The sequence below is a fragment of the Mauremys mutica genome, chromosome 5 (assembly GCF_020497125.1).
Source record: "Mauremys mutica isolate MM-2020 ecotype Southern chromosome 5, ASM2049712v1, whole genome shotgun sequence".
NCBI classification, from domain to species: domain Eukaryota; kingdom Metazoa; phylum Chordata; order Testudines; family Geoemydidae; genus Mauremys; species Mauremys mutica.
This window is the reverse complement of record NC_059076.1, coordinates 83,256,187-83,528,478: the sequence shown is the minus strand read 5'-3', so window position 1 is coordinate 83,528,478 and position 272,292 is coordinate 83,256,187. Positions and strand designations below refer to the sequence as shown.

The 272,292-nt window shown below is 43.7% G+C and overlaps 4 protein-coding genes across 20 annotated transcripts; 3 read left to right on the top strand and 1 right to left on the bottom strand.

The window, feature by feature from the left end:
* The first annotated feature begins 65,985 nt into the window (after positions 1-65,985).
* ACSL1 (acyl-CoA synthetase long chain family member 1) lies at positions 65,986-143,224 on the top strand. 4 transcript variants are annotated; one of them, XM_045018021.1, is made up of 21 exons: positions 65,986-66,137; positions 94,673-94,901; positions 104,961-105,075; positions 105,506-105,570; positions 107,328-107,429; positions 112,697-112,796; positions 112,964-113,142; positions 117,066-117,098; positions 117,270-117,321; positions 118,350-118,423; positions 123,237-123,314; positions 126,696-126,830; positions 127,581-127,715; positions 128,718-128,813; positions 135,492-135,564; positions 136,525-136,613; positions 137,123-137,239; positions 138,842-138,985; positions 141,125-141,226; positions 141,332-141,403; positions 141,655-143,224. In XM_045018021.1, exons 1-21 carry the CDS (start codon positions 66,115-66,117, stop codon positions 141,793-141,795), a joined length of 2,154 nt encoding a protein of 717 aa, XP_044873956.1. In that variant the 5' UTR covers positions 65,986-66,114; the 3' UTR covers positions 141,796-143,224. The 4 variants fall into 4 exon arrangements, with proteins under 4 accessions (XP_044873956.1, XP_044873957.1, XP_044873958.1 ...); XM_045018022.1 differs by lacking the exon at positions 123,237-123,314 and adding an exon at positions 123,105-123,182 and having other exon boundaries at positions 65,987-66,137; XM_045018023.1 differs by lacking the exons at positions 65,986-66,137; positions 123,237-123,314 and adding exons at positions 81,136-81,266; positions 123,105-123,182.
* Positions 143,225-150,687: 7,463 nt separating this feature from the next.
* Positions 150,688-175,928, top strand: CENPU (centromere protein U). Of its 7 annotated transcripts, none has more exons than XM_045018035.1 (14): positions 150,688-150,844; positions 154,914-154,995; positions 156,914-156,956; positions 158,951-159,068; positions 159,816-159,939; positions 161,056-161,152; positions 161,901-162,032; positions 164,417-164,489; positions 165,528-165,648; positions 167,141-167,219; positions 168,242-168,289; positions 173,420-173,481; positions 174,542-174,698; positions 175,556-175,928. In XM_045018035.1, exons 2-14 carry the CDS (start codon positions 154,949-154,951, stop codon positions 175,691-175,693), a joined length of 1,239 nt encoding a protein of 412 aa, XP_044873970.1. In that variant the 5' UTR covers positions 150,688-150,844; positions 154,914-154,948; the 3' UTR covers positions 175,694-175,928. The 7 variants fall into 7 exon arrangements, with proteins under 7 accessions (XP_044873970.1, XP_044873966.1, XP_044873968.1 ...); XM_045018031.1 differs by having other exon boundaries at positions 158,915-159,068; XM_045018033.1 differs by having other exon boundaries at positions 150,689-150,844; positions 154,878-154,995.
* A 243-nt stretch (positions 175,929-176,171) lies between these two features.
* Positions 176,172-213,327, bottom strand: PRIMPOL (primase and DNA directed polymerase). 4 transcript variants are annotated; one of them, XM_045018025.1, is made up of 14 exons: positions 213,172-213,326; positions 202,460-202,551; positions 201,494-201,678; positions 198,196-198,287; positions 197,273-197,414; positions 195,763-195,910; positions 185,231-185,524; positions 182,865-183,027; positions 181,342-181,439; positions 180,400-180,486; positions 180,200-180,308; positions 179,047-179,129; positions 178,914-178,960; positions 176,172-177,558 (listed from the first exon to the last, which is right to left on the bottom strand). In XM_045018025.1, exons 2-14 carry the CDS (start codon positions 202,476-202,478, stop codon positions 177,235-177,237), a joined length of 1,791 nt encoding a protein of 596 aa, XP_044873960.1. In that variant the 5' UTR covers positions 202,479-202,551; positions 213,172-213,326; the 3' UTR covers positions 176,172-177,234. The 4 variants fall into 4 exon arrangements, with proteins under 4 accessions (XP_044873960.1, XP_044873961.1, XP_044873962.1 ...); XM_045018026.1 differs by lacking the exon at positions 213,172-213,326 and adding an exon at positions 203,320-203,338; XM_045018027.1 differs by lacking the exon at positions 180,400-180,486 and having other exon boundaries at positions 213,172-213,327.
* On the top strand, positions 213,293-233,231 carry CASP3 (caspase 3). 5 transcript variants are annotated; one of them, XM_045018039.1, is made up of 8 exons: positions 220,241-220,314; positions 221,571-221,762; positions 223,704-223,796; positions 225,455-225,579; positions 226,128-226,256; positions 229,610-229,785; positions 230,307-230,424; positions 231,598-233,231. In XM_045018039.1, the coding sequence occupies exons 3-8, from the start codon at positions 223,723-223,725 to the stop codon at positions 231,822-231,824; spliced, it is 849 nt and encodes a 282-aa protein (XP_044873974.1). In that variant the 5' UTR covers positions 220,241-220,314; positions 221,571-221,762; positions 223,704-223,722; the 3' UTR covers positions 231,825-233,231. The 5 variants fall into 5 exon arrangements, with proteins under 5 accessions (XP_044873972.1, XP_044873973.1, XP_044873974.1 ...); XM_045018040.1 differs by lacking the exon at positions 220,241-220,314 and adding an exon at positions 221,097-221,112; XM_045018037.1 differs by lacking the exons at positions 220,241-220,314; positions 221,571-221,762 and adding an exon at positions 213,293-213,397.
* The last annotated feature ends 39,061 nt before the right edge of the window (positions 233,232-272,292 follow it).

Genomic DNA, 272,292 nt, shown 5'->3' with positions numbered 1-272,292 from the left:
TATGTTGTGGGAAGGTAGGGAAGATGGGTAAAGGTTCTGGTTGCACCCTGCTGCCAGCTGCCATTTTGAGCTGATGAATGGCGCTCATGGAGAGGTGCAGGTGTTCGCTGGGCAAAACAGATGTGGGTAGGGAAAAGGAGGATAAGTAAATGGATACCTGCCCTCTGTGGCATGGGGTTGTAAACAGTTGATGGTCAGGCTTTAGCATGAGTTAGAATCCCATTGACTGTCTGGTCCAGCTGCCATTTTGAAACTATGGGGGCAAACAAAGGGAGGTAAGGGCTGAAGACTTAGAAAGGCTCCTAGTTCACATCCATCAAAAACAACTGTGGCTGTGTGGCACCCAGAACAGAAGTTAGCTCAGAAATAAATATAATTAATAATGAATTGTAAAGAGACAGATTTACCTGCTGAGGCTCCCTCAGTCGGACCTGCCTCCTTAGTCCCAGGCTGCATTTCTGCCTGAGAATCAGGCTTGCTTCCTACATGGCTGCCCTTAGAGTCCCAAGTCCCTGGCTTTCCCCAGAGATCCTGACTTTCCCCAGAGAGCTCTTCACTTCCTTCCTCATGTCCCTCCCTCCCTCAATGGCTCTTGATGCTTGCCCTTTGGCGGGGTAAAGAGCAGTAGTGGTGTAATTGCTTAATATCCTGTCCAGCTGTGCAAAAAATGGACAGGTTGTTTCTATGGCCAGACTGTTCCCTGGCATCCCTGGTTTTAATGCAAGTCCTCCTGAGTCGGTTGCTCTTTATCCAGCACCAGTTGCTGTCCCAGTTGTGATCCCTCTCAGGGGATGTCTACACTACGAAGCGCATTAAGTCGGTGGAGTGCGTCCTCGATACCATGGCTAGCATCGACTTATGGAGCAGTGCACTGTGGGTAGCTATCCCACAGTTCCGCAGTCTCCACTGCCCATTGGAATTCTGGGTTAAGCTCCCAATGCCTGATGGGGCAAAAACATTGTCACGGGTGGTTTTGGATACATATCGTCAGTCTCCCCTCCCTCCATGAAAGCAATGGCAAGCATTTGTTTCGCGTCTTTTTTCTGTGCAGGCGCCATACCACAGCAAGCGTGCAGCCCACTCAGCTCAGCTCACCGACACCACCACTGTTGTGTCCTAGGTGCAGCTGGCAGCAGACGCTGCAGTAGGTCTGTAAACCATCATACACCACTTCCGCTGCAACTCTGCTCTGCTGCTATTGCCTCGATAGTGAATTTCTCCATGTTGTCTGGCATGGGCTCCCGGGTATGTGTGTTCTTCCTCAGGAAATGTGCGCGGTGCTAACCGTCGTCCTCCACTGCTTCCGCTGCAACTCTGCTCTCCTGCTTGCCTGCAGATGCCATACCATGGCAAGCATGGAGCCCGCTCAGCTCACCGCTCCTGTTGTGAGCATTGTAAACACCTTGCACATTATCCTGCAGTATGTGCAAAACCTGCAAAAGCAGGCAAGGAGGCGATGACAGTGCGATCACGATAGTGATGAGGACATGGACACAGACTTCTCTCAAAGCCCTGGCAATTTGGACATCATGGTGGTAATGGGGCAGGTTCATGCTGTGGTATGCCGATTCTGGGCCCGGGAAAGAAGCACAGACTGGTGGGACCGTATAGTGTTGATGAGTCCCAGTGGCTGTGAAACTTTTGCATGCATAAGGGCACTTTTATGGAACTTTATGACTTGCTTTCCCCTGCCCTGAAGTGCAAGAATACCAAGATGAGAGCAGCCCTCACAGTTGAGAAGTGAGTGGCGATAGCCCTCTGGGATCTTGCACTGCCAGACAGCTACAGGTCAGTTGGGAATCAATTTGGAGTGGGTAAATCTACTGTGGGGGCTGCTGTGATCCAAATAGCCAACGCGATCACTGAGCTGCTGCTATCAAGGGTAGTGACTCTGGGAAATGTGCAGGTCATAGTGGATGGCTTTGCTGCAATGGGGTTCCCTAACTGGTGGGGTGATAGATGGAATGCATATCCCTATCTTGGGACCGGACCACCCTGTCAGCTAGTATGTAAATTGCAAGGGGTACTTTTCAATGGTGCTACAAGCACTGGTGGATCACAAGGGATGTTTCACCAACATCAACGTAGGATGATCGGGAAAGGTGTATGACGCTCACATTTTCAGGAACTCTGGTCTGTTTGAACAGCTGCAGGAAGGAACTTACTTCCCAGACCAGAAAATTACCATTGGGGATGTTGAAATGCCTATAGTTATCCTTGGGGACCTAGCCTACCCCTTAATGCCATAGCTCATGAAGCCATACACAGTATGGCTGGACAGTAGTAAGGGGCAGTTCAACTACAGGCTGAGCAAGTGCAGAATGGTGGCAGAATGTGCATTTGGACATTTTAAAGCTCACTGGCACAGTTTACTGACTAGGTTAGACCTCAGTGAAGCCAATATTCCCATTGTTATTGCTGCTTGTGTGTGCTCCACAATATCTGTGAGAGTAAGGGGGAGATGTTTATGGTGGGGTGGGAGGTTGAGGCAAATTACCTAGCAGCCAATTACGCACAGCCAGACACCAGAATGATTAGAAGAGCATAGCTGGGTGCCCTGCGCATCAGAGAAGCTTTGAAAACCAGTTTCATGACTGGCCAGGCTACGGTGTGACAGTTTTTTGTTTCTCCTTGATGAAAACCTGCCCCCTTGGTTGACTCTACTTCCCTGTAAGCCAACTGACCTTCCCCCCTTCAATCATCGCTTTCAGAGGCAATAAAGTCATTACTGTTTCAAAATCACGCATTCTTTATTAATTCATCACACAAATAGGGGGAAAACTCACAAGATAGCCCGGGAGGGGTGGGTGAGGAGGGAAGCACCGGGTGAGGTGGTGGATGAGGGGAGGAGGGAAGGACAAGGCCACACTACAGTTCAAAACTTATTGAATGCCAGCCTTCTGTTGCTTGGGCAATCTTTTGGGGTAGAGTGGCTGGGTGCCGGTAGCCTCCCCCTGCCACATTCTTGGGCATCTGGGTGAGGAGGATATGGAACTTGGGGAGGAGGGCAGGTGGTTATACAGGGGCGGCAGCAGCGGCCTGTGCTCCTGCTGCCTTTCCTGCAGCTCCACCAGATGCCTGAGCAAGTAAGTTTGCTCCCCCATTAGCCTCAGCATTGCATCCTGTCTCCTCTCGCCGTGCTCCTCCCTCCTCTCATCGTGTTCATTTAACGCTTTCCAGGACTCTGCCATTGTTTGCCTCCATGCATTCTGCTGAGTTCTTTCAGTGCGGGAGGACTGCATGAGCTCTGATCACATCTCATCATGAGTGGGGGGTTTTTTGGCCTTCTAATCTGCACTATCCTCTGGGATGGAGATGATAGAGGGAACGTAGAAACATTTGCAGCTGTGGGAGGAAAAAAAGGGAGAGTAGTATTTAAAAAGATACATTTTAGAGAACAAAGGGAAGACTATTTCACACTGAATCAAGTGATTCACATTACATAGCACAGTGCTTTTTCTACAAGGTCGCATTTTGCCTCTTATACTGAGTTGAGTGCCTGCTGGTTTGGTGTGAGACATCACACATGCTCGACTGGGCAACAGAATTCGGCTTGCAGGCAGCCATGATAAGGCAAAGGGTTTCGGCTTCTTCAACCTTCATAATATGTGGGAACAGTTTCAAATAGCAGCGCCCTCCTTTCCCATACCAAGCAAAGCCCATTGGGTTGGCCATTTAAAAGGAGGGGCTGAGGTTTTAGGGTGAATGTGCAGCACAATTCAACCCCCCCCAATTCTCTGGGATGATCGCTTCACCTCTTCCCCCCCCCCCCCACGTAGCTAGTATCAGGGAAGATCCGGGTCAGCCATGAACGGGCTTCCCCCCACCACATGGCTAACAGCGGGGATGATTTATTATTAGCAAACAGCCAAAGCCCGGGCCCATGCGCTGCAAGGTTTTGTTCTGCAATGATTCCAGACTACCTGCTATTAGCTTGGCATGGTAAATTAATCATTAAACATGCTTGCTTTTAAACCTTGTATTATATTTACAAAAGTACACTCACCAGAGGTTCCTTCTCCAGCTTCATGGTCCGGGAGCCCGCCTTGGAAGGGTATTGGCTCCCAGGTGATGAACAGTTCCTGGCTGCCGGGGAGAAGCAATTCTCCACTTGCCTGCTGTGCACTATTGTCAACCTCCTCATCTTCAAACTCCTCATCCTTGTTGCATGAGACTTCCCCCCTTGCAGGTGTCCATGGACAGTGGTGGGGTAGTGGTAGGGGCCACCCCCAGAACTGCATGCAGCTCATCATAAAACTGGCATGTATGAGGCTCTGACCTGGAGCGACCGTTTGCATCCATAGTTTTTTGGTAGGCTTGCCTCAGCTCCTTAACTTTCACACGGCACTGCTGTGTGTCCCTGTTGTAGCCTCTGTCCATCATGCCCTTGGAGATTTTGGCAACTATATTGGCATTTCATCTTTTGGAACAGAGTTCTGCCTGCACGGATTCTTCTTCTCCATACAGCGATCAAATTCAGTATCTCCCATTCGGTCCATGCTGAGTTCTTTTGCAATTCTGAGACTCCATGGTTACCTGTGCTGATGAGCTCTGCATGGTCACCTGTGCTGATCAGCTTGCTATGCTGGCCAAACAGGAAATGAGATTCAAAAGTTCGCGGGCCTTTTCCTGTCTACCTGGCCAGTGCATCTGAGTTGAGAGTGCTGTCCAGAGTGGTCACAATGGAGCACTCTGGGATAGCTCCTGGAGGCCAATATTGTCGAATTGCATCCATACTACCCCAAATTTTACCCAGCAAGGTCGATTTTAGTGCTAAACTCCTCGCTGGGGAGGAGTACAGAAATTGATTTTAAGAGCCCTTTAAGTCGACAAAACAGGCTTGGTCGTGTGGACGGGTGCAGGGTTAAATCGACGTAATGCTGCTAAATTCGACCTAAACTTGTAGTGTAGACCAGGGCTCAGGCATCTGACTAGCAATGTCCCCAAGTATGTCTTTATTGCAGTGGCTGGCAACAAGAACTTGCTGCACCAACATTTCTTGCTGGATACGACGAGATCTGTGGTCTCAGCATGGCTCCAAGTGGCTGCTCAAGTTGTGTTGTAAGGCTGCTGGAGTAATCTTGCTATAATACTGTGATATATTGAAATCCAGGAGCAAATGGTCTAATCCTGATACTGTGACAGCTTTCAAATGGTGGAGGAGGCATCTGAGCAACTTGATCCCAAAGCACTGGAGGGCAGACAGGTAAACAGACACATCTGTAATGGATACCTGCAAAGCAGTGTGGGATTGAAGTTGGAGGACTACCAAAGTAGTGTGCAGCAGCAATGTGTGTACATGAACAATAAATACCACTAATGCAACTTGCATCAAACTTACTATACTTTTGAAAGAAGTCTCCAGAGTTCACAATAAATGCAGAGTTTTAGCATCCTCTAAAGGATTGTGTGTACACAGGCATTTTTAGACCAACTTAGTGTGGACTAAAATTCCTGCATAGAGAAACCCTAGGCTAATGAACCTTAGGAATGTCTGTAACTTCACCTCCTGTCTTAGAGAAATTTCTTAAAATCCTGCAATGTTTCCCTCCTATGTACACACGTTATTCTGCATAGTCAGTCATGTGAATCAGACTGCTAACTCAGCTGGATATTTTCATAACTTTCTTCATTAAAACATTTAATCTTTATATTCTCTGGAATTTGTTTACATTGTTTTTTCTCCCCAAGCTCTAAATATGCTAGCTCTTTCAGGGCCTGCTCTAAAGCCTATCTAAGTCTTTCCACTGATTTCCAGGGGCTTCAGATCAGGCCCTTAGTTTCCTGTTTCCATCTTCAGATTGTCTCATGATGGTCTCAACCTATTTAGTATTTATCTTTACACTTTCCTCAACTGTGCTTGAAGTCCTGTAGTTTGTAGCTAAAAACAGTAGCTTGGATTTCCTTAATGTGCCAGTTCTTTCAGGAGTTAGGCCCTTTGTCGTATCTTCTTATCTGTGCAGGTTTTCCCTGTAAACTCTTGTTTGTTCTCTTACCTGACAAATGTTTATGTTCAAGAGAGATGCAGCTTTACATTTCTGCTCTGAGTGGTAGTAACTCTGTTTTTCAAATACACATATGGAAACAATGGGCCAACTTCACCCCTGTTGTAACTCCACTGAAGCTAACGGACTTACAAATTTGATCCAACATTCCTAAGAAGACACAATCTTATCCTAATCTCAAATCATGTCACAACCCTAAAACAGAGATTCCCAAACTGGTCGGTGGTGTGCTTGCTGGTGGTCCATGGAAACTTGTATGATTACATGTTTATGGATCTTCTCTATCTATAGCTACTACATCACATGAAAGACAGAGTTGTATAAATATTTCTCTAATACTTTTCTATATAAGGAATTGCCACAGGGATGTTAAGGAAGAAGTAGCCATCAGACTTTCTCTACTAAACTGTGGTCCACTTTGCTTCATGGAGAAGTCTGAGACTCCTGAACCCAATGTGGGTACAGGTATAGCTGTGCAACTCTACTTTTCTAAGAGTCCTCTCTGTAAGTTAAGGGACATACCCAATGTAATTGTAAATGTTTAGTCTTTCTGCTTTACACAAGACCACAAACCCAGGAAGATGCATTTTTATGACCTATATCCTTGTTCAGAAAACCTATGTTTTCGCTTAATATTGCCCTAACTAATCATCATTGTAGTTCATAAATTCCTTGCTTCACTAAATGTGCATTTTCACACGTTGTCATTGTGTTATCAAACTAAGGAAGAAAAATTAAGGATGGCCCAAGGCAGTATACCTAGGAGAAGAAATGGGGAAGACAAGAAATTTAGCCAGAATAGGACAACAATTCTCTTGATCTATTGGACTAGGAAATAATCTCCCAAAGGACATGGAAGCACCATTTTCTGAATGATTTAAAAATGAGTTGGATAGGGCCCTGCAGAGCAGGCTAAAAAGGACAACCAGAAACTGGTAAAAGGGGGAACTAAATGACAACTTAGGCCTGTTCCAGCTGTAATTTTTGATTAATGGTTCTGAATTGGCAGCAATAGCTGTAATAGCAGAGGTCATACTTTATTTTAGGGCACACGGGTCTTTTTTCATTGTACTTAATGCTTCAGCGCTATTTTGGGTCTCGATGCTTTGTTAGCAGTGTAGATTTTAGACTCCAGACACACATAAGTGAATTCTGTAACTAGCAATTTATCTTAAAACAAGCTTATGTTGCATAACCCCAGGGAGATCTCCCAGAATATGTAGAATTTGGGGAAATATGAAGTAAATGGGAATGAAGTACCTGTTTAAATACTTCAGCACATGCTTAATGGGAGAGATGCTCAATGTGATTTGTGATCCTAAATCTTACGCGCTTTTAGAGAAATCTCAGAAATGTAGGCCTGGAAGGTAACTCAAGATAGGGTGACCATATAGCAAGTGTGAAAAATCAGGACATGGGGTGGTGGGTAATAGGCACCTATATAAGAAAAAGCCCTGAATATCGGGACTGTCCCTATAAAATCAGGACATCTGGTCATCCTAACTCAAGAGGTCATAGAGTCCAGCCTCCAGCACCGAGGCAGGACCAAGTAAACCTAGACCATACCTGACACGTGGGTTTTTATCCAACTTGTTCTTATCTTCCAATGACAGATTCCATAACCTTCCTTGGAAGCCTATTCCAGATCTTAACTATCTTGAAAATTGGAAAGTTTTCCTAGTACCAGGGGCGGCTCCAGGTATTTTGCCACCCCAAGCATGGCAGGCAGGCTGCCTTCGGCGGCTTGCCTGCGGGAGGTCCCCGGTCCTGTGAATTCGGCGGCAGCCTGCGGGAGGTCCGCTGAAGCTGCGGGACCAGCGGACCCTCCACCAGCATGCCGCCGAAGGCAGCCTGCCTGCCGCCCTCACGGCGACCGGCAGAGCGCCCCCCCATGGCTTGCCGCCTCAGGCACGCGCTTGGCATGCTGGTGCCTGGAGCCGCCCCTGCCTAGTACTTAACCTAAATTTCCTTTGCTGCAGATTAAGCCCGTTACTACTTGTCCTACCTTCAGTAGACATGGAGAACAGTTGATCACTGTCCTCTTTATAACAGCCCTTAACATATTTTAAAACTGTTTTCAGATCCCCCTCAGTTGTCTTTTCTCAGACTAAACATACCCAGTTTTTAAACTTTTCCTCATAGGTCAGGTTTTTATAAACCTGTTATTTGTTGATCTCTTCTGGACTCTCTCCAATTTGTCCACATCTTTCCTAAAGTGTGGTGCCCAGAACAGGACACAGTACTCCAGCTGAGGCCTCACCAGTATAGTAGAGCAGGATAATTACCTCTGGTGTCTGTCTTACAACAGTCCTGTTAATAAAACAGCTGTGCATATCTCTCTCAGTGTTATAGAGGGTGAACAATTTATGAGTTTACCCGGTATAAGCTTTATTCAGGGTAAAATGTATTTATTTGGGGTTTGGACACCATTGGGAGCTGGGCATCTGAGTGTTGGAGACAGGAACACTTTAAAAGCTGTTTTTAGTTAAGCCTGCAGCTTTTGGGGGATGTTGTTCAGACCTGGGTCTGGGTTTGTAGCAGGCTAGCGTGTCTGGTTCAAACAGGCAAGGTTCTGGAGTCCCAAGCTGGCAGGGAAAATGGGTTAGAAGTAATCTCAGCACATCAGTTGGAAGTTCCCAAGGGGGTTTCTGTGATCCAACCCGTGTCACTCTCCACTCCATTATCCAAGTCATTAATTAAAATAGTGAATAGTGTCAGACCCTGGGCTGACTCCTGGGGGACCCTGCTAGATCTGTCTCCCCCATTTGACAATGAACCATTGATAACTACTCTTTGAGTACAGCCTTTCAACCATTTGTGCACTGCCTTGCAGTTATTTCACCTAATCATATTTCCCTAGTTTGCTTATGGGAATGTCATGTGGGACTGTCTCAAAAGCCTTCTTAAAATAGATATTTCCCACCTACTCTTTTCCTTCATCTGTGAGGCTAGTAACCCTGTCAAAGAAGGAAATTAGATTTGGTTTGGTATGATTTGTTCTTGACAAATCCATTTCTTATAATCCTATTATCGTCTAGGTGCTTACAAATTGATTGTTTAATAATTTGTTCCACTATCTTTCCCAGTATTGAATCTAGGCTGCCTGGTCTATAATTTCCCAGGTTCTCTTTCTCCCTCTTTCTGAAAATAGGTACTATGTTTGCCTTTCTCCAATCCCCTGGGACCTCACCCATCCCTCATGACTTCTTGAAAATAATTCCCAGTGAGTCCAAGATTGCTACAGCTAGTTCATTAAGTGCCCTTGGATTAATTTGATCAGATGCTGCTGACTTGAATTACATCTAAATTATCTAAATATTCTTTAATCTGTTCTTCCCCCTTGTTTATATTAATTATGTTGAGTATTTGGTCACCATTAACCTTTTTTTAGTGAAGACTGAAGTAAAATAGGCATTAAACACCTCAGCCTTCTTGATTTCATTTGCTAGCTTTCCTTCCCTGCTAACTAGAGGACCTACTTTTATTTCTTTTTCTTGCTCCTAATATATTTCAAGAACCTGTTCTTACTGCTTTTTATGTCCCTTAGTAGATGTGACTCATTTTGTGCTTTCTGACTTTGTCCCTATATGCTTCTGCTATTCTTTTCTACTCTTCCTTAGCAGTTCATCCATGTTTCCACTTTTTTAGGATTCCTTTTTGATTTTAAGGTTATCAAAGAGCCACTGATGGAGCCATATTGGCATCCTACTATTCTTCCTATCTTTCCTTTGCATCAGGCTAATTTGCAGTTGTGACTCTAATAGTACTTCACTGAGAAACTGGCAGCTCACTGAACTCCTTTATCCCTTAGAATGATCTTCTTCCCAGGGAATGTAATCTACCAATTCTCTGAGTTTTAGTTTGCTTTTCTGAAGTCCATCTTCCTTATTCTGTGGCTCACTCCTTCTCCTTGGAATCATGAAATCATTATTTCATGGTCACTTTCACCCAAGTTGCCTTTCACCTTCAGATTCTCAACCAATTCCTCCCTGTTAGTCAGAATTAGTCTGAAATGGTTATCTGCCTGCTTTATTTCCTTCACTTTCTGAAACAAAAAGTTGTCTCCAATACATTTAAATAATTATTGGAAACTTTGTTTTTACTGTATTACTTTTCAAACAGATGTCTGGGTAGCTAGAATCTCTCATTATTGCCAGGCCTTGTTTTGGATATTTATTTGTTCTAGAAATAACTCATCCATTTCCTCTTCCTGATTTAGTGGTTTATAGTAGACCCCTACTATTAAGTCACCCCTATTTTTTTTTACCCCTATTATCTTTTCCCAGAGAGACTCAACTGATCTGGTTCTCACCTCCTTGTGGACCTTAGAACAGGTGTATATATTCTTGATGTATAACGCAATACCTCCTCCCTTATACCTCTCTCAAATAGTATTCCAGTCATGACTTCTTTCAGTAAATCTGTGATGCCAGTTGTCATAATTTAGCTAATGTACTAATACTTCCAGCTCTTCCTGTTTGTTCCCCCATACTCCTTGCATTTGTGTATAGACATGTAAGATGTTGAGCAGATTCTCCCACTGACTTCCTTTTTGTTGCTCCTGTCAACCTATGTTGAAAATATCCACCTGAACTGGATTATTTTTTTCCCTCCTTTGATAAATTCTTGGGAAAGAATGTGTGTGAAAGGTCACACAACAGGCTCTGTAAACATAATGCTTGCATTTATTTGTCTTTTGGCAGACACTAAAAGATTTTAACCCACTCTGCCCAAGAATTAGAAAGGACCTTGACATAACCATAATTTTGTCACAGAGCTGCTAGTAGGATTGGAATAAACAGTGACTTTTGAATTTTCCGGACATTGGCCTCAGTTCTTGCAGTTGCCTTAGCAGCCATCAGAATATCAGTCTGAGTTCTAGGGACCTGATCCTGTACCCCCCGAATTCAGTGACAAAGCTTCTTCTGACTTCAGTGGCACAGAATCAGTTACGGCCATATGCATAAAGGGGATTTCCAGTATGTCTACACTTGGAGCTGGAAGCTTAACTTCAAGCTTGAGTAGACGTACCCATGCTAGTTCTATTTGAGCTAGTGCAGGGGTCTCAAACATGCGGCCCATGGGCCGCATGCGGCCCTCGGAGCTCTTCCCTGCGGCCCGCGGAGCTCCCCCAGTTACTTCCTGTCACCGCCAAACTCCCCTCACCCCCGCCCCCCTCCCCGAGTTATTTTCTGTGCCTAAGCTCCCCGCGCGCTGCTCCCCAATGTTTGGGGCCGGGTCTCTCCCCTGGCCCCACCTGCCGCCCCCACGCGCCTCCCCCCAGTGTCTCCCGGCCCCCACTTGCTGCCCCCTCACCGCCCGGGAGCCTGCCCGGGAGCTCACGCTGACTCCACTCCTCCGCTATGCCGGCTTCCGGCATCACCTGCTGCCGCAGTGTCCTAGCGCCCCCCTGCACTAGGGCCAGGGCAGGCTGCCCTTCCCCTGCCCTAGTCCTGAGACTCTCCAATGCCCCGAGCCTCTCCAATGCCTCAAACCCCTCACCCTCAGCCCCACAGCCCTCACCCCTGCACCCCCTCCTATCCCCAAACTCCGTCCCAAAGCCTGTACCCCCACCCCCTGCCGCAGCCTGGAGCCTGCACCGAGCACAGAGCCTGCACTCCAGACCCCCTCCCCCACCCAAACTCCCTCCCAGAGCCTTAGGCAGTAAATCTAAGTGCGTGTTTTGTCCTTTGAGTGAGGTGCATTACTGAGTGTATATATTTATTAAAACTGCTTGGAAATGACTTCGTCAAAAAAAAGAACACTCATGGAAGAAAAGAGAGTTTTCCAAGACAAATGGGAGAATTTATATTTTTTCACAGAGGTAAAACATAAAATTCAATGCCTTATTTGTCAGCAAACGATTGCTGTTCCCAAGGAGTATAACGTGCGTCGGCACTATGACACGATGCACCGTGAAAAATATGATGCATTCACCGGAAAAATCCGAGAGGAAAAAGTTCAGCAACTTAAAGCAGCATTTGCCAAGCAAAGAAATTTATTTTCAGGGATTAACAAGTCTAGCGAAGATTCAGTAAGAGCAAGTTTTGTGATAAGCGAAATGATAGCTAAATCATCGCGACCTTTTACAGAAGGCTTATTCATAAAAGAATGTCTTATGAAGGCCAGTGAAATTTTATGTCCTGATAGGAAGAAAGTTTTTGAAGGCATAAGCTTGTCTGCAAATACAGTTGCCTGCAGGATAATGGATTTAGCTGATAATGTGCAATAACAATTGATTCAAATGGCAAAAGACTTTGAAGTATTTTCAATTGCTCTTGATGAGAGTACAGATGTATCAGATACCGCACAGTGTGCAGTGTTCATTAGAGGTGTGGACTGCAATTTGAATATAACTGAAGAATTGCTAGACTTAATGCCACTGAAGGGTACCACAACGGGACGTGACATATTTCAAGGATTGGAAGAGTGCATTGAAAAAGCTGCGCTGCCATGGAACAAACTCGTATCTTTGGCTATGGACGGTGCGCCATCAATGTGCTCTGAAAACATTGGTGTGGTTGGATTATTGAAGACCAAACTGAACAGCCTCAATATACCAGGAATTAGCTTCACCAGTATACATTGTATTTTGCACCAAGAAGCCCTGTGTAGTAAAAGTCTACAACTGAAAGAAGTTATGGATGTAGTTGTTAAAACTGTTAATTTTATACGTGCACGAGGGCTGAATCACAGACAGTTCATTTCTTTTCTAGCAAGTATGGACAGTGAATATGGGGAACTTCTGTATCACACTCAAGTTAGATGGCTGAGTCGTGGAAATGTTTTGAAGCGTTTTTTTGCACTTAAAGAGGAGATTGATTCCTTCATGAAAATGAAAAACAAGGAGGTTCCACAGCTTGCTGATTCCACTTTTATCTGCAACCTTGCTTTTCTAACAGATGTAACTGATCACCTGAATGCACTGAACTTGAAACTTCAGGGTAGAAAACAGGTGATAACACAGATGTATGACAGTATTAAGTCATTCAAAGTCAAGCTTACTTTATGGGGGAAATAGCTGACTGCTGGCAATTTGGTCCATTTCTCAACTCTGAATTCCTTAGGAAAAGTTGAACCCAAATCCTTGAAAGAATATGCAGAGATCATTTCTAACTTACACAAACAGTTTGATGTGCGGTTTAAAGATTTCAAGGCACTTGAACCACATTTTCAACTTTTTTCCACACCATTTGCTGTTGAAATTGACAATGTTGCAGAGGAAATGCAGATGGAGTTAGTGGAGCTTCAGTGTGACACGATTTTGAAGCAGAAGTATACAGATGTTGGAATTCCAGAATTCTACAGGTTTCTTTCACAAGAAAGATTTCCCATGTTATTCTCTGCTTCTGCAAGGATAATGGCAATGTTTAGAAGTACATATATATGTGAACAGTTTTTCTCTTCCATGAAGATTAACAAATCTGTGTTAAGGTCAAGGCTCACTGATGAACATTTGCAAGCAACACTGAGATTGGTTTCGTCTCAGGATATCAAACCTAATATTGATGCTCTGGTTGATGCAAAATGCTGCCAGCTAAGTGGCCAAAAATGAAATGACTGTCAAAATTAGCACTGACGTTTCACATTACAGTTAAAGAAGTTAATAAAAAAGTTAATAAATTGACTTTTAATAGCATACTATATTTTAATACTATACTACTATATTACTCTTCATTTTTTTTCTGCCTACCTCCAGGTGCTTCCCGCCGCCAAGCCGCCAAACAGCTATTGGTGGCGCTTAGCACTTTCCAGGAGGGAGGGGGGAGGAGCGGGGAGCCGCGCGCTTAGGGGAGGAAGTGGAGAAGAGACAGGGCAGGGGCGGGGCCTCATGGAAGGGGTGGATTGGGGGTGGGGCCAGGGGCAGCAAGGGGGCGTGTCAGTGATGCGGCCCTCGGGCCAATGCACTAGTTCTCATGCGGCCCTTGGGGTCATTTGAGTTTGAGACCCCTGAGCTAGTGCGTTAAAAACAGCAGTGTAGCTGCAGCAGTGGGAGGGGCTAACTGCCCGGAGCACTATCTGCTCAAGGTACTAGATGTATATAGTTGGGTGTCTAGCCCTTCCCACTACATTGCCACTTTGGTTATTCGCTCTATTTTAGCACACTAGCTCTGGGTTGGAGAAGGTGTCTCCCCTCAAGCTGGAAACTATACCTCCCATAAGGGTATGTCAACACTGAGCTGGAAGTCACCTAACCTAGGCACAAGGAAATTTGAGGACTTAGGCGCCTATCTCCACTTGGGAGTCATAGTTGTGAACTAACTCTTGGCCTAAACTAGGTCAGTCCTTTCTCGTGCCAAAACAAATCTGGGGACACTATAGCTCACTGGTTAGAGCACACTCACCCAGGATTTGGGAGACATGGGTACATTTCCTCACTCTGATTCAGAGCAGGGACTTGAATTTACAATCAAGGAAGAAGGCCATAGTGGCTTAAATGACCTGGTTTAGAGGGGAAGTGAGGGCAGCTATAAAAAATGGAAGAAAGGGAAGTCCACAGTAAAGAATATAAATCAGAAACTAGGAATTGTAGAAAATTGATAAGAGAAGCAAACGGACACAACAAGAAATTCAGCAGAGTTTAGGATAATAAGAGGTGTTTAAAGTGTCATGAGAACAAAAAGAAACGTAACAGTGGTATTGGTCAATTACTAGATGGAAATGGTAGAATTATCAAAAATGCAGAAAAGGCAGAAGCGTTCAATAAATTAGCTATTTGAGGGAAAAATAGTCAGTCATCTGTTTTTGTGACTTTCGTGATGTGGCATGTGATAACATTTTCAATTCCACTAGTATCTCAGGAAGATTTTGAAATCAGAAGGTCCCGATAATTTGCACAATGTTGTTGGGCTGTTTTTGTTTTTCAAGCTCTCTGAGTAGCTTGCTGGACTATTATTAAAGATCAACATTAAGTACTGGAACACTAGGGAAGTTCCAGAAGAAAGCTAATGTGCCAATCTTAGAGAGTAAATAGATGACCTGGGTAATTAGAGGCCTGTCAGCCTGCCATCAATCCTGGGCAAGATAATGGAGCAGCTGATACAGGACTCTACTTTTAATGAACATGAGTTTATGTTAAATGGAGAGGAAAGAGAGTGTGTGTGATTTTTTTTTTTTACAAGTGTGGCTGACAAAGGTAATGTTGATATAATATCCTTAGACATCTGTAAGACTCTTGACTTGGTACCATGTGATATTTTGATTTAAACCTAAAATAACATAAAATGGCACATGCTAAATGGATTAAAAACTGGCTAACTGATTGTAAACAGAGACTATTGCTCTGAGATATATCAAGCTGGGTGTGTTTCTAGAGTGGTCCCACAGGGATTTGTTCTTGGCCCTATGCTAACCATTTTTTATCAATGACCTGGAAGAAAACATAAAATCTTCACTGAAAGTTTGCAGACGTAAGCAGAGTCAGGATGAGCTCTACCCTGACATCTGGTGGTGAATTATGGCAAGTGTGGAAAAGAATTTCAGGGGCTGATCTTGTTTGCATAGGCACACCCACCCCGCCTAACATGAGTCCACGGCAGCCCAAAATGGTCACTTTGACAGCTGTGGGAGCCTCAATTTCTCTGTTGTTGGGGCAGGAGGAATAAAGTGTTGTTACCCTGATTATGTGAATGAAGGACTATGAAACTGTTTTATGACAGGTTTCAGTGTAGCAGCCGTGTTAGTCTGTATCCGCAAAAAGAACAGGAGTACTTGTGGCACCTTAGAGACTAACAAATTTATTTCAGCATAAGCTTTCGTGGGCTACAGCTCACTTCTTCGGATGCATAGAATGGAACACAGAGATAGGAGATATTTATACATACAGAGAACATGAAAAGGTGGAAGTACGCATACCAACTGGAAGAGTCCAATCAATTGAGATGAGCTATCATCAGCAAGAGAAAAAAAATCTTTGAAGTGATAATTGAGATGACCCATAGAAGGTGTGAGGAGAACTTAACATAGGGAAATAGATTCAATTAGTGTAATGACCCAACCATTCCCAGTCTCTGTTTAAACCTAAGTTAATTGTATCTAATTTGCATATTAATTCGAGTTCAGCAGTCTTTCTTTGGAATCTGTTTTTGAAGTTTTTTTGTTGCAAAATTGCCACCTTCAAGACTGCCACTGAGTGGTTAGAGAGGTTGACATGTTCTCCCACTGGTTTTTGAATGTTATGATTCCTGATGTCCGATTTGTGTCCATTTATTCTTTTGCGTAGAGACAGTCCGGTTTGGCCAATGTACATTGCAGAGGGGCATTGCTGGCACATGATGGCATATATCACGTTGGTAGATGTACAGGTGAACGAGCCCCTGATGGCGTGGCTGATGTGATTAGGTTCTATGATGGTGTCACTTGACTTGATATGTGGACAGAGCTGACATCGGGCTTTGTTGCAAGGATAAATTCTTGGGTTAGTGTTTGTTGTATGGTGTGCGGTTGCTGGTGAGTATTTGCTTCAGGTTGGGAGGCTGTCTGTAAGCAAGGACTGGCCTGTCTCTCAAGATCTGTGAGAGTGAGGGATCATCTTTCAGGATAGGATGTAGATCTTTGATGATGCGCTGGAGAGGTTTTAGTTGGGGGCTGTAGGTGATGGCTAGTGGCGTTCTGTTGTTTTCTTTGTTGGGCCTGTCCTGTAGTAGGTGGCTAAGTAGCACTTGCTAGACAAGGGACATGGGTTCCAAAACCCAGTGAATTGAGAGAGGCTGGGGATTGGTATGTGTACCTGATGGTATGGCCCCCTTTTGAGGGCCTGGAACACCAATTGCATCTCCTCCTTGCTCCACTGTTGAATAGCAGAGCTAATTTTGATTCCGATTCCATTAGGGGTCTAGCTAGAGGCTGCTGAGCTGAATTCACTTTGGGCCAATGGTGGACCAGCACTGAGGCTCCCCTATTATAAGCTAAAATCACGAAGAGTTGAAATCACTGAAAGAGCTAAAATCACTAAAAGAGCTGAACTTACTGAGCTGAGTGCTGTGTTAACTAGTGGGGGAGCCTGAAGCTATATCGCTAAGCAGCTGGCAAATGGAGCAGTTTGCAGGACGATTGGAGCAGCCCATGGAACGGTGAGCGGAGCAGAGCTGAGCAGTTTATGGGACGGTTGGCGCGGCCCATGGAACAGCGAGTGAGCGGAGCGATTTGCGGGGACGGCTGGAGTGGCTCACGGGTCAGCTGGAGGAGCGGAGCAGCTGGTGGAGTGGAGCCGGTCATGGTGAAGGCTGCAGCAGAACTCCATGGAGAGGTGGGGCAGTTGGCCCCGGCCCATGTAAGGTGCCCCTTAACACCCTGTGTGCCCCCCCCATTTCCACCCAGGCTGGGGGGATAAAACTCTGCAGATAAACTTTTGAACTCTGGGGCGGCACTGACCAGGGACAGAGACTTTTGGGTTGTTGGACTTTGGGGTGATTGGACTTAAGACCCTAAGTGGAAAAGGACACTGCCAAAACTTACTTGGTGGGCAGGGGCGGCTCTAGCCATTTCGCTGCCCCAAGCATGGCGGCACGCCGCGGGGGGCGCTCTGCCGGTCGCCGGTCCCGCGGCTCCGGTGGACCTCCCGCAGATGTGCCTGCGGAAGGTCCGCTGGTCCCGCGGCTCTGGTGGACCTCCCGCAGGGCGTGCCTGCAGGAGGTCCACCGGAGCCGTGGGACCAGCGGCCCCTCCGCAGGCACGCCTGCGGGAAGTCCACCGGAGCCGCCTGCCACCCTCCCGGCGACCAGCAGAGCGCCCCCCGTGGCATGCCGCCCCAAGCTCGCGCTTGGCGTGCTGGGGCCTGGAGCCGCCCCTGTTGGTGGGGCTTTTGCTCATGGTTTATGTTATGAATCTTGTTTGTGGTTTTTCCCCAATATGATGCCACATTGTTTCCCTCCTTTATTAAAAGGATTTTGCTACACTCAGACTCTGTGTTTGCGAGAGGGGAACTATTGCCTCCTAGAGGCACCGGGGGGGGTTAGTATGTAATTGTCTCAGGTCACTGGGTGGGGGCTTGAGCCGGTTTTGCATTGTGTTATTGAAACGGAACCCCTGGATACTGAACCCGGCCCTTGTTGCTGCCAACTCAGAGGGGCAGAAGGGTTACACAGATGACCCAAAAATTGGGGGAGTGATGAATGAGGACAGCTCATTGATAGTGATCTGGATCACTCAGAACACTGGGTGCAAACAAACAATGTGTTTTAATCTGGATAAATATAAATACGTTTAGTAACAAAGAATGTAGGCCATACTTACAGGATGGGAAACTATCCTGGAAATCAGTGACTCTGAAAAAGATTTGGGGGCCATGGTGGATAATCAGCTGATCATCAGCTCCCAGAGCGATGTCATGGCCAAAAGGCTAATGCAATCCTTGGATGCGTAAATAGGGGAATCTTGAGTAAGAGTACAGAGGTTATTTAACCTCTGTATTTGGCATTGATGTGACTGCTGCTGGAACACTTTGTCCAGTTCTGCTGCCCACAATTCAAGAAGGATGTTGATAAATTGGAGACGGTTCAGAGGAAAGCCACAAGAACAATTAAAGGATTAGAAAACATCTTATAGTGATAGGCTGAGCTGCTTGAGTCTATTTAGTTTAAACTAAATAGACTCTTTGTTAACAAAGAGATTACTTGATTAGTCTAGAATTACCTACATGGGGAACAAATATTTAATAATGGACTCTTCAATCTAGCAGAGAAAAGTATAACATGAGCCAAAGGTTGGAAGTTGAAGCTAGAAAAATTCCTACTGGAAATAAGGTGTAGATTTAAGTGATGGTAACTAACATTGAACCAATTTACCAAGGGTCATAGTGGATTCTTCGTCACTGGCTGCTTTTAAATAAAGATGAATCTTTTTCTAAAGGAGACATGCTCTAGGAATTATTTGGGGGAAGTTCTGTGTTTGTACAGAAGGTCAGACTAGATAATTGCAATTGTCCCTTCTGACCTTGGAATCTATGAACCCAGATCTCCCACTTCCCAGGTGAGCACCCTGACCACTGGGATAGCAGGTATTCAGGGGCTGGCCTCTCAGTCTCCACCATTGAAGCTGTTCTGCTTTGTATAAAAGACTTAAGTAGTCATTGGAACAGGGACTTGACCCTGGGTTTCCCAGGTGAGTGCCCTAAGCACTGAGCTATAGAGTCACTTTCTCTGGTCCAATGTATATTTAAATATTTCTCTTTCCTTGCTTTCATGGCATTCTGTAGTCATACTTGCTAATAGAGTCTGTTTTGCAGGGAGAGTACAGCAATTTGGTGGAGAGCCCAGAAGCTGCAGAACTTGCAGCTGTTCAGAGGACAGAGGTCCAGTTACCAGGGCACTAGCCTAAGAGTTTGATTCCCTACTCTGCTACAGACTTCTTGTGTGACCATGGGCAAGTCACTTAGCCTCTCTCATGGGCATTTCTCATGTGTGAAATGGGGATAATAGCACTTCCCTACCTCTCGGATGTAGTGAGGCACTCTATTATGATAATAGGGAGCCATATAAGTACTTTAGAGAGCATAGTAAAGGCATCACTCTATGCAGCTGTTCCCTAATGGATGGCTAGGGTCATCTTGATACCATTTGGAGGAATAGATAGGGGATAGTTCTCCATCAGTCTGGGGCATTCCTTGTACGTCGATCTTTACATAAAAAAGCATCCTGCTGCTACAGTCTTGAGTGACTTAAGGCATGTAACAATGACCCTGAACTGGGAGGGCTTCCTGGAAGCTCATTGGAGCCCCTAATTAACAGAGTCTTTGAGCTCCATGAAGCAGACTCTGGGCTTTTTGTTTTTTAAAAAAGTCTCTAGCCTTTTCCTTGTGAGGAAATTGCTAGTGGATCAGCTGGGCTTTACTTCTGCAAGGGAAGGCTGGAAGGGCCTTCAGATCTCTCATTTATAGCTATAGATGGGATATGCCCCAAATTTACCTTGCTAACCCTCCAAGCCCTTAGGCAGACACGCAGCAATGTGATAATGAACAGGAATTGGCTTCATTTGGAGGTGCTCTTCAGGTCTGTCCAAAAATGCTAAAGCTAGCTTAGCTTAATGTTTAACTCACTGAGGCTGGGACAGAAGGAGCAGCTGCAGTGTTGTCTCATCTGTTCATATGGCGTTGATTGCTAGAACATCTGAGCATTTCTCATTAGTAATAATTTCTGTCTTTCCCAGCCTGTAAATGAAAGAGTTTGATTAGTGTGTCTTGTGCTTCATATTGAACCCAAATCTCCTGAATCACAATTTCCAGCTCTGCTGCAACATTCTATATGACTTGGGCAAGACTCTTGTGCTCAGCACTCTATAGTACTTCCTCTGTCTTGTCCTATTTAGACTGTAAGTGTAACCCCGACAGACCCTGGTTGTCAGTGGGCGGGATCGAACCTGGGACCTCTGTGCATGAGCCACTACTACTAAAAGCTCAACTGGCCCTAAGCTAAGGCTGCAGAGCAGCCCCCTTAATCTCAAAGTGGTCTCAGTGCTGCTAGAGGGGACAGAACACCACACTTAGAGGTGTGTAGGTTACATAAGCTTTTTGGGTCATCAACTGTCTCATACTCATTTGTACAGCACCTAGCACAACGGGGCCCTGATATCAGCTGGGGCCTCTACATACAACTGAAATAAGCATGTGTGTCTGAAATACTTATTGTAGGAAAGGAAAGTCAAAGATGAGACTCATTTAGTTCTAAACATAGTATCACACAGATCGTAGTCTGACTTACTGGCACCACTGCTGACTGTGGCAGCTGCAAAACAACCAGCTGCTGCTGTGAGGAGCAGCCTCTATAAGCTGGTAGGGTAGGAGAAAGGGAGTGAAGCATGATGGATCAAGAGGTACAGAGCCCTGGGAAGAGTAGATGGACTGGTGAATTTAGGTTGTTAACATGGGCTGGAGGACTGACCCTTCTTGTGGGAAAGAGTATGGAATTGATGGCCTTCTTATCTTACACAGGTAATTTCACCTTTATGGAACTAAGGTGGGATATCATTGAGAGAATCCCTTTACTTTGGCATCACATCACTTTAAAATGTTAATCTCTTATGATACTTTCTCATTCCCTTTCTTTCATATTTGTAGTAGTTTCTTTTGCTTTTTGGACATGACACAACAAAAGTGGTATCCCAGAATGTAAGAGCCTCTCCACAGCTTGTAAAAGGAGTACTTTGTGGATTATGTAAAATTGAATACCTCATGCAGAACAAATGCCATTTTGGAGTTATTTTGGGTGTGTTTCTCTGTACATTGTAACTTGGTGTTTCTTAATTGGAGGTGTGGTGACTAAACAATTCTTGGTTTGGTTTCTCTGTCTTGCCGTGACTTAATTTTTTAGACCTTGCCCAACACTCCAGTTCTCCTAATTGGGAAAAATCTCTCAGTGAAGTCAGGAGTTCAAGCTGGATAAAGATTGCTAGGACTGATTTTTGTTACTATCCAGGCCCCTGTACCTCAAGCTTCATCTCCTTTATTTACTAAAGAAAACAAAAGGCATTTTTAAGTTCTAGACTTTTTGGCAAAGACTAACTCTTTAAACCAATTTAAAATTGGCATACAATTGGTGTTGCACCTTGGATAACAGTGAGAGCCCTTGTTCAGATTCCTGTTGCAACAGCACAGACCTATTTTTTCATATAGTGCTAAAAATAGCATCTTCCACAACCTTCACAAATAATGAGCCATTAACATTTGTTTTAACTTACATAAATCCTGGACAATGCGCATGACTTTTCTCGGTGATATGTTTAGAATACTGTGGTTTTCAGTAAAGCTTGTTAAAGAGAAGTCTGGGGGAATCAAACAGTGGCTGTATTTGCCAAACAGTTGCATATGAAATTTTAAAAGCATTAGACTGATTCTGCAAACCCATGCTCATGTGTGCAAAGCTTTGATTTCAGTTGGATTACTCAGATGAGTAAATGTTTGCAGGATCAGGCCCTGCTGCCAAACTGAAAGTCTGGGAAAGTTCACAGTTAGAAATGTAGTAAATGCAGTCCTCCATCTGTGCTTTAGTTATACAAATAAGGGAGATGAATATTAATATGCAGTGAAGCTAAAGTCCTTGGGTGTATTCTGTGAAATGCAATCTCTGGTCTCCTCCAAAAACCCTGATGGACTGCTTTTTTAAATACATTGCTTTTAAAGCCAATTCCCAGCAGCCCAGTGCACTGTTGTACAATGATTATGAAAACTGGAGAGGCAACTTTGTAATTCAAAACGTTTCTTTATTAGGTTATCTTTCTCCTGGAATTCTAACCTCTAATTATCTCCACCAATCAGAATGGAGCAAATGCTGTTTTATCCCCTCAAGGCACATCAGCATTTGTGAATGGTTAACTTTGATCCCAGGTAACTATTAACATTCTTTCAGGAAACCTAAGTAGATGACATTATTTTAACCTTTCACCTACATAGCTGTTGTTGAAAAAGTTATTATTAAACTCTGTCACATATTCTACACTTGAAACACTGTAGAGGAGTACTCTAACCCTTAAGATATACGGGTACGTGACTTGCAAAAGATTTTCCTCATACTGTTGTAGCTGTTTGAGTGAGGTCTGCAAATATAAGCACTTAGGATCACTTTTCATCTTGTCTGAGTTTTCATTACACCACAATGTATTGTCAGAATATTGCCAAAGAAGTAAACACTGAAACTACACGTAGATCAAGAGGGCTCAGTTCCCCAAAACAATGTGACAATGCTGTTGAATGATGAAGTCTGTAAGTCAGACATGGGGGTGATTCTCTGCCACCATGCTGAGAGTGTAAAGAGGACGCAACTGGATCCAATGAAATTTGATCTGGTGGAGCATCTAGAAGTATGAATGTTAGTGAAGCTTCTCTTGAGCATGAAGGACAGATGTGCCACCCTTTATGTGGAGTAGCACCTTACTCTGCACCCCCAGGGTGAAGTACTACTCAATATGAGTAACACAATCTGGCCCTAAGGGTTTAAGATGATTTGAGAAGTCTAGACATCTCAGATAAGGTTTTTCTGAGTAGTACACCAACACTACAAAGAGGGTTATGCAGGGAGAGGGCATCGTTCAATGGCAAAGGTCCATTTCAGTTTTCAAATGCTGTGGTTCTGACATTGTCTAATGACAGCTCAGCTATGTGATATGCGTTTGCAAGAACATCTTACACAAAGCTGAAGAGAACTGTTTTATTCATCTAGAGAACTCAGCTTCATACATTCATGTACCTTCCATAAGATAGGGGTTTTCAAGCTTTCATAGTGCATGTTACAGGAGTGCTTGATAAGAGATGTCTGTACATAGCTAGTAAATGGATAAAATGCCAGTAGATGGCACTCAAGAACATGCAGTGTAGTTACTGGATATAGTAGAACTACTACAATGTCTTGTGCACTGCAAATGGATTCCTTTCGTACTGTTCTTCACATCAACTTTTAATAGTGTGGACCACAAGTTAGTTGAGACAGTCTCATGTACTCCTCCAATTCAGTTAGATGGACCAATGCATTTAAATGCATCAAAGGCAAGCTAGCACAATGGGACTGTGACGATCCACAGGTTGTGGTTTGGAAATCTGGGTCAGTGAACCAGAAGTTTAAGCACTATTTTTCTTTTATTTCACCATAGAAGTGGCTGTTGCTTTTTTGGAATACTTTTTTCTAAGTTAAATATTCCTCAACTCTGCTTACACAACAGATGACTTCTGTACTTTTTCCCTTGAAGTTAATGGAAGAGAATAATATAAACTGATCAGTCCTTCCACTTTACCCAGAGAGTCAAAGGGACATTTGATTAAAGCGTAGCTAATTTAGAGTAAATAGAAAAGAAAATACTCCCTTATATAGCATAGTCCGGGGTAGGCAACCTATGGCACTCATGCCAAAGGTGGCACGTGAGCTGATTTTCACTGGCACTCACACTGCCCGGGTCCTGGCCACCAGTCTGGGGGGGCTCTGCATTTTAATTTAATTTTAAATGAAGCTTCTTAAACATTTTAAAAACCTTATTTACTTTACATACAACAATAGTTTAGTTATATAATATAGACTTATAGAGCGAGACCTTCTTAAAACGTTACAATGTATTACTGGCACGTGAAACCTTATTTTAGAGTGAATAAATGAAGACTTGGCACACCACTTCTGAAATGTTGCCGACCCCTGGCATAGTCAATCTCTAAAATGTACTACCACAGGTGACTGAGTCACACTGGCTGGATTTTTTAAGTGTTGGATATCTTTATGTCTATTAGCATCCACAACTATACAAGCAAAGACAAGAGTAAGAAAGGGCTAATCAAATCTTACGTTTTAAGGCATAAGTTGAGATTTGATTACCTGTCCCTTTCCTTAGCTCTAAGTCCAGACACAATATTGAAGCTATAACATTTGGTGGTGGTTTTCATTTTGGCAATACTTCAGACACTGTGGGATGTTTTTTGAAATACTAGTTAAAACTGCAAATCAAACTACATCTGGTTTTATACTTGAACTTATGATCTATAGGAATATGGAGAATGTTACACCAAGCTTCTTCTACCCACTTGTGGCTGAATTACTTTTCTCCTCTTTAAACCATTCTTTCACTGCTGCTTGGACTATGAAACATGAAAAAAATCTAGGTTTTAAGAATGTGGTTATACCAGTAACACTTGCAGTAAACAAGCCTCGGTGTTGGGAACGTATATGGACATAATACATCCCTCCCCTCAGTAATTCAATTATACATATAAAAGCGTGCAGTAAATCAAATCAACTTTGCAAGAATATATGTATAAGCATGCCATAAACAAAGCCTCAACATTACAAATTTAAGCATAAGAGTTTACTGTTAGTTTTCTCTATTATCCACCTTCTCTCATTGTTACTGATGATTTATTTCAGATTAGCTTGTAAGCTCTTTAGGATAAGGAACATGACAGCCTGTGTTTGTACAGCCCTTAGAACAGGCCTGTGTTTATTATAAGAGAGAGTGGAAGATGATGATCACATTTCAGGAGAAGCCTACTTTGGTGAGGTCTCCAAGAGTTTAGGAATGCAATTTAATGGTCAGGCTGCTACAGGACAAAAAACACTGGCCTCTCTGCTTAATAAAGGTTTTCCTACAGCTCTGCCTCTACCTGCGGCATCTCTTACTGCTAACAAAACAGGGCCTTGATCTTGACTGGAACCTCTGCCATTAGAACATAAGAACATAAGAATGGCCGTACCGGGTCAGACCAAAGGTCCATCTAGCCCAGTATCTGTCTACCGACAGTGGCCAATGCTAGGTGCCTCAGAAGGAGTGAACCTAACAGGCAATGATCAAGTGATCTCTCTCCTGCCATCCATCTCCATCCTCTGACGAAACAGAGGCTAGGGACACCATTCTTACCCATCCTGGCTAATAGCCATTTATGGACTTAGCCACCATGAATTTATCCAGTTCCCTTTTAAACATTGTTATAGTCCTAGCCTTCACAACCTCCTCAGGTAAGGAGTTCCACAAGCTGACTGTGCGCTGCGTGAAGAAGAACACAATACAAATGCTATTTTTCATTATTTCCTGATTTGTAACCCCAGAATGAAGGGGAGAAGCAGCCAATAACAGAAGATAAGAAGGCAAGGAAGAAGAGAAGAGCAACTAGTTCTACAAGAAGTGGGGAAGAGACAATGGAGGTAGCCAGAGATTAAAGCCCCAGGAGGGTAGATGATTTGCAGAAGATTGCAAGTGAAAACGGAAGACAAGACTTGCAGCCAGAAAGAACAGAAGGGGGAAGGCCTGAGATTTGCATCAACACCATGAAGAGGCAGTTCTACATAATTCGGGACTTCCTACTAAGATGATCAGCCAGGTCTGCCACTGGAGCTGATCCAGAGAATAGAAGTGTGCTGTCTTCCTGGAGCTAAAATGCAGGATGTGAACCTGAGTCTGAAGAAGATCCTATTAGGAGCAGGAAAGAATCGGATTGCTCTTCATGTGGGAACAAATGCTGCTGCTAAAGTCTCACTGGGACACATTAAGGAAGACACATTTAAAGAAATGGAGGCTCGAGATCTTCAGTGGGAGTCTGTGTCCCTAGAGAACAGTGAAAATAAGACAAGATTATGATGGTCGTCACATGGCTCAGGCAATGGTGCTCTTAGGAAAGCTTTGGGATGTTCAACCACTAGAAGGCATTCCTTGTTCTCATGGGATGGACTCCACCTGAGTAGCAAGGGCAGCTCCAGGCACCAGTGCAGCAAGTGCGTGCCTGGGGCAGCAAGCTGTGGGGGGGGGAAGGGGCGGCATGTCGGTCGCCGTGAGGGCAGCAGTCAGGCAGCCTTTGGCAGCTTTTCTGCAGGAGGTCCGCTGGTCCCGCGGATTCGGTGGCGGGCACGCTGAAGGCGTGGGACCAGCAGATCACCTGCAGAGCCGCTGCTGAAGCCATGTGACAGGCGGACCTCCCGCAGAAACGCCGTACTTGGGGTGGCAAAAAACAGAGCTGCCCCTGCTGAGTAGGGATGGAAATAGACTTCTGGGATGGAGGTTGGCACAACTGATTAAAGAGCTTTAAATTAGGAATTTGGAGGAGGTGGCTGAGATGCTCTTGTAATCTCCATGCCTGGACCTAATACTGTGGGAGGAAAAGCAACAGAGAGGATGCAGATTGCTGCTACAAATACCCAGGATCTGATTTTGAATATGGATAGAGACTTTTTAAATATTAATAATCACACAATTCCCAGTAGTATTTCCCATATAGAGATTGGAGGACAAATGCTACTAATAGGGCCCAAATATTCCTGGATCTGATAATTGACAGATTTCTTCACCAAATAGTCATTGAACCAACAAGAGGTAATGCCATTTTAGATTTAGTATAGGTAAGTAGCAAAGACCTCATAGAAGAACTGGTTGTAGAGGACAACCTTGGTTTGTGTGATTATGAGTTAATTCCCTTTAAACTAAATGGAAGGATATACAAATAAGTGTGTAAGTAGGGTTGTTGATTTCAAAGGGGTAAACATCTTTAAAAAATGAAGGGAAATAGTTCAGGAAGTGGACTAGCCTGAAGAACTCAGCAATCTGATTGTGGAGTAAGCTTGGAATTAGTTTCTGCAACTTTGACTTAAAATGGCTGGAGCTTGCATCCCAAGCAAGGGGGAAAATAATTCATAGGAAAGGGTTGCAGACCAAACTGGATGAACAGGCATCTCAAACTGATTGTTAAGGGGAAGGGAAAGGCTCTAAGGAATGGATGAAGGGATGGATTAGCAAGGAGAGCTATGTCTTGAAGGTCAGGAAGTATAGGGGGAAAAGTGAGAACTGCCAAAAGCCAAGCAGAGCTGGACTTTGCAAAGGCTATCAAAATCAACAATAAAAGCTTCTTTAGCCATATAAATAGAAAACGAAGAACTAGGACTGCAAGGTGCTGAGGATGGGGTGAAGATTTGCACATCTAGATATGGCTCAACATAAAAGAACATTTTGCTTTGTTTTTTAATAAGGGTGATGAGGAGCTCATTGATAGTGGCAGGATGGCTAATGGGAACAAGAGCATGGAATCAGAAATTACTACATCTGAGGTGGAAGCCAAACTCAAACAGCTTAATGGGGCCAAATTGGGGGGCCTGAATAATCTCTATCCAAGAATATTAAATGAATGACACATGACATTGCAAGCCCAATAGCAAAGATTTTTAATGAATCTGTAAACGCAGGGGTTGTACTCTGACTGGGGAATTGAAAATACAGTACCTATACCTAAGAAATGAGAAAAACGTTATCTGGAAAACTACAGGCCCATTAGTTTGATTTCTGTTGCATGCAAGGTTTTAAAACAAATTTTGAGAGACAGTAATTAAAGACATAGAGGTAAATGGCAATTTGGCCTAAAATACTACTTTATTTTCAAAAGGTAGGTGTCTGACCAACCTGAGCTTTTTCTTGAGAACTGATTTTTCTAGGCCCAAGGTTCTCAAACTGTGGTCCACAGACCAGCAGTGGTCTGCATGGTCCATTCAGTTCCCTCTAAGGTACGCGCCTGGGTGGCTGCACACCTACTTAGTGGAGCTGCACATGTAAGGTGAGGTGAGAAATAGGGGGTAGGTGGGAGGGGGCAGTGCGTTGAGGAGAGGGGGTGGGGGGAATTTGGGATGTGCAGGGTTGTGATGACTTTCCCCAGCTCCAGGGCTGCAGCTGCCAGGGAGAGATGGCCCTCTTTCCCAGCCTCAGCTCTGTGGCTGCTGTGGCAGGGGAAAGACCCCGCTCTTTCCCAGCCCCAGCTTGGGGCTGCTGCGGCGGGGGGAGAGAGGGCACATCCATCACATTAGAAAGGTAAGATTACCGATATTAAAATATGAGTTGTGTGCTTTTATTTGTAGAACAAAAAATGTTAATTGATTTTTTTAATATAGCGCTTTTATCCAAAGCGCTTTACAATAGTTAGCTAATGGTACAAACAACATTTGGAGAGATCATTAAGGTGTCTGCTGAGACCCTCAGCAATTTTCAAGTGGTCTATGAAAAAAAAAAGTTTGCGAACCACTGTTCTAAGCCAAGGAAATGCAGTAGATCTTTAATTCAGTAAAGCATTTGCTACAGTAGCACATGGGAAACAATTTATTAAATTGCAGAAGATGAGGATTAGTATAAGAATTGAAAGGTGGGTAAAGAACTAGTTAAAGGGGAAACCACCACTGGTCATATTGAAAGGTGAACTGGAGTGACGTTACTAGAGGAGTTCCTCAAAGATTAGTCTTGAAGCTAATCTTATTTTAATTAAAGACTTTGCTCCTACTTCTTGTGCCATGCTAATAATTTATCTGCAAATGTTGGAAGGTACTGCCAGTATTGAGGAGGACCAGAGTAACCTACAAGAAGATCTGGATGGTCTTAACTTCAGTAATAGAAATAGGATGAAATTTAATAGTGCACAGTGCAAGGTCATGCACTTAAGGACTGAGTTATTTAGTATAAACTGGGTACCTTCCAGTTGGAAGTGACAATGGAGGAGAAAGACCTGGGTGTACTGGTTGATCACAGCATGACTATGAGCTGCCAGTGGGAAGTGGCTGTGAAAAAGGCTAAGTAGGTGAAGAGAGAGGGAAATCTTTGTTCAAGGCACTGGTGGGACCTCATCTAGAATACTGTGTGCAATTCTGATCTCCCATTTTTGAGAGATGAATTCAAACTGGAACAGATGCAGAGACGGGCTATTTGGATGATCAGAGGAATGGAGAAACTGACCTTGTGAGAGGAGACATAAGGTTCTTGGCTTGTTTAACAATGAAGGTTGAGAGGAGATATGATTGCTCTCTATAAATAAGTCAGAGGGATAAGTTGCACGGAGGGAGAAGTTTATTTAAGTTAAGCGCCAGTGTTGGCACAAATCAAATGCAAAATGCCTACTTTGCGTGTATGACACAGTGAGCTATATTACTCTCTAGTTACTGTCCCACAGAGGACAGTAGGACCTATCACTGCTGCTACATAAGCAAGTTCCCTTCACTCAAGTTGCAGAGCCTATGTTGTTTGAGCTGAAGAACAAGGATTTTAGCCCCATTCCCAAAGGTAGATGTGGGGTCTATACACCAGGATTCAGTCCCCTATGACTATTAAACTTTAGGCCCAACAGAAATTCCCTTGTGTGGACACTCTTAAATCATTTTGAGTGCCTACTATTAGCTTAATAAATTGAACTAAACTAAATCAATAGATGGCACCCTCTAAAACTACTTTAAGACTGTCCACAGAAGGGGGTTGCCTTGATTTAAGTAGATTTTTAAACCCATTGAGTCAAACTGGAGCAATTTCTATGCAGCCAAGCCTTTAGCTCTTGTGTAGAAGAAAGTCCATCTGCATCTTTGATAGCTCCCTTCAAGTGGTACCAAACTACTTTAATAGTCTTAGAAAACAAAGCAAAGCAAAACTGAGCAACACGTTGTATTAGGATTTGCCAATACACCAGGAAAGGCTGTCCCTCTCAAAGATAGGAATAAATATCAATGGGATGGCTATAGCTACCATTACTTTAGTATCCAAGCAACTCCCAGTGCTAGCAACACCCTTATGAAACAGTGCAGTGCTATTTAGCCCTATTTTACAGAAGGGGAGCTGAGGCTAAGTGACTTGGCCAAGGACATACAGGAAGTACATGGTCAAGCCAGGAGTTGAACCAAGGTTTCCTGAGTCTCAGGCTTGCGCTGTAACCACTGGATCAACACAACACATCAAACTCACTGACGTTTCAAAGGACTCAGCTATCTGTTTGGTTAATAGAAACAGGCGTACAAGAGTAAAGTCAAAAGTTTAAATTGATAAAACCCCTTGGACTTTCAACACTTAATACTACTTGCTCAGTGGTAAGAGTTAAAGTGCAAACTGAAATGTGCAGAAAGAATAGCCAACTTTGGGACAACCTCAGTGTATGTCAAGGGAAACAAAATCTTGGGAGGCTTCAGCTCTTAAGTTATTCCAAATATATCACCAGGAAAACAAAATCTTAAGAGGGAATACTTGTTTTCCAGTGATATCTTGGGTCCAAAAGTAAAGATGAAACAAATATTTAACATTGCAATAAGGTAATATCATTTAAGCTAGGTTCCCTGGAACCATATACTAGCTAAGCCGCTCTAGAATAAAATTTGCTGCAGTCATGCCCCTCATCCAACTCAGCTTCAGCACACGGGGGTGGGTTGGAAAAGAGCTAGGTTTGCCAGCTGAGAATTCCCCCCTATGCTCAGATAAAGCAGAAGAGCAAGAATCTGGCCCTGTGCAGTGTACCTTAGCATGATGCTTGGATCATTGGATCAGTAGAAACAATTCCAACAGCTGAGATGTCAAAACTTTCTGCAGCCCGTGGGTTTTGCTTGGTGGTCTGGTTTAGGTATGTACATCTTAACTTAAAAGATCAGTTGACATCGTGGTGCTAGGGCAGCAGCATGATACAATGTATGACTACTGAAATCAACAAGGGTCATGTATAGTTTTAGTGCATCTGAATGTTTATAGACTCATAATAGAAAAAGCTGACATTAAGGAACCTATGAAAACAGCATTGTTCACAATACCACTGAAGATGACAGAATTTTGTCCATGCACCAAGACATTGTTGCTTTTCAGACAATAGATGGTGAACCAGGGCAAGGAAGAACATTCACAATTGTAAAACCTCAACTATAGCAACAGCTTCCACTGAGTACTTGATAAAACCTTTCCAAAAACTGGTATAGCTGCCAGAGCCCCTCGCCAGCCTGAGTCAACTGAGCTGCAGCAGCTGCGGATTTTTTATTTCCATGTAGATGTAGCCAGTATCCCTGGTCTGGGGGACTCCTCCAGCAGTTAGGGACAGTCTAGGGACTTCCCAAGCTACCCCTGACTGCCTGGGAGCAGCACAGAGTCCCCCAGGAATGGGGGCAGCCCAGAGAGCCAGCTGCTTCCTTGTGGGGAAAAAAAATTGAACAGGAACAGGATGTGTTTTTTGGTTGCTTTTTCAAAATGAAAGCACTTTGTAATATCCTTTTCTGGGGGAATTTTTTTAAGTGTTGGAATTTCCCACAGCAGAGGAACTGAGGTTTTGATTACGTCTGGTTAAGAGAGCCATGACATCATAGCCCCTGCTTCCCAAAGCAATACTAAAGTAACAGAATACTTGAGTCGAAAACCTGCTTGAAAGTGGGATATATAAACACTAGCTGATACGTACAGAGGACTGTAAGTTGAAAGTGCATCCAAGTGCAAGTTGCACAGAGGGGGGCTCAGCTGCCTTTACAGCACAGACCCTTTCCCCATGTCAGACCCTACGGAGTGTATCTCACGAGTCTGGGATCTGTGTTAGGGGAGCAGGTGAAGACTGGGTGGGTCAGAGACAGGGAACACACATTTCCCACATTCAGCCCCATGGGGCTTATCAGAAAAGAGGCTACAGCTCCAATCTATGTTATCACTTCTCTGGAGCCCTCCTGGAGGTTGTGGAGACAGCTGTGATCAAGTGCAGTCCCTAACTGCATGGAGAAACTTAGGGTCCATCAGGGTCTAGAGTTGGTGTAGAAGTATGTACAGCCTTTGCCTCCCACTGATTCCTGAGTATCTGCTAGGGTTGAGGATGGGCCCTGCCCTCATTTCTATGTGAGAGGCAGTCAACTCTGTTGGGGAGGAGCTTGTGAGCAGATCCTTGCAGAGATAACCCTAACAAAGCGGAATCTCTCCCACAGACATTACTGCAGGATGAGATGACCTGGTCCTTTAGAGGGGCCTAGCGACCTTTAGCCAACTTTCAAAATTGGGAAGGATTACATCAATTTTGGACTGGTTGCTGTAAGCACTGTTGCATTAGAATTCCTCTAAGCTGTTATACAAAACCTGTAATTATGAAATTGCCAATATGATGAAAAATCAGAGGCTAGACAAGGGACTTTAAAGAGTTTCTAAATGTATTGGTAAAGGAAGCTAATTCAATCAAATGTGAATTAATCCAGCAATAACTAAGAAATCTGACCTTTGTATGCATAAAAGTTTCACACACACTCCAATTCATAACAAAAATAACTCAGCACTAAACTGTTGCTACATGTTCATTTTAAATTATTCCTTTTATCACTACACAGCCTAGAAATCATCTGAACATTATGCACTAGTCATGTAGGAGCACATCTAGGGAGTTTCTTTGGTACAGTTATTTTCCTAATGAGTGATCACTGAATAGACCAAAAAGTCTTTGTGAAAGACTATGTTATCATATCTGAACTGTGGATTAAAATCCAGTATAAATTGCCAATGATGATGAAGGTGCTGCTGTAACGTGCTGCTGGGGATACCTAGAACTGTGAGCCACTGTTACCGCTCTGCCTCAGTAAAAGGAAGTTTTGAGCAAATAGATTATCAGCTTCCTGCCATACTAGTCTGTCTTCCTCACCAGCAAACTCCTCAAGTCTCTCCAGACCCAGACCTTGCCTACCAGATAACAATCAGTTAACTCCAGCCCCCGAGCTCTTCAGAAGTGTTTCTCTGCAATGCACAACCCCTACCACTGTGCATTCACAGAAGATATTAAGTTTTCTGCTTTGTTAGTCTGCACATCACAATTTATCAGTCTAACTGGGGTAAATACACCCTTCCCTTTCAACATAGCATGGAATTGGTTTATAGTAAAACAAGTTTAACAAAAGAGCATGGATTAAGTGATACCACATAAAAGAGAGACAGGCAGAGATGGTCACAAGCAAATAAAAGTGAAAATGTGCATCTAAAAGGCTAAAATTTAGTCTAGCAAGATAGTCTTTGTTCAAGATGGTTTCTCTCACCTCCAGTCTCCTTTCCAGATTTTTACAGGCACAGAGATTATAGTGCTTGGTTTCTTTCCTTGGTCTCCTGAGGCAAAGGATGAAGATGAAGTCTGTTCCTTATAACCACAAAGGGATGTTGTTTCTTACACGTCAGGAAGGCCTCCTGGGGATTCTGTGTTTCTCTGGGGTGCAGGAACCAGGTTAATTCTCTGTCTCTCGAGTTCAGCAACAGAATAACCCCTCCAGTTTAGCTTGAAGGATTTGTTTATGGCTAATATGTAAATTGAGATAAGCCCACATTCTTTTGACTAGGTCACACCTGTTTATCACCTTTAAGACTGGACAGCCTATCCTAGGTAAACGTGTTCTAGTAACATCATACAGAGGGAATTTATAACTTCACATATAAGGGTAACATGCATTTTACAATTATATTAATAACCAGCATGTTTTTAGCTTTTAGCTCACAAGGCACATTTTTTATAAATATTGTTGCAGTTGTGTGTAGGGTGTGAATACAGGGGTGCCACTATGACTCTAAATAGATCAGTCTTCTTGGTTCTGATTCAGGCTCTGATATGGTTCCCCTGAATTCCTAACCCCAAATCATATACAGGTATAGAAATGTTTTCCATGGTCACATTAGGAAGTGATATGTGGTGTTGTCAAAGTGGAAAAGTCTCTCAACAAGATTGTCCGATGATCATCATCATCAGCCTTCAGGAAACATTCTAAGCAATGTTTCAGATTAAATAAAATGAAGTCAATATGCAATGGCTGTTTTTTCAGATGCTGGGACTGACTGTGTTGTAGCCAGTGCCTATTGGATGCAGCAGTAAGGTAGGGCGTGGCCCCCCCAGATCTGTCTGGCACTGGCCCTAGGTACCACTTAAACCAGCTGGTGGGGTTGCTTTAACATGCATCAGCTGACAATGGTCCCCAAACAAATGTTCACTGTGTACAGCTGGAGAACAGTGTGCTTTGGTCACGCCTCTTCCATGCCCCTCCATGTCTCCTTTTGCCAGAGGATGTACATAGGGTGGTGTATGAGACAGCTGTGCTGGCTCTGTACCCTCTGTGGACTATTGCATGCCAGGGGGCATACGTGGCTAGGGATACGTAGTTAATCTTTCCTTCTCTGAGCTGTCTGGATGGCGTAAAAGGAATCGAGTGGGGCAGAATCTGCTCCCCTGAGTAGCTGTTGTGTGTACTTTGTTTTTAAATCACCTTTAACCATTGATCTGCTTCAACAGAAATCAGGGGCCAACATGGAGGCAGAATCAGATCCCCTCTCTAGAAATAATATCAGTGGAAAAAATTCCCTGGAGAATAATAATGGCAATAAATGTGGTGTATTTTGGCCAATGAACTAGCTTGGAGTATAAAGAATACCGCAAGTGCTATACTGAATGTACACAAGACAATCTCAATGGTTAAGACCAAACTTTTGTAACCTTTCTGGCAGGTGGAGTCAAGAACAACAAGGGTCAGGTTCAATAGCTAGGGGTTTCTCTCAACAATGCAAAACAGAACTGACTTAAGCCCCCGCTCCTGACATACCAGGGTTCAGTTCAGACCGGGGAGGGAGGTGTCACCCCTGCCCTGTAACCTGTGGTGTCTTACAGTGCCTTGCTGAAGTAGCTCCTACCTGGGCCACTTAAACAACCTTCCAGCATGCAAGTCACATCCAGAGAGAGAGAGAGAGAGAGAAAGAGAGAGAGTGAGAGTGTGTGTGTGTGTGTGAGAGAGAGTAACTGCAGGCCCTCCCCCTGCCCCATTTATTCCCTGACTCTAACCAGCCTTGATAATACTGAAGGGTGACTCCAACAAACCCCCAATGCTGGATTTTCCATCTGAAATGTATGTCCTCTACTGCCCAGCCCTCTCCTGGACAGTACAAACATACTAAGTCTGGTATTCCTTTAAGGCAATAATATGCCAGCTAATCATCTTAAATAGTTATTTAGGGCTTGTCTACACTGCCAAGTTGTCAACAAAACGTTTGTCTTTCACAGGTACTTAAAAAAGCTTCTCCCCCCCCCCCGAAAGATAAAAGTTTTGCAGCAGCAAGTGGCAGTGTGAACACGGCTTTGTCGGCATGAGCGCTCTCCTGCTACCGCAGCTAGCCACCGTCTCCGCTTCCGCTGCTGCTTCCGCGATGCATTGTTCTGAGGTTCAATCACTGAGAGCTGGGTTCAGTAGGTAGCAGGGAATCTCTCAGCCAGCGCAGCCGCTGTGTTGCTCAGCAGTGACATTAGCTCTAGGAATCACCAAGTGGAACTTGGTGGATGGTGTGGAGGATGGTGTGGACTGCACCCTTAGCAAGTTTGCAGATGACACTAAACTGGGAGGAGTGGTTGATACGCTGAGGGTAGGGCTAGGATACAGAGGAACCTAGACAAATTAGAGGATTGGGCCAAAAGAAATATGATGAGGTTCAACAAGGACAAGTGCAGAGTCCTGCACTTAGGACGGAAGAATCCCATGCACTGCTACAGACTAGGGACCGAATGGCTGGGCAGCAGTTCTGCAGAAAAGGACTTGGGGGTTACGGTGGACGAAAAGCTGAATATGAGTCAACAGTGTGCCCTTGTTGCCAAGAAGGCTAATGGCATTTTGGGCTGTATAAGTAGGAGCATTGCCAGCAGATCGAGGGATGTGATCATTCCCCTCTATTAGACATTGGTGAGGCCTCATCTGGAGTACTGTGTCCAGTTTTGGGCCCCACACTACAAGAAGGATGTGGAAAAATTGGAAAGAGTCCAGCGGAGGGCAACAAAAATGATTAGGGGGCTGGAGCACATGACTTATGAGGAGAGGCTGAGGGAACTGGGATTGTTTAGTCTGCAGAAGAGAAGAATGAGGGGGGATTTGATAGCTGCTTTCAACTACCTGAAAGGGGGATCCAAAGAGGATGGATCTAGACTGTTCTCAGTGGTAGAAGATGACAGAACAAGGAGTAATGGTCTCAAGTTGGAGAGGGGGAGGTTTAGGTTGGATATTAGGAAAAACTTTTTCACTAGTAGGGTGGTGAAGAACTGGAATGGGTTACCTAGGGAGGTAGTGGAATCTCCTTCCTTAGAGGTTTTTAAGGTCAGGCTTGACAAAGCCCTGGCTGGGATGATTTAGTTGGGTTTGGTCCTGCTTTGAGCAGGGGGTTGGACTAGATGACCTCCTGAGGTCCCTTCCAACCCTGAGAGTCTATGATTCTATGAAACAAGGGCTCCCAATTGAGTCTAATCAGCTCTGTCATTAAATGCTGGAGAGGGACAGGCTAGGTAGTATCTAGGACTCTTTAGGCAATATCCACACCACCAGCTAAAAACATCTGTCCCCACTCATTCTTATCTTCACTGAGATTTGGCATTTCTACCCTCTGCTTCGCAAGTGAGGTTCAGTTTAGGGTGACCCCCTCAATCAGGGGCGGCTCTAGCGATTTCGCCGCCCCAAGCACGGTGGCACGCCGGGGGGGGCGCTCTGCCGGTCACCGGTCCCGCGGCTCCGGTGGACCTCCCGCAGACGTGCCTGCGGAGGGTCCGCTGGTCCCGCGGCTCCGGTGGACCTCCCGCAGACGTGCCTGCGGAGGGTCCGCTGGTCCCGCGGCTCCGGTGGACCTCCCGCAGGCACGCATGTGGATGCTCCACCCCAGCCGCGGGACCAGCAGACCTGCTGCAGGCATGCCTGCGGGAGGTCCACCGGAGCCGCCTGCTGCCCTCCCAGCGACCAGCAGAGTGCCCCCCGCGGCATGCCACCCCAAGCACGCGCTTGGCGTGCTGGGGCCTGGAGCCGCCTCTGCCCTCAATCAGGACATGGTAAGCACAGTTCTGCTGCCCTTTACTTGTACAATAAAGATAGCATTTCATTACCTTTGTATTCAAATACTAGTGATTTGTAACCCCAAAACCAGCCAAAAATCATAATTTTGGTAAAGCAGCTCTGCCTGCTGCACACGTAGGCAGAGTAGATGTATTTATCCAAACATGGTCTGTTCCTGAAGTCTCTTTCCCCAGTTCATCACTTGATGTCAGGGGATAGCTCATTCAGACCCTGCTTACACCTTTCACTTCTGAGACCCAGCTGGAGTCTAAGACTTCAGTCCGGCTGGCCCCTGCTCTTACTGTATATCATGGTTGGTAGGTGAATGGGCTGTGGGGGAGGCTAGCCCCCATCCCCTCCCCCTCTACCCAAGGCCCTGCCCCTCCCCATTCTCTTTTGCCCTCCCCCTCCACTGGAGTGCAGCCAACCTGCGTGCCCCCAACCCCGGCAAGCAGGTTGGCCACAGTGCCCTCAGCCCCAGCGTGCCGGCAGCACAGATTGAGCACCCCCAGCGCTGGGCAGGCGGGCAGCATGGTCCCAGCGCCCCCAACCCCACTGCCCTAGAACCCCCAGCCCTGGGCCTTCCGAGCACCGGACCCAGCTTGCTTGCCCCTTGCCTCTCAGTCATGGAAGAGTGAAAAGGGAAACTAGAAGCAAGCAGGAGGGAGTCTGGGGGTGGAGCATAGGCGGGGCCACGCCAGGTTGTTTAGGGCGGCACAGCCTCCCCCAGCCTATGATACCCGCCACCCATGCTGTATAGTCTAGTTACTATCTGTTATGCATGTGTTATTCTTACTCCATTTAGAAGTTTCAGCATGTTCCCAGTGAGATGAATTTTTCATATCAGGTTTTTAAAAAGGACAGGCATCTATATGACTTACAAATTGTGAATGAAGCCTAGTTTAATGAACTAGCAAAGCAGGAATGTAATCCTGAATTAAACACTGAGCAGCTGAGTGGAAACAATTTCCAAAAGGAGTGGAGGGGGGAGAGAAGTACTTGATTTCCAAGCTTTTCATCAAGAAACACCTTTCAGCTATTAGTCAGTCAAGCTTTCCTGTTGCTTGCCTGCTCTTTTCCTGTCTAAAAAAGCAGATTTCATGGCAAAACAATTCCAAGACTTTGGCTCTCGTCCAGACATACTTTGAACTGCAGTGTCCTAGCCAATCAGCAAACTCCTTTAACATTGCCGTCATGTAGCCAGGGTTTTAACTACTAGAGAGATTTCTGTGGAATCATCATCCACATGTCAGCCTTACAGTCTAAAGGGAACTTTTTCTTTCCTAAGAAAAAGTGCTGAGCTGAATGGAATGAGTGCTCATTTGGCCTTTTTGTGTATATGGAGGTTCTGTCAGCTACCTAAAGCAGTGATAGGAATGACAACATTTTAGGAAATTGCTTCATCAGACTACGACTTTGTCTCATTTGAAGTCTTACAAACTGGTAATTAAGTTCTGCCTAAAAATGCTGACTGGCTGATTTTACGTACATTTCTTTAGGCTTTGCATATCTAAGAGTATAGTAGAGGTAATCTTCATGCTTAAGGGCCTGATCCAGCAACCCTTACGCATATGAGCTATCCCACTGACATCCACAGAACTACCCACATTGAGACTATTTGCAAGAGTAGCAGTCGCAGATGGGCCCCAACACTGCAGAATAATATGTATTTTTTTAATCCTTTTTCCTAGCAAAGTAGATCAGTTTGGCCATACATTAGCAACTACATTTTGAAATGAATCAGATCCTTTCAGTTTGTTTTCAAAACAAACCAAGTAACCTCTAACTTGTAACAACTAGTGAGGTTGTGCCTGGTGGATACAACCCTTCAACACCAGATTATTTCCAATGTGGCTGCACCTGTATAACAGAATGAAATTTGGCCCAACAGTTTTCTTTTGTCACTATATTTCCATGATGAACAGATGTTACACATGTGGAGGGAAAATTGAAAAATGTCCACTCTAGATGCTTTTGGGAGTATAAAAATACAAAAACCAAAGCCCACACAACTTTAAAATATTACTGTCATCTTTTTACATTGTCTATTTTTATCCAGGACTTCTTCTGAAGTTCTATTTTCTAGTGAATATGGATCTGTGCCTTACTTGGTGTAACTATCACTCAAAATCTTAGTCCTCACTCTCTCTTTGTACCACTGGTTATTTTATTTACATTAATAATCTAAGGGTAAGCAAATGAACCATTTCCAAAAAAATTATAAGAGTTTAACTTTAGCTTTAACAATGCAAAACAAAGTTGTTTGTAGTTCTACTTATCCAGAAGAAATTCTGTTGTCTATTGTGTGAGTTTGCATGAAGCTTGTGTCTTTAAAAAAAACCAAACAAACTGATTGTAAGTCAGACTACCATGTCATATGCATAAGGATTTTTACATTTTGCAGAGAGACAAGGTCAAAGTGCATCTGTACCCAAAACTTCGGTACCCAAATTCAGTTACCACACTGTAAATCTACAATTATTACACACTTTCATTTTCCAGACACAAGGCCTTATCTGCACCCAAAGGGTCTTGATTTGTGACTTTGGGAAAACGCAACCATTTGGCATGACCACAATAAACTTCACCACACTTGAAAGAATATCCCAGAATGCACAATAAACTATGTGAACTTTTTGTACTTCATTTTTACCATGACAGTTGCATTGCAGATGTGTGAAAATCACAGTGAATGTCAAGCATTTGAGGAGCTGGCAGCAGCCACCTCCGTACTAAAGTTGTCATCTGCTGGTATTTTACCATCCTACAGGAAGTATGGATTTTCAGCTGTATGTGTGTTCTTTGTTTGTGATGATAGATCTCCCTTCTTTCTCCCCCTCAAAAACTATGTGGTTTGTGTAAAAATTGGCATTCTAGTTGAAACAAATATGGCATTTGTATTCTACAACTTGAGGAAAAATCAGTTGTGGAGGCAGTGTTGCATGTGTAAATTAAATTTAAGTGTAAATGAATACTTCAGAAGGAAAACTTGCTGTCTTAAGACAGTATTATCTAGATGTGATTTTTTTTACACACTTTTTTTCAAGTAAATCACAAATCTAAATACAAAATCTAGCATGTTTGTCAAGAGTCTCATTGTTCCTGAAACAGTTGTCTCAGGTTTCTGTCTTGTGTTCAGAGTATCTCTGGACCAAGGAAAACAATGGTGTGAAGTTCTCCCTTCTAGTCACTGCTCCAGCTGAAGTTTTCCCAAGGTTTTGCTAAGGGGACATCCATCAGCCCCTCCCTTTCTCTATGGGGAGATGATCCATAAAAATGGTAGAAAAGAGAGCAGACTTACTCCACAAAATGTTCTGGAAGGGAATAGAGGCCACTAGTCCTATTTCCAAGAGCGGCAGGATCCTGAGCATATTTAAGGATAGGATGCCAGTGTACTGAATGGCCATGTGAGTTAATGGAGCCTCCATAGGTCCACAAAAGTATCCAATCTTTAGAATATTTATCAAAACTCTGAAATTTTGGTGGTTTTCCATTACTGATTTCCCATGGATTCTGCACCGCTGATAAGGTGAGTTTTATACAGTGCTGGGGCTCAAGCAATTTTTTTTTTTACTTTCATAACTAACGCGGCGAGCCCAGAGGTGCCAGGGCTATGAACTGCTTAGCTTAGAGGCGCCAGGGCTCAACCTTGGCAAGCCCCAGCACAAACTAAGCACTGGATACTGGCTATCCAGTGATGGTGCTGGTGAGGATAGTGGCCACTATTCATTCAGCAATTAACCTCACATCTTTAAATGTTAGATTCTGTTTTACTGGAAGGGTCAATGTCAGACAAAATACAATGGTGATCACCTAACTGCTCAAAAACTGCTGTCAAGTCATGAGGTTCTTTCTGAACAGATGCTATAGGGAGGTTGGTTTTTTGTTGGTTTTTTGACAATTACAAGTAGTAACTTTTTCCCCCCCTTCCACTACTGCCACCACCACCGTCATCATCATCACCACCACATAAGGATGGATGAGTAGATTTTGTGCCTTGGCTGGTAAAATTGTCATGACAATCTTGTGAGGCTGCTGGAGGCACATAGAGGGTTGAATGTAGTTTTAGAAGTATGTGGCCCTCTGGGCAGCACTACCTTAGTGATACACTGTAATGCATCAGCAATGGGTATAAGTTCAATGTTTTTGCTGTGGGAGTTGAACCTATGAAACACTAAACTTTACCTCCAGGCAACATTGCTACTAGCCAAGTCATGCTGACTCCTACATCAATGTTCTTATTAACTACTGAATGAGCGACTCCAAATCATAAAGAAAATTCAACCATACATCATTCTGCAGCCAACTGCATAGTAAAAAGGTCATAAGTGTGACTACTGTACACACAGTAATACATTTAAATGGAAAGAGGAAGGCTGAGGAAGTGGGACTAGGCATGTCCATCTCTTTACAGTACACAGTAGTATTGCAGTGTTGCAGCACTTTCATTTACCTCAGAGAGTGAAATTCAATGGGTTGGAAACTTTGAAAGGAAGTATTTAAAGTGTGTTAGATCCAGTGTGAATTGTTTGGGAAGAAAAAGTAAATGCTTCTTTTTTTTAAAGGGAGACTATCATTTTATGGCAATTTAACAATATTCAGTTAACTTTGCTGATATGTATGAAATGAAAATTTCTCTCATTCTGCCGTCTCAGTTAAGTGACTGAGACAAAGAAAAAGAAAATGACAGGAGAATGAGTCAGAAGGAGAGGATGAGAGGCTGCAAAGTTAGGATCCACTAATGGGTGAGATGTGGACCTTGCTCTAATTGTAGCTGGATAGAGACAAGGGATATTGGTTTAACATCACATCAGAAGGATGGCACCTTTAACAATGCTGGTTTTTTCCCCCCTCTTCTATAGCTGCATGAGAGCTCTTGGTCAGTGTGAAACAGCTACCACGCTAGTTGATGTGCCCACTAGACTACCTGGTTTTCTCAGTATAGACATTGGTTTACAAAGTGCTTTGAAAGGGTATGAAAAAGGCTGTATAAAATTAATTAATACTATGTGAAAGTTAAAATATGTTTGCAGGTGTTGAAATCCCTCTCATCTTTTGCAACTTCCCTGAATTGTGACTCAGAGAAATCTCCACTGACATCATGTGATTGACAGTTGTGTCTTAAGGAAGTTTCCTAATATATCAAACTCAGCTGGTCAGTGTTGATGCAGTGCAGGTCATAACTTCCCCTTTCTGTCAGTAAGTCACATTTGGGAGATGGTGATTATCCACTGTACAGTTTTCAGAGGAAGATCATCATTTGTAGGTCAGGAAGGTGTACTTTCCAGTTCAAGGGCCTGTTTCTGATCTGATAAGCAAGTCCTGAGTAACTCTGCTGACTTAAAAAAGTTATTCCAGATTTATACTAGTGTAACTGAGCAGAACTTGGCTTAATCCATCCATCCTTGAAGAAACTGCAGGACTCTATTTAGTGTGTTAGGAAGCTTGATTGACTCACTTTTAAAGGAACAGGGCCAGATCCTGCCCCCTCCACCTCACTTCTAACTTTGCTGCTGGAAATGTGAAGGGGAAGGGGGATCTGATTCTTGCTTACACTAAGGGCCTATTTTAGGAAGCATAAGTGTAAATGAAAATTAGGCCTAGAGGGAGAGAGGAGTTTTAGTACTAGGGCTACATATGGTATGAGGCTATAGATGCTCCCAGTGATGTCTGAAGTACATTGATTGTGGCACATTCAGCCCTTGCAAGACTGAAGACCAACTGCAGAAGACAGGATGCATCACATGTTCATCAAGCTGGTGCCACCACCACTCCTGGCAGCTCCTGGTTCAAATTCTACCATTAAGCTGAAGGGGAGCGTGGGATGACTTTCCTGCCTCTAATAGGGTTCATCCCCTATCTGGAAGCTGCTGTTCAGACATTAAGGAAGAAGTGGTAGTTGGAGAGGCAGGAGGGGTTAATTTTTTGAGGATGGGGAGATTAGAGGATGCTTATGTTGTGCAGAGAAGGAACCAGAGAGGAGGGTTTGAAGGGAGCTCGCAAGGTGGTCAAAGTGGAAGCAGTGGAGGTCAGGAGGCAGAAAGGGGTTGGGTCACCAAGGTGAAGGAGTTATAGAGGGAAGACAAGCAGGAAACCTCAGGGTTGATGTCAGAAAAGGAGGAGGAAGCAGTATTATGGATAAAGGAAGGGATAGAAACAAGATAGGAGGGAGCTTGTGGCAGGTCTTAGCCATGTTTCCTTTGAAGAAGAAAGTGAGAACCTGAGAGCGGGGTGAGGGTGTGGAAGCAGGGGTGGGTGTTGTGTAAGGAGTTAAAGGTGGTGAACAGGAATCTGAGATAATGGGCATACTATAACTAAACTCAGGGTGGGTGGGTGGAGAAGTACCCAAAAGATTTAAGACCTGAGTTTGAAACCTGTATGCCTCTTTACTCTTGCTTAATTTGCACATTAAATTGCTGAGGCTGAGCGAACATTTGGTATGTATAACTTCCAATTCATGGGTGCAGTCCCAATTGCATGTCCCCATTTGTGAAAAATTGTTCTTGAATGTAAATGGTTTGCTTAAGATAGGAATAGATAGTGGGCATTTCCTGACTCTTGCACAATTCTGCATCATGTACTGTTTGACTTTGTACTTTCCAAAGTACAAGTGGCAATTCTGACCATGGACTTGATCCTCAGGTGTGTCAAAGCTGATCTCAGAACACCGGAGGAAGGGGGCATTGCTCCCTTTACTCTCTCTCCAGTCCTGTGGGAAGCCAAAGCCTACATCACAAGTTAGAAGGGCCTCGAGACTGATGTAGCTTATTCTAGCACTAATGGCCTTCTCAAGGTTGTTCTGCTGTCTCAGGGTCACCATACCACACCCCCTATACCAGCTTCATGCCACTTATGCAAAAGGGGTCTCACTTATGCAAAAGGAATCCCCAATTGTTCCTTTACGGCAGCTTTTATATGGGGTATTGTGCTGCATAGGGCAAGATCTGACTCTTTACTTAGTAAAGTGTTGATACATTTAAAAATAAACTCTCAAAAATCCACATACAGTGTTTTATGAACTTACACAAGCTGCTGCTGAATTAATGGAACAGGCCCCAGCTACATTTAAGACCAAATTTCAAACTGTGAGCCACTGAGAAAACTGTACTCCCATGGGATAATACAGATCAAAGTCCTAGATGAAGCATGGGAGAGCTGAGGACAAAGTATTCTTGATTAAGGGGATCCAGCTATGGAACCAACTTCCAGAGGAGATCAGGTAGATCCAGAGTGTAACCTTCTTTAAAGCATGCTGCAGAATCTCTCTCTTTGAAAAAGCCTTTCCGGCATAAGAAGGACACTCACAACACTGATGCACTCTTCTTCCCAATAAAACCATACCAACCAACCAAAAGTTAATACAATTTAAAACTAGAACTTTAACTCTGAAAAGGAAGACGTGCCAGAGACTCCATGAAATCCACTAAAGACTCTACTATTTTGCTTTTAATGTTATGTGGGAGGCTGTCAGATTTTTTGGTGATGTGCAGCAGGATAAAACCCAAAGATATGCGTTTGGATATGGTGCAGAGTAAGATAAAGCTCTGATGCAGCCCAGACCCTTAAGTACATTTGCAAAAAGAAAAAAAGGAAGGAAATAGATGCATAAGGGGGAGACAATTCCCAGATACTTTCTATTTTTACTATAGCTAATTTCCACTGCATTATCTTCTAATTACTTGTAGTGTCTGGGCTTGACTCTTCATAACTGTGCATCTTGTGTCGTCATTTACACCTGTGCAAAGTGGATGTTATGTGCTGTCATGCATGTGTTACATATAGATATCTGAAAAGCCTCTATTAGGTTACTTGGAAAAAAAAGAGGACAAAACCATTTTTGTATCAGTGCAAGCTAATGATTAAAAGTGCATGTGGTGACTAAGTTGACAGAGCTAGTCATGGTGTCCCCCGTCCCCTGACTTTCTCCTGACACAGGCTGCCATGAGTTAAGAGCTAGACTGTGACTAGCCCATTCATGGGTGAACAGGAGAATTGCAGGGAGTAAAGATTCCCAACCCCTTGTGAAGTCACTTATAAGAGCTGCCCACAATTTGTCACACCACTTGCAATGCATAAGGGGTGTGCAAGAGATGCTTCTCCCAGGAGCATTTGGGTGGGCAGTGGGCTTTGATGGGTGGAGAGTAGATAGAGTTATGGCTATCTGGGTGTAGTGGAGGATGTCACACATTTAAAGGGACACGGCATACTTTGCCCATACCCCACCCCAGGACAAGTGGGAGCTCCAGGAACTGTTGTGCTGCTCTGAGGCACAATGTTACCTCTGAAATGGTGACCCTGTGCACTGTCCCGTACTTTGGAGTGTGCCTAAAGGGCGCTATTAGCCCTAAATCAGCAGAGCCCTTTCTTGTTGTTTATTACCCACCTGCCCAAGCCCTGAGGGCACTTCTTCCTCCATGTAAGAGTTCATTTTTGTTTTCCAGGGATAAGGTTCTAAAAATGGGTCCCTGATCCTGATTATGACTCTTGGGTACTACAACAGTACAAGAAATAATAATTAATCCGGTATAATGATAGATTGCAGATCACTGATGTATGGGTGTGACATCATCAGAAGAGGCTCATCCCACCAATCAAAATGTGGCTTTGGGCAGTTATTGTCCCCAGCCATATTCTAACAATAATACTCAGACCTATCTCAGAGGTTGTGAGTTAGTTATATTTAAAGTGATTTGATGGCAAAGTGTTTTAGATATTTATTATTAGTATTACACCTAGAGCTCATAGATCATCCAGAAACATGCACTTTGTAGTATTTAAGACCTAGAAAAAAAATACAGCTGATTTCTCAATCAGAGTTTAGTGCAAGTGGAACAATCTTACTAGCTGGAGAGGTATAAAGGGTGGGGAAAAAGTTAGCTTGCTAACTGACCACTTTATTGTAATGGGTGTAGAGCAATGAATCATATACTGCAAGTAAGCAGAAGTAAATGCCTATTGCTGCTTTGCTTACTGTCTATTTGGGGAAGGAAATGTGCCAGAAAAGACATTAATTTTGCTAATATTGTGGTCTTTCCAGCAAAGCTTAGTTCAGAGTCACTAAGCCTTTCAGCAGACACTCTGTGTAAGCAGTATGGAATGCTGATGCACGTTTAAGGATTCAAAAATAGATTGGTGTGTGCCTGGTGTATACAGGTTAAGAAGAAAGGAATTCAGAAGGGAAAGTAGTATGTGTTTTTAAAATAGTGATGAGCTGTAAAGGTTCAGTCTGATTCCAAGCTTCCTCAGAGTTCAGGGGTGTTTGGAGCCAGGCTTTTGGTTTGACATATAGGTATAGGGAACAGCTGCAGAGTTCAGATCTGGATTTTCCCAGGGTCTGGAGGTTTTAGAAAGAGACCTTCTAAAAACGTTAAAATGTATTACTGGCACACGAAACCTTAAATTAGAGTGAATAAATGAATACTCGTCACACCACTTCTGAAAGGTTGCCGACCCCTGGTCTAGAACTTAATGTAGCAAGATACAGGCTGTATTCAAGATGGTTTCTGTCACCAGTCCTCCTCCTTACCAACCCTGGCTGACTTTCCTCCAGTCAGGACCTTCAAAAAAAATTCAAGGTGTTGGCTTCCCTTGTCATCTTAAGTGAAAGATCTTTGCCTAAGCAGGTTTCTCACCTATGTTTGGTTTCCAGAGACTTCAAAGCCCCTCCCTGTCCTTGACTGAAGGCCACATCTTTCTTAGCATGCAAGAGATCTGTTCCCTTGTGTCTGGCTAGTGATGGATGCAAAGGTGGCTTTTATCTTTGCTTATATCTTTCAAAGTTCAGTGACTTTGTTTCAAGAGACAGGGCAATCTGCATGCTGGGTGTGAGCAGCCCAGTTTGGGAGCTACAGCAGTAAGGCATTGTAAGGCACCTAGAGTTACAGGACAGGGGGTGACAGACCCATCTCACTGGTCTGGATTGCTGAACCCAATCACACTCTAATGTAGCACTTTTCATTCATAGATCTCAAAGTGCTTGACAAGGGAGGCCAGTATCACTATCCTCACTTTACAGATGAGGAATCTAAGGCACAGCAAGTCAGTGGCAGAGCTGGGACTAGAACCCAGGTCTCCTGAGTCACTGTCCAGTGCCCTATCCACAGAAGCAGTATTTGTTTTGCTTTTGAGCTGCTGCTAAATTCTCAAGAGATGATGGTAATATGCAATTGTATGTAGTGTAATTTAAGGCTAGAGAGCCTTGAATAATGGGAGGTGTGTAAGCTCCACAACCCTAGACAAAGCCCTGGAAGGTATTCTGACTCTGACATCTTCTGCTTCCCCCACCTTGCTCAGGATAATATAGTAGTAATTTGCTTCTGACCTAGACCAGCAACAACTAATATACCCCTCCATGCTGACACAGCTGCACTGGCCAGTTCACTGAGGAGGGACAGAGCCAAGGCTGTGCCATGCCTCATGTGTTCCAGCCCATTTGCAGGTGCCTGCTCATTTCTATGCACCCAAAGCCAAGGTCTGGGCTACAGAGGGAGTGTAAATGGGGTTCTTATTCCCCTACAAAGGTGGCCATAGAGTCTAAGCCTCTATCTAGCCCTAAGCAGCCAAAAGCTAGTTACCAATGATGCTTGAAGAGCTACATTTTATGGTACTACAATGTGATCAACATTTGGTGACCATTTTTCATCAGTTACACCACTCCAGATTTCATTAAATGCAGAGAGTTAATAGAGTTCACTGAGCTCCTTCAGTTCTATGGAATATCCCCTGTAACAGTGTTGGGACTCATCACCACAGCACCTCCTGCTGGTGACTCTGGGAATTAGCTCAGTCCTTGATGGAGCGCTCTCTGCCAGTGGTGTCCCATCCATCCTCTGCTCCTTTCCTGTTGTCTGGACCCGCATAGCTTCCCGCTTGGCAGCATCCCCTTCAGGACACTGCCCTCTGGCAGTGCCCACTGCTCCGATCTCACCCCCTTCCAGAGGTCTGGTGTTATCAGCAGTCCTTCTGCGCCCCAGCCACCATGGTCAACCACACCCCAAAGTTTAACCCCTTGTGTCAGGGGTCTGGTGCAGTCTCCTCTCACCACATCCACCGGCTGAGTGTTCATGCAAGGGGGAAAGGGTGGACCCAGGCCTGCCCTCTACACTGGATCCCAACCGAGGGACCCTTTGGTGGCAGCCTTCCCGCCCTCCTTCTTTCCCCTTGTGTGCCACTCTCCCTAGGCCACTTCCCCTTCAGCCTCTTTGCACTGGCTAGGCCCTCCCTCAGGGCCTGCAGCCTGGCAGGTAGCGGGCTGGAGTTTCCATCTGCTCCCCCAAGCCTGCCCAGTACTGCACTGTCCCACATGCTGGTCTCCTCACTCAGGAGACAGACCTTCCCATCTGGAAGAGACTGCCCCTACCTAGGCAGCCTTTATATAGGGCCTAGCTTAGCCCTGATTGGCTGGCTCTAATGTCGGTCCTGATTGAGCCTCAGTAAGCCCTTCCCTGATTGGCTGCTGGCCTGTGCAGCCTCTCTGGCCTACTCTAGCCCCCTCTCACATGGGGGTGGGGCAGCTACCCCACCACACCCCCACAAAAGGATGTGATAATTTTATATAATAATAGAAGACAAAAAAAATAACTTTTTGAATAAAAATGGTCTTTTTAAACTCCCTGTATAAATGTGTATCAGTACACGACACTAATAGTGCCATCTGTCTTACATTTTGAGTCTACAATTGCATTAGCTCAAAAACAAACATGGGCTTCTGTAACCCCTACTCATGGGAGTAATCTTTACCAGTTTGAGGAGTCTAACTGAAAGCAAATAATGATTACTCTTGTGAGTAGAGGTTGCAGCATAAGGTCCATAACTTATACTTCCCTCGCTGTATGAGAGTGAGTTGAAGATTGTGAATGTGATTTTGAATTATTTTCCTGGGTCTTGGATTAGGGCTTAGAGAATTAGAAATCACATGTTCAGATACTATGGTCACAGCTGGCAGGATAGAACTTTTAAGATAGATTTTATTTTTTTTAAATATTGGTGCTTCAGTTATGGTTTTGGAATATTGATAAGTTATATATAGTATGAAAATTCATTGAAATATTGAACTGAATTACAAGCACAGGCAGTTTGAGATGACCTTGATAACCTACTTCTAATTCATGTGTGTGGAGACCTTCTCTGCTTAGATGTTACTATTCTGTAATCTTGAATTGCATTTCTGCTATGTACTTTCAGCTGATGTACATATAAACTAGAATATTTCCTGCTCTGTACACAAGGTGGACAAACACAGCAATTGTTTGAGCATATTTTTCATTCCATTTAACACAACTACTATCAATTGTAATAGAATGCATGCACTCAACCATTTGCTAACTTCAGGTATTGTGCTAAAATAATCAATTTCAGATGGAGGCATACTATATAAATAAATAGAATGTATTAAGAAGACTTACAAATCCTAGCTGGCAGCACAGCTTTGAAAAAGGAAATGTTTTATGACACCACTGAATTAGTATAAATGTGTGACTTGTATAATTTGTAATTAAAAAAAAGTGAGAAACACAACACAGCTTACCCAGCATCATATTTCCCCAGCAAATGTCTCTCTATTCACCTGAAGAATTGCAATAAAATCTTTACCTGAAGAATTAAAAAGCCACATAAACATACATTAGCTCATATTCCCTGCCCCAACCATGCTGTGTTCAGTGTAAGACTGGAACGTGCAAGTGTGAAGCAAAACACTCCCAGCCACCTTTATGGTCCCCTACTCCTAGGGCAGGCCAGGGATTGCTCAGATGGTATAAATTAAAGCAGTTCTCCCCTCCTTGTGCACTTACACACCAGTAAGAAATAATCTAGCCTTTAATTGTGGGCATCTTTGATTAGATAACAATGTTGCCAACCCTAACCATTTAAAAATCACAAGTTAGGCCCCCTAAACTCATCAGATTGGCTTAAAAATCATGAGATTATTTTTAAAAAAATGTTTTCTTTAAGGCTGGCTGAAGTAGAAAGAAGAATAGAAGTAAACAGAACACAAGGTTGACACAGGGGAGAGGGGGAGGAAGAGGAGGGGAGGGAAGAAAGAAAGAGACCTCATAGTGCTACAAAAATAAAATAGAAACAGATGATAGTAATTCAGAGGTTCTTGTGAAGGAAAATGTTTCCCTCAATAGGAAATTGGAACACTTTAAGAGTTATTGAAAGGAGTGGCCAATTATGATCAAGCAAAGAAACTGAAAAATTGCTTAGTTAGGTTTTTGGTTTAGATTTGAAGTTACCTGATCAAAGACGAAAAGTTAATCCAGTTCTGTGCTAGTTTGGGGATTCCTTTAGTTTGGCCCAATCCTACCTCTGTTGAGGTCTATGGGAATTTTGCTATAGATTTCAATTGCAGAAGGAATGAACCCATCAACTATTTTTTTAACCAGATCCTGAGAGGTGATGAACACCAGCTCTTTGATTAATCTTCTAGGATTCTAGGATTTGGTATTATGTTGTTGAGAATGATGTAAAAAGAATCTTTGGCACAATTAGATCATTACATCTTGAATGACTCAAAAGAGCCTTAATGCAAGAGAAAAGGAATATAACAGAGACTAAAATAAAGGATGTTTCAATATGGCAAAATTTAACCCTTTTCTTTTACTTTAATGGATATGTATTTGATGAATATATCTTTAGGTATTTGCTGTGTGATTTTATTATACTGTTTTTTTTTAAATTTCAATAAATGTTTTGGAACAAGAAAACTATAGAAGGTAATAGAAAATATAAGGATTTATCTGTACATACATAAAAGACCTGCCAATTTTCTAAGAGTGAAATTTGTCCATCTTTTCACAGCTAATTTGACTTTGTGCAATGAACTCAGAAGGGGTGAAGAAATGGAACTCAAACCCCTTCTTAATTTCTGGGAAAGTCATGGGCATGTAGCTCTGCCCATGTATAGCTGCTATAGACTTGAATAGTGGCCAGGACCCCTTCACATCTCCTGCACAACAGTTTTGGAGCAGTGTAAACATTTCCAGTATCACTTCCCTGGAGCCACCACATCACTCCTTTGTACTGAGCTCATCAAAGCTGGCAGAAAGCCCTTTCCGCATCATGTGTGTGGAGGAGCCCCTTGCAGGGCTATTCAGCATACCCACTGCTCTCCCACAGCGAGGGGCACAATAGAGTGGAAGTGGTGTAAAGGGCCTGCACAGGCTCTCTGCACTTTGTGAATTGAACCTTCCATGAATTTACTCTGTTCTCAGGAATATTAATATAGCCCTAAATATAAAGTATCATTAAGCAACATTTCTTTTTTACCTCATTCCAAACACGTTATCCTTCATGAAAATATGATTTATTTAAAACAAGTCCCAAGAATTATAAATAGTGTACTATTTTCAGAGAAAGGAAGAAAACAATGACAAAATTTAACCTAAGAGAAATATCTTCATGAGATTGTTATATATATAAAAATGTTGAGCTTGCGCTTTATAAAATTCTAAAATACTTAATACTGAGCTTATATTTTACTGGTAGAGCAGTGATACTCAGACTGAGGCTGGCGAGCCACAAGTGGCTCTTTAATGTGTCTCCCAGGGCTCTTTGCCGCACGTTCTATTAAAACACTGTGTGATTTAATTTTTAACCAGTCTAAGTTATTAACCAGTCAGGATGCTTTTATTATGTTATTAACCAATTAAGTTATCAACTTGCACAAAGTTATTAACTTATTTGCTGTGAAAATAAAATATATAGATAGATAGTACTACAGTAAATGAAAATGAAGTCACACTACTGTGGCTCCTTTGGGCAATGTTGATTGCCAATTTGGCTCCTGAACCACTGAGGCCTGAGTATCACTGATCTAGAATGTATTTCTTAAGAATTACATAATTTCACTTGCTGCAGATAAGGGTCCAATTCTGCAAGCTCTCGCCCATTACAGTTACAGGACCCCATGAAAGTCTATGGGAGTTCAGACCATGCAGAGCTAGTAGCATCCTTCTCCGTAATTGCCTGTCTAAGGATGGCAATTAAAGTGCATTGTATTTATGATGCAGCACTCAACTCCATGTTGATATAATAAAAGAGCTATCAAATTTAGTAGCACGGGACTATAAAATAGATTTAATGTATATACAAATTCAAACACTTTATTGATTTTGTAATGTGAATAAAGAAACAACAACAAAAAACAATATAAAAATGAGGGAGGGATAGAGAGGCAGCATTGTAGAACAAACAAGCATCATGTTTACTTTTTCAAAAGCATGATGAAATAAATGAAAAGATGACAAATTACAGTGGTCACCCAGTTTTTCTACCATTTAAAGAGACATTACTAGTTGTTTTGGCATTCCGCATTTGAAGTATAGGGAATACCTCTCAAACCAGCAAAATCTTTCCAAACAGCAGAATTTTTCTAAATGCATAAGACCCAAACATGGTATATACAAGAAGAGTGTAATTGGTGAAGATCTATGATAACACTAAAACAATCTACTACCGTTTCAGTTTTGATAATTTATGCTGAGAACTGGTGACTGCATTGATCACAAATTTCTTTGTGATGGGATGTGAACACACTCTTCAATTAACATAACTGTCAGCAGGGCCGGCTTTAGGCCTATTCCACCAAATCAGGCCCCGCACCTAAGAGGGCCCCGCGCCCAGTGAGAATCTCTTCCCTGGCTAGAGGAGCCTTTTTAATTTTTACTCGCCTGGCAGCGCTCCGGGTCTTCAGCGGCACTTCAGCGGTGGGTCCTTCAGTGCCGCCAAAGACCCGGAGCAAGTGAAGGACCTGCCGCCAAAGTGCTGCCGAAGACTCGGAGCACCGCCCAGTGAGTACAAGCCCCACGTTTTTTTTTTTTTACATGTGTGTATTTTATTCATCCCTGCTGGGGCCCTATCGAAACTGTTCGAATTGGGCCCCGCATTTCCTAAAGCCGGCCCTGACTGTCAGGATGCGTTAATCAGAAGTCCCCATTCACCTATGACAAAATGGGGTGGTGAACCTGCCCAGGAGGAAGGCTGAGTGGGCAGAGTGGTTTTGGTGCGTATTGTTTGGGGTGGGGATAGAAGGGTTGGTGGGGTGGGAAGGCAGTGCACGCAGAACAGAGCGAGAGGCAGATGCAAAAAGAAAGCCAAGCAGTAGCCTAGCCTGTGAGCACAGTGTGGCTCTGGGAAAAGCTAGAGAGAGCTTTTGGGTCTGGGGTTGGCTAAAAGGGCTTGGGGGCTGTAAACTAAGAAACTGCTCCTTTTGTTCCTGAGTCCTCCTGTGCCCAGAGAAGCAGGACTTTGTCATTCCTTGTAAATCTTTAAGAGAGCATCAAGGAAAATACCAGACTCCAGACATTTATACTTCCAGATGGAACATCCCTAATACCCTGCACTTTGACTAGCTGCTTGAGCTTAAAAGAGGCAACAATAACCATATTTAGCCATTCTGAGACTGAGACTGGCAGATGTTCTTTCCCATTGTATATGATTACAGACATGAACCTGCTCCCATTTAAGTCAGCATGGGGTTTGCAGTTGTAATCAGTGGGAGCAGGATGAGGACCTAATTTAGGTCCCAGATTTCAGATTTGGGAGAACCTCTATTAGGCACCTAAATACATAATTTTCAAATCTGTATACCTAAAGCTCCCTTCCACTGAAATAGGAGCTACGGGTGCTCAGCACCTCTAAAACTCAAGCCAGTTATTTACGTTACTTTAGACACCCAAATGGGAAAACTGGACTCTTACTTGCCAGTATTATCCATTTTCCTTCCTGATGTTCTATAGCCCCACTGATTACAACTGCAAAACCCATCGGTAATCTAAATCTAAAATATTATAGAAGGTGAAAAGCAAAATCTGAGTGTGTACAGGCTGCTGGATGAGCTATTCAGTTTGACATAACAGCCAACTTATTAGATGTTCAAACTGCATTTGTATATTGTTTCTATGTCAACTTCATGAAACCAATAAACATTTCATTGTCTGAGGTCAGCTCTATTCATTCTCCCTGGAGTCCAGAGTTGGGTGGTCTGTGCAGGATAAAATAAAAGGGAAATGCTAATGCACCTGACTTTAAAACCTATTGCATTTCTCCCCTCTGTTGTTCTTTAATACAAATATAACCTGCCTTCCAGTTACTATTCTAATTATCTTCAGTTAAGGGACTGCAGTAATAAAAGGGATTATTGGACTGCATTACCTCTGGCCCACTGGAATTTGAAATTCTTTATGAAACACAAAACAGGGGCCACACTGTGACTGTGCTGTCTCAGAAGTGCAAGGAGACTTCCCCTTCCTTTGCATGGGAACTATCTGCAATCCCAATCCTGGTCCACCCTGAACCTCATCCAGCTCCTATTTGAAGTCAATAGAGTTCCTATTTACGCATCTGTCTACCAATCCCCAGTTCACATTTCAATACAAAAGTCCTTTCTGTAACTTTTTTTTAAGAGCTGCTGCTCTCATTTACTTTTAGGGATTTCCAAATTCATACTGCATGGGGCTATATTGATACCAGTATTGGGGAGTGATGAGAGATACTCTGAAGCATTGAGCATATTGTCTGATATGATCAGAATTCTCTCAGGAGGGTGTGGGTGTTCCTACTGAGACACGCTTAAACAGTATAGCGTGCTTGGTCCCACCTCTGGGCCAGCTCAACTCTCCTGAGCAATGGAGAAGGGGTTTGAGGTCATGACCCCACCCCAGACTGGACATCCAGTGCTGCCAGGTGTGCTCAACTCTTTCAGATTTAATAGTGAGAGGGCTTCTTCCAAATACTATTAGTCTTGAAAAAATGTTGGGGGAAAGACATGTTTGTGGAAATATAAGCAGTGGGCAACCAATGGGTGGTCGTTTTTCCAATCTAACGGCTAGTCCTCTCAATCTATTGAGAATTCTGTGGTATCTCAAAGATAGAATGGCAATGTTTATTGATTTAAGGCTTTTATGTGGGTCCGTAGCCCTACTACAATTGGTCTCCCTGGCATGTTCTCTAAAGTCTTTAGGTATTTTAGAGAGTTGTATAAAATACCAGTCTCACACTTACAATGTTTGCAGTCTTCTTCTTTCATATGGCTGGTGTAGAGCAGCAAATACAATATCACCTGAAGTTGATCGAGCCAAATGGCTACATAAAGCATAGCAGAATTTATTCCAGTAATGCCTCCTTCATATTTATACATTGGGCAGTAGGTAGTGTTATGTTCAATGGTCTGTCGTGGAGAACCACACTAGCACACCAGGGAGTCCTTGATTTTCCATTTGTGCATTAGATACCTGCATCAACTCTTGTTGGTTCAAATTTGGTTCAGAGTTGACCAAGATGACCATGGAAGATCAAACCCAGGAACCTTCTGTGAGGGATCTGGCACAAGGTGCTTGTTTTTAAGTCATGTTTAGCCTAATCTGCTTTTCAAGCATCTGTTTTTTCTGGATTCACTGAGCTTTGCAGAATGTTGCAGCAGTTCGGCGTATCGGCAAGGGAGTGATATTAGACAGGACAGGTAGCCATGGTGTTAGAGTCGACTTAAAGGTTCCTGTGATGCACCGCATCATTGTATTTAGCTGGGTATCCATAAGTAGCGTGTGGCTGCATCTGCTCCATACCGGTGAATATACAAATGCTATTGCAGATGTTTGCAATGCTGATGCTGATGCACCCCAGGTTGTACCTTCTACTTTCTGGATTATGTTGGCTCTCGTTTTTATCTTTGCATCTACCTTCTCAAGATGATCATGGAAGGAGAGGGTGCAGTTGAGTTCCACTCAGAGATATGTTGGTGTGTAATCGTGTTGCAATGTTTGCAGTGCAGATAAATAAAATCACTTTTCTTTTTATATTGATCCTTCATGCACAATGCACCCTCTATGTTTCCTCTTTATATTCACAAGCTATACAGTTAACACACTGCTAGGTTGCTCTCCTGCACTGGCTCTATCCTCTGAACCCTGGAGTCTTGGTTTTAAGTTTCTGTTACACCATCATAGTGTTCTTGAGTGAAATACTCATGTGCGTCATTATTGATGCAATTATGATTTAAATCCTGTTTGATCAATCTGTCATTTTCTTTTGTACAATTAATAGATACATCTGAACTCAAAACTGAGGAATGATCTTTGTCTTTCAAGTTTCTCTACATTTCTCCCTTTTATTTATTATACGTAGAACCTCAGAGTTACAAACACCTTGGGAATGGAAGTTGTTCGTAACTCTGAAATGTTCATAACTCTGAACAAAACGTTATGGTTTTTCTTCCAAAAGTTTACAACTGAACATTGATTTCATACAGCTTAGAAACTTTACTATGCAGAAGAATAATGATGCTTTCCCTTTATTTTTTTAGTAGTTTACATTTAAAACAGTACTGTACTATATATACAGTACTGTTTTATATATAGTACAGTACTGTATATATATTTTTTGGTCTCTGATGCTGCCTGATTGCATACTTCCGGTTCCAAATGTGGTTGACTGGTCAGTTAATAACTCTGGTGTTCGTAACTCTGAGGTTCTACTGTGTCTACATTCTGAAGATACATTTTTCAAAAGCCCCTAAGGGTATGTATATGGTCAAAAAAAACCCAAAAAACCCACAGCAGCAAGTCTAAGAGCCCAGGTCTACAGACTCAAGCTTGTGCTATAGTGCTAAAAATAGCAGAGTAGATGTTCTGGTTCAGGTTCTGAAGCCCACTCCTTTCCCCAGGCTTAGACTTAGTGACTTAGACTCCTAAGTCTCTTAGGGGCTTTTGAAAATGTTACCCATGATGTCCTGCCAAGCTTATCTGCTGATTTAGTTACAATGGTGTTGTCCTCATGTAATGCCTACAGTTCTTTCTCATTTACATTCTAATAAGAACGTCTTTATTTAGACTGGTATCACTTGGTTATATCCTTTCCCATATGTTTTCTATAAGTCTCAATAATATGCTAGGCAGCATTAAGAAAAAAACTATTTTCAGTTTGAATGATTTTTTCCAATTCATTTGATAGTTCTGGAGTTTTCTATCCCAAGATCGAGACTGCTGTTTGTCTTACTAGAAATATTACCCAATTTAATGAGAAGAAATCCTTTAATAATCTTACACATTCTAAATAAGTCATTCTTTAGCTCCTTCCCATATCTCTTCAGAGAATCTGTTTTCTTTTTTATCCTCTGCAATTTATTCCTTTATGGCTACACTAATTTAATTTTTGTAGTCTGTTCCTTGATTACACCTAGAACCAAATGTAGGGAGCAGTTATTACAAACAAAGCACCAGATTTTCTCTTCATTTTTCTTGAACTGGTTTTGAGTTGGATTTTTTTTTACTTCATGCATTATTATGCAAAAGATTAAAATAAAGCAGGAGCATAAACATGTAAATAACTACCATATAATTGTGTGTTTCTTTAAATTCATCAGCAGTGATCCAAAGCTCTGGAATTTAAATATATTTTATTAGTTCTTGTATAGTAGACCAGAGATGAGTATTATCAAAATAATTATAGCCAGATTGTTAGCTGGTGTAAATTAGCATAGCTCCATTTACTTCTGACCTGTTATATCACCAATAACAATAAAACTCTCTAATAGTTGACTTTTTCCGAAATACATATCTGCATACTAACACCTGGACAGGACTGACTGACATCCAATGTAAGAGTGGACTGCAGATATAGATAGAGACCGAATTCTTCTTTTCTTGACTTAGGCCTGGTCTACACTAGGACTTTAATTCGAATTTAGCAGCGTTAATTCGAACTAACCGCTCAACCGTCCACACCAGGAAGCCATTTAATTCGAACTAGAGGGCTCTTTAGTTCGAATTTGGTACTCCACCTCGACAGGTGGAGTAGCGCTAAATTCGACATGGCTAGCTTGAATTAGGCTAGGTGTGGACGCTAATCGAACTTAGTAGCTCCGGGAGCTATCCCACAGTGCACCACTCTGTTGACGCTCTGGACAGCAGTCTGAGCTTGGATTCTCTGACCAGCCACACAGGAAATGACCCGGGAAAATTTGAATTCCTTTTCCTGTCTGGGCACTTTGAATCTGACGTCCTGGCTGGACATCGGGGCGAGCTCCGCAGCACCTGCAACGATGCAGAGCTCTCCAGCAGAGGAGTCCGGCCAATCCAAGAATAGAAAGAGGTCCCCAGCATGGACAGACCGGGAAGTCCTGGATCTGATCGCGGTGTGGGGCGAGGAGTCTGTGCTCTCGGAGCTGCGCTCCAACAAGCGGAATGCAAAGACCTTCGAGAAGGTCTCTAAAGCAATGATAGAGAAAGGATACAGCCGGGATGCGATGCAGTGCCGTGTGAAAGTCAAGGACCTGAGACAAGGTTACCAAAAAGTCAGAGCGGCAAACGGACGCTCCGGAGCACAGCCCCAGACATGCCGCTTCTACGAGGCACTGCATGCCATTCTCGGTGGGTCTGCCACCACTGCCCCACCAGTGACCGTGGACTCTGAGGATGGCATAGTGTACCTGGACAGTTCCTCGGCGATGTTCGCCGATGGGGAAGATGAGGAAGGGTTTGTGGAGGACGGCGCAGGCGACAGCGAACACAATACCGCTTGCCCTGACAGCCAGGATCTCTTCATCACCCTCACAGAGATCCCCTACCAACCCTCCCCGCCCGTTAACCCGGACTCAGAATCAGGGGAAGGATCAGGCGGTAAGTGCTATAAACATGGAAACTTTTATTTTTTAAAAAACGGGTATAGAAAAAATAGAAATACTATATACAAAATTTTACATGTCAAACTATATAAATAGTAGGTCCACACATATAGGGATTGAACAGTAATCCTCTTGGGACAGTTCAACAAAGCTCTCAGAGAGCAGCTCGAAAAGCCTCCGCAGGAAGTTCCTGGGGAGAGGTGCCTTATTCGGTGCTCCATGGAAGCACACTCTTCCGCGCCAGGAGATCCTAATGTAGAGAGGAATCATCGCCTCCACCAGCATTGCTGCATATGGTCCTGGTCTGTGCAGGGCTTCCAGTAGCATCCGCTCTCTCTGACTGCGAGTGACCCGCCTCAGGGTGATGTCGGTCTGGACAGGCTGCATCTAAGTCGGGCAATTAGTGTATTGTTACTATTGTTAACGGTTTACAATTAGGTTGCATAACAACGACCCTCGCTTAACAGCCACGTGCTGGAGGCCACAGAGAACAAGCAGACATTGATCTTTCCCATGCACTGGCGGGAGGGGCTGGAAAAGGCTCAGCCTTTCTGCTTTCCAGATTGCCTTTAGCAGGAGAGCACAGCTATCCACTAACTGATAAGCATGATCTACTTTAAGGCTTACCAGGACTGTCTGCAAGACGGATTATGCTGTATCTCCCCGCTTGTCCGCTCTCCTGTGCAATGGCGCCGCCAATGAGAGCGTATTCCGAAATCTTGAACTTTTCCTGAGATCTCGTGAGACTTGGTGCCCTGTATGGTCTTGTTCAGAGAAACTGACTAGACTGTGTTCACTGTTCGCAAACATGTATCTGTTCAAGGAAATCATTTACTGTTTCCCATCACACAGCTTCTGCTCTTTCCCGGACTGCCCCGGCATCCCCCTCGCAGAGGCTGGCTCAGATTAGGCGGCGAAAGAAAAAGACTCGGGAAGAGATGTTCGCGGAACTGATGTCCTGCTCCAGAGCCGAGGCGGCAGAGCAGAGACAGTGGAGGGAGAGCCTATGTCAACAGCATCGCACACACATCGAATGGGAGGATAGGTGGCGGCAGGAAGACCATCAGGCGACTCAAACGCTGCTTGGGCTAATGAGGGAGCAAACGGACACGCTCCGGCGCCTTGTTGATGTGCTGCAGGACCGCAGGCAGGAGGAGAGAGCCCCCCTGCACTGTATCTGCAACCACCCTCCAACGCCAAGAAGTCCTGTCCCCCCCTCACCGAAAATTACAAGACGGAGGGGCGGTAGGGGCCGTGAGAACTGTCACTGCCCCACAGCTGAGCGCTAATGTTCCACACACCTCTGACGCTATAACTGTTTAGAAGCGCTTCCCTTATAGGATCACCCAGTCCCAAATCCAAGTTTCATCACCCCACTATGTAGTAGATTAATAAAAGCTGTTTGCTGTTGTTCACTCTTTCCGTCACGTCTTTCGTGTCAGAAGACTGTGTATGTAGGGGGGGGGCAGGGGATTTATAATTGCACGGGATAGCCTACATTAGCAGGGTACAGACTATCGGGGGCAGGATCAACTGCAGGTCACACACAGACTGCATTCAGTAGTCACCAGGGTCCCTCTGTGTGGTGTATGCTGCCCCGGGTCATTCTGTGATGTGTACGCTTGTCCACGGTCCTAGCGCCTGCCACCCCCTAATGTTAAGGCATGCTGCCCTTACCATGCACTTCCACCGTAGGCGCGATCCTCTCCGCTGCCCTGAGCCCCAACAAGAGCCCTCATCCACGGACAGATACTCACCCTTCCCCCACACCCCTCACCCCTTCCTACGCCCAAACCCACAGCCCAGAGCCTGCATCCAAATCCCTATGCAAAGACGGCACCACTCGCCCCTTCCTGCAAACCCACCCCTACATGCACAACCACTTGAAACCGTCCCCCACCCCAGAGACCTATGTAGGAGCAGGAGGCTGTCCGTCCTGTATTGTACAAGCGGTCTGTACATCAGTGCACACCGTACCCAGCACAGTATGCGTCCATGTTTCAAACCCTGAACAGAAATGCAAAGTAAAGGAAAGATTTATTAAAAATAAGTGTTCCATTTAATTTGTTTAAAAACGTGTTTTGGAAGTGGGGGAAACTTGGAGAACGGGGTATGTAACCGCAGATCTCACTCAACACATAGAGACACAGGCCCAGGATCAGCTTCTCTTAAAATCAAGTGTAGAATCATCGGTTACCCTGCTCTCCGAGGAAACTTGCTTTCAAAGCCTCCCGGATACACAGCGCTTCCCGCTGGGATAGTTTTTCGGCACGGGTGTCTGGCTGAGCGTAAACAGCAGCCAGGCGTTTTGCCTCAACCTCCCATCCGGCCAAAAAGGTCTCGCCCTTGCTCTCACAGACATTGTGGAGCACACAGCAAGCAGCAATAACTACGGGGATATTCTTTTCGCTGATGTCCGAGCGAGTCAGTAAGCTCCGCCATCTCCCCTTGAGACGTCCGAAAGCACACTCCACCACCATTCTGCACTTGCTCAGCCGGTAGTTGAAGAGTTCCTTCTCACTGTCCAAGGCGCCTGTATAGGGCTTCATGAGCCAGGGCATTAGCGGGTAGGCTGGGTCCCCGAGGATCACTGTAGGCATCTGCACATCCCCAACCGTTATTTTGTGGTCCTGGAAGAAAGTTCCTGCCTGGAGGCGTCTAAACAGACCAGAGTTCCTGAACACACGCGCGTCATGAACCTTGCCCGCCCACCCGACGAAGATGTTGGTAAAACGTCCCCTATGGTCCACCAGTGCTTGCAGCACCATTGAAAAGTAGCCCTTTCGGTTAATGTACTCGCTGGCCTGGTGGGCTGGTGCCAGGATAGGGAAGTGAGTCCCATCTATAGCCCCACCGCAGTTTGGGAATCCCATCGCGGCGAAGCCATCTATGATGTCCTGGACGTTTCCGAGAGTCACTTCCTTTGAGAGCAGTTGCTCAACGATTGCGTGGGCTACTTGCATCACAGCAACCCCCACGGTAGATTTGCCCACGCCAAAGTGGTTCGCTACTGACCGGTAGCTGTCTGGCGTTGCAAGTTTCCAGAGGGCTATGGCCACTCGCTTCTGCACACTCAGGGCTGCTCGCATCCGTGTGTCCTGGCGCTTCAGGGCAGGGGCCAGCAAGTCACAGAGTTCAAGGAAAGTGCCCTTACACATCCTGAAGTTTCGCAGCCACTGTGATTCATCCCAGACCTGCAGCACTATGCGGTCCCACCAGTCCGTGCTGGTTTCCCGGGCCCAGAATCGCCGTTCCACACCATGAACTTGACCCATTGCCACCATGATCTCCACGGCGCGGCGTACCCTGCTTTGTGAGAGGTCTGCGCCACTCTGTGAATTCCTGTCCTCACCGCGCTGCCGGAGCCTCCTCGCCCGATTTCTCAGCAGCTGACTGTGGAAGAGGTGGACGATAAGGTGCGAGGAGTTGACAACGGCCATAAGTGCAGCGATGATCGCAGCAGGCTCCATGCTCGCAGTGCTGTGGCGTACGCGCTGTAACTGACAAGAGAAGGGCGCGAACAGATTTCCCGCCGGCGCTTTCAGGGAGAGAGGGCGGGAGTGACGGTTCAATAATGACAGTTACCCAAAACCACCCTCGGCACATTTTTTCCCCCAGCAGGCATTGGGGGCTCTACCCAGCATTCCAATGGGCAGCGGGGAGTGCGGGAACTGTGGGATAGCTTCCCACAGTGCACCGCTTCCAAAGTCGACACTGGCCCCGTGAATGTGGACTCAGAAATTCGAATTAGTGTATTTAGTATGGATACACAAATTCGACTTCATAAGGTCGAATCCACAAATTCGAACTAAGTTGATTCGAAATAGTCTTGTAGTGTAGACAAGGCCTTAGATAGAAAAACAACCAATGTCTTAAAGTTGACTGTGCATTTTCCCTGCATTCAACAACAAAGAAGGAGCCTCTGTTAGAACACACAGAATAGAAGCTGGTTGTTTTCTAATGCCTGCTTCAAAAACCATGGTAGTACCATGCTAGGAGTTCTCACTGCTGTTAACATGCCTGCTGACTATTCAGATTGAGTTGGCTCCAGAGAGCAATGCTGCTTCTAGCAGAGATGACCTACCTTCCCAATTCCACCTGCTGCATACATTTTCTCTCAGGGCCCATTCTAGTGCCAAGTGAAGTCAATAGAAGCTGTTCCATTGACTTCAATTGGCATTTGAGCAGACTCAGAGGAGAGGAAGGATATTACAGAGCTGGGCATCAATATGCACATGTAATTAGCTAGGATAATCTTGTGGTTAAGACATAAGACTGGGATTCAGGCAATTTATGTTCAATTCCGGGCTCTGTCACAAACTTTCTGTATGCCCTGAAATAAGTCATTTATTTAATCTTTGTGTTGTAGTTCCTGCTCTGTAAAACAGGGATAATAATACTTGCCTACCTCACAGAGGTTTGTGAGGATAGGTTTACTGAAGTCTGTGAGTGGCTCAGATACTAAAGGTGTTGGAAGTTTCATTTGCAAAGAGTGAAGCTGAATGCAGGTTAAGCTGAACAAGTGGAACTTTATTAAGCCCCGTGCACTGATTTGTCCATGTGGCGGAGTTGGTTCCAGCCTAACACCCACACCCCTAACTTCATTTTCTTGGGCTATTTCTACACTGGCAATTGAACGACAAAACGTTTGTCTTTCAGAGGTGTTGAAACACCCCTCCCCCCCAAAAAGACAAAAGTTTTGGCAACAACAAGCGCCAGTTTGAACAGCGTGTTGTCGGCAGGAGCACTCTTCTGCCGACAATGCAAACGCTGCTCATTGGGGGTGGAAGTTTTTAGTCAGCAGGAGATCCGACAACTGCTGCGCTACACTGCCTGACTTTTAGCGGCACAGCTGTAGCAACACAGCCGTGCCGCTAAAAGCTGTGTAGTGCAGACATAGCCTGGTGTGGTGTCCTGTCAATAACAGTCCCTCCAAGGAACATGGAGCCTCCAACTCAAGCTCTGGATATACTGCTCAGGATATACTGGGGGCCACATGTCTAGATAGAAAAGTTGCAATCTTCACATCCTTTGATTTAGTTACTGGTGTTAACTCTTTGATGAGAGGGTGAGGGTGAGGGGACTCTCTCAAGACCTTTACATGAAAAGAATAGGGATATCTGTTTCAATACCCAGCAAACCTAACAATGGATGCAGAAAGGTCACTACTGGCAAATATTGCTAGTTGTTCCATGGCACCACAGTTTTTCAAGTGAACACCACAAGAAGCCATAGTTATGGAAGGACATTAAGTAGAAATGAAGTTATAGTAAGGTCTAAATTAAACTAGAAAAAACAAGGAAATCTGGAGTTGTCTGCCATCGTGCCCTCTGGATCACTCTGTTGTGCTCAATATTGCAAGGGTCACAGAATGGCATATGCTCTTACATCTCAAGGACTTGATTCTCCTCTCACTTATGTTGGTGTATGTCAAGGATAACTCCACTGAAGTAAATGTTACAAAATAAAAAACTTACTCAACTTGTGAGATTATTCAGGGCCCATTATGTCTAGAAATGGCTATGTACATTGGGCTCACTTTAAAGGTGAAATACGGACACCATTGAAGTAAATAGCAACATACCCATTGACTTCAATGGAGTCAGGATTTCCACCTAAGAATCCAAGGCAGACTGAAGTTATGTCTGCACAGCAGCTGGGAGGCGTCATTCCCAGCTCAGGCTGAGATACCTGCACTAGGTCTGTTCAAGCTAACGTGCTAAAAATAGGAGCATGGCCATGGTGGCACAAGCGGTGTCTCAAGCTAGTTGCCTGAGTGCAATCCTGCCCAACCCCCTGACTATGTACTCAGGTGACTAGTCCAGGCCACTACAGCCATGCTGCTATTTTTAGTATGCTAGCTCAAGCAGACCTAGTGTGGGTATGTCTGCCCAAGCTTGGAATCACACCTTGCAGCTGCTGAATAGACATACAACTTTGAGTCTGGGGTTCATTTCTGAAAACCTTAAAAAATGAACATCTGACAGGGATAATATTTATGTCTAGCGCAATTTCATTCTTTGCTCTTTTTGATCAAAATCTGTGGGTAAAAGCCCTCCTGACATATTAAAACACTTTTGAAGGGCTGGGGGATGGTTGGGGATATTGGTTATGGAATATGGAGGTATCTATCTCATTACTCATCTTCTCTGTGTCACTGGTTTGAAGTCAGTACATTAGGTCAGTATATTATTATTATTTAGTACTTACTGAGCCCAAAGTTCTGTGCGTGACACTGTGTAAACACATAAAAGAACACAGTCACTGTCAACAGGAACTTGTAACCTGGCTCACGCACACAGAACAGTTTGGTCACACATGATACATCAGTTGATGGTACAAAGAAAGACAGGCAGTGAAAGAATCTGGCAGTAATCATCTGGGTTGAATGTCATTACTATCTGCAGAATTTCATCACGAGTCTCAGGATATTTGGTGTTTTGCTTAAAGCACCAGTCTTTGGAGGCATGTGATTAGGTGAGAGTCTCAGCTTTCACTTTTTTAAAAAAAGTAAGTTTCTAGCAATCATGGCGGAGAAAAGCTTGAAAATGTGACCCACGTGTCCCCTAAAGGCTCAAACAGAAACCAAATAGAAAAAGCCCCACATTTATTGTTTACAGAAATTTCATTATATTTGAGTGAGCATCATGATTTTTGAATGCTTGGGGTTCCCAGTACAACATCTGACAGCCAATTTACTGTATCAGCTTACATATAATGAGATGAAGCCCATAATTTCACCCAGGGCCAGTGCTACCATTAAGGCGAACTAGGCGGTTGCCTAGGGCGCCAAGATTTGAGGGCACTAAAAAGTGGTGCCCCCAATTTTTTTTTACAGCGTTCCTCCCCGAGTGCGCTGTCGCTGCTCCACTTCTCTTGCCTCCCAGGCTTGCAGCGCCAACCAGCTGTTTGGCGCAGCAAGCCTGGGAGGGGAGGAGAATTAGAGTGGGGGCAGTGTGCTTGGGGAGGAGGCGGAGCAGAGGTAAGCTGGGGTGAGGAGGTGCCGCACGGCTACCCGGGAGGGGAGCTGCCGCGGGTGGGAGGGTGCCTCAGGGCAGAGTGGGATGTGGGGAGCTGCCGCAGGGCTGGGGTGCTCAAGGTGGAAGTTTCGCCTAGGGTGCAAAACTTCCTTGTACCGGCCCTGATCTCACCCCAGGCCGAGAGGACAAGTGCCATAGTTGCAAACACTCCCAATTTTCTTAGCACAGTCCTTGGTTTCTACCTTGTCTCCCTCTCCATGATCCCGTTTGGTTCGTGCCATGGTGACTGGGAAATATTGGCTGAAGATCTCTCCTCCTGTTCCTAGGTGTCACTATCCCTGTCGGAGCCTCCAGAGGTTGCCTGTCCTTCTCCTCCTGCTCTTCTTCCCTGCCCACCCTTCTGGTTTGCCAGGAAGGAAGGAAGGCCTGACTAAGTGGTGGTTGCCTACCGATGCCCCTGCCTGTGCCTGGGACAGCAGTGACAGCCCCTCAGCAAGATGGAGAACCAGGACACTGGCAGGTGCGGGAAGGGAGCCAGAGGGATCCTTGTGGGGGCAAGAGGAAATGCAGCCTATGGGGGTTGGAAGCATTACAGAGGAGCAGGAGGGGCAGACCACAAGGGGGGAGGAAGGGGGATCCCCATGGGGATGAGGAAAAGGAGACACCCCAGGGGCGAATAGAGGCAACTAAGGGAAAACGGATGGGGACCCAACAAGGAGAAGCCACGGAAGGGGGTGGGGTGGGGTGGGGTGGGGGGGGAGGGAGAGAGGACCCCTGAAGACACTGTAAGAAGGTGTATACCTACTTGCTTCCTCTCAACCACACTGGAGTGGAGAAAACCATCTTGTTTTCCTGTAAGGCCACCTGCGCTAGCTGGGAACCAGAACCTATTTAGGGAAAGGGTGTCTTTGTGGGTGAGAGTCACAGAGCTGGGCAGGAGTCTCCCTGTAATCCAGACTTCAGGCTGTTTACCCAGATTTCAGACCTGTCAGGAATTTCCTTCTGGGGGAGTGCTCATAAAGCAGATCACAATGTCCTTAGAGTTATTCACTTTTGAAATATCCTTGCCATTTTTGGGGACAGTGTAAATGATATTACTGCATGGATTGATTGTGAACAGTTTATTGTATTTGATGTCGGATTCGCTATATTTGAAATTTGATGTGTGTTGCTCAACTGTGATTTATTTTTGTTTTGTTCCTTGCTTGGATGAGTGTACTTGTTATAACCAGGGAGGGCCTAAAGAAGCCACTGGAAATGGGAATCTATCAGGGAGAGAGAGAGAGCAATTTAAGCAGTGATAGCAAATAATCAGAGGTTTTAATGTTGACCTTGCCTACCTACACGGAGGTAAAATGTCTTCTTTAGGATTTTACTGCAAGATTGCTAACATGCCTTAGTTATCTTGCTGTAAAAACACTCCTTTTATGGCAGTGAAAACATAGCTGAAAGCTGGGCACCCAAAATCAGTTGCTGCTTTTGAAATATTGACTTCATTATCTGGATGCAGAGTCTAAATGTAATTTTCTCTCATTTCATTCACACAAAGCAATGGTGAGTGAATGCATGCATGGATGTAACTACGAAAGGTACGGTGAGATCCTGGTCTGGCTTCATGGGTGTAGACAACAAGAGGATGTGTGGGGGAGGCTAACTCCCCATCCCCCAAAAATAAGGCATTATATTAATAAAGAATGGAAACATTGAGTTTAGAACAGAAGGTCATTTATCTTATTTCATTAGAAGCAGACCAATTTAGCTATTATTTTTTAACTCTCACCCCCTCCTCAAATAAAAAAAGTTTCTCTGACCTTGGGCTTAATTGCTTTTGTATCATGGCTGTGGCTAAGGGTTTTGAAGTCATCTCCCCCTGCTATGTGTAGCAGTGTCCCATCCCATATATAATATACTAAGTGTATTTACTGGTGTGATTTTTTTTCAGTTATTACTGCTGCTGTTGATTCAAAATAAGCGTATTTGCATATGCAGTCCTTGTTGCAAAGTGCACAGCCAGATGACTAGCTCATTTACTTGTTTAAAATTTACCTTTCATGAATATATGTGCACATGAGTTTGAAATTTGCTTTCATGAACATTTGTGTGAATAAAGATTGATTAGAGTGGAAATGCTTGTTGGAATTAAACATAGCCATAGCAAATTCATGTTTAAGCTTGAGTAAATATTGGCCAAAAATATTTTCCATTATTTCAACTAGTTCTATTTTATATACATTTTTTCACTATTAATAATAGGTCTTAGTGTGCTCTTTCTTCTTTTGTAATATTGAAACCTTATGACAAACCATCATCATGTATTTATGGAACATCATGAAGGACTGTAGTGTATGGGGAAGAAAATATAGGATTTAGTGGATTTCTTGATTTTGCCCTCTTTGTATCCTAAGAGAAAAGACAATCAGAGAACTGCCACAGTTTTGAGGCTCCAGTAATTGTGTTCCACATAAAACCAACATAAAATTCACCTGAATGCATATACGGCCCTCATAAAACATCACATTAGGAACATTGTCCTTGGAAAATACACAGATGTCCATATGATGAAAACAGCCATCCTAACTGACAGTACTTGCCTTGGCACCCTTTTGGTAGTGTCAGCTAAAAGGCCACTCATTGAAAGGGCATGGAGAGCCTCTCAGGCTTGCAAGTAGTCCCTCTGGGCCAATCTGGAAGCACGTTGGTGTACAGGGTAAGGACGCTTGTACTGTTGCTGATTGAGTTGTACCTTTCTTTGTTAAAAGAGGACTTCAGTTGCAAGGACTGTCAGTCTAGCTGCACAGAGGTGGGCAAACTACGGCCCAAGGGCCACATCCAGCCCACGGGACCATCCTGCCCGGCCCTTGAGCTCCCAGCCAGGAAGGCTAGCCCCTGGCTCCTCCTCTGCTATCCCCCGTCCCCGCAGCCTCAGCTTACCGTCCTGCCAGCGCTCTGGGCAGCGGGGCTGTGAGCTCCTGCCGAGCAGTGCGGAGGCGTGGCTGGCTCTGGCCAGGTGGCACGGCTGCCAGTCCTGGTGCTCTGAGCAGCATGGTAAGTCGGGGGAGGGGGGATTGGATAAGGGGCAGGGGGTCCCAGGGGGCCTGTCAGGGCATGGAGCTGTGGATAGGGGTCGGGGCAGTCAAGGGACAAGGAGCAGGGGAGGTTGGATGGGGATGGGGTCCCAGGGGGATGGTTAGGGGGTGGGGGGCCCAGGAGGGGGCAGTCAGGAGACAAGGAGCAGGGAGTGTTGGATGGGTCATGGGTTCTGAGGGGGGCAGTCAGGGGGAAGGAAGTGGGAGGGGGTGGATAGGGGGCAGGGGCCAGGCTGTTTAGGGAGGCACTGTCTTCCCTACCCGGCCCTCCATACAGTTTTGGAACCCCAATGTGGCCCTCAGGCCAAAGAGTTTGCCCACCCCTGGCTGAAGCCAACCAGCACAAAGAACTTCAGACCAGAAAAGTAAAAAGCTCCACCACTTTAAGATCCCTTTTCAATAATAAAATATCTGTCAGGCCCAAAACAATGTACAGTGCTACACAGAGGCAGCACAGTGATAATGTTATGCACTGATTTTTAGGAATATGCACAATAGTAAAAATCAAATTACAGAATATTAAACAAACAGCTGAAGTTACCAGAGCCATTGCTACTACCACTTAGGCAAAATTTTCTGCTGGTTAGAGCAGAGACCTCCTGAGTTCTTTTCCTGGCTCTCCTACTGTCCACAGATTGACTGTGCATTGTGTGAAAAAGTACTTCCTTTTGTTTGTTTTAAACTTGTTGCCTATTAATTTCATTGGGTGACCCCTAGTTCTTGAATTATGTGAAGGAGTAAATAGCACTTCCTTATTCGTTTTCTCTACACCAATCAAGATTTGATAGACCTCTATCATATCCCCCCTTAGTCATCTCTTTTCCAAGCTGAAAAGTCCCTGTCTTATTAATCTCTTCTCAAACAAAAACTGTTCCATACATTTTTTTTTGCCCTTCTCTGTACCTTTTCCAATTCCAATATATCTTTTTTAAGATGGGGTGACCAGATCTGCACATAGAATTCAAGCTGTGGGCATACCATGAATTTATATCGAAACATTATGATATTTTCCCTCTTCTTATCTATCCCTTTCCTAATGATTCCCAGAATTCTGTCAGTTTTTTTCATTGCCACTGTGCACTGAGCAGAGGTTTTCAGAGAACTATCCACAATGACTCCAAGATCTCTTTCTTGAGTGGTAATAGCTAATTTAGACTTTATCATTTTGTATGTATAGGAGCCAGCCACGCTGCCGCGCAGTCTAGAGCATCGGGGCAAGCCAGTGCACGCACTGCCTGGCAGGAGCGTGCAGCCCCGCTGCCCAGAGCACTGGTGGCATGGTGAGATGAGGCTGCGGGTCAGGGGGGACAGCAGGGGAGGTGGCTTGGTAGACAAGATAATGTCATGCAGATTCCTCGTGGGGCAGGTTGGTGGGACAATATGCACAGTTTATTTGTCCCTATAGCCCTGCTTCTCTCACCATGCCTGGGTTCACGATCCCCAGCATCCAGTGACAGGGAGTCCAGGTCACTCAGGTGGCTGTCCTCCCAATTCCATGTAGGCAGGTGGAGATATGCTTATGGTGGGTGCTGACCGTTTACAGTTTCTAGGGACACAATCATGGCCAAAACATTTATTTTCTACTTCCTAATACTACTTTACCAAAGAGAGACTCACACACCATGTTTCCTGTTACTGTTCAGGAATACCATCAGGGACTTCCTCATACCTTGTTGAATAGGTAGTTTTTATTCATGGAAGCAAGATAATATATTTTTTTTATATTGTGCTGTGTGATTCAGTAGGATGAATGGGTGGTAAATGAAGTATGCGGAAAGGGCGTTAGCTATATAGTCTGTTAATCCTTGCATTTGTTCTGTCTCTTCAAGGAAGATGTGCAGCATGATTATTTTGGAATTTCTTACTTGGGTGTGTATTAATCATATTTATCCAAAGCCCACTAAAGACTCTAAGAGCTTGTCTTCACTGCAAAACCAACTTGACTTATAACACGAGTGTTGCCCTTGACTCCTGACCACACACAAAACCCCTTGAGTTACCCTGAATGTGTGTGTGTGTGGGTAATAGGCTAAAACTTGAGTGAACACAGCTCAGCATCTGCAGTGCAGATACAAGCTAGCCCCACTTGAGTACTGTTAGTCCTGCAATGCCTTCCCATAATTCCCCTCATGTGCCTAAAAAGGCAGTCAAGTTCTCCCATAATGCATTGGGAAAGAATTCAGAGAACAACTATGCTTACTGCAGCACAAAGCACTAGGGGATGTGGCCCTAGAAGTCTTAGTGCCGTGCAGCATGTCCATGCATGCAACAACTCAGGTGTCGTTTCACAGCGTGGCCACTCTCAGTCAAGACAGGCTAACTCAAGAGAACTAAGTCAAGTGTAGATAATTCAAGTTTACTGCAGTGAAGACATGCACTTTGTCTCCAGGCAAACTCATACTTCAGGAAGAAAGGTTGGTCTGAAAATTACTATGGTGACAAGTCTGGTATAAATTAATAGGTAGGTAGATATAATTTTAATGTTTTTACATTTAGTTGGTGCTTTTGGTTCAGTTTTGGAGTTTTTCTGTCTCTTTGTAGATATGTGTCACCATTTGAATGAAGCTTCTGATAATCTGCAAGGCCTACCACCCATTCACTTTCAGAGAAAGAGACTCCCAGGTCTTTCTCCCAGATATTTGGCAAACCTCTTTGGTTTATGAATTTAGCCATATGTTTGATCATCTGCAAAAGAAATATAGAGCCACATTTTCAAAATCTGTCTTCCATTTCTCTGAATGAACACTTGTACACATGTGCTTTCAGCATTATTGTTTGTGTGCAGGTGACAGTCCATCATTCTAAATTGCAAATGATGGATTGTGTGTATAAATTATATTTGCATGTACACAAATGGAGGCTTGGTTGAGGCTTCTCTGAAACATATTTGGTCCCAAACATTTAACAGATCTATGCCTTTTCAGGTCATTTATTAAGGCATGATCAAAAGCACACTGAAGTCAATTTGAAAAGGCTCCAAATGACTTCAGTGGGCTTTGTATCAGGCTCAGATTGAGCTCTTTTCAAGACCCAGTTCAATCTTTTGTATGGGCTAACATTAAACTGAAGGCATCTAAAAGAATCCTTACAGTATGTGTAATGCAGTGATTAGCTGGCAGGTCTTGGAAGGACTAACATATGTTCAAAGGCTATAAGACCAACATTATCCAAATGCCAACATTCCATCAGCAGCAGAGTTGGGTCTTTGCACATTGTTGGAAACAAAGGGTTTCTAAACAGTTGCCATGCAAGCAACAGTACAATGCGCCCTGCTTCTGGGCCTGAGACTGTGCTGCTCGTGCACAAACTCTAATTGAAGTAGTCAATGGATTGGCCAAAATTTGGAGCCATACGGGTTGTTTTCATCAGGAGGAGAAACTGATGATAGAGTCTGGTATTTATTTGATGGAATCTCATTTGTTTACAAAGAACTTACTAAGTCCTGTTTCTCTGAACAAGAATCAAACAACATGAGTGAGTTTCTTTGCTCACTGCCCCAATCCCATTTTTGCCAGCAGTCAGTCCAAAAAGCTCTCTGTAGGCTTTTTACAGGGCCATGCTCCCAGTGTTTGTTCAGACTGTGTCTAGTGTTTCCTTGCTTCCTTCTCTCTCAGCTTCTCTGGTCTTCCGCTCTCTTTCACAGACATAAAAACCTGCAAAAACAATACCCAGAGAAACCCTTCTGCCCATATGTGCCTTTGATTTGTGTAGTGACATGCTTGTATTTTGGGTGGAAGCTGCTATTGTTTTAGCTACCTTGTTAAGAAAGGAGCTTAATGGCATCTTGCTATTATCTATAATGAGGGGTATCGGATGTGCCCCTGACTTTTAGTGAGGTTTAACTCAGCCCGTGTGACACTAGTGTATGAGGCACATTCAAGTAAACTGACCCAACATTATCATCATCATTTTGCTTTTAGCATACATTTTAAAAGCACCTTTATCACTGAGGGGGAGTGTTATGAAAGCCAAGAAATAACAATGAGTGTTGATTTTTCTTTTTATAACATACTTTTTCAATCACCAGGTCCTGCCAGGAATGTTTATTTTGCTTATAGTGTTCAATTGTTTTGCTGAGCTCATTAAATTTCACTGACAAAACCAACTGCAAAACTTCCTTGTTATGTTCACCATTTAGTTGGCTAGTTAATTTTTGAATTTGAAAAGGCACATTTGAAGTATTCAGTTGAAGTGATCAGTAATCTCCGTCCCCAGTAGTTGATTTCTGTTTCACTTGCAGTATTTGAGAAATATCTTTATTTAGTGAGTTTATGCTAAAGCTATGGTTACACTACAGCATAAGTCAACAAATTATGTTGCTCAAGGGTGTGAATTAGCCACCCCCTGAGTAACATAACTCAAGCTGATTTAAGCACTGGTGTGGACAGCACTATGTTGATGGGAGAGCTGCCATCACTCACGGGGGCTGGAATAGTTAAGGCGGCAGGAGAGCTCTCTCCCCTCGGCTTAGATCAGCTACATTAGAGAGTTTACAATGGCGCAGCTGCAAGCTCTCTAGTTTAGCCATGGTCTAAACCTCATAGGAGAAAGAAGAGGCATTCAGTAAACAGAAATAAGATACCTCAGTAGCTGCAAGTGAACTGGTTTTGCTCAATACAACTGTGAAACAAAATAGGAGGAACAACAGGGATTGCCTCAACATGTTTTCCCTATCAAAAAGCCTCTAATAGAGGGGTGGGTAAACTTTTTGGCCTGAGGGCTGCATCAGGTTTTGTAAATTGTATGGAGGGCTGGTTAGGGAAGGGGGTCATGGCCCAGCCCCCACCTCCTATCTGCCCCCTTGGGACTCCTGCCCCATCCACCCCCCCATCCCCCCGTTCCCTGATGGCCCCTCTGGGACCCCTGCCCCATCCACTCATCCCCACTCCCTGTCCCCTGATTGCCCCCAGACTCCCGCCGCCCAATCCAACCGCACCTCTCATTCCTGACGGCCCCCCTGGGACCTCTGCCCCATCCAAAAACCCCTTCTCCCTGTTCCCTGACTGCCCCCTGCCATCCCACCCAACCCCCCCTCCTTCCTGATTGCCCCCTGGGATCCCTGCCCCCATTCAACTCCATTTCCCCCCCAACCACCATCCACACCCCCACCCCCAGAACACCACCCCAAACTCCCCTGACCTCTATCTAACCCCCCCCGCTCCCTGCCCCCTTACAGCGCTGCCTAGAGCACCGGTGGCTGGTGGCGTTACAGAGCATTGCGCGGCGGTGGAGCAAGCGAGCTCAGGCTGCTGGGGAGGGGGGACAGCAGAGGAGAGGCCGGGGGCTAGCCTCCTGGGCCAGGAGCTCGGGGGCCAGACAGGATGGTCCCGCAGGCCGGATGTGCCCCTCGGGCTGTAGTTTGCCCACCCTGCTCTAGTATCTTCTGAAGATTAACACTCTTCCTGGATAGGGGTCCCATTTTTAAAAAATGTTTCATGGCTCCCATCAAGTTCCTGACTTTTCTTTCTAAGTTTACCTAATGAAAGTGATGGTACATGAGCCAGGCATAGTTTGGATTGGCGCTGTGCAAACCGTGGCACATAGCTCTGCCAGTATAGTTCACTTTTGCCCTCCAACCCCTGTACTGTGAAAAGCTGCCAATCATACCAACTTACATGTTGGTTTTGTGATGTGGCCAAACAGCTGTTAGCATTTAGAAATTCCCCAAATTCATTTTTGCTTTTACAGGTTTAAATTTTGGAATGTGCAGGGGTCTTAGTTCACCATTTCTCACCAGTTTTCCCCATTCAGCAAAATCTTGCTATGCATACAAACAGACAACAGTGTAAGATTTCTCATACATTTTCACTTGACAAATATATTGCAAGGAGTAGAACAATTGTATCATTATCAGGACTTGTAGCCCTCTCCCAAGGTTATAAAGTAGATTTTTACAAACACAGTTACAAATATTGCATTTGCAGATGCCCATCAAGAAAAAAAAATCCATAACTTAAATAACCAGGCTTCATCCATGGACCAATCCATTTAAGTGGTTTTTAAGACATCAAGTAAATGTTTTAACAGTAAGCAAGTGCTTCCTTACATAACACCCCCTTGTTTTTTTTCTCCCTCTGTGGATTCCCTCTAAATGCAAATAGAGGCAGATATTTTGAAACAAAGGAATAGACCAACCTGTCTATCAGGATGGATCTTCAGTTGGTAAAGGAGACAAACTTTTGAGCTCTTCTTCAAGTATTCTTCTTCTGGAAGAATTTCACTGGAAATCCACTTTGGGTAATCTGCTCATTGATATCCATATTATTGCTGGTCTCTACACCAGCAGACCAGTACCCAGGATCTCATTTCAGATCCTCCTATGTCTGCCCACTATAGCTGACCGTGGCATCTTATAGTGAGATGGGTTTCAAGAACTTCATGTCCCTTGCACATGGGCAGCATTAGTTAGTTTCAAGTCTGGAATATTCTTATGCATGCCTTCTTAGTTAAAGATTCCCAGCTCAAGCTAGCTCACAATGACCGAACTCCTTAGCTTCCCCTCTATGGGAGAATACAAAGAATGCTATGATCATATATTCTCCTTGCTGTATTTACAGCCAGGAAGAATCTCCTTCCTTCCTGTTTCCATCTATTTTATCTCCACCACATTATTTTAGTACAACAAAGCCAGCTATGTTCCTCTTCTCCTCAGTACCCAACTCCCTGATCAAGGCCAACTTCAGAGAGCAAATACGATCCATGGATTTAAGAAAGGGAATATTGAGTAGAAATAGGGTGGGCTATTACCACCGTTTAATGCATTAGTGACACTATTCTTGGAATTCTGTATCCAGTTCTGATGTCCATACTTTAAAAAAAGATGTTGTCAAACTGGAAGTGATGATTGATTTGAGATTTAAAAAACCTACTTTGTAGTGGGAGACTAAAAAAGCTCAATCTATTTAGTTTATCAAAGAGAAGGTTAAGAGTTGAATTAATAATGGCCGGTAAGTACCTATATGTGGAGAAGATTTCTGATACTAGAGGGCTCTTTAATTCAGCAGACAAAGTATAACAAGTTCTAATGGCTGGAAGATGAAATTAGATAAATTCAGACTAGGAATAAAGCGCAAATTTCTGTGATGGAGTAATTCTTTGTCACTTAAAGTCTTTACATTGAGACTGGATGTCTTTCAAAAAGATATGTTCTAGCTCAACCAGAAGTTATAGGCTTGATGCAGGAATCACTTGGTGAAATTCTGTATCCTGTGTTATACAGGAGGTAACACTAGATGAACCTAATGGTCCCTTCTGGCCATAAAATCTATAAATCTATGAACCACGTAACATGAAAGTCAGTGAAGTGACAAGGTAACATACAGAGGAGCAAGGGGCTATTTATTAAGCTATAGAAATAATTCCTAGGAAATATGTTTCAGCTCACCACACATCCTCATAATACAATTGTAAGCCTCAAGATAGATTTGTAGTCTCTACAATGAGAAGTCCTTCCAGCATCTTGTAAAAGATTACAGATATGTATGTAAGGAAAACATTTAAGATGAGCCTTAACCCTAAATCAGTCTCAGGTAAAAATCCTGACAACAACCATGAAACACAATGCACACAAGACAAGAAAAAACTAGACAGGCCATGGCAATCTACAATATACATACATAGTATGACTTCATAAAATTTAGGCTGAAGTTTCCCAAATTCAGTGGGCTGCTCAAGTATGCAGATAAAGCAATGCAAAGCTGTAACAATGATCTTGTAACAAAGGTCATTAAAGTAACTGGCTCGCTCACAGTTCCTCCAGCTATCACATACTTTCCATACTGCACCAGAATGCAGACAGAACATGCAATGTTTCGGATTGGGAATTGTCATGAAGTATGGTTCCTTCACAAAGTGTGACAGTAGGTAACTGACTATTCTCCTCCACAAAATTTGCATTTTCAAAGGATGATGCTAAATTATTTTACTCCCTCTCTCATTTGTAGCGAGGTCCACAAATCTTTTACATTGGATATCTGCTCTAGTAAACCTGGAGGCAGACCAAACCTGTCTATCAGTCACTGGCAGGAGAAGTAAGAGGTATTTCTCTGAGAAACTGCCAGTTTTTCATTTGCCTCATCATCTTCATGCTGGCAGACCAGCTTCTGCCTGCTGCAGAGCAAACTTAAAGAAGAAAAAAACTGGCTTAAAACAATCAGGCTGTCAAGGTCTGTCTTTATCGGCAGTGGGGAGAAAGGGAATCCCTTTGGTCACTGGGACTCTCTGTGCCCCCTGCTCACCCACACAGAGTGGTTTGGTGGAGAAGACTAAGAAGAGGGAAAGCCAGATGCTGCATCTCCTGCACCTCGCTGTGAATGGAGTGGCTGGTTTGCTGGGAATCTGTGTTTGTTCTTCTGCAGAGACCCAGGCCACCTCAAACGCTTGGGCAGGGCAGTGTTTCCTCCCACTTCCCTTCCAGAGCAAGACTGCTCCCAGGAAGCAACTGGCAGCACCTTAGCACCCATGGGCTGGCACAGGAGGCAGTCCTGAGAGCAGTGGCTCCCCCATGCAGGGGTGTATGGGGTGAAGCACAGTATCAAAAAGCCTGGGAAGCTTCCTGCCCAGCTGCTAATGCCTGTGCTTACAGCACCAACTGTTGACTGCAGAACAGCTCCCCAGTCACTCTTCTGCAGCTGCTGCAGTGACAGGGAGCTATGGACAGGGGCCTAGGGTAAACTGAGGGGAGTCTGGTAAGGACCTTTGTGCACAACCTCTCCCTCCATTACACAGCACTCCTCCCTCCCCCCACCCAACTAGTCTACTCCCTGAGCCACTGATTGCCAGCAGTATCAGCTAAGTGCTGTTTCCCAGTGCGGCAAGTGGGCTAAAGACTCCTGTTGAACCTCCTGGGTTGGAGCCTTGGTGCTCCTGGGATGGGGTCAGCCTGTGCCCAGGCCACATCCAGGAATCTTCCTTGAACAAACTGTGGGAGCCTGGAAAGCCCACTTCAGACCCAGTCCAGCACAAGCTCCAGTATGACACCCTGCCCCCCTTTCTCAGGGTGAGAAAGCTGCTTGAAAGAGTAATCACAAAGTTCCCCTCACCTCCCCAGAGGACTCTCAGTCTGAACTTTCTCTTCCCATCTGAGGAGGAGGAGGAGGAGGAGGGTCAATGAAGAGTTAAGAAACGGACATTAAGACCCCTGTGACACCCCAATAAAAAGCCCTAAGGAAACAAAAAGAGCCCTCTCTGCTCCCATTTATCTTTTTGAAGAGTGATTCAGGGGAGTCCTCTAGGAGGTGCTCTCAGAGGAACAGAGGGAAATTGTTTCCCTCCAGCCACAGAAATCTGCAGATTGCAGCTGGGCAGGTATTCCTCAGTGCATGGTTCCTGACTCACCCTCATAGTGTGCATATGGGAGATAATCCTTAGTGCCAGGTTCCCCCTCATGAAGTACAACATGACAACATCCTGGGGTACAACATGTAGAATTAAGTGTTGCTCCTTGAGGAACAGGAAGAGTTTGGCTCTGCAGACAGCCATCCTAGATCTCCTATAAATGAGAGCAATGCGGAGGAAATGAGGTCGATATTCCATGTTGTTCCTAGTTCCTCCTGCCCCCAGGTCCCCAAAAAAGCCTTAAGGCTACAGAGCAGTTCTCTACTTCAAGTATTACAACAGATCCATGAAGAAATCAAAATTCAAGATGGAGACCTTAACATCCTCACTAGCTGCCATCATCAAAGGGGACTGTATGACTTCAGTAGATTTGAAGGATGCCTCTTTCTAGATCCTAATATGACAGTCTCACAAATGCTTCCTGTGCTTTGTTCTTGAAACACAACACTACCAGTGCAGGTCCTTACCCTTTGGTTTAGCACCCGCACCACAAGTACAGATACTACTAATAGCTGCTTTCAGACAGGAAGGGTCCACGTCTACCATTTCCTGTGTAATCTCCTTATCGAGCCTCATCCAGGGTCAAAATCATAGATGGTACCACTCAGGTGATAAGGATGCTGCCAAGCTATTGTTTTGTGACTAAGTCAGTTAACACCATCTCAGCAGATTCACCATCTCAGAGTGGAGATGGGCACTGTCCTCTACAAAGGTTTTTTTTGCAGGAAAACCAGGAGAAGCTGAGGAATCTTATTCAAACAGTCTGCCTCTCAAGGGAAGTACCCATTATTCACTTGTGTCAATTCTGGGGTCAGTGTCCTCTTGTGTGAGCCTGTGCTTGCATGAGATTGCTACAGAGCTTCCCCTTGTCTCTCCAGGAGGATTCTCAAGTCATTCAGATGGTGGATGAGTCCAAGGAGATTCAAGTCAGGCTTTCCAACAGGTGAACCAGTCAGGACAGTTATCACCACAGATGCAAGCGTGGAGATATGGATGTCCATGTGGGATTGAATACTGTCCAAGAGATCTGATCCAAACAAGGTGAACAAGCACAGCATAACCTGGAGAGTGGTCAGGGCAATCCAATATGGTCTTAAGGCTCTTCTCCCACATATAGACTCTCCTTGTGTGCTGATCATGCCAGACAAATCCTCAGTCGGGTCATATGTGAATACACAAAGGGGAACAATATCTATAGTTCCTCAAGGAGAAGCTCGCCTCCTGATGACTTGGGCAGCAGAAAATGTGCAATTAAACTCACTCCACATCCAAGGAAAAATGAAAGTTACAATCGACTGGCTCAGCAGGCAAAAATTAGATCATCCAGAATGGGAATCTACACTGCGATGTTTTACATCTCCTGATAAAGGAATTCAGTCTCCTAATGATAGATCTGTTTGTTTTCCACCTGAATCACAGAGTTTCAATGTTCACTTACCAGTGGGATCAGAAGGCTTAGGCAGGGCTCCTCTACATCTCTCCCACATCAACTAAACCAGCTATGAATCCAAGTCTCTAGGCTGATCTATTTACATAGTAACAGACTCCAAACCGATTCCTTGCCATGTTAATCTGAAGTGCATGATCATCACAACCATATTTAATGATGTAGTTCAACAGCTACATGTCATCAGTATGTTGATGCTGTATAAGTAATAGTTAACAGTATCTTTATCAGTTCCTCTCTATAACTTGTCCCTTATGATATTGTGAGGTTTGTATTGTGACTTGGCATCAGTATGACAGATTACAATGCTTAAAATGCCATAACTGCATACAAATGTTATCACATTGTGATTCTTTATTGCACGATGATGAAGTTTTGCAGGCTGTGAAAGTGAATTTGGAATCCATTAATATCCTGTAACCACGGGCATATGTTTATCCTCAGGAAGTCTGGATAATACAAGAAAATCCACCATGGATGGCAAGAAACAAATATAGATGTCTGATAAACTTATAATCTTTACCTCAATTTCTTTATCTGTGAGATGCTGAGTGTCTCCTGTGTGGCTGATCTCTCTCAGCTCCCAGAGGACACTTTGAGTACTTTGTAAAACCAGGCCTTTATTTTCCAACCACTCTGACTAAAGATGTGGATGAAATAATGGTGGATTTTCACAGCAGTCTTACAATCGCACTGCCAGGGAACAATTTATGTACTAATTCCTTGATGCTTGTTTGTAAAATCTAACAATGGAGAAAAATGCACATGACATTGGTCACTAGGGTTTCAGTCTTTAATCCCATGTTTAACCTTCTGAACAGCCACTACCACATTTCTCTTCTTTCTGTGCAAATTTGACTGGATTTACAAAAATTCCTTTCTGCTCATTCAAGTTTGGCCTGCTTCTGTATTTTTGGTATTATTTTCCCAGACATCTTCCTTTCCTAATATAAATATTACTCTGTTTACTATACTAATGTAACATAGATTATACTGACCTAAAAGTGTCTATAAAGTTATAGAGGTGAGAGGGAAAGTGAATCCCTGTTTGGGGGAAGTAGGGCGCGGTGAGTCATAGAAACAGACCTCCCCAGCTATGGTCCAGTTCGGAGCTGTGAAACTGTGAACTCAGATTTGGGGATATGATGTGTACTTGGGCAGAGGAGAAGAAACCTCAGAGAGAGTTATGTATCTGGACTGATGACGAGTGACACTGGTTTGTTCCTTTTAGATCGCTTCACCCCGTTTCCCCGCCGTTGGAACATGAGCCTTCTTTGCAACTCCCTGTTTCTGGACTAGCTTTTTGCCTGTCTCCTCCACCCCGCATTTTCAAAGCTCAGCTGCACAGATGCACGTGTGCACTCACTCTCCCCCCCCCCTTCCGTTTTCCTCTCTCGCTGCCATTAACTCGGGACCTGAGCAAACAGATCCTGGCCCGTCTCTGACGCCGCCTGGGGTCGCGTGTAATTGCGGGAAGCCCTGGGAGCGGGGCTCGCTCTGGGCAGGGTCCTTCTGCCCCGCCCGCCCGGCCGCCTCCCCGCTGTTTACTTGCCTTCGCCCAGGCCCCGCTGCCTCGCTATTGGCCCGCGGCGGCTCGGCTACCCCGCGGCCCTAGCGCCCGCCGGTTCCGGGCAGAGGGGCGGGCGCGGCGCACACGCACCACGCCGCTCCGGCGGCGGCGGCTTGTGGGGGCGGCTTAAATAGGGCGGGCCGGGCGCCGGCGTTGCACTGTCAGTGTGGAGGGGGCTGCTCGTCAGCGCTGTAGCTGCTAGGCCGGGCGGTGAGTGCGGCGGGGGCGCCGCGGGCGCGTTGCTCCCCGTGGGGGTGTTTGGGGAGGGGGCTGCGCTCTGCCCTCCCGGGCTGCGGAGGCGCGGCGGGGGCTGCTCCCCCCGCCCTCCCGCAGCGCGCCGGCCAGGGAGCCCCTGGTGCTGCCGTGGTGCTGCCTCCTGCCCGGGGCCTCTGGGGCGCCCCGCGGCCGATCGCTCTCGGTGACGCGACGCTGTCCCCCTCCGGCCCGCCGGGAGGGGAGCGGGCTGCCCGGCACGCCAGGAAGCTGGGGGGCTGGCAGGGGCCTCAGCCCGAAGCTGCTGTGGCTGATCAGATGGCTTGAAAGCTGCCTCTCCATTTCCGTGCGTTAGGGATGCGCCAATACGGGAGGCTAATGGGCTGGTAAAACGCCCCATCCCTGTGTCTCTGCGTGGTGACTGTACTCTTGGCTTCATGGATTCGCTGCAGGACAGTTCATGTTGTGCTATGCACCACACGAGCTTGCACTCCACAAGCAAAACCTGCACTAGTGCGAACGAAAGAGCACAAGTCTTGTGGGAGGGGATTGGGTCTAGTTTTCTAGAGCAGTGTTTCTCAACAACGGCTCTGTGGACCAGTGCAAGTCCCTGGGATCTCCCTGACACAGTTCAAGAAGGCAGCAAGCTGGTCCCTGGTATCAAAAAGGTTGAGAAATGCTGTTCTAGAGGGAGTACTGCTGAACTTCTATAATAGAAGCTGCAGATACAGGCCCACGTGTGGTGGTGAGTTTCAGTGAAAACTACCTAGTGATCCTGCTGAATTGGAATCTCAGAAGTCGCATCTAATTCAACAACCTCTGCTTAGTGCTAAGAAATGGTTGACTTGTACAGGTCAATGTTATGCTGTATTGTACTGCTGGGGTTATTGTTATGTGAGACATCCCTTGGTATGAGTTAGCTTTCCCTTGTTTAAAGGAACACTAGAATTAACCCTCTAAGCATTGTAACATTGTTACTTTTTAATATGTTACTGAAGTGTGCTCCTCAGACATCTGTGCCTCTTCAGTTAGGTAAAAACTGGACTGGTCAGTTTCGTTTCTCTGGGTCTTGTATACAACAACAGTGATACAGGATCAGAGGCCCCATGCAGGGTTTCAAATACAATCTGAGGCTGTTCTTGTGTTAAAGCTAAGGAAAGCATTAGACCTAAAGCATGTAAACTGAAGGTCTTTTTCACCAAACTAAGTGGCATTTGTTTCTGCAGGTCTAGTTCTCCCTCCTTTCAATGACTGAATAAAAACTCTACTCCAAAGGGATGTTGTCAGGTCAAGCTGGCTTGAAGTTTTATAATTAAAGCCAAAAGCTCTTAGACTAATGCCTTTCTTTGTTAAATATTGTTTAAACACCTTTTTCTGAAGGGTCTATAGTCCAAATGTTGTGGTTACTGTAATGCAGTGGTTCTCAACATGTGGCCCAGTTAGCACACAGCTGCGGCCCAACTGTGTGCTGAAGGCTATAGGCTGCCTGGTGGGTCCTGCAGGGTGTGGTGGGGTTGGTGTCATGGGCCATCCCTGCAGTGCGGGGTCCGGGGCTGCCAGCCCCACTGAGGGTCCAGTGGGGTCCAGTGTCCCTGCTGCAGGGCCCGCCACCCAGGGCTCCACTCCTGTCCTTGCTTTGTGGAGGGGTCTCTGGGTAGGAGGCACTGGACATAAGAGTCAGTGTGTGTGGGGGGGGGAGGAGGGGTGCTGTGGTTCTCAACCTGTGGACCAGGTAACACATTGTGGACCACATATAGGTTGAGAGCCACTGCTGTAATGTATTGGAGCCAGAAAGTGAAACTGACCACTCTAATATCAGGGCCTGACTCTGACTCCTTTTTAGGTTGAAGTAACTCTCAGGACCTCTGTGTGCAAGCTAAAACAACTGATACTTTTATCATGCTAGTTACTTTCTTAAATGTAACTAGATGCCTTTTTTAAATGGTTTTAATAACTCTACTAGTAATACAGCTAAGAATTTAACACTTGAACCAGTGTCCCTTATGTGTGATGTATGAACTTGTACAGTATTCATTATAAACCATCAAAGGTACAGTCTTTTAATAGAGTAAGTAAAATTTAGCTTTTTAAAGGCTTCATATTAAGTTGAAGCCACTAATGTTTAAACATTCTATGCTTTTCAGAAATCTCTCATTATGGTTTATTAATTCTTAAGGGCTACTAAGTTTGGTTAATGTAGAATAACTTCTTGTAGGACTATGACTTCTAAGGACAAACAATATCTTCAAATGTCAGTGTTCAACAAGAATGTGTAATCACAGCACTCAAAGCTATATGTACTGAATTTCAAAGGAGAACCTATGGGTGATCACGCATATTTGGAGAATTGGGTCCAAAGGGGTGTCTGCAACATAGGCATCTGGTGCAGGGTAGAGTCCAAGATGCAGTGGTTGGATCCTGTGATAGGGCTTGATAAGGCAGTTACTTTAGACATTAACCTTTCCTATCTACTTTTCTATACCTAGTTTGGAAAACTGTTCTAAAATGGCTTTAGCAAGCTTTCCCCTGGCTTCCACAGTTCAGGCAAAGCAGTCTCTAAACCTGTTCTTAACCAGTTTACAAATATATTAACATTAGTTAACTGGCTGGAGGCATACTCTTGAAGTGGCTTGGCAAGAAATTTTGGACCTTGATGCACTCCTGTGGAACCTTAAGCACATCAAGTACACAGGCACACTTAAAAACCTCTCCTTGCAAACAAGAATAGTATAGGTTGTCCAAATAGCTTATTTTAATGTTCCAATTAAGCATATAATGTGGCTCTGTCTAGAGCTGTGCTGTTGGCCTTGCAAGTGTCAACTGCCAGAGTTGTCATGACTTCTCACTCTCTGAAAAGCAGCACATGCTTATTCTCAATTAAGGAAATGTTCAGATCCTGTCTGGTTGGGGAAAAATAAAGCTTTCTATTTAATTAGTAACAGTAGGGGGCCATTTAGGGATCTGGGGCAAAAAAAATCTGTCAGGAACTGTACTTGGTCTTGCTGTAAAGGCAGGGGATTGGACTTGATGACCTTTCAAGGTCCCTTCCAGTTCTATGTGATCGGTATATCTCCATATTTTTTTTAAAAGGTACACAGTCAAGAGTATGAGCAAACAAAGTGAATGAGTCTTCCTTGACAACTGCAGTGAATAAACTAAATCTAAAAATGTTAAACTTGTGCATTTGGAACTTATTTTGCAACTATAAACCAACAAATGTTAGGCTGGATCTGGGTCATAAATTTCATAAAGCAAAAAGTTGCTGGGTTTTGCTCTGTCCTAGAAGCAAGGTTGATATTACTGCAAAACAAAAGTAGCCCTTCAAAGGGGAAGGAGTGAGATGACTTTCTAGTTATCTTAAGCAAATTTTCCTGCTTTTGAATAAGCTTACAAGTCTTCCTATCTGGTTGCATCACAAGGTATGAATTACTAAATGGAAAAATTTCACTTTAAAACTGCTCCTAGGGACTGTGTGCAGTTATGGGGGGCGGGGGGGCACCTTGGTCTCCTTTGTAAACTACTTGCGGCACTGGAAGACCGCAAACTTTGCCGTGTGGGTTTTGTTTTGCCTTTTTTGGGGGGCGGGGGGTTGTGTGGGAATTGACATGTTTTATATTATAAACTAATTGGAGTGTTAATGACTAACAATCAGTGGACACCTTAATGAGATTACCATGGATAGTAGATAACTAATATCAAGAGAGAATGATAGTATTGGGCTAAAATTGGTGCTAGCACTTAGTGGATTTTTCTGCCCCTGCTCATAAGTACACTTCAATGAAGCATGTGGCTGGCTCTACTAACTCTTCGCTAGTCTGTTTCTTAAACTTTATTTTCTCTACCTGTGTTCTACAAGCAAGAATTCTGGCCAATGAAGCTATAGTACTTGAGAATCTAGGTCCATGGGCCTCTGGCTGGCTTCCATGTTCTATTTTCTAAAATGTAGTCAAAACAAATACATTCAACATACCAAGAAAATATTTTAACTGATTGCTATAGCTCCCACAAGCATGTTATGCAATCTCAAATGGGAGAGGAAGTGGTATGCCCAGTTACAAATGGGAGAGGTGTTCCATGAGAATTTCCTTACCACATGGTCCATACTGTGGGGGGGAACTTGTGCCCTGCTGCATGGCCTTGATCACTTCTTTAGACCCCTCCTCTAAGGCATGGAGGGGAAGGGGCTTGCAGTTTTCCAACCCAGTCTGATCTGTCAAAATTGGGATACTTCACAACACTAAGTACTATACTCTTAGTTGCTACATTAAATGATGGGTGTCAGTTTGTCTTCAAATGACAAGCTATGGTCCATTTAAAAAAACAAACAAAAAATCCTTTAATTAAAAGCCTACTAGATTGTGGTTGGCTTTTTTTTGTTTTTGTTCCCCCCGTCCCGCCCCATAAGCCACCTATACTAGAAGCTTTATCTATCACTAGCTGAAAATAGCTTCCTTACCAGAAAGCAAAAAAAAAAATTATACTTGGAGCCAAGACACTTTTGGTGACTGATTTTTCCCAATAGCTATCACTTCTGATCGCTTAAGGCCCTGTTCTGCAAACACTTTCATGCAGTCCTGTGGAGGAGAGAGAAGGGCTTGCAGGACAAGGCATTTAGGCTCTTTCTGCATGAGCTATAATCCTTGCATCCAGAACCCTTAACATAAGAATGGCCATGAGGGGTCAGACCAATGGTCCATCTAGCCCAGTATCCTGTCTTCTGACAGTGACCAATGCCAGGTACTTTGGAGGAAATGAACAGAATGGGCAGTTATTGAGTGATCATCCCCTCTTCTTTACTCCCAGCTTCTGACAGTCAGAGGCTAGGGATATGGAGAATATTGGGTTGCATCCTTGACCATCTTGGCTAATATATTTTTTTTTCTTAAATCACATAGCTCCCACAATAAAAGTTTTTGGCATCTGCATGTTAAGCTGTAGCAATAGATTAGTGGGAAGGAGTTTATTCTGGTAAACTACTTTTACTCTTGCTGCAGGTGGCTTAAAAGGAACTGCAGTATAGTGTCTTAGGGCTTGTCTACACTGGCACTTTACAGTGCTGCAACTTTCTCACTTGAGTGTGGGGAAAAACACCCCACCCCACCCCCGAGCGCTGTAAAGTGTCAGTGTCAGTGCACCAGCACTGGGAGCTATTCCCGTTGTAGAGGTGGGGATTTTATAGCTGGTGCTGGGACTACAGCTGCATTAAAGCACTGTCACAGCTGGTGAAGACATGCCCTTAGTCCTGGGATAAGGGAATCCCTTTTTACATAAAGAGGGAACTTGTAGACCTGATTCTTGTAATTCTATTCAAGGAGTGATAGTAAGGGTTGTGAACCCAGTCACTTCCAATAAGGTACTTATTGAGCTCCTTGTTCTAGTCCTGAATGCTTTTAGCAGTGTCTATTTATCTGTTGCATTGTGACTTTATTCTAAGGATTGGAGTTTAAATGCCTGAACACTAGTTCCTTGTGACATGATCTAAATAAACTTTCTGAGATTGCAAGTGACGAAGTGCACATAAGAACCAAATTCTTGTGTTGTCTTTCATCATTCAGAAGGTATATGATGACTTTACATGCATTTTGAGCAGTATTTTCCTGGAACTATCAGAATGAATAAAATAACATGACTTTGTCAGTTATGTTGCTGGTGACACCAGGAAAGTGCTTCTGTGTATGACCAGCAATAAGTTTCTGCAGAATGATGCCCATCTTGGGTGCTTTTTGTGACTGAACCTACTGCAAACAGAGAAGCTGGGGTGTTGCTGCACACTTCAGTAGAAAGTTGTAGATGTGCTGATTCTAATTTGAATGATAGGCTTAAACCTCACTTCCGAGACAGCACAAGCACTCACAATTAGCTTCCTACTGATTATGGAGGTGAGAACAATTGAGAGAGTGGTCCAATATGTCCAGAAGTGGATCAGTCTCAGTCTAAATATTAAAGCAACTGGTTATAATAAGTTACACAATCTCTATTGTAGGTGAAGCTGGTAGCACCACATTATCTAACTCATAAAAGATGATTGGGCAGAGTCTTGTCATGTAGTGCTATACTGTCAGACTCGAGAACTTAATGTTCAATTCAGCATGCCCTCAAGTTACCTTTTGGACACTATTTTGACTATAATACAGCTGCTGTTCCCATGAACTTCGAAAGGAGTTAACCATACATTTGAGGGCAGAATTGAGTGCCCACCTATGTACTTCCCCGATGTGCTGCTGTGTAAAGACTGCTGAGAAATGCTCTAATGCTCAATGTTTTTGCAGTTTGCAGGGTAGAAAGAGAAAATTATCTTAAGTGCTAGATCAAATTCACTCTGCTGCAAGGGCAGGTTATAGACTCTATTAGGAACACTCAAGGCTTGTCTACACTTTCCAGTGGATTGACACTGTGGCGATCAATGCATCAGTGTTCAACTTAGTGGGTCTAGTGAAGACCCGCTAAATTGACTGCCGATCATTGTCCTGTCGATTTTCTGTACGCCGCTGGATTGAGAAGAGTAAGGGGGAGTCTATGGGAGAGTTTCCCTTCAACATCATGCAGTGTGGACCCTGTGGTAAACAGATCTAAGCTACATCAGTTTGATTTATGCTATTCACGTAACTCAAATTGCATAGCTTAGATTGACTTTTCCATTTAGTGTAGACAAGGCCTCAGAAGGCCATATGAGACTGATGGACCAGATTTTCAGGCACAGTGTAGCAATCTTAGATCACTAGAAGAATCTGGCTGTTGAATCAGTATAACTAGTCTTGGGAGGTTTACATTAGCACAATGGGTTTCAACCCTTTTTTCATTTGCAGACCTCTAAACATTTTCAAATGGAGGTGCCAGACCATTTTGGAAATTCAACCTGTGATCTGTGGACCCTGATCATAGCATTCTTAGACTGAAAACTGACTGAACAGAATTCAACTAACATGTTCGGCACTGCATTTGACACACTGAGGAGGTGCTAAACTATGGGCTTCTGTGATAACTATAACGCTTCTGGGTTTTGACTTGTAGGTGGAGGTACTCGCATACTTTGGATTGATCAGAAAAACAGAAAGCCCTTTTCTGGGATCTGAAACTTTATTTTCTATGCCCTAGAACTGCAAGCTTTGTTTCTCTGCCTCTCACCTTTTGGTCCACAGACTGAAAACTGCTGCACTAGCTCTAGTGGCATGGAGCAATACAGCAGCTTCTATGCCTTCTGCTTTCCCTGTTGCTTGTGTGAGGGCGGCTGGGCTTCCTTTAGCTCTTGTTGCTGTTTTTTGTTTAAGCCCTTCGAGGCCACGGGCTACCATTGTAAGTTGATCAGCCTTTACTAGGGGTATGTCTAACCTGTGAAGACTATACCGGCATAGCTACGTTGCTGGAGCTATGGCTGGCAGCATCCTGTAGAATAGATACAGCCTACAGCAATGGAAGGGGTTTTCCTGTTGGTGTAGGAACACCGCCTTCCCAAACAGCAGTAGCTATGTGGATGGAAGCACTCTTCCATTGGCATAGGTGCATCTACACTGGGGGCTAGGTTGGTATCGCTATGTCAGATGGTGTGGATTTTTCACACACCTGACTTGTTAGCTGGTAACTTCTCCTCCCACCCAGGCAGAGGTCTGGTCTATACAGAGAAGTTCAGGAAAACTTGCTTTCATAAGTGCTAGATGAATTACCTAGACTAAACTTACATTCTTCTGCTTCATATTAGAAGGACCATCTCTCAAGTGAATATCAGTTTCTGCAGCAGCACCCTCTCCTGTGCTGTGGTTTCATACGTGGCTGGAATGAGGTTCTAGACTGGGTCTCTTCCCTGTTCAGGCTTTTAGACTTGGGTGCTAAAAGAAGATCCTCTGGTAACTATGTACAGCAATATGCAGCAGTAAACGGGGGGGCTGGAATTCTAATGAATTGATGGCAATCCAGGTGCCTTGCAGTACACTTAATGTAATAGGAATGGCCCACTCAGACATGAGCATAGTCTGGTAACTTTTAGAGGGCTCAGGCCACTTTCCAAATGATGGGAGAGGGGGAATCTTAGCATATGTCACTCATTTTGTAGGAGGCAGCAATGACAATCAAACTAGAGCAAGTTTCCATAGTACTAGTCACTGAAACTTTCTTTAGTGCAAGACTATTACAACCCCTTTGCTAGCTGTCTTGTGTACACATAGCCAAACATTTAAATTTAACAGCACCTTACATTGGTGTAAGTTATGTTGCTCGGGTGAAATAAGCCTTCCTCCCCTCCCCCAAATGACCTAAGTGCCAGTGTGTATATCACTATGTCAGTAGGAGAGCTTCTCTCACTGACATAGCTGCCCCTGCTAGTGGGAGCTGGAGTAACAAAGTCAACAGGAGAGCTCTCTCCCATCAGCTGAGTGTCTGCACTAGCAGCACTACAGTGGTGCAGCTGTGCTGCTGTAAGCTCTCATAATGTAGCCATGGCCTTTGGGTGGAGAGAGAATCTATTGGTTCTTGTGTTTTCTCTCTGCAATAGAGAAGCTGACTGCTACTCTCCTGTTTTCTTTCGTTGCACTCAAATGATGTCTGGTTACTGATAGACAATAGGGGAGCTTTTAGCCCTCTGTAAATAGATGATTATACACCATGAGTGGGAGGAGCAATGAATAGCAGTATCTTGCCAATTTGGCTTACTGCCTCAAATGATACTGTCCTTGCTGTAAAGATCAGTCTTGGATGCTGTGCTTGTTACTTATGTGTCAGAAGAGAGCTTTGCCTGGGTGGCACAAAAGATTTTAACTGATATGAAGAGCTCAGAAGGACATTTTCCCAAATGGAAAGTCAACTTTGCATGTCAATATTTGGAAATTGATGCTGTTTGTCTAAAGTTAGGTATATTACTGATATCAGAGGGGTAGCCGTGTTAGTCTGGATCTGTAAATGCAACAAAGTCCTGTGGCACCTTATAGACTAACAGACGTTTTGGAGCATGAGCTTTCGTGGGTGAATACCCACTTCGTCGGAGTCTCTCTTTAAAAAGAGTAACATGAGAAAAGATCTAACTTCTTTTCTTTCTGCCAAAAAACCCACTGCAAACCTAGCTGCTAATCTTGGTCAGGGTACAGTAAAAACTTCTTAATACTGGCTACTTTAAGTAAGAGTTTAAAGTTTTCATATATAATCTGTCTCCAGGTGCATCTCTATATGCTCATCAGTTTGAGCATCACAAGCTCTTATGCTCCAGGGAGTGAGTCTGCTTCCTTTAGGGCAGAGGTTCTCAATCTTTTTCTTTCTGATGTCCCCACAACATGCTATTAAAAACTCCATGGCCCACCTGTGCCACAATAACTGATTTTCTGCATATAAAAGCTAGCCCCAGAGTTGGGGGTATCAAGCAGGGCAATTACCTGGAGCCCCATGCCACAGGGGGCCCCCACAAGCTACATTGCTACAGGCTTCAGCTTTAGCCCCAGGTGGCGAGGCTCAGGCACCTGGGCTTCAGCCCCATGTGGTGGTGCTTTGGCTTTCTGCCCCAGTGAGTCTAATGCTGGCCCTGCTTGGAGGCCCCCCTGAAACCTGCTCGAGGCCCCCTACAGGGCCCTGGACCCTGGTTGAGAACCACTGCTTTAGGGTGTACTGCTATGCCTTCCATTCTACAAGGAATGATGCTGCCCGCTACTCCTGTCATGTCTGATGGGTGTCCTGCATGTCAAGTTGCATTCTCCGCAATTCAGATAGTATCAGGATAACAAGCAAACATAGGTCTCCAGCTTGCTAAAAGAGCAGTACTACTAAGTGAGTCACCTGATCTTGCTGACTTTCCAGCACAATTTAACCTTAATAGCCATGTGCTAGACCTGCCAGTGACCAATAGATAGGCGCTCTCATCTCTAAGCAAACAGATGAAGGATTGAGGCTGGCGCAACAAAAGCAAGTGATCAGCCAACTTTTGTCTTGCCTGTTTAAGGGCTGGAAAAAAATTGAATAGAGTTCTTAAGGAGGGATTTGGAGATGAGGATCAGGCCTGCCCTGTTAGGGGTGGGTGTGGGGTCCAGACATGAGTGGACTGTATGGAAGGTGTCACAATAAAAGGGGGAGACCTGAATCTTAAGCAGATGCTGACTTGCTCATCTCAGATGAGCCTACGTTTGGCTGACATAGGGCCTTGAAGAAAAGGGCCAGGAGCTAAAGGATATGTCTACATTGGGCGGGAGGTAGGGAGACCTTTCACCAGCAAGTTTCTGTGCCCAGGCCAATTAAGTTGGGCTCATAGGCCTTGCATTATGGGGCTAAAAATAGAAGTGTAGATGTTCCCCTTTGGGTGGAGCCTGGGCTCTGAGGCCTCCCCCACACCTCCTTGCTGAGTTTCAGTGCTCAGGCTGAGTCAGGTGACCCAGGCTCTGAGGTGTGTGTGCACACCCTTAATTTGCCTCTGCAGTGAAGACAAGGCAATCAAAATGCTGCTGGGCATTGTCAGAGTGAAGTAGGTGGGAGATGCTGCATCCTCCTGTTTCACTTAGTTTTTGGTATTTGTGAATTATACATTGGTCAATCTGTTCTTCCTATGCCTCTGTGGCCTTCATTACAAAAAGTGTTCAGTAGGATTTTACCTCTAGGTAGTTCCTGAGTTAAGACAAAGCAGTTGGATGACCTCTTGTGTGAGAACTACAATATTTTTTTTAGTGAAAACAAGGCCACCAAAGCATAGCAAGAATAGCTTTACTGGTATGCCAAGCAATCATATTGTTATGGACTCCTTCAAAGCCATTTTACGGCCTTTGCTTACATTTATTCAATTTATAATCTTATGGTAGGTCACATTGCAAACAAACATCAGTTAAAAATAAAACTTGGGCTTTCTTGCCCCTAATTCTCTGTTTTAACTCCTTGACTATACTATAATTCCTGTACATAAATGGGCTATAAATATTTACACTAGATCGCTTATTAATACATTTAGTTATAATATCTCGAGTTCATTATAGATGGGAAATTCTTCAACAATTACACTATCCTTGAAGACCCAGCATCTAAGCAAAAACTCATCTATGTTAAGGGTACATGTAGGACACTTCATGGCTATTTTAAGACCAAAAGCTGCTCAAATTGCCCCCTGTCAAATAGGCAAAATGCTAATTACTACATTTTAAATTTTGTTTAACTCTTCAAGTGTGGCACCTATGTAGAAGGAAAGACTAGTGCCCTGTAGGAGGACAGTGCTATGAAACTAGAAAAACTAGCAATAAGGCACATTCTGTAGTGGAGCTTGCTATCTAAATTCAGTTTTTTAAATTGAGGGCTTTGTTTACCAAACTTTCACTACTGTGTTCTCAGCTGTTAATTCTGACCTCCTCTTGATCTAAAATATATACCATATCTAACATCAATAAGTTTTTAATGCTGCACAAAATAAACTGCTCTCCAGTTCTGTAGAGCATAACTTAAAGCAATGACAGTGCTTCATCAACTATTCTGACTTACTAATTCATTTCACTGATGGGGTAAATTGAATATATCCAGAAATTCCCTCAAGAATACAGGTCAAGGATCTTGCATCTCTCTGTACTAAATAGCACCTAGAGGCCATATCTGAGATAAAGGCCCTATTAGTAAGACAATCCCATGCCCTGCATTTATGGGCTAAAAACAAGACAAAGTGTGAAAAGGTGGCATGTGTTCTCACTTTATAGGTGAGGAAACAAACTAAGTGACTTCCCATAAGTCAGTCCTTCCAGAACCAAGAATTGAACTGAGCCCTAGTCCAGTGCCCTAATTGCAAGACCATCCCTCTCGGCTCTCCTATTGGTGTTGTGAAACCCTGAACTATGACTTTTTTTTTTTTTTTTTTTTTGCAATCTCTGGCAACCTAATTCTTCTCCAAACACTTGTGTAGACAGCTTGTGAGCTAGACTGCTCTCCTGTTGCCTAGTTGAGTAACTCATTGCAGATTTCAACAGACTGTAAACTGGGACCATTCTGTAGCAGTAACATCTTAATTTTAAAGGGAACCACATCTTGCTAGCATACAATTGACTAGCATCCTAATTTAAGTGTAGTTTTCATATGTCTATTTTTACACTAGTAAACACCTACTTTATTTGCTGTTTAGTCTTCTAACAACATACTATGTAAACATGTTTGGCATAAATATTCTTTAGTTGTGCTTTGATCTCACTTCACAATATGCAATAAAGTTTAACAGCTTTTTAAGCATCTGGGTAAATAACTACCAGCTTCCGAAAACAGTATTTGCTCCACGACATCAAAATATCCACTGCATTTTTTTCTCTAAAAGTCTATTGTGACTCTTGTGGTAGGAGGCGTGAGCTGGCAACAGGCATTTATGAATGTTGCTGCCAGTTGTGAGTTTCTGAGACAAACATTGTGTTCTTGCTTGTTGCCCTTTTGTGCAGTGGTGTGATTCCAGACTCCCTTGCCATTGGCCTGCCCTACCTCCCCTGAATGGCTTGTCTGCTAGTTACCTTTAGCCTAGTGGGCAGGAGCTCTAGGGCTCAGCATGTGACTAATGGCCTGAGAGACCTTGGCTGAGAGGAAAGCACCAGCTGAGCTGACAGCAACAATCCCCCTGCCCTCCCCCTTATTTCCCCCCCCCCCCCCCGGTCTGTTCTTGCTGCAGTATGTTGTCAGTTAGTATTTGGAGACAGAGAAGGCTCTCCAGTGCTTTCTCCTGTACATAAGCAGCAGATAAAATTAACTTCCTATGCTTATTTATATTGCCTTGCACTACTACATTAAACCTTGAAATGTCATTTTGTCCTGTTGTGTGAACAAAGATACACTGATGTCATGATGGGAAATGGGATGCCTCTAACATATCTGGTGGCTCTTCATAGGTCAGTTGTGACGACAACTAACTTCAATTAGCTATGGAAAGTTCAGCATAAAGGCTTATCTTGCTGGACTTGCAAGGTGGAAAATTCTCCTGTTGCTGTGCTACCATGGCATTATGGTGCTTTGTCACTAACATTCTGGCATTCTAAGGCATAATGTTCAAATGTAGGCAAAAAACAAAGAAAGTGAATGCTGCCACCTCTGGCTTCTTGACGTAACCCCCAGGTTAGATTCCTAATGTTGCTGAAGCAGTCTTACAACATATCTACAAAATAGTTAATTATTTCATATGTGCCAAAGTCACAGTCTGCTATAATCAACTCTCCTTTTGAGAGGTAAAGTAGCAGTTTGGTTAAAATGCAGCACATGCCAACAATTGGTTTAGAATTAGGATATTTTAAAGCTCTGATCCATGCACTTTTATTTAATAAACTGATATTGGATTGACTAATAGTTGCTTACCTGAAATTACTGATTTAGTGCTGAGAAAGGTATTGTTCAGTAACTGAAATTGTAAGACAAAGTGTATATCCCTTCCTGCTGGGAAGGGGCAAGTGGAAAGGGATTATCATATTATGTAAAAGTATTTCTCATATCAACAGCCGCCAGCATAAGGAACAACTGCAACCAACCGCAATGCAAGCACATGAATTGTTTAGACATCTGCGAATGCCAGAACTTGATGATTTCAGACAGTATATACGCACTCTTCCAACAAACACATTGATGGGGTTTGGTGCATTTGCAGCTCTTACAACATACTGGTATGCAACAAGACCCAAAGCTCTGAAACCACCATGCGACCTAGCCATGCAGTCTGTGGAAGTAGAGGTAAGTGTGTTTCTGTCTAGCCATGCCTGTAGCAGGCAGCTTTAAAACGTGGGGGTACTTACAGTGGGGAGGATGACTAACCTCTGTGTGGAGTATCTATCTGGAATGTGCTCTTTCTGCATGGGGTAGAGGGAAATTTTTTTTTTTTTTTACACACACAAAGCAATTTTTTTAGGCTTCTGAATTCTTTCCACTCTTAGTAGAATATCTGCAGTTCCTTGATGTTAATTGATATTAGGCTTCATTCTAAATTATTTCCCTAATATTTTGGTTTAATGATTAGAACAAAAGCTCTGTCACAGAACAGATAAACATGAAACCACTTTTCTTCCTTAACCACCTGGTTAAGCTGATGTCCATCTAAATAACTAGTGTTCTTGGTCAGTAGGATTCAGTTGCAATAGGTCTCTTCTCCAGGTTAGTGCTACGTAAGTATATAGACCAAACACTTGACTATTCCTGCTATTGCAGTTAGCTTTTTACTGGCTTTCAGCAAATGCAGACTAGTCATCTTACATCATTTTCTAAGTGTTAAAACTATATCTTTTTTTTCCCTTAAGTTGATCAGTATTAAAAGATGTGTTCAGGGCTTCTTGGCAAGACTATCTGATATTGGTGTGCCCTTAAAGGTCTGAATTAACTGTCAAATGTACCTTTTAAGTGTGCACAAGTCAGCAACCTGTTAAAACATTTTCCTGGATTTTATCTATCTTAGTAATGGATAAAGATTCTTGTCCACAAGTCAGGTGTTGACAAGAATATCAGACTGGGTTAACTAGTTAAACTTCAGCATTTGGTATGCATCAACTGAGTATGTGGATAGAATTGTTTAAGCAGTGGCTATAACAGTGGGCTTTCTATAGCAGAGCTAAGAAGACTTTAGGACAGAGATGGCAATTAGCATTCAGGAAGGATATTTCCGGTGTCCCCTCCCCAATCTTGGTTATAGTCTTCTCAGTCCCAGGATCTTCTGTGGGGAGGTTGCTGGTGAGCTGTAGGGATACACTGGTGGTAGTTCCTCCTTCCTTGTTTTATAGGAAAAACTCAGGATTCAACTGCCAGAATAGTGAAGAGAGTCAGTGAGTCTGAATTTCCCGTGATAGCCAAGAGACAGTCAATTACTGTTGAACTGTAAAAACACTCAAAATATATTAACAGTAAATGCTAAGTCTCCTATTCTAACTTGACTTGTCTGTCCATATATAACTAGTCATTGTGTACTAAATGAAGTTGACCTATGGATACTAACATGGAATCCTGTTAATACAAGTTACCTTTAACTTAGTCACTTGTCTTAAGCTTCATAAAACTGAAGTAAGAGCAGAACCAGTAACTAAACTAACACAAACTAATGTGTAAAGTTACTAAAACAAGAATTTACTTGCTGTAAAAGTTGTAAGAGAGCCAACTTCAGCCATACAATCAGCCAGAAAGATGGAAATCTTGTCTGCAATATTTCTGGGTGTGTTTTTAAAAAAAAATCGTCCTCTTGGATTTTGTTCGCTGGCTTCTCCATTCAAAAGGAACTACAATGGCCTAGTAAAAGTAACAAAACAAGTCTTTATTTTTAGAGAAGCTTCAAGAGCATGAATTAAAAACAAGAACCATTTTCTACTGGTAGGTATCTCTAATGAACCCATTGCACTGGTATGAAACTAGTAGTAGGTACTCCTATACCGGGAGTAGTAGTCAAAGCAGGAGTATTAATGTACTTTGTCAGTGAAGTAACTTCACAATTTAACTTAGTGGTGAAACAATATTTGTCACAAGTAGCAAAATCCCACCAGCTGCTTTCAGATGGCTGCTGTCATGATTGAGCTCTAAAAGCTGGAACTGGAAGAAGTGGTGTAGAGCAGTGGCTCGCAACCTTTCCAGACTATTGTACCCCTTTCAGGAGTCTGGTTTGTCTTGTCTACCCCCAAGTTTCCACACTTAAAGACCATTTACAAAATCAGACATAAAAATACAAAAGTGTCACAGCACACATTACTGAAAAATTGCTCACGGTCTCATTTTTACCATATAATTATAAATCAATTGGAATATAAATATGTACTTACACTTCAGTGCATAGTTATATAGAGCAGTATAAACAAGTCATTGTATGAAATTTTAGTTTGTACTGACTTTGCTAGTGCATTTTATGTAGCCTGTTGTAAAAGTAGGCAAATATCTAGATGAGTTGATGTACCCCCCAGAAGACCTCTGCATACCCGCAGGGGTACATATTCCACTGGTGTAGAGCGGTGGCATGCAGCAAGCTGTTTGGGTAGCTGAGCAAAGAGTCAATGTCTCCAAGTTACAGGACTGGCAGTGAGAGCCTATACAACTGGAAAGCTCCCATCCTTTAGGGACTTTAATTGTCACTGGTTCCTTGGACAAACAGGACCCTCTTGACAGTAGTCTGGAACTTAATAAAGCAAGTCCTAGACCATGGACAAGTACATAAAATGAGGTCTCTGATCAGCTTTCTTATTGCTTCTCAAGTATAATCTAAATTGGCTCCTATTTCAAATGGATTCTATAGTTGGAATCATGAGTCCATAATATTATAACCCTTTTAACAACCCCAGTATAGGAACAACTGAGATCTGTATTGTACTGACTAATGCCAGACTTGCTGGATCACAAATAAGGTAGGACTGCACTGGAATCACTCAGTAAAACTTAATCTAACAAATTACAGTAGTGAGTGAAGAAATTTCATTTTGGAGGACTCACTGGAAACATACAAAACTTGTGAATTGCCAAGTAAACTGTACAAGTCAATATTCTTAATTTTATCCAAAAGACCTTGGCACAGTACCACAAGACTAGACTGTTATATTCAAGTAAATGACAATGATCGGGAACTGTCTTGGAAATAAATTCCAAGTATTCTGTAGTAAAGTTTGTGAAACTAGCATTCTAGTAATACAGTCGAACCCATTTATCTCGACCTCGGTTAACTTGCCAACCCTATTAAGTCGACGTTTTACAAGTGGAACCGCCAAACTCCCTCTTTGTCTTAGGGGTTTCTCATCCCTTATGTCGATTCCCCGAACCCTAATATCTCGAGCCCGGCTCCCCGCGTCCCCGACCCACCGTGTCCCCAGCCGCCCGCTCCCCGGCTCTCCAGCCGCGCGGTTCCCCAGCCGCCCGCTCCCCGCGTCCCCAGCCGCCCGCTCCCCGCGTCCCCAGCCGCCCGGCTCCCCGCGTCCCCGACCCACTGTGTCCCCAGCCGCCCGGCCCCGCATACCCGGTCCCTGCCCGTCCCCTCCCGGCCCCGCATACCTGGTCCCCGCTTCGCCGTCCGCCCGGCTCCGCTTCGCCGCCCGCCCGGCCCCACATACCCGGTCCCTGCCCGTCCCCGCCCGCCCGCCCGTCCCCGCATACCTGGTCCCCGCTTCGCCTGCCGCCCGCCCGCCCGGCTCCGCTTCGCCGGTCCCCGCTTCGCCGTCCGCCCGGCTCCGCTTCGCCGCCCGCCCGCCCCTGCATACCCGGTCCCTGCCCGTCCCCGCCCGCCCGGCCCCGCATACCTGGTCCCCGCTTCGCCTGCCGCCCGCCCGCCCGGCTCCGCTTCGCCGGTCCCCGCTTCGCCGCCCGCCCGGCCCCGCATACCCGGTCCCTGCCCGTCCCCGCCCGCCCGGCCCCGCATACCCGGTCCCTGCCCGTCCCCGCCCGCCCGGCTCCGCTTCGCCGGTCCCCGCTTCGCCACCCACCCGTCCGGCGCGCTCCGCTTCGCCGCCCGCCCGCCCCTGCATACCCGGTCCCCGCCCGGCCCTGCATACCCGGTCCCTGCCCGGCCCTGCATACCCGGTCCCTGCCCGGCCCCGCATACCCGGTCCCCGCTTCACCTGCCGCCCGCCCGCCCGGCTCCGCTTCGCCGGTCCCCGCTTCGCCGCCCGCCCGGCTCCGCTTCGCCGCCCGCCCGGCCCCGCATACCCGGTCCCTGCCCGTCCCTGCCCGCCCGCTCGGCCCCGCATACCCGGTCCCCGTTTCGCCGCCCGTCCGTCCGGCCCCGCTTCGCCGGTCCCCGCATACCCGGTCCCCGCTTCGCCGCCCGCCCGTCCGTCCGGCCCCGCTTCGCCGGTCCCCGCTTCGCCGCCCGCCCGTCCGGCCGGCCCCGCATACCCGGTCCCCGCTTCGCCGCCGCCCGCCCGGCCGGCCGGCCCCGCATACCCGGGCCCCGCTTCGCCGCCGCCCGCCCGTCCGTCCGGCCCCGCTTCGCCGGTCCCCGCTTCGCCGTCCGCCTGGCCCCGCTTACCCGGTCCCCGCTTCGCCGCCCGCCCGCCCGGCCCCGCTTACCCGGTCCCCGCTTCGCCTGCCGCCCGCCCGCCCGGCCCCGCTTACCCGGTCCCCGCTTCGCCTGCCGCCCGCCCGCCCGGCCCCGCTTACCCGGTCCCCGCTTCGCCTGCCGCCCGCCCGCCCGGCCCCGCTTACCCGGTCCCCGCTTCGCCTGCCGCCCGGCCCCGCTTACCCGGTCCCCGCTTCGCCTGCCGCCCGGCCCCGCTTACCCGGTCCCACTTCGCCTGCCGCCCGGCCCGCTTACCGGGTCCCGCTTCTTTGGCTGCCCGGCTCCGGGTCCCCGTCCACGGCCGCCCGGCCCCGCTTCCCCGTCCCGCTTCGCCGGATCCAGCCACGTGCAGGCACCGCGGTAAGGGGGCAGGGAGGGGGTGTTGGAGAGAGGGCAGGGGAGTTCAGGGGTGGGGGGGTGGATAGGGGTTTATCTCGATCATCGGTTATCTGGACTATTTTTGGCAAACCCCTAGGCTGGCGACATAACAGGGTTCAACTGTAGTAACATGAAATCTCATTACAGTATTTCAAAATCTCAGCTGAGAAAGGGGCACAGTTAGCAGTTTTGTGGACCACTTGGTTTCTGGATTAGTGAGGTGAAGTTCTAGAATGCATATTTTAAAACTTGTACATTAATAGTGACCTCTAGAGTGATAGCTGAAACTTTCAATGGTTGGGGGCAGGGTGTGGTTTAGGTTTTTTGGGGGGGGAACCCCAAGTAATCACAATACATAGTACAGTCATTGCCTTAATGTCACTTAACCTAAATTCTGATTTATAAAAATAACCCAGACAAAACTAATCTTATCCAGTCTAGCCTGAAAATTGGGAGTTTGCATGCATTTCTTGCACAGGTATTCTGCCTCTAAAGAACAATCAGTGTAATTCTAGGTATTACAATAACTATTCACAAGTAGTTTGAGTGGTGAAGTTGCCAAATTCTAAGTACTAGAGCTGACTACCCACATTCTGCTCTGCCTTTTTAAGGAAGGACGCTGACCCTCTGATGGCTGGCTTCACTTTAGAAAGATATCATTACTATTACTCCTTTCCAGCTAGGCCCCCAGCAATCATATAGGCATTACTGTCAAAGCTTGTCCATGGCACTCTGATCCTATTTGCAATACAGAAATCTTATTACATTTAAGTCACTTTAAGAATAGCTGAATGAAGCATTTTGTAAAATTCCAAAGGCACGTAGCTAGCGTGATACTGCGCTATTCTGGCTGTAACTTTCTCAGGAGCATTATCCAGTGATAACCACATCCCTAACTGTGCATGTATCTGCAGGCACACTTGAAACTGCCTATTCAAACCTAGACTGACCTTTTACCCATATCGAAGGATATCCATAGGGTGACCAGATGTCCTGATTTTTATAGGGACAGACCTGATATTTGAGGCTTTGTCTTGTATAGGCGCCTATTACCCCCAACCTTCTGTCCCGATTTTTCATACTTGCTGTCTGGTCAGCCTAATATCTGAACAATCATAGCTATCAACTTGATAGCCACGTGCCTTGCCCAAGTAACTATGGGTAGAACTCCACATTAAAATCTGAATGCACAAAAACTGAGGACAGGGAAGGAAAGGAATCTCTTCAAAATGACAATGCACATTATGCTATCTAGTGGCTCTTTCTCTCCAGGCCTCAAACTGTTTGTGGTAAATTCTCAAATGGCTGCATTTAGAATGTATGTAAGTTATGTCAAGGGCCTCATTTGGAACATATGGACAGGTGCTTTCGCGAGCACTTTTTTTATAAATCCTGATAAACATTAGGGCATGCTAGTGACCTCTAGTGTCTCTAAGGATGTCTGATTCCATAACTCTTCCAGAAATATAGCCCGTTGAGCTCTCACATGTTGCATGCATAGTATGGGCCATACAACAACTGGAAGACCTCTTCATGGTTGCCAGGTGCATTGCAAGGATTGCCACTTGCTCTAATGGTTTTTCAAGGATGTAGCTGCAGCCAAGAGGATCTTTTGGAGGGTGGGGTTTTTCTTTTTTTATCAGTGGAAAAAACACAAGGATAGCTCATTGCCAATAAACTACACTTCTACCCTGATATAACACGAATTCGGATATAACGCAGTAAATCAGTGCTCTGCGGGGCCGGGGCTGTGCACTGCAGTGGATCAAAGCAAGTTCGATATAACAGTTTCACCTATAACGCAGTAAGATTTCTGATCTGCAGGCAGTCCGATCTTTCTAGATCGGGTGGAGGGGGGCGGGGGGTAGAAATCAGATGAAGGGTGGTCCAGCCTTGAAGGACTTCAGGGCAAACATTTTAAATGCAGATGTCTAACTTTAAGGGCCTCGAAGCGAGTTGTGTGCTCAAACTGAGCTGTTAACGTGCCTACCTATGGATTGTCAAAGTTGTACACCTAGTTTGAAATTTACTTAACAAGTACATTCTGGACAGTTGAAATCACTACTGCTGCTGAGAATCACCTGCCACTGTGCTTCCCTCTTCAGCAAACTGAAGGTGAACAGTTCCTTGGGTCTTGAGGATGCAAACTCAAGCATTTCTTGGTGTAGATACAATCTTGTTTTGTGGTGGCGATGCTAATCATAAATACAACTCTAGTCAACAGGAAACAAACCAGTGGATTTTTTTTTAAGTGGGAGCATATCTCTTGCTGTGTCAAATGACAACAAATCTTGATCTACGAATGAACTCAAAGTATGAGTGGATCCTGTAGGTACTCAGTAAGGGCACACATGTCTAGGGGCCACGTAGTACCACTTCACCTGTGAGTCAGTACTCTAAATGCATGAGTTTTAAACAGAATAGAAACCAATGCTTTGACTTCATGACATGACATTTTCAGGCCTTAAAACTTTCACTGCATATCATTATAGTGAGTACTTCTCAAACATGGAGTGCAGTTGGCCATTCTGCAGGATTTTATCTCCCCATCTTGTATTTGCACTATAATAAGAAATTGCTACACTTAATCTGAGGGTTTGTCTACAGCCAGCTAGTTTGCAGCAAGCTGGGGTGTGAATCTACATCACGCTAGCCAGCTGTGGACTGCCTCTGTACCCTGCTGACATGCCTTACAGTTCATTGGGGGTAGCTCAAACTTTGATCTACTCCAGGCAGTCCATGGCTAAAGTTTGAGTTACTCCCAATGAACTGTTAAGGCATGTCAGCAGGGTACACAGAGGCAGTCCACAGCTGGCTAGTGTGGTGTAGATTCACACCCCAGCTTGCTGCAAACTAACTGGGTAGACCAGATTTAAGATGAAATAGAAATCTGGGCCTAAATGGACTTCAGGAATATAACCTTTAGAACTCTAGCTTAGCTTCTAGTTCATCTTAATTCAGGTCACGTTCCACGAATAACTTGTAGCAGACTGATAAGGTAACACAGGACTTTCCACTGGGTTCCATGAAACAAATTTGGCTCTTGTGTTTGGAATAGGAGCGTGCACAAATTCATGAGTCCCATTTTCCATGTCTGAAGCTTATTGCATAAGCTATTCAGTTCCTAAAACTAGAAACTGTGCAATAGCTGAAAAGAAAAAGCTTTAAAGTTTTCAGTGAACCTGAATAAGAGTCTCCAGTACAATGAAATGGAATACAGTACAGTGAGCAGCCTTGTTTTCCTTTCCGCTGTACAAGCATATCTTAGTGATGTGTACTTGTTGCGGAGTAAGTAAAGGGCTTAAGTGTATGCCAGTATGCTTCTGAACCTAGGCACTATAGGAATACTAAGTGTCTAGAATAACTTTATTCTTCAAATACTTGTTCTCAGTCTAACAGTGAAGGAGTGTCACTGAAATAGTGCCTTAAACATACAGAGTTTGACTTAAACCAGTGTAATTTGTTCTGCCATTAAAACTCTCCCTGACGAACTGCTAGTACAGTATGTCTAATATATTGTATTTTCCTCTTCCTTGAACTGCCAAAGTGTACATAATTAGGTAATTGACTGTCTCCCAGAGCTAGATTGAGAATACCATAGACCTTGAAGAGCCTAGACTAACATGCAAACAATTCCATGTGTAGTAGTCCAAATACAATGTACACCACAAAGGGACTGATTCAACTAGTCCAAAATTTGGTTAGGCAATAAAGCCTAGGTGTCAGCTCTGAACACTCTTTCTATTTAAGAAGAGCTTACATTAAATCCTGTGTTTAGCTAACTAAATCAGTGGTTTTCAAACTTTTTTTCTGGCAACCCAGTTGAAGAAAATTGATGCCCATGACTCAACGGAGCTGGGGCAGAGGGGTTTGGGGTGTGGGAGGGGCTCAAGGCTGGGGCAGAGGGTTGGGCTGCAGGAGTGAGGGGTTTGGAGTGCGAGGCCAGGGGGCTCAGGCTGGGGAAGGGATTGGGGTTTAGGAGGGGCTCTGGGCTCGGGATGCAGGCTCTGGGGTGGGGCTGGGGATGAAGGGTTTGGGGTACAGGGGGGCTCAGTTTGGGGGGGCTCAGGGCTCAGGCAGGGGATTGGAGTGTGGGGTTGGGGCTCTGGAAGCAGCCAGCAGCAGGTCCAGCTCCTAGGCAGAGGTGTGCAAGTGGCTCTGCTGCTCTCCCATAGGCACCACCCCCTCCCAGCTCTGGGAACTGGCAAATGGGAGGGTGGAGTCAGTGCTCGGGGTTGGGGGGCAGTGCATGGAGCCCCATGGCCCACCACCTAGGAGCCAGACCTGCTGCTGGCCACTTCTGGGCCACAGTGTCAGAACAGGTAGAGACTAGCCTGCCTTAGCCGGGAAGCACCGCCGACGGGACTTTTAATGGCCCAGTCAGTGGTGCTGACCAGAGCTGCTGCAACCCAGTGCCTTCCATTCCACAATCCAGTACCGGGTTGCGACCCACAGTTTTAAAGCCACTGAACTGGACTATCTTTGCTAACAGCTTGGTAGTTGGAGGCTTTCAGATAGAGATAAACTGCACAGATGGTGAGAGCAACATGTATAATTCTCATATGTAAAACTTGAATTTCTTAAATAGGCATTCTCAATCAATAAAAATACTTTAGATTCATTCTACTGCTAAAAACCCTAGAGAATAAGCTATGAACTTGAACTCTCAAGTTAATTGCTAGCTTCTACTCTCGGCAAATGCTAGCATGCTTGAAAAAAGGAGGCTTCCTAAATTCCAAGGTATGTTAGTGGCCTATTAAAAACTAGACCAGAAAACTGGTTCTGAGTGCCTTAAAAAGGGAGTGTAAAAACCAAAAACTTGTGGATGCTGGAATAGGGTTAAATAACTTGTACCTTGTGCTAAAAGCTTACTTCCTGCTCTGGTTAGTTGGCTCTTGTGACCTAATACTGACTTCATTGAAGTACTACTGAGGGATCTCTTAAAATAAAACTCAACTCTAGAGTTGACCTGTTAAACAGTGTTATAAAATAGGTGGATGCAAGCTTGCTTACAAAAGCAAACAAGATCTCTAACTTTAAATTCATTGACTCTTTCCTCAAGTGGCTCTCTAGAGGGGAGATGGCTAGAAGAACTAGCTTTTCTAAATGGTGTACTTCACTTAGTGTGTGGTTTTGGGGGGGGGATGTGTTTTAAATATTAGGCTCTTAAAGAACAAATGTGCCATGGCCAAATTCTGCCCCTTCATGCACCTATGATACCTCAATCTTGCTGTTACTTTTAATGATGGGACTCATGAGAAGATCTTTCTGGATTTCATAACTTGCTCATCTCTTCTGAAACCTTTTTGGTCTCAAATTAGCCACCAGTATCTTTATGTTGTCATTCCTGTCTTTCAATATGTCATTAGCCTCCCTAGCTATGAACATATATACTTTTTTTTTAGGGTGGTGAGCATGCTCGAAGATCATGCCTGCTTAATAGTGATGAGCTATTAACATATTACTATGATGATGTGAGAACAGCCTATGAAATCTTCCAAAGAGGTTTGGAGGTGTCAAGTAAGTTTATAAAAAGTAGTTCTTGACAGCAAAGAGACTAACTTGTAGGGTTTGAGACCATTGAGGCTGCAGGATAAGATGTTATCCTGTTCGGTAGACAAATAATGCTCTAGCATAGTAGGAGGGCAAAGATAATGTTTCAGAACTCTGGGAAGCAAAACCAACTGGAGATCTGATGTGAATCAGGGCTGTGCAACCTGGGGTGCATACTGTTCAGTGTACACTGACCAAACAGGAACAAATGTGGGTTTGGCTTCTATAGATGGCCTCTGGTCTAGTTCCCAGTGGATGATAGTCTCTTAAAACCTAATCCTGACAGGAGACTAGCTGAACTAAACAGCTAAGGTATCAATTTGAAAGGGAGAGAACAGAGTTATAGCCTGAACAAAACTGGAATAACTGCCACAATTTTTTTTCTTCTCCCCCCAAGATAATGGTCCCTGTTTGGGTGTTAGAAAACCAGATCAGCCATATGAATGGATCTCTTATAAAGAGGTAAGCAGCCACTCTAGTTCTCGATCTTAAAACAAGTTGGGTTCCCCCCCTAGTATGACTAATAGTCTAATACCAATGAAGTATAAAATCTTGTAACTCTCAAGCCGTTTCAAGTAGTATCTCAAATTTATGCTGCCCTGACTCTGACCCTGCAAAAAATATTGCAAGGAGATAATTTCTAGCAATGCCACTCTAAGAAGGCCCTGCACTCTAGGGACAAGAGCTAATATAAAAGGGAAATGGAGTGAAAAGCATTTCACAGGAGCTTGTGCATTTTAGGACTATAAATCTAATACAGTCCTAAAATGAACAGTCCCAGATACTGTGTGTGTGTGTGGGGGGGGTACTTCAAAGAACTCCACAACCTTTCAGATCCCATCTTAAATTAATCACTTCAAGACTGCTCCTGAGAGCTCTATTCCATAGCTCTGACCTATTCAAAAGGCAGTATCTTCCAAATGCTGCTTAAACAGCCTTTTTACCAGTCCATCTAGCTCAGTGGTTTTCAACCAGTTTACCATTGTGGGCCACATATGCAGCTGTGTGTGTGGATGTAGCCCACACAATATATACTACCTGTATGGCCCTGAGGATGTTGCATGGGCTACAGCTGTGTGCTGATTAGACTGCAAGCAGCCCACTGGCTTAGAACTATTGGTCTAGCTGTTGCAAATGCATGATTAATTCCACACTGGGAAACCCTGGATTTAAACTTTAAAACTAGAGTGAGGCTCTCCAAAAAGACCAGATGCGTAGTATTGTTGGGGGAAATGTGCAGAATGCAAGTAGCAGATATGCCAGTAAGCACATTTCTGCTGAACTGCTATAGGTGTCAAGAGCTGGGGACTAGCCTTAATGTAAAGCTTTTTGAACAGCAGTTAGTTTTTAAAACTATAGTCTAAAATTAGTTGCATCATCTTAAGGTTAGAACTAGGAGAGGTTCCTTGCCTCTCCAGGTGATGCTTTTATTGGGCTCCAAACTTGTGATAAGGCTTCCCTAGAGTGTACTGTTCCCTCTCTAAAATCTTCCTAGATGCTAGAATTTTCAGTTGGAGGAAGCTGTCTCCTCTTCAGGAAAGATGAGCCCATCAAAGTCCTTCCTTTAACGGACATCTTCACTGTATAGGATGGTGACTCTTTCTCACATGTGCTTTACTTAATCACATGGTGTATACTTGCTTGTGTAGCATTCTGAATCTAGATTAAAGGGCTAGGATGGTGAGTCCAACTTTAGATCTACCAGTGGAGAGTTGGCTGTAGGCATGACACTAGAACAGGAAACTCAGAAAGCTGTTCCTTAAACCAGTTTATCAGGGGAATCCAGTTTCAAGTACTGGAGAAAGTTTTGTATAATTCAATACCCATCTGAATAGTGAACTAAATGGATGACAGTCACTCTCCGTGACTGAATCAAGCAGAACTTAGAAGTTTAAAGCATTCCAGTATTGCATCCCTTAGGTGGACTGCAGATATGCAGAGTTCAGCTTCAGTCATATCAGCTTGAGCCCCCAAGAATAGTGTCTTGAAGTGATTAACTGTTAACCGCTATACTATGCTCTACAGTCCAACTGGAGTAAATTGACTGATGGCTATTGTAACGCCTCTCATTTAAGTCATGGAAACATCCAAAAATAAAAAGGCCCACTAGACTCTCTCCTTCCTGCACTTTAAATCCCAATACCCAGTGTAAGATCAACAGATTGAGGTGTGGTGTACTGAGGAGTTTGCTGTTAACCTTAGTTGGCTTTCTGTTTCAGGTGTCAGAGAGAGCAGAGTATGTGGGTTCAGCACTACTTCACAGAGGCTACAAGCCAGCTCCAGACCAGTACATAGGAATCTTCGCACAAAACAGACCAGAGGTAACTATCTGAAGGACATGCTAGGGACAAAGGTAAACTTAAAAGAAACTGTCCAATAATTTCAGAACTTGAATGGGACAGTGTACCAGTCTCCTAGTAAGAGAAATGCATTGGGGGTAGAGGAGTGCTATCATGTAGGCCTACAGTTATACATGTGCAGGGGCTGCTCTAGGAATTTTGCTGCCCCAAGCACGGCAGGCAGGCTGCCTCCTGCAGGTGTGCCTGCGGACGGTCCGCTGGTCCCGCGGCTTCGGCGGACCCTCCGCAGGCACGCCTGCGGGAGGTCCGCCAAAGCCGCGGGACCAGCAGACTCTCCACAGGCAAACCACAGAGGCAGCCTGCCTTCCACCCTTGTGGCGCTGGCAGTGCCCCCCATGGCTTGCCGCCCCAAGCACGCGCTTGGCGTGCTGAGGCCTGGAGCCACCCCTGTACATGTGGCAGCTATAACTAGGAAACCAAGCTTAGCATCTAGTGTGTAGTAGATGTTGCTTCCTTGTGACAGACCTATTGGCACAGATTCTTACCAGAGCCACATCTAGAAAGAAGGGGTAATTACAGCAGAATTACTCACCTCCCCCTTTTTCCACTAAACACTCCAGACTTCAGAGAGGAGACTTATCCCTCATGTCACAAAGTTTGCTAGTTCGTTACCCAGTTTTAGAGGGCATCTCATTTTGACTGTGATTAATATTTAAAATGCTTAGAAATCTGTTTAGTATGGTGTATATAAAACTATAAGCTGTACTTGTGCTTGCTAGTGTCATGAAACTGATTTTAGCAATTCCCCAGAGATGCTAACCACACATAGGCAAACACTAAATTCTGTGACACACCCAAATGTCTGTTCATGCTGCAATACCGTGGATTACAACCTTACCAAATGCCTGCCACTTCTGTGTAGAATCTGCTCTATTCTATTAAATGCAGTGTCTTGGACCTTACCTTCAAGTGAGCTGGAAGTGAGCCCACAATCCTTTCCCAAAGGATAGTATGTTCAACTGGTAGATATGGTATGAAGGTTTCAAGACTTCTCAACATGGAACACTTCTAGTGTCTTTGAGACAATATTTAAGGCTGTTTAAAACTTGGGGAATGCTTTTTTTTCTCTTGTTTCCCTCCCTCTTTTCTCCCCCCCTCCCCTCCGGTGCTTTCCTGTAGGCTTTATGGATGTCCACATAGCCACAATTTCACCCCCTCAGACTAAGGAAAAAAGAGGCTAGGACATCTCCCACCTAATAAAACAAAATTAATAGGAAAAAATGTAAGATGTTTAAAATTATAGGTTTCCACAAACTCATTGGCCCTAGTCTTCTGGATTCTCCTAGAATAGGAGATGGAATGGCAGAGAAGGAGCTAGAACGGTGTTCTCTTGGTATAGTGTTTCTCACTAGCAGAACTTCTTTGGGTATAGTGAAGAATGGTTAAAAACTGGAGCACCCTTGCAGCACGACTTCTCTTACTCAAGGAGATTAGTCAATGTATGTCTAGTTGAGCAACAGCTGCACTGTTTGCAGTATAGATGTACCCAAGCTAGCCTTTAGCTCAGGGGTGGGCAAACTATGGCCCATAGGTTGGATCCAGCCTGCGGGATTGCCACCCCTGTGGTGCTGCAGGCCCCACGCCACTCCCGGAAGCAGCCAGCACTATGTCCCTGCAGCCCCTGGGGTCGAAGGGCTCTTTCCACTGCTCTTGCCTGCAGACACTGCCCCTCGCAGTTCCCATTGGCTGGGAATGGGGAACTGCAGCCAATGGGAGCTTTGGGGGAGGGACCCCTTAAGGGAGGGCAGCATGCAGAGCCTCTGATGCGCTGCACCCTTGTTTCTTCCCCCCCCACCCCTGGGGCTGCAGTGACGTGGTGTTGGCCACTTCTGGGAGAGGCGCAGGACCTGGGCAGGCAGGGAGCCTGTCTTAGCCCCACTGCGTGCCGCTGCCACCCCAGAGCTGCTCCAGGTAATCGACGTCCAGCCGGAGCCAGCACCCTGAACTCCTCCTGCACCCCAACCCCCTGCCCTGAGCCCCTTGCTGCAGCCATCCCACACCCCAACCCCCTGCCCTGAGCCTCTCATTCACGTTGCACCCTTTCCCATGCCCCAACCCCTTGCTCTGAGCCCCTTCCTGCACACTGGCCCCCTCCCACACCCCACACTCCCTCTGCACCCCAACCCCCTGCCTCAGCCCTACATTGAAGGCCCTGCATTCAATTTCCCCACTCAGATGTGGTCCTCAGGCCAAAAAGTTTGCCCACCCGTGCTTTAGCTAACTGGGGTACCGGAGCAGTAAATGAAGATCGCTGCACCAGCCAAAGGCTTCTGAGCCTTACACTTCTCTTTTATGGCATATCAATTACACTTCTCTGCCTTCTAGTACCTCCTTATGTCATTGGACAAGTCAGATGCAAGGCCTACCTTGGAGCCATGTAACTTGGTCCCTGAGGGGTATTTGTATGGGGTGTTTTTTTAAATTGGGTCATCAGTGAGATGGAAAAGGTTCACTTAAGCCAGCAATTTTTAAATATTGGTATCTTCCAAATTACACAGTTCCCTGAAACCTCCCCATCCAATTTTTAGGAAGCTGGCATGGTCTTTGAGTCAAATGTCCTCAAAACATGACCAGTTTATGGGAATACACAATATAAAATCCCTAATGAATAACTAGAGGGAAAAACCTGGGAAAAACCCTTACTCAAACAGAGTTTATTGCCAGTGAATGAGTTTATTATAGATTTCATCTCCACCGCTTCTCTGTTAACTTAGAAACAGATGTTTTTATGCTTGCAAACTACAGTAATCTCTATTTTGCAACTTTATAGTCAGACAGTTTTCAGAGTATAAATTATTTCTCGATAGAAATTTAAAGCTTACCAACTTGAAATCTTTTGAAATATAACACTTTAGCTTGAATGGGCATATAGACAAAATATTCTCCTCCTCATGTTCAGAGAAAAGAACTGGTGTCAGGACTCAGGGTTATAATTGAAGATCTGCCTGTAACTCTAGGGTGTGATCGGGAAACTTTCTCCACCATTATCTGTCTAACACAAAGGTGCTTGAATTCTGCTAGTGCAGGAGGATTTGGTACAGTGGATTTCAAGGTGTTATTGCAACAGGCACTAAAATGGAGGCTACTTTTAGAAAATTTTAAGGAGTTGGTATATAACAAGTTGTAATACTGAGTCCAAAAATATTCAGGTGCCGTTATCAGGATGGCTTGATAGTCTTACAAGCCAATCTAGCAGGCAGGCCTGAACATGGTCTCTACTGTGTGAGCAACTTGGGGTCAACTGTCAGGAGTCATTATACTGAATTTTACAAAAAGCACACTTTTGGAACATGAGCATGGAAAGATGATACAGCTTACTTATAACATGCACTCCTTCAAAAAAAAAAATTGTCATGGTTGGTGGCTGGTTCAGCATGTAAATATGTAGCACCATTAGTATAGGAAACCTAAAGCTTTCCTGGACCAGGTTAACGAACATAACAGAGGCTTGAGATTTAGCAACCTTGGTAGCATATTTAATACAGAACAAAATGTTACAGGATTAACCAATTTAATGTTACACAAACATAGTACCACTTGTTCAGGCAATGAAGTAACTGGCTGAGTGCCTCTGAAAACAGTTTCTTCCCCCCCAATATTTTTGCTATAGTAAAAGCTTAGAGAGCCCTTTAGGATTATGGATCCAGTTTCAGCTTTTTAAAGATGTCTGCTGCTTTCACCACTAACTGGAATTGGTGAACATTAGATGTTGAAAAATACTCAGTCTTACAATATTTGAGTTTTGTCACAAATTCTACAACTACCAGGAAGGAAGACTTGAATTGTCTGTTTCTAGGCACACAGAAAAGCCAGGGAGACTTTGGGCTGGTCCACACTAAGAAGCGGGGTCAAACTAGGGTACGCAAATTCAGCTACGTGAATAGCGTAGCTGAATTCGAAGTACCCTAGTTCGAACTACTCACCCGTCCAGATGCCGCGGAATCGAAGTCCGCGGCTCCAAGGTCGACTCCGCCACCGCCATTTGCAGTGGTGGAGTACCAAAGTCGACCGCGGCGCTTCCAGAGTTCGAACTATCGCGTCCAGATTAGACGCGATAGTTCGAACTCCGAGAAGTCGAACTCACCGGGTCGACCCGGCTGGTAAGTGTAGACTAGCCCTTTGATCTCATGGTAGTCACAAATCCTAGAATTTAGCATAGCTACATGGATATTGCATATAACTGGTTCTCTTTAGTGAACAACTTCCACTGTCCTGTTTTTTAGACATCCTCTGAATGCATGACAAGGATACTTTAGGATCTCACCTACCTAAACTACTTGGCATAAGTTTATAATAGCTATTGTGCTTGCTGGGATATGTAACAAATTATCCAGTGAACTTTCTATTTCAACTTGCAATCGTGTCTGTCTGAGTGCCTGTGGAGAGCTCCTCACCAAGCAAAGGGCATATATCTAGCTCTGCATATATTACAGAACGACTCCTTACTAACAAGGGATTTTCTGCCCATTTGGACTTTACTTATGGAAGTGATGCATGTGATCTCAGTCTCCAAAGTAGCAGACCCCTTCTTTTCAAGAGGGAAAGGTGACCAGAAAAAACTAATAACCAAATGCCATATGAAGTGTACCACCATCTATAGACTGGCTTGCATCAGTTTACCAAACATATCAGACTGCACCACTGGCACTGAGTGACAAGCACTGACAGTTGAAGCACTTCAGTGATGGCTCATACAGAGGGGGGCTGTGCCAGGGATTGAAGTTAATCTAATAAAAGCACTGAATGAGTGGAAATCGCTATGCTCCCACCTATAAAGCACACTCCCATGAACAGCTAGAATCAAAAGGAAGAAACTGGAGGGAGACAAGAATAGAATGGGTGTATGTAGGGTATGTACAAGAAGCTAGCTAGTAGAAAAAGACTTGTGGTTTTTTTTCCCCTCTTCTCTCAGGGGGCAAGGAGGGTGTGTGTGTGTGTGTGTGGTGTGTGTGATTGATATATATATATTGATCTGCTCCCATATAACTGAGAACTACTGGTAGGCCAGCTTGCTTGTTGGTCTCTAAAACCTAGTCACCTATACTATGCACTCCTGGGTAAACAAATGACAGTTAAAAGAACAAGCAACTCTTGGTGGGCAAATCTCCAAACACTGAAGATTTCCTTATTTGAATGCTAACATCGGGTTCCCTCAGTTCAGGAGTCTTAGCATTCTGCTGTTTTGGACTAGTAAACTCGTATTGATTTGTGCTTTTCTTTCTACACAGTGGGTTCTCATTGAACAGGGATGCTACACCTACTCCATGGTGGTGGTGCCACTTTATGATACATTGGGAGCTGATGCAATCAGTTATATTGTGAACAAAGGTATGACTCTTTCAATAGTTCAGCAGCTAAACATCAGATGACAGGCTTGACTGGTAAAAATGATTGTTGCCTTACTCAGAATAACCCTCTGATATGAACCTGTTTGTATCGGGCCTAATAATTAGATAAGTCAAACTTTTACTAATAGCACTCGTATCTTAATTCAGCTGATGTAGGACTGGTTTTCTGTGACAAATCTGACAAGGCCAAGCTTCTGCTGGATAATGTGGAAAGGGGAGAAACTCCAGTCCTCAACACCATTGTTATCATGGACTCCTTTGATAGTGATCTCGTAGAACGTGGGAAGAAGTGTGGGGTTGAAATTCTCAGCCTGAGAGAATTGGAGGTAAGCACTGAAGTCTTCCCCTACTTTACTGTTTCCACCCAGTATCCCCTCTATACCCATAGTTGTACAGTGAAGTGCCCTGGAGGGGTTGGAGTCAGCAGAGTAATTCATCCTGTTCAGGTGGCTGGTTACAAAATCTTGATCTTTGACCAAGAGAGGGAAGGGTAAAGGTTTGACGTCTATTTACACAGGACACCCTTTTTAGAAAGTAAACAATTCACTAGTATTGTTTCACAATGCTTAAATGAGTCTACAAAATCTTTTCCAAGGTGGATACAAAAATTAGTGAAATTTGGTTCGAGGGTAACACTAAAACCTAAATCTTACCATAATATTTACAGCTAGAGGAGCTGTCTAAACAATTCTGCTACCCGTTTATCTTAGTCCTATTTCATAAAGTACCAGCCGCACTAAAACTCAAATGTTGGTGGGTTTATATACAGAATAACTACTAGTATTGATCTTGTTCAGTGCACATAGTCATGGACTGGGTGTCCCTGACAATTTTGGTACTCAAACACCAACACTGTGCCATCTTCTAGTTGGAACCTTAAATTGTCTTACTGCCTCTGCTAGTAAATGGACAAGGTACAGCTGTCATACATGTCTCCCTGAGGTCAAGAAAATCTAGTACAACCTCATTCTGAGGAATGCTAATATGGGGAGGGAGGAGCAGGTGTTTGTAGATTCATCAGTTGAGTAGTTCTGAATCTAAGGCAATGGTGAATAAAAAAAAATTACCTACTACAGAGGGAATGGGAGGGAGTGCCAGTTCTTCTAAAAGCTGTTTCTGGCTCAGTGATTTGGAAACTTAACATGAAGCTGTCTTGCTGGATTTTATACCACTTACACTGGCCCCACAAAACAATGGCAATGGCCTGAAGTGGAACACTGGCCTTCTAGGAGTACCATCATCTGGAAGCCCATAAAATATTCAAAAGGTATATAACAGCCATTCTGCTTCAGGCTGCCATAATGAGCTTTGATTGAGGCAGTATAACTTCCAAGTACAGAATTGGGGGATAGGCTTGCAGTTTGCATCCTTCAACCAAAAAATGTCATGGCTCATAGGCTCACTTGTGACACTTCATTTGAACAGACCATCTAGTCAGTAAAATGGACAGTTGTCAGATGTGGAAATTCGAGAGAAGTGCACATCTTTCCATGGAAAGCTATAGAATTTTTTTAATTTAACCAGGCTTCGATTGGGAAATTGGTGAAGACAAGGCTCACTGATATCTAACTGCCAAGTGATATGCTTGATCCTCACTAACTGAGGTACACTCCTGAATTTCTCTGAACCAAAATCTTTGCTGCAGTTAGACTGCTGGGGAAAAGCATCCTCCTTTTGGTGAAGGTGTACAGATAACAAAACAGTGGAAGTCATTACCAAGGAACAGCTACTTGCATGTGTTTGGAGATGAGGGGGTAAAGCCTTTTTTCTTTTTTTTTTTCTTGCTTAGATATAGTGAACTTTCATGGCATCAATAATATTGCAGAACACCTAGCTTAGTGGTGAAACTGGTATAATTCTGAGCAGATTTGAACTAGACTTGTCCAAAACCCAAAGAAGAACCTTGGATACTAAAGCCAGTCTTTTGCTTAAGGACTAGTGCAATTCCAATGCTTTAAAAGTAATTTTATTTAGAGTGGATTGTTGATGGCTTGTAACACTCAGAATAAGCTGCTTTTATGACAGCCTAACTATCCTAGGGCAATAGCTCCTAGATTGCCCTTCTGTTAACTTTTTTTCCTCCCTCAAGTGATCATTTGTCCCCAGTGGGAACTGCTGTGTACCGAGTGCTTATTTAATAGTAATTATAAAAAAAAAGGTGGCTTACAACTTGAAATGCAGAATACCTTGGAAGATAGCCAAAGTCTGACCTGCATTTGCCCAGTTAATGGGAAAATATTCAGTCTTCACTGCATATAAGATGACTATTGGAATGTATCTATTGAGACTTAACCCTGAAGATTATACAATACAATCAGCATAGTCTCCTGGGTCTTACCAGGAATAGGTAATAGAGTGCCACCAGAAGTTTAGTACTACATCTGGCATCAGTGCAAAAAAAAGCAAAACAGTGAAGAAACTGAGGCTGTCTACACTGCACTTTTAACAATAAACACCTTTCTTGACAGTGTTTTTGTAGGCGGGAGATGTTCTCCTGCCCCTTGACAAAGCTACTGCCCCTTGTTGGGGGTGGCTTTATTTTTCGGCAGGAGAGCTCTCTCCTGCCTACAAAGAGCAGCTATGCTGCATGCCTTACAGTGGCAAGGTTTTAGCAGCACAACTGTGCTTCTGTAAGCTATGCAGTGTAGACATAGCCTAAGCCTTTAATTCAGGGTGGGGACAGTCACAAGGAAATGTTCAGTGCTTATTTTCTTATACCTTGAGGTAAAGACCATGATGTAACTGACACATAGAATTATTTCAGGTTTAAGACTGTTAATCTTTTGACAAATTGAAATGTTTTATATGGGTTCTTTAACCACTGTCATTTCTAATTAGGATTAAAAACACTTAGTCTTGAAACCTTTAAGCTGATTAACAAATATGCTTGGCTTTTAGCCATTACCTCTACTACTGGTCAGAAGGGAAAACTTCAGGCTCTACTCTTAAACGTTCCAACATCTAGAAAAAGTTGTCAGCCTCTTTAGCCACAAGGTCAGACAAATCTCAAATGACAAGAGGCTACAATCAAGATAGGTGGTGCAGATTGTAAGCCCTACTCTGTGCCCATTGTGGTGTAAAGGGAGCAGAAACCACCTGCGAGCTCCCTTCCTAAACTCCGGAGTAGGGAGCATGGGCGGATGGAGAAGAGTGGCTGGAGTGTGATCTAGCTGTCAGCTAGTGCAAGTTGGAACAGTCCCTAAGCTGTTGTAACCTGGGCATAGCTGAGAATCCAGGAGCTGAACCCACCCCACCCCCTGGTTGCAATGAAGCTTCCTCTGCTTGGAGCTCCCTTAATGTGCAGCTCCTATCCTGCTCTCCCTAAAGTTCCTACAGCCTGGTGAGTAATGAAGCAACTGGAGCTTCTCTGCTCCATTACGGTTGGCAGGGAAGGAATGGCAGCTGGTGCTTTTGGCACTTGTGTAGGGAAACAGTGCGAGGCAGTTGAGGAAAAGATGCTCCCCACTTTCTTGTAGTGACAGGCTGTCCCAAACATTGCCATTCAAAAGTCGCAGGGGAGCATATTTCTAATTCATAAACGATAGTCGCTTCAACAGTAACTCTTGAAATCCACAGCATGGGCACCATCATGCTAGAATAATGGACTTGTCTTCAAGGTGGTATTGGCATGATATTGGATGCTAAAGTCTTCTGTAGCATCTGACAGTAGCACAATGATTAAAAAGTTAGTGCCCCATCTGCATTGAGGAAGCACGTGAAACGAGTCTGTTTTGAAAACAAAGTGCAGAATTAATGATGACTTTAAAAGTAAAGACTGTCATGATCTGGTCTAAATGCTAAAAGGTACTTTCTCTTGAAAATGTCAACAATGGCTTCTGTTACATTAAAGGTTTACCCATGCTGAATACACATGCCGTGGTCCACTAGATTAGAATAGGAGTGTGAACTGGTTGCTATCACATTGAGAATTTAGGTGACATGCCTATCTCCTCTGCCACATGTAAATTGGAAACTATGCTTAATCTTATTCCACAGATCATGGGTTACTTATCACTTCATAAAGACACTAAATTTACTGCTGTTTTTGAAGGGGCATTTTCAGGTTACTGTTTACATATATGCTGCACAAGCATATATGCATTTAAAGTTCTGTTAACATTTATTCCCTTATGATCAAAAGTAACCAGCTTGGTGTCTAAATGACAAATGTTATGAAATGGATAGTGATGGGGAAATATTTTAAAGCAAATGTGGTTATCCTACTCATGTCTGTCTCCTAAATTTTTAGGAGGTGGGGAGAGCTCATAGACAAAAACCTGTGGTAAGTATCAAACTACCTAAAAGAGAACTGATCTGCACTAGTTATAATTTCAGTCTTTGCCTTAGTTTGATCTAATGTGTCATCTCCTGTGGCTCAAAGTAAAATTGGTACTTTGATGATTTTGTCCTGCAAAATCTCTTTATACTGAACTGGCTTAATTTTTTTTAAAAGCCTCCAAATCCAGAAGATCTAGCAGTCATCTGTTTCACCAGTGGAACTACAGGTACACTTAATTATGCTGGACTTTCTATATTCTACTTTTATGGACAAAGATCATTCAGAAGGCTCCTTACCACATGCTCCATGTTTCTCCTGCTGCTTCAGCATTTCACTTGTTACGGCAGAAAGTAGTAGATGGCAAACTTGCTATAGAACTTTCTGGGTTAGCCAATGGGAAATTGAAGTGTTTGACAAATAATTCCTGGAGACTAAAATGCACTTTCAGAAATGAGCTATCAGGATTGGCTTGCTGCTAACACAGGACGAAGAGCTCTGTGTAGTTCAAAAGCTGGTCTCCTTCAACAGAATACCTCACCCCCTCCTTGTTTGTCAAAAACAATGAGACTTGTATTAAGAGAATTTGTAGGATTGAATTTAGACGTTGACTTCAGTGTTAAACTTCTCTGTCAAATTCTTTCCAAAATCCCTTCCTTCTGAGGATATTTAGCTACCAAACATGGAAGATATTGAAGGCCTTCTGTCTGTCTTTATTCCTCAAAACTATTTGAACAGAACAGGTGCTGTCTACCTTTGTAAACCCATTAGCAATTTCTATCTCCATTAAGTTTTACTTAGTTCATACAATTAGCCTTTGTTTTAAGTGTTGTGCATCTATCCATTAAAGCCCTTTCTAGACTTCCCTAGAAGTAAGTGATAAAGTGAATATTATCTCCACTTGATATTTTAATGCAGGGGTAAGCAACCTATGGCACATGTGCCAAAGGCAGCACATGAGCTGATTTTTTTCAGTGGCACTCACTGTCTGGGTCCTGGCCACTGGTCTGGGGGGCTCTGCATATTAATTAAATTTTAAATGAAACTTAAACATTTTAAAAACCTTACTTACAACAATATGTTATAGACTTATAGAAAGAGACTTTCTAAAAACATTAATGTATTACTTGCATGCAAAACCTTAAATTAGAGTGAATAAATGAAGACTCGGCACACCCCTTCTGAAAGGTGGTTGACCCCTGTTTTACTGTGTATAAATCATTCACTGTTGGATTTTAATGTTTGTTTCCTCTTTAGGAAACCCCAAAGGAGCTATGATTACTCATCAAAATATAGTGAGCAATGCTTCAGCTTTTGTGAAAGCTACAGAGGTAAACTTAAAGGCTAAGTCATTCAACGTTTTCCAGTCTCTTGGGGCTTAGCCCATAAGAAGGAAAGCCTTTTCAGAAAGAAATGGTATTGAAAATATCTAACACACTATTTCACTAAGTTCTTTAGGCTCTTAAAGTCTGGCTGATACTACTTGAACCCATCTTATCAAAACTTCACCAGTATAAGACAGCTGTTCTGAAATTGGCAACTCCACACACTGAATTCCTGAAACTCTTGCTAATTGCTCTCCCGTCCCCCAAAACCTTAAAATAAAATATCAAATCAGTCTCCATTGCTTAATCCATTGGTCTGTGGTTGATTTGGCAGCTTGGTATTTAATGACTTCCAAGGCAAGAGATTGGTAAAGCTGCAAGATTTAGACTCAGTCCAAAAATCTGGAAGCGTAAATTTTTCTCATGTTCCCTCTGACCAATGGGTTCCCCACACCTACACTGATATGTGTAGAAATTATTGCAGTGACTTAAACTACTGTCGAGGTGAAGCAAAGTCCTTCTGGACGTTTTGAAGCTAATTATACTAAGTCTGGGGTAATAGTGCAAGTTGAACAATTGACATACCCCTTCCCCATCTGAAAACTTGTCGTCATTTTTGTAAATGAAAGTCTAGTTTAGCTCCAGCTAAACACATGCAAGCTAATTCCAGTTCAAACGCTTTCCTAATGTAGAGGTGGGGGTAATGCTTTTTAGCTATTTGAGATGTAGCTAGGATCCTACCCTCTTTTTTAGTAAAGACAGATCCTGAAAAAGGGTCAGATGAGGTGGTTTCCCATATTCCTTTTATCTCTCCTGCTCTCTTGGAATTAGTTTTATAGCCTGTTGTATTACATTAAATTATGTAGTAGGTTTTTCCACTGGCTCTCTAGAGCAGATCATAAAATAGCTTTCTCTAATTTTTCAAGGCCAATTTGGAGACTACTGTGCCTCTGGCCCAATAAGTTAGAAACAGGATGGCTAAAGTTATTTTATGGTCCATACCCTTGGAGAAGCAAGTGCATGAGCCTGCAAGAAGGATAACTGTTCATACTTGCTGTTGGGTGCAGATCTTTGGTTTAGGGTGCAGACTGACTAAAGCCTAAATTTGCTGATTAGAAAAGCACGCAGTTTTAGAATCATGCAAATATAGATGTAATCCAATGAACGCAACCTTGGAACTTAGAAATATTAACTTGGCAAAATAATGAACCAGGGTTCGGGACTTTTGTGGGGAGGGAACTCACCCTCAGACAGTCTAATTTCAGAAGTGCTCTTAATTCACACTGATCCCATGGAAGTTGGTGTTTTAGTTTCAACACTGAGCACTCATGAAAATCCCATCTTGAGGTTTTGGAGATGCATAACTGTCTCATTTCACCTTGATGTGGATGGTAACTTAGATGTGCAGAAGCTGGTAGCTGGCCTCCAAGGCTTGTCCAAGAATGACTTTTTCCTCTGTCCTGCAGTTTGCCAATTGGAGACAGCAAGCCTTGGTGCAAACCTGCTCAAGCTATTCATAATGCAGAAAAAAGGTGGGGAGGTGTCTGAGAGGACTCTTAGAATTAGAGCAGGCCTGCACAACATGCAGCCCGTGGAGCCTTACTGTGCGGCCCGCGGGGGGATTCTGAATCCCCACACACAGCGCTCTGCGGGCAGCCCAGAACCCTTTGAATCCCTGCCCGTGGCCGCTGATTGCCCCCTCCACGGACCCCTGCCCTAACTGCCCCCAGGACCCCACCCCCTATCTAAATGCCGCTGCTCCTTGTCCCCTGATTGCCCCCTCCCAAGACCCCTGCCCCTATCTAAGCCTCCCTTCTCCTTGTCCCCAACTGCCCCCTCCTGAGATCCCCCCAACTTCCCCTCAGGACCTCACCCCCACCTGTCCCCTGATGAACCCCTGAACCTCCGCCCCATCCAACCCCCCCTGCTCCCTGTCCCTTGACTGCCTCCCGGAACTGCCTACCCCTTCTCCAACCCCCAGCTGCCTTACCGTGCCACTCAGACCAGCGTGTCTGGCTCCATGCAGCTCCAGACACGTTGCTGCCATGCTCCCCCGCAGAGCCCACAGCCCCCCCCGCCCCCCCCAGCACTTGCCTTCCAGATTTGAACACCTCAAAATTCAGGAGTGCTCAAGCTCAGTTTGGGCAGCTGTTACTTCATTTCTCCCAAATCAAATATACTGATCCACTGTAACTTGCTGTAGGAAAAAGTAGGATAAAATTGAGCAAGAAATGCTTATTAGGACTGGAACTGCTATTTTCAACAGCCATTGCCTTTTTGTTTGTTTAAAAGGAAGACAGTGATATTGCATTGGCAAATTCCCCATAGAAAGAAAGAGTGGAACAAAAGAATAATAAAGGCACCAACTTTTCCTCAATTATGGAGGACAGTCTTATAATATGCATCCAGAGATCCTCCAATCACACAAGCTGAAAATTGTTCCACTTTACTGCAGCTCTGTAACCATATGGGAACTAATCCTGTCTGTGTTTTGTGCACATTCAAAATTCCTGCTGAATGACCCACCCTGGGAGCGAGTTACCAGTGACCCAGGGCTGGGGCGGCAGGGGGTATGTGGGGGGGGGAGCCCAGGGCTGGGGCAGCAGTGGGGTGGGGAGAGGGCACTGGTCGGGGGGAAAGGGCGAAGCCCAGTGCTGGGGCGGCAGGGGGCATGGGTGGGGGGAGAGCCCAGGACTGGGGCAGCAGGGGATTACAGGGGGGAGCCCAGGGCTGGGATGGGGGGCAGCCAATTTTTTTTGCTAGGGGCAGGAAAAAACCTAGAGCCAGCCCTGCCAGGTTCCCCCAGCTGCCGGAGCCCTGGGCCCTTTAATTTGCCCCTGAGGGCTCCCAGCCACCTCTTCAGCTGGGAGCTCCTGGTTGATTTAAAATCAAAACCTCCCCACCCCCAACCTTCCTTTTTGGCCCACAGCTGTTTTGGTGGGGTGGCGCTGGGGAAGGAGGGTTTGTTTCCGCAGGGCTGGGCGGCCCTGGGGCGGGGTGTTTCTGCGGGGCTGGGAGGTTTCGGCCCTCAGCTGTTTTTTTGAGGAATGTGGCCCTTGCTGCTTTACGAGTTGTGCAGGCCTGAATTAGAGAAATGTAGGGCTGGAAGGGACCTTGAGTGGTCATCTGGTCCCTTCTCCCCATGCTGAGTCAGTATACCTAGATGAAACTCTTCTTAAATCACCAATGACAAGGATTCTGCAACCACCCTTTGTAATCTATTCTAGTACTTTACTATCCTTATAGCTAGATTAAATATTAGGAAAAACTAAGTCTCCCTTGCTGCAGATTAAACTTATTACTACTTGTTGTACCTTCAGTGGACATAGAGAACAATTGATCACAGTTCTCTTCATAAAATATTTGAAACTTGTTGGGTTCCCCGTTGGTGGTGTTTAAGACTAAATGTAATCAGTAACTCTACACTGAAACCCCTACATTCATTAGATGGAAGTAACTAGTCAACCTGGAATAGACAGTTACCTAGTTAGTGAGGCAACTTAAATTGCAGGTGACTTTGTTTTTTATCCTGAAATAGCAAAGTAGTGACTCTAATCAATAAGATGCTGTTTGCCTTTGATCAAACATGCTAATGCTTTTTTTAAGTGCAAAACATTTGGGGGGGGGTTGTAGAAACATAACAGTAAGTCTGTATATCATGGTAAAATTGTTCTTTTAAGTATTCACCTCCAGTCTGCAAGTAGGAACCCTGTCTTGGGTTGACCAGAATAGACAACTGTTGTAGGCAATACACTGCTGAACAGTGGTGGCTTGTGCGCTACTGTTTACTCAGTTGTTCTCAACCCAGGGGTAGGTGTACCGGGGGTACTCAATTCATCTAGATCAGTGTTTCTCAACCTTGGGATTGTGACCCTGGGTGGGGTGGGGTTGCAGGACAGGTTTAGGAGGCTCCAAGTGCAGGGCTGGCATTAGGGGATGCAAGAATGGCAATTGCACAGGGTCCCATGCTATAGTAGGCCTCGTGAACCGAAGTTGCATGCTTCAGACAAGGCTTGCATGTGGAAAAACAGGCTCAAGTATCTCACTGAAATTGAAATATATTGTACTTTATTTTATAATTGTATGGTAAAAATGAAAAACCTTTTCAATAATGTGCTGTGACACTTATGTATGATTTTTGTAAGCAAGTAGTTTAAGTGAGGTGAAACTTGGGGTACATAAGACAGGTACAGTAGTCTGGAAAGGTTGAGAACCACTGCTTACTGTGCTTTAGCTAGCTATTAGTCTGTTAATGTACTTACAGTAAGTTGGGCAAAAACTTCTGAGTGGGATAAACAGTCTCTTCCTACCCAAGGCACCCAGATTTAATCTGGTTCTTTTTAACGTGTACATCTTCTGAGCACTTGACTACTCTTAATTGTCCCAAAAGTGACTTCCCCTATCCTTGTAGGATAAGGAATGGCTGCTGTACATGTCACAACACTAACATCCAAAAAAGAAGTCAAATCCAACACTTATGTCAAAAGTCTCATCCCTGTGCTGTTTTGGACTTTCTTTGGTCAAAGTATGTAAGAGCCAAGCATACCTTTTTACAAATAAAATAAATTTGGGGTCTGGGGTGTGCCCTAGAGTTGAGAAATGTTGCAATAAGCCTTTGTGCTACAAATTGTAACTACTGTGAACATTTACATTTATCTCTCTAACCTGGTTGGCATTTCCCTCACAGAAAGCAATCATTCCTGGTACAGAAGATGTTCTGATCTCATTCTTGCCTCTGGCCCATATGTTTGAAAGAATTGTGGAGGTAGGAATCTGCATGTACTACATTGCTATTCAGAAATCTTTTTATTTTTTTTAGAGTGCATGTGTCTTGAACCCCAGTGACACACACATTTCCTTTTTGCCTCTTGCACACATGTTTGAAAGACTAGTCCAGGTAAGTGTTCAAAGGAAACAAATTGTTGTCCGGATAATGTGAGTATTGGGCATTTCACTTCCCAGTTAACCATGAGCTTTAGCTTTACTGAAAAGTAAGTAGTTTCAGGAATAAGTTTATTAAGAACTATATAATAGAGCACTAGATCTTCTTTCAAAATACTTACACTGGCCACGACTTTCTCTAACGCAACTGGTACTGCATTGAAATGCCACGCTCTTCATTGGCAATTACCTTTAGCTAGCCATAATAGTCTGCAAATAGTTATGCTCTCAGATTATGCAAATTTAACTTAAATTCAATGGAAAAACACCCAGTTCCAAGAATCCCATTTCCAAGAAGTGATGGTCAGATTTTTGCTTTTGACCTCATAATGGACAAGTGCCTCCATTCTTCCAGGAAGTGAGATTCTTGGAATTGTTGGGTTTTTTCATTTTTTTTTTTAAATGCTAACGAAATTTGGAGCTGCTGGGCCATGCTTTCTGGTAATTTGGCAAAGTCCTAGGACCCCTAATTTGAGAGATAAGGGATCTGACAAAACTGCATTTATAAAAAGTCTAGATTATGGGCTTCACTGAGTTGTTTGTTACACAAATACTAATGTCGGGGGTACTGGAGCAATTTATTTAGTGGAAGTGCTGAGAACCATTGAACCAAACTGTAAACCCTGTATGGATAACTCTTGACCCTATTTAGTGAATTGGGGCTGAAGTGGAGACTAGTCAGACCAAATAAATGATGGCCTATATCATCAGTAGGTAATGCATGCCATACAGAAGTATGGTGTTTATAGTAGAGTATATCAATAGTCTGCATAACAGTGACTTGGTGTACCAAGCTGCTTAAAATGGGGGCTGGCAGGTGTTATGAAGGCAAATAGTAGTTTGGAATATCCAAATCTTATTTAAAACTTGGGAGTTGGGTTACACTTGCATCTGAATTTTTCCAGCTTTAAGGTGTCTGTTACAGTTTTAAAAAACATTAAGGCTTTTCCCTTGGTTATTTAGTTGCAATATTAACTCTAAAAGTCTTAATTTTTAGAGTGCAAAAGGCTGGGAGTGCTGCTGCTATGATGTGAGTGGAGTGAGGAGAAGCATTCTCAAAGGTGGAATTGAGGGTGGGTGGAACTGATTCAGTATGAAGAGGCTATTGCTGCTGTAAAATTGACTAGTGGTTCTTGGAACTCAAGTCTACCAACACTTTTTTTATATTCTCATCACTTAAAGTGTAGCATCCACCTTGCTAGAGCAAACTATCTGAACTGGTTGTCTCTGTAGTACACTGGCTTTCTAATTCAGCAATCTGTAATGGCTTGCAAAATCATAAGTATTCTGAAGACTTAAGTAGCTAACCAGACAGATAGGATGTGATGTAAACAGATCTTTCGTGGGATAAAAACCTGTACTTGAGTGCTATGTAGTCTAGGTATTCGTAAGAAACCTAGAGCACTCTGCTTTAAAGCAATCTTGACAGACACATTGATTGCTCATTAAGTTACTTTTAAATATATTCAAAGTAATGGCTTTGAGTTTCTAGCTCTTCCTTTTGTCTAAGGAAACCTAATTTGGAGCTTAGAAATTTTGTAATTCAGATCTGTAACCCAAATTTCACAGTGGTGGGAGGCAATTGGGTTTCCACTTGGACCATGCATACAGCATCTCTAGATTGAAACCTAGTCTACCTCCCAATTTCAGATACAGGAAAGGTTAACTGTGGTGCTGTTGGTGTACTACTTTGACTCCTCCTTCAATAGCTGGAAAACTTTTCCAGAATGAGGTCACTGTTATCACCTCCAGTCATAAAATCTACATAAACTGCCTATGCAGCCATTCATCACAACTGACTCTTGTACTAGGGGGAATGCAGACTTTCATTTGTTCCTGCCAGTGTTGGAGTCAAATCTTGATTACACGTGTGGCAGCTCCTTGGGCTACCACTTGACTAATAGTAGCCTTGTTATAGCCCACCACTCTGAATGATTGATGAAATCATGAGAAGGCATAATTCTAGGCAAAACAGCTGCTCTTGACCCAACAGTCTTTAAAATCCTTTGCTCACTTGGCTGGAGGCAGCAAGTGGGAAAAGTTATGGGGAAAAAATGTCATCTTGCCATCCATTGCAGGTATATCACCTGAAATAAGTTGAACAGTAAGCAAATGACAAGACAAATTAACTATGCTAATATACTATAATAATTGTGGTATGCAGTTGTAATAGTTGTAACATTTGCTCACTTCAGGATGGTGTGTAGGGAACAGGGGCGGCTCTAGCCATTTCACCGCCCCAAGCACGGCAGCACGCCGCGAGGGGTGCTCTGCCGGTTGCCGGTCCCGCGGCTCCAGTGGACCTCCCGCAGACGTGCCTGCAGATGCTCCACCGGAGCTGTGGGACCAGCAGACCCTCCGCAGGCATGCCTGTGGGAGGTCCACCGGAGCCGCCTGCCACGCGACCGGCAGAGCGCCCCCCGCGGCATGCAGCCCCAGCACATGCTTGGCGTGCTGGGGCCTGGAGCCGCCCCTGGTAGGGAATGAGTAAAAGACTGGGCGGCCTCTAAAAGAAGCCACTGTGAAGTAAAACATAAGCAGATGGCTTGCGAAAAGACAGAGAACATACGTTTGCCAGTTTGTTCTAAGACTTAAGCTAGGTAAAATGTGCAGCAGCCATCAGGAGAGCTACAGTCTTAATTTCAAGAGTTTCCTCCTTCCCCTGGCAGCCTGCTTCTCCCTGTCCTCTCCTTCCTTAAATCACAGGGTACCATTCTAACTGGAAGGACCCTGACAGTTAGCAGCAGACTCTTGCTGCTGAGTATGCAGCAACTTGGCTGTTAGCTATCCAGTAGGAGAACCAGTATATCCTTCTTGGAGAAGCTGGTCCACTGTAGGAAGGATTTGGCAGCGGAGGGGCAGTAGGACTCTGCATTTGGGGTAGGGTGCAGAGGACTTAATGAGGGAAAACAAGAGGGCTTTCAGTTACTGGTGAGGAGAATATAAGACTGGAAGGGACCTCGAGAGGTCATCTAGTCCAGTCCCCTGCACTCGTGGCAGGACTAAATATTATCTAGATCATCCCTGACAGGTGTTTGTCTAACCAGCTCTTAAAAATCTCCAGTGATGAAAATTCCCCAACAAGCTGCCTTGTCTCCCTTGGTGCTTCATCATTCCTGTCCTACCCTGAAATGAAACATTTTTTTCCAGAGGCTCTCTCCCACTACCACCGGTTCAGCCCCACTAGAACAACTGGGAAGACTTAAGATGGAGTTGGCATGGGTGGGGTGGCAGCTGCCAAGACTAGAGAACATACTGAATCATCAGTTTAACCCACTCTAAATGTATCTCTTTAACTATAGCGCATGTACTAAAAGCAGTTTTATTATCTTAACAGTGTGTGATTCTCTGCCATGGAGCTCGGATAGGATTCTTCCAGGGGGACATCAGACTACTTATGGATGACTTAAAAACACTGCAGCCAACTGTATTTCCTGTTGTACCAAGACTGCTGAACCGGATGTTTGACAAAGTAAGTCTAGTAGCATTAATCTAAACTTGATCAAATTAAACTGAAAACCACTTTCAGAAAGCTGTGCCAATAATGGGGTAGGATTTGCTAGCCACCAAAACCTTGGATGGGTAATTAACTTCTAAAACATATGCCTGCATATACAATACCGTTAACTATAGTTTCAGTCCTTAGAGAGTTAAGTTAATGGTTGGCTGTGTTAGATATCCCTAGAAAGGCAGCATGTTCTGGTGGAGACCGGACTGAGTCAGACATGGGTTTTAGTCACTAGTAGAGCTGTATCTCCTGTGTGGCCTTGAGCAAGTGGCTTAGGTCTATAAACACTTAGGTCATGGCAAGCTGAGGCATAAAACTCTTCCATGCTAGCCTGATGTGTGCTAAATAGTCATGTGGATGCTGCTGACATGCACCAGAAGTTCCTCAGTGTACTCTGATCTACCCTTGTTTCAAAGCAGGGTAGGTCAACACTAACAAACTGCTGGTGCATGTCAGCAGATCCATGTGAATTCTTCATGCAAATCAGGCTAGTACATGGTAGATTTACACCCGATCTTACTATGAATTAAATAGTCATGCAGACAAGCTCTTAGCCTCTATCTTAGGCCTCGCATCTGGGATAAAATACTTCTCTGTAAAGGCTTCTGAGAAAAATGTACTACTTTTTTAAATTCTTTTTGTGCTTTGCCATAAGAATGAAGGAACACTGTCCTATGAACTTTCTAATACAAGATTTAACTTCATTCATATTAGATCTTTGGACAAGCCAATACGTCACTGAAAAGGTGGATCCTGGACTTTGCTTCCAAGAGGAAAGAAGCAGAACTTAGAAGTGGCATAATTAGAAAGAACAGTCTGTGGGATAAACTGATCTTCCACAAAATACAGGTATGCTTGAAACTCTCTCCGCTCACACAAATTCTCATGTTATAAATCTTTGGAGGATTACTCCTTTATTAGTTCAAAGAAACACTATGAAATAGATTATCCTGAAACAAATCTGTCTTGCTTCAGACAGGCAAACAAATAGCATAGAATATCTGAGTAATCTTTTCCTCTACAATACATGTTGATAGCTATGTGCTGTACAAAGGCCTCAAAGCTTCAGAAATCCCACTTGACTATCCTTTCTCTAATAATAGATTCATTAGGCTCTCTGAAGTGCATGAAACTGTGAAATGTCCTACCAGCATCCTAGCTGAGTGCCTAACATCCTAAGATATTCAATGCATCTAGTGACCTTGAAATCACTATATCCAAAGCACATTCTTATAACTGAGCTGTAGGCGTCAGACTACAATCACTCAATATGAATGGGACTCCTTTCAGTCTGGGTAAAGGATGTCTTGGCCAGTCAAGAGCCTATGTGTACATGTGAAATGCAAAGTAAGCTGTTTGCTTGTACTTCTGGTATTGGTGCTTCATTTTAATCTTAGATGATGACCTGTGCCACTGACTGCCCTTCTCCATAATGTAACTCTGATGTCTAGCATGGTTAATCAGAGCAGTTTCACACCCATCCTCCTTACAATAGGACTGCTGCAAAGCCAAATCCCACAGAGGGGCCATGGCTTAGGGCTCTGTAGATGCAGTTGTCTGTGTGCCAGAGATGCAGTAACAGCATAGTGTGGTCTTTGTGGATAGTGATTGCAGAAAATGGCTGCAAATAACTGAGTTTAGTTTGAGGATAAAGCAAGTCAAGAAAAAGTTAGCTCTTCTTTCTAGAACAGGATACCTTTTAAAACTAGACATGAGTGCCCAGCACTTTGGTTTCTCTTGTGACTCTTATTGGGGTGGGAGGAGGACTTCTGAAAATCTCTCATTAAACTGCTGTTAGTGTCCAGAATACCTTGTGTGTCTCTTTTTTTTTTTTTTTTTTTTTTTTTTAAGGCAAGTCTGGGAGGAAAAGTAAGACTAATGATCACTGGAGCAGCTCCTGTGTCTGCAAGTGTACTGACCTTCCTAAGAGCAGCTCTTGGTTGTCAGGTGAGTTCAGGTTTCAGAGACCAGATTGCATGCATACATGTCTGAACACTGTATACAGTACTAAACACTGGCTGGAAATATATGCATTAGGAGCTTGCAACAAGAGCTCTATTAAGGATTTTGCTATTTTGGTGAATTACCTCTAATGCAATACATTCTAGCAATGGAGCATTCTGGGTAGAGTGACTATATTGAGTAATGCCTAATGACTATTTTTAGAACTGTTCACTAAGGCAGAGACACACAAACTACACATCTCAGAATTCACAACTCGCTTTTATCGCTAGAGCGCTCTGAGCATCCAACTGCTTTCTAGTGTCTTAGTATCCTTAGCAGCACCCTTAAGGTGTCTTTGTACTATGATGACATGCCAATGGTGGCATGAAATTCCATGGTTGTTTTTTTTCCTTTCCCCACTCCATATCAAATGTGACCAGTTTCCAAGTCACTCTTCTAAATGACAGTTATTGGATCTAAAATTCTGGCTTGGTTTCCTTGTAACTGGTGTATACTCTAAATCTCAAACACTTCAGTTGGATCTGGGTAAGGCTGAAATATCTCCATTTAACTCTGGGAGCATTTAGAAGGCTGGCAGTTTAAAACACACAAACCCCCATGCCCTTGGAGATGAGAATTGTGAGTAGGACTAGAGGTGTAAAACCTCCTATTTGGCACTGGAAATAATTAATGGGCTCTTCAGTCTAACAGAAAAGGTATAACACAATCCAGTGGCTAGAAGCTGAAGCTAGATAAATTCAGGCTGAAAATAAGACATTTTTTTAAGTGAGTAATTAGCAATTGGAACAGTTTACCAAGGGTGTGGAGGATTCTCACTGACCACTTTTTACAGCAAGACTGGATATTTTTCTAAAAGGTATGCTCTAGGAGAGTTGGAAGTTCTATGGTCTGTGGTATACAGGAGGTCAGACTAGATGACCACAATGGTCCCTTCTGGCCTTGGAATCTATGAAGGAATGCCACATAGTGTACAACCACACTTGCTAATGTGGCAGGAGTATAGTTCCACATAAGCTATGGGGACTATAGCTGGCTGGCAACTGGCTGTCAGCAAAAACATTCTTAACCAGTCTACGTGAACAGTTGGGTTCAGTGTTTCGTTTTTCTGCTACAGAACTGTAGCTTGTCAGCAGCAGATAGATGGGGGAGGGGGACACAAGGGAGGATGCAGGATTCCTATAGCTCTGACTTGGTGGAATCCTGACTCCTCTTCTAAGAATGAAGATTTAATGCACAGAAAAAAGATGTGCTCATGACAGCACCATCCAGGGCCTCTTAAAATTAGTAAAGCTATACCATTACTACTGTATGCCATCTAGACTTTTTATGGGGTGGGGGAAATCAAACACCTGTTTTACTCCTATGAAATAGTGTCTGTTGAAGTAAGCATTTTTCTTCAGGAAAAACTCCCTCTGGATCCAAACTTTGCCAAATCCAATTTGTTCAAGTGCTTATTTCACACCTGGTACACATTGAGCCCCACTGCACCTCAAACCAGAGATTTGAGGCAAGTAGTGTCCATTGGTCCAGTAAGGACTGAAAACTTTACCTTACCAGAAGATATTTTCACTCTGTCCTATCCTCAGTCCCCCTCTTTACCTGGCCTGGTCCTCCTTTGACACTTAAACACCAGAAATCACTTTGAGGAGAAGAGGCTCTTACCCTTCTGTGCTTGCAAATCAGAGCATGCTTCCAATTGTGGAACAGGAGCCTACCTCTTCACTGGACAAATGCCAATTCTCTAGCCAAGCCTTCCCCTAGGGGGAATCAAGCCCAGGCAGAATCTATTGGAGGCCTTGGAGCATCCTCCTTCTCCTTGTTAGGGCATCCCCTGGGTAGTCATAGGTACCCTATGCCTTGGGGGTGGAGGTGGCTGGTTGATCCTTCGTATTGGCCTTACTAGGCTCCTTGGGATTCATGTAAGAGATTACCTGGATCTGTGCAAGAATCTCAGATACTCCTCTCCCAGCCAATATCAATCGGCTGTCGGAACTCACAGAGGAAGAAGCCAAACTGGATCCACCAGTCCTGATGGATGTCATTCTCACCTGATGAGGCAGTTGCTTCATCATTCCCTCCCCTGCCTGAGGACTACACTCAGTGTCAAAAACTGTTAAAGGGTGGTAGTCAAACTCCAGATACTTCTTGAGGAGGTCTAGGACACACAACATGGTCTACTGGACATTCTGCAACCCTCTGGCCCCAGTAGAGTCCCTTCCAGTCAGAGGCCATTTTGGAATGCATGGGTCTTTGAGCCATATCCCTGCCTTCTGTACCCCTATCTTGGAAAGGCCTGAAAAGTGTTTTCCATGCCAGCTAAAGGGGTAGAATTCTTATTTACCCACTCAGTCTTCAACTGGTAAGTGGTGCAGGCAGCTACAGAGAGGTCCATGATGCAGCACCAAGTCTGCTGCACCTGACAAAGGCACTAAATGCCTTCTCCTCTTGGGGAGAAGAGTATTCATCAGCTAGTCTCCAATTGGAGTTGCTAACTAGCAAATACTGTTAGCAAAGTATGGTTTTTCTGGAATTCAGAGACAAACTTCCCCAGGAAGACAGGGTTCAGTTCCAAGCTCTCATTGGTTGGTGTTTGAGAGAACTTCAAGCAGTAGTAGACACAGCTGACTTTGTATGTAGAACCATCACTACAGCTGTAGTTATGAGGCATGAATCGTGGCTTAACTCTTTGGGGTTCCCCAAGGAGGTCCAGAATACCAGAGGGGCCTTGCACTTCTATTAATCTGATCTCTTTAGTTAGACTGACAAGTCCTCTTTCCCTCCCCTTCCCTTCCCACTCTTTCTGCATCCAGGACAACCCACCATGCTCTGGGCCCCAGCCTTGAAGACAACACCACAAGCAAACCTACAGACCCAGACATCTTCCCTCCTTCCTGCCCCATCCTATCCCCCAGGCATTTTATCACTAAAGTCCTTATAAATTGCCATACAAACAACCAAGATTTCAAAGACCCAGTATGCAGCTTCCTCCAGCTCTACAACCACTGCCCAGCCTCACCTGTCATTCAATGGTTTCTTTTGATGGGATGCCTGAGGACTATGTACCATATTGATACCATGTCACATTGCCCCCAAACCTTTGTTAGCTGCCTTACTGCCTCCGCATTGTTTGTGAAGTAACAGACAAGTAGGTACTAGAAATCCATCCAGTTGGGCTACACAGTTGGGTTCTCTCTCCTCCCAGACTCTTAAGACTCCCTTCTTGGGGACCATTCGCATGGGAGACATCCTTTGTAGGAATGTGAATGGCCCAGAGATGGGGTGCCATAGAGGAAGTGCTACCCTGATACCAATGAAGGGCTTGTACTTCCTATAGATCCTAAGAAACTGAGGATCACTCGAGAATTGGTCTCCATGTCAATGAAATACCTTTAGTCGCAAATCAAAATTTTGGTAATTCCCTCCCTGGAGAACACATTGGTTTGCAGCCCTTGACATGAAAAAGGCTTGCTTTCATGTGGATGTTTACCACTCCCCCACTCTCCCAGAACATGTCTCAGATTCATGGTAGAACAAGAGCACTGCAAGTTCAGAATACTCATTTGGGCTAGCAACAGAACCCATGGTCGTCATGAAAGTTTGCTCTGTAGTAGCAGTCCAGATGAGATGCAACATCTACTCTATCTTCCCATATCTGAATGACTGGACCTCTTGGCTTGATCTGCCTGTTAGGAGCCATTCTTCTTCTACCTTCTGATATCATTGGAAGTTTATGTAAACAAGCAAGTCCACTTTGACTTTCGCAAGGAATATAGATTTTTATAGGAATGACCCTGGACTCATCCTTGGGAAAGGCTTATCTCCTCATAGACAGACTTCAGGCTGCAGACAGCCTGATAAATCAAGTCCCCCTCAGACTTCACACCACAATCAGGGTCTCTTTCCCTGCTTGGCCATATTTATATATGTAACACCACTTGCCAGCCTCCACCTCTGTTGCCTACAGGCCTGGCTTTGGTCTGCTTTATTCACTGGATAAGGATAACATTTATTTCATGGTAGTCTCACCTTTTACAAGACTATCTGTCATATAACAGACAAAATGGGAATAGGTGCAGGTGGGAGTCCCATCTCTCCCACCCACACATGGTGCAACCATAATCATGGTTGCAGTGAGGAATCCATATGGACAGTCACAGTACACAAGGCACATGCATTCCATGGGAGGCCAGAATGCAGATCTGTCTGCTAGAGGTGACAGAAGCCTGCAATGCATTCATTTCCCCCTTTTATGTGGTAACATCACACCCAGACAATCCTGTCTGATGTTGATGTCTTAAACAGGACAGTGAGATTTCTGTATAGATAGAGGAAGGAATTTATGGAACTGGTGAATCAAGAACCACATCACACTCAGCAACATACCTACCAGGTATGCAGAATACTCTAGGGGACAATCTCAGCAGGCAGTCCTCTGCAGACCACAAATGGGAAACTTTTTATAATTGTCATGACCAAAATCTTCACCCAGTGGGGGGTACACCCAGGACCGGCTCAGGCTTCTTTGCCACCCCAAGAGGCGAAGGGGGGCTGGGGGAGCCGCAATCGGCGGCACTTCGGCGGCAGCTCAAGTGCACTGCCTCATAATTCGGCGGCAGGTCCTTCCCTCAGAGAGGAACTGAGGGACCCACTACTGAATTGCCACTGAAGATCTGGATGTGCCTCCCCTTCCCATTGGCCGCCCCGAGCACCTGCTTCGTTCACTGGTGCCTGGAGCCGGCCCTGGGTACATCATCTTGGGATCTGTTCGCCTCCAAACAAAGATGCAATTTCTACTGCTCCAAAGCAGCAGGAGGCCGAGACTCCAGGGGAGATGCCTTTGTTATCCTGGATGGACCATCTCAGTATGCCTTTCCTCCCCATCCCTTTGCTACCCAGGTTCTCTGGGAAAACTTGCCACAACAACACCAGGGGGATCCTCATCACACTCAATTGGTCCAGACAATTTCGGTTTGTTGACCTGTATGAATGTTTTCCTTTCCTCCTGCCCCTCAATGTTGGGGCTTTGTTAGCTTGTTGAAGGTTCACCTGGCAGAAATAAGCACCTTCCATTCTCCAGTGGAGGGCTGCTCTCCCTACTCACCCTGCCACAACTTTGATTCCCGAAAGACCTAATTAGCAACTTCCCATGAGTGATGAAGTCCACAAACAGTAGGATCTAAACCTGTACTCTGAGCTCTTACCATACCATCCTTTGAACTGAGGGCTACATGTTCCATGTCTCACCTTTCCATGAAGGTTGCTATCACCTTAGCCAGATGGGTAAGCAGATTGGGAGCCCCCTTGGCTGACCCAGTATACACTATAGAGTGAAAGTCTCTCCATCTCCAACCTGAAACTCATCCTAACCTAACCAATTTTCACATGAACCAGCATATTCACTTAACAGTATTCTTTCCACAAACCTCTTGCTTCCAGCACAAACCAAAAAAACCTGCACTCCCTCAACATGAGACTGGCCTTTGACTTTATTTGCAGAGAACAGACTACTTGTTGCTATAGCAGCATGGCTACATTATCATTCCAGAGAGACTCTAAGTGGCTGTCTAGATACATTATTCAGTGTCTTCAGTTGGCAGGCATTTCTCCCCAAGATGGGGTGAGGGCCCACTTTTCAAGAGCACAAGTAACCTCAACAGCATCTTTGAGATTACGAATGTCTGGTATTGTAAGGGAGCTACTTGGAGCACTATCTGCACATTTACAAAGAATTGCAGATGCAGCTCTGATATCAACAGTGTTAGACACCCATACCAACTGAATCCTTGCACCTTCTTCCTGTTTGAATACTGTCTACCGATCACCCACTTGTGGAATATACACAGGAACCAGCACTCGAAGAAATGGAGGCTACTTACCTATAACTGGAGGTTCTGTAAGATGTGCAGTCCCTATCTATATTCCACTGCCCACCCTCCTTCCCGATTTCTTTTTTTTTTCCCCCTCAGTAAGAGAAGGAACTGGAGAGGTGTTGGTTCCGCACTGCCCCTTATGCTCTCTGTTCAGAGCACAAGGAGAGCAGTGGCACATGCATGAATCAGTGGACACTATTTGTTACAAATTTCCAGTCTCAGGCATACCCATCCCTCAGGTGGAATACAGATAGGGACCACACATCTCAAAGAATCTCCAGTTACAGGTAAGTAGCCTCCATTTCCTCCATGGTTAGTCCATTTTTGAAAATAGTTTGGCTGGGACTTAACCATCTTGAGTAGGCTTTGTAACACTGGTCGTCAATGCTTTTCTTCTATCTGTAAAGTTGTTACTTAAATAGCTGCCTCTTGGTGGTATAAGACTTAATTTACCAATGCTGTAATGCACCTACATCTTCCAAAGAGCTCCACACAAGTGCAAAGTACAGTATGCTGTGCTCTAGTTGAGTGACACGTATAGGTACTTCCCCACTTGCGACACTTCAAACTAGAGTTTTAAAACACTATTGTAGTAGATGGTTTGAAGTAATATTTTAACTTGGCAGATTTCTTCTTGTAGCATACTTAGATTACAAGTTCCACAACTCAAAGTTGAATTGCACTGAGCTAAAGAACAAATTAAATGCCTCCATTCTACTTTAAAACTGAAACTATAAAGTGACAGGTATCAAGGTCCCATAAACAAGTTATCTTTGTTTCAATTGAATAGTTCTATGAAGGCTATGGACAAACTGAATGCACAGCTGGATGCTCTCTGACATTACCTGGTGACTGGACAGCTGGTATGGTTTCTCGAATTTTCTCTTGAGTGAACTAATTTAGTTGTCTATTCTAGATGCTGGTGTGGACATCACTTAACTGTCCTTAAAGCTGTCCCTGAAGTACTGTAATGGACTACTTGAGTTTTCTCAAGTGTAGTAGTAAAGGGTTGTTTGAAGACTTCACTTGAAGCAAGCCACCACCTATAACTAGACGTGAACATAATGTTACAAGGCTGAACCATAAGACTACCCCTCTGTATGGCTTTAAGGGAAGTTGGGTCATAATATCCTCTAGTTTCTGTATATTAACATTATAGGAACTAGATATCCAGAGAACTTGGATCAGCTGTTTACAAACACGATTTGAAACACTGGTACAGTACCTGTTTCTCTCAAAGCAGATAAGCATTTCTCCTGTTCTCTGATGTAATTACAACATCCAGCTATCTGGTAAGCTAAACCAAATAGCCTTAAATCTGAAATTGTAGCAACTTAAATGTCAGAAGTGTTCTGCTTCTGAATGGAACATTCTACAAATCCTGCGGGAAAACTCTGGATATGTTAGTGATCATGCAGTGTTAAACCATTCTTTGAAAAACAACCCCCCAAAATACTGCCTTGTGGTAGTGATGCTTCTGTGGATACCCAGCGATGAAGTATGCACTTTTCTTGTAATACCTTCATCCCCACCTCAGCCTCTGCCCTTAAATTGGATTCTGCCAAGTATTGTGTTAGCCAGCGTGGGGCTGTGCAGAAAGGAAAGATGGCCTTGACTTGCCCAGCATTGCATTGTATGTCAGACCTAAGATTTACTGACTCCTGTTAGTAAAACAGTGCTGTACTGCAGAGTGTCAGCCAATGGATAGAATGCCGGTTTCTGATTTGTTTTTAGACTTAATCCTAAAACTGTAAGGTTGAAAGGCCTGGTAAGCAACCTGAACATAAATGCACTGTTTAAGGCCAATGTCTGATCTATTAAAGGTCATGTTGGAGCGCCAATGCCTTGCAGTCTCTTAAAGCTTGTTGATGTAGAAGAAATGAATTACTTTGCTGTCAAAGGAGAGGGTGAGGTGAGTAGAAACCTCTTATAGACCCTCAAATGTTAGAGATTTGTAGGGGGTTCTTGTGCAACCTCTCTAGCCATCTGGTGAGCTAAAATCAAATAGCCTTATATTTGAAGTTAGTGAGCTTTAGTAGGTGCTTGACAAGTCGCTCTCCTGGTCTACTACTGAGTGGAGGAGTTTGACTAGCTGCATAAACACAAGGGACCTCTTCCAGGGGATATGAAGTCATTCTGTCTCAATGACACTGGAGCAGGCTAACTGTTAAATTGTACACGTCAGCAATTGAGTATAAAGAGTTATTTGCTAGTAACTGTTCTATTACAATCCGGCATAATAAAGAGAACTCTGCTGGGCTGAGATGTTGTAGCTATAATTCAGAAACTTGCTCCATTTTGGTGCTTCTAGAGACAAATGGGGAAACAAGAACTTCTGAGAACTAAGTTCCCCCCCTCCACAATCACTTATTTATTACTAACTTTCTTGCCTATCAATCTTGATTATCAAACTCATTTCAGGTATGTGTGAAAGGGCCAAATGTATTTCAAGGCTACTTGAAGGATCCAGAAAAAACAGCAGAAGCTCTAGACAAAGATGGCTGGCTCCACACAGGAGATATTGGAAAATGGCTTCCAGTAAGTCAGCTTGTATTGCTTAAACATGCTTTAGTAAAACTAACTGCACATGTTTGTTGTCAATGGCTGAGTTGCCTAAGGGGCCTTCCATAGGGTTTGAGGCTCAGTTCATGTTTCTCAAAGGTGCTTTGAGATATTCTGTTGCAAAGTACTATAAGTAAGACCACATTTGTCAGGATGGTCATGGAATCTGACTTCCAGAGACCCCTGTGACATTTTCTGCTTCAGCCCCAGGGGCTGCAGGACTCTTGAGTTGGCAGCCAGTGGGGCCCTGGCAGGGTTCCAGCAAAAGGCGACAGCAGCAACAGGGTCCCCCTACAAGATTCCAGGACAGGTGAGGGACTCCTGAGGGACCCTTCTCAAGGTTCCAGTGATGGGCAACAGCCTCATGTGGGGAAGGGGGACACCTCGGGCAAGCAGCTGGGAGTTTCCCATTTTCTCTTTGGGAAATATGGTCACACTGCAGCTCCCAGCTGCTGGGGGTGGGGGTGGGGGGAACCACACAGTTCCCAGCCACCACGGTGGCAGGGGAAACCAAGGAGCTGCAGCAGCAAAAGTCAGACGGGTCTTGGCTTCTATTATTGCCTGTGACCTGTCCGTGACTTTTACTAAAAATAACCATGTCAAAATCTTAACCTTCACTATAAGTAAAGTTTGAAACCGGAACAAAGCACTAGCCACTTTTATACTATTGGAAGATTAAAAAAAAATAGCAGTACCCTAGTCTGCCCACTGTATGATGCTGTTCAGGAGGCTTCAGCAAAATTCCTCAAGGCATTTTGGAATATCTTTTTATTCCAAATTTGAGAGACTTACAGTATTGAAGATGGGTACTTTCAATTATTGGAGTTATTCTATTGGGTACCATAGGTCCAAATGGCCTGTATACATTTCCCTCTAGTATTATGTATGCTCAGTGCTATGGCTAACAAAGTCAAAACCACTCTCTGCCCTTGTTTAAGAAACCTCTTGCAACTCGAGAAGGATTTGGGTCTGTTTTCTTGGATGAAAACATGGACCATCAAACAGAGGGTGAGGGGGAACAAATCATAGCATAAACATAGTGCTTATAACTGGTACTGAATCTGTCCTGTATACTAAGGAAAGGATCAATGATAGGAGCCAGAAAAATGGATTATTGGCAGCATTGAAGCAGTCCTAGGCTATGCATAAATGTGAAGGGACAAATGACACTTTCCATTTCTTTTTCCTCCTCCCTCTAGCCTCAAATAAGGCTTCAGTGAGCAAGACACTCTAGATCCATTATCTAGCCTAATAATTTGAATGGTTTGTCTGCCTTCCTTTCCCTCTTGCTTTCAGTTTTTCCTTAGTGGTATTTAAACAGTGAGTACCATGTGACCTCTGTTAAATAGACAGCAACAATCAGAACAGTCTCTAAATCAAGAGTACATTCATCAAAAATTATTCCAGTTACAGGCTTGGAGTAAACTAATGATAGGATTACTGGTTGGTTCTTGGGCTAGTCTAAGTATTTACCTTACAGGTATTTAATCTGCCATAGTGTTTGTGAAGCTTTGTAGCATGGCTCTACAATGCCTGCCTTCTAGAAAGAGAAATAAATTAAATTTTCTTAACCCACAGAATGGTACTTTAAAGATCATTGACCGGAAAAAGCATATATTCAAACTCGCGCAGGGAGAGTACATAGCACCAGAGAAAATAGAAAATGTGTATATGAGAAGTGAACCTGTTGCTCAGGTGTTTGTCTATGGAGAAAGCTTGCAGGTACGTATCCTTCAACGAGATGCAAATGATAGGTACGGTTATTAATACAATCTCCCTTTTTAAAAACTGACACTGGGTTAAATTGTATAACTATTTCTCCTTGTTGCTACATCTGACTGTAAATTCAGTTTTAATGCCCTAATTGCATCACTTGCATAACTTACTCCAGATCTAAGAGACAAGGTGGGTGAGGCAATATCTTTTATTGGAACAGCTTCTGTTGGTGAGACACACTTTCAAGTTTACACAGAGCTCTTCAGGTCAGGGAAATGTATTCAGTGGCACAGCTAAATACAAGGTGGAACAGATTGTTTAGCATAAGTAGCTAACATTTCCAGAGACCATTTGAAGTGAAGTGGCCAATTAACAGCCCTCCTGTCATGGGCTGGGGGGGTTGGGGTGGGTGGGTTATACATTGTTGTAATAAGCCCATAAATACATTGCTTCTATTCAGTCCATGATTTTTAGTGTCTAGCCAATTTATGAATTTAAGCTCTCAGGCTCTTTTTTTTTTTTTTTTTGAAGGTGTTTGTGCAGATTTCCTTTTGAGGATGAGAACTGAGAGGTCAGATGTAGTGATCATTTTGTGAAATGTTCATCTTCAGCTGGTTTGTCTTCCATAATATTTCTGAGAGCTCATTTGGGAGCATAGTGATGGTCTAGTTTTATCCACATATTGTTGGGGCATTTCATGTAGGATCCAGAGACCTGGAAAGTGTTTTGGAGGGGGTGAGCAGAGGAGGTTTTGATCATTGAAGCAGTGGAGATATCCCTACAGGTTTTACATCTGTTCTGGCAGGGTCTGGTGTTGCTTTGAGTGAGTTGTTTCCTGGTCTGTGGGGAACTTGCTTCTAATGAGCTTGGAGAGGTTGGGGTTAGTCTGAAATCCAGAAGGGGTTCAGGAAGGATTTGTCAAGATGTGGTCCCCACAAGTATGGGTTGTAGTTGTTTGATAGCTTTGTATGGGTTCCAGTGTGGAGTAGTAGGGGACAACTAGGGCTGTGCTGCTGGACGGAGTTTTATTTATTGAAGCAGGTTCTCTTGGGATATTTGGTACCCAAAACCAGAAACTTTGGTTCCCCTGTCTAGGATCCCAATGAAATGCTGTTTAGGTTGCAAACCCTTCTGAAGGGGAAATGGACTATTTTTTTAAACTGACATTCAAGTATTAATACACTTTTTAAAGACCACATTTTAAGTTGAAAGATTGACTAAAAGTATCCTTTAAACATAAGAGAGGCCGTACCGGGTCAGACCAAAGGTCCATCTAGCCCAGTATCTGTCTACTGACAGTGGCCAATGCCAGGTGCCTCAGAGGGAGTGAACCTAACAGGCAGTGATCAAATGATCTCTTCTGCCATCCGTCTCCATCCTCTGCTGAACAGAGGCTAGGGACACCATTCTTTACCCATCCTGGCTAATAGCCATTTATGGACTTAGCCACCATGAATTTATCCAGTTCCCTTTTAAACATTGTTATAGTCCTAGCCTTCACAACCTCCTCAAGTGAGGAGTTCCACAAGTTGACTGTGTGCTGCGTGAAGAACTTCCTTTTATTTGTTTTAAATCTGCTGCCTATTTCATTTGACCCCTAGTTCTTGTATTATGGGAATAAGTAAATAACTTTTCCTTATCCACTTTCTCAACATCACTTATGATTTTATATACCTCTGTCATATTCCCCCCTTAGTCTCCTCTTTTTCCAAGCTGAAGAGTCCTAGCCTCTTTAATCTTTCCTCATATGGGACCCTCTCCAAACCCCTAATCATTTTAGTTGCCCTTTTCTGAACCTTTTCTAGTGCTAGACTATCTTTTTTTAAGGTGAGGAGACCACATCTGTACACAGTATTCGAGATGTGGGTGTACCATGGATTTATGTAAGGGCAATAATATATTCTCAGTCTTATTCTCTATCCCCTTTTTAATGATTTTTAACTGCCTGCAGCTTCTAAATGTAGAAAGTTGGATATGAAAGTTAGTCAACATTTTTATGTTGGTTATATGTTGCAAAAACTCTAGGAAGTAAGTTATTGTAACTAATTATGAAAGTGTTGGTCTGCAATCAATGGAACACTGGGAGCTTCCAGGAAATTCAGTTAAATGTTCAGCAAATGTGCTTTTTTTTTTAATTATTTTTAGGCCTTCTTAATAGCGATTGTAGTACCAGATGCAGAGACTTTGTCTAACTGGGCCAAGAAAAAGGGATTTGAAGGTTCATATGAAGAACTATGCAAAAACAAGGTAGGTGCTCTAAAATGTAGAGTCCAATCACTGGTCTTTTCAATTCTCTTTAACATATAGAATGCAATATATTGTATAACTTTTTTTTCTTTTAAATCTTGGTAGGACCTCAAAAAACATATTCTGGAAGATATGTTGAAGGTTGGAAAAGAATCTGGCTTGAAGTCATTTGAGCAGGTGAGAAACTCACTGTGGCATTTGTACAATTGGAATTGAACTCAACTTTCACTCATTACCCAGCTCACTAAACATATCAATACTTGCATAATCTGACTATGCAGAAACTGCTTTGAACTAACATTCTTCATCCTTCTAAGTGATCTGCTAAATATACAATACCTGTATACTACCACATTTTGTAAGCCTTTTTACTATGGGATGCACTCAAAGTAAAAGTGAATCTAGGTTAATAGTTGTTCGTTTTCCAGGTCAAAGGCATTGCCCTGAGCATGGAGATGTTTTCTATTGAAAATGGCTTGTTGACACCAACACTGAAGGCAAAGAGACGAGAACTACAAAAATTCTTCAAGTCACAGATAGATGAACTCTATACTAATATCAGGATGTAACTGAGGGGAAAAATGGGTTGAAGAGAATGGCAAACATCCAGTCTACTGTTGGCCTTCATATTTGTATTCTGACTACAGCAAACATAGAGAAGGAAACTGTGCAATCATTAACTTGTACACAAATGGGTACCTGCCATAGGAATATTGAAGAAAATGGAACATTGCCTTACTGTCCAGTTATGTTGCAGACCATTTTTATGGTGACCTACAATTTCCAAAATTAGCCTTAAACTGTAAATGTAACTATGTGATTGTTATTTAAACTTCCTCAGCCAAAAATGTGACACTTTTTTTGTTAACCAGGGGGGTTAACATGTTGCCAGCATGTTCCTGCCTGCAGGATATTTTGGACCTGTCCACTCTAGTATTTAGCATATTGGAGAGGTCTCTCTGTATTGTACTGCAGGGGAAACTGTTAATCATCAAATAAAAAGCTATAGCTGGTAATGCTTCTTGCATTAGCCCTAAAATTGGGTAAGACCATGCCTCATTGAAGAGAACTCAGAAGCTTATTCTTGTGTAAGCTAGAAGTTGAATACCAATCAAAGGAGAATACCCCTGTGCAGGAGGTGAATGATGCAATATTGGCTCTCTAAATTAGTCTGTTTTAATTCTTCTGCATTAGGAAGGTGGATGCAACTATTTCATCAATGTAGCAAAAACTATTTAACACAAGCTTCAGACATAGTTGTGTAAATGGATCCAAACTCTGGAACAAGACTGGATTTTAAAGAAGGAAACCATTCAAGAGGTTGACTGTGCTAATGGCCAGGTAAACTTACACCTTGCACTAGCCATGTTGACTCCTGCAATGGGGCCCTACTGTACTTAATCTGCTTTGTTCCATTAACATGCCAGGTGCTCTAAACACAGAATAGCTTCTGTCACACTCCCTCAGCTCTTTAATTTAATGTATGAGCAATTGAGTACCTTGACTGAAATGGGTGGGAACAGAAAGCAGGATTTTTTTTTTCTGTCCGACACTTTGAAGCAATTGGAAGTATTCAGACAAGCCAGCAGAGGCGAGAGAGAGAGCGCTAGACTTTCCCCTAAACAAATTCCCACATGTAGTATAAAAATACATAAAATCTTAGTCCACTGTTCATTTGGAAAATTGGCAGAATTAAGCCTTGTTACAGATAAATATTGACCACTAGCATTCATTACTGTTTTTTGGAAACATGGATATATGTAAAATACAAGCACAAGGTTTGCACTAAGATTTGTGTGATTGTAATGCATTATTTAGTTTAACTTCATACATGTGTACCCTAATTGCACACACCCAAATCAATGCTCTTAGAATATCAAGTAACTTGTTACATGGGAGTTCAAATGTTTGCTTAGTGTTGGCTATTTCTATGTTTTATAAACCAAAACAATTTCCAAAACCAATGAAGGAAACCAAAATAAATATTTCTGCATTTCATGTGAGTGGAGCACTTATTTTTCAAGGTAAGAAGATAATGGCTAATGTGCTGACAGAACATGAAATAAGACTATACATCAGACAACAGCTGTAACTAAACATTTGGGTGTCTTAGTAAGCAATGAATCTTCATTCTTCCAGTATTTGTCATACAGGAGTAGTAGTTCTGGTTTAAACTTGTCTCTACAAAACTAAGACACTCAAGGATAACGTCTCATCTTGGCCTACTGCTACCTACCTACAGACTCTTGGTTAATATGCCTATAACGTTAAGACAAAGCATACCTTGTAACTTAAACATACATGCTTGATCAGCATAAATCAATAAATTGGATTCCACTCCAAAGGAAGCACAATATCTGCAAATACCTTCTCAGGTCTCAACTTCCTTGCAGATAGCTGGCTGTTATCTGTATGCTGGAGGCATGAATAAAGGTTACATTCTTAAATATAAACCTTTGGCAATTGTGATTGTCAAAACCACATGGAACTGAAGCTTGATATACAAGTTGTCATTGCTAAGGTAAATCTTGTTCTCTTGTGATATACTTCATAACACCTTAAATTAAGCCTCTAGAACCTTTTAAGAGGAGTGGTGGGCTTACAAATTTCTTGGTATCTAGTTGACTCATCTCCTTGACCATTTTCAGTTTGGTTTCTTACCTAGGTGTGGACTGGAGACCACACTAGTTGCTCTGGTGGGTGATCTAAGGATGGGAGATCAGGTGTCAGTGCTTTTAATTACAGCTATTGCTGTCCTTGGTATCTTATCAGAGTGGTGTCTGCTTATCGGCAGATAAATTGGGGGATAGGGGTTGAGAGGGCTACTGTAAAATGGCTTTGTACTTCCCTTGCAGTGTTCTGTTACCCAGATGGTAAAACTGCTCCCATCTGGGAGTGTCTTGGGGAACTCCTGCAGAACTCCTGTCACTCTGGTGCAGTATGTACATGATCCTCTTGGGAGGATAGTGAGGGGCTTAACTGTTGTGTTCCTGCACCTTTTTTCCAGTCTGGCACAAATGGTTGAGTGACACTTGATGCCTGGGTGACATCAGGGCCTGCATGACAACCTGAACCTCTTTCCAGAAGAGAGAAATGGGGATGTAAATAGCAAGAATATCATTCTTTCTACTAGGTTTCTTTCACTTGTTTGGGTTTGCAAACTATAGATCTGTTTGCAACTCCAAGTACTACTAAATATCAGGTAGCCATAATAGGACAACGGCCTCACTTAAATGTGTCTAGGAGGCTGCAACTATTCATCTTAAAGGCAAACCTTTGCAATGATCACCTTCTAATGTTCAGGCTAGACTGACATGAACTCTGAAGGAGCTATAACTTGACAATGTAGAAACTGAAGCTGGCACAGAATGCAGTGGTCAGCAGGGTAAGTCAAGTGTCATGCCATGAACAATACAATCTCTGTGCTCCACCCTGGCTGTCAGTTGATGAGTGGAGTTCAAGGTGCACAGGAACTTCTTTTGACCTATAAAACCCTACTAACAGGATCTACCTGCCAAAGACCATCTCTAGACACATGGTACGCTACTAGAGTGGAGAATACCATCTTGAGTGCCTTGGCTTTACTGGCATAAAGAATGGGCTTGTGGCAGAGCATTTTATGGAGCAGTCACAGCCTTGGAATGTGAGTTCCTTTCCTGGTCCAAAATATCCTAAAATCTTCCACAGTGGAAAGCTCATCAGATTTGAAGAAGGGTGGTGAATTGTTGGAGAAGGTGCTGCTGGTCTGTTGCTTTTAAATCCTTATACTGTCTTGCTGGTGAGATTATATTCTAGTCCATTTTAGTTATGCTGGGATATTATTGATCATTATCAAGAGTGCCAAGAGCATATGGATATGTACCCTTCTTGGCACTTGTGATAAAATGTTCAACCATACTACTTGGTTCTGGACACTGGTTTAAACCAAATGATGACTCCTTTGTATCAAGTTGAATCAGTCATCACTTTGCCTAACAATGGTAGTCCTCAAGACTAGTTTTTAAGGGTATGGCCTATAGTGTAATTAGACAACCACCAGTACGTATCCTGGGCCAGCTGCAGGTTTTGTAATTCTAGGGTAGATGTACCCTAGATTACCTCTCACTTTGGTTCCTGGATGGATTTACTGAGTTGCGTAACTAATGATATTCTCATCTTCTGTCTACACTGCAGAACAGTGCAAACTAAGTGTTTGGGGTAAAACAGCAGTGGAAACATGGCCACTGTACCAGCTACTGACTCAAATTCAACCCTGGGATGCCTGTTAAGTTTGAATTTGAGCTGCTATCAGGAAGTGTGGGGTTGAAGATGAACTGAAAGCACTGCTATCTTAATTCATGTTAGCTAACTTGAGTTAACTGTGTGTGCAGTTATATCCTAAATCTCAGTACTGTTGTGGAAGTGCAGTATGTCACTACTGTAATAGAAACAGCCTAATAACGAAGTGCCTTTGAGAGGTGGGGAGTCCTGCTTACCCACAGGGACAAATGTTTCAAGTGTATTCTACATTTACTTTGTTTATTTTAGGGCTGTTGATTGATCGCTGTTAGCTCACACGCTTCTCAAATTAATCAACTAATCTCAGTTTTGATCACACTGTTAAACAATAGAATACCAATTGACAAATTTTTGCAAGTTTTTCTCTACATTTTCAAATATTTTTCAATTACAACACAGAACACAAAGCTCACTTTGTATTTTTGATCACAAATATTTGCACTGTAAAAATGATTTTTTCAATTCACCTCATACAGTACTGTAGTGCAATCTCTTTATCATGAAAGTGCAACTTAAAAATCTAGATTTTTGTTACATAACTGCACTCAAAACAATGCCAAACTTTAGAACCTACAAGTCCACTCGGTCCTAATTCTTCAACCAATCGCTTAGACAAACAAGCAACAAAGTTCCAGACTAACATGGCTACCCCTCTGATACTAAGACAAACAAGTTTGTTTACATTTATAGAAGATAATGCTGCCTACTTCTTATTTACAGTGTCACCAGAAAGTGAGAGGGACTTTTGTATCCAGCATTGCAAGGTGTTTACATGCCAGATGCACTAAAGATTCATATGCCCCTTCATGCTTCGGCCTCTGTTCCAGAGGACATGCTGAAGATGCTCATTTAAATAAACTCTGACTGAGTTCCTTGAGGGAGAATTATGTCTCCATCTTTTACCTACATTCTGCCATATATTTCTGAGTTATAGTACACTCAGATGATTACTCAGCACATCTTCTTTTTAAGAACACTTTCACTGCAGATTTGACTTAACACAAAGGTACCAATGTGAAATTTCTAAAGATAGCTACAGCACTCAACCCAAGGTTTAAGAATCTGAAGTGCCTTTCAAAATCTGAGAGGGATGAGGTGTAGCGCATGCTTTCAGAAGCCTTAAAAGAGCTACACACCGATGTGGAAACTACAGAACCCGAACCACCAAAAAAAATCAATCTTCTGCTAGTGGCATCTGACTCAGATGATGAAAGTGAACATGTCGCTCCGCACTGCTTTGGATTGTTATCGAGCAGAAGCCTTTATCAGCATGGACACAAGTCCCCTGGAATGGTGGCTGAAGCATGAAGGGAAATATCAATCTTTAGCGCATCTGGCATGTAAATATCTTGTGACGCTAGCTACAACAGTGCCATCAGAACACCAGTTCTCACTTTCAGGTGACAATGTAAACAAACTTGTTTGGCTGAGTGACTGAACAAGAAAGCAGGACTGAGTAGACTTGTAGATTCTAAATCTGTTATTTTTAAATGCAGTTATTTTTTATACATGAACTTACAAATGTAGAATTCTCTCATGATAGAGATTGCACTACAGTACTTGAATTGAAATACAAATATTTGCACTGTAAAATAGTAATAAATATACATGTATTGTTATAACTGAAATTGACCTATTTTAAAATGTAGAAAACATCCAAAAATGTAAATAAATAGCTACTACTATTTAACAGTGGAATGAATTGCATGACACCAGTTTTTTGGAATCGTGACTAAAATTGCATTCACCTGTTTAATCACTTTCTTCCCTACATCTCCTTTTGTGCATCACTAACATTAACCAAGCTTGAATCAGACCAAATTTTGCCTGCCTTTAGACCTGTTATCTTATGGGGAGATAAGGATGTGCAGAGATGACTAAAAGTAGTGAGCTTTCCCCAATGTTAGAGTAAATATATTCTACCTTCCCTAAGTAAGAGAAACCCATCCATCGTGAAGTAAAGGTCTGCTATAGCCACTTCATTACTAGCTGTCTGACCCTTTTTCATGTCAAAATTTTCATCTTAGAAAAAATGTAATAGGGTGGTGTAGACAGTCTATTGCACCCCCATTCACCTAGTAGGGGGGATAATACATCACTTACTCTGATGGGGTAGTCAGCAGTGGATACAACAGCTGTATTCTAAGATCTTTAAGGTATCACTGCATTTAGTTTATTTGCAATGAAACTAGAGTGGGAGAACAGTATAGTCCAATTACTATATGCAAGTCTCTTTACTGGTTGAAGCACAGATTCTGAAAAATCTGTCAAAATGGAAGCATGGAGCTCTGGTCATCTATCACTGATGTCAAGATTTTATTTGGAAACAAATCAAATACCAATAGGGGTGTGAGTGGCAGCTTTGCAGCTCAAGAGGGAGTAGGGGGAGGAAGGATAAAATACTTCACATTTTACATCACAGCTGAACGTAGCTGCAAGACTTGTATAGATCTTCACTGGCTTATTCAAGACTATGGCAAAATGAAGTTGCTCCCTACATTTTTTTTTTGTTTACGCCTTGTTTTGAAAAGGTCACCCATTTGTTGTTGTTTGCTACATTAGGCACAGGCACTAGTCTAGTACTGTTTGAATTGACTGGGAAGTCTTAATCACAGTGAGAAGCATTCAAAAACTGTTGTGACTTACCACCAGAGGGAGATGTTTAAGTAAAATCTGCTTATAGGAACTAATTTCAAAACTATTGCCTATTTAAATAATTTACAAGTGACATACTTAAGACAGTGAACAGCTGCTATTAATTTTCAAAATTAATCTTTAAATTACATTCTAAAACTCAGAAATGGGCAACTAAACTACAAGCTCAAATACCCATTTATCCTTTTGCTAGTATCTGCCTGGATTACTTTTGGGAGAATAGTTGAGTTCATAGCTTGTGCCAGTGGGATGATTCATTTTTTTTTCCCCAGTACTGCACTCATGAGAGGGACACAAGGGGAGCACATGACCCTCAAGGTGACTCCTCCCACCCCTGCCCCCAGCCTGGGGCCCCCACACTCTGTCCCCTTTGCCAGCCCCTTTACCTCTCTAAAATTTTACAGGTGTAGTTGTAAAACGATGCTTTGGGCCCCTAGTGCCACCTGGCTGTCCAGGTGAGCTTGAGGATCCAGCAGCACCCCAAATTGTCCTTCTTTCATTAAGAAGTTTTCAATCACCCTGCTTTCCCGTAGCATTCCCTTATGTCTAAACTAAACTTCTTAGATAAAGGTAATTTGGCAGGCTGTCTTCACTACCAACATTAAAGCACTGCTGTGAAAGTACTTTAACATAGCTGTATTGTCATGGCACTAGTGCTGGGAAAGAGCTCTCCCCGGCTGGTAAAAACCTATCTCCATGAGGTTTTTCACACCTGTGAGTGAGAACATTTCAGCACTGCAAAGTGGCACATTGTAGAGAAGGCCTAAATATTGCTCTAGGAAAGCAAAGATGCTGTGCCATCTGGGTTTGATGGAAAAGAGGCTTAGAACTGTGTGTGCTATGTGCATCTTGACAGAACTACAGTCCAAATGGTTTTGTTTTTCTTCAGCATGACATACAGGAGGGGCAATCAAAATCAGCTTGGCAGAACGTGCATGAGAACTCTCTGGACAGATAAGCAATTGATCAAAATCACATTCTCTGATCTCTTGGGGCCAAATCCTGTTCCTATTGAAATCAAAAGTAGTTTTCCTATTGGGTTCTATGGGACTAGGCTTTGACCTTTAGAGAGGCAAGAACAAAACCAAGGCCTATGTTGCTTATACCACAGGTAGCAAAGGCTGCTGACTCATGTAAGAAAGTTAGCAGACATCCAGAGGTGAAAGCAAGCTGGTACAGTCCAGTACGGCGTACTGGGAAGAGCCAGTGTGCCATGCTGGACCACACCGGTTTCCGTGATGGGGATTTAAAGGGCTCTGGGCTGCAGGCAGCCCAGAGGCCTTTAAATCCCACCCACAGCTCCGGTGGCCGGGATTTAAAGGGCTCAGAGCTCCCACGGCTGTGGGCAGCCCAGAGCCCTTTGAATCCCGCCCGTGTGGCTCTGGCGGCCGGGCTGGGGACGAATTGAAAAGGCTCAGAGCTCCCCGCAGCGGCAGGAGCTCCGGGCCCTTTAAATCCCGGCCCTAGCCCAGCAAAACTCAGGGTGCCCTGGGCCCTTTAATTAGCACCTGAACCCCAAGGGGCTCCCTAGCCACAGCTTGTGTCCCAGGGCCTTTAAATCTTGAGAGGCCCTGCCTCTTCTGCTGGAGGCCACGCCCCCTCCCCCCCTGTGGACTCCAGCAGTACTGGTAAATCCTGTAAATTACTTTCACCCCTGCAGGTATCTGATCTTTGTCCCGTGCACGGGAGAAATCAGCAATCAATGAGGCTCAAAGTGTGTCTGTATCACATCCAACTCCTAAATCCATCTGCAAAGGATCAAGGGAATATGAAGGCTCCAGATTACCTTAAAGTCCTCAGTCAGCATGCTCCCGTCAGTATATGTCCATAGGCCTGAGCCTGGAGCAGGAATCAAAAATACTGTTTAAACACCACCTATCCCCATTTCACCCCCGGCCTCCTGCCCAACTCTGCTACCAGAGCCTTTGCTGCAGGGGGGTAGCAGAGGTCCTGTGCTCTTACAGCCAGGGAGAGACTGAACGTCCTCCCTGGCCAAGCGCAGCTCGCGAGGCGGGGGGCCTGGCCGCAAGTCTTCCCGCTGCCCCGTACCCACTAACACGCTCTCGGCGGTACCGCCCCGCCTGCGCCCCGGCCCCGGGAACGTGATGAGGGTGGGGGGAGAAATGGAGGGAGCAAGGCGGGGCCCGGGCGGGGCTAGACAACATGGGAAACGCAGCCGGCTCCGGGGTCGTCCCTCCAGCGGGTGCCTGGGGCCAACCACCGCAGGACGGGAGCGGCTCTCACCCGCCTGCCCGCACCTCCGGCCTCGGCGCCTGCAGCGGCGCTTCCCCCTCCTGTCGCAGGAGGGCGCTAGTCCCCAGCGCGCCCCCGTGCGGATCAGACCATTTACGCTGCGGAGGGAGGGGGGCATTTCACTCGCACCGCTACCACCGGACGCTCTAGCCAGCGGCGGCTCTACAGGGGTTAACAGGTCCCCCCTCGGTGGGGCGGGGCTGTGAGTAGCGCCAGGGCCGGAAGTGAGTCACGGGGCGGTTAGAATTGTCGCGGGAAGATTCTGTCTGAGTCGGGAGCGCGCGCCCCGGGGGCAGTTACTGAGCGCGCGCATCCCGGCCCCCGGCGCGACTACTGAGCCCACCCCGAGCGCCGCCGCCGCTCCCCTTCCCCCCGCTGCCCACCTACATAGCGTGGACAGGGGCTGCCGGAGGCCGTTCTGCTGCTCGGTTGGTGCGTGTCCCGTCACCCCCCCCCCCGCCTGATCACGAGCGGCCCGGCCCGGCCTGGGCGGGGCAGGTAGTGGGGGTGTCGGGGTGGGGCTGGGTGCTGGGGCAGTAGGGATGATGGGGCGGGGCAATGGCGGTAGTTGAGGGGGAGGGAGGGGCAGAGGAGGCTGTGGCTGGGTCGTTATCCCAACTTCTTGTTCCAAAGCCCCAGTCAGGCCCTGGCCGTGTCACATATTTGGCTATAGGGTGACCAGACAGCAAATGTGAAAAATAGGCACAGGGGGTGGGGGGTAATAGGATCCTGTATAAGAAAAATCGGGACTGTCCCTATAAAATCGGGACATCTGGTCACCCTATTTGGCTACATCAAGTGGATGCAAGTGTTTGCCCAGGCTCTTCCGATTAGCATTTGGGGTCCACCCTCAGCTTCCACTTCCGTGTTGCAGCCAGTCTTTGCCACCCCAGCGCTCACCTGAGGCTGAGTACTCCAGTGTTTGTGTTCCAGGTCAGTGCCTGGGGGAGTTGTTCCAAAGGAACCCAGGTTCTCCAGGATCATCAGCTTTCCTGCCTTGTTGTAGCCTTCCAAAGTGGTTTTTCAGGGAAAGGGACATTTAGAGGCAAAGCTCTTCTTGGACTGCCAGGTATTGGATGGTGGACTGTGTCCATGCAGTGGTTGTCTTGGATCATGCACCTGTTTTTTGTTTCTTTCTACTGAGGGAATCCTGCCTAATGGTAGTGCAGTCCCTGTGAAAAGGTATAGCGACAGGTGGGAAGTCAGTTTCAAGGAACCTGTGATGATCCTACTGATTAAGTTTACCGTTGTCAGGGACTCGAACCCCGACAGCAAAGTTCGTTGTCTGACCGCAGAGAGACAGGCAACACCAGCAAGGTCCGATCAAAAGCTCTTTATTGACAAGTGCACTTATCAATAGAGAGCAGCTCGTCTCCAGAGAGAACCAGCCCCCCCTTTACAGCTTAGTATTAGCCTATATAGACAGTTTTATTACGTCATAAATTATTCACTTGAGCAACCCACCCCCCTTTGTCTAACAACTAGAAACTAGATACCTTTAATATACACGCATGCCTAATCCCTATGTCTACAACATTAGATTGTTAAAATATTATTAACAAGCACCAAAAATTAGGAATGTAGGGGAGTAAAAAACAAACCAAAAACCAAACCAGGGAGTAACAATAAGAGCACTGGGAAGCTGGGGGTTTCTTATCAGTTCTTCAAACACTGTTTCTAACACAGCACAGCTGGTACTATGCCAGGAATGCAGCCCCCTCACTTATCTCACTCTTTCCCAGGGCTTTGTGAAACATGCTGCTTCTCAGTATTTTCCACTCTGGGATTACCCAGAAACCTCTGTTAGCCTGACTTCAGTCAGGTTGGCATAACTGTTTTGTCTGCTATATCTTTATTCAGGCCCAACACCGTTTTGTTTGAGTGGCTCAAGTGTGAGCATACTGGGGCACAGTACTCTGTAGTTGAGAAACACAGGGTGAGATTGGTTGCTTGGAGTCTTTCGGGTTAGTTTCCCATGTTATGCTGGCCAGTTTCTGGAGTACATAATTCCTGGAATTCACTTTTGTTTTTCAGCTTCCTTATGTGCTCTTTGAATGTCAGCATTTGGTCTAATGTGACCCCAAGGTACGCCGGATGTTTATAATGCTCAAGGATAGAAGCATCCTACATTATCTGGAGTTTTTACTTAGGCCGATGGTGTTTCAGCTGGAGGGCACATACTTATGTCTTATTAGGGTTGGCATTCAAGAGCTATGTATGATGGCTTTCTCCAGGTACACTCAGGGAGCCAGTTAGAATGTGTTCGGTGTCCTCGGGTATTTCTGATTGGATAGCAGCAAAGCAAGGATCATCTGCATAAATGAATCTTTGCAAATCAGGGGATTCTGGTTGGTCATTTGTGAAGACATATTAAAAAAGAAAGGGTGATAGCACTGAACCTTGGGGCAATCCATTCCGTTGAGTACTCCATTGACATTTCAGACTATCTATTGCGACAGAATGTTGATTCTCAAGCAGGGAAGAGATAACCTGGACCATCTTGCTATTTCTCAAAATTCTTGCAATTTTCAGTAGAAGTGCAGATGGTTCAGTGTCATAAGCTACTGACAGCCTCTGTAATTTTGTGGGTTTCAAAGTCATTTTGGGTTTATTGGGGTAAGTTTGCAACTTGACCACAGTATTGACGTACTCAGTGGAAACCAGCTTGGTCATCAGGCTGCTGCCCTTCTGCTATTGGTGCTATTCCCCTGTTATCATCTGCTCTTATAGCTTGTAGGCTGAGCAGAGTAGGGATAGTTGTCGGTAGCTCTTTGCGGTTAAGGTCTTCATGTGGTTTGAGTAGCACAACCACTTCAGCTTGTCTCCACAGCCTGAATATCTGCGTTGTCTCCATGCAAGAATTAAAGATATCAAGTAGCCACTTATACACTTTTGGATAAGAGTATAGTAATATAGTACATGAAATATCTAGCTGCCTTTCAACATTTCAGAATTTTTGAGACTGTTGTCAGCTCCTTGATGTTAGGCTGCTCATTGCGGATTTTTCTGATCCTGAGGAGCAAGCAAAGTACCTGCTTGACTTGTTTCATTATGTGCTTTGCTTTGTGGGCTGGTTTACTATTTCGGAGGAGTTGCTGTGCCAGTTGGTTGAGAGAGACTTCAGTAATACACTTTGATTGTTGTCCGTTAGGGTCCAGCTCACAAATGATGGCCTATACTTTTTTGCTGATATGGCACAGGTTTGTTCTTTCAATCAGCTTGAAAGTGGCGCTTCTTTCTGATCTCTTTTTCTGAGCCCAATAGTTCACTGAAGGGATGTGAGTCAAATAGTCCTAAATATCTTTTATATTGTTGGTATGTTTGTTCTGAAAGCCCAGGTACACCTCTATCCTGATAGACGGGACCCAATATAGCATGAATTCGGATATAACATGGTAAAGCAGCGGGGAGCCCTGGGCCCTTTAAAGCGCCACTTGAGCCCTGCTGCTTTACCGCATTATATCCGAATTCGTGTGGAGCCCCGGGCCCTTTAAATCACTGCCTAAGCCCTGGGGCTCTGGCAGTATTGTGCTACCATAGGGGCTGCTTTCAACTTTTGTGGCAATGTGCATGCCAGGAATGTTTAGTGGGATTGTCTTTCCCTGCCAAAGATTCAAGTTTAAGCCAGAAGGGACCACAGGATCATTTAGTCTGATTGCCTGTATATCACAAACCATCAGTACCACCTCATGAAACACAACAACTGAAATGACACCCAAGTATTACAGCCCACAGGAAGGACTGAAGCATACCAACACCCAAGGCCCCCTCAATGGCAGGGACATGATTAAGTGAGATGCTTCAGAGGAAGGAGATCCCAACTCCCACACCCAGAAGATGGATGGGGGGGAATCCCTTCCTGACCCCTGCGAGTGTCTATTGCAGGCACATGATATCTGCTTTATTCCAGATAGGATGTCAGCCTTCTCTGCACAGAATTCTTACACACTGAAACTATTTCCTTTGGCTGAGGCTCTCAAAGGAGCTGTTTATGTCAAGGATTATATCTGGGAGTGGAAGGGGTTGGCAACTGGGTGTTGGAGTGTGTTGGCTGGTATGTGTGTGTCAGATATGTTCACATCATGACCCTGCTAATATCCCATTGCAACTAACTCTGAGAAACCAAATCTATTCTTGTCTCAGTGCATATTGGGAGAAGGGGAGCTGAGTGATGGGAAAGGGCTGAGGGAAGGCGGGGGGGAACTGATTCTGTTTTCTTGCCTAGCTAAATCTGAGGTACTGGCTGCGTTTGGCAAAATCGCTCTGAACTCCCCATCCTGGCCCCTGCAGCAGCAGCTTGGATTAACTCCCCCTCCCCACACCACCCTCACTCCCGTGGGCCCCAGTACTACCCTGTGCTGCATGGGTCTATGCACTACCTTGACTCTGTAGTGCTCTGTTATTGATGTACAGGTAACTTTATAGACACACATTGCATTTCATGTACTCTTTTTGTAAAGGACAGGTCCCACGTTAAATGGAGACTAACGTGTCATTTCAGAAAAGGCATTTGAATACAAAACTTTTGTAAGTGACATGGATAAGAAAAGGAAGATGCATGGTAAAAGCCACGTGCCTGCTCTGTAAGTAAACGATGCTATAAATTTTCCTTTACTAATGAACTCCCATTTCTTTAACGTGAACTGAAACAATTCACCTGCACACACCTAAATTGAGACCGCTGAGGCTGATTTTTTTTTTTAATGGGTTCCTAAAGTCAATGGGTGCTGCTAAGTGCTCAGCACTTTTGAAAATCAGGCAATTTATTTAGGAGCTTTATGGCCTGATCGGGTGGCTTTTTCCTTGTAGGCATAGGGGCTGCCCACATACACCCAGTTGCTGAGTCAGGGCCTAAATAAGGTGTTACGGTTACGGTCCCTGTCTTGCAATTGGCTGTGCTTGGGTGAACTGCTGTATGCATGCATAGCCTTACTGACTTATGTTGGGCTCTTCTACATTGAAATGTAAGATCAGAACCTAAGAACCTAACTTTAATACCCATTTTAAAAAAAATCTCGACCTTTGTTGCTTGTTCAGTAGTTGACAACTTAATTGCTACCTCTCACAGATATCGGTGCTATCACCAGGTTTTAGATAAAACACACTACTCTGAATTTTAACTTTGGAAGACAAGTTAAAAAAAAGATTTTTCAGCAATTTTTACTTAAGTATAAATTTGAAGACTATATGTTATATTAATAATTTGCAACTGAAAGCATTTATTAATGTAAATCTTTAACACTGTGTGGTAACAGTTCTCTTTTGCAAATGGAAAAACTATTAAAAATGCTGTGTGTATATGTATATAGTATGAAAATATAGGTGTTGTACATTAATTTTTTTAAAAGAACAGGAGTACTTGTGGCACCTGTTCTTTTTACGGATACAGACTAACACGGTTGCTACTCTGAAACCTGTCATTAATTTTTTAAGCATACAACATACTTCTCTTAAACTAGCTAATTTTTAAAGTTGAAATCGTCTGGCAAATATTAAATAGAAAACAAACTAACAGAAAACCTTGCTCAAACAATATTGCCACTAACTAGTGGAGGTAATGGACTATTTGTAATATACCTCTTTCCTACAAGTGCCCCAATTAGCATGACATTCAGGTCAGCAGTCAAATTGAAAATTCTATTCCAAATCCACAGGTAATAGTTTTCAGAGACATGCCAACTATGAACAGTTTTGTAAGTGCTGACTATTCAGATGTTCTGAATTAGCATATTGTATTAAGGTATTTTTGATTATTATGGCTTGCGTTCAAATTTAATTTGCTTTAACAAAAAAGTGCTAGTTTCCCTTTCATGTATGAAATTCACTTTGAAACTGCTATTTAATCATCATCTATTACCCTCCAAAAGAAAACTCTACTGCTGCTACAGAAGTGGTCCTAAATTTAATGCAAAATATCCAGTTGCCTAATTTTGTGACTTGGATGAGACATCCAACACTATGCAGGCTACCTGGACCTTAGGTTTGGTCACGTAGAAGTAAGCAGGGCTACTCTCTCACTTGCTTTTTCTCTGCAGGGTGTGGGTAGGGAATAGGAGGAGAGAGATGGCTCTAATCCCCACTAATAACTGGCCAGATTATCTGAACCAAGAAAAGAGCAGTTAACTTCTTGCTGACAAAGGCCCTCTGTAAACTGTTTACCCTGTGGAGAAACCGTAGCACTGGGTTTATGCCGTTCATGCCCCTCCTATTAAGTATTGCCTAAATAGAAGTCTGTTGAGGAGTAAGTCCTGGTTATTTTTTTTCTTTAAAAAGTAAATATATAACATTAAATAAACTTATATTTGAGCATTTCCTTTGTCATTTGGGTTAAGCTCTGTTGTTGATAAGAAGCTAGACACGGGTAATATAATAAAAGTAATGTAGCCCTGATTCTAATGCAGGAATGAAGAGTAAAAGAGAGTAGGTTTAGGGTGGACTTATTTTTAAATAACTTCAGTATATTCAACTGTACATTTAATTTCTTTTATACATATTTAATAGTGAGAAGACCTCAAAGAAAAAATTGAGAAGAAATAAAGTGGATGTAAGTTACCTTAATTTTGCAGTCAATTAAAAAGAATAAAGTATAAATGTGCCATGCTGTTGAAGGTCTAGATCAGGGGATGGCAAAGTACGGTCCACAGGCTGGATCTGGCCTACCAGCTGTTTTAAGCTGGCCCTCAAGTTCCCGCTGGGGAGTGGGGTCTGTCAGGGGCCTCTCCATGCAGCTCCTGGAAGCAGTGGCATAGTCCCCCTCTGGTTCCTATGTGCTCCAATAGCCCCCTCCAGTGCTCCAGTGGAAGCTGCAGGGGCAGTCCCTGTGGATGGGGCAACATGCAGAGCCTCCTGGCTGCGCCTCTGCGTAGGAGCTGGAGTGGGGACATGGCTGCTGCTTCTGGGAGCCACTTGAGGTAAGCGCTGCTTACCTGCACCCCTGAGCCTCTCCCCATGCCTCAAACTCTGCCCCAGCCCTGATCCCCTTCCTGCCCTCCGAACCCCTTGATCCCAGCCCAGAGCACCCTCCTGCACCCCAGCCCCACCCCAAAGCCTGCACCCCCAGCTGGAGCCTACAGCCCAACCCCTGCCCCAGCCCTGATCCGCCCTCTGAACCCCTCTGTCCCAGCCCAGAGCACCCTCCTACACCCCAAACTCCCCAGCCCCACCCCAGAGCCCGCACCCCCAGCTGGAGCCCACACACACACACACACCCCGCCGCATCCCACTTCCGTACCCTGAACTCCTCATTTCTGGCCCCACCCTTGAGCCTGCACCCCAACCCCAATTTTGCGAGCATTCATGGCCCACCATACAATTTCTTTTCCCAGATGTGGCCCTGGTCTCACTGCTGGTCTAGATCCTGAAAGCTAACCCTTATTTATGGGCATAGGGGTCTGCCTGTATGGATGAGCTTTCATCCTCTGTGGGAACTGTGTTTTGTAATCTTGCTGCTTTGCAGCTTTTGTGAGAGTGATGTGCCTTGAGGTAAAATGGACAGTTTGCTTGAAAATGTGATGCTAGTTTTCAGATCCTGACAAACATTTGATAACTATCCCATGATAAAAATAGAGACCATCCAGAACAGGAATATTCAGTGCATTTATTTTCGTTGCCAAAGTGAAAACCTTAAAGTTTGACTTGGGGAACTATATTATGCTTGTAGACTAGAAATGCAGGTGATTGATGTCCCTTCATTCCCTGATCTTCATTTGCACCTGAACAACTCTCACTGAAATCAATGGGAGTTACATACATAAAACTGGCAAGCTGGTTGGGCCAACAAATTCAGCCTATAGGTGACTTTTAAGCATGCCTTTTCCCTTGTTCTCATAATATAGAGCAGCTTGTGCTGAATGATCTACTTACACTTGCTGTTTGGAACTTTCAGCAAATTAAAATTATTTCATTCTTTAACGTGCAAGTTTTGCAGCAGTGGAAATCCATGACTAGACACACAACAGTAATATGAATAACAAGGGGGGTGGCTGAAAATGTCCCTCCTTGTCTGAAGAAAAAAATAATCCGATTTTTTAAAAGAGATTAGTTCTTAGAAAGTGCTGATCTTTTGTGTCTTCTTACAAGTTTTATAATGTACTACTAAAACTGATAATATATGGAGATATACCTATCTCATAGAACTGGAAGGGACCCCGAAGGGAAGGGACCCATCGAGTCCAGCCCCCTGCCTCTACTAGCAGGACCAAGTACTGATTTTTGCCCAGATCCCTAAGTGGCCCCCCTCAAGGATTGAACTCACAACCCTGGGTTTAGCAGGCCAATGCTCAAACCATAGCATAATACAAAATAGTAATATGTATCACTTCACTTTACCTACATTCTTCTCACGAAAAATAAGTGTAAAAAAGAAAATGCATGCATGTCCCCTTTCAAGTGTTTTGCACCATAGCTCAGTGTCATGGATTCTATTTTAAATTTGAATTCTAAATACTATTCAAGTATTTTAAATTTGTTGTCATTATATTTAATTTGTTTTACATTGGAAAGTTGGATGTAGAAGACATTGCTTTAATATCCACCCAGGAATACAAAGCCAAGTCCCATCCTCGCAGTAACTTACTTCCATGTGAGGAACCAGATGTCTCAAGGATATTGAAGATAACTGAGACTGGGCAAGTTGAGGAGCCTGATGATTCATTTGGTTAGTATTTAACTTTTTAAAATTGTTTAATACATTATTTTTACAAGTTATCTTGCACATAAGTTATTTTAAAAACCATAAACAAAAGCCTCAGTGTCACTCCTTGCCTATGGGAATGACAAGGGAAAATTACCTCTTTTTGTTTGGGGCTTTTGTACTCTTTAATTTTGAGTAGTGCTTGTATACCACAGTGAAAGGTGCTATATAAAAGTTTAAGATAGTAAACCTGGAAGTACATAGCAGAGCATCCCTTGTAAGGTGGTGTTATATAAAACGGCAGTGTTTTCATGGTTCTTGGGTGTTTGTCATCTTCCTCCATCCTTGTGCTTGTAGGTGGTGAGAACTGTCAAGAGAAACTGTTCTGCAATCCTAAGAATATATGTGGAGATATTTTTAAACATTTGCAAGGAGAAGAGGCATTGTCCTGTCACTTTCAAATATTATTAAAAGGAAAGATCTTATTCTCAACCATATATAAATTATTTTCTGGTGAAATATTAAAATCACTCTTCATGCTTCATGTGAGGCCCATTGATAGACACCCCTTGCTCTCCCCAAATTTCTTCTCTCAAAAATTTTAAACAGTGTATTTTCAAATAAGACTTAATTTGAAAAAGACACATAGTAGACATACGAATCATAACAATGCCCAATTGTATGAAATATAGCAAAACAGTGCTAGTGTAGCCAAGTGCTTTGCCTAAGCAAAGTTGCAAACTTCTGTGTTTGTTTTTCTGTTATATATAGATCACCCTTTACACAGCACTGCTGTAGACGCTGGTGGGAATGTGGAATTGCAGGAAGAGGAACACGACATGTCAGCTAGTCATTCTTCTGATTCATCTCCACAAGGGAAAAATGCAGAAACAAGGTACAGTGAAAATAAAATATTTTCCAGTCCTGGAAAACTATTAGACAATGTTTGGAAAACTTAAGCTTGCTTTTGTACGTTGGTGTTATCTCAGGATCATCCCATTATTTCGAGAGAGACTTTAAATGGTGAAAAATGTCCTCATTCTATCTCAATTGCTGTCTTTTAAAATGCCCCTGCTTAAAACCGTCCAAGTAAGAAGCCAAAGCCCAAATTAGTCAGCAGGTCGGAGGGAAAAGAATTCTGGTTTGCATTATGCCAACCATGTACTGCTTATAATTTACATCTGTGTATGTTAAGACTTTCTTACTGTAATGTTGTGGATGTCAGGATTGTGTTGGAGGAATTGAAAGGCTTTTAAAAAAATTTGATCCATTAGTGAGACTTCTAGTTGCAAATGACTACTATTCAGCAAAAATGGCAAAGAAAATATTAGAAAAAACAATTGAAAGGGAATCCGATTTGCTTTGAGTCTGATATAGTTTCTTTGACCTGAGAAAATTCCTCTTCATTTCAAATTATTGTAAAACAATTTTTGTTCATACATTTCTGCTTTGTTAAAACAGATTTGGTATAAATAGGAAGTAACGCTTGCTTGAATGAAGTTATCAAGAAAAAAAAATAGTGGGTTTGATCTTTCAGGGAACCTTTTGCATCCCTGTTGAACTCCTGAAGATCATTTTTCCCCAGCCCCTCCATCCCAATTTCCCAAGTGTACCTCATCTGCTTTTGGGGCCCAGGCAACACAGGCATCTTTATGGCCAGTCAGCTCCAAGCTGAACTCTTTCAGAGCCTTTTAACTCTGTTTCTTAAACTGACGGTGGGGGTTGCTGTTGAGGGATATGTGGCTGCTGCAGCACTTCTTGAAGCTGATGACCTGGGAATTGAAAACTGAGAAGAAATTAAACCTGGGATTCCTGCAAGGTTGTACAGAACCACCTCCATTAGGTCACCAATGAACCCTTGGTTTTGTTGTTTAAATAAAGCATGTGGAGGATAAATGTGCAACCCATTGGTTAGCATGTAATGGGTTACACATGGATACAGATTTTATTTTATTTATTTTATTTTTAAATTATGTGTCAGGAGAGTTTTTATTGCTCATCTTTATTCTAGAAAAAATGACTGTAGCTTGAAAATGCCTGAAGATAACAAATCAGAGACAGAGGATTCTGAAGATGAATCCCTGAAGGAGAATAAGATACAGAAAAAGGTTTGTAAGAATATATCAATAACTTTTATTTAGAACATATTCTATGCCATAGTCAGATTAGACAGAGGAAAGGGTTTACAACAGACTTGTAAGAGTAGAATTTTCAGTTAATTACTAAAACTAATTTTTAAAATATATATTGGTGCTAATCAACTTGACACACTTATGAGTGGCTTTCCTTCAAAGCGCATACACATTGCATTTCCACCACACTTAGTCTCTTGATACAAGTTCTCTTGTCACATTTTCTATCTTATCTTCTGTCAGCCTGGAAGCTCTCTATTAAAGTGGCAGATTTCTGCCAGGCAGCTTTTAATGAGAGAAGCTATGCAGTAGTGCACCATATAAGTCTTACATGTTGACCTGACTGGTGTGTTAAATTCACTACCTCACACAATCCTAGTGTCTTTCATGCTGAGAACTTCCTGTGTGGAGCCCTACTGTGTAGTTATTGCTGGCCTGCCAGAAAAGAGAGTCAAAACTAATGTTGACTTTTAGTGTTCAGAAGTATGTAGTGTGAATAATTGTTTGGTTTTTTTTTTAAAAGACTTTCAAATGTCGTTTTGAAACCATCACAGGATACTGTACTCGTTTTGATTGTTCATGACATCTCAAACTTCTAAAGAAAGTTCTTATTATAGTTTTAAAGCAGTAGAGTTTAGATCTTTCAGACTGTTACTGTTCATGCCTTTTTTCTTTTGCATTTTTTAAAAATGTGAAGATTTACTTTAAATTATTCTTTATATAGATATCAGGAAATGCCAAGACCAATGTGGAGGAATCTAAGTTACCATCTGCATTAGCATTGAGGAACAGCTCTTCAGAAAGCAGCGTATCAAATAAGGTTACAGATTTAGTGAAGAAGTTAAATGCACAAAAGGTAAAAGTTGTCTCAACTACAAAATCTATCAAAAATGCCTCTAAAATCTTGTTTCTCCTTAGAATTAAGCACTAAAGCACATAGTGATCCCTCTCATCTGTTTAAAAAGAGGGAGAATGTTTGTTTGTATTCAGGAACGAATAATAGTTTTGGGTGTGAGGGGGTAGGACAGAGGGAAAACTGAACACAGAGGTCTTGTCTACTCTAGCATTTATCTTCAAAATACTCTCACCTTGTGCAGCTTCACATGTGATACATGTCATAGTTCAAGGCAACTGCACCCGTATTCCCCCTATGTGATCCCTCAAGGCCTCAGTGCTAAGCTTCTGGCTTCTCAGCTGTCACCTCTCTTGGGCAGAGATCCACATCTCTCTCCCTCCTGACTGGGGTTTTTCCAGATGTCACAGTTCCCTGCCTACACTCTGATATCCTCAGCAAGCTAAACTGCCTAAACTGGCCAGTGTCTGTGCTTTGCTTTCTCTCCAGAGGTTATGCCCAGTGTATTGCTTGCAGGCATAAGTTACCACACAACTCTTTATAGGTACATTTATTCTTAGGGGGAAAGCATTACAGAGAAAACATTAAAAACAATAAAAGAACCTACACACATGCTGAAAAGCTTAGCAGAGGTCACCCCAACTCCAACTTTGGGCTCAGTTGGTGTCAGTCCTTGAAAACCCACAACTGGGTTATCCCTGTGTCTACAAGTTCACAACTGTCTCAGATTCAGAACCACCATGAATAGTTCAGTTGGCCCTTTGATCTTGGTCTCATGCAACAGGTGATCAGCAGACAGTGGCCCACTCCTCAGGACTTAGCTTCAGAAGGCTAGGTTTTTGTATAACCAGGTGCCCCTAGAGCAGTGGTTTTCAAACTTTTTTCTGGCGACCTAGTTGAAGAACATTGATGCCCACGACCCAGTGGAGCTCGGGATGAGGGATTTGGTGTGTGAGAGGGGCTCAGGGCTGGGGCAGAGGGGTGGGGTGAGGGGTGGGGCTGGGAATGAGGGATTCAGGGTGTGGGGGGCCCCGGGCTAGGGCAGGGGGTTGGGGTGCAGGAGGGGGTCAGGGCTGAGTGTGCAGACTCTGGGCTGGGGCCAGGGATGAGGGGTTTGTGGTGTAGGAGGGGGCTCCGGGTTTGTGGGGGGCATGTCTTAGGCTGTGGCCGGGGGCTGGAGTGCAGGAGGGGACAGAGCTCTGGGCTGTGAGTGCAGACTCTGGGGTGGGGCCAGGGATGAGGGGTTTGGGGTGTAAGGGGGGGCTCTGGGTTTGGAGGGTCTCGGGGTGTGGGAGGGGGCAGGGCTCTGGGCTGGGGGGGGCAGGCTCTGGGGTGGGGCTGGGGATGAGGGGTTTGGGGTGCAGGAAGGAGCTCTGGGTTTGGGGGGGGCTCAGGGCTGGGGCAGGGGATTGGGGCATTGGCTTACCTTAGGTGGCTCCCAGTCAACGGCACAGCAGGGGGTGCAGAGGCAGACTTCCTGCCTGTCCTGGAAGCGGCCAGCAGCAAGTCCGACTCCTAGGTAGAAGTGCGCAATCGACTCCACGTGGCTCTCGCCTGCAGGCACCGCCCCTCCCCCAAACTCCTATTGACTGGTACCTGGTCAATGGGAGTGCGGACCTGGTGCTTGGGGCGGGGGCAGATGCGGAGTGCTGTGCCCTTCCCTCCCCCCCACCTAGGAGCCAGACCTGCTGCTGGTCACTTCCGGGGTGCAGCATAGTGTTGGAACAAGTATGGACTAACTTGGCTTAGCCGGGCAGCACTGTCGCTGGGACTTTTAACAGCCCAATTGGTGGTGCTGACCAGAGCTGCTGCGACCCAGTCTCTTCCATTCCACAACCCAGTTCTGGGTCATGACCCACATTTTGAAAAGCACTACCCTAGAGAATCCCCAGGAAAACCACTTAACGCTTTTTGTTCCAAAAGTCTATTCTTATCTGATGCTTTGTTCAGTACTGTCCTCTGAACCCCCAGGTGCCACCTCTCCACCCCTCAAGAGGTGACATACACTTCTGGACCACAATAATAAATAAACCATTCATTTAATACTATGGACCCCAAAGATGCATTCATTTCAATAAGGTCATTCAATAATATTGCCAACTGCATTTCTCTTCAAAATATTCCCACTGATGCAGCTTTAGCATTCCCACTGCATTACCAGTGATATCAACAATCTGGCATCTCTTGTTCACTGGCAGCATTATCAGTGTTGTCAAAACTCTGCACAGAGCTGATCTAGACTACACAGTTGTTAAAATGCCTGTGGTGATTCTACACTAGTGTTACTACCAACTGCTATCATTAGAAATAGTTAATTATAATTATGGGTTTAAAATGGTTGAACGTAATTGTTCTTGAAAGTTAGTCTGCTGCATTTTGTATTGCAGAAGCCCAAGAACAGTGCTAAATCCCATGTGAAACCAAAGAAGTCTTCACAAAAGAGTGCATTAGATCCTTCTGGTAAAAGGAATTTGATACTTTTCTCTTCATAATTTTAAACTTCCTTGTAACTTTTCCTCATTAGCCATTAATGAGTTTTCCTAAAAATAGTTTTGATATCTGGTATTTTGCATCCCAGTAAGGCTAGACATGGGAGCCTTATATAATTGGAATAGGGAGATTCTTATATAGTTGGACTCAGCACTCACTCACTAGCACTGTAACATCATGAGATACTGGGTTTCAAGATTGTGACCATTTTAGGTATAGACAAACTATTTGATATTGTTTTCAGATGTTTTTCTGACTCCCTCTGGATTCTGCCCAGTTGGGGTTATGCAGTTAGCTTTATATATGGACATAAATATGTTCCCAGTTCAGTTCTTAAGAACCCTCTAAAATATTCATAAAGTAGTTTTCCCTTAACAAATGCAATATATACATGATGGTGTGATATAAAGACTTCATCAGCATGAGTTTGGGAGGGCTATATACTATACTCATAGTGGCCAGGAGTGGTTTGTCCCAAATAAGTGTTTATATACCCTTCATACAACAACACTGTGTACATTTCAGAAAAACTATAGACTTTAAGCTTTATATTAAATGTCTTGAGTGTAATAATGCAGACTTTCTTGCAAAGTAAAATATGTGCATCAGACCTTTTGTATATTTCAGGATTTTGTATTTTACTACCGAGCAGAGTTGGTGACATTCAGAATGTTGGATGTAAAAGTAAAATTTATTTTTAACAATTACCAATGTACCTTAGTTATTTATGCAAAACCCACCTTGCAGTTCCCTTACTGAATATCACTAGACTATGAAATAAGATTTATGTTACTTTTTCACACATTGTTTTAATTTAAAATTTGCATAATAAATTCTAGGTAGCTGGCGTATATCTTAGACAAGTGAAATAATTACCATTTTAGAAAATTCAAATTTGTTAAGTCAGTCAGTTTGTAAAACGCAAGTCAGTTTGTGTAGCATTACATTCTTTTAAAACAAACATTTTGATTTCGTATTTCTTTTAACTAGTCATTTATTTTGTTTCAGCTGATGATAGTCCATTTTCTATACAGATTTGGTGCCCAAAAGGGCTGAAAAGATTTTCCCAAGATATTACAGAACTGGATGTTGTTCTGGCTGAGTATGAGAAGATAACTGCAGACTACAAGTAAGTATCTTGCTTTCCTTGGACTGAAAACTCCAAATTAACACACTATATTTAGTTTGCTTGAAACCAGGGGATGTATTAGATGACTGCCTATAGTTTCTGTGATACAAATGGCATTTTCTTTAAGATGTGATCCTAGGGAGGTTAGCCTCAGATTTGGTGTTGCCCAAATATAAATATTGCTATTATGGATAGCTATTGTGATTGGGGAGCAATTTCTGAACACGATATATCTCAATATCTGCTTGAAGATGCACATTGATCTATCAAGACCCAGGAGAGGCTGGAAATATCCTACATTTGTTAAGCTGGTTTCATGGGCTCTGTTTGTTTGATTTCCATTGAAGCAGTCAGCTTTGAGGCTCATTTAAAATGCAACTTTTTTTTTTTTGGTCTTAACAGGGTTTTGATGTTCTCAATCTGCTGTTTAGGTCTCTTAATCAGAATTGAAGCGCTTATTCAATATAAAACATCTATCCTGTAGTTAATTAATAACTGTATAACTTCTTAATTCCTAGCATTTGTGAAAAAACACTGGTAGTGGTCCCACAAGTTAGCTAAATTCTACATATTAGGGTACGTCCATACTACCTGCCCGGGTCGGCGGGTAGCGATCAACTTCTCGGAGTTCGATATATCGCGTATCTAGACGCGATATATCGAACTCCGAACGCGCGCCCGTCGACTCCGGAACTCCACCACCGCGAACGGCGGTGGCGGAGTCGACGGGGGAGCCGCGGACTTCGATCCCGTGCCGTGAGGACGGGTAAGTACTTCGAACCAAGGTATTTCGAGTTCAGCTATGCTATTCGCGTAGCTGAACTTGCGTACCTTAGTTCGAACCCCCCCCCCCCCCCAGTGTAGACCAGGCCTAAGACTTGCAAGCTTGGGTGGATTTACCCCTAAAAAGAAGTTCTTCATGATGTATTGTTTCACTAGGCAAGTTAGAAAAAGTGCAGAAGGGAAGCCCTATATGTAGTTTATTATTGGCATTACCTCCTGCTGCCCCGAAAGTCTCATTGCTCTTAAAATCCTAGTGCTAATTTCTGTGGACCTTGCCTCACTGAAGAATAGGAAACTTTCCTTTCTTCAAGTAGCAATGTCCAAAGAACTAACCAGTCCCAGGTGAACTTGGGATGAACAAAACAAACAAAAACTTTTGATTTAAAAACCAACCCAATGTTTTATCTCCTTAGCTCTGCAGTAGGCATATGCTAATCATAAAAGAAAAGGGGGGTGGAGGGGGGAAGCTGAATGCACTAAAATTCTTGGCTGCAGAAGTCATCACAACTGGTAAACTCTTCAAGGGGAAGAGTTAGGCTGTTGCCAGTAACTGACAGGTCTGTCTCTGCCTCCTATGCTGAAAGTCCAATGTTAGTATCTGTAGATCTTGCTACTTGAAGAAAGGAAATACTCAGATAAGCACAGATACCTTTTTCCTATACTAACCCAACTCTGGTTTTATTTTACTCCCTTCCTCCCCAACTTCCAGACAAAGGGTGGAGTCTAGGATTTGCAGGGAAGCTATTGAGGTCTTCTATTCTGGCTTCAAGGACCAACTCACTAATACTGTAAGTATAGTAGTAAATATAAAAACATTTGTGTAGAGGTGGTTGTAAAATTTGTCAGAATACTTGTACACCTGCTACTTTTATATGTAGTCTTTTACTGATGCATCTCAGGGCATTTTAAAATTAATCCACCTTGTGGATTAATCCAATAATATAAAATTAATCCAACTTGCTGCACATGGACAGACTACTGCACCTGTGCAAGAACTCTAGTGGGGTTCCACCTGGGCACAGCGGTTTGCTCACAGACAATAAATTACAGGATTGGATTAGCTTTTGGGAGACAAGGACCTTCTCTTGTGCAGTTACCAATGAGCAAGGAGTTCTGCAAAGTGGATGCAAGTTGAAGGGTTGAGACTTTATAGAGCTGAAGGTCTGCCAAGATACAAACAGTACGTCTTCTATATCTGCCTCAGAAGCCTTGTATTTGTGAAATACCTTTCCTGGTGCCTGCAGGGGGGCCATGTTCAGGGCTTTAAAATTAGGGGTTTTTTTAAGGGGCCTCTGACGTACATCACATGGAGAATAGACTTTTGCAATATCATTTTTCAGACCTATCCACTGACTGGAGAGAACAGTAATTATAGCTGTGGAGATTAAGATTTAAAATATAGATATATTTAGTGAAATAAATTGAGAATTTTGGTCTTTACTTATGACCATTGCCACAATCAATATTAAAATTATAATTGAACGTTAAAATTGTCCATGTTAATAAATCATTTGAAACAACAAAACTTCACGCATTTCTATAACAAGGTGGTAAAGAACCTGGGATTTTTAGATAGGGAGCTAGAGAGTGACAGCCTTGCCTCCTGGTGGTGGAGAGAGTAGCATTTTATAACAATCCTTGTTCTGGGCTGGGGAAAGGACATGCCAGACAGAATTACCAGTGACTAATTTATTTAAGCCAAAGTGTTTCAAAGGTAATTCTTATAGCAGTGATTATAGAGTAAAAGGATGGGGAAGAAAAGATCGGAAAGGTTTTCCTGTCAATACACAATGTTTTCCTTTACCTGTAGATAACAGAAGTCCAGGAACTGAAGGATTTGAAAAGAAAAAATGCTAAGGTAAAATAGAGCAATGATCTCTTTATAGTGTTTAAATGATGCTATGTTTTATTTAGAGACAGAAATGTATAGAGCCAATGTTCAACTGCAAAACCAAACTTGGATGTTTGTTTCTAAAATTATTAGAATACAAATATACCTGGATAAAGTTTGTGAAACACATTTTATCTGGGAATAACACTGTCTGTAATATACTTAAAAAAATCAAACAGAACAAAAATCCAGTTTGAAACTGTTTTTTGCCAGACTTGCTAGACTGTTAATCAGTTGTGCTAGTTCAGTAACCAGTGAGCAAACTGTATAAACCAAGAATTACTAAAAGCTGTAAATATGCCAGATTCTGATCTCTGCTAACAATCTTGGGTGTGGTGTACAGTTTAAAAAAAAATACAGTAAATAAATTGACACACTATTCAGTATTTATTTCACAGCAATGGTGTCAGAGTATCATTTAAAAGGAAAGACAAAATGTATGCTTAAACTCCATTCCGTCAGGATTGGGTCTGCCATTGATTTGCTACTGATGCATGCTGTGACTACAACTACATGAAAAAAAATAAGCAATGAGTACTCTGATTATAGTTAAGGCTGCGAGTTTGTCCGTGACCTCCGTGACTTCTGCAGCTGCTGGTGCAGGGGCATCTCAGATGCACTGGCTGCTGCGGGGGCAGTCTAAGCCCCCACCCCCCAGGAGAGCAGAATGGGTGTGGGAGGGGGCAGGGGCACCAGATGGGGTGACGGGTTCTGGGCAGTGCTTACCTGGGGGGTTCGCCAGAAGCAGTGACATCCCCCTTGCTCAGCTGCTAGGCAGAGGCGTGGCCAGGCAGCTCTACGCATTGCCTCCACCCAGAGCGCTGGCTTTGCAGCTCCCATTGGCCGGGAACCTGTCCATGAGTTTTTCTAAAAATACCCGTGACTAAAACATAGCCTTAATTATAGTATGGTACTCTGTTTTGCCTTGTGCTTCATTTATATGAAGGTGTACTCTTACTTGAGAGAAAGTGTGAGCACTACTGAACTGTGAATTGCCACTAATGAATAGTTATTGGGACAGAGTGAGAATGACTTTATAGCTGTGATACTCAGACTGAGGCTCATGAGCTGCTTTAATGTGTCACCTGCAGCTCTTTGGAGCACATGATATTAACACATTCTGATTTTAATTATTAACCAATCAGGATGCTTTTACTATGTTATAACTAATTGTAGTTGATAAAATAATACTTCGTCAGTTCTTTTGCTGTGAGAATAATATATATTTCCCCGTCATACTGTTTAAATATGAATATATAGTATTATACTAAACGAAACAATGAATTCACACTACTGTGGCTCTTTTGGGTAATGTTCATCGCTAATTTGACTCCTAAACCACTGAGATCCAAGTATCATTGCTTTATAGCTTGTGGTTTAGGGTGCTCATTTAGGAGAGATGGGAGACCTACATTCAAGTTCCTGTTCCAGTGGCTATTTAATTATTTATACAAAGTGGAACAGTTTCAGTACGAGAGGCAGAGAGACCTAGAATATCCCATTGGCCAGTGGTAAGGGCATTTTTCTTAATGTAGGAGACCTGATTTCAAATATCCCCCATTGTTACATAGGGTTCTTTCAACCCAAAGCTCTTGGTAACTTTTACTCTGTGCGAAGTGGTGTCCGGAAATAAATCAGGGGAGACAAGGCCGTCCGACCGATAGATGGCTGGCACAAACAGGACAACACGAGTGCTTTCACTTAAAGCTACACTTTATTTAGTGTCAAGCACTAACATACATAGATTCATAGATTGTAGGGCTGGAAGGGACCTCGAGAGGTCATTGAGTCCAGTCCCCTTCCCTCATGGCAGGACCACATGTCTGCAACAGATTAGTAAAACACCCTCAACCCTTGATAATTACCAAAGCTGAGTGTGGCTCTTGAGTGAAACAGCGGCAGGCTTCCGGTGGCCAAATCTTCCGTCTGCTGGTGGGGACTGCCAGATGTATCCAGAGGGGGAGTCCCCAAACAAGTCCAACTATCTCAAGCTTTTTCCCCTTATTTATACATTAGTAATAGAATGACATGTCCCTTAAAGAAAACTTGTTAAGCAACCAGTTCCAATGGGCAAGCAAGAGGCTCCTTCTAATTGAATTATCCAGGGGTGGGTTTTTCCAGAGTTTGGAGCCCTGAGACCCCAATAGACATTCCTGAGGCACATCCTGCTCTTTTAAAATGCATGTATCAGCAACTTCAACACAATTCTCATCAGGAAGGACGCGGGGTCAAGCTGCCCTTTGTGGCACCCCAAAACTCCCCCCTCTTCTGCCTTGGTCATGCTGAGACTGCTGAATGGCCAATTTACAGCTTGCTGACTTGGCTGCCTTTAACCATAAGCCATAGTGGTTTCAGGCACTTTACTGGTTTGCCAAAGTCTCCCCTTACACCATCACACAGAAGGTGGAATTGATCCTGCATCTCCCATGTCCCCAGTGAGTGCTCTAACCATTGGGCTAAAGTTTATAAGAGATGCCTCCTTCTCCTGGCATTTAAGTCCCAAAAAATCTTCTGGGCAGAAACTACTTGATGAATTCACATCAAATTCACAAATAGTTTTGGGTTGATCGAAACTGCATTTGTTGTTGAATAAGCTATTTGTCCGAAAAACGTTTCCCACCTCTAATTCACAAGCATATTTTAGTCCAGCCCTGAAAACAGCAGATCAGTCTCACCCAGCAATTCTAGTATATTTGAATCATCGTCTTTCCTTTGCATTTTCCCATCAAGTGGAGTCAGCATTCTTGTAAAATTCATCTTCCAGACACTGATGGCAACCTTCTCTGTGTCCTCCATCAGTGTCTCAAACCACTGTTTTCTAGGTCTTCCTTCTAGTCTTTGAATGTAAATTCAATATTTTTTGGAGAAGGAGGTTACTAGTGGAGTTCCTCAGGGATCGGTTTTGGGACCAATCTTATTTAATCTTTTTATTACTGACTTTGGCACAAAAAGTGGGAATATGCTAATATAGTTTGCAGATGACACAAAGCTGGGAGGTATTGCTAACACAGAGAAGGACCGGGATATCATACAGGAAGATCTGGATGACCTTGTAAACTGGAGTAATAGTAATAGGATGAAATTTAATAATAAAAAGTGCAAGGTCATGCATTTAGGAATTAATAACAAGAATTTGGGTTATAAACTGGGGACACATCAGTTGGAAGTAACAGAGGAGGAGAAGGACCTTGGAGTATTGGTTGATCACAGGATGACTGTGATATGGCCATTAAAAAAGCTAATGCGGTTTTAGGATGCATCAGGCGAGGTATTTCCAGTAAAGATAAGGAGGTGTTAGTACTGTTATACAAGGCACTGGTGAGACCTCATCTGGAATACTGTGTGCAGTTCTGGTCTCCCATGTTTCAGAAGGATGAATTCAAACTGGAACAGGTACAGAGAAGGGCTACTAGGATGATCCAAGGAATGGAATACCTGTCTTATGAAAGGAGACTGAAAGAGCTTGGCTTGTTTAGCCTAACCAAAAGAAGGCTGAGGGGAGATATGATTGCTCTTTATATCAGAGGGATAAATATCAGGGAGGGAGAGGAATTATTTAAGCTTAGTACCAGTGGACACAAGAACAAATGGATATAAACTAGGAAGTTTAGACTTTAAATTAGATGAAGGTTTATAACCATTAGAGGAGTGAAGTTCTGGAACAGCCTTCCAAGGGGAGTAGTGGGGGCAAAAGACATATCTGACTTCAAGACTAAGCTTGATAAGTTTCTGGAGGGGATGGTATGATGGGATAGCCTAATTTTGGCAATTAATTGATCTTTGATTATTAGTAGGTAAATATGCCCAATGGTCTGTGATGGGATGTTAGATGGGATTGGATCTGAGTTACTACAGAGAATTCTTTCCTGGGTGCTGGCTGGTGAGTCTTGCCCACATGCTCAGGGATTAACTGATCGCCCTATTTGGGGTAGGGAAGGAATTTTCCTCCAGGGAAGATTGGCAGAGGCGCTGGAGGTTTTTCGCCTTTCTCTGCAGTATGGGGCACGGGTCACTTGCTGGAGGATTCTCTGCACCTTGAGGTCTTTAAACCACAATTTGAGGACTTCAATAACTCAGACATAGGTTAGGGGTTTGTTACAGGAGTGGATGGGTGAGATTCTGTGGCCTGCATTGTGCAGGCGGTCAGATTAGATGACCATAATGGTCCCTTCTGACCTTAAGTCTATGAATCTATCTATGAAGGAGATTTGAGAGGGGGAAAACAGGAAGGGATTCCTGGTAAAATTACATTTAATAATTTGGTAGATTAAAAATGTTTTTAATCATACTGTTTTTAAATAGTGATTATCAGTCCGAGTCGTACATTGCATGCAAGCTTTCTTGTTTAAACTTCTGTCTTTATATAATCAAGTTCTAAATCAGAACTTTTCTATGAAGACATTCAGAACTGAGGCCCCAATGCTAAAAGTTGTTCTGTGCAGAGCAACCTGCAGGATTAGGGCTGTAGTTTTAAGTACTTAAATAATTGAATTAAAGAATATAGAAAAATCTTAAATGTACAGTGCACCTTTCATTCTGAAGGATCCTAAAGTACTACATAAACAACGTCATGCTATTCTTACATGTAAAAAAAAAAAAATCTGTGAAAGTGTAATTGTATATACTGTGGTGTAAAGGTTTTTATAGATGAGAATGTGGGGTGCCTATATTATGATTGGCTTTGCAACTCCCTGAGTTAGAGATCCTCCCAAATAAGTATTAATAAAAAACAAATTTCTACACCAGTGTCTTATGCCAAATATAACTGAAAAGCTTGAAATTTTTTTAAAATGTTGGGATTTACGTGCCTGGATGAACAAGGATCCCGTACTACAGTGAGTTCAACTGTACACGTTATGGAGGAAGAGAGAAAATTCTAACAAATGTTAGAGACCCTATTGAAAAAAATACCTATAATAGCACTTCCATATATTACATTGTCATGAATTGTACGACTTGGTATCTCAAGATTTTCCATGTCTAGAACCCAGAGCATTGTCAATTCAGAATGCAGAGTCGGGGGCATGGGGGAAATCTACCTTGTCATTTAACTGTCTTACTCTTGAAAGACTGCTATTTCATTTAATTATATTATAGGTGATCACAGACATCAATAAGAAAAGACGGCGTTTGCTGGAAGTTAGAGAAGAACTAATTCGGTAAGTTTCCATTTGCTGAACTGTATAGTGATTATATTGATTTAAAGCATACAATAATAGCCTATCAGTGGAAATTGAGGAGTCCTGTTACTGTCCAGAAAATCTAAGGTAACTCTTGCTTTTGTCATTAACTGACTTTCTTTGTGTAAATAGCAGATGAAACATTTACGGCCTGTACCAGCTGAACATATGTATTCCTTCCTATTTGCAAGAGCTAAAATTAACCACTCCATCTCCACAGGAGTTGTGGAACTGCCTAATAGAAACAGGCAGTCATTTTCACAAACTATCTCCAGCTACTCTAAATTCTTGGGATAATGTCTGCCAGTTGGGCTACACGTTCCGTAAGAAATACACCAGCTGCATGACTGGAGGTGAGAACATGATCAGATAGGTTAAGACTACTTAAATTTTAACACACACTGAACATGGAACAGTGTGTGTGGCATTGTTCCCACCCCCAGTATAGCTCACCTTAATCTTGCTGGGTAAACTTCCTGATTCCCTTAATAGAACTCGGCCTTGAAGATGTGCAATACATTCTGATTTTAACTGCCCCTACAGGGGTAGGATGTTTCCCAAGAAGCAGCAGTCTGGTATGGTGGAGTCACAGAATGCCTAATGCCATATTCCATTACTATAAGAAACAGGATATTTCTCAAAATAGAGGAAGAATACTGTTGGCTCTATTTTACTTAAATGTAATGTGTAAATCCATTTTAAATTGTACTCCTTGGCAAAAGCCATCTCCTAGAATCCCCTTGATCACAAATGTGATCGCTGGATTCCTGTCAGAAGAATTACTGTATTATTGACATTAAATATCTGTGTTCTTATTAAATAAAAACGTAAACAGTATGCACAATTTAAAGGACCATATTGCTATCAATTAGTTACCAAAGATTTATCCTAATTGAGAAAAATACCAGGCTGTTGCACTGTCTGCATTTTACACTTTTATGACCCCATTAAGTCATGTTCAGTAGAAACAGTACATTCAAAGTAACTCCTGAAAGAGAAAAATTCACAACACAGTCCTTAAGTATTGATGTTTTTTAAGGACTGGACCACAACTGAAGCAACTACAAAGAGAATATGCTGAGCTACAAGAGAGAGAATCTTCTCTCAGGAATGCAACCCAGTTCCTAACTGATTTAAAGGAGGTGCAGCAACAATATATAAATTGCAGAGAAGACCACCCACAAGAAAAAGTAATTGTAAGTACATCTTGATTCTACAACATTGCACTAGCTAATTCAAGTTTTGTCTCTTTGGGAGAAGAAACTAAATGATGATTCAGGGCAGATAGCAATATTATTATGTTGGTGTCTGTCAAGGCCTTGTACTGCATGGCAAAAACTTCAGTGCTGTGGTATCCAGGACACACATGTAGTGTACTACTTTTTAAAAGTTCAGTGAGAAACAAAGTCAATTTGTTTTCTTATAGATGTAGGTCAAACCCTGGTGCCCAGGAGCTTCCCTACATACAAGATGGTAGTGTTTGCTAACTCTCAAACCTCACAGTGAATTTTGTAACCCTCTTTAATGCTCGAACGTCTGTTCAGCAGCATAGCACTGATAGTGAGCTTCTCTAAGTAGTGTAGGAGTCCTGTACAGGAATTGTCTTGGCCTGGAATATAGTCTTTCTTCTAGGGCACTGCTGACCTCTGTCTAAGGAAGCTGTCCACTTTAGGACATACTACACCTCTACCCCAATATAACGCGGTAAAGCAGTGCTCCGGGGGGGTGGGACTGCGCACTCTGGTGGATCAAAGCAAGTTTGATACAACGTGGTTTCACCTATAATGCGGTAAGATTCTTTGGCTCCCGAGGACAGTGTTATATCGGGATAGAGGTGTATCGGTTTATGCTTAGTATAGCCAAACTTTAACTTGACTTAAACATGCAGAATAGAACATTTGGAGAGAGTGACATCAAATTATAATCCACTCTTTCAAATATGTCCAGTATGAGAGACAAATGGAATACATGGGATAATAGGCAAGTAATTGGACAATGTTTGTTTGCAAAGAGTTAAAAGTAAAGCCTTGTAATTTTTTTCCTCCAACAACAGTATGGAACTTCCAGCATTCCTGCTCTTCTGGTGGAATCTCAACGAATTTTAAGAGCTGAAAGTCATTTTCAAAATATCAGCACAAGATTACAAGAGTTTCTGAATTTGCAGAAAAAGGAGCTGCCAGAGAAATTGTAAATGCTTTATACTTTCTTCTTGCAACTAAGCAGTTAACATCAGTTAAGTGTATTCATATTCATATACAGATAGCTACTACTTGTGGTAAGGTGCTAAATATACATGGTTATGACATTCCTACTCCATTTAGATTTTGGTATTTTGTGTTTGCACTCTTTAATTTCTGATATAACAGAAGCAGCAATTGTTTAAATACTACCATATGCATTTAATAAAACAAAGCACTGTGTTTAAATTGCTTCTGACTTAAATCTTTCACCTCTATAAATAAGTGATGTGAGCCTCTTGTGAGAAAAGTTGATATGTTTCTAAAGATTTACTAACAATTGTGAAGGGAATGTGTGGTTTTTCACTTTGATGTATAGTAAGTTTGAGGTGAACGTTTTTGTGCTACCTCATACATCGCATGTGTGGCAACCTGGAGTAGAGAGAGTATGACAAACCATTAATCTCTGTGAATCAGTGATAAATCTAGTGCTTTAAAATTAATAGGATTTTATTAATGGATTACCAGAGTAATCATTTGGAAATACCAAAGCGACAAGAGTAGACATTTCTTTAGAATGAGCAATAACAGGTTTTTCACTAAATCAGTTGTAATTCCAACTAAAGTAGCATAAAGATAGGCTTGTAACAGGCAACTTACAAATAGACATGTCTCAATTCTTAGCAGTGGCTTCCATAAATTATTGCACCATTATGAGTATTGAATAAAATATTTCTAATACTAGTACGTGGAGATTTAAAAACAGCTTAGTTATAACAAGTCATACAGAAGGTGGTGAGCATAATGAAATTCTCAAAAGGTAAATCCATACTTTAGATACAAACTTTTGGCAGGCCCACTTATAGGTAAGAGAGCCTGCCTGCCCTTTGTAAAGTATAGTACGGACTGTAGGCAAAATCCTAAACATTTGGACATATGGGAAGAAACATGTTTTAACCACACTTCATCCCTCTAAGTGAATTGTACCTGAATCATTGTCCATGAAGTCTTTTGAGTGTGTTAACACTGTCTACTTCGCATCTTTTTAAATTTTGAATTTAGTGCTCCTGAGAAGTACCAGCTTGATAGCCTGTGTCTAGCTTTAGAACATTGCACAACACAGGTACCACTAGGGTAAACTGATCTACTTGGGTCTTCCCTGGTGCTTCTTTCCTGTCTAGCAGCAGCAGCTACTTCTAGGGGTGAAAGGATAGTTCAGTTTCTGTAGCTATTCAGTCCTTGGCCTCTGCAAAGAGAGGATGGCTTTTGTGCCATATGTACCACTGCAGTACCAATGTACCACCATTGACTAAGCTAGAATTTAAAGCAAAAAATTGAAGGTTGTATCCTCTTAGAACCATGCCAGAATCCTGTCTTTATATGAAAGTGCATAGTAAACTTGCCATTAGCTGTGTTTTTGTACATTGGGTTTATATGTTAATGACATTTACATGGTTTATCAGTTTCTTTTGGCAGTGTAAACAGGACTTCTGACAAACTTTTGGCTAAATCAACTATATCTTAATTAATCTAAACAGCTGACCTTAGCTGATAGCTAGTTGTATGCCTTGTTACCACAACCTTCTTGTTTTCTTAAAACCTCTATGAGCAGCTCATCAGGTATTTCTTCCAGGTCACAGTTCTGCTTGGTCAGATTGTTGTCTGCAGCTTCTGCAAGTTCAGCATCTTCAATAGCTTCCAGAAAATAGGCATCATCAGTCACATTGTCCCATTCTGTGTTTGAACAGAGCTTGTCAGGAGACTCCTTATTTTCTTGATGTATCCTTAATGATGTCCTTTCTGAGAAGTCTGTAAAGTTAGGTGATTTTTCTTTTTCTTCTATGTTCCCCCACTCATCCATAAAAAGTACATATTCTTCCTTTAAAAAACAAATATTACTTATTCAACATGTAAGTGTTCATTAGAGGTGACATTTTCAAAAGTGCTCAGCCTTAGCCCAACTCTGCTCCCATGATGAAGCCAACAATAAGATCTCCCCTCAGAAATAATGAACACTGTGTAGGTCAGCTGGCAAGGCAAGTTTCTTGTGTTTTTGGATTGTGTGCATTTACCAAACAGCAAAACCCTAATCTTTTGAAAGTCAGTTTAATAGGACCAACATTTAGTTCTTAAAAGCAGTGCCTTGTAACTGGCAAGCTTTTGAAAATCATGCTGCAAGAGCATTACTGAGTTTGCTCTCTAGCTGCATCTGTAGGGAGATAACACATTTACATGCACACACAGTACGAGTATGGCCCTGGGAATGTCACATGAGCCATAGCTGTGTGCTGACTGGGCCGTAAGTGGCCCAAGGGCTGAGAACCACTGCTTTAAGTAGTGATGATTTGCTTACTAAGAATTTTTTGCTAAATAGGTGTAAATTTACCAATAATCAGTTCTGCTTCAGGTAGGACTTCATAAACTTACAGTATATACAGAGCAATAAACCATGAAAAATTTGGTTAAGAGGTAATGCCAGCTATTGAAAAGCTGTTTTCTATAGAGCTCAGGGTAGGGGTTGCATGGCCAATAGTCTTATCTACAAAGGTTGACTATTTACATTAAACATTTTTTATTGCTTTACTACACTACACAAGCATTTTTCTAAATGAAGATTGAAGTTAATCTTCAAAGTCAGTGACATTTAATTGCCATTTAAAAAACGTGAATCAGTTGTTTCAGAATACTAAACCACTAATGCTAAGACAATAGGATTTACAATTGACTATGTATTAACTATGCTACCATCATAGTGTGTGCTGCAAACACCAGTTGAAGTTTGACTTGTATTTGCCTAAGCATCAGAAAAATGGAAAACTGAATGTATTCTTTGAATCCTCCATGAAGTTTAAAGGTGACACGCATATATTGGTCAGTTAGATACAGCTAGAGAGATTAAAAGATCTTGTGCTAGACCACACAGAAGAGATTTGCCTTAGTCTAAGTGAGATATTGGTAACCTTGCCTAAAGCCAGTCTATATTACCACTTCCCTTGGTGGTAGGAGTACTAGTAGGAAAATTCTGAAATATATAGTCACTACACTTGATGAGTCCCATTGCCATTCATGGAACTACTCACAAGTGAGTAAAGATTGCACTATCAATCAGTCCCTTAGTGTAGGCAAGACTTTTAAAGGGCTACCAGAGAGGACAGTTTGGAACACACTTGAGTTACCATTAAGCCTTTTTTTTTTTTTGTATGGGGAAGGGGAAAAAGGAACAAAAACTCATACCTCTTTGAAAAGAAAAGGGAGGCATATCTCAGGGGGTAATGGAATACCTAGAACAAATACAACGTGTTTATATTTTGTTTAAAGTTATTGTTTCTGAAATGGTTAAGTGTAATTTTATTGAAAACATACTTACTTTCTGATTTGAAGTTTTTAGCTCTGCACACAGGGTCATAACATTTTTGATAGTAAACTTCTTTTTTTAGATCTACCAGAATCCTTAAAATACAGAAGCATGTGTTGGCTATCACTTAAGAACAGCATTAGCTACATTATACACATAGGGCAAGGATTTCACCTAGAGAACGAAGACATGTCCAAAATAGTCTTTGTACATGTACTATGGCCCATTTGCAACTTAAATTACATATAATATGCAATGTAAAAAAAGAAATACTGTAAATTTTACAGTATGATTGTGTTTCTTAAATGTACAGGGTTTTGGTATGTTTTAAAGCCACGGTTTGGAAAGTGAGGTACAATTATCTTCAGGCTACATTAATTCTGAACAAAGATAGATTACCTTAAAAGATAGTTATGAGTTAAACTCACTGCAGATGGGAGGGTTTTAACTAAAGCACTCGTACAAACTCTGGTACTTACTGCAAATCCAGATTATGCAATTGTGTTATGGGACAAATCTTACCACATAATTTGATACTATACCATTTTAGCTGTGGTTGAATAGAATGTTTTTAACAGCAAGAGATGCACAATAATTTAAGTCATTCTTTTGAAAAATATTTACATTTAGAAATAGGATCCAACTGGAAACTGTTTGTTTTGTTTTTTAAAGCATGCATTTGGTTATTCTCACAGTCAAGAGGAGACTGGCTGTTAATTTCTAGTCAAAATAAATGACAACTTACATTTAGAATTTGTAACCTAAAAAATTGTTAGCCTCTCACATTAATATTTAGTTTACTAAGTAAGATTAACTAAACATTTTGAGTGAAATGCTGACCCCAGAGGTCAGTACCTCCCATTATCCTTTGCCATTGGAACTAACTCCCTAAACAGGTATAAATGTATGTTCAGTTAAAGAGTAAACTGAACAAATTCTTTCCATTTCCAGCGAATAGCACCCAGTAAGGGTTGGGACCCTGTTGTACTAGGTGCTGTAAAAACACACTCCCTTCCCTGAACAGTTTTCTGTTCAAGCATTTCTGGATATTATAGTTGCATAATGGAAAAATTCCTTATTAAAAGGTTAATTTGAAGCCTTTCAAAGTATAAGTGCCTATTAAATAAAACTTTTGTAGAGAATGCTACATACTTAAAGAACATACATTATATTGTTACTTTTGTGGGCTCTTCCAATATTTTTACACCAGCGATATCTGGATATGTCATAAACAAGGAGTTCTTCCAAGGAAAAATAATTCCATCGTCGTATCCCTGGAAAATTAAGTACCCTTTTTAAAAATAATTTATAACAGCTTGAGTGTATGTCTGTGTCTCTTTAAAAAAAAAAGGTGGTAGTCTGTACCTCCATGATTATCCTCTTTATTAACTAAAGAAAGGACAAAACAATCAATTTCTGGATAGGGTGAATATTGATATCCTTCTATGGGATCTGTTTAAAAACACAAAAACACAAGTTACTGTTACAGATTATACAAACAAAATAAAAATAAGTGTACTTGAATCTCACTAACCATGAAGGGCCTACTTCTAGTCCCATTACCATCAATAAAGCAGGACTGGGGCTAGTGTCTGACTGGTATACATCTTGGAAAGCATTTTTCATTATAGAAGAAGTTGCCCTTGCTCAGGAAGTCTGGAGCCAGATCCCTACTTTTGGGAATGGCAGGTTACAATTAACAATTAGCACATGCTCCTATACTTTAGAGATTGGTCAATGCTTACTAGTCCTGTGACCAAGAAAACACTGCACCGTGGACTAGATTCTGACTTTTATTGAATACTCGTTTCCACTACAAACAGCCCTATTGATTTCAATGGGGCTTTGGTGGAGTATGGTATTATGCAAGATGAATTAGGCTAGCAGACTCTGATCCTTTATTAATTTCAAGCTTTACTCTACATCCTGAATATAAAACACCCAAGTTGTTGCTCATGTAACTTATGCTAGAAGGGTCTGTAGACCAGGAAAGGAAACACACTCATGCACTAGTAAATTGTTACTCCTGCAGGCTCCCTAGTTAGGCAGTCTCCCTAGAAAATGAAGGGCATATTCCCCTGCAGGACTCAGCTAAAGGATATTGCCTAAATAAGCTGCAGCAGAAAGTTTCCACTGATGGATAAGAACAACAGCCCAACAAGGATGCAATTTATCAGATGTACAATTTGAGATATAGTCCATAATTAGATCGGGTGCACTGTAATACATATAGCAAATTCATGACAAACACTTAAGATAAATGTTTCTATTCAGTAAAATCACATTCAAAAGATGGTTATGAAATACCTGAAGTGCTACTGGCAACTCTCCTGTCTGTTTGTTTAGGCATTTTTTCCTTCCCTGCTGGGTTGTCACAAGTTAGGGCTCTTTCAATTTCTGAGAACCTGATGGAGAGAGACAGTGGGGAGAAATAAGTTATAATTCTCAGATTTCTGGACATACCATACTTCCTTTTCACATTCACATGGCCCCTTTATTTCTTGTTCAGACATAAAGGATTCATTTTGACTTAGAAGATTCCTCTGATATAGTCCAGCAGAGGGCAAAGTTTCCTCCTTCCTCAGCAGAGGCAGGAAGATCTACCCTCACCAAACCCAGGATCCTCTGCACTACTTCTAGCCCTATTTGCTATATATGTAGTCCTTGAAAAGTATTGGATGGCTTTTAGTAGTCTTGCACTTTACCCTTTTAAAATTAGAATCATCATTTGTAAAGAAGTATGTTTTTTCTTTGCGGTGTTTCTGGCATGAAGACAAACCATCATATAGGGCCAAATTCTACAACAGATCATTTCTTGTCCTTACTCAGGAATGACTCCACTGAAGTCTGGTTTGTTTGTTTTTTAATTATACTATAGGATATAGGCCTCAATTCAGCAAGGTATTTAGGCACATGCTTAGAATCATAGAACTGGAAGGGACCTCGAGACGTCATCTAGTCCAGTCCCCTGCACTCAAGGCAGGACTAAGTATTATCTAGACCATCCCTAACAGGTGCTTAACTATCTGTCGAATGGAGGCCCATGACAACCAAAGAGTTACAGGAATTTTGAATGTAATATGCATCTTTAAAAATATAGGGGAAAATTACAATCAAAAGTCCATAATAAATGTAGCTCAACTGTGAGGTGCTGAGCACTGAAGTCATTAGCAATTTTGGTTGCTTCACATCTCCCAAAAAACACCGAGTACGTTGCAGGATTAGGTCCTTAGAGTTTAGCCTCTTTTGATAATAGATTGTGTTGCATATATTTGTGCAGCACTAAAGAAAACTGTTGCTCACTAAAGTTTACACACAAAATAATGCTTTTCACTTTCTTGTGTGTTTAGAATAAGTGTCTAGATTGGAGTTATTCTCTCTCAAATGGTTTGGTGGGGGCAGTTTTGGATTTTGGTCCATTTCAGAGTCCTACCTAATTTACAATGATAGAAATGTAGCACTTCTCAGCTGAATAACCTTGAACAAGTCAAATTCTTCATCTCAAACAAAAATTTAAAAAAACCAAAATACTACCTCCCTCCCCATACACACACAGAAAGAATGCAGTTCAGAAACCATCACAAATGGCACAAGTTCTCTGAACTTATTGCACATTTGAAGTTAGGTGCAGCAGATGGGATGTCTGACAAATCTTTGCTTCAAGGAATAACCATCAGAAAATGTTACCTGCTGACCCCAATAGCTGAACTTTCTTAGAATAGAATGCATCAGTCTCAGTGGAATGTCAGCCCCTCACCCCAAACAGTAGCGGTTGCTACTGAAGTCTACATTTTAAAGTACTTTAAATACCACTGTAATTAAATTGTTACCTAACATTACAGACCAAAGAGGAAAGGAAATATTGCTCCTCAATAGAAATATTCTTTTGGGGTTTAGGAACAAACTTATTATCTTCAGCTATTTTCAAAGTCGCATGCTTTCCTGCTTTTGATGACTTATACAGCCGGAAATTTCTATTCTTTGTATAAACTCCTACAGGGAGAGAGAGAAAGGTTTCATAATGTATTTACAATTGGCTAGGTTCTCTCATATGTACTGTTTATACACTATATTTGGGTGTCTGAGGGACAAAAGCATTTAAAGGAGTAAACACAAACGGTTATATTTATCCCAGTTCATTTCTCACAGTAGGAGTTATATAGCAGGGTAAAATGAATCATGCAGCCATATATTTATCCATAATATTCAAGTATAAGGACAATCACTCTAAACTGCTGTACAGGCATTTTAAGTAAATACTACAGTTATTTGGTACTATTTCAAAATCTCTGCAGATCATTCTCCAGTCTAATTGTTCTTTTTCCTAGCATGAAAGACCATGTAACTCTTTTACATTGTAAACGTGGTTTGGCAATTTATCAGTTTCCTGTTCTCTGCGTGTCAGTGTGACTATATCATAGTCGCACTTCAACAACAAGAGTGGTAGTTAGAAAAATGCAATTCACATCACAATCTCAAAACAAATATGGGTTGGCAAGTATGAGCAATTCTGCTTGAGACTTTGTGTGTGTGTGTGCGCGGGGGGGAGGGGGGGCGGACTGTTTAACTCTGAAGCTGAATTTAGTTCTCATGAAAGTTTAAGGACTAAAAGCATAGAGATGACCGATATATTCCACCCCAATTTTGTCTTGCAATATCTTGCTCCAATTTGTTCTTGGTCTCTGTCTACCAATCATTTTGTAATTTAGGGTGGTAAGCCCACCATGTTCTAGTTCACTGTGAACTAAAAACAAAAACGGAAGTAAAAAAACCACATGTTAAAAGCTTATTGCCACATAGCTGCACCCTCCCACCTTATTTTTTATTCACTAGTCTCTGCAGGAGTTACTGTTATTAACATAGTTACAGTCACAGTGCACTTTGTTACTCTCATTTTGGGGAACCAAGGTAACAGTGCAAGCGAACTCTTGGAAGTTAGGTACTTGCTATTCACGGAAGAAAACTGCTGAGAGTAGTTACAAAATAACGTTTCTGTGGCAAATACAAAAATAGATGTGTCCAGAACACTGTATTATTGTGTCACTGTACTCACTTGAGCCACCTACTAAGTAAAACAAAAACAAAAAACAAACAAAAAAACACCACAACACCCAGATTATTACCAATAAGCCAGTCTTCCAAAACTTCACAGGGAAAGATAACATAGTAAAACAATTCAGAAGCCAAAATGAAAACTGTGGAAAAAGGTCATTGTAGACCTGTCCGTGCTTTCCAATTAATTTGAAGTTGTATTTTTTAAGAGAAAAAATTCTGCTCAATATACAGGAATTGCACACAGATCTTCACTTTTTTGGGGGTAGGGCAATTTACAAGCTACATGTATGTCATTGACTGTGAATATATTTGAACAAGGCATTTCTTGTTGGTCATTATTTGATTTTATTCACATGAATTTTCTAGACCATTCAAAATGCAGCAGCTTGTTTGCTTACTAAAATAATGGATTCTGCAGTTTCTATTCACTAGGTTCTAAGGGATTAGGCCTTAACTTTAAATTATCTCTAGATGATGTTCAGAATCATACATTCTTTATACTTATACACACCATTAAAAAGGAGTACCCACCCCTTGCTTTAGGCAGTCTGTAAAAAAATCTTAAATACACAACTATCAAACAGCCTGCCCCTCTAGCCCCCATCTTCGTGATCAAGCCACTTCCCATTGAACTGAACCAATGACCCTGTGCAACTATTGTCCCCCTTATCATCAAGGAGTGAGAGTTCCTAAAGATAAACTGAAGTCTCCAAGGGACAGAGTTTTTATTTACTGTGGAACAACATTATGAAACTCAAGTAATATTAAAAGTTCCACAAGCATGTCAATATTTAAGGTCAAATTTAAAATACACCTTTTAAGATCATTTGTTTGATTTTTATTGAAGTGCGTCCTGCATTTTGTTGTATGTTTAGTACTTTATATTACTGTACATTAAGCAGGAAACAGAACACTGTGCAAATAGTGCTGTGATCAAAGCATAAACCATCTCTGGTTATTTAACCTTTCTTGCATTCAAGTACACAACCTTAACAGGAATACAATACACACAATATGGAGCTAAATTCTCACTTAAGATGTGCATGCAAATGCCTCCTTCCCGCAGGCCCCATTTTCTGTGCATGCATCAGATGGCAGAATTTGGCTCAGAATTCTGTCAGTAACTAACTTTTATATTTACCCAGATCGACGACAAGTTGCTTGCCTCCCTCCTTATCATCCACAACTAGAAAGGAAAGATCGGAATTTTCCTTCTGTTGCAGTTTTCCATTTTCCAGCGTTTTGTGCATATTAGATTGCCATTTCCCAGAAGCCTCCTTCGCTGCACCAAGGTTTACAACAGTACCATCTATTTCAACTGTTGCTTTGGAAGACTGGGAAGCAACACTGTCCGCCCCTTCTTCTAGAATCAGAGCATCAGCTTTATTTTCAGTTAAAACAAGAGCAGGTTGCAAAACTGTTTTAACAAAATTACCTTAAAATAATAAGAAGAAAAGAAATGGATCAGGGTCTGTTTTAGTCACAAGTTAAAAATGCATTTAATATGTTTTGTGCAAAGACTTTCAAATGAAAAACCAGGATAGAGTTTCTCTCTCTTTTCCCTAAGTCTGGTGCACAACCAATGCTTTAAACTGCTAAATGGGAGGCCCAAGTTTTGGCATTAACTTTAGTTGAAACTAAAGTTTGTGCTGCTGTTTAAGACACTTCACTATGTTAAAACAGGTATATAAGAACTGTCCATATTTTGGTTGTATCATTCTCTCACACCCTTCACCATCTTAACGGCTGTGAGCTCCTCAGGGAAGGAGACGTGTTTCTATATATTTGTACAGCACCAAGCACAAGTGGGCCCTGGTCCTACTTGAGCCTCTTGGTACTACCTCAAAACAAACAAAATAATAATGAAAACTGAACATGCTGTGAATGGCAAATGTGTAATAATGTCACTACAGAGTCTCTAACCAAAGTTTCACTTTGAGGAAAAAATCTTGGATACCTGTTCAAAGTCCTAGTAAACAAGCCTTGTGCAGGGTTTCAAAGGAGAACCATACTCTTCTCTACTAACCTGATAGCAGGACACAGGACGCCCATGCTATTGCCCAAAGATTGTTACTATTAGTGATAAGAGTCACCGTCTGGTACTTCATCCATGATTAGAGCACATATGGTGCTGCTTTTAGTAATGAATGACTTTACCAATCATCAGCATGAGCCAGAATTTTGGATTTGACATCTGACTATGGACTTGGATCTCTCATTAGACTGCCAGATTCCCAGTGAGTAAAAGTGTTGCTCCACTCTCTTAGACAACTGGAGTTTCATTGTGCGAACACTTATACGCATCACTTACAGTAATGTCAATGGGACTACTCACATGCATAAGTGCAGGACTGGACAACAGGTCAGTACTGTGGCATATGAGGGAGCATCAGCCACTTCAGCTTGGAGCCTGAACAACAGGTGTTTTATTTGCATGAATGAGTGCAAGTCCACTGATATCAATGGAGTTGAACTTGCTTAAACCAGCTGTGAATTTAATCCCTTTGCTTTAACTCCTTCTTAGAGGTTGGTAGAAGAGTAATGTACTTAATATGTTAGGATATTACTTATTTTGCAGAATTTCTGACACAGAAAAATTCTAATAAAATCCTCATTAATTTTATTAGGATAAGATTGCAGTTTCATTTTCAAGTTTGTCCCAGAGAACACACAGGTTGTGATTATTTATACTGTAAACATAATGGATTAAATAATCTATTAGTCATTAACTACTATTCCACAATAAAGACTTGATTTAAAAAAGAGAGAGAAAATTGCTTATAGCTTTAATATCACTGGACAGTTTATCTGAACTGTTGACCTTCCTCTCCTCTTCATATACAAAAATTCCTGATTGCTATTTAGATGCTTGGATATCACTGTATCAAGCAAACTGAATTCATAGACATTTTCTATGTAAGAATCTGTAGATAATTAGGCATTTTCATTTAAAAATTGAATTATTCAAACTATAAAGCTGCTAATCTTCAAGAGACAATCAACCAGTTTTGACATGTAGATTATGAGATTAACATATTAACTAAATATGAGTTTCATATTTAAAGAGTAACATTGTTTACAAAACTGACACTTTGTACCATAAGCAAATTTAGTTCTTCTTCGAGTGATTGCTCCTATGCATTCCATGTAGGTGTGCGCGCCGCGCGTGCACGGCTCTCCGGAACATTTTTACCCTAGCAACTCCGGCGGGCCGGCTGGCGCCCCCTGGAGTGGCGCCGTCATGGCGCCCCTTATACACCTCAGCCGGCCCGTCCGCTCCTCAGTTCCTTCTTCCCGCCCGTGACGGCCAGTTGGAACAGTGGAGTGCTCCCTTACCTCCACAACCCTAGTGTTTCTCCATAGTTCTAGTGTAGATAGTTTTAGTAGTTAGTCTTGTTGTAGTTATATATATATTTAGTGTTAATAGTGTTAATAGTTACGGAATTAGAGGGTTTGCCCCTCTTCTTCCGCCCCGGTGCGGGCTTATGCCCGGAGCACCGGGTTTCAAGCCCTGTGCGGCTTGCCAGCGGCCTATGCCGGTTAGCGACCCGCACGACTCTTGCCTCCGCTGCCTCGGAGAGTCGCATCGGCCAGATAAGTGCTCTATCTGCATAGCCTTTAAACCTCGTACGAGGAAAGAGAGAGACTCTAGGCTGAAGCACTTACTGATGGAGTCTGCGCTCCAACCTCCGGCGCCAGCTCCAGCGGCACCGAAAACCGCCTCGACAAGCAGCGCTCCGACTGCACCGAGCCGCTCCGGCACCGAGCCGGCACCAAAGACCCGGCACCGCTCCCTCTCCCCGGGGAGGAAGCACAAGGCGCCGAAGACGGCTGCCGCAAAACAGCAGCGAAAGCCGTCAGCCCAGCCGCCTCCGACGAAAACGGTGCAGGCTGAGGCAGTGCACGCTAAGTGCACCGCACCGTTGACTCCGGCGCCGCCTGGCCCGTCGAGTCCGGTTCCGCCCAGCTCCCCGGTGCCCACCGAGGAGGAGCTGAGGATCCCGTCGACGCCGGAGGCGTTCGCGACGGCAAGAGAGCTGATCGAGGCGACGGCCCCGTCATATCAGCCGCCGGCACCACTGGTGCGGACATTCAAGTCCCTCGGCAAGCCAGCGATGGTGCGCCCCTCATCTCCGGGCGACCGTGGCGACCGTGGCTCCAGAATCCGGTCTCGATCCCGGTCTATCTCCCGGCGAAGGTCACCGAGGCACCGCTCCCCATCCCGCCGTAAATCGCCATCGCGACGCCGCTCAGCGTCCCGGCACCGGTCGCAGTCCCGGCACCGCTCTCCATCGCGGGGCCGGTCGTACTCCCGGCGGCGCTCCAGGTCCCGGTCACGAAGTCACCGGCACCGCAGCAGGTCCGCGTCCAGGCACCGCGGACATCGGGACTCGCGCAGCCGTTCGAGGCGCCGCAGATCCCGCTCGAGGTCCGGTTCCCGGCACCGCCGGTCGAGCTCCCGACGTCGCCGGTCGAGCTCCCGCCGCCACCGCTCCCCTTCTTGGCACCGGGGATCCAGCTCCCGACGCCGTAGATCTGGCTCCCGGCACCGGAGATCCGGCTCCCGGCACCGTGCGCAGCACAGGTCCCGCTCGCCACTGGACCCCCGAGACGCCCGGCACCGACCCTCGGCACCGGAGGATCGTCTCACGCCGGCGCTGGACGCCCGCCCAGGCATCGCCACGGCTCCACCCTGGCCCTCCAGGGAACCCTCTGTAGCCTCACCCCAAGGCAGTGCGGTGGATTTCAGAGCCGGTTCCGTTCCCCCGGATCATGGACCCCAGTATTGGGGACATTGGGTGCCCTGGGCGCAATATGAACAGGGGCCTCCCCTGCCACCCAGGCAGCCGGGCTCGGCACCATCGGTACCGGTGGCCACCGTTAGTCGAGCCCCCCCGTCCCCACCGACGCAAGCCGCCGCCCACGACCCTTCTTTGGGCCAGGACTCGCTGCAGCCAGATCACCAGGTGGGCGAGCACCAACAGGAGGAGGTGCTCCCGGGCCACTCCTCGTCGTCCTCTCCAGATGAGGCGGTAGCGGGGGCCTCGCCATCGGGACCCCCGCCCATTGACCTCAGGGCACACCAGGACCTTCTCCGAAGGGTGGCAAAGGCCATTAACTTGCCCATAGAGGAGGTGCAAGAAGTCGAGGACCCGATTACGGACGTTGTGGGAGATGACGCCCCTGTCAGAGTGGCGCTCCCGTTCATTCGCACCATTCAGAAGAACAGTGCCACTATCTGGCAGTCGCCCTCCTCCGTTGCCCCCACGGCGCGAGGCGTCGAAAGGAAGTATTCCGTCCCGCCCCAGGGCTACGAATACTTGTACGTCCACCCCACCCCGGACTCGCTGGTGGTCCAATCGGTCAATGACCGCGAACGACACGGTCAACCTGCCGCTGCGCCGAAGGCGAAGGACGCCCGGCGCATGGACTTATTAGGGCGTAAAATCTATTCGGCGGGAGGCCTCCAACTCCGTATCGCCAACCAGATGGCCCTCTTATCCAGATACACTTTTAATATCTTGGGGTGCCTTGCGAAGTTCACGGAGCTAACCCCTCAGGAATCCCGCCCTGAATTCTCAGCGCTGCTGGAGGAGGGCAAGTTAGCCTCCAGAACACTGATCAAAGCGGCCGTAGACGCAGCAGACTCAGGGGCTCGAACGGTAGCATCCGGGTGACGATGCGCCGCATTGCGTGGCTACAATCTTCCACCCTCCCACCTGAGGTCCAGTACACCCTCCAGGACCTCCCGTTTGACACGAAGGGGCTGTTTTCTGAGAAAACGGATGCCAGAATCCAGTCCCTAAAGGATGGGAGGGTTGCGATACGAACTCTGGGTATGCACACGCCGGCCACGCAGAGGCGTTCGTTCCGCCAACAGCCCTACCGTCCCTTCAACCAGGCCAGGTCTCGGCCGTTTAACAACCGCCGAACGGCCCCCTTCCGCCGTAGACCGTCAGGGGGGCGGCGCAACCAGGCGCAGAACTCGTCCAAGGCTCCGCAAGGCCAAAAGCCGGCCTTTTGACGGGACGCCCGAGGACGGCCCATCACTCTCCCCCCAGGATCCACCCCTTTTGTTTTCCAATCGCCTTGCCCGCTTCCTTCCGGCGTGGTCTGCTATAACATCGGACAGCTGGGTCCTCAGCACCATCCAGCACGGCTACCGCCTACAGTTTCTTTTGCCCCCCCCCTCCCACCCACCTTCCCCGTCCCTCTTCAGGGACCTCTCTCACGAGCAAGTCCTCATACAGGAGGTGCAGGCTCTGTTGAGCGTGGGTGCTATCGAGGAGGTGCCTCCCTGCAGGCGGGGCAGGGGATTCTACTCCAGATATTTCCTCATCCCCAAGGCGAAAGGAGGTCTTCGTCCCATCTTGGACCTCCGGGAGCTGAACAGATACCTCTGCAAGCTCAAGTTTCGGATGGTAACCTTGGGGTCCATTATCCCTTCCTTGGATCCGGGAGACTGGTTTGCCGCCCTCGACATGAAAGACGCTTACTTTCATGTGGCGATTTACCCCCCCCACAGACGCTTCCTGCGCTTCATGGTCAACGCGACCCACTACCAGTTTGCGGTGTTACCCTTTGGCCTCTCCACTGCCCCGAGGGTGTTCACCAAGTGCATGGCGGTCGTGGCCGCAACTCTCCGTCGTCGCAGAATCCACGTATACCCCTATCTCGACGACTGGCTGATCCGTGGGCGATCTCAAGAACTGGTGACAGCCCAGGTGTCAGAGATACTGCACCTGTTCCGGTCTCTCGGCCTCCTCGTCAATGCCGAGAAGTCCCAATTACTGCCGACACAGCGATTGGAGTTCATAGGAGCAGTCCTCGACTCCACCCTCGCCAGGGCCTGCCTCCCTCGTTCTCGACACGAGACAATGGTCTCGCTCATTCGCAGCTTACAAGCCTTCCCTTCCACGACGGCCCGGTCCTGCCTTCGCCTGCTGGGCCACATGGCTGCGTGCACCTTTGTGACCGCGAACGCGAGGCTGAGGCTCCGTCCGTTCCAGATGTGGCTGACTTCGGTGTACCGGCCCCACCGCGACCCTCTAGATCTGGTGGTCACGGTCTCGGACCCCACTCTCCAGACGCTCACCTGGTGGCTGCATCAGGAGGTGGTCTGCGCCGGGGTTCCGTTTCGCCCCCCTCGCCCGTCGGTCACCCTGACCACAGACGCCTCGGCGCTTGGATGGGGGGCTCACATGGGAGACCTGCACACTCAGGGCCTCTGGTCGGCCCAGGAGCTCTCCCTGCACATCAACGTCAGGGAATTGAGAGCGATCCGCTTGGCTTGTCTCGCCTTTCTTGCACACCTCCGGGACCGCTGCGTCGCGGTATACACGGACAACACGGCAGCCATGTTCTATCTGAACAAACAGGGCGGGGCCCGATCCTCCCCGCTGTGCAAGGAGGCGATGCTCCTATGGGACCTGTGTGTAACCCACTCGATTCGCCTCGAAGCGTTCTTTCTACCAGGGGTGCAGAACACGCTGGCCGACCGTCTGAGCCGGTCTTTCGCTGCCCACGAGTGGTCCCTTCGCCCCGACGTAGCCCACACCATCTTCCAAAGGTGGGGATTTCCCCAAATAGACCTGTTTGCCTCCAGGACCAACAGGAAGTGCCACAGGTTCTGTTCGTACCAGGGTCGGGCTCCGGACTCCATCTCCGATGCGTTCCTCATGTCCTGGACGGGTCCCCTTCTATACGCCTTCCCGCCGTTCCCGCTAGTCCACCGAGTACTGCTCAAGCTACGGAGGGACAAGGCCCGCGTCATACTCGTCGCTCCGGCCTGGCCGAGGCAGCACTGGTATACCCTGCTCCTCGAGCTATCGATCCGGGATCCCATTCCCCTACCGTTATGGCCGGATCTCATCTCTCAGGACCTCGGCAGGCTTTGTCACCCGAACCTGCAGTCGCTGCATCTTACAGCCTGGTTCCTGAGTGGTTGACCGACGCGGAGAGGACCTGTTCTGCGGCGGTGCAGCAAGTGCTCCTTGAAAGCAGAAAACCGTCCACACGCTCTACCTACCTGGCAAAGTGGAAACGCTTTGCCCTTTGGTGCGATCAGCAAGGTCTTAACCCCTTCTCGACCCCTCTCCAGACGGTCCTTGACTACCTCTGGTACCTGAAAGGCCAAGGTCTCGCGATCTCGTCCCTGAGGGTACACCTGGCGGCGCTTTCGGCCTTCCGGCCTGCTGTAGATGGTCGCTCCGTGTTTTCCAACCCCATGGTTGCCCGCTTCCTCAAGGGGTTGGACCGCCTCTACCCGCAAGTGCGGCCGCCGGCTCCTACGTGGGATCTGAACCTGGCTCTCACCCAGCTGATGCGCCCGCCCTTCGAGCCCATGGCCTCCTGCTCCCTCCTCCATCTCACCTGGAAGACGGCCTTCCTCGTGGCAATCACATCCGCCAGACGAGTATCCGAACTCCGCGCCCTGACGGCGGGTCCCCCATATACCGTCTTCCACGCGGACAAAGTGCAGCTTCGGCCACATCCGGCCTTCCTCCCAAAGGTGGTGTCGGCCTTTCATCTTAATCAGGAGATCTTCCTCCCGGTCTTCTTTCCAAAGCCGCACGCCTCACCTCGTGAGCAGCAGCTCCACACCCTCGACGTCCGTAGGGCCCTCGCCTTTTACATTGACCGAACTAAGTCCTTCCGGCGTTCCTCCCAGCTCTTTGTCGCAATTGCGGAGCGCATGAAAGGCGAGCCTGTTTCATCTCAACGGATTTCTTCCTGGGTGACATCCTGCATACGGGCGTGCTACGAACTTGCTCGCGTCCCCCCGTGCCGGCTCACCGCACACTCGACAAGGGCGCACGCCTCGTCAGCCGCCTTCCTGGCCCACGTTCCCATCCAGGACATCTGTCGAGCGGCCACCTGGTCTTCCGTCCACACCTTCGCTTCCCATTATGCGTTGGTGCAGCAGTCCCGAGACGACGCAGCCTTCGGCTCTGCGGTGCTACACTCCGCCACGTCTCATTCCGACCCCACCGCCTAGGTAAGGCTTGGGAATCACCTACATGGAATGCATAGGAGCAATCACTCGAAGAAGAAAAGACGGTTACTCACCTGTAGTAACTGGTGTTCTTCGAGATGTGTTGCTCCTATCCATTCCAGACCCGCCCTCCTTCCCCACTGTCGGAATAGCCGGCAAGAAGGAACTGAGGAGCGGACGGGCCGGCTGAGGTGTATAAGGGGCGCCATGACGGCGCCACTCCAGGGGGCGCCAGCCGGCCCGCCGGAGTTGCTAGGGTAAAAATGTTCCGGAGAGCCGTGCACGCGCGGCGCGCACACCTACATGGAATGGATAGGAGCAACACATCTCGAAGAACACCAGTTACTACAGGTGAGTAACCGTCTTTTTCCTATTACTGCTAGGAAGGCATAATAATAATAAATAAACCATTTACTGCTTACTCTGCCTACTGTCCTTATAAATCTATTATAACTATGACTGATTTTAAACACAAACATTTACTGGCCAGCAGCATTAATAATTTAGTTCACAATGGTGATAGGAAACCAATGGGCTGGAAGTAATAGCTCAAGTGCTGTTATTGAAAGGGAATAGCTGATGTAATAAACTGAAAGAGTATGGCTTTTGTTCTACACTTAGCTATCTAGAGCACAAGGCTAAAATTAGTTTTAAATAAAATACTTTTGAGCCACACATTCTTTAATAACTTTATAAGAAAGAGGTTACAGAATCAAACGTTTAGACTGATAAAGAGTTTGATGATCATATTTAATTATTTTGTTTTTGCGGTTGCAGTAGAAGAGTCGGGGGGTGAGGGGGAACATGGAGAAGAAATGGTTTTATTTGTTTCTACTAATCTTAATGAAAATAATGAGCAATATACTGCTTATGCTATATGTTGGGTGAGGCTAGTAGCACTGCCTAACATTAAGGTTGCCCAACACTTCCCATTGTAGAAATCTGTTTGCAGTTGCTTATAACTTTGCCAATCTTTTATCTGTTTGGTTTGAAATTTTCCATATGAGGTGTCTGCCTCAAGCTGGTTTCTTGTTTGTTTTTTTTTTCTCTCTCTCTCTTTTGGAGCGGGGAAAAGAAGTTTCAGCCAAAATGATTTAGTTTATGAAACTGAGGTTAGGGGAAAATAAGTTGTTGTGCAATATTAAAAAAAATTCTGTTGTCCTTTTCTCTGAGAAGCTCTAGCACCCCCATGTTTGGACCAGGGACTTGAAATTTGGTAGGGTGTGGCCTTTGAGCCAGGGTTGGGAGTGTGAAAAATTTGGCCAAGTTATCAACCTCTGAAAAAAATCTCAGTTCATACATGCTCAGTAGACACTTCTTACGGTTTTATTGCTAAATTTGCCAAAGATTCTGTCTTCGCTGAGCATGCTCCATCCCCTTGCAGTTCCCAGTGCTGACCAGACTGTATGTACTATCCTCACAGAGTGACAGCACATGCTCCAGCCCGGGGCTGCAGGGGCAAAGTCAGACTTTTTCTGAAATTGTTGCTTTAGGCTGAGGTGAGGCCATGCACTTGACACTGAAAGCAAGGAGCCTGTCTCTCCTGTGGTAATAATTGGAGAAATACCAATCTCCTAGAACTAGAAGGGACCTTGAAAGGTCATCGAGTCCAGCCCCCTGCCTTCACTAGCAGGACCAATTTTTGCCCCAGATCCCTAAGTGGCCCCCTCAAGGATTGAACTCACAACCCTGGGTTTAGCAGGCCAACGCTCAAACCACTGAGCTATCCCTCCCTGTGCTCTCAAATCACTCCCAGGCAGCTTTTCTTACTCTTACTAAATGAGGAATTTTAGTGTAATCCCACTGGTGTCAATAGCAAAACTCCCAGTGAGTTCAATGGGTGCAAGATAAAGGCCAACAGGGGCATTTAGGGCCAGATTCTTGGTTCCAGTCTCGCTTCTTTGTATCATTCCCGAGCACTTAGCCAGAAAGCTTCCCTGAAGGACAGCTGAATATGTTCCCCTTGCAGAGCAAACTCTCTGGCTAACCCAAAGCTAGCTATGGAAGCACTACACCACTTCTTCCAAGCCCCACAAGAGTAAGTGGCATGAGAGTGTGTGGCTGGAGTCCGCTGTGCTTTGGCAATCTTGGGTTGGCAAAATAGTCCATTAGGGGCTGTTGTAGCCTAGAAGACATTCCAACTTATGTCAAGAACCAAAGAGCTTCCCACTGTTCCCTAGATCAGGCTAATGCAAAGGCAGCTTTAAGCTATGCTTTTGCCCCTTCACTAAGGTCTTGGGCTGAATATAGCTCAGCTGGACTCAAGAATCTGGCCAATAATGTTTAACTTCGGCCAATTAAAAAAAATATATTTATATATACCTTAACCTACAAAATAAGTAAGCAACTGTAAAACCACCATCAAGCCTTTTACCAGCTTTTTTGACGTCTTTGTTCTGTAAATACAGCATATACACACACACACACAGATAGTAGCTGTTTCCTTGAAGTAGAAGGCTGACGAGAAATTGCACAACTAGTCACAGAAAACAAAAGAAAATACATAAGCAGGAAATCAGTTGAAGCACAATAAAACACAAATATTTAACTGGAAATATATATTTGTTTCCACCTATGGTCCCCATTACCATAATATCTGAGTGCTTGACTGTACTATTAAGATATAAAAATTCCACACATTTCCTTTTTATGTACTAGAAATAAGAAAATATGCTTACCAACATGAATATTATCCTTAAATGCTGTCTTGTAAAGCAGAAATATTAAGTGATGGCTAAATTTTTCATCAGTGCTGGAATCTAAGTTCAAGACATCTTCAACTGAACATTTAACTCCATAAAGTTCTTCCAGCTTTTTACTAACAAGCTGAAAAATAAAAATAATTAGGCTATTTTTTCTGTTTTTTTAATAACTAAAAAGGTACCCATAGATCGTGACAGAAGGGCAGATTTTATGTCTTCATTCATTTCAAAGACATTTTTGGTTTTGAACATACAGTTTTTTTAGACTATGAAGTTTCATGGCTTATTAAATTGTAACCAAAATACAAACACATATTTTACCTTATAAATTGCATAAATGTGTGATTATGGTACCAGTAGCAGACTGTTGCAAATTTCCAGTTTCTCATCTAAAAGCCTAATATACGGCCTCATCTATACTTTTTCTGTTACACTGCTTCCAAAGTACAGTTTACAGCTCCAGTGGAAACCAGCATTGAAGACTCTACAATCCAAACCTATGACAACTTAGTCACATTATATCTAGGGCCAGAGTGAAGACCTTAGATCCAAGGAGTCCAAAAGCTTCAGATCTTGGGACCTCAGATCCCTCCTTTTGGATCCAACAATCTTCTTTAATTTTGAGGATCCCTTAGATTTCAGAACTGACTCTCATGCCTACAAAGGAGGTAAATCCTCTAAGGACTCCTCCAAGGGAAAAGGCCTCATTCAGTGTGTGGCTTCTTTCTTTCCTATGGAGAGGCATGCACATGGCTCTGAGGATGATGAATGCTCTTAAACCTCCGTACTTATCTGAGACAGGATATTTTACTAGAGAGGGAGGTGTATTTCTGAAAGCTCGTTTTAGTCTGTCTGCCACATTGGAGATAATGTCCTGGCCCACCATAAATCAAACCAAATCCATATGAAAACAACATTTGTGCTAATTAATAAAACCAATAACTAACAAGGAGTGACTCTATATAACAATCAGAAAAGGCCTAAGCTTAATAAAAACCACACTGGGGAAAAAGGGGACTTAAAACAACTGGAAAAAGAAGAACTGATGGAAAAATAGCGTGTGAAATCTTTTGTTAGAGCCTAGGAGCATGCCTGTATGCTTCCTAACAATTTTACTGCTTTCTTTGGTTCTATGGCTCTTGTATCGGGGCACATAATCCACCAGTGACTCTACAGAGGCAATATCATGAAAGAGAAATTACTATGTCACAGGCCTATGCTGTCATACCAACCACCATTTGCCTCTTGTTCCTCTAAAGCGGGAAAACCAGAAAAACTTTGCTTTAACTAGCAATATCTAAACATGCGTTTCTAATTTTCTCTAAAAACGTGTAATCAATTTTCATTTTATTTGTGACAACTTGAGCTTTAGAATAACTATAAGGAAAATTTGTTCACTTTATTCTCTCTTTGATCCACATTAAGGCCCATAACAAGACAGACAGACCTACAATATGTTATATTCTAATTATTGTTCCAGTTTTACCTCAATTAACTTTGCAATCATCTTTTTGCCATCAGCTTCAGGATTCACTGGTTTATAGAACTCCAAATCAAAATACAGTTTGCAAACAGCTTTTTCAGGAATAACTTCATAGCAATGCATAAGACTTGTTTTCTGTTTTTTGCTAAACAGAAAGTAGTCAAGAATCATCATGCATGTTTGTGAACAATAATTCAAAAAACTTGTTGAAATGTTTTTAAGACTAGCCCTACTATGTTCTGAACAACTTAAATTATCAATTTTGTGACTAATTAAAGAAACACCATAAATATACATTTGGCCTAAAATTTTGATTTTGTAAAAAAATAAATTCTTACAAACATCTAAGACCAACAGATATGTTTTCATGAACAAAAATAACTAATGGAAACAGTAATTTTAAACAATAAATCCACTAGTGCTGAGAACCTTAAAGTAAAACTATACATGAAAGTGAAACCAACTTCTTTGAATTTTGATATCCAAATGGAGAGAAATGGAAAATGTAAAGAGCTTAAATAAAAAAATTGGATTTTTAGAAATCTGTCACTTAATAATGAGATGTTTTATTGCTAAAACATTTAAGATTTTTTTAAATTATTTTTTAAGTTGACTGTAGACCTTTACTAGACATTTCAATATCGGAACTTGATCATGTCGTATGTTTCTGTTAAATGACTGTTAAGAATTATATATAAAATGGTTCATGGAGATGTAATTATTTTATCTGCTGATGCACCAGAATGATGATGATTGTTCACTATGGATACCAGTTCTCTTCAGTGGTCAAGCACTGTAGCACATTTGAGGGGATCAGTGTCAGGGAGCCAGTTATGGTGCCCTGCTTTCTGAGAGCTGGTCTAGACCAGCCCCAGCCCTGATGAAGTTTAAAGCAGCTGAGAGGTACTTTTTTTCAAAATACTCACTTGTAATAAAACCAAAACTCTGTATATGTTGTCACAAGATAATACCTTTGTCCATCTTCTGTGTTCATTTCCAAAGCAAATACACGAACATCCTTTTTAAATTAAAAGAAAGAGTTAACTTTTCCTTTTTCAGATCACTAATCAAAATCTTTTGCTTGAAATTAATTTCTCAGATCAAAGGTTAGTAATTATTTTCTAATTAGTAACAACCTATCAAAGGATGGCTTAGGCTTTTTTTTCTTTAAAACCTAAGTACCTTTTATTGTTAATTAAGAGCCTGCTTCTTATTTAAATTACACCAGCATAACTCTTGACCAGCTGACTGAAGTCAATAAAGCTACTATGGATTTGCATTGATGTAACTGAGATCTGAATCAAACCCTCAAGTGGTATTTACCTAGTAAAATCTTATTTTGATCAGCAGCATAGTAACATCAATGTGAAGAGAAACAGTGTACAGAGAAGAGGATTCTCACTGAAGAGAGAAGCAGCATATGGCCTAAATCAAGCAAAATGATGTCCAAACCATCCTTTTGATTATATACTATATGTAAAACCAGAGGTGACCCTACAGAGAAAAATGCTCCCAAACTGCAACATAATTAGGAAACAGCTTTGACACAGTCATAATTTTGATAATGAAATTCATGACATTTGAAGAGTTGGTTAGTAACACCTGTCTCAAAATATTTTACTTTGCACTTTGTCATATGCACTGTTCCCTGCTATAGTGAGTCAGACCCTGATCCTGCAGCAAACTCTGCATGGACAGACCCCTGCACCATGCTCCATTTAAGTCAATGGGGCTTCTCAGAGAATCAGTCTACATGGAACTAACTGCAGGATAGGATCCTTAGTTCTCCCTGTTATCTGTGTGGGTTTGATCTGCAGGTAAGAGTGGAGAGGAAAAATGTCTTAAAATAAGAAAATAAGATTGTAAAAGCAACAAAAATGGGGGGATTGAAGGAGAGATGTAATGCCAAAAACTACTTGTGGCAAACTTGCCATGCCAATTGTGGCATTGCAGCAGCTGTGCCCCAGTTTCCTCTCCCCTACACATACATACTGTCCTGTGGCCTCCTCTGACCATCAGAGTGATTTGGCCCTGCAGTCATATCACTTTACAGGATCACAAAGTCCTTTACTAAAGAAGAACGACACAATGTATTGAAAGCAAACCTTCAGCCCGGCTGGGTTCAGCAGACAGCAGCAACAGAGGTACACCTGTGCTGAGGACTGCTGCTCTTTCCCTCTCACGTTCGCTCAACCCCCCAGTCCATGGGCTGGAACACTTCTCCTTAACTAATGGTTTATGGCAGGCTCCAGCTCACCAGGAACCCCATATCAGCCAGGTTTTCGGCTTGCCTCTGGAGAACCTGTCTGGTCCTCCCCCACGCCCTCCACCTTCTTTTCAGCTGCTTTCCAGGGGAAGAGCACTTCCCACCTGGTCTCTCCAGGCTCATTATGGAGACAAACCTGCTCTCCTCCAAGTGGGCTTTATTTTTAAGCTGTGTCTACACTGCCACTTTCAGCGCTAAAACTTTTTGTTGTTCAGGGGTGTGAAAAAACACCCCCCTGAGCAACAAAAGTTTTAGCACTGAAAAGCACCAGTATAGACAGTGCTTTATTGCTGTGAGCTGTGCTCCCGGCGATAAACCTACCACCGCTTGTTCGGGGTGTTTTTTTCTTTTAATCGCCAGGAGAGCTCTCCCCTGTCATAGCGCTGCCGCGGCTGTGCTGTAACGTGGGTAGTGTAGACATACTCTTAATTAGTCCTGAACCACGCCCCCGGTGCACCCCATCACAGTACCTCCCCCTCAAGACTACATCCTGTCTGGTGCCAGAAGGGTCAAATGAGCTCTTCTCGATGACCTGTGCCTGCTGATAGGTGGGCGGCAGTGCTGGTAGCTACTCCTCCCATGGAGATGGGTTTTTATAGCGCTGGGAGAGCTCTCTCCCAGTGCTATGCCACGACTACACAAGCCACATTAAAGCACTGCTGCTAGATTTCAGATCAAGCCAGGACTTCTCATGCTGTAAAAACAGGGTGGGTGGAGATTTTCATTTAACTGCCATTTGTGTTTTTGACACTGTCTCCCTCGGGCTTTAGAAGGACAGATATAAATATTACCTGAAGTTTCTTACCTTGACTTTCTAAGTCAAAGTAATTCACCCAATATGATACTTTAATATAAAATCCCTATTTTTAAATATAGTGAACTTAGGCTCCTTTCTGCCTTTCTTCCCCTTGCTGATTTTAAAGTACTTAATGATCTACAATTCCTTACTACAACCGCCATGTGACAAGGATACCTGTTTGAATCACAACATTCCTTATCCCCTCTTTCCCAGACCTGTTAGGGCTCCTCAAGAGCCTACATGTGCCCTCATGCCTCCTATCACAACACAGCATCTTTTCTTTGTCTAAGGTGAGGAGATGACTGTGTTGCTTTATGGAGCAACAAGAATTGGGCACAGAGTGTTGCAAATTCTTTCAACACCACTGGGTGCTTTTACTGGATATCATTGACAGGCATTAAATGTTAGTGTAATGAAATAGGTCAGACCTGCAGAGTTATCGGGATAGCTGAAATGGCAGAAGGAAATTGCACATTCCACAGTTATTTTTAAAAACAGGCAATCAAGCTGCAGAGTATGAAATGCAGGTAATTACAAATAAATAATTAGCTCATCCTTTCAAAAACAATTACACCTTAGGCTGAGGGTTCATTTCAGGTGATCTGGTTTTTCTTTTTCACTTCTTGGTGCCTGAGCGGTTGCCTGTCTATTGTGGGATATATTTTTGCCTCTCTTTTCATTCATCTCTACCTCTTTTATATCTTACCTTCTTTGTTTTTCCTCTTCCTTCCTCAATCTCTGTCCTCTTCTCTCTCCTTCCTTCCTACTTGATTTTTACTCCTTTCCCATTCTTCTGCTACCTCTTGCCATTTTGGCTCTTTCCCTCACCTACATCATTTGCCAGACCTTCCTTGTCACATCCCACCACTTTGGTCTTTCTTCCCCACAAGCACTTCTACTATTAAACATTAACAACATATCTAGAGTTGTATGTTAGAACTAGCCCTCATTACATCTAATAACACAGTCTAATGTTGGAACTACTGCGTATTACAACTTATGCATCATGTTGACCTGTAAGGGAAAATAATTGCCTGATGTATTAGGACCGCACAACATAAGAATCCTGAAGCCTGAAGTGAACTTTGTAGGTTAACAGAACTTTACAAATGACGTTTCTAAATAGTGAAGACACCCTTCTAACAATTTAATATCTTACCTCCTTACAGGTTTTTGCATAGTTAAAAGCTTGAGCTTGTCGACGAAACAGATTCCAAACAGAGCACGGTTGCCATGGTTTGGACAGCTGTGGCCTGTAAACAGGGCAAAGTGGCTTTCTTTTATATCGAGATGCTAGTTCATCAACATTCTTCAGTCTTTCTTCCCATTTTCTCTTCATTTGTCCTAAAGCAGTCAGGAAATGAACCCTTAGTACTACATTAAAAATAACCAAATCAAAAGCATTTTGTATGTGCTTCAATTTCTCATATACCTGTGCATATCTCTGTATTTGTGATACACAAATCTCTGTGATCTGTGATACACAGATCTCTGATCTGCTGTATTTGAGCATACTCGGACTCTTTCATGACTAAGGGGAGCCTGTACTCCAAATCAACACACAACTTAGCTGTGAAACACCCTTTAATACTAAGTTCCCTGTGCTGGTTTGAGAAAATATGAGAACATCAATTGTATCAAGAATCAAGTTATGAATGCCCAGGCCTATTTTATTATCAACACAACTGAAACAATTTAGAATAGGGGGAAATCTCAGGGTAATGAATGATATTTTGTTTATAGAATAGTATTTAATAATGCTTATATTTTCAAAATAATATACACATTTATATTAATTCATTCTTACATCATCCTGTGGAGGTAGGTAAATATCAGACCCATTTTATAGATGAGGAAATCAACCAAGAGAAGTTAAATGACTTATCTAGGCCCACACAGCAAGTCAGTACCTGAGTGAGGATTAGATCTCAGTAGCTTCTAGCTCCCAGCCCTATGCCCACAAGGCTCCATTGCCACTCAAATAGATAAAGCAAAACAATTCAAAACCAAGGGGCATCCTCAGCCTATGACCCATATCAGCAATGCTTTCAACTGCTTAATAATATCAATACATTACTCTAATTTACTTATCAGAATTTTCAGGACTTTGAAATAGTTAACTTACCAGTACTCAGTAAAGACATTTTGCCCAGCAGTGCTCACTATCACTCAACCTTTGGACTTCTAATCACATAAAGTAAGCACATGGTAGGAACTCTGAAAATCAATGCACAGTCAAAAAGCTACATTAAATGTAACATTAACATAACTACAGACAAGTTCCAATTCATTAATTTTTGTTCAGGGAAATTCCTTCCCTCTCAAAATTCTTCCAGATGGATAAGCGTTAAGATCCTTGGGAAGCAGAGAGAATGGGAGGAAGGGAATTGGGGAAGATGTTATTACAGAGGTTGTTTTATCTAATCTACATGACCAATTACCAGTACCACTTTCTGTCCCCCACCCTTTGATTATTCATCTGCATTTTCCTCCCCCGGTTTCTCCACATCTCTTCTTCCCTTGGATTATCCCTCACTGACTGCCTCCCACCTGTGTCTGTCTCACAGCAGTTTCTGAAAGGCAACAGCTGTAGGGGACAGAACAGTTTCCAGAAGGAATTTAGATGCAGTAGTAGAGAACTCATATCTTAAAGCCACAAAATACAAAGATAAAGATAATGTGCAGTTAATGTGGTTTCCAGTAGACAGAAGGAACTAAATGTAATCTCTCACACTTGTTGCTGAGTCACGCTACAAAGTATAAGTTTTTAGCCGGAAACAACCTGCTAAGTTTTCAGGCTCAGTACAGCTAAGCAGTGAGAGATAAAACACATCATGAAGTGAAAACCCCACACTATTATATTTGGACACAGGAAAGTAGCAATCCCACAAAATATAACAATAACTAAATAAACCAAAAATAAAGACATACCCCCCCTAAAACATCACTTCTCAAGCAGCACACAATATAAAAAAATTATCTCACAGTGCTGAATGCAGTTTGACCTTGTCTACATTTGTGGCTAAATTTAATCTTAATTAATTAGGTCCTGTCTGAACTACATAAATTACCACGTTTAGTTTAGAGAGAGAAGGTGGGTGAGGTAATCTTTTATTGGACCAACATCTGGTGGTGAAAGAGACAAGCTCTTTGCATAAGCACTTAACATGTTTCAAGGAACTGTTCAATATAAAGTGGCCCATTATCACCCATCCAGTCACAGGGAGAAAAGGAAGGGTAAGGGAAAGAGCGAGAGGGTGTGTGGGGGTAGGTGTGGAGTGAGTTACAGATTGTTGTAATAAGCCATAAATCCAGTGCCTCTATTCAGTCCATGCTTTTTCATGTCTGAATAGCCCCTTGAAATGTGTTATTTTATCCCAAACAATCTGTCTACCTTGTATTTAGCAATAACACTGAGAGCTAGTCTACACTAGAACTTCTACAGTGGCACAGCTGTAGCACTACTAATGCAGATGCTCTATGCTGATGGGAGATCTCTCCCCCGTGAGAATAATTACTCCACCTCCCCAAGCTGCGGTAGCTAAGTTGGCGGGAAACACACTCCCACCAACCTAGCACTGTCCACACTGGTGCTTAGATCGGTGTAACTTATGTCACTCGGGGTTGTCTTTCCCACGCCCTTGAGAGACTTAAGTTATACCAAAGTAAGCACTAGTGTGTACCATCCCTGTGGTACACACTACAGCCTATGTCAGCATAATGTATGATGCTCAGGGTGTGAATAATCCACCTCCCCAAGTGACATAAGTTACACCGACATAAGCATTCACATGCACAGCGCTGTTGGCGGGAGAGCTTCTCCCACTACACAACTTCTGTCATTAATGGAGGTGATTTTTTTATGCCAATGGGAGAGTTCTCTCCCATCAGCACAGAACATCTTCACCAGAAGTGCAGCAGCGTCACAGCTGCATTGATAAGCTCTGCAGCTGCAGCTCTGTATGTATAGACATGGCCTATGAGTTAATTGCCTAGACCTGAAAAAGAACTCTATGTAAGCTTGTCCTCTCACCAAGAGAAGCTGGTCCAATAAAGATATTACCTCACCCACCTTGTCTCTCTAATATCCTGGGACCAAGAGGGCTACAACACAACTGCAAATATGTTTAGTTTAAACATTTATAAAACATAACTGTTGCCAAATCATGTTATAAAATGCTCAGGAATTATGTTTAGCCTATGCAATCTTATTTACACTAACAAACTAAGGACCTGTAATTTACCAGCAGTGCAGTGCTAGTGATAGCAACAGCAGTATTGCCAGCTCCATACATAAAATCATGAAACTCTCTTAAAAACTATGATTTTTATATATATATTTGGGATTTTTTTTGCACCTTCTAGTTTTTAAGCTTTAGGGTACATTAGGGTCATACTTCCAGGTTTCGTTTGCAACCCTTAGGGCCAGAAATTGCCTTTTATTTTAATGAAAGCTGAAATTCTCACATAATCCCATGACTCCAGGATCTTGGACTTTAAGAAAAACACCAAATATCACAAGACTAGCTATAAAATCCCAAGAATTGGCTTCAAGCTGTGGCAGAGACAGGGCTCAGACATTAACATGGTCATTTATTCCAAACTCATGAGCCCTGTCTACCTTATAGCATCCACCATCAGAGAATTTCAGCTATGACATTTACTAGCACAGATACAGCCAAAGAGGCTGCTGGGAAAGAAACCTATATGATAGGAAATTAGCCTGTTGCTGAAAACAGTTCTCAGCAATGTACACCTGAGCCTCCTCGACACTGGAGAACTGTGTGTTTAAAGTGTTAGTGAGTGCTAACATGGCAGCTACACATGGTCCAGTACTATCTCTATTCACCATCAACCCTATTTCACTTAAATTTATCCCCACATCTTACACATGCAGTTGTATAGTAAACAGGGACAAACACATTGCCACCAGGGAAATTATTTCATAGCTCCCAGCAGGACTGATACATGCAGTGGATTGTGGAGGGTGTGACTGGTCCACTGTGTGAGGCAATAGGAGGAGGACTAACTGTACTGTGCTGGGGAAGTGTAGTAAAATTTGTCCCTGGCACAATTTGCTACTGGTAACACATATGGACATACAACATGCCCTCTCAGATTTTGCTAACCATCCCCTTTCTCCATTTGCTTGTTAGGTAGCTGTTTCCCTGTCATAATTTGCTGCTCTCCCCATCTTTCTCCATTCACTTCTTCACAGTAGCTAACTCTGACAGAGGGTGATCTTCACTGTCATAATTTGCTACTCACCTTTCCTCATTCTCTAGACCAGGAGTGAACAAACTATAGCCCGCGATCTGGCCCACCAGCTGTTTTAAGCCAGCCCTCAAGCTCCCACTGGGGAGTGGGGTCTTGGGCTTGCCCTGCTCCAGTGTTCAAGCTGGGGAGAAGGGTTGGAGGCCACTCCATGCCACTCCTGGAAGCAACGGCATGGCCCAGCTCTGTGTAGGAGCAGCAAGGGATGCTGCCAGGAATGCAGCCAGGCAAACTGCCCCCACCCCAAGCGCTGACCCCTGCAGCTCCCTTGGCCGGGAACTGTGGCCAATGGGAGCTGCGGGGGCAGCACCTGGCGGACGGGGCAGCACGCAGAGCCGCCTGGCTGTGGCTCTGCATAGGAGCCGGAGTGGGGACATGGCCGCTGCTTCTGGGAGCCACTTAAGGTAAGCGCTGCCCAGAGCCTGCACCCCTGAGCCTCTCCCCATGCCCCGACCCTCCCCTGCCCTCCAAACCCCTCAATCCCATCCCAGAGCAACTTCCTGCACCCCAAACCCCTCATCCCCAGCACCACCCCAAAGCCCACATCCGCAGCCTGCACCCCCTCCCACACCACAACCCCCTGCCCCAGCCCTGATCCCACTCCCACCTTCCAAACCCCTTGGTCCCAGCCCAGAGCACCATTCTACACCCCAAACTCCTCATCCCCAGCCCCAAGCCAGAGCCCTCACCCCCAGCCAGAGCCCTCACACCCTCCTCCCCCCAGCACCCTATTCCCCCACTTCAGCCTGGAGCCCCTCCCGCATCCTGAAATCCTCATTTCTGGGCCCACCCTGGAGCCCACACCCCCAGCCAGAGCCTGAACCCCACTCCCGCACCCGAACCCCAATTTTGGAGCATCCATGGCCCTCCATACAATTTCTGTTCCCAAATGTGGCCCTCAGGCCAAATAGTTTGCTCACCCTGCTCTAGACAAGTGGTTCTCAAACTGTGGGTTAGGACCCCAAATTAGGTTGCAACCCCATTTTAATGGGGTCACCAGCGGTGGCGTTAGACTTGCCAGGGCCAAAGCCTAAGCCCAAACCCCACCACACAGGGCCAAAGCCCCAGAGCTCAGGTTTTAGGCCCCCCACTTGATGCTGAAGCCCTTGGGCTTTGGTCCCCCACCCAGGGCAGCAGGGCTTGGGCCCTCCCACCTGAGGTGGCAGGGCTCAGGCATGCTTAGGCCTTGTCTACACTACAGGACTATTTCGAATCTACTTAATTCGAATTTGTGGATTCGACCTTATGAAGTCGAATTTGTGTATCCATACTAAATACACTAATTCGAACTTCTGAGTCCACATTCACGGGGCCGGCGTCGACTTTCGAAGCGGTGCACTGTGGGAAGCTATCCCACAGTTCCCGCAGTCCCCGCTGCCCATTTGAATTCTGGGATTTCCCCCCAATGCATGCTGGGGGAAAAAATGTGTCGAGGGTGGTTTTGGGTAACTGTCGTCATTGAACCGTCAATCACGCCCTCCCTCCCTCCCTGAAAGCGCCTGCGGGCAATCTGTTCGTGCACTTTTCTGGTCAGTGACAGCGTGGACGCCACAGCACTGCAAGCATGGAGCCCGCTGCGATCCTCGCCGTTTTCTCCTCCTCGCACTTTATCGTCCACCTCTTCCACATTCAGCTGCTGAGAAATTGGGCTACTTTTCAATGGTTCTGCAAGCACTGGGGGACCATAGGGGACGTTTTACCAACATGAACGTCGGATGGCCGGGCAAGGTTCCTGATGCGTGTGTTCTCAGGAACTGTGGGCTGCTCAGACGCCTGCTGGAAGGTAGTTTCTTCCCGTACCACGAAATAACTGTTGTGGATGTGCATTTGCCTATAGTGATCCTCGGTGACCCAGCCTGCCCGCTAATGCACTTGCTCATGAAGCCCTATACAGGCGCCTGGGACAGCGACAAGGAACTCTTCAAATACCAGCGAGCAGCGTGACCTGTGACTGTTCAGTTTCTTTACAGAGAAGCTGAACCTGCCCCTGTTTCTTTACCCAGTTACTGTTGACTCTCCTCTTCGGTTAAATACCCCGTTCTCCCCGTTTCCTCCACTTCCAAGACACGTGTAAAAATAAAATACATGTCACACTGTTACTGAGGAGAGGTTTCTTTATTCATGACTTTTCGTTAAAGGGTCGAAATTGGAACGCAGACTGCGGTGGGTAGGGTGTGCGCTGATGTAAAGACCGCCTCTAAACTTAAGGAATGACAGGCTCCTGATCGTACAGCGGTCCGCATTGCCGGACTGCTTGTTTCAACGGAGCCTGCCATCCCTCCTTTTTGGGATTCTGTGTGCGGGCGGCTATGTGGCCTTGTGGCGGAGGAGGACGGATACAGATTCCTCTGCTGCGTGACTCAGCGGTCCACAACAAGGACCGCTGTATAAGATCTGTACCCGACCTCCCCCGCTAAAAAGTCACATCCCCACCGCCCACACAGAACCTGGAAACCACCTCCCATACCGACCACGGTGCCTGCTGACTGCACTGTGTGTGTTACCCGCTGCTGATCCGGCCCCCGTGTCTGTACCCTGCGAAAGGTGCCTGTCCTATGCAATTAGCAACGCACTTCCCCACGCACCCCATTCAAACACAGTCTTCAGTGAGGAAACATGACGGAAACAGTACTTAACAGCAAAGTATTTTTATTACTTAAGTACACAGTTATGGGATGGGACTGGGATTGGGACTTGTTTGAGTCCGGAAGGGAAGGACTTATGCAAACGTAGGGTATGAGAGCTTTTGGTTACTTGAGCACTCTGCTGGGGTGCAGTGACAGTATTCACGGACCAGGGCGGGCATCCTCCTGGTTATTTAGGGTGAGGGGGGTATGTGACTTTGTGGCGGGGGAGGGCGGTTGCAGAGATACTGCCGGGGGCTCTGTCCTGCAGCGGACCTGCAGAACATACACAAGTCGCCGGAGCATGTCCGTTTGCTCCCTCAGTAGTACAAGCATTGCTTGAGTCGCCTGCTTGTGTTCCTCACGCCACCTCTCCTCCCATTCGCTGTGTGAGCACTGGTACAGAGAGACTTTCTCCCTCCACTGCCTCTGCTGGTCCGCCTCGGCTAGGTAGCAGCCCACACATTCATCGAAAATCGTGTCCCTTGTCTTTTTCTTTCGCCGCCTAATCTTCGCCAGCCTCTGCGAGGTGGATGCTGTGGAAGGTCTGGAGACAGTGGAAGCTGTGAGATGGGAAACAGTTAGTTAATTCCTTGCAATGATACTTTTTTGCGAACAATTAACTGAATCTAGGCTGTCTCTGTGAATTTTTTGTTGAGACCCCTGTGCCTGCTGTTGCACAAATCATTTGCGCGGTGGATTCTGGGTAAATGTCGCCAGTCATTCCTTCCTCCGGGAAAGCAAGGGCAGACAATCATTTCGATCACGTTTTCCATGAAATGCCCTGGCACACGCCATAGCGTGGCAACAATGGACCCTATTTTGCCTTTTGTGTATGTCACCGTATGTGTACTGTATGCCGCTGATAGAGGCGGACCAGCAGCGCTACACAGCAGCATGCTTATGCTTTTGCATGACAGCAGCGATGGTTACCAGGCATACTGCACCGTCTACCATACCATGAACTGGTAAGAAGACGGTAATAAGATGGTCATGGTTACCTGTCCTTTTGCACTGCGCCATTTGGTGCTGTCATAAGTGCCCCTGGTCGATCAGCCAGGGGCGCAAAAGCAAAATTTGGGAATGACTCCCCGAGTCAATCCCTCCTTTTTGGGTATCTAAAAATAGAATCAGTCCTGCCTAGATTATGTGCAACTGTACTAGAGAACCACTGTATCATACAATCAGAGACCACAGCTGCTCTCTGTCCAATCCTGCATAAATTTTGAGCTGAACGCTATTCACAGGGTGTGCTCCTGAAACAACCCCAGCTGTTCATTACGTTCTTCCCCCAGCCTTCCTGGGTTCCAATACCATTGTCCCCCCACTTGTGTGATGAAGTAATATAGAATGCATGAATAAGACACAGGTAGTCGTTTGTGAGAAATGAGTGGAAGGAAGCCTCCAGCTGCAATGATAGTCCAGAGATGACATTAAGGGGTGTGGAGGAGGGAGCCACTCATCCCTCTGCTACTCCAGGGGCAATTGAATCTTTTCTTTACAATGAAGGGTGGGGGCTGATGGATCTCAGCCCCCTGTTGCAATGATGAGGACGGTTACCAGCCATACTGCACCATCTACCATGAAAAATTAGCAACAGGCGGCCTTGACCGACCGGTCCCAAGCAAGTTGGTACGGTTGTCATGGTTACCAGCCCTTTTGCACTGCCCCATGTGCCAATAGGCTGATGATGAGGATGGATTTCCATCGTTTTGTACCATCAGCCATCCATAGCGTGGGGGGAGCAAGGATGTTGGTGTTGAGTGCTGCACCATCGCGTCTATCTGCAGCATTCAGTACAGATACGGTGACATGTAAAAGAGTCAACAGAGGATTGTTTTCCCTTTTACTTCTGGGGGTCGGGGGGGTGCGTAAATTGCCGAGCTATGCCCCGTCCCACCGCGGACACTGTGTTTGACCCTAGAAGCATTTGGAGATCAGCCAAGAATGCAAATGCTTTTCGGAGACAGCAGGAACTGTGGGATACCTTGCGTCCTCGTTCCCCCCTCCCTCCATGAGCGTCCATTTGATTCTTTGGCTTTCCGTTACGCTCGTCACGCAGCTGCGTGCTGAGTCTGTGCTATGCCGTCTGTCCGTTTATTTATTAAAAATACTTTGGACCAGGCGTAACGTAACATTTCTTCCCCTACTTAGATGCAGGAGTCTAAGAGCGAGATCACCGTGAGGACAGGCACTGAAGGAGATAGAGAGCGCATGCTGCGTGAAATCTAGCACGAACCACGGACCTATGCAGCCGTGCTCTGGGAGGCAGTGCTCCCTGAATACCGCATGAAAGCCTCGCGCGGAAAAGTGTGCTATCACGGAGCACCCAATAAGGCAGCTCTCCCCAGGAACCTCCTGCTGATGCTTATCGATTAACGGCAGGAGAGCTTCGTGGCGTTCTCCCAGGAGGATTTGTGTTCTATCACCATATATACAGAGACCTCCTTTTCACACACTTCAGATTCCTGTTATATTAAGAATAAAAGTTAACATGGTTAAAGCACTTACCGACTGCTCCTACCCCTGATTCAGGATCCGGGTTCCTGGCCGGGGAGGGTTGGTAGGGGATCTCCGTGAGGGTGATGAATAGATCCTGGCTGTCGGGGAAACCAGCGTTGTAAGCGCTGTCGCCTGCCTCGTCCTCCACAAACCCTTCCTCATCTTCCCCGTCCGTGAACATCGTCGAGGAACTGTCCGTCGACACTGTCCCATCATCAGAGTCCATGGTCACTGGTGGGGCAGTGGTGGCAGGCTCCGTAGCGTCCGTTGGCCGCTTTGATTTTTTGGTAGCCTTATCTGGGGTCCTTGATTTTCACGCGGCGCTGCGTTGCATGACGGCTGTATCCTCAGTCTGTATCATGGCTTTGGAGACCTTCTCGTAGGTCTTTGCATTCCGTTCGTTGGAGCGCAGCTCCGAAAGCACAGACTCCTCGCCCCACACACCGATCAGATCCAAGAGTTCCCGGTCTGTCTATGCCGGGTCCCTCTTTCTATTCAGAGATTACATGAACTCCTCTGCTGGAGAGCTTTGCATTGCTGCCGGTGCTGCGGAGCTCGCCCCGATGTGCAACCAGAACGTCAGATTCAAACCGCCCAGACAGGAAAATGAATTCAAATTTTCGCGGTTCATTTCCTGTGTGGCTGGGCAGAGAATCCAAGCTCGGGCTGCTGTCCAGAGCGTCAACAGAGTGGTGCAGTGTGGGATAGCTCCCGGAGCTACTAAGTTCGATTTCCATCCACACCTAGCCTAATTCGAACTAGCCATGTCGAATTTAGCGTTACTCCACCTGCCGGGGTGGAGTACCAAATTCGAACTAAAGAGCCCTCTAGTTCGAATTAAATGGCTTCCTGGTGTGGACGGTTGAGCGGTTAGTTCGAATTAACGCTGCTAAATTCGAATTAAAGTCCTAGTGTAGACCAGGCCTCAGTCCCCACTCCTGGGGTCATGCAGTAATTTTTGTCAGAAGGGGCTTGTGGTGCAATGAAGTTTGAGAACCCCTGCTCTAGACCTAATGCCAGTTTGGAATGCCCTGACTAAACTCTGTCCCTCAATGCTCACAATAGCTACTGGGAAGGTGCAGTAGCACCATTGCCAGTGTAAGAAGACATGAGGCAGGTCTGCAAGACTGTGCCATTGTTTGTGTTGTGTTCCAGATTTGAATCCCAGCATTTATCCACATGCTCTCCAACTGCCATTAACAGTGTTCAATGTCATTGTATTAAACGGTTGAGGGATTAGTAGGACCAGGTTGGCAGATCTGTCACTGTGATATGAGGAGTGGTACATGTGTACAGGGAATGGATCACTTGATGATTACCTATTCTGTTCATTCCCTCTGGGGGACTTGGCATTGGCAACTGTCAGAAGACAGGATACTGGGCTAGATGGACCTTTGGTCTGACCCAGTGTGGCCATTCTTATATCATCAATTATGCTTTGAGTACTGAGTTCTGTAGCCTATGTCAATAAAGATGCACACGGTTCTCTTCTGGCTATAGGGACTATCAGCAGGCTGGTGGCATAGAGAACAGTGGCTTCCAGGACTTTGTGAGGGGTAAGTGAAGGCTGTGTCTCACCCTTGGAGAAGGGGCAGTGCCATTTTGCAAAGCAGGAGTGGTTTGTATGGAGTAGGCTTAGTTTTTTAGTGTAAGCCAGGCATAGGTAGCTTCTGTTTGCTACATACAGCTGACTTAAATCCAAATTTCGCTAGACCAAAAATAAATGGAGTGAAACTACATTTACAGTGGATTACAGGAAGCAGAGTATTACTGAGGAAATCAGAGCACCAGCTAAAAGAAATGTAGGAGCTGCTATGAAGTTCTGTCCAGACGTTACCCCTACATAACCTGACAAGGAATTATTTTCACCCCAAAGCCAGGCACGATGCGTGTGAAGAGTTTTCGGACGGTGGGTGTGAAGTACTGCACTGAATCAAGCCTCCCCTGGCAGCTCTCGAGAGAGCAATTCAGCTAAAACCAAGCCAGACTGCTGAGCCTGGGGCTACGCTGTACCTTCAGGACCACGGCTGGCGAGCGTCCAGCTGGGTGCTGCTGGGAGCGTCCCGCCTGCGGGCGGAGGAAGAGCCCCTCTGCCACTCACAGCCCGCTCAGGCCGCCACGGCAGCCCGCTCACTCCACTTGGGGTCACTTGTTGCGCCTCCCCGGCACAGTCCGGCCGCTCGTGTCCCCATCTCTTAGCCCCGCCTCCTGCCCCTGGGGCCGGGTTTTGGCCCCGGTACAAATGCTGTCCCATGTCCATCCCTCTCCCCGCCCGCCCGCGGGGACACCCAGCCCGACTGCTGGGGCCGGGGGACGCGCTGTCAGGCCCGCTCCCGGCGCTCCCGAACGGGGCCCACCCCGCCAGGAGCAGGCCGAGGGGGCGGCGGTAACGCCGGCCTGTGCCCGGGCTGCCCCGCCCCACTCGGCGCACACTCACCGCAGGGGGGGACAGACTCGCCAGCCCGTCCCGCGCTCAGAGCCCGCCTGGCCGCGTTTGAACCGGCGGCCGCCGCCCTGTGCCCGCCCCCTCCCCCGCAAGGCGGGGCCGGGGCGGAGCGAGCGGCCGAGTCCAACGGACACCCAGGCCGGCGCGCATGCGCCGTCTGCTCTAGTGTGGCGCTGAGCTGAGCTGAGCTGCGAGCGGGAGGCGGCGGCGGCGGCAGGTCGGTGGCTGTGCTGGACGGGGAGCGCCCGGCCGGTACCGGGGCGCGGCGGGAGCCGCGATCGAGGCGTGGGGTCCTCGCGGGGGAAAGGGGGGTTGCCGGGGTCTGGCTGCTCGCAGGGTGGCGCTGCCCCCGCTTAGCCCGGGCAGCTCCCAGCCTCGCCGCCTTGGGGCGAACAAAGAGCCCGGGCGGCTCCGGCTGCCCTGCTCCCGGGCCGGGCTCAGCGGGGCTCGCTCCGAGCCCGGGTTGCCGCGGGACGCTCTGGAAAGGGGGCTTGGCTGGTTCTCGCTGCCTGGCGTGGAAGCAACAGACGATCCGGGGTTACCGCCCGAGGCACCTTCCCCCCTCGCCCTTCCCGAGCCGACAGGCGCTGCGAGCCTGGCACCCGCCGCCGAAATGCAGCCGCTTCTGCGGAGTGGCAGGGTGGGGTTAACAGGGTTCCGGGGCTGCGCTTGTCCAGTCCCCCATAGCTCTTCCGGAAGAATTATGTGTTGACAGTTATTTCTGTATAAGGCGCTCTTATTCCAGCCCCAGCCCGTGAGAGCCTTTGTCCGGGTTCGCTTAACTCGTTCTTTCGGAGTAACAATTCCAGGAAATTTCCAAGTGTAGACAACCCCGTACCCATAATGCCTTACAGTGTCAAAACATGAAAGTAAAGTACTATTAAAAGTTAAAATATGGCTGCAATATGAATTAATGAATACGATTTTTTTTACTGTAATGCAATGCAAGATGCTTTCCTTTCCCTCCTGTGCACAGCTAGAATAGACTAACCATTTTCAGTTTCCTAGAGTTTGTTTCTGGCTCTCATGTTCTTACACGGTGCTGCGAGAGAATGTTGAAATCTAATTTAATTGACTTTAAGGTTTTGTTTGGAAATAGTAATAATAATTAATTAAAACTCCCAGTCTAATCTTTCAGCCCCTCTTATTGTCAGCATATAGTAATACTAAACGGGAGTATATATGCCTGAGGGCATTCGGTATCAAAAAAAATTAAAATTCTACACCAAAAATATTAAAATGATGTGCACGTTATTTTAAAATTCTGCAACATTCTGCAAATTTTATTTGTTAAATAAATGTGGAGGCTCCATCATGATACTGGGGAGCACAGGCTGCACCTGACCCTGACACAGTGCAAGTACCTGGCCTGCCCCAGAAACACCCTAGGGCCCTGCCCCTCTGTGTGGGCAGGCATGGTCTGTAAGGCAAGATCCAGGTGTGGATGGGGCTTAATGTGAGTGGATCCAGGTGTAGGTTGAGAGGGATCTGGGTGTGGATAGCTCTGGAGATCTGGGTGCACAGGGGCTTGTTGCGGGGTTCTAGGTGCAACAGTAATGGGACTCTGTTGGGGGTCCAGGTGAAAGTGGTTGGGCTCTATGGTGGGGGAGTATTGGGGGGGGGATAGAGTTCGGCATGGCTGTCTGGGTGTGGGGGGGCTCAGTGAGGGGTTCAGATGCTAGGGGTGTAGAGCTCAGTGGGGTTGGGATCCAGGTGCAGTTGGTTCTGGCTCAGTGGGGTGGGGATCCGGGTGCGGATGGCTCGTTGGGGTGGGCCAGGTACCTGGGGAATGGGACTCATCGCTGGGGGAAGGGTTGTCAGTTGGAGGGTCTGAGTATGAGAGGGTCTGGATGCATGGGGGTTGGGCGGATGGGGAGAAGCTCCCTGTACAGGAATCCCTCCCCCTGCAGCTGAGGAGCAATGGGTGCAGGAACTGTGGGGGAGGGCAGGGGTTTGCAGAGCTTCCTGCAGCTCGGGGAGAAATCTGAGGGTGGGTCTGACAGGCCCCAGATGCTGTGCAGGGGGAAGAGGAAGTCCCGTCCTGCCCAGCACAGCCAGGACTAGCAGCTGAGCCTGGTGCAAGGTAGACCAGCTGGGTCTTCCCAAGTTTCGCCTCTTGCCTCCCGTGATTTACCTCTCTGCCAGCTGCCCTGGGCACCCAAAACATACTGCTGGGGAGGATTGCATGACCACTCTTGTGGCTTTCCTTTGCTTCCCTGTCAGAAAGTCATTTTTCTTCAGGGAAGCAAAGCAGTCTGCGGGGGACATAAATCCACCCCACCATCAACCTTAGCCTCGACCAATCTACACGGGAGATCCACTTCCTAGATACCATGGTACACATAAGTGACGGTCACGTTAACACCACCCTATACCGAAAACCCACGACCACTATGCCTACCTTCATGCCTCCAGCTTCCATCCCAGACATACTACACGATCCATCCTCTACAGCCAAGCACTGAGGTACAACCGCATTTGCTCCAACCCCTCAGACAGAGACCACACCTACAAGATCTTCACCAAGCATTCTCAAAACTACGATACCCACACGAGGAAATAAGGAAAGAAATCAACAGTCAGGCGTGTACCTAGAAGCCTCCTGCTGCAAGACAAGCCCAAGAAAGAAACCAACAGAACTCCACTGGCCATTACCTATACTCCTCAGCTAAAACCTCTCCAGCGCATCATCAATGATCTACAACCCATCCTGGACAATGATTCCTCGCTTTCAGAGGCCTTGGGAGGCAGTCCAGTCCTCATCCACTGACAACCCACCAACCTTAAGCATATTCTCACCGCACCATAGTAACTCTTTCTCAGGAACCAATCTATGCAACAAACCTCGATGCGAACTGTGCCCACATATCTACACCAGCGACACCATCACAGGACCTAACCAGATCAGCCACAACACCGCTTCATTCACCTGCACGTCCACCAATGTAATATATGCCATCATGTGCCAGCAATGACCCTCTGCTATGTACATCAGCCAAACTGGACAATCCCTACATAAAAGCATAAATGGACACAAGTCAGATATTTGGAATGGCAATATACAAAAACCTGTAGGAGAACACTTCAGCCTCCCTGGACACACAATAGGAGATTTAAAGCCATCCTGCAGCAAGAAAACTTCAGGACCAGACTTCAAAGAGAAACTGCTGAGCTTCAGTTCATTTGCAAATTTGACACCATCAGCTCAGGATTAAACAAAGACTGTGAATGGCTAGCCAACTACAAAAGCAGTTTCTCCTCCTTTGGTGTTCACACCTCAACTGCTAGAAGAGGGCTTCATCCTCCCTGATTGAACTAACCTCATTATCTCTAGATTGATTTTTGCCTGCATATTTATACCTGTCTCTGGAAATTTCCACTACATTCATCTGATTAAGTGGGTATTCACCCACGAAAGCTTATGCTCCAATACGTCTGTTAGTCTATAAGGTGCCATAGAACTCTTTTGTTGCTTTATATAGTTGATGTATTTTAAACAGAATCAGCTCTGTTTAAGCTAGGGGTCATATTGGTGTTGGGGGGGAAGTTGGTGATATTTTAAGCTCCATCCACAGCCCCAGTGTAGCAGGGTGTTTCTGCTAAAATGGTCAGGAGTAAATAGCTGGGCAATGTCTACATTGAGGATTTATCCTGTTTCCAGCAACTGATTGCCAGTCGCGGAAATATTTGCACCAATGCAAACAAGGAAAGCTGTAATTTGCATTTGTGGAGTTTACCCTCATGTGAATCCGGTGGGGATGGAGTATTGGGTGTGTCTTGTCCCTTTTCTGGACAGTAGGGAAAGGCACCATTATGGTAATCTAGTCTAACTTTCTGCAGACCATTGAATTTAACCTCAAAATTTCTGCTTTGAGCCTGAGAACTCATGTTTTCTACACATCTTTTAGAAAGATATCCAGTCTAGAGTTAAAGATGTTTTTTAAGTGATAGCAAATCTGCCATTTCCCTAGGTTAAGATGTTCCAGTGATTGATTACACTGTTAAAAATTGCACCTAATTTCCAGTTTGAATTTTTCTAGCTTCAGCTTTCAGCCATTGAACATTGGTATGGCATTGTCTTCTAGGTTAAAGAGCCCTCCAGTATTGGATATCCTCTGCTTGTGTATGTGATCGTTACCTCTACGCACGCTCTGATAAGGATCTGAAACTATTTACCTGAAGTCTCTCATTGTAAAGCATGTTTTCCAGCCCTCAAATCATTCTTGTAGCTCTTCTCTGAACTCTGTCCAATCCTTCTTCAATATTTGTGGAGTATTGCCTGTATTTTGTCTGAGCACATTTTCTGAGTATCAATTTACAAATAAAAGTCGTATTGAATTAGTTTTATTGGAAGAAATTGCCTGACCGTCTGTATTAACTTCTTCCACCTTAAATCTCTCTTCTTGTAGACTTGCCCATTGTTTAGTAGCAAGTTGCTATTATTCCAAAAAAATCTTTGCGCTTCAAAGCGTTCTGAAAATGGAGCCCCTGTGCAGCAAATACAAATGTATCCACATCATACTTCAGCTGCTCCTGGAAAATATAGCTTCTGCAGAATTCTGCAAATTGTGTTTTTTTCCTCTAAATTATTGGGATTAAGGATTTTTTTAGGGGACAGAGGAAGGAAATTTATGGGGAAGAAAATTTGTTACTGTACTGATCATTTCAATAAGTTAATAGGCAGTTTCAAATGCAGTATTGAAGAGACTAGCTGAATTTTGAAATTGAAGTATCATATAATATGTATTCATAGAATATCAGGGTTGGAAGGGACCTCAGGAGGTCATCTAGTCCAACCCCCTGCTCAAATTAGGACCAATCCCTAGACTGATTTTTGCCCCAGATCCTTAAATGGCCCCCTCAAGGATTGAACTCACAACCCTGGGTTTAGCAGTCCAATGCACAAACCACTGAGCTATCCCTCCCCCGTTTTATTGACCATATTGCACCATTTTGCTTTTTATTTAACTGACAGTCCAACGCAACTATTCACCAACTGTGTTCTGTGAACACCAATAGTTTGTGAAGTTTTTCCTTGATCATTCATACAATGAGATACTTTAAAAATTCTGCTTTAGGAGATTGGGAGGTCAGAAAAGATACTTATTTCCAGGTGGGGAAATGTATTATCAGTATTGACTGTCAAGGACCAGTGTAATTTATTGTTGTCTTTCCATCCATAGATGACTGGATGAAAATCTCATTAGAACTTTTCACACTGCTATAATTGTCTGGAAATGGCTGTTGCAAAGCACTTTCCTTTTCATTTCTTCTCTCCCAACAGTGGGCCAGCACTCCGGTCTTTCAAAATTATTTGAGTAGAACTATTTTTGTAACCATTTTACAGTATTTGTACACATTGTGATGTTAATCTTTTCACTTTGAAGTTGTCCTTGATACTAATGGATGCTATGCTAGAAAATGACTTGTATGACATTTTTCTGATCATGTGTTTTGTGGCTTGTGGTCTCTTGTTAGGTGAGCAACTCACCTAGCCAATAATAACCACAAACCAAGGTTTCAGTAGCATAATGGTTACAAAAAAGTGCAATATTTGGTACTGGTATAATTTCATATACAGAATTAAATCTCTAGTTTAAACATTTGTAATTTGGGGTTTTAAGAGACAAATATTCTGGTTTCGGTTTGATTTGAGTTTTTTTCCTCATATACTAGCTCGGGGTCGGCAACCTTTCAGAAGTGGTGTGCCAAGTCTTCATTTATTCACTCTAATTTAAGATTTTGTGTGCCAGTAATACATTTTAACGTTTTTAGAAGATCTCTTTCTATAAGTCTATAATATATAACTAAACTATTGTTGTATGTAAAGTAAATACAATTTTTAAAATGTTTAAGAAACTTCATTTAAAATTAAATTAAAATGCAGAACCCCCCTGACCGGTGGCCAGGACCCGGGCATTGTGAGTGCCACTGAAAATCAGCTCTCGTGCTGCCTTTGACACGCGTGCCATAGGTTGCCTACCCCTGTACTAGCTATTCATTTTAAAGAGCTGCATTGTTCATTCCAGTATTTCCTGGATGCATATATTCTATTTGTTCACATAGTGGACTGTTTCCGGTGTTCCACTATAATCATGTAAAGTGGGAAATTGTAAACTGTGGGAGGAAATCAGAGTAATTATTAAAAAAAGAAGACATTGAGACATTTGTTTTGAGGCATTTATTTTACTCTGAGCAGAGCTTCATAACATAGCTGGCATATATTGAACATGTGCTGTCATTGTCCCTTATGGTTTGCATATTTCACGGGGTGTGGAGAAACCAAAGACGGTTCAGTTATTTGCTTCCAAGTCAAAGAAACTTTAATGTTATTTACACTCTGATTCTCTATCATTAATTTCCCTTGTATGTTTCACAATTCAGACATATAATACAAAAAAAAATCTTTGGTGATTGCATTGACTTAAAACATGAATGTCATACAGTGAAGCATTGCCTGACTGAGTTTAATCTTAGTAGGTCCAGATGGAGTTAGGGATTGCAGTTGCTCTAAGTCATTTGACTATGGTCAAGAAATTATTTTATTAGTCGATCATTGTCCCAGCAAAAGGGATAACTTAGAACAGCTCTGCTCATTTAAAAAAAAATCTTATTTGAATAATTATTGTACAGGGAGACTGTTACTGCAGTCATTTGTTGTAGTTTGCCAGCAGCTCTAATTTTGGGACCTGTTTCAACTGATTCTCTCTTTGCCCCTTCCATCCTTAGGAAGCTCTAGAAAAAGTAGCTTTCTTTACATCTTCTGTCTCTTTTTTTGTATCTTTTTATCCATTTAATCATTGAATTTTTTTAATAAAACAAATCAAATGATCCTAAAGGGTAAATCAAATGTTCCAAAAGCTAAGGAAAAGGGATCAGTATTCTGCTAGTAATCACATCAGGTGTTTTTAAAAGCTTCCTTTGCTGTTTAAAGTTCCTATTATCTGACTGCGTGCACATAACTGATATTTTAAGACTCAGGAAAAAAAATTCAAAGAGCAGAACAATTATAATTAATTCTAAACATGTTTGCTCAAAGGTACTTTTTTGTCCCCTGTAGCATGAGATCATCCTCCGTGGATAAATGTGCATTTTCCTTGACAGAAAATTACATCATTGCATTAGCTAACTAAGGTGAGGTAATTCTTAGTACTCTAAGTCAGCAAGAACGAGCATTGTCCTCCCAAGAGCATTGCTATTATGTGGTGTTGGCATCGGTGCTATGGAATAGAGAAAAATTATTACTGACAGCGTGTGTCTGAGTGCACAGCAACAAAACAGATGTCTGCTGATGGGTCTCTGTTTTTTGTTTTTTTTTTAAAGTGTAGCTAACTTGTTTCATTAAGAGACTCAAAATTCCATAAACATTAAAGGTGAACTACAGGTCTCAATTTGAAAATGATATAAATGAATCTGTAGTTACTTAATGCTCAAATAGCAAAGGTAAATAGGGCATGCAGCACATAACTGATCTTACCCTAACTTTCTTTCCTGGCACTTCAGCTTCCAAAAGGTGCACAGGCCATCTCCACTCAGATGCCATAGAATGCATCAGACTGGAAATTGTAGCTACCACTGGAACCTTGCTGAGCTGTGGAATTGGCCAAAGGGGGTGTAGTACGTGGCATTTTTGTATTTTGTAGCATGGTTTTTCCAAGTGTTTTTATATTTATTTTTATAAGCACTGAATTGTGTTATAATTCAAAAGTACCACTTACTAGAGGCCCTATAGACCAAGTGAAGTGGGCTCTCGTAGTAACTGTGATGTCACAAAAAAACATAATTTAGAATCACTGGAGCAGACCAAACATATCTGACTTCAGTCACCATGCAGCTGTGGGGAGGAAGAATTAATTTAACGTCATTATGTGCTGAAGGCCCCACTTATTTTTCCTATCTAGAGTATTCATTGTTACTCTATTAATTATATTAGTACGTACGCAGCAATCAGCTCTTCCTTCCCACAACACTGCACTGTGGGATACATATCCTTGGTGCATCGCTTACCCTGTCAATGATGGTGTCCCCAATGTGGACATGATCTGTCAACAGAGAGAGCAAGTGTGAACACCCTTTGGCGATTTTTCTTTTGTCAACTTTTGGGTGTTGACATAAGTTTTGTCAACAAAACTTGGTAGTGTAGACAAGTCCTGAGAGAGTTTCTGATCCCTGCAAGCTACTTAGGAGCGGAGCTTGCAGGGATTAGAAACATCTATTCAATAGGTGCTTAGATATTATAGCGATGAGGGCAATAAATAATACACCTATTTTAAAATATTTCTGCAGTTTCACCTTTTAAAGACTCCTGATCTGTAGCCAAACTAAGAATTATGAAATGGAAAAATATGCACAATGGTGAAAGATTTGTATTCTTTTTTTGTTTCTTCTAGGGACCTTCCCTCCTTCTACTAGCAATTTCTTTCTGCCATTTTCTGTCTCTTTTCTACCCCTTTCTTGTTGTGTGCATCTTTTTCTTCCTCTTTCCTTGAATCTACTCCTTTTTGTGTATGCCCCTGTTCTTTCTGGAGGTTCTGCAATTGCCTAATTCCCCACCCTTCACTCAAAAAAGGCACTGAATAAAGGTAAGCCCTGCTTTTGACTCTGTAATGTTTTAATGCAGCCTTATCAGTTGGCTAGAGAGGTTGCTAGGGGCTTCTTCCTGGGGCTTAGTACATTGTCTACAAAGTCACTCTGCCCATGTTGTCCTAACATAAAGAACTAAATTTGGTTTTATGTGAACATGTGCTGCCATTAGACCACCTCCTCTCTATCTGTATCTGTCTCTTTCCACAATATTTCTATTCTCCTACCACCATCTTCTTTTCTTTTTTTCTCTATATTCTTCTCTTTGGGATTAAAAAAAAAAAAGACTAAAGCAATTTAACTGATGCTCCTTGCCCAGTGCTATGGTATGTGCTCATAGTGCTGAGCCGGCAAGTTTAGCAGCGCAGACACATTTCCTCCTACATTTGATTGTCCTGAAGGCAACTGCTAAAATTTAGGGTAGGATTATGCCATATTTGGTCCCCTTGCAGGTTCACATCCAGGGAATCTAATCTTCTGCTGATTTCCAGGATCCTAGCTTTCAGGTCTGTAAAAATAGTCTGGAAACATTTAGTGGTCAAGGAGTTGCTTAATTACATTAGAGCCCCAATTGATATAGAAAATGTACCCAGAGTATACATGGGACATCTTTTGAAGCCACTGAAAAATAACAAACTTTTTTCTTTAAAAATAGAGGTGCATGTAATGATGTTAACACTTTTGATGCATTAGCAATTGCATCCACAGAAGATGGACTCGCATGGTTCTGAGGATATTCACAGTATATTAAGACACACATTGGCCAGAGCAAGGGGGGAAACAACAATATGGCTGTGAAAGGATCAAACTTGCATTGCCAGCTCCACGCTTAACCAAAGCAGAGAATACTATTTTTTTCATCTTGTCTGATCAGCAACACTTGCAACTTGATATCTTTGGTTATTTAAAATTTTATATAGATCCATTCTATCACATACTTCAGAAGGTGATGCAACAATCCTTGCAATGGACAAATATGGAATAACTAGCCCATCGAGGAAGTTTCTTTCAAACTCTTGTCATTTCATAGCTGGCTTAGTCCGTGAAGCATGAGGGGTTATAGCTCTCACTTCTTTGTCATCTCCAACGTATAACGATAAATTTTCTTGCTCTGTATAAATGTCTAACCCTTTTTTGAATGCTATTAAATCTTGGACTTGATAACTTGTGACAATTGTTCCACAGGAACAATTGCATTGTTTGTTTTTTTAAAAAAAATATATTTAATTGGTTTTAAACTTGTTGCCTCTCAATTTCATTGTAAGTTCCTTTTCCTGTGTTATGATGGAAGATAAATAGGAACACCCAATGTATGCTCTCTATACTGTTTTGTTATTTAATCTTTTTTAAAAAATTATTTGTGTTACTGTAGCATCCATATGCTCACTAGGATGAGACCCAGTTGTGCTAAGTGCTGAACCCATATGAACCCATAGGAAAACATGGTCCTTCCCTCAGAGCTTACAATCTAATATTTGTCCTCCTATGGAAGTCTCAGATCATTTGTATTGCCTGTCTCTGGACCTCTTCTATTTCCCTTGTGTCTTTTTTGAGATGAGGTGATTGGAACTTCAAGGTGCAGTAATAACATGAATTTATATAACAGCATTATGTTATTTTCAGATTTTTTTTCTATCCATCTGTTTCTACAGCCTAATATTTTAATTGCTTTTTTGAGTTGCTGTTTTCATTAAATCATCCACAATGAGTGGGTACAGTTAATAGTGGGTACAGTTTCTATAGAATCCAGATTCCTTCCACCCAAATTCCTTCTTTTGAATTTGTAAACACCGGATTTTATCTATCATGCTACCAATTGCCTAATTTTGTTAGGCCCCTCTGAAGTTCCTCACAATAGCATAGCAACAGGAAACAGTTGTAGTTAAATTGTGAATAAAAGGAATTTGTGTCTTACTTTTCTATTTTCTTATGTTTTCAAGTTAACAAATAAGAACAACAATGGCAGATATAAAAGATGGACTGCAATCAGGTCACGATGAGGCAGATGCAAAATCTCTCTTTGGTTCCCAAGGGTGAGTGTGGTGTTTCTAGTTTTCTTTAATAAATTTAATATTTAATGTCCTGAGAAGTAGCCCTCTAATGAAATTTTATGGCGACACTGCAAATAACACAAACTGAATAAATATCACAAAGATTAGTTCATCGATATTGCAATGTTAGTAAATAACTCTTTTAAAAAATCAGATTCACACCCAGTGTAACTTAGTCTACTGCAAAACTGAATATTGGTTAACATTGGTTTGGATTTGGCAGCCTTACAAGCTTTTGAAAATCAGGTTCTGCATAGGCAGAGTACGGTTAAAGTGCAATGCCACTAACGTTGTAATATGTACAATGAAGGTGAGGCTACCTTAGTTGAAACGTTTAGTGGAGGGAGACAATCAGTAAAGCAAGGGATTCTCAGCAAGCATAAAGTTGTGTGTGTGAAGCTATGTGGGCTTGGTGCTTTGACAACTTTATCCAGAAGGCATATAACAGTTTCACTGTTGAGAATACCTTTGCACAGGACTCGCATCAGTTTTTGTGAACACTTCTGTGTAGCTTGTAAAGAGTGCAGACACTTGATAAATGTTCCGCATTAGTCTTTGCCTGGGACTCTGTGGATTTTGTATGTCCACTGGGCAGTAATATAAATTACTTTCATGGTCTCTATCTGGTATACATATGCTACTCAGAACTGCAGGCTGCTACACATACATACCTATTGTTGGGTTTAAAAAACCTGTTTATTGTTTGAAAAATAGAATGTGATGTGATCATATAGACTCCAATCTTGCAATCGCTTACATATGTGCTAACTTCAGGCATGTGATTAGTGACATCACTGTGAGTATTTGTATGAATAAAATTTAAGCAGGATGAGAGTAATGGACTGTACTGCAATTAATGTACACATGGGAACAGAATTAAGGTTACATGAGGTTTTAACTTTGTCATTTCCTAGCTCTTGGGCACTTAACATGTGCAATCTTAACTTTCTGTTAATGTAGCTTTTTGGTGGAATTGAATTTTAAGTCTAAACTCTTAGCACCAATTCTGCCCTCAGATACACACACAACTGTTGTCTATTGATGTAAGTAGGAGTTGTGTGTGTATATGTCTGAGGATGAAAGGATACAGTATGAAGGATACAATTTTTTGTTGGTGGTGCTTCTTGTTTTGGCCATCTGTTTTCTTAATTTAGGTTTTTATATTCCCCTTTGCAGGCGTACTATCAGTTTAGACACACTTCCGTCTAAATATTTTTACTTAAGATTGTTACAAATTGCATATTAGATTACTGCAAATGAGAGATTAAAAATAGATTATTTTTTTTCATTTGTGTAACTCTGTTTGACAGAACTGTATGCAATCAGTTTCACAATTTGGAGCCTGGCTATGCAAAGTAATCCTGCTAGCTGTTGCATGCATATGACTCCAGCACCCGTATGGAGCCCTAGTGACTTAAAAATCAAGGGGTTGATTTGATCTCATAGAGGTACTTACAATATTTAAAGAGTAAGTAGTGAAAATTACCATCACTTTCACTAGTTGCAAAAGAACCTGACCAAAAAATATGGAGAAAATTTAGAAAAAGACTAAGCTTATAAATTAGTTTTGGAAGTTTCCTCTTGTTAAGAATTGTTGGTTTTTTGTAAACTCATCTGTTATATTATCTGCTTCCATACAGAAAGAGCCTGCCTGTTAGCAAATCCATGGACTCTGGAATACAGCCAGATGAGAGTTACAAAATGGATTATCCAGAAAGTGGGATATGTATAATAATAAATAATAAGAACTTCCTGCAAGCCACTGGTAACTGTTCATATTTCTATTTTGTTTTTAAAGCTCTTCTTAATTCAGAGAAATTGGTAAAATGTAATGTTCTTCAAACTTAAATATGCAACCAGATGACTGATGTTTTTAATGTAAAAATGTAATGTTTTTAAATGTGTGTAAATTCTCATGGTAGCTACTTCCAAATATCTATTTATAGCGGGGGAATTACAAGTGTAGGAAATCATACTTATCAAGCTGATTTTAACAGCCAATATGGGTTTTTTTTGCAGTTTTAGAGATATTAATATGATTGCTTAGGCCCATAGACTGTTGTTGGTGGGTGTGGTTTTTTTTCTTTCAAAATTTTCATTTTGAAATGAAAAATCTTTTTGCTTTATTTGTGATAAATGCATAGAGTCAAATTCTGCTCTGCTACACTGGTGTAAATCTGGAGTATTTGCTTCAGTGGAGTTGGTCTAGACTTATCCTGGTATAACTGAGCAGAATTTGGCTCTGACGCCCCAAATCAGCTATACTGTGTTTTTTACATGAAGTTAAAGTGATTCTTCTTTTCAAATACAAAGGAATGTCATTCCGATCTGGTACTGATGCAGATGCTGCACACATCAGAGAAACTTTTATGACTTTGGGATATAAAGTCAACCTTCACAATGATCGTACAGGGAAGCAAATGTTTGACATCTTGCAAAATGGTAAGTAGTAATGATCTGGGTCTGTATTATTAAAATGTATCTATAGTCTAAAATTATATACTTTAAAATTTTAGATAAAAGAGTAAGTGATCAGTACTACTTACAAGTGGGAAATTGTGGATGCTAAAAGAAAAAAACAAAACAAAACAGGTTCTTTGGGCTTGATCCTGCAAGCTGCTGAGCCCTCTGGGATGATCCAGCAAAGCACATGATTCACTTTAAGTATGTGAGTAGTTCATTGACTATGTATGGCTACTCACATGCTTCAGTGTTTTGTGGGATTAGCCTCATGTTCAGCACCTTGCAGGACTGAGCCCTGTGTGCAATTTTTGCTACTGTCCTCAGAATCTGAACTCTTTAACCTCCAGGTAGGCGTTCAGAACTAACTGAGATCATTTACATGTTACTTTTCTGTCACAATTCCTAGTTTGGAAAGAGAATGAAGGATTTTAAAAAAAATCTATTTTAGGATATAAAGTGTCTTTATGTAGAGGTCTGCTTTACTGTCTATTTCTAAACTAGGTACTCTGCTTAAATGCCACTGTGTTTAACTAAACTTTTTCTTTTCACGTTTCCTAATACCTCCTTCCTGTTACATTCACAGTGAAAGAAAGGCACATGTTTGAGCTTTTTTTTTTTTTTTTTTTAAATTTCTGCTACAAGGCTGCTACCCTCATCTGCCTTTACTTCTGTGCATATCACCTATCACAGGTTATTGTGGCATCTTAGCAAGGTCTGCCCTTGTCCCTAACATTTGCTCAATCTCTGGGAGAACAGTAACAGGAAAAACTAAGTCCAGACTGAGAATAGTCTCTCATTTTGTCATTTTGGTTACACTACATGGCCCCCCTAACCATGCTAGAAGAGAGAGAAATCTACATAATGAAGCAGTAAAAGTGAGCTACTAACTCCCCCACCTAATCTGTAAAATCCTGGGGAGGAGAACAATAGAGTCAAGCTGGGAAGGCATGTCAAGTGGGGTCCTGCAGGGGTCGGTCCTGGGACTGGTTCTGTTCAACATCTTCATCAGTGATTTAGATAATGGCATAAAGAGTACACTTATAAAGTTTGCGGATGATACCAAGCTGGGGGGAAGGTTGCAAGTGCTTCAGAGGATAGGATTAAAATTCAAAATGATACGGACAAATTGGAGAAATGATCTGAAGTAAATAGGATGGAATTCAATAAGGACAAATGCAAAGTACTCTACTTAGGAAGGAACAATCAGTTGCACACATACAAAATGGGAAAAGACTGCCTAGGGAGGAGTACTATGGAAGATGGGGGGTCATAGTTGATCACAAGCTAAATATGAGTCAAAAGTGTAACACTGTTGCAAAAAAAGCAAACATCATTCTAGGATATATTAGCAGGAGTGTTGTAAGCAAGACCCAAGAAGTAATTCTACTACTCTACTCCATGCTGATAAGACCTCAGCTGGAGTATTGTGTCCAGTTCTGGGCGCCATATTTCAGGAAAGATGTGGACAAATTGGAGAAAGTCCAGAGGAGAGCAACAAAATTGATTAAAGGTCTAGAAAACATCACCTATGAGGGAAGATTGGAAAAAAAAATGGTTTTGTTTAGTTTGGAGAAGAGAAGACTGGGGGAGAACATAAGTTTTCAAGTACATAAAAGGCTGTTATAAGGAGGAGGGTGAAAAATTGTTCTCGTTAACCTCTGAAGATAGGGCAAGAAGCAATGGGCTTAAATTGCAGCAAAAGAGGTTTAGGTTGGACATTAGGAAAAACGTCCTAACTGTCAGGGTAGTTAAGCATTGGAATAATTTGCCTAGGGAGCTTGTGGAATTTCTGTCTTTGGAGGTTTTTAAGGACAGGTTAGACAAACACATGTCAAGAATGGTCTAGTTATTACTTAGTCCTGCCTTGAGTGCAGGGAACTGGACTAGATGACCTATCAAGGTCCTTTCCAGTCCTACACTGCTATGATTCTATGAATAACATCATAGGAGCAGAGTGAGATGAGGAATAGGCAAATGCAAGGTTAGAGGAAGAGTAGAGCAGTTTATGTATAATTTTGGAAATCAGGAATGATATTTTGAATTGGATTCAGAGGTAGAAAGCCTGTAACAGGTTCCTCTTTCTGAAGGAAAAGAATATTCTGGAGGGAACATTCTGGATCGCTTGGTGTTACAGAGTAGAATGATTAGAAAAATTATAAAAGGAATTAATTGCAATAGATGGGAGCTAGTGATTAAAGAATTAACTAAAGGAGATGTAGAGTTGGATGTCATTAACATAGAAATGTAGATAGGGTACTATAGGTAAAAGCTTAGCTAGAAGTTATGTCTTAAGTATGAGCTAGAATTGCTGTGTTCTCAATAGTAAAAAGAGCCAAGAACTGAGCCTTAAAACACTCCTGTTAGTAAATGATGGGAAAATAGAAAGCCACATACACAGATGAAATAGGAGTTGTTGAAACTAAGAGATACTGTTGTAGAATGCTGACTTCTTGTTTAAGAATATAAATTTCTATAATATCAAATATCACTAAGATAAAATTGGATGAGAAGATAGGGATCTATAATAAAAGTTTAGTAGATAATTAACCATTGAGCGAGTAGACAGATGATTGAGGGGGATTGGTAATATGATAGATGCCCTCTTATTACGGGGTCCCTGGTTCAAATATAATCCAGGTTGGTAGTGATCCAACATTACCATGTAGAAAGTTTTGGTTTTTTTTGTCTAGATCTCATTGGATATATTGTTTATATTACAAAAACCATCATCATCCTAGCTGTCATCAATTTTCAGTCTTGTTGACCCTCGCAGTGGAGGACTAAATGGACATAGAGATTCACCTAGCCTTTTACCCAGGGTATTAGAGTTAGCACTAAAGGCTTTGGCACTCTGTTCCACAAGTATGCAGCAGTGCAGAGGAGGTGAAAGGATACCATTAAAGGGGCAAACACCCGCTCTCCCGAAGTTCTCCCGGCTGGTGCAGGTGGAGGCGACTGGGTTGGGTTGCGTTGTTGGTTGTTTAGTTGCTTCTTGCCCCAGATACGACTGCTGCTCTGAACAATGCATGAGACTTAAAAGGGGCAGAGCCTCAGAACCTGTCTTGACTGCTGGGAGTGTAAGGAGCAGCCATGCAAGAGCCGCTTTCAAAAATTAGATGCCCAAGGCAGCCAACTACATAGTCTACTCCTAATGTTTGCCATGGGCGGTTTCTCATTGTCACGGGTGAGGCACAATGGCTGGCCTGTACGTGTATGTGTAAGCGATTGTTGAACCCAATGTTGCCAAATAAGGTCCTTGTTAACATCATAATCATACTTTTCTAATACATGGGAAGTTTCAAACACCAATTATTTCTCTTATCTTTTTCTAGTTGCTAAAGATGATCACAGCAATCGAAGTAGTTTTGTTTGTGTGCTGTTAAGTCATGGTGAAGATGGATTAATCTATGGTACAGATGGTCCTTTCGAATTAAAAATGTTAACAGGCCTGTTCAGAGGAGACAGATGTAAGAGTCTTGTGGGAAAGCCAAAACTCTTCTTCTTTCAGGTAAAGCACAACTGAGCTGCTACCTACTTGAATAATGCAAGTTTTCCATTAGATGATGAGGCAAAGCTCAGAATTTTATACTGCTTATATTGATTTCAAAGGGACTACTTGCAGAGTAAGATACTATTCTCCTTGAGTGAAGGTGGCACTGTCTGGCTTTATGTAAGTAGGCGGATGTTGTAATAGGTCAAGTTATGCGTTCCATCAGGGCTACCCAGAAATCTTTGAAACATCAGTCAGAATTTCAATAGATTCTTATATGCAAAACCAAAATTTTGAATTAATAAACCCATAATTTAGTCAAACTGATGCAATCGATTACATAAACTCCGATTGCCGTACTTGGCATTCAAACAGAACTAAAAAATGTTAAGTATAGGAATCTCATTTTTTTTATAGTTCATTTAATTGTTTTTCACATCAGGGAGATGTCAAAGTTTGAATTAACAGTGGACACCGTGGTGATGTTTACTGCTGACCTTTACAGTTTCTTCAATTTGTTTCCCCTCCCTTCTCTCCAGGCTTGTAGAGGGACAGAATTAGATTCTGGTGTTGAAACAGACAGTAGCTCAGAGGAAAATACATGTCAGAAAATGCCTGTAGAAGCAGACTTCCTATATGCATATTCTACTGTTCCGGGTAAGAGAGGCTTATGTCAAAATTCTTCATTGCTAAAATACATAGATGTTTGTTTGTATTAATGTTAAACTTGACTTGAAGGTGGTTGAATACATTTTTTTTTTATTCTTTCATAAAACAATTCCTGTTGCCTTTCTTTTTTCACTTTCTTGTGCTTATGCACAAAGTAAGATAGAGCTTGAAATGCCTATTCCTACAATAAATTGAATGTTAAGGTATTTTTTCACTGTCAAACCCTCCAGACTCAAACATTCATAGACTTAAGGTCAGAAGGGACCATTATGGTCATCTAGTCTGACCTCCTGCACAATGCAGGCCACAGAAGCTCAGCCACCCACTCCTATAACAAACCCCTAACCTATGTCTGAGTTATTGAAGTCATTTGCAGTAGTACTGTGTGCCCAGTTAATCAGATCTATGCAAATAAATTATGGCAAGAAACAAAAGTATATTACTATTTGGGATGCCTTTGGGAGTACCTGCCAATCAAGTTTTCTTCTGCTGTATAGATTCCACCTTCACTTGTAGTTCCTGCACAACCCAGAAATAGTGATTAATACAAACATAATGTGAGGAGGTCATCTAATTCTTCCTATTGTCCATATGAGACTTTGTATTAGAACTCCTCTGATGCCATCCACAATTTCAGTGGCAGGGAATAGATTACTAGCTTTATTCCTGCATACAGTAGATTGGAGAAGGGCAAGGACGGTGACGCTGAGGTCTGAGCAACTGGATCCTGAATCTGTCTATACTGTCCTCTCTTCCTGATGTATATTTATCTTTTAATGGTGTAATTAAATAGAAACTGCTGCTGCACTTAGAACACTGGGTGGTGAAAGATGGATTGCCCAGCTTTGACTCTTCCTTTGCCTAGGGTTTGTCTAGATTAGTAAAGGAGGTCAAGGTTAGGCAATCTGAACTCTTTGTGTTGTGTTTTGGAGACGGAGTGGTCGTGTCTATTGAAAGTATATTGTGTTTATTTAAGTAACAAGCTAGTCACTTATTTTAAAACCTTTTTTTAATTATTTTAACTCTTGATTACTCTTGATTGATTGTTCCCAAGAAAATTACTCTTGTAAACAAACTATTTTTTCCTGATTGTTACTCAGTCACAGGGCACTACACTGGACCAATTAAGTGTATTTTACTTAACAATTTATTCTTCTGTAGGCTATTACTCCTGGAGAAACTCATCAGAAGGCTCCTGGTTTATTCAGTCGCTATGTTTGATGCTGAAACAACATGCAAAGAAACTTGAGCTTATGCAGATACTAACACGTGTAAATCGCAAGGTGGCACAATTTAGTTCGTATTCAAACCAACCAGGTTTTCATGGAAAGAAGCAGATTCCGTGTATTGTGTCCATGCTCACCAAAGAACTGTACTTCGCTCACTAAAGAACTTCACCTTGTAACTTACATTTCTCCCACTAAATAATTTCACACATTTGTATTTGTAATGTTTGCACAAAGTGAGAAAACAAAACTAGCATTGAATATCACTTACAAATCTGAATTAATGTTTACTATTCTATGTAGGTAATATAGATGAGAATTTAAGACCCTACTCAGAGCTAAACTTGTCCATTAGAACAGTAGAACTTGGTGTTGCTCTCTCAGAAACTCAGGCTCAGGTAACTAAATACGGAGAAACTTGAAAGTAATTCCACAGCATTACTACTAATCTATATTACCTACTTTCTGGAGAAATGGAAGAAAGAGACAGGTTGAATTGCTTATTGGTTCTAGTGTGACATTACATTTCATTCTGGCTGGAGGAAGAGAGAGAAAAAATTAGTGTATTCTAAATAGTTTCTCTTTCCATTTTGGACATAATTAGGGAACAGATTCAGAATATGGCATATACCAGTGCCATTTTATTATTTTTGGCAATATTGTATTAGTGTCACTACAAATGAGTGGGTTTTAAAAGTACTGCAGAGAAATGTGTAAACTGTAGAAGCAGGTTATTACATTTGTTTATACAATAGTGTAGCTTATTCAGAGTTTCAAACAATTTTTTGTCCTACACTCTGGCTTTTTAACTTTCTATCAAATATGAAAAGTTATGAGACTTAGCTTGTCAGTGCTTACTACCCACTTAAAAATACAATTCATACAATTGATTTTTGGAGCTGAGGAACTAAGAGACCCGTCTTGCAAAATGCTCTTTGCATTCCACCCTTAACTCCCTGGGATATGAGGGTTCTCAACACCTCTTACAACCACTTTGGTCTCGATCCTACAAGGCAGCAAATGGAACTGCATTTCTGAATGGTAAATTTTCCTTTTTCTGCCATATTTGATAGGATTTTTTGTTTTGCTTTTGCATTATATAAATACCACATTTCATCTGTCCCATAAAGTAGATTTGTAGTGTTGGAGAAAAGTCAGTGATTTTGTCTAGTATCAAATTTGATAATTAACTTTAAAGGTTTGGTAAAACAGGCATATTGAGTAAAATATGACACAGTAAATTAGTTCTTTTGATTTTGCATTTTGTGACAGTAAACTACACTAATAATGGAGTACAGGAGATAAAAAAACAAAAGTGAAGCAGATTTTTTGTTTATATATTAAATCATAAAATAATTTATCTTGATTCAGACTGACAATCTACACCTTTTGATTAATGAAAAAGAATACTCAGAATTGTAATGGCTGCATTGAACGCTTGCAGATAAGACTTTTTAAACTTTTTAAAAAATAAGTTGCATAACTAATGGTAGCAACTACACCTTGTCATTTCAATAAGGAGTCTTTGGATCTTTTTTACTTATTAAATTAAATATTGCCTAAGTTAAATACAGTGCTTTTCTATCTTTATTCTACCATTCATTTTAAATCTGCAGAAATCATCAGGTTCTAACTTTTAATTTGTTTAATTGCTTTTCCCCCCCTCTGGATGTTGTGGTGCGTCTTCCTCTTCCCCCTCTTCACACCAAAAATTGAGAGGTAACTTCAAATACTATGTTTTGAAACTCATTTCTCAGGGCATCTAGTATTATCCATGCAAAGTTATAAACCTCCAGGGAAATGTATGTGATTATTCGAACAATTGAGTTATTAGTGCAACTAATTTTCTGTCAGTTATTTCCCTGAAATTATATCCTCAGATGTGCATGTAACTTCCTTTAATTGAATTGGTGGTGTGTAGATATATTTAAGGGCAGAGTTTGGCCCTACGTTTATATGTGTTCTACGCCTTTAAAATAAGTTAGATGAGTTAGATATTGACCTCATCCAAGTGCAGAATTCTCATTTGTTGCCAGTAGGATTTGTGTGCATGGATTGAAAACAGCAAATGCTTCTTTTTGTCATTCTACAGGGTATTTTTTCTTTGTTAATTCATAGTAGTGCCTCTAGTTTACTACAGATAATAGTCACCCCCTTACAACAAAATTAAAGTAATTGAACAAATATTAAAAGAAAAATCATTAACTCCCCTCTTTCTCCCTCCCACTGAAGTGAGTGGCAAAACTCATATCTCACACTTAGGGTATATCTACGCTGCAGGTGGGGGTATGATTAACAGCTCATTTACTCAGACCCATGCTAACTTTAATCTAGCTAGCTCATTGAAAATACCTATGCATAGCAACATAGGCTTCAACACTGGTTGCACAAGCGAGTACTTATCCAGGGAAATCAGACTGGCTTGTGCAGCCAGTGCTGCCATATCCTCATTAGTACAGCGAGTGCAGGTAAGTCTACATGAGCTGCAAATAACCCTCCCCTTCCTCCCCCCTCAAACCGCAGCTGCAGTGTAGATGAACCCTGAGAACAACACAGAATCATAACTGTGTGTTTGAAAAGAATAAACCAGACCAACTTGGTTGTATGTTTTGATAACATTTCAAAATTCGAGCAAGGGATCACAGTACATGTTATCCAGGAAGAGGGAACTGATGGCTTCTGGCTCGCACTAATGTTTCCAGAATTCTTCCAGGTTTACCTACTGGCCCCCAGGCAAGATATATGTCCTAGTTTTTCATTTAAGTGGGTGTAAACTAGCCAATAATTACTTGTAATAGAATGATGATTGGCGTACTGAAAAGTTAAACTTTTCCTGTGCAATGGCATTAATAATTCATCTATCTAGGTGAAGGAGTAGAGCCTTAACTAATGGGATGGAATTATCCAAGAGCTCTGCTTGAAAGGAATTGGATAGTGCAAAAATAAAGATCATGCGCCACACAGACATACAAATCACAGAACAATGCTTTTACTTCGGAACAGTTTGTTCTTTGACGTATTTTGAAAGATTTACTGATTTCTGTTGAGATAGGGCTTACTGCTTTAATTTAGTCTGAGGGCTTGGCTACACTTACAAATTTGCAGCGCTGCAGCAGGGTGTGAAAACACACCCTCTCCAGCGCTGCAAATTGCGGCGCTGCAAAGCGCCAGTGTAGTCAAAGCCCCAGCGCTGGGAGAGCTCTCTCCCAGCGCTGGCGCTTTGACTACACTTAACGCTTCAAAGCGCTTTGAAGTGCTAAGTGTAGCCACAGCCTGAGTGAGTACTCTGTTTTGTTTTTTTAGTGTATGTGAGTAACACACTTTAATGCTAATAAGAATGAAGCACATGGAGCCCTCCAGAGAAATGGGGATCAGCGCCCTGTTCTGTCTTACTCCTCAGAAATCAGCATGGAATATTTGGTAAAGTTTATGTCAATGAAAGTTTTAGATAGGAAGAGCTAGATTCACAAAGGGAATGTAGGGGTTGCAGTGCCGTCACTCAGTGGAATTCCTAGCCCCCAAGTTAGGTGCCTAAGAAAGAGAGTCACAGAAGCCAGCAAGCTGAGTGGGCGGCCACCTGAGCAGTGGGAGACCTGGTTCAAGTCCCTGTTCCAAATCAGGTATGTGAGGACTCAAACTTGGTATCCTACATAGTAGGCAGGTGCCCTAACCACTGGGCTATTGGCTATAATAGGATGGGCAGCCAGCACCAAACATTCTCAGTACCAGCTGTCCTGTGTAATTTAGGCAGGCCCAGATCACACAAACCAGATTGGGTCCCACCCATGAGACTAGTGGGGTTTGAGAATCTTGTAGGAAATGAGGCATGTTAGGCTGCGTGGCAGTATCAGCACCAAGGCAGTTTTGCACGTGCCCACTGGTAGAAACTTAGGCACCTATGGGACAGTACCAGTAGAAACTTAGGACCCTATTGGGGATTAAGTCGCAGCTGAGCAGGGTTTTATGAATGCCAGTGATGCCTAAATGTTGGAATTAGATACTTACCTGCCTCCTTAGGTGCCTAAATCCCTTTGTGAATCTAGCCCAAAGTAACTTGGAATGCTCCTTAAACTTCACTTAACTAGCAGGATAATGGTTCTGGTGTGTAGGTTCTTTCACTGAGTATACCTTCCTCTCTTGGGGACAGAAACTCTGGCTCTGATCTTGCAGTGGGCTCTAAGCTCCTATTTTGTGTATGTGTCAGGAGCTGCTTCATAACTTGTATTAGGCCCTCTGTGAGATTCCAGTCGTGGTTTCCCTAGTGGAAAGGGACAAGGAGTTTGGATCCTGGGATCAGGTTCCCTGTTGGCTCAAGCAGTTAAATAACTAAATTACTTCCTACTCAGATAACTTCTTGTTACTGATGAAACAAGGTGTGTGAGGTAATATCTTTTATTGAACCAACTTGTGTTGCAAAAGAGACAAGTTTTCGAGCTACACAGAGTTCTTCAGGTCTGGGAAAGGTACTCGGAGTGTCACAACTAAATACGAAGTGGAATAGATTGTTTAGCATAAGTAGTTAAAACACGTTCTAAAAGACTATTCAAGGTAAAGTGGCCCATTAACACCCCCTCAGTCAGAAAACAAAAAGGGGAGATGGGTTACAGATTGCTTTAATAAGCCATAAATCCAGTGTCTTTATTCTTGCCAAAGACTTTAGTGTTCCAGAAATAAAAGCTAATGTTGTTGAAATTGCAAAATACTTCCATAACAACCACTTTGCAGCAGCTGCTCTGAAAAAAGTGGGAGAAACCAAGCTAACTCTCCCACAAGACGTGCGATGGAACTCAGCAGTGGACTGTTTTGAGCACTATATCAAGAACTGGCCTAATCTGATGACAGTTTGTGAACAAAATCCTGAAAAAATAGATGGCACTGTTACAGCCAAAGTTCTCAACATTGGGCTTAAGAGAAATGTTGAACACATGCTGAGTATTCTGAAGCCTATTTCTGTATCCTTGAACAAAATGCAGGGAAATAGCTGTTTTATTGCTGACGCTGTTGAAATTTGGAAGGAACTGAGTGAGATCTTAAAAAGAGAAATATGCAATGACAGTTAAATTACAAGCATTAAAAAAAAAAATGGGACAAGCACTATCTCCAGCTCATTTTCTTGCAAATATTCTCAATACTCGGTACCAAGGTCAAACCTTAACTGCTGAAGAAGAGGAGTTGGCTACGCGCAGGGCCGGCTCTAGGCACCAGGCACCGCTTGGGGCGGCACATTTTCAGGAGCGGCATTCTGGCCATCTATTTTTTTTTTGCTTCCGGCAGCAAAAGCCTAGAGCCGGCCATGGCAGCAGCAGCACCACGTCGTGTGTCGGCGGTGCCCGCCGAGGGGGAGCAGCACCCACACCTTGTGGCTGGGCCGGGCAGGCTCCAAGCGGGGGATGCTCGGGTTGGGGGCCGCCCCGTGGGGCACATGGAGCCTCCTGCAGGTGCCACAGGGTGGCCAGCGCCGCAGCCGGGGCTGGGTGAAGCAGCCTGAGCCGCCCAGAGACTGCGGCAGAGCAGCGAGAAGCAGCAGCAGCAGTGGGACCATAGAGGGCGGGGCACTGCCGTGCGGGGCCCATGTCCCGCTCTCCGGGACTCCGCTCCCTCTGGGGCTACCGTGCCCTGGCTCCTCAGCCCCATGCTGGAGCGGTCCTCCAGCTCTGCCCTCCCGGGTCCTGGATGGTCCTGGAGGCAGGAGCCCTGGCTGGAAGGACCCTGCGCTGAGGGTTTACCCAGACCCTCCAGTGCCGGACCAGCTGGAGGCGAGTGGGTAGCAGGCAGAGTCAGCAATGGTAGGGGGGAGCCCAGTGCTGGGGCGGCAGTGGGTGCGGGGAGGGAAGAGAGCCCAGGGCTGGGGCGGCAGGGGGTGTGTGTGGGGGGCAATAGTGGGGGGGGGGTGAGAGCCAAGGACTGGTGTTGGGGGCAGCCAAAAATCTTTTTGCTTAGGCGGCAAAAAACCAAGAGCCAGCCCTGGCTATGACATGGATATCCAGCAATCATCCCTCCATAATGCCAACTATAATAAACTTCAGAGCTAAGGGTGAACCATTCAAGAAATATATGTTTGCTGACGATGTTTTAAAGAAAGTCACACCAGTGAACTGATGGAAGTCACTTAAGCACTTGTCTGCTGCTTGCAGGAAGAGCAGCCTGTTGCAGCTAGCTGGTGGGGGCTTGGAACCAGGGTGTGTTGGCAGCCCCCTATTAGCTCCCCCTCCCTTAAATTCCCTGTGCAGCAGCTGCCTGCAGTTCAGCTGTGTCCCTCCCCGCACTGCCATGTGCTGCTCCTGCCCTCTGCCTTGGAGCTGCTCCCCGAGACTCCTGCTTGCTGGGTGCGGGGGGGAGGAAAGGAAGAAGGGGGCTAATGTCAGGGTGTTGCCCTCCCCCCCCTGCTCCTGCACCCTGCTTACCCCATCTTCTATAGAGCAATGGGGACAGACCAGGATTCAGGACAGAGGGAGTTTGCAGCAGCTGCATCTCAGCAAGCTGATCTAATTAACAAGGCAGTGTACTTAAGGGAAATGCACATATCTCCCTCCATTCCTGCTGCCTTGTGTAGAGAGAGAGTTAACCCTTGAGGGCTCAGCCAATTGGTAGTTCATCATTTAGCAGTAAGGGAAATATCTCAGCCTCTGACTCCTCCACCTCAACCAAGCTTCACAATCCTCATCACTGTGTACCAGTATTAAATTGTTTGTTTAAAACTTATAGAGTGTGTGTGTGTATATATACATATATAAAAAAAATAGTCTTTTGGTGAAAAAAATTCCGTGGAACCGAACCTCCTCATTTACATTAATTCTTATGGGGAAATTGGATTAGCTTAACATCGTTTTGCTTAAAGTCGCATTTTTCAGGAACATAACTACAATGTTAAGTGAGGAGTTACTGTATTTATTTTTTATATCAACTGCATCTAAAATGATAGTACCATTCAGTAACAATTGTATTTTTTGCTCAAACATGAGAATTCAAGAATAGTCCAGAAGGAAGACAGGCAGTCCTTAAGAAAGAAGTATGAAATAAAAAAGTTTACTAACCTGAAGATCCTGCATGTTCAGACATGTTCCTTTCATCATCTTCAGCACAGCTTCCTCAACACTGCTCATGATGTTGTTTCATTTGGGTAATCAAGCCTTGCATTTCTTTGTTGCACTATTTGCATTTTGCGCGCATGTCTGTTTTACCCACAGGCAGAGGAACTTCATTCAAATATTCCCAAACTGGGTCTCTTTTACGGCCTACTGCCATGACAGGTTTTCCCTTCTAGTGAGAGAATGGTATGGTAGATCTCAAATCAGAAAGACCTCAAGACTTCTGGAATATGCTGCTCAAACAGTTTCACTTTTGTTTCTACTGCCTGTCCCTTCCTTCTCACATTTATCTCCAGACTTCTTCTCCTAGTCCAGATCTATTCCGCCCCCAATAATCTTCTATTCATTGACCTTTTTGAAACTTTGCACTTTTAGAAGGAGGTAAGGGATTGATTCTGTGTACACAAATTTGCAGAGGGACAATGGGGTTGAGGTCTGTTATCTCACCTCTGCATATTTATTTATTTTAAAAAAAATTTGCTGCTAACAAGCATGTTATCTCTGGAGACACAAATCCGCAAAAGTTTGAGAACTGCAAAACTAGGCATCTCTGATGGCATCTTCTAGACTGAGCACTGAGTCCCATTGGGTAGATAGAAAGATTAACCTAAATAATCTATACAGAAGCCCCTGGAACCCCCATAAGATTGGGTCCCTAATCCATGAACTATTGGAACTCATTTACAAAACTTTTCTTAAACATTACATGAGTATATTGTCTCATACTATAGAATTCGAATTTATAAACACTATTCCATGATGAGATATCTTTGAGCTATAAGGTATCTTAATTAAAACTATCTTTAGATAGGTTTTTCCTCAAAAAGCATTTTATCAAAAAAATCTAAGTAAAAAAATCAAATTTATTTATTTATTTATTTTTAAATCATTGATTTTTATCCTCCCTGTTGTTTAATAATACTCTGTATGGGCTCCAGTGTGAGGTGGTTCATGACAACTTTGGGTGTGCAGCCAGAGGGTTGTTTTTTTCTGTATTGAAGCAGGTTCTCTCAGAGGTATTTGGGTGGTCCATTCCACAATGCTGTCTATTTCTGTCATGGTGTGTCCCTGTTAGATGAAGGTGGTTTTAAGTGTGTTAAAATGTTTATCACAGATTTTCTTCTTAAAGCATGTGCTTTTGTTTCTGAGTGCCTGGATGTTTATAACTGATTTCTTGGTGTGTTTGGATTGGTTTACTGGATTTGTGAAGGTAAGTGTGGTGATCGATGGGCTTCTTGTATATAGTTGTCTGTAAAGGTCCATTGTTGACACTGATTTTGGTGTCCTGGAAGTTGATGCTAGTGCAGGAGTGTTCTAGAGAGAGATTAATGGGTGGGTGGTGATGGTTGAAGTTGTAGTGTAAGTCTATGAGGGAGTTTAGGTCATCTGTCCAGAGGATGAAAATATCATCGATGTATCTGAGATATATCATTAGTTTGATGGTGCATTTGTCCAGAAATTCTTCCTCCAGGTAGCCCATGAAGAGGTTGCATATTGGGAGCCATCCTACTGCCATGGTTGTTCCCATAGTTTGGACAAAGTGTTTGTTGTTGAATGTAAAATTGTTATGAGTGAGGATACAGTGGATGAGTTTAGCAATGTGTTTGGGGTAGATATCTGAGTGTTGTCCATTGTCTTGTAGACAGGGGCGGCTCTAGCAATTTTGCCGCCCCAAGCACGGCGGCACGCCGTGGGGGGCGCTCTGCTGGTCGCCGGTCCCGCAACTCTGGTGGACCTCCCGCAGGCGTGCCTGCGGAGGGTCCGCTGGTCCCGCGGCTCTGGTGGACCTCCCGCAGGCACGCCTGCGGATGCTCCACCGAAGCCGCGGGACCAGCGGACCCTCCGCAGGCACGCCTGCGGGAGGTCCACCGGAGCCACCTGCCGCCCTCCCAGCAACCGGCAGAGCGCCCCCCGCGGCATGCCGCCCCAAGCACGCGCTTGGCGTGCTGGGGCCTGGAGCCACCCCTGCTTGTAGATATTTGAGGCAGACAGCGATGCCATCATTGTGATGGATGTTGGTATTTAGAGAGGTGACATTCATGGTGGGACGGATGGTGTTTCAAGGGAGGTTGTTAATATTGCAGAGTTTCTGGCGGAAGTCCACTGGTTAACGACACACTATGTTATCGCACGAGCAGCAGCTATAGATGCCGCGGGGGGCCAAGCCATACTGCAGACCTCACTTCCATTGGCATCCTCACACCGACTTCCGTGCTGATCACTGCTTGCAAGTCACCCCCGTGTGGAATACATATAAGGACCATCACTCAAAGAGGAGGAGGAGGTCACTTACCTGTAACTGGAGGTTCTTCGAGGTGTGTGGTCTCTATTGGTATTCCACTACCCACTCTTCATCCCCTCTGCTTCAGACTGTATTCCATTATGGTAAGAGGGAGACTGGAGAGATGTTCACTTCCTCTTATATCTTCAACTGCAAGCACAAGGAGACTTACTATGCACATACAGGTCAACGGACACTGCTAAAAAATACTTCCTGGACTCAGGCACATGGCAGTATGTGCACCCACATCTGGAATACAGATAGGGAGCCCACATCTCAAAGAACCTCCAGTTACAGGTAAGTAACCTCCTGTTATGACTGTCGGTGCGGTTGTGGTAGTTGTGAGTGGTGGTATAACTGTCGTGAAAGAATTCTTTGAGGCAGAGTTGGTGAAAGAATTCTAGTTCTCCACATATTAGTATGGTGTCAAGTTCTGTGGTGGGGCAGAAGTTCAGTCCCTTGGAGAGTACAGATAATTCAGCTCTTGCTACCAGTGTCATCACCAACCATTTAAAGAAAAGCAGGGGAGAACAAGTAAAATATGCCTTTGGCCATTTTGATACCAAGTGATGTTCCAATCTTGAAATATTTTTTTATTTTTTAAACCATAGCATAACCTATTAAAGCATAAATCTAAACTGAAGCAGAAGCCTAACTGTACGGCAGATATATTTGTCTTTAACATATCTATCAAGAATAGCCCTTGTTAGATGTATCTAACACAGCAGAAAGGGAGAGGTGGATCCCAAGAGAGGCAGGTAAGTGTTGAACCACAGGCAGCATGGGATTCACTTTCTTCATACAGAGCACTAAAATACAAATGACATGATCTGTAATAGTTATGTGCTTTAGACACTGAGGAAAGGTTAAAACCGATTTCAAAATTACTTAGGTATTCTATAATGTATTTCTTAAACTCAGAAGTACAAATAGATGGTTCTTATTGTACAGGACCCCCAGTTTTTATAATAAAGAAGATCCTCATCCCTGTGGCTTATGGACCCAATTCTGATCTTGTATTGGTGTAAATGAGAATCAGGACCTACTTTGCAACATTCCAGAGTGAAGAGGAGTGACTGTACAGTTCTACTCCTGGATTTATAAAAGTATTTCCTGTATCGTACCTCTAAAATCTTAACTTGCTGTGCTGTTTTTTAGCAGCGGTGAGAATCTAGACGTGTCAAAGATGGAAAAAAATAGAAATGGCAACCTTATAAATCCACATTATTAGCCAGTAAACAGCAATAAGACTTAGCACTTATAATGCTTTACATTTTCAAAGTGCTATATAAAATAAGGGCCATGTTCAGCTGTGGTAGGTCCTGACCCAGCAGAACCAGTGCAGTTCCAATGATGAAAAGTGGAGGAGGGACTGAGAGAGGACCCCACTGGTTCTCCAGTTACATGGACCCACCAGCTATTTTTCATGCGCTCTGACTGCAGGACTATTGCAGCCATCCAGTTACAGTGGTCACAAAATGGCTCCCTGTGCTGGAGGGAGGAATCCTTCCTCTCCAGCCGTGCACACGTTACCAGTACACACAGCCCCGCCACTTGGGCTTGCCACTGGGATCAAAGGTTTGGGCTTAAAGGCTAAAGCAAGGAGTCAGGAAATTTGAGCTCTGTTCCTGAGACTAATGTGGTGTGATCCAGGGCAAGTCATGTCACTGCTCTGTTCCTCTGTTTCCTCATCTGTAAAATGGCAGGATAATGCTCTCTATGGTACAATGCTGTAATATTTTGGATGAAAAGCACTATGTAAATAGTAATTATATTTAATAGTTATTACAGTAGCATCCTGCAATCTTCACTCACAGGAGTTGTCACACTGAAGTCCTAACTACAGATAAATAATGAAACTGGATTATTATTCTAAAAGAATGGGGAGAAGGAAAATGACTCCATGCCCCCTTTAAAATCTTATGAAATAAACCCAAAGAAAACCAAAGTAAAGGTAGACCTTCTCATGAGATTTAGAATGGTGAAAGAAAGTTATATTTGCTCTATGGGGGAAGGTACAGCAAATGTTTAAAAAATGGAAAGCTACCAAAATTATTCTATAATATTGTCATGGTTTAACCGTGTTCAATGACAGTCCAGGGCCCTAAGCATGCTCTCTGTTTCAAGGTTCATTCTCAGTTACCAAGATAATTTAGGTTAATCTTTAAATGAAGGGCAACATTCTGCTGTCCGTCATACCTGCCCAACACCATTCAAGTCAATAGTGTCATACATATGTAACTGAGAGGAGAATTGGCCCAATTACACCAGCTTTAGCCTTATATGCTTATATAAGCTCTCATAAGCCTTATATTTCTTTCTTATATGTGATGGTTACAGTTATAGCCAGGTCCCTTGGTAATACTATGTTAGTAATTCACACTTTGTACAGGTGCAATTTTCCAAGTCCTGCCCCATAGATTTTCATGACATCTTCATTGGCCATTAACATTCCATTCCCCTATGAATGTTCCTTTGTGCCATTACCTTCACATTTTAATGGTTTTCTTTTCTCTTAAACTAACCCTGTCCCTCCCAAATAAACAAATAAAAATTGCAAGCACACTTTTAAAAACCACTTTTGAAAACTTGCTCTGTTATGTTACCTGGTGTTCCCACAGCCATCCCTTTCCCTTCTCTTATTAATTTATTGTGACTATTTTAAAAATTAGGTAATTTAGACAAAACATGTTGTAAATAAAAAGTCCAAAAATAAAGTTAGATATTTAGCTCCTCAGCACACAGGCTGATGGGTAGGTTTGCTCCTTTGCACGGTCAGCTCTTCATTTTCAAACTATCTTCATTTTGTGTTTGGTACAATGCTGAGCAGATTGTCTGGGTTTAACAAATCATCAACAGAAATTATTAAAAAAATCTGTGAAACAGTAACAATAAGCAGCAAAGAGTCCTGTGGCACCTTATAGACTAACAGACGTATTGGAGCATGAGCTTTCGTGGGTGAATACCCAGTTTGTCGGATGCATGTCACGAAAGCTCATCCTCCAATACGTCTGTTAGTCTATAAGGTGCCACAGGATTCTTTGCTGCTTTTACAGATCCAGACTAACACGGCTACCCTCTGATACTTGAGTAACAATAAGGTGTTTTTAAAATCACACCATACATTTTGTTCCATCATACCATATACGTTTGGGAACAAGGTATGCTACTAATAATTATAGGTCGTACAATTGACTTGTCAGAGTATCCTGTCTGTCTTTCAGAGCGCAGAGACAAGGTGGGTGAGGCAATATCTTTTTCTGGACCAACTTCTCTTGACAAGAGACAAACTTTCAAGCTACGCAGAGAGCGCTCTTCTGCAGATCACAGGGCAGCATGTGAACCATTACTTCATTACCACTGGGTGTCACTGTAGATAATAGAATAACCCACACAGGCTAACATTAGCACATTAATGTTTTGTGATTTCAGTCAGCCTGTGTGTGCGTTGCCTTTTGTGGGCTTGCATCTAAAAGTGCTTAATAACATCAGACTGTTGGATTTTGAAATGGTTTCTATGTTATTTTTTTTTTCTCTTCTCACTACATAGCATGGCAAAAATGAATCAATGAGTTCCAAGAGAGAAATGGTTTTCTCTAGTAACCAGACCCAGTTGCGACAGGCCTGATGAGCAATTGGCTCAGGGGAACTTAGACTTTGAATTCAGACAACAGCACCAAATTTGCAGACTCCTGCATTGTTGAGCCCCATCTTACCAGTGACAGATTGAAAGACTAGTGCAGGGGTCGGCACCCTTTCAGAAGTGGTGTGCCGAGGCTTCATTTATTCACTCTAATTTAAGGTTTCGTGTGCCAGCAATATATTTCAACATTTTTAGAAGGTCTCTTTCTATAAGTCTATAATATATAACTAAACTGTTGTTGTATGTAAAGTAAATAAGGTTTTTAAAATACTTGAGAAGCTTAATTTAAAATTAGATTAAAATGCAGAGCCCCCCTGGACCGGTGGCCAGGACCTGGGCAGTGTGAGTGCCACTGAAAATCAGCTTGTGTGCTGCCTTCGGCACGCATGCCATAGATTGCCTACCCCTGGACTAGTGTGATTCTTCCAGTGCCTGTGCTGTATGGTATGAAGTACAAGCATATCCATACTGATTGAGAGCTCTGAGATTGTAACAACTTCTGCCTCTTATGAATTAAGATATATCCACCCTTGTTGGAGAATGTCACAGGTTTTCCAAACTCTACACTCACCAAGAACCATCATCTACTGTTCACCTGACTTGCTCCCGTGGAATTCATCCCCTCAAGCTGACATAAGAACAGCCATACTTGGTCAGACCAATGGTCCATCTAGCCCAGTATCCTGTCTTCTGACTGTGGCCAGTGCCAGATGCTTCAGACGAGATGGACAGAACAGGACAATTTGGAGTGATTCATCCCTTGTCATCCAATCCCATCTTCTGGCACTCAGAGGTTTAGGGACACCCAGGGCATGGGGTTTTCCCTGACCATCTTGGCTAATAGCCATTGATGGACATATCTTCTGTGAACTTATCTAATTCTTTTTCAAGCCCAGTTATACTTTTGGCTTTCACAACATCCCCTGGCAACGAGTTCCACATGTTGATTGTGCATTGTGTGAAAAAGTACTTCCTTTTATTTGTTTTAAACCTGATGCCTATTAATTTCATCTGGTGACTCCTGGTTCTTTTGTTAATGTGAAGGGGTAAATAACACTTCCCTATTCACTTTTTCCACACCATTCATGATTTTATAGACTTCTATCATACCCCCTATTAATCATCTCTTTTCTAAACTGAACAATTCCAGACTTTTTAATTTTTCCTCCTATGGAACCTGTTCCATATCCCTAATCGGTTTTGTTGCCCTTCTCTGTACTTTTTTCTAATTCTAATTTATCTTTTTTGAGATGGGGCAACCAGAATTGCACACAGTATTCAAGGTGTGGGGGTACCATGGATTTATATATAAGCATTATGATATTTTCTGTCTTATTAACTATCCCTTTCCTAATGGTTCCTAACATTCTGTTAGCTTTTTTGACTGTCATTGCACATTGAGAAGCTCTACATGAGTTTCAGGAGGAGAAGAGTATCACAGGGATAGCTATGTTAGTCTGGATCTGTAAAAAGCGACAGAGTCCCATGGCACCTTATAGACTAATAGAAGTATTGGAGCATGAGCTTTCGTATTCACCCATGAAAGCTTATGCTCCAATACTTCTGTTAGTCTATAAGGTGCCACAGGACTCTTTGTTGCTTTTTACAGGAGGAGGAGAAAGACTGCACACTGGATCCTGGGCCTGGCACCTGGGGATCTAATAATCTTCACAGAGGGGCCCAAATTTGCTTGCACCGGCCCTCCTGGCAACCACACCCCAATTGTATATTGTGAGGCCTATTTATTTATTGTTGATGTAGGGTTGCAGATTAAAGCAAGCATCACCTTAGAGTATCATATTAGCATTATAATATGGGATATTTAAAGGGAAAGAATGTAATGGTTACAGATGCCAATACATCTGAACAAATGCTGAATAAGTCATGCTGCTCTTTCGACTTTGTCATACTGAACAGTTGTTTAATTGTACAGAAAAGATACTCTTGTGGTTGAGGTGTGGGACTGGGCTTAAGGACATCCGGATTTAGTTCCCAGCTCTGTCAGAGACTCTGACCCCGAGTAAGTCATTTACTCTTTCTGTGCCTTAGTTCCCCATTTTTAAATGAAGATAAGACTTTCTTTGTCTGTTTTGCCTGTTTAGATTGCAAAAGCTCCAGGGCAGCATGTGTCTCTTACCATGTGTTTGGACAGCACCTGGCACAATGGTGCCTTGATCTTGCTGCTACTGTTATAATAAATAATCCAGCAATTATAGAAATGTAGTGCTAAAAATCCTTTGCAGTGTCTGTGGTAGTGCTATTTTAGAGAGGAACACAGTACAGTAATAAATGCAGATGATATTATTAAAAACCTATGGTTTGGGCCAGAGAGAAGAATTTTGCCTCATGTGTTCTAAATTTTGATCTTTATGCCTGTCAGGCCTACAAAGGTAACTCTGGAGCTAAAGCACCAAGCTGGGGTTGTCGTGGATATTAATAAAAACAAGATAGATTAAAAAAAATCAGAATTCAGTGGGCAGTTTTTTTTATGCTGCCTGCACCGCTCTGCAGTAAAAACAGTAGTACAAATGTCTGAGGAGCAACGTCTGCAAGTGTCTTTTTCCAACCACAGTCATACTTGTTGTTAAAGTTTGTGTCAATTACACAGTGTTCCAACCACTGTTTTAACTCTGGCCATTAGGGATGATTCTCTCTAGGAGTTCCAGCCCCATGCCCAGTCGATCCTTGTTTCTCTGCTGAGACCACCAGCCGAAGTGGTGGCTTTTTTGGGGTGGAGACACTTGTCCTCTGGGAGCTGGACTAGGGTTCATAATCACACCTTATCAATCATAATTAGGAATGAAGCCTTGTCTCAGCATTCATGCTGGGGTTTCAACCCCATATTTCAAGGATTTGGAGAGTTGAGGATTTGGCTCCAACCACTCCAAAGAGAAGGGGGGCCCTGTGCAAAATTCAGAATCAAGTTCAGATTTCAGCTCTTCTACCCCAAACATCAAAGCACTGGTATGGAGCTAGACACATGTTGGTGACTAACAATAAAGAAACCCAAAGCATGCAATGGAGGCCATTCCGACGTGTCCTGTTTCTTTCTTTAAAGGTAAGATTGCAACTTTTCCAGTATGTGACATGCATTAAGATCTGTTAACATACACTATGTTGTCTGAGATGTATGGATGAAAATCACAGTATAAGCACTTGATATTAGTTAAAAATTATCAGTGCTACTGATTTAACCATGACACCTTTAATGAGAGTGGTGGAAACTGTTAACACTCAGCACCTTATAATTTTCCTTAAGAAGATATAATTAATGCTGCACTTTGAAATCTACCTTGGAGTTTCTTTTTGAGGAGATGTTCTCAAAGTAAAAGTCATAGTTTCCTCTTTTTGTCCCTGTCATTGCTTCAAGTTTTGGTGTTAAAATAAGAACATGGGTTCCGCTTTATCTAGTTCAGCTGGAAGTAGATTTCTCAACCCCCCTCCCTACACCCCCTCCACACCTCCCTGCACGACCTAATGCAGAAAGGCCAGCAAATGAAAGATGCATCTTTGCCCTGTTAGTTATTCACATTCGCTTGTCTTATTTTTGTAAAAAGACACCCCTTCATAAAGCCTCTGAACTGTGCAGCCCTAGGCCACCCTTCTTGCCACCCCCCTTCATTTGTTTTCGACACTCACCTGTCGTGTTGTCCCTACCAAGATAGTAAAGTCTTTGAGGCAACTGTCTTTCATGTTATGTCTGTACAGTTCCCAGCCCAGTGGGGTCCTGATCCTGACTGAGTGCTATAATCATAATAAAATAATCTCTGATGTATATTTTTAATTTTAAAATGGGAGGCATGGGGATGGGAATTCAGAAACTTCATAGAACCTCAAGTTGCAAGAAACAATAGACCATACATGAATAGCCAGTACAGTGTCTGCTCTAAGTCTAAAGGTGGTTGATATGATGCCTACTGAACTAAATTGGAGAAAAGCATCCAGGTATAACATGAAAACCAGGAACAACTGCTCCTTTCACTTGTTCATTTATTTTATGTTTATTATTATGGTCTGTAACCCACAAACCAGCCTCTAAAATGGTATACTATATATGCTGTAACAAACACCTTCTTGGTATCCTGCTACACATGAACATAATGGCTAGAGCTGGGTGAAATTTTTCAGCCCCCAAAAATGCAATGCCAAAACCTTTCATGAATTCACATTGGTTTTGCTGAATTATTTGTGTTGGGGGAAAAAAATCTGACATTTTTGGTTCAAAACAACTTATTTAGAATTGTAATTTTTTTTTCAAAAATGTTTAAAATTGCTCAAAATCTAGACAAAATGTGGCTCAACTGGAAAGGCTTGCTTTCTTTTCTATGGCTGGATGTGTCAAAAATTCTGAAAATTTTTTTTGTCAGTTTGACCCAAATGATTTCTTTAAAAAAATTTCACAATTGCCAGAGAACTAAAAAAATCCCCATGATTTGTACAGCTCCAGGTATGGCCTAGTTTGTGAAGGTATTTAGGCATTGTTCTACTTAGCATTCCACAACCTAAGTGCCATAGATGTCTAAGTCCCATTTTCAAAGATGAAGTAGGCACTTAGACTGAGCTCCTCAAAGATATACAAGTGCCCAACTGCCATTGATTTCACTGGGAGGTTGGCATCTTTGTACCTTTGAGGTGCTGGGCCTTAGGAGCTGCCCGAGTCACTTTTATGTGCAGTAATGCCTAAATACCTTTAAAATGTGGGTCTATATCTGTGGGCTGCTGAGCATTCACCAATGTGAATGTGACCCTATTCTATAGGTTCTGAAATAAATCATTAAAATGACATACAGCAGAGCCCCGTTTATCTGGTCTAATTGGGACCAGAGCCAGATTGGATAATAAAAAAATTGGATAATCTGGAGAATGGGAAAGTGAGAGGCTGCGGCACCATTCAGCAGCCACAGGAGAAATCATCTGCTTCAGGACCTGTGTACACTAGTTGTTTGGATAACGGAGGATTTGGATAAATGGGGTTCTACTGACTTGCCCTAGAAATGAACACCTATGAGAGAAGTAGCAGTGACACCCTATGACTGCATGGCAGGATGGCGGCCCCCAGAGAACCTACACAATATGTTGCTGCAAAGACTCCTCTCAGGAGCAGTTGTGCTTCCTAACATCTGCCAGCTTGCAGTACACAGCTTGCCAGGCAGGTGGATGGACCTGCTTGTGCAGGCCATGCCCCTTTGGTTTGGGGATGGAATGCATGCCTGTCCCAATAGGTGTGCATTCCTTCCAGCACCCTCCTGTGTGCTGTGCAGGCGTGCTGTTCTCCTTGCTGTAGGTCTCTTTATAATAGTTACTTTCAGTGGACTTATCCCTGTAGTGCGAGGAGCTAAACAGGAGTTAATTTAGCTCCTCAACCCTCCTTTGAGGTAGGTAAATACTGTTATCACCATTTCATAGATATGGAAACAAAGGCACAAGAGGTTAAGACCAAAATGTTCAAATCTGCATGCCTGTAGCTAGGCACCTTATCCATATGTAGGCTCCTAAAGCAGGGCCGGCTCCAGCGTTTTTGCCACCCCAAGTGGGGGGGGGGAGCCGTGATGGGTGGCAGCTATACTGCTGCCACTTTATTATTCGGTGGCAGGTCCTTCCCTCCGAGAGGGACTGAGAGACTCGCCGCCGAAGAGCTGTATGTGCTGCCCCTTTCCGTTGGCCGCCCCAAGTACCTGCTTTCTGCGCTGGTGCCTGGAGCCGGCCCTGTCCTAAAGAAGTGGCTCAGTTTTAAAATGCATTGTGCACTCACCTCTCCCACTGACTTACATACACTTAGGCACTGTATGAATGTACTGGATCATTATTAATATTTACTAGATTGTTAGCAATGAAGTTATAAGTAGCCACTGTTATGTGCAGCCAGGACAGCCCCCTTTGAGAGAGAGGGGCTGTACAGGGGAATAATACAGTACCTCTGCTACTTTTACAGAGTCTTTTAACTTGGACATTGACATTAGGAATGTAATTAGAGAGCTGATTATAAATAGTTTGTGCAGTTGCTGATGGGATTAAAATGTGCTGTGGCAGCCAATTAAACAAGAAGGTTATCCCAGTGTAGAGGAGTGTGCCTATGCTCGTCAATGGACAGCTGTGTGAGTCCCAAAAAAAAATGCTCAACAGACCCAAGCAGTGAATGAGGAGGGAGAAGCCTTAGAATGCAGATCGGGGAGGGGGACTTAGGTTTGCAGGAGGCTGAGGTTAGGAAGGAGCGGGGAAGCAGTAGGAGAGAGGAGCCAGTGGAAGGAAAACAGGGCAGTACAACCCCAGCCTAATTCAATGTACAGGATACATGGTACTTTGGGAATGAATCAGGTTAACATACAGGCAGGCCATTCATCTGGTTTTGAACCAGACAGTCCCCTTTTTGGATGTTTTGTCCAGTATCACATGGAGGATGCCATTTTGAAGAATGCACCACTCTGTCCTAGCCTACAGTGCGTGAGAGGTCACACTGGTAGGGGTGGGCCCACACCATTGCTGGAAGTATTGAAATGTCTGGTATTCTGGGAATGTCTGAGTGGCCACCATAATTATGTAGTGAATTAGGTTGTTGTCTATAGGACTTCTGCTTCATTTGTTGTAGAAGTCTGTGTGGTGTTAGGGGCTGTACCTTTAAGGGCCAAGCTTCCCAGACAGAGTCTGCATGGGGTACTATGAAGCTCTGTGCATAGCCAGTTGGTACCAGACATAGAATGAAGTAAAGCTCTTCCAACACTTTAAAGACTAAGTAATCACTGAACACTCCAATGTGCAGTGATTGAGGCAGGGGCTTGCCGGAAGAGAAAAGATGGTCTCATGGTTAAGGCAATTGAGTCCCACTTTGGAGAATCGAATTATATCCTTGTCTCTGCCACAGAGGTCCAATGTGATGCCAGACAAGTCACTTAAATCAAACTTTTAAGAGCTGATCACTAATTGTGTGTTCCTCATTTTCTGGGGCCAAACATGAGATACCCTGGGTAAGATTTGCAGCAGTACTGAGAGCTTACAATAGCAATTGAAGGTGATTGGTACTAAGCTTTGAACATATAAAGTAATATAAAAATGCTATGTACTCTGGAAAATCACACCATAGCTGTCTCAAATTGGGCACCTAAAATTGGTGGATACGTTGACAATTTTGGCCTTAATTTCTGTGCTCAGTCCCCAGCCGTAAAATTGGGATAACAGCTAGTCTCACAGGGGTTTTGTGAAGACAAATTCATTAATGTTTGTGAAGCACCATAGAAATGCCCCAGAGGAAATTAATAAGTCTGTACTCCGTGCAAATTTTGGATGTGGTTAACGAGGCCTGGGACCTTATATTGAATGAGGAGAATAAAAAAAAAAATTGAAATACTCATTCAATGAATGAGGCAGGGATACTATGGAAAAATAGTAAGCGATCATCTGATTAAAGATTATATCATAATGTATATGCACAAGGGATCTGAATTAATATTGCACAGGTAATCTCTGGCATATCCTAATTTCTTGAGTGCTTGATTTTTGCGAGCTTAACTTTCTTTGAGCATAGTATTTTTGAATGTTTACACACACACACACTGTTCCAAATAAATGCTACTTGCTCAATGTGCATGAAATGTCTGTAGGGAACAACAAAGTAGTTACAGGAATTTAAGATTAAAACTCTAGATTAGGAAAAATACTTCTCTGTGCTTCTGTCCATACTGTAGTTCCTGAAAAAAGAGGGCAAAATGCACTTTCTTAGCTGACTTGCTTTAAAAAATAAAAATGTTTCCTGGTGGGTTGACTGGAACCCACAGAGTATGTGCTCAATAGGTATTGAGACATTACTGCTGAAAGTCTAAGGCCCGAGGGTGATCTCTCCCTAATATTCGTTGGGAATGTCTGATCGCGATGAGACTTTGGAATCTAGTGGGGTATTGTAGAATTAGCATGACCATGAAAGTGGCAGGACCAGCTAACCCTACCTTACGCTTCCCAGATCACAAGGGCCGTGTGACTCACCAGAGAGGTGCCTGTAACAGGCCCGTTTGCTGGCTAAGAATACAGGCAGTCCTTGGATTTACGACACAATTGGTTCCTGAAAATTGCATCGTAAGTTGAAACATTGTAACTTGGAACCGCAATACACTTCATTGCAGACTGAGCGTCGTAAAGTCGAATCGGTGTCAATTCAGAAACTTCGTAGGTGCAGTTCGTCTTAAGTCGAACGTTGTAAAGTCAAGACCTGCCTGTATATTCCTGCATTGATGGGAGTCTCCAGTGATATGGCAGCACAAGTGAAGAACTGGTGTGATCTGGCATCTAGGAGGAGAGCAGGCTAGAGAAGATGACAAGAGCTACAGAATTATTTGAAATTATTTGGGCTTTATTTCTTGATTTTCTGGGTTATAACAAAAAAGCCAGTAGTGCCTTGTGTCATTCTCGTATGCTCCATGAGTATGAACCTCTGTGAACAACTTAATGTTTTGCATTCTCTTCATGTGATTCTCCTGGGCAGCTTTTATTTCCTCTCTGGTTATTCTTTTCTTTAACTCTTCTCTTTCCTCAGGTGGCTATTCTTTGCTTTCTTGTCTTTTTCTAGATTATTTTTTTCTCTTGTAGTCTTTCCCAGGATTTTTCTTAGCTCCTTTTATTTGAAATATTATTCTGTAATGAAAAGAAGTTTAAGAAAAAGAAAGAAGCCTGTTGTCTGGAATGTGAGCCTCCCCTCCCTTTCTTTTCATTTTAAATTCTAGTGGGATCCATGTACCTCTCTTGCTAGGCTTCAGATAGAGAGGGGCACTGTCCATTTAGTCCACCCACTTCCTTCTTTGGGGGCTGCAAGGTGAGGTCACACCAGTATCCCTAATCCAGTCTGGGAAAGTCTTCTGAAGGGGATATCTTGGCCAAAGCCTACTCCTTGGGCATACTACTAGGGTTATCATACGTCCGTATTTTCACGGACATGTCCAGCTTTTGGGGTTTTAAATAGCCATCTGGGAGGAATTTGTAAAACTCTCAAAAGGTCCGGGATTTCCCTCCCAATGCAGAGCGCAGCACGGCCGGATTGAGCCGCTCACATGGGGCCTCCAGCAGCCAGAGCCCCTCCCCTGCTCCCCCCTCTTTTCCTTCCCTCCCTCCCCTGCAGCCTCAGTGTGCCACGGTAAGGGGGTCAAGGGGTTGGAGAAGGGGTAGGAGGTCCCAGGGGGCAGCCAAGGGACAGGGAGTTGGATGAGTCAGGGGCTCTGGGGGGGCAGGCAGGGAGCAGGGGGGTTAGATGGTGCAGGGGTGTGGAGAGGGGTCAGAGCAGTCAAGGGACAGGGAGCAGGGCGGGTTGGATGGGTCAGGGGTTCTGGGGGGGCTGTCAGGGGCGGGAGTGTGGAGAGGAGTTAGATGGGTATGGGGTTCTGGGGGGGCAGTCAGGGTGGGGAGTGGTTGGATAGGCGTGGGAGTCCTGGGGGGTCTGTCTGGGGGCGGGGGTGTGGATAGGGGCAGTCAGGGGACAGGTAAGGTGTGGGGTCCTAGGGAGGCAGTTAGGGTAGGGAGGTCTCAGGAGGGGGCAGTTGGGGACAAGGAGAAGGGAGGCTTAGTTAGGGGGTGGGGTCCTGGGAGGGGGTGATCAGGGGACATGGAGCAGGGGGCCTTAGATAGGGGGTGGGGTCCCAGGGGCTGATCAGGGGCAGGGGTCCCAGGAGGGGGTGATTAGGGGACAAGGAGTGGGGGGGTTGGATGGGTAGGGGTTTCTGTGGGGGGGGCAATCAGGGGGTTGGAACTGGAAGGGAGTGGATGGGGGCAGAGCGGGGCTCTCCCCCTCAAGTCTCCTCTTTTTTGAATGTTAAAATATGGTATCTAGGGTGACCAGATAGCAAGTATGAAAAAAAGGGACGGGGATGGGGGGGGTAATAGGTGCCTATATAAGAAAAAGTCCCCAAAATCAGGACAGTCCCTATAAAATCAAGACATCTGGTCACCCTAATGGTACCCCTACTCTTCACAGTGCAGCTCTCCATTCACAGCAAGCTGCAGCATGAGGTCTGAGCTACCTCACTCCCTCCCCTTCTCTTTCCTGTTGATAGTGGCCAAGGGAATGCTGGGAAATGTAGTTCTTTCCCTGCTCCAGGGCTGGCTCTATAGGCAGGGAGCTAACCAAGGAACTACAGCTCCCAGGGCTCCCTATTGGTTCTCAGCTCCCATGCTGGATCCCTGCCACCCCTGCAAATGGGCCACCCCAAGCACCTGCTTGCTTTGCTGGTGCCTGGAGCTGCCCCTGCTAAACTGCATAGAAACCAAAGCAACTGTTATCACTATCCAAGCTGCATGCAGTGCAAAAAGGAATGCAATCAGCTTTAACAGGAAAAGTAAAATCAGATTGCTAGGATTTAGTCTGTTTTAACAAACTAAGCTACTGTTGATGCCTCAGGTAAAAATCTATATATTTTTAAAACTACATTGAACAGCATTAGTCATAAGGCCCCCAAATAAACCCCATTTTTCTTTTCTATGCCTAGCAAGTATGATATAATTATTTTACGTGCAGTAAAAGGAAGAATTAATTCTGAGGAGTCAGAATGTGATCTCAGTCTGTGGAGTTAAGTGGAGTCACTCTGAGTAACTGAGATCAGAATCGGGCTCTGAATCAGTTGTTTTAATTATACTTGCAATTGAATCATATTTGCATAGAAATAAAAACGTGGTACTGAAACAAATCTCTGTCATGAAACACATATTTTTAGATGCTATTATAAGACACCTTGGATTTATTTGGGAGATACTAGCATTGAACAATAGCTTGCTGCAAAACAAGGAGACTGCAAGAGATGTGGTACAAAACTCATCGGGTTATGTCAGAAATGCCAACTCCAGGCCTGTGATTTGAAAAGGTGTGAAAATAAAGAGGCAGGACTGGTAAATTTCTTCTGTTACAAATTTCCCCTTCTGACTCACATCTTGATTGCTGAATAACTGGAAGAGATAACATGTCTGCAGTATAGCTCACCATTTACCTACTTTCTAAGACACAGGATCATTTGTTTCACCAGGTTACAAAATACTGCAAAAGGATTAAAAGGCCAGTTGCAGAGATAAGTTCACTTTATCACAGATGCAACCAGTATAGCCTATAAAAAACAGGCCCCTTTTACTTTAATGCTTGATTACTCACAGCTCTTATAAAAGATAGCAATTTGGTAACACAGATATTTATTGCACAGCTATCAGCATTTGTTGACACTCAACAGTGGATTTAATGGGGAAACGGACACTTTGATTCAAATCTGATTACCTTAAAGTGTGATTGGGTTAGAGAAGTACAGTATCTAAGGTTACAATTACATGAGCCAGATCCTGCTTGCCTTATTCGTGCAATTAGTTCCATTGACCTCTGCAGGGTGCTCATATGACTAAGGCAAGCAGGATTTGTCCCTGGGTGTTCACCATAGTACTCATTATGAGTGAAACAGACCTAAGGGCAGAGGGCAGGCCATAAGCCTTGCTTGGGGTGAATTTCAACCAATGGGCCTGATCTTCAGCAGGTATAAGTTGGTTTAGATGCACTGAAGTCAAGGGAACTATCCCAATTTACACCAGTTGAAGATCTGGCCCTTTGTGTCCTTGAGTCACACCTGCTAACTGTGTTGACAAGGGGCCTGATCCTACAGTGTTCATTCAGTACTTGCTGAGACAAAACTCACATTAAAATCAAAAGGATTTTGGCCAAGGATGGACCCCAAACTAACTCTGTACCCTGGTTAGCAAGGCCGAGCTATGGAAGAGCAAAATGGATTCTGCTACACCGTGCATATTGTTAGGGCTACATGTTTGTCAGGCTGGGACAGCAGTCATGGTTTTCGTGTTTGTTTTTTTTAGATGATATTGACTTTTGACTTTTTTTATGGGGGGAGCATGCACCCATATATACAGGATGGGAAACAGTTATACCATTTTCACCGAGAACCTTGAGAGTTGCCAGATTCAGCCTGGCCGGCTAACAGAGAGCAAGAGTTCTGGAACAACAGCACACTGGCTAAAGCAGGGAACTTTCAGAGAGGTTTTCCCTTCCCCAAGGTAACAAAACAAAAAGATATGAACAAATATCCTGTAGAGATTTCCATTAGGATTCCAAAGGTTGGCTCTGGTACAGTGATGATTCTACCCATATCTCTCTAGTGTTATCTCAGCTCAAGGAGTTATTTGCACTAATATGGGGAAATAAAGGTTGTCTGAGGTTCAAAACAATGCCCCAGTGATGGACATTTCAAAAAAATTCCACAGCTTTTGTTCTTTTCACCATGACCCTTGTGACTTTTCCTCAAACAGCAGCCCTGCACAAGAGCAAGAACATGGTCTGTGTTCTTTATTACTGGTGGGGAAGTAAGAGATAAGAACAACACAGCTTGATTTTTTTTTCTGTTAATATTGTACTCTTTTTTTTATCAAGTGCAGAAACAAGAGACACTGAAACTAAAGTCTTCTACTGTAAGTGCATAGATAGAATTAATTGAACAGCAAAATATGATTAAATATAGTAAATGAGTATGACTAGAAATAGTTTGCAAAATAGGCAATTAGAAAAATTGTCCTTTGACTTGTAAACTGAATGAATTCACTATGGAAGTCCTTGAAAGGGAATAAATATATATCCCCACAATGCTAATTATAGTCACCTTTCAAAGTATAATCACACTGTAAAGGCCAAATTCAATTCTGCTCTAAGTAGACACAATCCTCTAGAAGTCAGTGAGTCTCCACGGAGCCTGAACTATCTATAGTTGGATCAAGTCTCATCAACATCTCTTGAGCTGTATACGGAATTAAAATTAATGGAGATGTGTTCACTTGCACCCATGCTGAATTTGGTCCCAAGAATTGTTTCCTACTGCCAGGGATTAAGCTTTAAATTCACTAACAAGGATTATTTTAAAACCAGCCCTTGTGGCAGGCAGAAGTTTTGTTAAAAGGTGTAACTTTTTGTACATCCACATTGGTGGATAATTACTGCTCAATGTCCAGTCATGTTCCTGGGAGCTTCTGTGATAGTAACTAAATGCTGGTGAGAGTCTATTATGTGATCAAAGCCTGGATAGTCATGTTCAGGTTTTCTGGATATGCATTCCACAGTTTTTGGACTCTGTGCCATCTCCACTGAAAGCATTGTTGGGATGTTTACAATAGCTGACCTATCTTCAATTTAATGATAGGAAGAATATGTGAATAAAATCAATGGAAGCACAATCTAACCTCTTGCAGATTACAGAAGAAGTTGTGATTTTATGTTGTTGTTTTGGTTTGGGGATTGTTTGGTTTTGTTTCTTGGGGCTTTGGCAGGGGGCATTGCTGAAAGAATTATTTATAAAGAAGGGGGAATTCATGGCTCACAGCCTATGTTAACATACAGCTTTTTGGAAAGTGGGGGGTTGTTTTGGAAGGGGATGTTGCTTTCAATTTAAAGTAAATTCAGTACTCTTGAAAAATGCTGGATTGGCAGCACTTGAAACTGAAGTTCTCTTTTTATCGACATCCAGCACCATTTGTGGAAGTGAAAGAGCCCCATATTGTCCTGCCAATGTGCCTGAAATCTCTTCTAAGGGTAAGAGGTAGTTTTAGACTCCAACTTCATTCAGACCTTGGCATTACTGGTGAAAGCTGCCAGTCTGACAATAGGGAAATCTTCTGTCCAACCGAGGCAGGGATACCCTGGTATCTCTGCCGAGAGTGACAGGAAAAATGCCATTTAGTGCCAATTTTATAGTGTTTTTTGTTATGTGGCCTTATCTATTTCAGATAGTCCTAAATCCAAATCACTCCAAACCTTGAGGGAAGTTCAGCTCCAGATCCAAACTTGATGGCTGTTTTGTCTACTAGGAACAAATCATGTAGGCCACCAAATAGCCATCACCAAACAGTGACAACTTTCCATCAATATTGAACACCTCCATTTCCTGAGAAACACCATTTTTAAAATAACTAGTGCTGAGGGTTAACACGATGGACAGCACCTTTTTCAAACAAAACCAGAGAAAAACATAGCTTCATTCGAGATTACCAAATGTAGAAGTGAACAAACATCTTTTTAGCAGATGACTCTTATAATGGGAACGTTACTGGCGGAAAATAAAAATTTCAATCCAACACGAACTCATACAATTTTCTAATATGGACACGGTCCATGTAGCTTTCTTTTGTTTTGTTTTGCGTGTTTCATATTGGCTGGTGAAACTTGTCATAGCAATGCTTGGGTTTTTGTAAGCACTTTTGCTATGCATCACTTTGTATAATGAATATTTCATTAAATACTGTTTTCCTAATAATTTAATGGAGAAATGAATCCTGTTTTATGCTAAACAAGTTGTGTCATCAACAGCATTGTTACATTAAGTCTTCATCGTGCATTTAGTTATAAATCAAAAAATACTTTTATGACACAATCCAAAATTAATATACAGAGGCCTGATCTTGCTTTCATTGAAATCAATGGCAAAACACCACAGACTTCCCTGTGAGCACGATTAAGATCCTGGTATTTAAATCAATGTATATGATCTTGCTTTTATTTATTTGATATGTTTGCCCCATATTTCAGCCATAAATCATAAGGAGAATCGCTTGCATAAATTCCTTACTCTAGTTTTTTTCCCCTATGGTAATCAATAAACCATTATTGCCCTGAGTCAGCATAGCACTGAAGTACGTTTAACTCCTAGCGAAGTCAATGAGACTTAAGGACATTGCCGAATTGGGACCTATAAAAGAGCTTTGCTGGATTCTTTTTTTAATGGGGCCAAATTCTCTTCAGGTGCAAATGGGCTCTGACCCATTGACTGCAGTAGAATTCCCCCAATACAGAGCAGCAGAGAATTGTGTCCAGTGACTTTTGTGACCAGTGCTTGCTGAACCAACAAGTTCACCTTCATGCACGCTCCATTTGTGAGAGAATGAAAGCACATTTTTGCTTAGATGTGGAATAGTAAAAAGACGTCCTAGCATATAATTCATGATAGAAAAGAATCCCAGCAGCATTAAAGTAGTATTTTACCAGGCGAACTCCTTGTAAACTTGCCCCATGATTAATTCAGAGTTCAATAAACATGTCAAATTCTGGGAATGGATGAATTAAAGTTAATTTTGGCATTTATACTGCTCAATGAAGATATAGTTGTCCAAGCCCTTGCCACTGATTGTCTATACTGAACTTTTCTTGTATCCTGTGTATGAAATATGTCTTGCCTTTGTTATATCAGTTTAGCAGATCTGAAAATGGGCAACAGTCAGAATGACAGAAATGCCCTGTCATAAAGAGAAGTGCAGAGAGATGGGCTAAGAGAAGGATGAGTCATCAGTGGTCTGTATTCCAGAAACAGCTCACCCTGGCCAGCTGTTTTACGTCACTATATTGCATCATTTCAGAAAATGAATGTGCTGTACTTCCTGTGCAAAGTATTGCCCTGGAGCACATGGGTACAAGATGCACTTAAATGACTGCAGTTATTTCATTGACTTCAGTGGGAGGAGCTGTCCCTGCTTTTGTCAGGGCTGAATTTGGTCCCCTTCATATGGAAAGATGGGCAGTTTTGTATTCAAGGAGCTACAAATCTATTCCCTAGCTCCTTTCCTAGGGTCTCTCTCTCTCACAAATAGAAAGACTCATGGACACGTTTGGCAAGTCAATGTGCTCTGTAAAAATACACAGGGGCAATCAACACAAATAACTCATGATTTAAAGATTTTTCTTCTTTTAATTATTAAGTGCTGACTATGACGCTTACAGCAGCTTGTAAAGGTGCTTGCACATGGATTGATAATATTTAATACCTATTTTAACATAAGGCAGAAGAACTTTTTTTTTAAATTCTCTAAATAGAAGGGTTTTAAGTGACAAACTACCAAGTAGTCCAGCTCTATTCCAGTCAGGGAGATGGAGCTCCCAAAAGAAAGAGCAACACCTTTGCTCACATTGGACAGACTGTGCATTACAAAATGGCCCCTTGATGCCACCAGAATATTATAAAGGGTCTGTAAAGGGTACTTAAATTGCCCTCACAGAACACCCTCATTGTAGGTGCCGGCATAGACTTGGCATAATGGCTTTATGCTGCCCCCCTCAGTCTCCAACATAGGGGGGCATGTTGGGGGTGGGTTGAAGGAGGCAGAGGTGAGTGGCAGCATGGTCAGAAAGCACTGAACTCTGGCTTTTCTATGTCAACATAATAGTCTATAGCAGGGGTAGGCAACCTATGGCACATGTGCCGAAGGCAGCACGCGAGCTGATTTTCAGTGGCACTCACACTGCCCGGGTCCTGCCTACCGGTCTGGGGGGCTCTGCATTTTAATTTAATTTTAAATTAAACTTCTTAAATATATTGAAACCTTATTTACTTTAAATACAATAATAGTTTAGTTATATATTATAGACTTATAGAAAGAGACCTTCTAAAAAGGTTAAAATGTATTACTGGCACGCGAAACCTTAAATTAAAGTGAATAAATGAAGACTTGGCACACCACTTCTGAAAGGTTGCTGACCCCTGGTCTATAGATAAGGCTACGTTTTAGTCATGGGTATTTTTAGTAAAAGTCATGGACAGATCACTGGCAGTAAACAAAAATTCATGGCTCATGACCTGTCCATGACTTGTACTATATACCTCTGGCTTAATCTTGGGTGATTTGGGGCAGGGGCAGCCCAGGAGTGCTGTGGGTGCTTCAGGGAGGGGATGGGGCAACCCTGGGGTGCCATCGGTGCTCTGAGGGGTGGGGGCAGCCCAGGATCCCTGCTGGCATGGGGCGCGGGATCTGGCGGGGCTGGCAGGCTCCTTACCTGTCTCCACGTGACTCCCTGGAAGCGGCGACGTCCCTTGGATCCTAAGTGGAGGCACGGCCAGTGGGGCTCCGCGCGCTGCCCCCGCCCCGACCACCAGCTCCGCAGCTCCTATTGGCTGGGAATTTGTTCATACTGCTCTATATAGTATACACTGAAATGTAAGTACAATGTTTGTATTCCAGTTGATTTATTTTATAATTCTATGGTAAAAATGAGAAAGTGAGCAATTTTTCAGTAATAGTGTGCTGAGATACTTTTGTATTTTTATATCTGATTTTGTAAGCAAGTAGTTTTTAAGTGAGGTGAAACTTGGGGGTACACAAGACAAATCAGACTCCTTAAAGGGGTACAGTAGTCTGGAAAGGTTGAGAACCACTGCTATAGAGGGTCATGACAAGATGGCACAATTTAGAGTATCCCTTGCCGGTGCACTCTATAGGTATGTTTACACTGCAATTAGATACCTGCAGCTGGCCCATGCCAGACACCAGGTCCCAGAGCCTGGGTTCTAGCCTGAACTCAAGTGTCTAAATCACAATTAAACAGCCAGTGGGTATGGGCCAACTGCAGGTGTTATATTGCAGTGTCTGCTGTGTAGTTGTAGCTGTGTTGGTCCCAAGATATAAGACAGACATGCTGGATGAGGTAATATATTTTACTGGAGCCAGGGATGTGTGCAAGAGGGGGTAAGCAGGGGCACAGAACTTCTCTGGCCCCGGAGCCACAGAGGCGGGGAAGATCGAGCTCCTGCTGGGGCCAGGGCAGAGTGGAGGGAGGGAAGATTGAGCTCCTCCCAAACGGAGTCAAATTTAAATTCCTGTTGGTGAGAGAGACAAGCTATGGAGCTTAGGTAGAGCTCCTCTTCAGGTCTTGGAAAGGAACTCCCAGGATTGCAGCAAAACAAAAGGTGGAACAGACTGTTTAGCATAAGTAGTTAGCACATATTGTAAGGGACATTCAAGGTAGAGTGAGTGGCTCATTAACACTTCTGCAGTCATAGGACAAAGTGTGTATGTGTGTGGGGGAGTTAGTGGGTAACAGATTGTTGTAATAAGCCATAAATCCAGTGTGTCTGTTCAGTCCATGAGTTTTAGTGTCTAGCAGAATTATGAATTTAAGCTCCCAGGCTCATCTTTTGAAAGCATTGTGCAGGTTTCCTTTGAGGATGAGGACTGAGAGGTCAGAATGATAGAGAGTGATTGCTTTGTGACAAGTGTTCACCTGCAGCAGGTGATGGGGTGTTTCTGTCTTTCATCACTTTCCTGTCTGAGTTCATTCGAGAGTGTAGTGATTGATATTACCTCACCCACCTTGTCTCTCTAACTGCAGTGTAGACATACCCAGTGATACACACACAACCAGAATTAAGGAAGCACAAAGGTAGCTTAAAGCCACCTTTGCCCCCACTTCCTTTCCACCATACAAGGCAGGAAAGGAGGAACACACTGAGTTCTACTTTACTCCACGGATAGTCCCATTAATTTCAATGGGATTCCACATGAAGTATGCCCATTCAGGGACAGAAACTCACTCTTAGTTAGTGGTACCACTGATCTGTGTCATTGAAAAGATTTTTTTCACACCAGGGAATCTGTGATGGAGTTCTAGGAAACAGCAACTGATGCAGTACTCTAGTCACTGCAACTACAAGTAGTTGCTCAAGAAGAGTCCTGATTAGCAGGAGCTGTGCCTACTTGGTGCATTGTAATGGGCTGAGAGGAGCCCCAAAGGTTAACTAACCCTTTACCCACAGGTTAGAAGAGGCACAGGAACGAAGTGCTGTGGAGGGGGCGGGGAAGAAAGTGGCAGGCTTACCAGGGCCTTGGTGTTGCCATTGCATCTCTCAGAAGATACTACCAATCTTTCCCCTCCTTGGATCAGTGAGCTAAGGATTGTATGTAGTTGGAAACACAGTGCTGCACAAGGTTGTTAAGGTGCTGGGAAAGAACACTGTGATTAAATTGCACAATGTGTTTGACCAGAAGAAGGTCTTCTACCGAGTTGTGGCTAGAAAAGAGATAGGACAGTGATGATGCCCTGTCACAGAATTTAACTGTAAAAAACCCCCCAAAAGCCTATCGGTGTTAGAAAAATGTTGAAAAGAAGAGAGAGTGCCTGATTTATGCACAGACAGCACTTCTGAACTGGTTAAATCAAAATCTTCATTTAAATCTAAAATTAGAGTTAAAGATCTTAATAATTCATTGTTTCTGGAAGATAAAATTTGCTTTGCTTCAGCAGAGTGAGTGAAGATGTATCACTTATCCCTTTTATACTTCACTCAATTTAGTTGGGAAAAAAATTGCCCTAGATGCGTTCATTTAGAGTGAAATTGTGTAGTAAAATGCAAAAGCTTTTGAGATCAATTTCAGCTAAAGTGTATTGAAGCTGTTTGGCTCTATTCCCTGTTCTTTACACCAAGAACTACTTCAGCCCTGAAATTTCAAGGTAATGTAAAGGTTTTAAAAGAGATTGATTTAGCCTCTATTAAACTGTTCAAAATATGAGTGTCAAAGTGCCAAGAGACACAAATAACAAGCAAAATCACATTGTTGGTGGTATTTCTGCTCCCCTCATCCCCTAAAGAATCATAGAATATCAGGGTTGGAAGGGACTTCAGGTGGTCATCTAGTCCAACCCCCTGCACAAAGCAAGACTAATCCCCAGAGAGATTTTTGCCCCAGATCCCTAAATGGCCCCCTCAAGGATTGAGCTCACAACCCTGAGTTTAGCAGGCCAGTGCTCAAACCACTGAGCTACTCCTCTTCCTTTCACACACCCCCCCCATCAAAATGCATACAGGGAGATTGTTTGATAGAAAGATGGAGCTTATGTACTGCTGCAAAGCCAAGAACATGACCAATAAAATGAAGAGAAAAGAGAGGCTAGACTTCAGTTATACTTTTCTATTTCATTACTAGGTTGTCGGCTTAAGTGCATGCTGATCTCTTCCCACTCCTCTACCCTACTGTTCAGCCAACGTGGCAGGGTACATTCAGGCTGATAATGTACATGTTAAATAAAAAATGGCATCACTGCAATATAGCTTGCTTAATACCAATTGTGTGTGACATTAGCTATTCTTTGTGTCTTCCAGGCCTGCATTTCTTCAGCAGCTTGATAAAGTGCCACTAATGATGCATCTTATTTTTGTTATGAGGGGTGAAGGTGGGAGTGGGGGTAGGGGATGTGTCTTAGGTTTTAAGTGAACAGACCAACCCTTGCATTTGACAGCTCATCAACTACCTTCCACAGGTGTTTCCCTGAACACCATTAGTTGCTGGAGGACTGTAAAGAACTGCAACTCTTTGGGGGCAGGACCCATCTTGTTGTCCTGTGTTTGTACAGTGCTTGGTATAACGGGGTCCTGGCCAGGATTAGGGCTCTTAGGTGCTACAATGATATAAATAATAATGCAGATGTTGGCAAGGAGAGATGCTGTTCAGAGAAGTATTTTTAGATGGGCGTAAAAACTGGCAATTAAAAAAATTCCCATCCAGAACATTTTTCTGAAATGCTGAACATTTCAGTATTAATTCAGATACAAATTAAGCCTCTCCTAATGTTAAAATAGCAACCTTTTTACCTTACCTTCAGTAATAATTTTGTTAAAAAACAAACTCCTAGCAATTAGGAGGCAAAGTAGCCGAATGTTAGTATGAGCTGGGAAACATTAGGTACCATGACCAAAATCCCCACACTTTGGAGCACTCATAAAACTTTTAGGGAAAACTTTCCTCCTCTGTATAACTGCACTGAAAACAAAGGAGTTATGCCAGGCTGAATTTGACGTATACTGTTTAAAAGAAATGGCTCCTACTGTGAATGACCTTAGAAATGCTGAAATCAGTACAAACCACGTCTGCTGTAGGATTGTTCGAATAATATTTATTTTCTATAACCTCATTCTAAATGTGTGCTTCTATGGCAATTTCCTTTGTTATCACTAGTTAATTTATTTTACATATGGGGATCAATGTGTCCCTCTCAAAAAAAGTGCAAGGCTTTATTTGCCTTTCAGTCACTCTGGCATTTGAAAGGAGTTAAGTTATATGGGACAAAAATCCTACTGCCTTATGTGAGTAGTCCCATAGCAATCAATGAGCCCCGTTCAGGGTTGCCAACCCTCCAGGATTGTCCTGTAGTCTCCAAACATTAGATTACTCTTTAATTAAAGAGTATGTTATGTGATGAAACCTCCAGGAATATGTCCAACCAAAATTGGCAATGCTAGCCTTATTCCTGCTTCCATTTAACACCTCAATTGTGCAATCACATATGCAAAAGCTTAATTCTGTGCACAGGATTAGTCCCGCTGAGCTCAGTGGCTGACTTGCGTGAACAGGATTAACCCCTGTATAACACCTGACATTAATACAGATACTCATTAAAAATCTGATCCTGCTCCCATTGAAGTCAATAGCCCCTCTCATCAAGAGTGCAGGCCTGAATCTTAACGACATGAGCCTAGTGTAAACCCTTACTTACGTGTGTAATCCAGTTGTCTTCCGTGGGATTACATGTGTAAATAAGGGTTGCAGGATCAGGCTCTTGCATCAGAAAGGCTAAAACCATTAAAAAATGCTGAACATCTAAAACTGTCAGAAGCATTTCAGGTTCCTTCTATAAATACTGTTGCCCCATCGTCCAACCCCAGTGTCCTGTTCTGACACCCCTTTGTCAAGAAGTGGCCAAAGTCCAGGGCCTTGCAGGTGCCTCCCAGTAGAGGAGAAAACAGTGACACAAATTCTATATTGTAAACATAACTTGTTTTAGTTACACATATACACCAACCCTGAAACAAAAGTGGTCAAACACCATGCAGGACAATCCCTTCTTTCAGGAATCTCAACCCAACCCAAGCAACTCTGCATCCAAAATTGATTATATTCAGAGACCTTAGGCCATGTCTACCCTACATACTTTGGCCAACGCAAGTTACACTGGCACATATCCACTTGGGTCCTTGAGTCTGCGCTGTGCTTGTGTTGATGCAGTGTGGTGCATCATCAGTAGGTATCACAGTATGGAACAGACCACTGTCCAGCACCCTGTCATTTGGGATGTTTTGGCAATGCATAGTGGGGCAGAAACAAGTTGCACAGATGTGACTGGGGGCAAGGGGTCAATTTCCCAGCATGCAACTTTCTCCATCCCATAATTTCATCCATATCCCATAATTTTAATGCCTTTTTTAAAAAATCCCAGGAATGCATGTTGTCCTTCTCACTGTTCGCCATCTCTGACCGATATATGTAACCTGCACAGCTTTGCACTATTGTCATAAGCATTGCCAACACAGGATGCATTATCTTCCAGTATTTGCAGAGCTTCAAGAACTGAATCAGCAGGGAACAAGACAATTTCTTGGAGGACAGAGTGCTGTGGGACATAGTCAAAGCCAGTTCAAAGCTGTTGGTGGCATTCATGGAGCAGCTGCAAATGCTGCTTCCAGGCCTGAGAAATGAACACTGACTAGTGGGATTGCATCATAATGGAGGTTTGAGACAATGAGCAGTGTCTGCAGAACATTTGGATCTGCAAAACCACATTCCCGGATCTGTGCACTGAATTTGTCCCAGCTCTCCAGCACAAGGACACCACAATGAGATCTGCTCTGACAGTGGAGAAGCAAGTGCCAATTGTACTGTGGAAACTTGCAATGCTGGACTGCTATTGGTCAGAGGGAAATCATTTTGGAATTGGAAAAAATCCGTTGTGAGGGGTTATTGTCACTGAAGTGTGTAGGGACATTAGTCATGGCTTGCTATGCAAGACTGTGACTCTTGGGAATGTGCAGGACACAGTGGATGGATTTGTAGCTATGGGGTTCCCGACCCATGGTGGAACAATAGACAGCACACATATCCCTATTTTGGCACCAGACCACCTTGCCCAGAGAATATCAACAGAAAGGGCTAATTTTCTATGGCTATACAAGTGCTGGTGGATCACCAGGAATGCTTCACCATCAGTGTTGGCTGGTCTGGGAAGGTGCATGACACTTGCATCTTTAAGAACACAGGACTTTAAATCCCACAGAAAGTTGGGACTTTTTTCCCCCGACTGGCAGATTACCACTGATGATGTTAAAATGCCAATATTGATCCTGGGGGACTCAGCCTACCCCTTGCTTCACTGGCTTTTGAAGCTGTTCAACAGCCACTTTGACAGCACCAAGGAAAGAATCAATTATGAGCTCAGCAGGTGCAAAATGATGTTGAATGTGCTTTTGGTAGATTGAAGGGAGCATGGTGTTGTTTACTCACAAGACTGGATCTCTGTGAGAAAAATATCCCAATGGTTATAGCTTCCTGCTGGGTCCTGGATAATACCCGTGAGGCAAAAGTTGCCACTGGGATGGAGGGGCACTCTGCTGAGCTTGAACAGTCAGGTACAAGAGCTATTAGAGCTGAAGGTGGAACTATATGGCTGAGGGAGGCCTTGAAAGAGCACTTTAACAGTGAGCCACAGTAATGGGTTGTGGTGGACTGTTCTGTACCTGGTTTGAACTCTACTGCCCTGCCCTCAGGTGACCAACTGTCATCCCCTTAAATTCCTTTGATATTTTGAAAGTCCCCGTCCTGTTTGCTTGGTGACGCATGCAGTGGTCTCAGCGCATCTTTCCAGGTGACCATGCCAGCTCCACAGACCAGGCGATCCCCTGCTTGGAGCAATGCTGAGCTGCTGGATCTCATCGGCATTTGGGGAGAGGAGGCTGTCCATTCTCAGCTGTGCTCCAGTCGTAGGAATTATGATACCTATGGACAGATTTCACGTTGCATGACAGAAAGGGGCCATGACTGGGACACACTGCAGTGCAGAGTCAAAGTGAAGGAGCTGCGGAACGCCTACCACAAGGCACAGGAGGCAAACCGCCACTCCGGTGCTGCGCCCACGAGCAGCCAGTTCTACAAAGAGCTGGATGCAATACTCAGTGGCGACCCTGCCTCCACTGTGAAGACCACTGTGGATACTTTGATGGCTCATGTGCCAGTCGAGAGTGGACCAAGCCAGGAGGAGGAAATCTTGGACGAGGATATGGAGGGGGAGGGGGGCCCAGAGGCAGAGCACAGCTCGGAGGTCAGAGATGCATGCAGCCTGGAGCTTTTCTCTACCTTGGAGGAGGCTAGCCAGTCACAGCTGTCAGATACTGGCGAAGCAGAAACAGGAGAGGAGGCCCCTGGTAAGTGGCTTGTATTTTAAGAATTGATTAAGCGAGTTGTTGGGGGCAGGAGGGTTGCAGAAAGCAGGCTTGTGTCTGTATGATGCGTGCACCACCACATGCCTAGGCTGAGTGGTGGAACAGGGTGTTGATTGACTCCCTCATTTCATGGGAATCTGTCTCAGAGATCTCCAGGAAACTCTCATGGAGATACTGGACAATCCGCTGCTGCAGGTTCTTTGGCAGAGCTGCTTTGTTTCTTGTCCCATTAAGGGTAACTTTCCTGTGCCACTCTGCCGTCACTGGGGAGGGACCATTACTGCACACAGGTGAGTCACATAACGGCCAGGGCGAAAGCTGCAGTCTTGGAGAAAACCTTTCCTGGATTCTCCGCTCACCCTCAGCAGATATCTTCCAGAATGAACACAGCCTGTGGAAAATGTGGGGACAGGAATGATTATAAGGCCCCCGCTACAGTTCTGGCTCTCCCCAAGAGCCATGTATGCAGTGCACAGTACGGTCCTGGAACACTGATTGACCCTGCCCCTGTGGTTACTCACCATTTTGGGGGTCTTACGGCTCATGTGTGCTTGCCTGGGGTCAGCCAGTTAGTAATAGGTATGTGAATAGTGACTGTGTTTTAAATCAGCGGTCTCTGTGTTGCAAACAATACTGCTTCTGTAAAATGTTGCATTTTGGCTTCACAGATGTGACCTTGGGAGTCCAGTCTCCCTCTTTGTTATGGCCGGCTGAATGGCTGCACAGAATTAGAAAGTGGCCATGAAGAACTAAAGAGGACTTTCTGCGTGATGTTACGATGCACTCCGTGGCCGAAAAGCAAGAATTGAAGGAGTGGCGGGACAGCGAGAAGAGGGACTGAAAGGAGAACATGACACACCAGAAAGAAGCCACGGAGCACCTCTTAAACATTATGAAGTGCCAAGCGGACATGCTCCAGGTGCTACTAGCACCGCAAACCAAGCAGCTCCGTGCCCGTCCTCCCTTCAGGGGTGGCTCTAGCCATTTCGCCACCTCAAGCACGGCGGCACACCGCGGATGCTCCACCAAAGCCGCGGGACCAGTGGACCTGCGGATGCTCCACCAAAGCCGCGGGACCAGTGGACCCTCCGCAGGCACGTCTGCGGGAGGTCCACCGGAGCCGCCTGCCGCCCTCCCGGCGACCGGCAGAGCGCCCCCCGCGGCATGCCGCCCCAAGCACGCGCTTGGCGTGCTGGGGCCTGGAGCCACCCCTGCCTCCCTTGCAGCCACTGTCACAGAATTCTTTCCCATTTGCCCCCCCGACACCGCCAACACGCTCTTATCAACCTCCTGGCTTCAGTCTGTACCCGCTGCATTCCACTCCTGCCCCATCACAGTCTAGCCCTGTGGACTCCCAGTACCCACTGCACTCAACACTCATCCCTCTGCAGTTTAGCTCTGCTGAGGTACCCGCTGCACTGTACTCCAAAGGAGAAGTTTGGATATGATACCTGGACATACATAAATCTTTAACCATCCCGGGACCCCACCTCCTCCTGGGACCCTCCCTTCCTCCATCCCCTTCAGTGCGGATGTGTTTTTTTTGTTTGTCTCTCTGCCGGTGGTTGTTTTTTAATAAAAGGATTGCTTTCAAACCAAAACAATCTTTATTTCATTAACTGAAAGTAAACAGAGCCCTGCAAAGCAACAGGCAAAATTTTCTTATACCTTCATAGTGCATCATCAGCACCAATCACAATCACCTCCTAGCATTACAAGCATTGCATTCCCGAGGATAGAACAAGTATTAATGGCTTGCAGCTTCAAATTGTTGCCTCAAGGCATCCCTGATCCTTATGGCCCCACGCTGCACCCCTCTAATAGCCCTGGTCTTTGGCTGTTCGAATTTAGCCTCCAGGCACTGAGCCTCTGCAGTCCAGCCCTGAGTGAAACTTTCACCCTTCCCTTCACAAATATTATGGAGCATACAGCATGCGGCTATAAGCGTAGGAATATTGTCATCAGCCAGGTCCAGCCTCCCATATAGGCAGTGCTAGCGGGCCTTTAAATGGCCAAAAGCACACTCAACAAACAGCCATTCTGCACTTCCTCAGCCTGTTGTTGAACTGCTCCTTGCTGCTGTCAAGGTGCCCTGTGTATGGCTTCATAAGCCACAGCATTAAGGGGTAGGCAAGGTCTCCCAGGATCACAATGGGCATTTTGACTTCCCCTATGCTGATCTTCTGGTCCAGGAAGAAAGTCCCTGCTTGCAGCTTCCTGAACAGGCCAGTGTTCCGAAAGGTGAACCAGATTAGCCTGCGTTAATGTCTGTAAAATGCCTATGGTGATCCATAAGCACCTGGAGAACCATTGAGAAATACCCCTTGCAATTAATGTACTTGGTGGCTAGGTGGTCTGGTGCCAGAATTTGAATATTCGTGCTGTCTAGCACCCCTCCGCAGTTAGGGAACCCCATTTGTGCAAAGCCATCCACAATGTCATGCACGTTGCCCAAAATCACGGACTTTCGGAGCAGGATGCGATTAATGGTCCTGCACACTTCTGTCAACACTAGTCCAGTGGTCAATTTTCCCACTCTGAACTGGTTAGCAACCGATTGGTAGCAGTCTGGAGTAGCCAGCTTTCACAGTGCAATCCCCACGCAGGGCAGCTCTCATTCTTGCGTCCTTGCGCCGCAGGGCTGGGTGAGCTCATCACACAGTCCCATGAATGAGACTTTCCTCATATGAAAGTTCTGCAGCCACTGCTCGTCATCCCAGATGTGCGTGACGATGTGATCCCACCACTCAGTGCTTGTTTCATGAGCCCAAAAGCAGCATTCCACTGTGGTCAGCACCTCTGTGAATGCCGTAAGCAATCTCATGTCGTAGCTACTACAAGTGGTGAGATCAATGTTGCACTCCTCTTGCCTTTGTAGTTTAAGGAATAACTCCACTGCCACTTGTGACGTGATAGGGTATGTCTTCTCTAGCAACACTAAAGCACTGCTGCGGCCACGAGTGGCTGATGTCCTGTCTACACTGCAACTTTACAGAGCTGAAACTTGCAGCACTGTAAAGTGCCAGTGTAGACAAGGCCTTAGTCAGAGCGAGCAGCATACTGGTCAACAGTGCGGGATCCATTCCTGCAGACTGAAGAGGTGGAGCACACAGTTCACAAATCGTTGAAAGATGGCACCAAATGCAGATGGAAGCACAGGAATTGTTGGGATGCGAAGCAATGCATCACGGGGCATTGGGACAAGACCCAGGATGCCCCGCAACCTGCTCCACCTTCCCACAACTCTTAGCGGCAGAAGAGGAAAAGATGCTCTGTGGGATAGCTGCTACGAGTGCACCGCTCCGAATACCGCTGCAAATGCAGCAAGTGTGAACATGCTATTGCGCAGGCAGCTGACACAATTGTGAACACACAACAGCGGTTTTCTTTCAGTGCTCTCTGAATGGCGCTGTAACTGCTGGTGCTGTAACTCTGCCAGTGTAGACATACCTTATGGCTACACTACAGAACCTATGCCTGCATAGCCTCCTGGTGTAGATGCAGTGTACGTTGACAGAAGGAGACGTTTTACTGGTATGGGAACACCATCTCCCCAAATGCCATTAGCCATTAGAAGAGGGCTTCTGTCAGAATGACTGCATCTATCCTGGTGGTTTAGTCTGCATTGCTGTGTCACTAGAGCGTT

What these genes read in the sequence shown, in the direction of transcription:
- CASP3 (XM_045018037.1), top strand. Translation starts at nt 223,723, where the DNA reads ATGGCAGATATAAAAGATGGACTGCAATCAGGTCACGATGAGGCAGAT. An exon ending in GTTTGACATCTTGCAAAATG is followed by an intron (nt 226,257 to 229,609) that starts GTAAGTAGTAAT and finishes ATCTTTTTCTAG; the next exon opens with TTGCTAAAGATGATCACAGC. An exon ending in TGCATATTCTACTGTTCCGG is followed by an intron (nt 230,425 to 231,597) that starts GTAAGAGAGGCT and finishes ATTCTTCTGTAG; the next exon opens with GCTATTACTCCTGGAGAAAC.
- CENPU (XM_045018031.1), top strand. Translation starts at nt 154,949, where the DNA reads ATGGATAAGAAAAGGAAGATGCATGGTAAAAGCCACGTGCCTGCTCT. An exon ending in GGGAAAAATGCAGAAACAAG is followed by an intron (nt 159,940 to 161,055) that starts GTACAGTGAAAA and finishes TCTTTATTCTAG; the next exon opens with AAAAAATGACTGTAGCTTGA. An exon ending in AGGACCAACTCACTAATACT is followed by an intron (nt 167,220 to 168,241) that starts GTAAGTATAGTA and finishes CTTTACCTGTAG; the next exon opens with ATAACAGAAGTCCAGGAACT.
- PRIMPOL (XM_045018025.1), bottom strand. An exon ending in TAAAAACTTCAAATCAGAAA is followed by an intron (nt 178,961 to 179,046) that starts GTAAGTATGTTT and finishes TATTTGTTCTAG; the next exon opens with GTATTCCATTACCCCCTGAG. An exon ending in TCCCTTTTCTTTTCAAAGAG is followed by an intron (nt 177,559 to 178,913) that starts GTATGAGTTTTT and finishes TGTTTTTTAAAG; the next exon opens with GAAGAATATGTACTTTTTAT.
- ACSL1 (XM_045018021.1), top strand. Translation starts at nt 66,115, where the DNA reads ATGGAGAACCAGGACACTGGCAG. An exon ending in CTTTTGTGAAAGCTACAGAG is followed by an intron (nt 118,424 to 123,236) that starts GTAAACTTAAAG and finishes TATTTTTTTTAG; the next exon opens with AGTGCATGTGTCTTGAACCC. An exon ending in TGTTTGAAAGACTAGTCCAG is followed by an intron (nt 123,315 to 126,695) that starts GTAAGTGTTCAA and finishes TTATCTTAACAG; the next exon opens with TGTGTGATTCTCTGCCATGG.